This window comes from Festucalex cinctus, chromosome 17, assembly GCF_051991245.1.
Source record: "Festucalex cinctus isolate MCC-2025b chromosome 17, RoL_Fcin_1.0, whole genome shotgun sequence".
NCBI classification, from domain to species: domain Eukaryota; kingdom Metazoa; phylum Chordata; class Actinopteri; order Syngnathiformes; family Syngnathidae; genus Festucalex; species Festucalex cinctus.
This window is the reverse complement of record NC_135427.1, coordinates 15264545-15540912: the sequence shown is the minus strand read 5'-3', so window position 1 is coordinate 15540912 and position 276368 is coordinate 15264545. Positions and strand designations below refer to the sequence as shown.

Below are 276368 nucleotides of genomic sequence, written 5' to 3'. Positions count from 1 at the left end.
CTGCTTTTTCAAATATGGAGTCATGCATGATTTTCCCGTGACGATGTCACGCTCTCAAAAAAAAAAAAATGTCGATGCCAGTTGACATCAGTGCTAATTTCTCCAATCGATGCTAAATAATAATAATAGTGCTGGGAGCATGCAGGCGCCATGTTGGACCACCGCCTGTGGTCCCATATGTTGCCTTTGGTGGTCAAGTCTGCGAGGCTCTGCAGGCACACTTGCTAATCCAATAAATAAATTAAATATCACACAATATGAATTTAGTGCGGTCCTTGACTTGATTGCAATGACCCTGCAAGGTCCTCCCTAATCCTATTTTCAATATTAGAAAAACAAAAAAAACAAAAACGAGCTGAATTTTAATTTAAAATGAAATGGTCACATTTCAAAGTGCTGCAGAATCAAGAAACCAAACAATTAAAAATACACACACGGGTAGACTTATTAAAAATTTATTTTTTTTTAGTTTACAAAAAAGCTGAAGTAAAAATGGTCGAAAAATTAAGACAAAAATAAAAACTTGAAACAAAAATGTGCATCTTCATATTTAAAAAAAATTTGTATTTATTTAGTAGCGCCTATAAATGTACTTTCTGCATCAGAATTTAGCAGGCCGATACAGGTGGCATGTTCGCAAATCATGCACCAGTATCACGTGCACGCTGGCCCTGCCGGTGCAGCTGCGCCATGCAGGCCACGCATGCACGCACGCACGCTGCAGCCCGGCCAAACTTGCAGGGCCCTTGTGGGAGGGCCCCGGTGTTCCTTTCCTAATTCCACCAACATCTGTTCATTACTTCAGCACAGCCTGCACGGAGAGAGAGAGAGAAAAAAAATCTGCATTAAAATTTTTTTTTAAAAATTATTTGAATGCGGAAGAATGCATTTATAATGTGCATTTTTTTGTCTATGCAGATTGGAGTCTTTTTCTTTATTTGCGATATTGATTAAATAACCAATCAATTAGCACAATTTGTTAAAATGAATGTCTGCAAAATGCCTTCATAAATACCGTGCAAAATGTTAATTAAATGACCCATCAAACTGTTCATTTTGTGCTGAAATATAGATCTTAATCCCCATCTGGAGCATTTTGCACGATTGTCACGTGATATAATTGTGGTTGTTTTTTAAAATGTGTGAGTTGTGAAATATATATATATATATATATATATATATATATATATATATATATATATATATATATATATTTTAAAAAGAGATGCCAAATTGGTTTATTCGGGGAAAAAATACATTTACAGACACAATAATTCCCCTTTTGATTGACTTGACAAAATAAGTAGTTGAGATTATAAAATGAGATATAAATGGCCCACGGGGAATTATTGTTTCAACTATCTTCAGTTGGCTAGTTTGTATTAATACAGTACATTCAACTTCAATATTTTATGCTTCATTACTAAAACATCTTAACTCAACAAGTGAAATTGTTACATTTTTGCAAGTAAAGTCTTCATCGTTGGGTTTTGGTGCTCTGTTGCTAACCAAAACAGCAGCATTTGAACTTCATGACACAAAAGCAGCCTCTCAAATGCATAAAATGTGTAAAGTGTTAAATGTATACTGCATTTTTTTTTAACAGTGCATTTTGATGTGTTCAAAATGTGTGTTGTTTTTTTATCCTTTCATCCTCCATAATAGTCATAAATAATTTTGGCTTTAAATGACACTTTTTATTTTCATGGCATCAATTGCAAAATGTCAAATACTAAAAAAAAAAAAAAAAAAAAAAAAAAAAAGTGGAAGAATTATTTGCCTCTCTTCTAATATAAGCCCCTTTTGCAGTTTTACGTCAGCTCAAAAGATAATAAAACATATTCATAAAGAAGTGTTTTGTTTACTTTCTTGTCATGGAGCTCATTAAGGCTTGTGCAGGTGTACCTAATGAAGTGGCCGCCGAGTGTCCATTATGCAGTGGTGTTTGCTGCACAGATGGCAAGAGTGTTTTTTTTTTTTTTTTTCCTTTTCATTTATTTATTTATTTATCTTCCAGGGAGTGTGAGGCAATGAGCAAAGGGGAGGGTGAAGCCAGGAGAGGCGAGGAAGAGGAGGATGCCGGCGAAGCCGCCGCCGCCGCCGCCGCCATGGCACGGTCACGCGGGCAGCAGTAATTGGCGTCCATATTGAGGGCTTTTGCGGTGCTGCGGGGTGGGCAAACTCCCAGCTGGACCTGTCAGATGGTATTCACTCCAACTCATTGACTCCATTTTTTGTTGTTGTTCTTCGTCTTCTTGGGCTTTTCCAAATTTTCTTCCAAATAACAAGTACACTTTTCAGTTCGCATCACCTTTCTCTGCTTGGTCACCGCTAACCAGATAACACTTTTTCTCAGTAGTACATCACACCCTCCCCTCATGAGGCTTCACACATACACACAAACTCTCCCAAAAGTCATAAAGAGTCCTTTCAAAATGTGCATGCTATGGACAAAAGTCTTTGGACACTTAATTTGTTGTCTGTAAAGCGCCTTCGCTTTTTTTTTTACACGGAAGGCAGAAAACATTTGACAATGCCAAAGCGGAAAAAAAACAAAAAAAAAAACGCCTTGGAGTTTGTATCGGAAGACTTTTTCAGGCAGAGATCCTGCAAAATAGCCACATTAGAACCATTAAAGTTCCTGCAAAGTAAAAATAAGCGTCAAATACATTTGACAAAGCAGAAAAAGAAGGTCATTGGCAAACCTGCCTAGTTTGAATGGTTAAAAAAAAAAAATGACCCAAGTAGCTGGTCGGTCCAGTTTTTGACCAAACTTTATTATTTTTGAGTCAGTGTAGTAATGAGCCGGTTACCGGTTTCAAAGTATACCACAGTTTTATGAAGACTTTTCCTGGTACATATATCCATTGAATGTTAGAAAAAGTGATACACTCACAAATTCAAGCTAACATACAGATACCTTGAAACAAACTGTTATGTTCTGGGGTTGGATCCCAAAAACGCAGACACAAATAAGATTTTAACTCTTTAATTTCACAACATCAAGAGACGAAGAACATACTTGACTAGACGAGAAACAACGAGAATGTATCGAGAATCACGAGACACTAAGCTAACTTGGGCTGTGGAGGTGCACAGAGGAACAGAGGTATAATCCGACAAAATCACACACTTCTCTGACAGGTTTATATAGATAGCGAATCGATTAGATTGGCTGTGGCTAGACATGTGGGTAACAGGACTGACATGGATTTATCTGATTGGCTTCTGAAAAGAGAGAGAGATTAAAGATTCCTGACATCACATAGCTTCTGACTTCACATAGCTTCTTACCAGTTGAAACTAGATGCCAGTTACATGCTGATTGCATCAGTTCATAACAGACACTTGACTACACAGTCATGACCCGAACATAACCCTTGCCCCAAACAAAACACAGACAAAACACAGTCATGACACAAACATTTGTAAGCAACTACGGGACTTAGTATGTCTACAATCAGACTTGCTAACGAAATAGATTTTTGTTTTTTGGCTTGGTTTATTGAACATATAAATGCAATACAAACTATAAAATAAAAGTGAAAGAAAGAAAATAAAAGTTAATAAGAAAAATACTTATTAGTAAAGTCAGATAACCGATAACATGGCTAAGTAGCTTGGCTAATTTAGCCAAAACATCAGTAAAACTTTGGGTTGTTTTCTTTAAAAAAAAAAAAAAGAAGAAAGAAAAAGGTAGTTTTGAACAAAACAACCCAGAAAGTTGGGTCAAATTGACCCATGTAGCGGGACGTTCCAGTTTTTGACCAAAGCTTGGTTATTTTTGGCAAAGCAGTTCTAATAGTGTAGTAATGAGCCGGTTATCGGTTTCAAAGGTATACCACAGTTTTATTTTTTCAGACTTTTCTTGGTACATATATCCAAAGTCAAGCTAGCATAAAGCTACCTTGAAACAAACATTTCGAAGCAGCTACGGTAGTTAGCATGTCTACAATCAGACTCGCTATTTAGTTTGGTTTGGTTTATTGAACATAAATGCAATAAAAACTATAAAATAAAAGTGAAAGAAAAAAAATAAAAGTTAAAAAGAAAAATAATTATTGGTAAAGTCAGATAACCGATAACATGGCTAAGTAGCATGGCTAATGTTAGCCAAAACATCAGTAAAACTGAAATAGAGACAACAATTTATCTCCACGATTTAGTAACAGTCTTTGCACGATTTTCAGCAATCAAACGTACTTGGAAACAAATATCTGAATGAAATTTTGGCTTTTGAAAATCAAAATCGACAAACCGTTGCCATTTACACAGAAGCCGCTTACAATGAGGATGTTTACAAGCTAGTAACCGATACAAAATGTATTTGTGGTAAAAATAAGATTTTTTATTTTTTTTTAAACCCTCTCGGAAAGGCAGAAATGTTTTCTCTGGTCCTTCTGTTCATGCCTTCACTGCTTCGAGACGTGAGCAGTGCGGGCTTGTCAAAGACTAATGAACATCTGTCACTGAATTCAAACACACAGATGCTCTCAACACACACGCACACGCACGCACACACTTTTATCTGTGTCCTCGAGTCCTCAGCCGCCTCCCGCAGGTTTCGACTTTGACCTCAAAGCACGTTTGACCTTGTGCAGATTTTCACCTCGTTGGCCGCCGTCTGTTGTCCTGAGTGCTCTCATCGAAAATGACAAACATCATAACGGTCAGTCAATTGGCCGGCCAAAATATTAGGAACAGCCGTCATTCAGATGCAGTGTCTTTTACACCACTGCAAGCGGTAATTACACACTGCAGTATTTGGAGAGCACAATTCAGATTGTCCATACTGTTACAGTTGCACTTATTGCCATTGTTCAAGCACTTTGCACTTTCTGAAAAGGAAGAAACTATTGGTGTTGAAATTGCCAAAAAAGAAGACAAACTGTTGATGTTACACTTTCCCAGAAAGAAGACAAACTAAATGTTACACTTTCGGAAAAAGATATTATAGTTATGAGATGTTCCCAACAAGAAAACAAACTTTTGATGTGCTTCCCCAAAAGAAAAACAAACCATTGTTGTTGCACTTTCTGGAAAAGAAGACAAACTATTGCTGTTAGACTTTCCCAAAAAGAAGACAAACTGAATGTTTTACTTTCTGAAAACAAAACTATTGATATAAGATGCTCCCAAAATGAAAATAAGCTTTTGATGTACTTTCCCAAAAAAAACCAAAACAAAACAAACCATTGTTGTTGCACTTTCTGGAAAAGACACACATTTGATGTACTTCCTAAAAAAAAATGAGACCCCGTTTCTGAAAAAGCATGCTAACTTAGCATTAGCATGCTAACTTAACATTAGCATTACCATGTTAAGCTAGCATTAGCATGTTAACTTAGCATTAGCATTAGGGTGCTAAGTTAACATTAACTTAGCATTAGCTTAGCATGCTAACTTAACATTAGCATGCTAACTTAACATTATGTTAGCATTAGCTTCACATGCTAACTTAGCATTAGCATTGGGATGCTAACTTAACATTAACTTAGCATTAGCTTAGCATGCTAACTTAGCATTATCATTGGCATGCTAACTTAGCATTAGCTTGCTAACTTAACATTAGCTTAGCATTAGCTTAGCATGCTAACTTAGCATTAGCTTTACATGAGAATCCCAGGCGTGAAAAGTTTTGATGATGCATTTTCCCAAACGGTAGACAAACGAGTGACAATGTACTTGCCTGATATCTACTGTAGATGCTCACTTTCTGAAGAAGAAGACAAACTACTGATGTTGAACTTTCTGAAGTTTGGGGTGAGGCGTTTATTTGTTGAAGAGGACTTACTGAGGCATGGCGTCAATTGGAGTGGATGCCAATATTTGCAGCAGCCGTGCATCATAATGACTTTGTCAAGCGTGTCTCGGTTGCGAGTAAACGGAACGGAGTGCACAGAGGAAGGTTGGCGGAGGGGGGGTTACTCACCCACTGAATTGTGGTGGGGGGGCAGGTGACGTGAGGGTCGCATGGAGACATGCTGGTATTGAACATATGCTCATGCATATGCGCTCATGAATGAATTTATGCGTATAGGAACATAAACACTCGTCCAATTATGAACTTAGCGACGGAGTGACTTTTAACGGCTTTCAAAAAAAACGTGTCGTCAAGGGCTCACAAGATTGATGCACTTCTTATGCGGGATTGATGCATTCATCTGAGAGCAAAGTGAAGGCTTAATGTTCTTTATGACCAATATCTGCTGTCTGGATTTATTGTTTTGTCACTTCTTACATTTGAGTTGTGCAAAGATAATAATGCCCAGTAATTATGATTTTCTCCTTTGTGCAGCATCAAACTGTCAACCTGCATGCACAAAATGACTTCCTTCTGTCACTCACCTCCAGAATATTTGCGATCATTTCTAGAGCTGGCACAAAAATCTGCATCTGCTATTCATTTTGGGGATATTTTTCTGTAATAATAATAAATCTCATTTTCTACTTAATTCCAAAAAGGACAAATTATTGATTTTGCCCACAATCCTAAAATGAAGATGAACTAAATCAGTGTTGCACTTTCAGAAAAAAGAAGAAAAAGGATTTTTGCACTCTCAAACAAGACACTCTTGTTGCACTAAAAAAATGGGGATAATCTGGCGATACTCACTTTTGGAAAAAGAAATGGTTGATGTTGCACTTTCCTAAAATGAAGACAAACTATTGATCTTGACCTCTCCAAAAAAATAAGAAAAATGAGTGACATTGCACTCTCCAAACACGAAGCAAAACTTTCTTAAAATGAAGACAATCTATTGATGTTTCTCTTTACAAAAAAGAAAAAACATATCAATGTTGACCTTTCCTAAAATGAGAACAAACGATCAGTGTTGTGCTTTACATAAATAAGTAGAAATGATTGATGTTGAACTTTCCTAAAATGAAGCCAAACTATTGATGGTGACCTTTCCAAAAAAATGAAGTGATTTTGCACCCTCCAAACACGAAGAAAAACTTTCTTAAAATTAAGACAATCTATCGATGTTGCTCTTTACAAAAAAGAAAATATCGATGTTGAGCTTTTCTAAAATGAGGACAAACGATCAGTGTTGTGCTTTACAAAAAAAGTAGAAATGATTGATGTTGAACTTTCCTAAAATGAAGACAAACTATTGAGCGTGACCTTGTAAAAAAATGAAGAAAAACGAGTGATTTTTCACTCTCCAAACACGAAGAAAAACGTTCTTAAAATGAAGACAATCTATCTGTTGCTCTTTACAAAAAAGAAAAACAATGTTGAGCTTTCCTAAAATGAGAACCAACGATCAGTGTTGTGCTTTACAAAAAAAGTAGAAAATTAATTACTGTATTGCATTCTCCAAAGAAGAAAAGCTGTTATTGTTACTTTCCTAAAATTCGGACAAACTATCAAAGTTGCACTTTCTGAAAAAGAGGAAATCGATCAATGTGTCACTCTGTGTTCATTTGTACTTTTCAGAATCTTTAACTTTTTTACTTATAAGTACACGAGTTGAATCAGTCTCCTTTTACCAGAATATTTTTCTGCACACAAACTGTATCTATACTTCTATTTTATTACTGTCGAGAGTTGTACTTTTGCTGCCTCTGGGATGTGTGCCTTCGCTGGATTTTCTTCCAAAGCATTTTTTTTTTTTTTTTAAATCATGAAGGATCTCCCAGCTCCTACGCAGCCATTTTGTGTGATCACTGTGTAAGAAGTCGCTGTTTCTAATTCCACAAAAAATAAACACAAGGTGATGAAACCAGAAGCGCCTTGGCAGAGGTAATAAGCGTCCATCAGAGCCGGAAGATCAGAACAAGGGGGGTGCTTGGGTAAGCTCGTCAGCGTCCGACAGGATGAATAAATCAAGTGAATCCCCCTGAATTAATCTCTCTCAAGTTGAGATTCTATTACCGATGAGCTTGGACATCTCCATGGTAACTGGAATTCCGCCGGGCGTTCCCAAGCGGCTTTGCTAGACGTGGCTCGTGCCCGCTAACAGCGTTTCACGTTCACGCGTATATATACATTCAAACGTACGTATAGAATGCTCCAAAATGACGTGACGTTATGTTATACATCCATGCATAAATATATGTCGACGAATAGTGAACGGCGTGTGTGCCTCCAGCTTTCCAGTTGCCAGACGCGGCCGAGTTGCCAGAGTGGGAATGCCAGAGGGAATGAAGCGCCACATGGCACGTTGATGGCGGGGCCAGCTGGGGGGGGGGGGGGGGGGGGGGGGGGGGGGGGGGGTATGTGTGTGTTCATGTGTATATTTTGTGTGTGTGTTGAATTTAGTGGTTTTTTTTGTTTTGCATGTTAAATTCCACAACATCTGTTCAGTACGCAGCACCATATATACCAACCGGGCTGGTGTGTGTCAGAACAACAGTGTGGGTCATTTCACTTTTTATAAAAAGAGACATACTCAATTTTGACACCCCCTCAAAAAACTATGTATTGTGAACATTTGCACTTGTTTTTTTTTTTTAGGTTTAATTTGGTTTGAGAATTCCATAATGGGCCCAAAGCATGAATACTTTTCTTTTTATGACAGTACATTGATTGTTTGTATTCATTTTTGTAAAGCGTCTTGTTTTGTCTTGTTTTTTTAGAAAGTGCTACCTTGATTGTCTTTTCAGGAAATTGTAACATCAATATTTTTTTTTCTTTTTCATTAAGAAAAAGATTGATGTACTTCTTATGCATATCAATAGTTTGTCTTCATTTTAGGAAAGTGCAACATTGATAGTTTGTCTTTTGAAGTAAGTGCAGTATCTATTGTTTTGTTTTTGTTTTTTTTTCAGGATAACATTGATAGTTTGCCTTCATTTTAAGAAAGTGCAACATCAACAGTTTTTCTTCTTTTTGGGAAAATGCAACACATTAATTTGTGTTTTTGGGGAGAATCTGCTGCATCAATAGTTTGTCTTCTTTTTACGATAGTGCAACATTGAAAGTTTGTCTCCTTATTTGGAAGGTGTAACATCAATAGTTTTCTTTTTAGGGCATTACAACATTAATAGTTTGTCTTTTGAAGAAAGGGGAACATCAATTGTTTTTTGCAACATTGATAGCTTGCCTTCATTTTAAGAATGCAAGACCAATAGTTTTTTTTTCTTTTTAGTAAAATGCAACAGCAATAATTTGTCTTTTTCGGGGAGAATGTGCTTCATGTCTTCTTTTTAGGGAAGTGCAACTTCAATAGTTTGTCCTCTTTTTTTTTTTTTTTTTTTTTTTTTAGGAAAGTGCAACATCAATAGTTTGTCTTATTTGGAAGGTAAATAGTTTGTCTTCGTTTTAGTAAAGCACAACTTCAATATTTTGTCTTCTTTTTTGTAAAGTGCAACATTGTTTTCTTATTATGCTGTGTTGATTGTCTTTTGAGGAAATTGTAACATTAATATATTTTTTTTCTTTTTCAATAAGAATATTAATAGTTTGTCCTCATTTTAGTAAAGTGCAACATTGATAGTTTGCCTTCATTTTAAGAAATTGCTACATCAATAGTTTTTCTACTTTTTAGGAAAATGCAACAGCAATAATTTGTGTTTTGCGCAGAACGTGCTACATCAGTAGTGTCTCTTTTTTTTTATGAAAGTACATCAGTAGTTTCTTTTAGGAGGGGAAATGTAACATATTGGTCTTTTTTTTAGGCAAGGTGATCATCGTGTTTTTTTTAACGATAGTGCAACACAGATATTTTATCTTCTTTTTAAGAAAGTGCAACGCAAATTGTTTTGTCTTCTTTTTAAAGTTGCTGGCCGAGCACATCAAATCATAAATTGATTGTGACGGAATTAAAAAAAACAAAAGCAGAGTGATTACATTTCCTTCACACATGTTCATTTTGCCGCCGGCTGATTAATGTGACGTGACCATCCCAATTTGTTGTTCATCACAACAACTGGGTTAAAAGTAATTTCCAGCATGGTCGCGTGGAGGCTTTTCCACTAGCTGTGTGCAGGTGTGCGTGTGCGCGCGTGTGTCAGCTTCTCTATCTTCACACATGGAGGTATGCACATATAAACACGCACAACTAGTCCTTCTCCTCATCATGATCATCCCCGCTGGCACTATAGGGGAAAAAAGTCCCCCCCCCAGCCTCCTCCCACTTTCATTTATCTGCCCCCACTTGCCCCCCTAACGCCCCAAAGCCCCCCTATCCCCACCCGTGGCAGCCGATGTCTTTCGCAGCGTGCCGCGCCATCTGTTGTGTTGCCCCCCCCAAACTCCTTCCGCCTCCCCGCTCACAAACACACTAACCAATTCTTTCTTTCTTTATACTGATGCAAGAGAAAATGCGCATTTCGCCATTTTCGAGTCGCAACCTGTGAAACGTCCTACTTTGATAGTGGAAGTGAAATATAAAATATACATTAGGGGTGTGAATTGCCGAGGACCTGACGATTTGATTCGTATCAAAATTTGGTACCGATTAATCCCCATACGAATTTAAAGTCAATTGTTACGATTTTTTTTTTTTTTGTTACTCAAATTTAGAAATAATCATCAGTAAACTTGTACATGTACACTGTAAGATTTGTATGAAAATTTGTTTATCTGAAACTTCAGTCTCATAACTGTGAGCTACTGTATTTAACAAACAGGTTGTAATCTGTTTCATGTTTGAACAGCATTGAAATAAAATATAAAGGCTTAATGTTCCATTAATATAACATTCTTTCATGCTTAAGGTGTGAACCCTAACCCTCAGTAAGACGTTTTGTTTAGTATTTTTCCATCACAAATGGATGTTTCAAAATCGATTCGGCCGCCTCTTGAATCAATTTGATAGATTTTTAAACACCCCTAATATATAGACTGTACACAGTATTTATTATGTTATGTTATGTACACTGGAGGGCGTGTCTCAAAAATATTCACCCATTCTTTGAGCCATGTTTTATTTGCAGATAGTAAAAACTAAAAAAAAAACATTGTTAATGTCCCTAAAGTTTACATTTTATATCTAAATCAACCACATAGCTTTTGCTTTAGTTGATTCATTTTTAACTTCGTGCTAACAAACAATGCAAAATGCCATCGACGAGGTAATGGATAGCATCAGCATGGTATGGTGTTATCTTTTCAGCAAAATAATAATAATAATAATAATACATTTTGCCAGTATTCTTGATTAGTCAATACTTATAATAAACAAATAAATTAATAAATAATATCTACCAATAGTATGGATTTGTGAGAGAAAAAAAAATCTGAACAATACTAGGGACATAACGATGCCGGCGATATCATGATATCGCGATATTAAAACTTCCATAATATATCATCGTCGTCATGTCACAATATTAAAAGCAGCACATCTGTTAAAAAAAAAAGGTCAGGTTGATTTCCATTTATGCAGTTCTAGCACCACTGGTGGCTAGTTTTTTATTTTATTATTATAATCTTTTTTTTTTTTAGTGCAAGTTAATTTTCATTAGGTATGTTTTGGCCCTTCTATGCATTAGCAAGTACTACAAGTTATTAGAGATTGTAGGTGTTTATATTCATTGCTGTTAAGCACAAAAGCACAATAGTATTTTTTTTTTAGTATGAGCTCTTTTTTTTTTTAACAATATTGTGACCTTTTATTGTATCGCCAACCTCGCCCAAATATCGTGATAATTATCATATCGTGACCTTCATATCGTGATATAGTATCATGATGTTTAGATATCGTTACATCCCTAAACAACACCAGCAATATTCTTTCTCCTCTATGTTTTTATTTCACAAAAAACTTGCTTTTTAGACGGACTTTTACTGTAAATTGTCAAACTGTGATCGGGCCCAATTTCCTACACTCAAGCATGTGTTCTTTATCCTCAACGAAGAGCGACTAACATTATCCCAAGACACCAGTGTGTTTCTCTTAGAAATTTGGTAGATTCCGTATATTGACAATAATTTCAAGAATACATCTAATATTCATGTAAATTAAATGTCTACGTAAGAGATAGCGAGGTCCACGAAGCTGATCATTTTTTTTTCCAGATAATTAATGGTGAGAATTTGCATCCAATGTCCAAACAGAAGCTGGCATCTGAGCCCGAGGGCATCATTCCGGTTCATTCCGCTGATTTAACCCACAAATGAAAATTGATGCACCGCGTTCGCTTTGGCTAAAAAAGTGGAGTGGCACGTGAACTTTTTGGGTGAGCAGACCTCAATAAATCCTCCGCTCGCTCGTCTCCTCAGGTGTAAAACGGAGGCGCGCGATGACTGGCGACAGCTCATCTGTCAGCCACGGGGGCCCACGACGGCCGCTCTTGGAATGCCACCAAAACAATTTCTCCACCGCGTGCTGTTTTTATGGCACGTATTAGAGGAAGGGGTCTTCATTTGCTGCTCCTGAAGAGAATTCAAGCAGCCGAGCGAAGGGCGCCAACGCTCGCTTTTCACAGCGAGTCCTCGGAAACATCGTTTGATGCCACGCTCCTCCCATATTAAGGGAACGGAATTGCTTTGCAATTTAGCATCGCCCATCTGTCGAGGTTACCTGTGTCGGAACACCAAATTCCCCAGTACAAGCCCTGGAATGGGCCCAAAATGGCTGCTTCAAAAACAAAATGGAATACTTGCGGTTCTCTTCCCTCAAATGAGGGTCGCAAGTTAGGATTCCGCATCCGTGAAGGATTCAAATCTGAAGTGTCAAGACAGGGATAGGGCAGAGTTAGGGTTTCAAGCCAGAGTTGGGGTTTTATTCATTCTGAAATTAGTTTTCGGACAGGGATGTAACGATAAGCACAATATCGTGATATTGTGATATTAAAACTGCCACATTATCATCGTCATGTTCACAATATTTAAATGCAACAAATCTGTAAAAAAAAAAAAAAAAAAAAGTCAGGTTGATTTCCATTTGATTTCTAGCACCTTCTGATGGCTATTTTTTTTAGTGCAATTTAATTTTCATTAGGGATGTTTTGGCCCTTCTATATTTAAAATCTACACTAATTGTCAGATGAAGGAACATAATGTGGCTGTGAAGCAAGTCAATATGTGGAGGAGCTCAATGTGTGCATGCATTAACAACATAATAATAATAATAATAATAATAATAAACATAATAATAAACATAATAATAATAATAATAATAACAAAAGCACATTTTTGTGCTTTTTTCAGTATGAACTAATTTTTTTTTACAATATTGTGACCTTTTTTTAAATATCGCCAACCTCCCCAAAATATTGTGATAATTATCGTATTGTGAGCTTCATATCATCGTTACATCCCTAAGTGTTAGGTTTTGAATTTAGGGTTTCAAGACAGGGATAGGTTTTAAGATAAAGGGCTATTGTTTCAAGTAAGGTTTTGAAGACGGGGCAATTTTTCAAAATTTGTTTTTCTTCATTAGGGTTTGAAATTAGGGTTTGAAGGCAGATATTGATTTTTTAAATGAGTGTTTCAAGACAGTGATAGGGTTTTAAGATAGTTTCAAGTAATGTTTTGAAGATTGTGTTAATATTAGTGATGTAACGATAAGCGTCATATCATGATATTAAACCTGCCACAATATCGTCGCCATCATGTTCACGATATTTAAATGCAACACATCTGTTCAAAAAGTCGTCATTTCCATTTGTGCATTTCTAGCACCCTCTGGTGGCTAGTTTTTTAGTGCAATTTAATTTTCATTAGGGATGTTTTGGCCCTTCTATGGTTAAAATCTACACTCATTGGTCAGATGAAGCGATTTATAATATGCTTGTGAACCGAGTCAATGTGTGGAGGAACTTGGTGTGTGTGCATTAACAACATAACATAATAATAATAAACATAATAATTACATAACATTAATGTTATGTACAAAAGTACAATATTGTGCTTTTTATTAGTATGAGCTCTTTTCTTTTTTTTTTTTACAATATTGTGACCTTTTTTAAATCTCGCCAACCCTCCCCACGGTATCGTGAGCTTCATATCGTGATATCGTATCATGATGTTTGGATATCGTTACATCCCTAGTTAACATTCAAATAAAAGTTTCAAGACAGGGTTATCGTTCCAAGAAAGGGATAGAACATTGCAAATTAGGGTTTCAAGACAAGGATCAATATTTAAATTTGTTTCCAGACAGGAAAGATTTATTTATTTTTTTATTTTTTTAAATCTATCCCTGTCTTGAAAATATAACTGACCTTGTCTGGAAAACTCCATTTGAAAATCGTCCCTGTTTTTCTTGAGGCCGTAATTCTGTCTTGAAACCTTAACCCTGTCCGTAAACACCTATTTGAAAATAAATTTCTGTCCTAAAATCAGAATCCGAAGGTGCATGTGGCTAGTGAAATTTTCTGAATTCTTCCTTGAAACGCTTTTGTGCAACCTATTTTGTGTCGGTTGGTGAAACTGGTGGCAGGAGAGAATTTTGTTTTCTCTACCATTCCAGGGGGCGCTATACCAAAATATGTACATCCTCATTGCAAACATTGGGTTTTTAACTAATGATTTCGTGTCATAGTCATTTTTAATTGAAACTCCATTTTACATGACACAAATTGTAACATACCGTTAAATGTTGTTTAATATACAAATGAAGGCCTCCCCGCTAATAAATGAGAAATGAGAAGAGTGAGAGAGTGAGCGAGCCACACAGCAGCTGTCCACCTAATTCCTCCTTAACCAGAGCGCTTGTGCTCTGATTAAGAAAGCGATCTGGCCTTTAATTTCCTCGTGACACCGCTTAATGCCTTCGGCGCGTCTCAATCGCCTCGGCGAGTTCGTCCGGCTCCTCTCACACATTGCCCGCATGAGAGGGAAAGAGAAACAGACAACTGATGCTGAAAATAAAAACAGGTTGCTGCTTCAGTTTAGGTTCTTAAGCCAGAGTTAGGGTTTTGAGGTATGGTTTCAAGTCTAGGTTTAGGTTTCAAATTAGGTTAAAGTCTTCATATTTAGAGAGTTTGGGTTTCAAGACAGGGATATGGTTTGAATTTAGGGTTTCAAGCCTGCATTAGGGTTCCAAATAAGATCTTCAAATTGGGGTTTCAAGCAGGTTTTCAACTCTGGGATAGGGTTTCAAGACAAGAATTAGTTTAAAGCTTTCAAGACAAAGTTGGGGTTTCAAATTAGGGTTTCAAACTAGGCTTAGGGTGTCAAAGCCTGGTTAAAATTTGTAAGAAAAGATTACAGTTTCAAATTAGGGTTTTAAGTCACCGTTGGGGTGTAAAAGTAGGGTTTCAAGTCTGTGCCACATATTAAAACTTGGGATTGGGCTTCTATAGGCTTTCAAGCCAGAGTTAGGGTTTCAAGACAGGGATATGGATGAACTTAGGGTTCCAAATAAGGTCTTCAAATTGGGGTTTCAAGCAGGCTTTCAACTCTGGGATAGGGTTTCAAGACAGGCTAAAGTTTGAATTAGTTTAAAGGCTTCAAGACAAAGTTGGGGTTTCAAATTAGGGTTTCAAACTAAGCTTAATGCGTCAAGAGGTTTCAAATTGGCATTGGAGAGTCAAAGCTTGGTTACAATTTTAAAGAAAAGATTAGAGTTTCAAATTAGGGTTTTAAGTCGGGGTTGGAGTGTAAATGCAGGGTTTCAAGTTACATATTAAAACCCGGGTTTGGGATTCTATAGGCTTTCAAGCCAGAGGTAGGGTTTTTAAGTAAGGGTATAGTCATAAGTCGTGTTTCAAGGTCGGGTTTCGAATTAGGGTGTCAAGCAAGGGTGAAAGTGTTTTAGTGCCAGATTTTACAACCCAGGTTTGGGCTTCATGTAAGGCTTTCAAGCGAGGGCTTGGGTTTCAGGTGAGGGTTAGCATGTCAAGTGATGTCACATTAGGGTGTCAAGCCAGGTTGAGAGTGTCTAAAGTAGGGTTTCAAGCTCGGGTAAGGAGGACTTGAACTGCTTTAGATTTTCAGCATCCTCAGTAGCGGTTGATTACATTTGACATTCTTCCTTTGTTTCCTTTCTCAAGTAACAATCAAGTGCGGGTTCATGTTAGCATAGACGCCACCAATAAAGCCTCGGTAAACACCACAGTTCGTGTGTGTGCGTGTGCATGTGAGTCCGCCATGTGGCACGTGTGTGCGCGGAGCGAGGTGGCGTTGCTAGGAGCGGCAGGTTGCGTGCAGACAGCGGCACACATGCACGCTAGACGCGGCAGCCTGGCACTGGAGAGAGAAGAAAGGAGTGGAGCAATGCCAACAAGCGCCTGCCCCCAACCCTCCCACTCCCCCCCCCCCCCTCCCCCCCTGAGGGTTGAGAGATGATCAAGTGGCCTCCGTTGGGCACATCATAAAGGCAATGAAGATTGAGGAGCAATTTACAAACCTGGGTTAGGATTTCAAAATAGGGTTTCAAGACTGGGTTCGGGTTTCAAATAGGGGTGTCAGGCGATGAAAATGTGTAATCATAATTAATTAGTTAATTAAAGTAATTTAATTTCATATTCCTGAAATTGAGTTAAAATTCAAAAGATGTACTGTACTGTTAACTCTTTGACCGCCAAAAACGTTTAATAACGATCAGTAAAATCACAACGTATGCCACCATAAACGTTAAATGACGTCAACTGAGTTTTTTTATTTTTATGCCTGGTCAATGGGTGCTGGAATCAAAAACACTAATTAAAATCACTAATAAAATCTCTTTTCGTGAATGATCAAAGCCTATCAAGCATAGCATATGAAAGTTTTTTTTGTGTTTTTTTTTTTTTTTTTTTTTGATAACGTGTGCCAGTAAGAGTTTAAAAAAAATGAGTGTGATCGAGTTGTGTTGGTCATTTTTCTGCCACTAGGTGGCATATTTGCATTTGTAAGACGTTGGTGACAAATCAGTGCATTTTCTTTTCATATAAGAGCTATCAAATCTTTAACATGAAGTAACTTGTGAAAATCTGCACATTTTTAAAATGGTAAAATACAACTTGACCCCAGTCTCCACAAATATATGCATTATTGTTACATTTATTGGAGTCTCCTGGTTATTAGTATAGCGAGCATTCAAGATGATCTTTACACTTTCAAACAACTTTTCCCCTCACAGACGAGTTCTGGGATTTTCAAGTGTGTAAACGACGACGTCACGATGCATTTAGAATGGATTACCGTTATTCCGATTGAACTGTTTGCATGGCGCTTATTAGGATTGGCAAAAGGAACGTCACACCTCTGTGAATCTCAATGAAATTCCATTCAGATTTGGCCTTTACATTTGGATTCAGGTGTTTTATGGAGCACTTTCTTTCCATTTGGTCATTAAGTTTCTAGACAGGGTTAGAATTTCATAGAAGGGTTAGGCTACTGGGCTGTTCTTGTTTGTTGAAGACGTTTAATCCAACAGTCTTCAGTTCTAAACTTTAGGTGTAGAGATACCCAATTTATGCTGTTGTTGTTGTTGTTGATCGTCTTGCATACCAGTCAGGGATTTACTCATCTTTTTGCAAACCAGCTCGAGTTATGGCCACTCTTCTCATGGAATCAGGTGATCATTTGGGAGAGATATCAGGAAGTTGTTGTTTGAGAGACGATAGGTAAAGGTAAAGATTACCTATTCGTGCCTTGGTTCTGGCATGGTTAGGGACATGACCGTCCTGCATACCAGTCAGTGATTTACTCATATTTTTGCAAAAGCAGCTCGAGTTAGGGCCACTCTTCCCATGGAATCAGGTGATCATTTTGGGCAGAGATGTCAGGACGTTGTTTGGTAGTCAGTGGTTTAGCCTAAAACCTTCTCCGCTTTTTAGAGACATTCTCATCTCTAGTTCTTCTGTACCCGTTTTAAACCAGGGGTCCTGCCAAAAAAATTTGGACATCGTTGGAGTGTCCCTTCTTCTGATGCTAATGAACCGCTGATTGTGGACCTGAAGACCACTATTGTTGATCACACCCACCGAGGCATAGATAGGCAAGCTCCACACCTAAAATTTAGAACTGACACAAAAAAAAACACAAAAAAACGCCCAATTCCTTGATTGAACCGTTGCGGGTGACTGGGAAGCTACTCAGACTGGTTTGAAGTAGGGTTTCTAGTTCGGGTTTGATGTTCAACAAAAGTTTGGAGTCAGGATTATGTTTTTGAGTTAGGGAGGAGTCTGCGTTTTCTCTCTCGGCAGCTCATCTGCGTGCGCCTTTAAAAGGGGGCGTCGTGCGAACAGGCCCGTATGCAAATGAGACGGTTATTACCCCACTGCTCATCAAGCCGCGCAGAGGAGACATTAATAGGCTGATGAATATGCATGCGGATTTGTTAATTAAGTTAATTATTCTGCTGAAAATGCATTCGTCTTCCAAGGACATCTTCCCCAGGATTTCAACCTGCTCCGCTCATTAGTCATGCGATGTTTCACGCGGGTGAGAGAAAAAAAGAGACGGGAGGGGGCAGGATGGTGTTGTTGTTTTTTTTTTTGTTTGTTGGTTTTTTTTGGGGGGGTGCGGTATAATGTGTCTTAATGTCACGTGTTCACAACAGGATGCTCTCAAACTGCCTATAAAGGCGTCGCCTTTCCCCCCCCGCCCCTTTTTCCCCAAATATGCCGCATTATTCCCCCCCGCACCCCCCAAAAAAGAGAACATTTTCATCCTCTCTCTTTCCCGTGCGTCTGCGCTTCCTTTCTAGCTCGCCGCCTTCTCCCTAATTGCATATTAAAACCCTTTTAAATGAACTTTTGCTGCCAACTTTCCAACACATTAATTAATTGTTTTAGCCAATTAAGTGGCACCGTGCAAATGAGCCTCGTCGCAAATGGTCCTACAGGGCCCTCCTCCGCCTCCTCGTCTCCTTTCCTCCCCATCTTCCCGCTTCCTCTTCCCAGCTGCCCTTACACTTCAAGGCACACGGCACCACGGAAGCAGAAAGCGTACCACCCCTTAACCCCCCCACCCCCCTTTAATGTCGCACTGTTTTCTGGACCGTGTCCAGCCTTGAGGCTCCTCGCTGATCTCCAACTTTTATGGAGAGCGAAAGAGGCTCATTCGAAAAGCTTTAAAAACCACAATCACTGACGTGCGCCCGTAACACCTTCTGATGTCATCTTTCTGCTTAATATGCCAGACGCAAAGTCGGGTTTTAAGATTAGGTTCGAGTTTCAAGCAAAAGGCGGCGGATCAAATCACGGGGCTAAGGTTCAGGTTTCAAGCTAGAGTTACGGGTTTATTAAGTTAGGCTTTCAAATTAAGGTTCAAAGACTGGCTCAAGTTTTGAGCCAGGGTTTGGGTTTCAAGCAAGATTAAGGTTTGTAATTAGGGTTAAAAAAAAAAAACTGGGTTAGGGATTTAAAGTATCGTTTCAGACTAGAGTTATCGGTTCAAGTTAGAGTTAAGATTCCAAGCTGCACTTTCAAGATAGGGTTTGGGTTTTATTTCAGGGTTTCAAACAAAGGCTAAGGGCTTTAAATTTGGGTTTGTGGCTCAAGTTTCAAAGTATGGTTTCATGGAAGGTTTAGCGTTTGAAGTTAGAGTTTCAGTCAGACATGGTTAAGGTTTCAAGACTTGGATACGATTTTCAAGCTTGGGTTGAGGTTTTAAATCAGGGTTTTAAGACAGTCAGGTTTTCAAATTATGGTTTTAAATCAGCTTTAGGTAGGGTTGTAAGGAATGGTTTCAAGACAGGGGTAGGGTTGCAAATTAGGCATTCAAGATATCATTTGACCTCCAAGGTCATGGTTTCAAGTGGGGATTTTTAAGCCAGCGTTAATGTTTCAAATTACAGAGGTTAGGGTTTTAAGCCTTGGTTAGAGTTTTGGATTAGGGTTTCAAGAGATGGTTACTGTATCAAAAAAAAGTTTGAGTTTCAATTTAGTCATCTTTTTCAAATTAACATTTCAAGACAGTGTTAGGGTTTCAAATGAGAAATCTCAAGCTGTGAGAATGGCATCCAAAAACAAACTTGGACGTGGACCAGCGTCGGCAGTTGAACTTGGCGAAGTCCTGGTGGCGCTGTTGCACCCGGTGGATTAGGCCGGGCTCGTGCCAGTCTCCATCCCTGTGCCACCCTCATCCCTTGGCACCAAAGGGGAAGGGGGGTGACGCGTGCCCACCCCTTCCCCCGGTTGGCACGCGAAGGTGAACTAGCCTCTGATTGATGGGCACGGCTTCAGCCCTCTGTAGGCCTCCCGTTCCCCTCCTGTTGGCACCCGCGCCCGCCGCCTTGTCTTCCGCGTGCCAATTGCGGCTCTGCTGGGGCACATCAATTACAAAAGAGAGCCGCCGCCCCTGCATTCCCTCCTGGGTGGCTGTCGGCTGCAAACGGGGGTCCTCAATAGGCCGAGGTGTGCTTTCCGAAATGCCCATTGGCTCACGGGTCAAGTTGCAAATTAGGGTGTCAAGGCTGGGTTAGAGTTTCAAGCAAAGGTTAGGGTTCTATATTATAGGGTTTCAAGACAGGTTTAAGATTTCAAATTAGAATTTCAAGCCTTGGTTATGGTTTCAAATTAGACTTTCAAGTCTGTGTTTGGGTTTCAAAATTAGGTTTAAAGCAGGGTTTAGGGTCTCTGGTTCCAAATGAGTGTTTATGTCGGTATGGTGCGGCGTGTGACGGGCAGGTCCTAATGGTTGGTGGCAAAAACGTCCCCGGAGAGTCGTGAGCGCGTCGGCTGGCTCAGGCTCAGCTGCTCAATGGGCTCAGGTGCGCGTGCGCCCTTCCCATGTCGTGCCATCTACTTGCTTAATTACCTCCCTGTCACAAGAAAAAAAAAAAAGTACACATTGTTAAAAGGCGGCACTCATCACCACGGGTCGATTAACCAGACGCTTCGGGGGGTCAAACTAGAGGGAAACGCAACCGAACGGGGACGGCTCGTTTGCGGCAATCGGGCGCCATCTGGAGCGTTCTCAAGATATTGCAGTCAATTAAAATGGCATGCTGAAGATGTTATTGTTGTAAAATAAATATTCATTTTATTTTTAGTTCCGGTAAGAGACAGTTCATATTTAAATTTTTACAAGATACGCTCGATTCATTTTATAAGCATTACGGTAGTCTGCAGACGTCAGAATGTTGCCTGGTGAGAATTTTGGGAACTTTTTGTTTCGTTCTAGAGGCCTAAAATCACCCTTTCTGACATTTGATTCTGTGACTTTCTAGTTACAGAGAGTATAATTTTTTAAAAAGAAAAGAAAAAATGAAAACAATGGCTGTTTTTTCTTCTTCTTTTTTTTCCAGCGGGTAATTTAAAAAAAACAAAAATAAATTTCTCTTAACATTTTTCATGCTCACCTTCTCCCTTCAAAACATTATCTAGACTGGGTTTTAGTTGTTACTAGTTGTTACTATAAGAACAGAGAAGATGTCACTGAAAATGGCGACCACTTATTGTGTGAGCATTACGGTAATCTACGGAAACCGACATAGGTCGTGAGGGGGCGGGGTCAGGAAGCGCGAAGAGGACGCAAGATGGCGGCGGCGGCGGCGCCTGGTGTTGTTATGCAGCGCAGTCCGGCCACGGAGCTTTCTCTCCCGGTCCCCCCGGCGGGGGGCCAGCCTCACGGGGAGCGGCTGAAAACTGAAGAAGTGACCGGTAAGCGGGGAGGTGGTTTACTGTCGCCCTTTCGAATACCACCCTCTGTTATTACTCTTCTTGGCTAGCCAGACTAAGCTAGCGAGTTGAGGCTAACATTAGGTTAGCAAACGGTTTATTTATTCTTATTATTGTTATTCTTATTATTTTAATATTATGGGAGGGAATAACGACAGTTATACTGTGTATGCTACTCGGACATTCTCAACATATCGTTTGGACAATATGCAACATTGTTTTGGATATAACGCAGTAATAAATGTTCAGCAGCATCTACAACGTTTGCATTATATGTAGGCTATATTAATAAATGTGCATAATGTGTTAGTTGCTGGCAGTGCGAGGACAAGTTTGCCTCGTTTGAGTTAATAAAGCATTTATGAGTTGATTGTATTGGCGTTTGAGTCGTTTTGGATTGCAGTCATGGCTAATTATTAGTCTTTGTATAAGTAAAGGAATAAATCTCATTGGAGAAGTTTAAAAAATATATGCTACCTAAATTAAATCCTGTATTCCATGTAGGGAACTGCAATATGGTCTTAATGCCAACACATTAAAAGAATTTCCAATTTTAATCAAATTCCCCCGCCACCTACATTTATCGAACAATAACAAAACAGATGTGTCTTTGAGATAACGCGTTTTAGTAAAAAACAGGTTAAAGGTGCATTTATTTTTACATCATCATGCAACAAGCTGGCTTTTTCTTGTCATATGAAACGTGAACATAATGGTTTCCTGGCAATAAACGGCACAACCAAAAGCCGATCTGTTTTTTTGGGGGGGGTTTTCCCCAGAATCGGAGAAGCAGAGTCGGATGGCTGCCTTGCTGGAGAGGCTTCACGCCAAGCATAACGCGTCCCGCCCATGGCAGGAGACCAGCAAGGTTGTGCGTCAGGCCATGGTGAGACACACTCATTACATTATTATTATCATTACTATTTCAGAGTTACATGTATACTGCGCAGCCAAACACACAATTTTCCCACAAATAAATACTACTAGAATTTAGAATGAAAAAATGTTTGTTCTTGTTTGCTTTGTAGGAGAAACGCGGGATGATGAACGCCGCCGGTCACCAGTTGCTGCTCACCTGTTTGGAGACCCTGCAGAGGGCGCTAAAAGGTGAGACCGAATTTTTGGTTCTTGCCAGTTTTGGTTCGAGGGGACCAAGGGTCCCAGAACAGCATTTACATCTCTTGGCTCAAAGCAGTTTTGTTTCTAGAGACGGAAATGTCATCAGTAAAGTGCAAAGCTTCATTTCCGCTTTAAGTTCCAGTTCAAACTTTCAGTTTTGGGTGCTAAAGATTTCCAGAACAATCTAAAGTTCATGTTTAACCTCAACATTTGGTTCTGTTTGGGCCCCAAGGAAGATTTTATTACACGTTTCATGTAGGGAATTCTAAAATGAAGTGATGTTCTTTTCCCTCTATTTTTCAGTGTCATCTTTGCCTTCCATGACAGATCGTCTCGAGTCCATTGCGAGACAAAACATGTGAGTGTTCACACTTTCTAGGAATGTACACGAAATGTATTCCAAATGAAAACATTGGTCAGGTTTGGGGTTTTTGTCTTCGCCAGGCTGGGCTCCCACCTGAGCCCGTCCGGAACCGAGTGCTACATCACTTCGGATATGTTTTACGTGGAGGTGCAACTGGACGGCGTTGGCCAGCTGGTCGATGTCAAGGTTGCTCATCAGGGAGAAAACCCAACGGTATGGGACTGCAGGGGGAAAAAAATCTCCGCCTAAAAAAAAAAAAAAAAAATCTTGTTTGGTTAAAGATGCTGTCATATCAAAATCAATGTGTTTGTTACAGAGCTGCCCCGAGTTGATTCAACATCTAAGGTAAGCTTTTAATTTGCTGCTGCTGTCATTGGAAAAAAAAATGAATTCCTTCCATGTTTTTCATAAGGGAGAAGAACTTTGAGGAGTTTTCCAAGCATCTTAAGGGACTGGTCGACCTGTATAAGCTACCTGGAGACAAGTATGTTTTCAAATGTTTTTTTTTTTTTATTATCCTTCCCAGTAGTTGTAACCACTTTGATTTTCTTTTCTTTCTTTTTTTTGCCTTGCAGTAAACTGAAAACAAAGATGTATATTGCCTTGCAATCTCTGGAGCTGGATCTCACTAAGATGATGCACATGTTTCGGTGAGGCTTACTACAACATATATATTTTTTTTAAATCAGATTTTATTTGAATATTACAAGCTAATAATAGAATTTCGAGATATGAGCCATCATTCAGACATTTATTTTTTTTTTTTTGGCAAACTGAACATTTCTTGTTAATATAAATAGTCTTCTCAATCCATGACTTGTCACTTCCAGTTAAAGTTTACCATCAAACTCAAGATAAAGACAATTACACTTGCATTTAAAAATGGCCACATAGCTTAATGCTAACAAAACAATGTAAACCGTCATAGACGGGCTAATGAATAGTGCTAGTATCGCAGTGACACATAAAATTATTAACCATAACCACACGATCCCGACTCGCTCATCAAATTATTTCAGATTTTTATTGCTGTTTTTTTTTCCCTACCCCAACGTAGGCTGGCAACCAACGCCAATGCCGTCGAGACGATCCTCCATGGCAACGTGGGCCTGCTGACAGCCAGGAGCGGCGGCCATCTTGTCACCCTCCAGTGCTACGTGTCGCCATATGACATATTCGAGGAGGGGATGGGTGTGCATGTCAACTTGACGGACGCCAATGGTAAGAGACAATGAAAGAAGTTTGGAGTTAGCCATTTTTGTCCTTGATTTTATTTATTTTTTGGTACAACAGTGCCACGCTCACTGGGTGTTAGTGTTTCCGTCACCATCGAGGGAACGGCCAACACCTACAAGCTCCCAATTGCGCCCCTCATCACTGGATCGCACCCGGTGGACAACAAGGGGTAAAAGTTATATTTGTTAGACTGTCAATGACGTTTTTGCAAGGTTTTTCATGGTTTTGCCGCTACGGTATGTCTTGTGCAGACTTTTAACTTATTTAAACCCAAAAACGTATAAATGTTTTTTAATACTTTGTTATTCACTCCCAAAAACGTATTTATACGTTTTTTTGTTTGTTTGTTTGTTTTTTATTATGCTCGAGCATACAGAAGGCTTTGCTGCAGCTTTTTACCTAAAGAGGTCAATTAAAGCAATGGTAGTTATTACAAAAAGCGACCCGCAGGTGGCAACAGAGTCTAAGAGATCAGCCAGGGCCATGTTGCAACAAGCTGTTTTTTCCAGTGTTTTCAACAGTTTTTTAAATAACTATAAAACTTAGCTATATTCTAGTGCTAATTGCTGCAAAGCGTAAACAGATAAATATACTTTTTTTTTTCCTGATGAAAGAAGAGACTCTAATATTTCTTTTGGTAGGTTCCTTGTTTTTATAGCAATAGAACACAATATTCTGTGGGCCTTGCAAAATCAGTCAAAATCCAGTCAAACAGCCAGGAGCAAAGGGTGTTGCTTCAATGAAAATGGCTGCGAGTGAATGAGTTAAAGGAAATCAAATAACTGAATCCATGTTCGGATAAGACTACAAACACAATGAGGGGGGAAAAAAGTCATTTTGTACAGGCAGGTGGTTAATTTAAGTTTTGTTCCAGAACACCTTCCTTTTCCACGGTGACCAACTCCAACTGCGTGGACCTGCCAGCTTGTTTTTTCCTCAAGATGAATCAGCCCATGCCCTTCTCCCAGTCATTTATTCACAGGCTGGGCAACGCGACAGGTGAATTTCATTTTGAAATTTTGGACATGTTGATCATGACAATAAATTGACAAATAATATACTACAATTTATTCTAATCAGCAACTCTTTGACTAATTGTGTTTTCCAGCGATCCCAGTGTTTGAAGGCACCCCAAGCATGTCTGCTCTCTATCAGCTGATTGTCCAGAGCCAACTTCAGTCCCCGGAGGAGGGCGGAGCCACGTTGCCACCATCACGCAACATGCACTTCTACTCAGTAAGCACTAGGGCTGCTTGATTATGGAAAAAATAAGAATCACAATTATTCAAACGACTATTTTTTTGGTACAAAACAAGAAGATGTTTAAATGTAAAAAACAAATATTAAGACAAATAACATTCTTTGAAACACTATAATTATGCAAGTTCCTTCTGGATTAAGCACTTTATTAAATTACCGTAGTTATTTTAAAATTTAAAACAAAAAGTGCAAATATCTAAATTTAAACAAGTAAAAAAATTAGTATTTATAATCTTTTTTTTTTTTTTTTTTTTTTTTTTTACACGATTATGCTGATTTTTTAATTGTGGAGTGTAACATTTGAAATTGTAATTGAATTTCAATTAATTGTACAGCCCTAGTCAGCACTGATTTAAAAAAATATATGTATATATACAGAGTGTTCCAAAATGTTTGACCCCATTTCGTAGGCCAATAATTTTGACAATTTTCGTTGGAATGACCTCACATTTTAACAGCTTGTGTAGAAACGTTTCAAGTTTTTGTGTGTAACATCGAGCTTCCACAAAACACAGGAAAGGAAGTTCTGAGCGTCCTAAAAAGCACTTGGGCTGTAATTCCAAAATATAACCTGCCACATGGTGTTGAACATTTATGAAAATCTGTCATAGAACCAACAAATATTTGTACTTTTCTTTGTAAATTTAACCAATAAAACTTACGACCTTCAACATAAAGTGTATATAGTTTCATAAAGATCCAAGTAGTTTCCGAAATATGGGCATTTAGAATGGGGTCAACCATTTTGGAACACCCTGTATAGTATTATACCCTGTATAGTATAGTACCCTGTATAATATAGTATAGCATCTGATGGGGAAATCAAATGAAATCAGACATTGGATTTTTGTTGGGGGGGAAAAACTGATGAGATTTTGTCTTTGCTCGAACAGGTGCTGCCAGACCAGCAGCACTGCTACTTCCTGAACGGCGACGCCCCGGTGCAGGACGGGCATTCCCTGCAGGGCGCCCTGGTGAGCAAGATCCCCTTCCGCCACCCGGCCCAGGTGCCCCTCCTGCTGGACATCATTCGGCACCAGGCGGCCTACAACACCTTGATTGGCAGCTGTGTGAAGCGGACGTCTATCAAAGAAGGTAGCCGGATCTCAAACTTTTTTTATATATTTTTTTTAAACCGGAATCTGTCAGCCAGTAATGCGGATTTGTTGACTTTTGTTTTCATTTGGCCTTCAGACAGCATCGGCCTGCTGCAGTTTGAGGTTTGCCCCCTGACCGACTCGAGCTTCAGCGTCTCTTTCCAGCATCCCGTCAATGAATCGTTAGTTTGTGGTAAGCGTTCACTACCACTAGGCCTGGGCGATGTATCGATTTTTTTTTAATTAATTCGAATTATTTGTTGTGGACGATTTAAACTTTAATTAATTTGAGTTTCCCCAAACCAACTGTTTTTTTTTTATTTTTAATAGTGCTGTCAAGCGATTAAAATATTTAATCGCGATTAATCGCATTTTTTCATAGTTAACTAATAGTTAATCGCACATTTTATTTATTGTAAAAAAAAAAAAAATCCCTTGATTTTTTTTCTGTCCCATTATTTTATCGAATTGTAACATCGTTAACGTGAATAAGAGGATTGATTTTCGTATGCAAATTTATTTATTTTTTTATTGAAAAAAAGTATTGAATTCAACACACGCAAAGTCACACAAACAGCCCCTCAACAGCCCTTTCCAAGGGATTAAAATTGGGGCAATGTAAAATGCCAACAAAGTGCATATGAAATGTAAACTCAGAGACTCTGCTTATTAGTGCAGCAAACTATTTTTAAAGTTTGTTTTAAACTTAGCAGCAATATATTGGTCATTATTTACCAGCTCAACCCAGTTTCTGATTTCTTTCTGATTAGAAAAATAACTGAAATGGCTAACAGCATCCTAGTTTGCTTTGAGCCAGTTACTCAAACAGACAAGCCTGTTAACATTTTCAGACAACAGGGAAGCTCGCCTTCATATCGCGATCATATTGCGCGCGCCATATGTGGTCAGTGAGACTTTGGATTTGATGTCCCATATACTAGCTACCTGCCTGAAGTGCTCTGCGACAGTATTGGCGAAATGCCGGTCCTCGGTCTTCATAACAAAGCATGGCAGCGAAGCACCCAGTCAGTGTCAAAATAATGGGAAGTTACCCCGAGGTAGTTGTGGTGACTGAGAGACGTCCAGTAATCGCTTCGGTGAGTCTCTTCTTAGTTGATTCATCCATTTCTGTCGGAAATTATCCACGGATGCCTGGGTTTGACGAGGGGTCGGAGAATCGCCATCAACGGTGTGCTTGGCTATCAAATTGTATTTTAAGCTGGACGTGCTGCGATGGTAGTTCAGTTCGCGATGGCAATACATACAAATTACTTTGCTCCTGTCAATGCCACCATTAGGTAATTTTTTTAAAGTAAACTTGCCGTTCAAAATTGAATTTATATCCTTTTTACGGCTCGCCATGATGCTTCTCTTTCCCCGTTGTTGTTGCTTTTTTTTTTCTTTTTTTTTTCCTAACCAGCAATGTCAACGCAGACGAACTTTTCATCCATTACCGTGATTGGTCAAAACAAAAGTTTGGTAGACCACGCACAGGTAGTCATTGCCCAATCAGCTTTAAGTATTGTAATGAAAGCCTTGCATTTACCGCTGATCTGTATACACAGTGGCGAACTCCCATAAGTGAAAGACAAATGATCCAGTTGCCAGGTGAAAGCTCCAAATGAGCTTTAATTGCGCGATAAAAAAAAAATGACGCCGTTAAAAGGGGGTTGCGTTAACGCCGTTAAAAACGCGTTTAACTGACACCATTAATTTTTAATAAATATTGACTTAGTACAGAGCCCCTAAGGTGACAACTTTGCGTTCCCTTGCAAAACATCTTTGCATTCCCTTGCAAAACATCTTTGCGTTCCCTCGCAAAGATTGAGAAGGAACGCAAAGGTTTTTTTTTTTTTTTCTACCAAGTCATCTTAGGGGCTCCGTAACTTAGTGAATTGTTTAAAGCATTTCAATTGTTATCCTCACAAGAATTATACATTTTGTACATCCATATGATCAATTAAGCCACAGTCATTATGAATGAAATATTTTATTAAATGCAATTTTATTACTTTCAAAAAGTATTTTATTTAAGGCAGAAATTTTGCACTTTAATTTTTAAAAGGAAATATTTAGTTATGTTAAGTGTTAGATTCAATAGGAGCAAAAGTTTCGAGTTTACTGTCATTTAATTACTAAAACAAAAAGTTTCAAGTTTGCGCTTCACTGTAATTCAATGTTGTTTGTACATTTCTTTTCCCACAAGTATTTTATTTCATGCAGACATTTTTGCACTTTAATTTTGAAAAGGAAATGTTTACTTATATTACAATAGAAGCAAATGATGCTTTGAGTTTTCTGTCATTTAATTACTAAAAAAAAAAGTTCTAAGTTTTCACTTTATAAATGTAATTCAATGTATTTGATTTGTTTCTAGAAGTATTTTATTTAAGGCAGACATTTTGCACTTTAACTTTGAAAGGGAGGTTTTTATTTGTTGTTTGAGAAAATAAAAGCAAATATTACTTTGACTTATGTCATTTTTACATGTTTTCTTAAAATAAATAAATAAATAAAATAAATCAAGAAATAAAATCGTAAATCAATTTTTTTGTGAAAAAAAATCGGAGATTTTATTTTTAGGCAAAACCGCCCAGCCCTAACTCCCACACGTTTTACATTTTGCGCATTTTTTTTTTTTTTTTTTTTTTTTTTTACATGAATAACAATGACGACAGTGCATGAAACAAACTTTGGTCGTCCTTAAAATATCCAAATAAATTCTGAAACAAACATACTTTTAAATGTCTAAGCTCACACAATAGCCTGCGTAAGCTAAGCTAACAGGCTAGTATGTGACTAACTAGGGGTGTGAATTGCCTAGTACCTGACGATTCGATTCGTATCACGATTCACAGGTCACGATTCGATTCGATACCGATTAATCCCGATACGAATTTATAAGTCGATTGTTGCGATTTTTTTTCATTCAAATTTAGAAAATACTAATCAGTAAGCTTGTAGAGTGTAAGATTTATATGAAAATGTATTATTTATCTGAAATTTCAGTCTTATAGAGGTTGTAATCTGTTTCATGTTTGAACAGCATTAAAATAAAATATTAAGGCTTAATGTTCCGTTCATATAACATTCTTCCATGCTCAAGGTGTGAATCCTAAAAAAAAAAATAAAAAAAAATCGATTCTGCCGATTATTGAATCGATTCGAGAATCGCGCGATGTAGTATCGCGATATATCGCCGAATCGATTTTTTTTAACACCCCTATGACTAACCCTGTGAAAATTAGCAACATTGCATGAGCATGTACACAATCAAATCAACCTCAATCCCACCTATGGTATCCCTGCAGTTTGAGGCACTTGTCGTTCTACTTGGGTGACAAACTTGTTTCTCTTGAACCTGCCACTTCCTCTTCCTTGGATCTCCTGCTGAGCGATGCACTTCTCGTTATTTCAAAATAAAAGATGATACCTGCTGACAGGACCAATCTGCGCAATGTTTCAATGCATGTTTTTTTTTTTTTCTCTTCCTTTTCAGTTGTGATGGATGTGATAGATTCCAGACAGGTGTCCTGCAAACTATATAAAGGGCTGTCTGACGCGCTGATCTGCACCGATGACTTCATAACCAAAGTGGTCCAGAGGTAAGGGTATATGTGCTACATTTAAAAAAAAATGCTTTGCTAGCACTGTGAATGTTTTACTTCATGATTGGGCAAGAATTTACATTATTAAGAAGAGGTCTGTAATATTATTTCCATTAATGAATTAATTTAATTATTTTTTTCAAAAATGTTAAAATATTTGCATTATTTTTTTAGTCATTTATCTCATTAAAAATAACATATTTATTGTACCGTATATAATAAAATATTAGTAAAATAATTTGTTTAATTTTGTAGTATTTAATTTATTAAACCATTGGTTTGTAAATCAGGCATAACCTCGGAACTCAGAAAAATGCACAACTCCCTCCTCCCTCCATCACATGAATTTACTAATTAATTTGCTCATCTAATTAATCAACCAATTCACAACAACGCATTTGATGATATGAATGTCATACATTATTATTTTTTTTTATTTTTATTTTTTTTAACTTCATCTACAAGTGAACTAGCCTCTATTTTCTTGCTTCTTGCCACAGGTGTATGTCCATCCCTGTGACAATGCGGGCCATCCGGAGAAAAGCGGAGACCATCCAGGCAGACACTCCAGCCTTGTCTTTGATCGCACAGACGGTGGAGACCATGGTGAAAAATAACCCGCCGCCATCCGGCAGTCCCGCTTACAACATGGCAGGCGGAGATGTGACCAACCCGATGGGACTCTTGGGACTCGCCGGCGGCAGCACGCCCACCGGAGGAGGACCCCCCGGCGGGCCTAATTTTACCGGGCCGATCACCTCTCTGTTCGGGATGTCTCGCAACGAAAGGCAAGGAGGTGATTGCCAGGCTCAGGGTGGGCAACAACAGCAGCAGGTGCAACAACAGCAGCAGCAGCAACAACAGCAGCAGCAGCAGGGTCAAGGTCATACGGACGACTACAGCAAAGTGACGCAGAATCCAATCCTGACAAGCCTTCTGCAGATAACAGGAAGTGTCGGTTCCAGTCCCAGCTCGCAGAATGCGCCGCCGCCTCACCAGACTCCGCCGCCGACGTCTTCGCCCGCGAGCAACACAAAGAATCACCCCATGCTGATGAACTTGTTGAAAGACAACCCTTCACAGGACTTTGCTGCCCTGTACGGTTCCAGTCCGCTTGAGAGGCAGAATTCATCCTCTGGGTCTCCTCGTCCCGACAGCATGGGGGGCGCTTGCCCCGGAGGAGGCGTAAAAGGCAAGAAGAAGCGCCCGCGGGTGCCCGAAAAGGGGGGCTTGCTGCCCGGGGCTCCGGGTGCAGGGGGAGCGGCCGGAGGTGGTTTAGGCATGAAATCTCAACAGGCGTCTTCCATGTCGCACCATCAGCACCACGCTGTCTCGCACGAGGACGACTTCCACCGCGAGCTCCTCTCGATGGACGTGGACGCGTCTCAGAACTCCATCTTTGACGTCAATCTGGCGGGGGATGGCTTGGACACACCCCACAGCATCACTCCGGCCCCGAGCCAATGCGGAACTCCGCCCTCTGGCCCCAGCATGCCTTACCCGCCGTCGCACATCCAGGCCCAGCCGCCGCCGGGCGCCGTACCGCCCCGCATGGTGCGCCTCTCCAGCTCCGACAGCATTGGACCGGACATCACGGAAATTCTGTCAGATTTGCCCGAGCAAACGGGTAAAGCCGGCAGCGGGGGCCAGCATCCGATGGGCGGGGGTGGTGACGAGGCAGGCCCGCTGGGGACCCCCATTCGTGACTCCTCTAGTTCAGGACAGGGCAGCGCCGTGTTTGACTCGGCAGACATTTTCAACACCAACAGCAACGAGAACCCATTCACCGACGCGGCCGACTTGATCGCCGAGGCGGCGGCTACACCCACCAGCGATTCCTCGTCCACGAACTTCTTCCCGGACGCCGCCGACTTCAACCCCGACCTACTGAACTCGGGCCACGGTATTCCGCAAAACTGCTTTGAAGACAGTTCACCCAGCGCCGACGGAGACATGGATCTGGTCAAGGGTTTTAGCGGCAACAGCCAGCAGAACACGCCGTCGGGCACGCCCCAGAATCCCACATCGCACGGGCAGAGCACCCCGGAGCCCTCGCTGAAAGACCCCTTTGATATGGGAATGTTTTTCGGAGGCAACAGCGGCACCGGGAAACCACTCCTGGGGCAAGCTCCAGATTTGGGAGACACTCATTTTGGAGGCTCCCAGAGCCCCCTCATGATAGGCTTGGGGCCGGCATGCGTTGATTTCAAAAGCGCAGATTCCAAAGTCAAACAGCAGAACCTCATGCGGCAAAAAGATGAGAACGGCAGCGGCGGAGGTAGCGGTTCTGGAATGGGAAGCCTTTCCGCCGAGGGCAAGCAGGTGAAACGCAGCAGGACTCCATCCAGTGAGGGCAAGTCCAAAGAGAAGCAGCCCAAACGGAAAAAAATGGATCCAGACGGGAAGTCGCCCTCCCACAGTTCAGGTGGACGGCCGTACACACCTCCCAGCGGCGGTTCTGGCTCCGGGGGTAGCTTGAGCGGAGGAGGCTCCAAGTCTCCGGGAAGTTCGGGATGCTCACAGACGCCACCCGGTGGCGCCACGCCTCCCATCCCCAAGATTACCATTCAGATCCCGAAAGGGACGATAACCGGCAGCAAAACCTCCTCCCATAGCGGCTACACGTCCAGCAGCTCCGCCTCGAGCGGGACGGGCGGAACTGGGGGCACGGGAGGCAGCAAAAGCCACCATTCCCATTCGTCTTCCGGGAAGATTAAATCCAAGGAAGGCTCCATGGCGCAAGGAAGCAGCTCAAAGTCCGCCGGCGGGACGGGGATCAGTGGGGGACCGTCCCATTCGAAGGGTTCCTCTCAGGGAATGGGCGTTGGCAAACCGGGCTCGTCCCCAATCACAAAACACGGACTCTCTGGTGCGGGAAGCAGCGGAAGTGGACTTGGGACTGGCAACAAGATCAAAACTCAAGGCGGAAAGCCTCCCGGGTCGCTTATGAATCCCAGCATCAAGCCCAACATCTCACCTTCTCACTCCCGCTCCGGAAGCTCCGGTGAAAAGCTCTCCTCGCCCATGAAAATCCAGCAGTCTCAGGTGCCGGGAACTCCACCTTCCTCTAAGGCCAAATCCCCAATGGGCTCCGGAGGTGGCAGCTCCGGAGGGTCCAAGTCGTCCTCCGGGGGAGGGATGAGCTCCCAGAAGCCGATGAGCGGGACACCCTCCACTTCCACATCCTCATCCTCCAACTCTTCTACTTCTTCCGCTTCCATGGGCTTCTCTGGAGGCTCCCAGTCTCAATATAGTGCAGGAGGCGGTGCAAGTGGCGGCGGAGGTGGCTGCAGCGGCGGAGCAGGCCAGAACAACGCCAACAACCCAAACGCCAAAGGAAAGTCTCCCAGTCGAAACAAGAAACCGTCCCTCACGGCGGTCATTGACAAACTGAAGAGTGTGGGCGGCGTGGGTGAGGACGGTTGTGAAGTTGGGCCACCTGGGGGCCCGCCTGGGACCCCGGCCGGTAACGTTCCTGGAAATGCCCCGCCTTCAAACATGGCCCCCGCCAAGCACGCTCCATCTTCCCAAAGTGGGGACTACAAACGGGAGAGGTCCGATAAAGACGGGAAGGCAAAAGTGTCCGTTTCGGGCGGGGCCAGCGGCGATAAAAAACTGGTGGACCCCAAAACGGGAGGGGTGAGCGGGAGCGGCCTGGCCAAGTTCATCATCAGCAAACCTGACGGTGGCTCGCCCAGCATCAAGGCCAAAGTCACCTTGCAGAAAGGCGGCGAGGGGCCCGGCGACTCCATGCGGCCGCAGATGGGCGGCCTGAAGGCCTCGCCACTCTTCAGCGGCTCCACCCCCAAGCACGACCGCTCGTCTCCGAGCCACAGCCGCTCTCCCGGCGGCCACACGCCCCTCAACCACGACAGCGAGAGCGAGTCGGGCAGCAGCTCGGTGGCCGAGAAGTCCCACCAGAACAGCCCCAGCTCCGACGACGACCAGACGCCGCGGGCGCTCGCCGCCCAGCAGGACTACATGAGCGCCGTGCCGCCGCCGGCCTCCGGCGAGAAGCACAAGAAACATAAGAAGGAGAAGAAGAAGCGGGAGCGCGAGAGGGAGCGGGACAAAGAGAAGAAGAAGTCGGGCGGAGCGTCGTCGCACTCAATGAAGGCGGACGGCTGGTCCCGCTCGCCCATCTCGGCCTCCGAGTCCTCGTTGTCCATGCTCGCCTCGGAGCGGCCCTCGCGCTCCAGTCCCATGTTCATGAGGAACGAAGACGACGACCTCATGGACTCGGCGCTCACTGGAAACCTTTAATGGCAACATTTTGTTTTGAGCATTAAGGGAAAGGAATGCATTCGGTCGGTGTCACTATTTGCAGAAATGGACGCTATGTATGATTCACTTTGGATGTTTTCTTCGAAGTAAATATTTACTGTTTTTCCGTGACTGACCTTGACGCAATAGCTAGCAAACAATCGTGATTTCGAGGAGAGTCTGATGGCAAAAGAGATGATGTGAAAGATGAGATTGAATTCTTCGTCTCCTGCAAAATAATCGGAAGTACGTCGTACAATGCGAGCAATTGATACGGGGCGTGTCAAAAACATATTGGTAGGCCAGAAATGGTAAATTATTTTTGGAGTAAAACAAAAGCACCCGTGTTACTATTTGCGAAAATAACTTTTTCTTTTTTTTTTTGGCGTAAAACAAGCACACCCCACATTGTCAACATTTGTAGAGATATGCTAAGAGTTTTATTTTTTTGTAACAAAAAAAATAGGACAGCATATTTTTGCAAATGGTGACTGAGAAGTCCCATTTTAACAGCTGCATCATATTTACTTTTATTTTTTACACTTTTAAGCTCATAGAAATGTTATTTATTCTTATTCGGACCTTGAGTTGTAACCATTTTGTTTGGGATTAGGATGACAGACTCAAGTATCTCGTTATCTCTTAAGTAGGATGTTAATTAGAAGCAACACACCCTGTTCACTATTTGGGGAAATCTGTACGTATTTCTGCAAACAGGGCCCAGGATGCATTTAGTTAAAAAAAAAAAAAAAAATCCACAGCATATTCCCATAATGGCGTATATGCCACGGAAGAGGCGGGACTTACGTGATTTTGCACATAAGTTTGGTTCCGGTCCGGGTTGCGAACGCGCAACCGAAGGGGCACAAAGTCGGAAGCACAAGTATTTTGACGCAGGCCACACGTCGCAAACCGAACCGGAACCAAAGCTGATGTGCAAAAACAGTCCTGCCTCTTCTGTGGCATATAACCCATAGGGACGGTAGTGTTCCCCCCCCCCCCCCCCCTTTTAGCAACTGCAAAAGGTAACAGCACATTTCCGCAAGAAGTCAAATAAACACACCCCAGAAATACAGATTTCCATAATGTGGCCAGGGTGCGTTTATTTTACATTATGGTTTTCCCCAATGAGTAACCTGGGTGCGTTTGTCCCCCCAAGAACAAAATGGTTTGTTAGCAATCCAGTTCAAACAAGCTCTTTAAAGTCTGACAAATGCGACTTGTTGGATTCTTTTGCATCAAAGCTGATTATAGATTTTAATAAGAGCGGATGGGGATTCTGTCCTTTTTTTTTTTGTACGTGTTCAATAAAGGTTTGAACTTGTGGGAAAAATTTCCTAATATACCTCTTTGTGTTTATTTACAGCAGCCGCAAAGTCAGGGAGTAAAACTAAAAGTGGAGAGCTGGTGAGAAAAGAAACTTTGGGGTTCAGCCACTTATGTACCCTAGAGGGCGGCATTGAGTCAGCGGTTCATCAAAAGGTGAATCAGTTATTCATCAATGATATCTATACATATTGTGTATATATGAGTGTGTCTGACCCATATGTGTGTATCTATACAGTACAAGGTGAATGGATTCTTTTCATAAAAGCAAACGCTGACTATGCTAAAAGTGGTTCACAAATGTGCACGTTGGTTTCCCGTTCCGAACGTTCCTAGTACAGTAGCTCCCCTGGGAGAGGTCATCCAACCTTTTTTGTTCCCTGTACTGTGCAGTTGGTGGCTTGAATGTCATCACTGAGCCACGGGGCTAAAATAGATGTCCTTCTCAAATCTTGCTTACATCCTGAATGAGGACATAGCCGCCTGCATTTTTTGCCCTATCATGTTCTTACAAATTAGGAGAAATTTTCACCTGAGAAAGTCAAGCTTGTATCTATTAAAATACTTCGGAATTGTGTTACCAATTGTAAAAAATAATAATCAAATTGCTAATTGAATTTTTTTTTTAAATCAAACAACTTTTAAATGTATGGCTCTTTGATTCATACTGAATTTAAAGAAACTTTAAAAAGTAGCAGCATCATCTTGTTTTCCACTCTGGAATAACAAGTAGCTTCTTTGAATTCACAAAAAAAGTTTTGCCTTAATTGTCTCTTTCTTAGGAACAAACCTTTGCATTTCCTTCTTGCCTTTGAGCAGAAGCACACGCCGCCACATACGTACGCAACAAGCAGCTCATTAGAACGGCTGTGCGGACTCGGAGCAATTTGTCAAATGTCTGAGAAATGGAAATAGAAAAGAAAAAAAAGGAAGCACAAGTGCTTCTCTGAGTTTCGCCTGCCCGAAGCAAAGAAAATAATAAAAACATCTGTAGCTTAAAATCAAGTTTTATAATGTAGATATTTTTATTGTTCAATTTTATATTGTTTATACGAAATAATTTACAAAATGATAAAAAAAATAAATAAAAAAAAGACAATGTTTTGGGAGTACTATTAAAAAATGTATAATTATTTGAATTTTATATATAAGTAATCCATAGAAAATGATTGTAAATTTTTTTTTAAATATATTATGTTAAAAATATTTACAGTGACATAAAATGCAAACATGATGCATTTGATTTGTATTTAATGGCAAAGCATCTATTTTGCATGCATACTAATTTTGTACAATATAATGTGATGTAATAACTTCTTTTTTTTTTTACTTTTTTTTTTTATCAATAAGTTTAATTCATGTCTAAAATACTGCATGCTATGCACAGTAATAAGTGTTTGAATAATTATATTTCTAATAAACGTTTATCACCATTATTTTATACTAAAAAGTATCAATTTTAAGGAATGTTATTACGCACAAATGCAAACATGATACATTAATTTGTATTTAATGGAAAATACTTCATACTAATTTTGTACAAAATAATGTAATAACATTTATTTTTGTTTTTTATAATTCAATATCAGTTTAAATAATATTAAATGTCTAAAATACTATATGCTATTACTATACATAGTAATAAGTGTTTGTACAAATATATTTCTAATAAACTTTTATAAACATTTTATATTAAAAAGTATAAATTTTAAGGAATTTTATTACACCCTATTTAATAGATAAATGAAGTGGTGATCAAATATATGCCAGTGATTCTCATGCTAGGTCTCCCTCTATTGGTATGCGGAGGAATCACTGCCCAATTCCAGTTCAGTTGTATTTAACTTTCAAATACGATAAAAATCGTTAAAAACTCTTTGCTTTCAAACTGTATTTTGGTATTTTATATTTTTACATCTTTTCTATGCATTTTTAAAGTGCAACTTATTGTAAAGAGAACCACTAATGTAAGTACCATAAACATTATCTGCTAAGACAAAAACTAGGACACGGCCGCAAAAAAAAAAAAAAAAAAAAAAAGTCTTCAAAGTGTTGAATAATGGAGAGAACAAGGCTCACGTGTTGCATCATGAAAGAGATTTGTCGCCAATCAGGAATTAGTGGCTTTGACCCACTTAACGATTGCAATGTGCAATTAAAACCTTCTCATATCAAACAGCTCACAAAATTTAGATTGTATTGCACGTGTCAATGTGACAACGTCCGCTTAAAAGGCCAGTGGACAAAATTCCATGCCCAATTTCGCATCATTTACAAAATATGGCTTCAAAAATGTGTCAGGAGCTGATATAAATGTTATTATGGAATTTGTCAAAAACCGGCCGTGGAGTCATTCGGCATTCGACATGCAAGTGTGGTGATAACCATAAAACAGGAAATGGAAGCTACAGCAGCACAGGAAAGGTATAGCTGCCACTCCTTGTGATACAGCCTTTACAGTTCTGCCATTTATTAAATAGTTAAGCGACAAAGATGACGGCTGATTTGTTGTTTATTTAATCGGTTAATCTGCTTCACCAACACAGATAGTTCCACAAACAGTGCCGTTAGCTGCGGAGTTAATCAACCGTTGGTGCGATATGCTAAGTAGCAAGCTTTTCACTTTCACAGAGAAAGAAAAAGTTACACAAATGCAATTCGGAATGCAACAACTGTACCCGTTCTATAGCTGTGTTAGCATTTTGACTGAGTTTCTGCTCCTGTTTGTACACTTAAGGTGCCATTAATATGATAGCCTATGTTTTTATAACGTACAACAGCTTAGAATGTCACTTTTCTCATTATAAAATACATACATAAATTTTGTGTGTCTTTCTTGGTGGCTGGATCTGATTAATAACATTTACATTGATTTCAATGGGGAAATATGATTTTAAATACAAGTGTTTTGCGTTACGACAATGAAATTAACTCCTAAGAGTAAATTGAGTGGTTATTAAACTCATAAGTCAATGAACCACTTTATTATAGTACTCTTGAAATCAAGTATAAATATGAAAATGTAAACAAGAGCCATCTTGCCTAGCATTAGTTAGCGGCTAGATTATTAGCAAACTACCTCCCACAGCCGTGGGCTCATCCAATCCGGGCTCACCTCATCAGTATGGGCGTTCCCCTACCATTTTGGACCAACCAGGATCGAGGTGGGCGCTACGTCACAAGGAACTCAAAGTTGTCATCGAGCGCGTTTGGAGCAGTTGAAGAGTGAAGCTGCAAAGTGGCCGCCCGGTGGATGACAGAGAAGCCAGCCGGCATCCCGATTTGGACTCGAAACGCAGAAAACAGCCGCATTATATTAACGTCTTTTTCATTTGAAGTCGACAACTGGCACGCGTTTGACGGGATACGTGGTCTGAATGACGAGCTTCATCAGCCAAAGGAAGACGCCGAACTTGGCCGACTTCTTGCAATGTCCGCGTCGCGGCTCGCTTAATTTCGTCGCCAGTTTTCTCTGTCTCTGACAGGCTTTTATTGTCAGTCGTCATGACGGAAATAAGCGAAAAGGAGAACGAGCCACAGCGGCAGGAGAGACCACCGGCCACTGCGCCCAGCCAGCCGGAGTCCAAGGTAAGACCACACCTGCGTTGCTTTTGTTTGTATTGGTGCTTATGAGGGCAGCTGTACCTAATCAAGTGTCCGGTAACGTGTACGTTATCAAGTGCCGGAAGAATTAGTTCATTCGTTCTCTGGTTAGTTGACTGACTGTAAATAACATATTTAAAAACTAAATAGCAAGTTGCCATTTGGATTTTTCCCTCCCTTGTATTTAACTAAATACTGCTCAATGAAATATGCTTGAATTAATTGGAAAGAGACTAAAAATTAGAATTTCACATGGTTTTAGTAATTTATAATGAAATATTAACAATCATGGTGACAAAGCAAAAAAAAAAAAAAAGTCAGTATTAGAGGGTAGTGTCACTACCATTGAGTCGATATATGAACTTTTCTAAAACGCAACTGTTATACCCTTTTAATTTTTTGAAAATAAAATGTTTAAAAAAGTGTATTTAATCCTGCTTACTATTTTTAAATCAATGACAAAATAAAAAATAGGCACTATCATAATCTTTAAGTTAAAAATAGTACAGTAAATGTTTTATAACATTTCTCTTTTTTTAAATTGTATTTTTTTTATTTTCTATTTTACAATTTTTATTTATTTATTTATTTTTTAATGTCACAATATGCTATTAAACTTCTTCTAACTAAATTATATATTCCTTTGGCCCACAAATGGCACTCATGCCAGATTTTGGACACCCCAGATTTAAGTTACATAGACAACCATGTTATGTCTATTATTATTTGCACAAACTTGCAGTCTGTTCGTGAGGCTAATTCAACTGTTACATAACTACACTTAAGCTGCCTTAATTCTCATTATCTGATCTCACGCATGTACAAGCACAGATCAAGTTGACTGCTGAGTGCCTATGCCGAACACTTTAAAAACCAGAAGCAATGTTTATAAAAAAAAAAGAAAAAAAAAAGAAATAATATTCATGAGCCGAACTGGCAAAAATTAATAGGATGCCTAAAGTGTCCGATTGTGTGCGGTACCTGGGCAACGAGGCCTACGACCTACAACAAGACATTGTTAAAAAAAGCCTTCCAACAAATCATAATGATCCTGGCGGGTTGACATTGTTGTTCTTGCGTTTGCCTCCAGACGACACAATGTGTGTAGGCTGACCGTTTGAATTTATGGGCCAATCCCAGACCAGATGTTTGCTGTGTCTGGCCTGGGCTCGTAATTCACAACAAGCGGGACGAGTGGACGTGCTCTCCGAAGCCTCTGCGTCCTGCTAACCCCACAAATTGTAAATGCAAAACCTTTCTTTTATTTTTTTAAATTGTTATTGTTGTAACTTCTCAGCCAAGCTAGCTGTACATTTGTGTACCTAAAGAATTATACAGGGGATCGGCTTCGGACAGTGTTCCATTCCTAATTTTTTAGTCAAGTTAGTAGGTGCAATAGTCAATCACTTAGCTATGCTCATGCTGTAGTAAAGTCAGAATTACAGTAAATAATTTGCATGAAAAACTCTCTTAGGCCATGAATTTAAAACAAACATTTAAAATGGCTGCACAAAATTGTTGTTGTTAGGACCAACATGGACCAAGGACCACCTGGATGTATACATTTGATCTTTTAATTCCTATATTTACTAGAGCTGTAACGATAATGGCAATATCATATTATTAAAACTGTCATATCGTCGTCATGTTCACGATATTGAAAAGCTACACATCTGTTAAAAAAAAAAAAAGTCAGGTTGATTTCCATTTGTGCAGTTCTAGCACCCTCTGGTGGCAATTTCTTTAGTGCAGTTTAATTTTCATTAGGGATGTTTTGGCCCTTCTACGTTTAAAATCACTAATTGTCAGATGAAGGGGACTGTAATATCCTTCAGTGCTTGTGAAGCGAGTCAACATATGGAGGAACTCAATGTGGGCTTGCATTAGGTGAGTAAGTGCCACAATATTAAGTGTTATTAGAGATTGGAGGTAGTTTATAGGTATTGCTGTTATGTACAAAAGCACAATATTGTGTGTATGTGTTTTTTTAGTATGAACTCATTTTTTTACAATATTGTGACCTTTTTTAAATATCGCCAACCTCCCCACAATATCTAGCTTCATATTGTGATAATATTGTATCGTGATATTTGGATATCGTTACATCCCTAATATTTACAGAAATTTCAAGTCATTTTGACATTTATGTAGAGCGGACACCACACATTTTCTACTGTGATCCTGGGCAATTTTTACCATTTTTGTAAAAAATCTGTGGACTGAGTAGCGAGCTGTGTAATTGTGACATTTAATGTCAAAATCAGTGGACCTAGAATAGAACCTTGTTGAACACCACCAGTAATGATCTACAGGGCTCTAAGGTTTATGACGGAGTTATGTGTTTGTGATCATGTTTAGTGTTTAAGAATGATTGGCCTTAGAAAAACATTTGAAATATTACGTCTTGAAAAAAATTCGCCTTTAAAAACTTATATAAAAACTACTACTACTAAATTCTTCCTACTACTTTAGGTCGTGACCTACTGTCATGAAATACCGCCCCTCCCAAAATTGACAGCATCCACCTTTATTCGGGCACTCTTTTGCAACAAGAGCCTTGCTTGTTCTTCAGCCTGTTTGAGAGGGTGAAAAAAAATGAGCACAGAGACTCGTCTTTGCCCGAGGCTTCTATAAATAGGCTGTTGTGAAGAATGCTGGGATAAATTAATGATTGAGTAGTGGGTGTGTGCGAGTAGAGGGGAGGCAAAAAAAAAACCCAAAAAAACCCAATGATTTCTCACCGCTCCCTTGCAAATAGCATGTACATACTGTAACTGTTGATGTAGTACAGTCGCCTCCCCGCAATTTGTGGGTAATACGGATTGGGCCAGCCCGCGAATAGCGAAAATCCACATATTACTTAGTCTAAGGATGTAAACGATCATGGCAATATCGTGATATTAAAAATGCCACAATATCGTCATTGTCGTGTTCATGTTATTTAAAAGCTACATATCTGTTAAAGTCAGGTTGATTTCCATTTTGTGCAGTTCCAGCACCCTCTGCTGGCTAGTTTTTTAGCGCAGTGTAATTTTCATTAGGGATGTTTTGGCCCTTCTATGTTTAAAATCTACACTAATTGTCAGATGAAGGGGATTTTAATGTGCTTCTGAAGCGAGTCAATATGTGGAGGAACTCAATGTGGGCTTGCGCTAGCGAGTAAGTGCCTGAATATTAAGTGTTATTAAAGATTGGCGGTAGTTTATATGTCTTGCTGTTATGTACAAAAGCACAATATTGCTTTTTTTTTTTTAAGTGAGCTAATTTTTTTACAATATTATGACCTTTTTGAAATATTGCCAACCTCCCCACAATATCGTGATAATTAAAGTATTGTGAGCTTCATATCATGATATCGTATCATGATATTTGGATATCGTTACATCCCTATTACTGATGCCAAAATATTTTTTTAAACACAAAAAAAATCTCCAAAAAAAAACAGTGACACACATTCAGAGTATGCTTTCCAAGAAAAAAGGGGAAATAAAGCAATAAAAAAATTAATAAAATAAAATGCCAAACTGTATTTATATATGTACAGATAAACATAGATTAATTTTGCGAGTATTGTATTAATTGATGAGTGTACATATATCCATCCATCCATTTTCTTGACCGCTTATTCCTCACAAGGGTCGCGGGGGGTGCTGGCGCCTATCTCAGCTGGCTCTGGGCAGCAGGCAGGGGACACCCTGGACTGGTTGCCAGTCAATCGCAGGAGTGTACATATAGTTGTTACATATCATGCTGCTACATTGACTGCCTTTAGTTTCACATTCACTGCTTTTTTTTTGTTGTAATTTTTTTAAACAACGTTGTCAATATAGTTCAAAAGTTTCTTTTTTTTTTTTTTTTTTTTTTTTCTATTTTTAATGCAAATGAAATATTCGGCTTGAAATATTGGTAATATCGGCCTCCTTGACTATTAAAGGGATAATTTACTTATTTAGCCATTTTTGGCAGTCAAACATTAATATTTTGCCTATAATAAATTTGATATTTTCATTATTTTTCATGTACAATTAGTACCTTTTTAAAACCACATTTTGCAACTTGCTGTCGACTGAAAATGACATCACAAGGGCTCAGGTAACCAATCACAGCTCAGCTTGTGAATGTCACATGACCAAACCTAGAAAAAAGGTGAGCTGTGATTGGTTACCTGAGCCCTTGTGATGTCATTTTCAGTCGACAACAAGTTGCAAAATGTGTTTTTAAAGGTACTAATTGTTCGTGAAAAATAATGAAAGTATCAAATTTAATTATAGACAAAATATTAAGTTTTTATTGCTATAATGCCATCATGCCAGGTGCTCTCTCGTAGGTTGATGCGGTGCAAAGTGATTAGTCCCGCCGAGGACCTGGGCGTTAAATCAAAGGTGACCTCATTAGTCGTGGGTTCCAACCAAGCCGCCAGGGCCTGGTTAGGCGGGCAAACGACCTTCGAATAATGCAAACCGCGGAGAACGCCGAAGCCTCTAAGCGTCGTGGCAGGGGCGCTTCTAAAATAGTTTCTCTTGCTTCGACAATTGAAATCCTCTCTGGCTTTTTTTTACAAAAAAATTAATGTGCTTTTTTTTAAAAATGTGTTATTCATGACACATTTTAAGTGTGAGAGGACATGTACTAATTAGGGTTTGCAATTCTTTAGCAAGGTAAAATAATGAAAGTGCAACTTTGTATGACGCACCCTGCATTTATGTTGCATGAATTAGCAGGTTTATGAATGTGATTGGGTGAAAGAGTCCGGGGGCGGGGCCTGTACCACCCAGTACAACGGAAAGGCAGTTAGCAAGCTCGTGTTTGGAGGCGAAGGCTTCAAATATATTGAAATTAATGTTGTTTAACTTTGACAGCATTAAAAAAATATCAATGACGTCCTTGATGAACCAACATCAACTTTGACATTGATCACTTTAGTGTCGACTACAAAAAATTAATCTAATGAACACCTCATTTCAAATGTCTGGTATGTTTAATGCACAACGCAAATGATTTTGTGGGTTTTCAAATCGATAACTAACTATTACTACTACTACTTCATTTGGTACAGATTCTGCCTCCATTTTTACAAAAGAAAAAAAACTTGGAAAAACATGCGATATAGTTGCTGAATATAGCTCTATCGATGTTATTACGATATTTAACATGTACCTAAAGAAATTACATTTTTATGTAATGAAAGAATTACATTTTTCATACGGCAAAATCAAACTCAATGTATTCTTAATTAATTGTAATTGCCTCTCTAACTATTGGATTGCAGTGCACATTGCACACTGCACTGTGTTCCAACTATGTTTTGCATTTGCATTATTAGGGTTGGAACACCCATGTAACTAGGGGCGTGGAAACCAAATAAAAAAAGAGGGCGAGGAGGTGACTCAAACTCCCAGCCCCCCCACCCCCCCACCCCCACTCCCCCAGTGTGCGCATTACTGAATTGTCTCAGTCAGTTCTCTCCTTGTGAGCTTTGAACTGAGTGTCTTCTCCCTTTTTTTTTGTCATGTTTAATAAATGTCAGGTGAACCTGACAGTCTGACTGGTCAAATTCAGATAAAGTTTTAAAATTCCATATCAAACTTATTGCATGTCTTTGCGATATGCATATAGCATAGGCCAATATCGCGATATCGATACTTTTTCGATATATGTGCAGCTCTACTGAGTACCACGTTTGATCACTTGCAGAAACACCGACAAGTTGCCTCGTGCTCGCACAAATAAGCTGACTGCAGCTGAAACGCGCGGCAGGCGGTGGGCCAAATGCAGCGCGAAGCCGCGTTCGCCTCTCAGGAGGCAGAAGACTTGTCACTGCTTTCTTGCTCTTTTTTGCTCTCTATCCTCCGAGGACCAGAGTCTTCAAATTCCAGCGCTGCACTTTGCGTAAACTCACTTGATGTGACATGTATAAAAGGGGCTGTTCTATTCTTATCGATATTTAATATTCAAATTGCACAGTCACGCTAGCATGAGCAAAGCACTTTTGGAACAGATGACCGGCATTTCATCCATCGAGGAATCGTTACGAATATCACGAGTTACCTGTAAATAAGGCTAACATTCAGGTATGTGGAACATTAAACATTAGGGGTGGGAATCTTTGGCTCATGGTTCGATTCCTATTTTTTGGGTCTGCGATTCGATTCAGAATCGATTTTTGATTCAAAATAATTTGATTGACAATGATTTCAGCTTCAAATTATAGATGTCGTCATGATCTACTCCAGTCTGACTCGCTAATGCTAATTAGCGTGCTACTCACGGCACTTTTATCACGCAAAAGAACGGCTATTCATACAAAACACGTCAGCAATGTATACAGGGAAGTATCTTAACATTACTCACCGGCATATACTCTTCCTACGCTGCAAAAAAATGACTTTTATTGGCATAATTTTATCGTGACTTTTTCCTTCTACTCTCTAATGTGGCTACAACTTAACAGTGTATCAGAACGCGTAGAACCACACTGCCCCTAAGTGGCCAAATCGGGTAAAACATGAACAGCACTCCCTATAGGTCGCTTGCACATGTCGTCACTTCCGCCTCGGATTTCTCGTAGTCGCCATGCTGGGTGGCCTCCATTTACGTAGCGATTCGGTCTAACACGTATCTATCACGTTTGTTTTCTGCGTCTAAAATGGTACATTGTTGCTGCATCGTTGGCTGTTCGAACAAAGCCAAGGGGGAAAATGGTCGGTCTTTTTTCCGAATTCCGAAAATAATTAGGAACCAGGGCCTGGAGACAGAGGAGTGCGGACTCCGGAGGGAAGTCGTTACTTTGGGCTCGTGTGTGCAGCGATCACTTTGTGAGCGGTAAGCTTGTTTACCTTTATTTAATGCATGAGGATTAATAACGTTTCGACCGCCCATATATGGGCAAGTTGCTTATGTTTTGGATTCATGAGCAAGCAAGTTCGGTAGTACAAGCTGGCTAGCGGACGTTAGCCGAAAGCTAACATCGAACATTTTCACCCAAGTAGTGCCAGTGCAAAGTGTTTACTGCTGAAATTGGATTGATTAGTCTTGGGCTTTTAATGCCGATAACATGTTTTTTGGTGGCAAAATGTAAACTTGGAAAAAAAAAGAGACAGAAGGGGCTGATGCAAGAAAACAGACCCCCGGTAGCCAACACATCATGCTAAAGAACTTATTCACGGCCACCCTACTGCGGTAAAATAACCAGTCTTTCCATATTATATTTGTTTATTTTAACAGGTCGCCCTGCGCCCGTTTTTCTGTCCAATCATCCCGACTGTGCTCCAACATTAAAGTTGGGTCCCAAGTTACATCTATGTCTCAGCCCAGTCGGTGCCAAGATATGAACGTGCACAGGAGAGACAAGCAAAGAAAAGACGACTCGAAGTGGCAGAGATTGTTGCAGTTATGCAGCCAGATGGCTCCAGTAACCTGTACCCTCAAGTACTGCTGACATCATTGACTCTGGTATGCCACTCAGAATTCATTACATGATATATTGTATGCATGAGTGAATGTATGTGTTTGTTTGTGTGTGTACACGCACCTTATATTTTAGAGACATTTGGAAGTGTTTATAGAAATAAGTATTTGCCTGTAGCAATGTTCATACATTAAAAAATGCAACAAAATGTGTACATTTCTTTTACACTGACAAAAAAACTATACTACTTTACTATATTAAACCTATTACTGGTACCGTATTTTTTTGTGATTTTTTCTTTATTTTTTTCTTTAGGGATCTCATGCCACACCGACTTGATTGCCAATGACATGATGGAAACGAAGGCGAGCATCAAAGCATTGGAGGAGGACAACATGCGACTGTTTGTTTGGAGCTAATAAAGGCAGCGATTATACAAATTCTATTGTTGGGTTTGTTTACAAAGCTATACATAATACAAATGACAGGATTTGACTCAATGTGCAATATGGTCCCTCTTAAAGTAATGGCATAAATCTCTATTATTTCTAGAAGCACAAAAAACGAAGTGAATAATGATTAGATGTAGTAATTTCAGGGATAAAATTGAACTGTTAATTAATGTATTTATTTTAGCACAGGTGCCTACCATCCTGATGACGGTATGATGTAATGTTGATGGGGTATGCAATGACTTTCATTAAGCTATGTACAGAGGAAAAAGTTGCTCTCTTTTAAATTTGTTTAATGTAAGACAAGTACCAGTACTGTGTTACAGTTTTCCCAATAATCCTTGTTTCACACTTGTCACAAAACCACTGTCCTTTTGGCAGTCTAGATTGGCACACTTCAAGTGATATCATTTGATTTTACAATCTGCTGCAGCACAAAAAACTACTTTATTCCGCATCTTTGAAGTACATGAGCAAGTGGTATGTGACAGCGGCTGAGCAGGAACACTGGAAGTCCACTGCTGATCTAGTAAATGCTCTCCCGAGCAGTTCAGGTAAGGAGGGGATTTTGGGGAAAAAAAACTCTGGCTTTTCCAACTGGCCAAAACGAGCGATCTGGGTGGACTCGCTCAATCACACTTTGTCCACACCACAAAGTCGCAGAAGTCCCGTCCAGTTAAACTCATCTGTGCCTGAATCTGAAAATATTACAAACATTGTAATGAAAATATGAAACATAGAATTAAATAAGAAACTACAAAAAGTAAAGCCATACATACCTGGTAATACTATTGGTGTTGTCGTGACAAGTGATGGGAATTGTTGCCATCTGGCACCAGACAGAAATTGGGTGTTGTGACAGCCTCCTTAACCGTGAGATCATAAGAAAAGCTGTCAGTATGCTCAGTAGTTACCATGAACACGTTTTATTGTACTGGAAACTGAAACTAAAAATACGTCCTCAGAGTGGTTAACCTTAACCATTTAGAATAAGTTGATTAAGTAACATGTAACTAGTGAAAGGGTAGCATTAAATTTAATTAAGCCACGGGGAGGCTGTGCATAGTTACTTTTTATTCTTATACTCTCTGCCATATTTGCCTGTTATAAAATTGTTATAAAAACCACATCAGGTAAACCTAGCTGTGCATGTAAACACAATGATAACAGGAAGCCTGAGAACAAATCAACATTTTTGTGTGCAGAATTACCAACACCATGTGGTTTACTTACGTGCAACAGCAACCGTTTCTTCTGATGCGATGTTAAAGTTTACACTCTGTATCCACCCGCTTACAAAATAATTGTAAGCCTCCAGGGATTTGTTGGCGTGTTATGGAGCATGTTTTCAACACGAGGTAGGGAAAGATGTCCAGAGATGTCACATTTGGCCAGCAAGCTTTCTCCGTCAAAAAAAAAAATCACCCTTGGTCAGGACGTAATTAGGATCAATCCCGCTACACAGAGACACCTTCTGCCTGTATCGTTGTTTTTGATCTTCCGGTAAATCGTGAAAATACTGCGAAAATTACATCAGGTTGATAAGCTCTACCGTGTAACTCGCGAGTGTACCTTGTGAACCGGCGGACACCCAATATGGCGCCCGAAGGAAAAACTCCCATGATGCATTACGATGTGCAAGCGACCTATAAAGACACACACAACAGGACAGACAGTATGAAATCGATTTTTGGGGCATTTAAAATCGATTCTGAATCAGACTAAATGAGAATCGTGATTCTTATGAGAACAGATTGTTTTTTTGTTGTTGTCTTTTTTTTTGGCACACCCCTAAGCATTTTTTTCCATCCATCCATCCATCCATTTTCTTAACCGCTTACTCCTCGCAAGGGTTGTGGGGGTGCTGGAGCCTATCTCAGCTGGCTTCGGGGAGTAGGTGGGGTACACCCAAAACTGGTTGCCAACCATTTGCAGGGCACATTTTTATTTATTCATTTATTTATTTATTTATTTAATTTTACCAAAATGTAAAACTGTTTCCAGGTGGTTCCCCGTTTGTCTGTGTTATACTGCCGCCGGTGGTCAAGTTACACACCTGCAGGAGCACCACCATGTCCATTGAATTGAATGTGTTTCTGTTTGGGTTTCATACGTTTTTACAATCATGGCATGTTTTTATGTCATATCGAATTATAGTGCTATTTTTCTTTTCTGATCATGCGATTGGCTGAAAAACTGTAAGGGAGGGGAAGTTAAGTTAATGATCCCCACTGTGACATCACAGTGGGGTAGAAGCGCTTGTGCACAGGCACATTTTCTGAAATAGTCACATGACTTCAGATTTACTTGGTTGTTTAGTTTCACACTCTAGGAACCCAACTGTTTATATCCAAGACATTCAAAAGTGAGATTCTTATCATGTCGCCAGTCACGAGTCAATGATTTATGTTTTTATAAGAACAACTATTGAATTGGGATGAGATTAAATCTGTAATACGGCGACATCAATTATTAAATGCGCCTCGGAGACGTTCATTGAAGAAAGCATGTGCTCGTCTCAGAGTTGGAAGTGTTTTGTTTTTCTATGCAAAGGCAGCGGCAAAAAGTGGGTCAACAGAGGCAGCTCTTCGTCACTCGCGCTAATTGGCATCTGCGCTCCGAGAGGAAGGAGAAGAAGAGCATCTAGCTGTTTAGATATTGATTGGGCCTTTTCCATGATGTTATGCAATGCTCAACATTGCAATCAGCAGCGCAAAAATATCCAAAGTTGTCATCTTTGGTTTAGTACAAAAACAATTTGCTTAATGAGCCCCATGCTGCTTCACCAGCTGAATAAGTGTTCACCTCATCAATTCCCGTTTTATCGGGGCCGTGACAAGATGAAAAGCGGCACAACAGGCCGCGTCCGGTGCCAAGGCGGGCGGGGTCCGCTCAATGAAACCAATCAAATGTGAATTTTTTTAAAAGGCCGACTATCGATTGGCGGCCGCTCGCAAGGGATGGCAAATTTGTGAAGTCAGGATGTCGGCGGTGGGGTGGGCAGGTTGAAGGGTGATGGAGATGAAAGAAGCCCGAGCGAAGAGAAAACAAAAAGTCCCTAATGCCGTTGATCCGTCCTGTCCTTGCTCTGTTCTTTCTTTCAAACGCACTCGAGCTTGATTCTATCTCGTAATGTCGTCCGTCGTCAGACTCGTCACGTTCGCCGCAGCATGCGGTCAGGTAAGAATGCGTTGGTGAAGCAGCATGTGGCTCATTTGTCAGGGTTTTTTCTAAGGTCTGGGTTTTGCAGTACTTTAATAATTGAATTGCCCACGGCCACGTAAAATGCGTTCGACGTTAAGACCACGGCGGAACATTCCGGTTCACTCTGTAACCCATCTAGCATGGAGGACCAAAACTGCCAAAATTCAAAATAAATGACTAAATAAATAAATAAATGACTAAAAATGGCTATAAAAAATATTTTTCGAAAATTATATAAAAATATATATATAAAAAAATGGAAATAAAAAGAGCAAAAAAAATATACATATATTTGTATTTAATTTTTTTTAGATATATATCTGTTTTTATTTATTTCGACTTAGCAGTACAGCCCAAAACTGCCAAATTTCAAAATAAATAAATAAATGGCTAAAAGTGAAAATAAAAACGGATATAAAAAATATAATTCAAAAATTAAATACAAATGTATTTATATATATATATATATATATATATTGCTCTTTTGATTTCCATTTATACATTTTTTTTAATATAAATTTTAAATTATATTTTTTTATATCCATTTTTATTTTCACTTTTAGTCCTTTATTTTTTATTTAGTTATTTATTTATTTTGAAATTTCGCAGTTTTGGTCCTCCGTTATCTAAGCGGCAAAGTAGTCAGGTCTGAATTGCAGTCATTATCAACAGTTGTACACTAAAACCTAGCATTCTAGCATTAGCATTTCATTTTTTTTTAATTAATCAGCAGTGTACTTCCTGTTTTCATTTCCTCGGCAACCCAAACTAGTCGGGCCTGAATTGTGGGACTTGTTGATAGTTACGCACCTTATTTTGCATTCTAGCAGTAGCATGACATACAGTATTGTTTGATCCGCAATGTACTACATTTTTTTGATATCTTCCGCAACCCATCTTGGCAGCAAACTATTTTATTTTCCTCTGCCACCTATCTAGGCGTCATACTAACTGGACCTTGAGTGTGGTTGTGAACCATACTTTGATTTCTAGTAATTGCATTACATTCGCTAGAACTTCTCAGGAACATGCACTTCCTGTTTTGATGTCCTCTGCAACCCCTTTAGGCAGCATATTGGCCCTTCTTTACTCGTTGGCTAACATACACGCGTTGACGTTCCTTTCAGCTGCAGCGTCTGAAACGCTCACTGTCCTTCAAGTCGGTGATGCGCAGCAAGAGCGTGGACAACTTCTTCCAGCGCAGCAACGGCGACTCGCGGACCCCCTGCACGCTCATCATCGCCCCCTCGCCTTCGCCTTCGCCGCCCGCCTTGACCGAGTCGCCTCTGGCCTACGAGCGCTCGCCCACTCTCTCGCTGGCAGTCAGCCCCGACCCGTCGCTGTCAGAGTTGCCGCACTCGCCCTCCTCCATCAGTCCCTCGCCGTCCCTGAGCGCCAAGGTTCAGCCCAAGTCTCCGACGCCGGCGGCGGCGCCTCTCAAGACTCACTGTTTCCACGAGCACGTTTTCCGCAGACCGACCAGCTGCGAGCGATGCAAACATATGATCCAAGGTACGTCGTTTTGTGCTTCCCATTTAGGCAGCCAATTATCATGCCTGATTTGCGCTACTTGTGAATGGTTCCACCGCCCAAATTCGCTTTCAAACATTACATGTTTTTTTGAACACAGACTTCCTGTTTTGATTTTCTATGCCACCCGTTTTGGCAGGAAACTAGTCCGGCCTGTCCTATGATATGTAGCAACTTTGTAATACCATAATTTTGTTAATGAATCTTAGATCCATCAAATTTCACTTGAATGAGAAAATTCCTAACAATACATCTGTTAATGTATCATACCCGTCTCTACCCTCGAGCGCTTAAAGTGCTGGTTTTAAAAGCCAATTCAATCAAACCTTTTACCTCGTAGGAAATTTATTTGTCCTCTCCTTCCAGACACAAACAAAGTTGATTTGTGCTTTGTTGTCAGACACTTTGTCTTGAAAAGCAGCACTGATTAATTTTACTCCAGTGCCATCTTCTGCATTCTTTCAGGCCCAGCACGTCAGTCTACCCGTGTGATTTTTTTTTTTTTTTTTTTTCTGTCAAAGTAATTAAGTAAGCGATGTGGATGTCCACGCAGGCAACTCCAAGCAAGGCCTGCGCTGCAAAGCCTGCAAACTAGCAGCTCATTTGTGGTGCTCGTCGGAGCTGTCCCAGCAGCCCTGCAATGGCAAGGTAAGGAAGCGGATGCGATTTGAACACATCAACAACATCCACGAGTGTCGGACCTGAATTGCAGTTCAACGCCAATCCTACTTACTTGCGTTCAGTATTAAATATTATTGGAAGCACTAGGGGAGGTACACGTCCTGCTTAGACCTTTTCTCTTCAACCCACTTAGCCAGCTAACTAGTCGGGTCTGAATTGCGACACCTGACAATGATTTCACCCCAAATGTCACATTGTAGCATTATTACGGGCGCCAATGTAAGAAAACTGAGATTCTCTTTTGAGTTCATCTGCAACCTGCTTAGTCAGCATATTAATTGGGCCTGAACTGCAGTACTTGTCATTGATTCCCCATCAAACGGCACATTCTGGCATTAGCATGTCATTGGCGCGACTGTGAAAAAAACTGAGCTCCTCTTTTGGTTTCCACTGCAACCCATTTACTCAGCAAAATAATAGGGTCTGAAGTGCAACGAACCAAAGTTTGCATTCTAGCATTAACGTTGCATGTTTCTGGAACTGGTAGAGAACATGGATATGTGTTTTTGGCGTCCTCTGCAACCCATCTAACCAGAAAACTAGTCGGGTCTGGATTTTTAATTCTTATTTCCACCCCACACTTTGCATTGTAGCATTAGCACTGCATGTTGTTGGAGTCCTGTTTTGAGTTCCAATCCAACCCGTTTAGCCAGCATACTGAATTGCTGTGCTTGTGAATGGTTCACCACAAAATTTGCATTTGAACATTAGCCTGACACATTGTTGGGGGACAGCTCAAGAATATTTGGGTTCCTCCACAACCCGTCGAGGGAGCAAATAAACCCAAAGGTGTGTTCTCCTTCCTGAGTTGCTCTCGTGTCGTAGTAACAGAAATCCGCCTCACAGTGGATGCACATTCTCGCACGGTTAATCGTGGCAGCATGCGCAGTGACTCACGAAATGCTACAACTGCATCTGGATGCTGTAATGCTTTCCCCAGCAGTTGGCCTTTGAGTCTCGTTAATGGGCTTAGCATGAAAGCCGCCGTCCTGTACAAAGAGGATCAAGTCCGCTTTCAGTGCAAAATATAAGCTGGCCCGCAAAGACGATTAATTAAGACACTGACCGACGTGTGAAAGGTTAGTAAAGGTGGAGAATGAAGCATGGAAACTCTTCACTTCAAATTGTTTTCTCTCGCTCCTTTCCCATCTTCTCACGACGCTACTTTTCCCTCCGCGGCTGCTAAATCAATATCTGCCCCCGACCAGCTGGCCCGGCTTAATTTGGTGTGAAATTCGGCGCCTTTTGAGGGCACGGAAGCCAGCCATCGTCGCTGTCCTTTTGGATGGCTGCGCACTCATCAAAAAGCGGGGGATTTAGACGTTTCGGAAAGCCGCCACACATCATCGCGCGGTGAGCAACCACACTCGCAAATGTGCTGACGTCGTCATGAGCGCGAGCTGCTTCAGCCTGAAATGTACGTATCAAAAATTTATTCCGTGCAGGGGGATTTTGACCTTACATTTCACACATGCGTTCTTTTTTTTTTTTGCATCGGCAGCAGTGACACGCTTATTACAGAAACGAAACTCGCTTGCAGAAGCAGGAAAACAGAGCTGAGATTTTACAAAATTGCATTTTCACTGGTTTTCAGTGGGACGTTGTAATCGTGATGGACTTTAACTTATTCACTTGCAGCCATTTTCACTGAAGCAACCCCCTTCGCTTTACTGGATTTTGACTGATTTGGCAAGGTCCTCAGAATATTGTATTCGATTGCAAAAAAAAAAAAGAAAAACATGGAACCTACCAAAAGCAAGATTAGAGTCTCTTATTTCAAAAATTACATTTGTATCTGTTTCCGTTGTGCAACAATTAGCATTAGAATATAGTTACTTTCATCTCTATTTACATTCCTGGTGAAACCAATGGCAAAAAGTGCTTGTTGCAAAATGGCCCTGGCTGATCTCTTATACTCTGCTTCTACCTGCTGGTCGTTTTTTTTTTGTAATAACTACCATTGCTTTAAGCCACATCTTCAGGTCAAGCTGCATCAAAGCCTTCTGCATGCTCTTGCATAAAAACAAACGTATAAATACGTTTTTGTGAGTGAAGGACAAAGTATTAAAAAACATATTTACATGTTTTTGCGTTTGAATGAGTTAGGAGTTAAAATCGTATGTTTAGTTGTTGGATGAACAAGAAAATTCAGTGGCGCCTTGAGATAGGTTTGTATCTCAAATCATGGTTCCCCATTGAAATGAATGCAATACGTTACAGCCTCGCAGAGAAACTTTTTGTCGTTTGTTTTTTAATGAAATAAATGACATTCTATAATACTTTACTTAAAAAATAAATAAATAAATAAATAAACATGATGTGTCTAAGAATGTAAAAAAATGAAATGTTTGTTTTCACATTTTTTTTTTGCTTCAATTCAGTGAGTATTGTGCTGCTCCTTTTTGGTGTTGGTGCCTTTAGCCACTTGGAGACGGTTGAACTTGAAATATCTATCACTTAAAGAGAATGAAACATTGATGCTATTGATTAGCCTGTCTATGATGTTTTGCATGTTTGTTAACATTAAGCTAAGCAGGCTTCTAATAAAGCAAGGCTCTGTGGTTGTTTTCTTGAAAAACTCATCAGGCCACTTTGTATTTCAAGGCACCACTGTTTCATAGTTTTACACCACTTTTGGGAAGGTGGCCATTTTATAAGAGTGGCCATCTTTTGAGGGTTTAAAATAGACCAGGACATAAATGCTGACAGCACCCGGGTGCATGCTCACGTTCAGTAACGCAGTGCGCACGTCATTGTTTTTTAATATAAGCCTCCAATAAAGCCGCTCTGTGTTATTGCTGCCGTGGCATCAGCGTTAATTTAATGTAAAGAACAACAACAGCTTCATTAGAGAGGCCTGCTGAGCCCAGCATGGCCTCAAGTAATTGCCTGCGGGGACACAGAAAAGACATTACAAAACATTTCCATCAAATCACTTCCAATGACTTGGGAGTAGACGACAGCAAACCTTTGCTTTCTAGTACAGTATTAGGCATTACATGTTGTTCCTACCGAACGGGTACGTCACAATTACCCGCCCCCAAATGTTGACGTTTGACTGTCCGTGACTATTATTAGAAAACAAGGTGAGAAAACGGGCCTTTGTAATGTCTCGGAGCGTTCTAAATATATTCCTCGTGCTTAATAAAGCTCCCACTGATCCTCGTTAGCGCTTGATCGTCTTGTCAGTGGCTCGCGCGGTCATTTTTATTCACGCTTGATCACGTCATGAGAGTATTGTAGATGCGAACGAGTCCTTTGGATGCGTCTGTGCTGATGTTGACGAGAAGGTTTTGGGGGCCATCTGGCCAACCGATGACACTTCTGGCATCTTTGCTAATGACTCGCGTCTTATTGTTGTTGTTATCCTCCTCGGGACACTTTTGGTTTTGTGCTGTTTTTGCTTTGTTTTGTTTGTCAGTGCGATGACGCTCACCTTCGACTGTGACCTTGCCAATCCCTAAGGGACGACAGCCCGACTATTTATGGCTCGGGGACTTCTACTCTGTGACTTTGCTGCTAGTTCGTCTGGCGTCGTGGTGGTGGTAGAATGGAGGCCAAATATCCCACATTTGATATTGCTTGTCATTTCGTTAAATGGCAACCAATTTAGCAGTCAAATACTGATTGCCCAATGAACAGCGATAGAAACGTTAGGCCTGAATTGCAGAACGTATGAATGGTTCAAACGTTACTTTCTAGGTTTAGCATCACATGTTTTTGGAGCCACTATGGAAGATTTATTTCATGTTTTGATTCCTCCTGACAACCCCAACAAGGCAGCAAACCAGTCGGGTATGAATTGTTAAATAGCTGTACACCAATTTTTTTGTTCTAGCATGAGCATTTGGCATATTTACACAATGTTTTTGTTCCCTCTGCTAGCCTGTTTAGGCAGAAAACTAGTCTGGCCTGAAATCCAATCTTAGCTCACACAAAATTGTGCTTCCTAATATATAGTATTTCATTTGTTGGCGTCACTATAGATTATGTAGTTCCAGTTTCAAGTTCCTCTGCAACCCATTTAGGCGGTAAACAAGTTGGTTCTGAATTACAGTACCAACTTAATGTTTCTGCACCATACCTGACTTTGTAGCAATAGCATGACATGTTGTTGGAACTGTTACGAAACTTATACTTCATTTTTTTTTTTCCCTGCAACCCATTTAGGGGGTAAACGAGTAGGTTCTGAATTACAGTACTTAATGGTTCTGCACCATACCTGACTTTGTAGCATTAGCATGACATGTTGGTGGAACTGCTACGAAACTTATACTTCATTTTTTGATTCCCTCTGCAGCCCATTTAGGCGGTAAACGAGTAGGTCTGAATTGCAGTACTTAAATGGTTCTACAGAAATCTTCACTTTCTAGGTTTAACACTACATGTAGTTGAAGTCGCTACAGATTCAGAATGTTGGCATACTGGTTTTTTTTTCCCCCCTCCACTCCAAACCCATCTTGGCAGCAAACTAGTTGTGCCTAAATTGCAATATCCAATGTAGTATTTACTAGTAGGTCCACGGTAGGCTTAACATTGTAGTATCACCATTGCATTCGGTTGATATAGACATTTACTTTGTGTTTTGAGTTCCTCTGCAGCCCATTTAGGTAGCAGAAGTGGCTGCGTGCATTCTTTCAACATTTCATCTAGCCGCTTTCTAATCTATGCACACAAATGTGCCATTGTCACTTTTTTTTCTTAGCTTCTTTTCACTCTCGCATCACTTGAGCCTGCGCTGCCTTTCCCCTTACCTGTCACCTCTCGTCTTCCCCCCACACGCCGCCTCCTCTCTTCAGACGGGAGCTTTCAAGCGAAACTTCAGCTCGCCACTACTAACCAATGAGTCGCTGGGCGTCGTCAGGAAGACTCCTGATGTGCAAGGTGAGTGAGTGAAAGTGTTTGTGCGGCGGAATGGTCGCTGCTGTTTGTTTATCAGATGTTCGGTTTTGTGATCCCGTAGAGGCGGAGCACGCGGCGGTGGACCCCGTGTACGAAGCGCTCCGCTACGGGACGTCGCTGGCTCAGATGAGTCGTTGCAGCTTCGGCAGCATCTCCGAATCGCCCTGCTACGAGGTAGGCCGTCTCTCTCGGCTGGATCGGTTGAGGATTCGCACCGAAAACCAAACAGAAAATGATTGTTCTTCTTCAGGATGAGAGGCTTCCAGACAAGATGGAGAATCAGCCAATCGCCGAGGAGGAGCCCATTCCAGGAAGTATGCTCACTTGTTGTTTCAAACCTCTCTGTCGTCAACTTTTTCTCTTCCTCAACGTGTGCGTGTGTGTGTCCAGTGCTTACGCCCCCTGAAAGCGAGAAGGCAGATTCTGAAGAGCGAGTCAGCCTAAAGGTGCACATTAACACTTTCTCTTCTACTTCTTCTTCCTTATCTTTTTTATTCTCTTATTGTCTCTACTAGAGGTTGACTGATTGTTTTTTTTGTTTTTTTGTTGTTTTTTTTCCCCCAATGCCGATTACTAGGGGTGTGCCAAAAAATCGATTCATAAAAGAATCGAGATTCTCATTTATTAATCGAATCGAATCAATATTTAATATCCAAAAATCTATTTTATTTAAATTAGAAATGAAGAAGAAGGGGAAAAGGCAGTTGTAGCCCACATGCTGTTTTTGTGGAAAAAGTCACTTACAGTGCAAAATTAATAAATGTTTAAACAAAAAGAAGACACTTTAATGTCTCGATTTGTCATTTTGTCTTGCAAAGCAGACTGGAGTACATCATGACAATGTGCATATCTGTAAATTGAAGCAGAAATCATTTGTCAATCAAATCATTTTTAATCGAAAATCGTTTGAATCGAGAATCGAAAATTGATTCTGAATCTAATCGTAGACCCAAAAATCGTAATCGAATCGAATCGTGAGACAGTCAAAGATTCCCAGCCCCTACCGTTTACGATAGTGATTAGTAGTCAAGGAGGCCGATAACCAATATTTGGAGCCGATATTCGAAGAAAGATGTCACAATTTTGGATAATACAAAATCCAGCACTAAACTTTGTTTAAAAGCAATACTTGATTCATTTTAGCAGTGAAAAGTTAATATTTTCTCCAGAATGAATTTGATAACTTCCTTATTGTTCATGTAGAATTAATACCTTTTATAAACATTTTTTTTTTCAATTGCTGTCAGAGAGAATATTACAAGGCCGCTTCTGTCAAAATTTGATGGATGACATTCTTAATTAGATTAGGGGGGTCATGTATGGGTCATGACCCCTCCCTAATGAAGATTAATGACCCTTTAATGACTTCCAGATGTCATATAATGAGGGTTAATGACCTTTAATGACTTCCAGATGTCATTTAATGAGGGTTAATGACCCTTAATGACTTCCTGATGTCATTTAATGAAGATTAATGACCCCTAATGACTTCCTGATGTCATTTAATGAAGATTAATGACCCTTAATGACTTCCTGATGTCATTTAATGAAGATTAATGACCCTTTAATGACTTCCAGATGTCATATAATGAGGGTTAATGACCTTTAATGACTTCCAGATGTCATTTAATGAGGGGTAATGACCTTTAATGACTTCCGGATGTCGTTTAATGAGGATGAATGACCTTTAATGACTTCCGGATGTCGTATAATGAAGATGAATGACTTTTAATGACTTCCGGATGTCGTTTAATGAAGATGAATGACCTTTAATGACTTCCAGGTGTTATATAATGAAGATGAATGACCCTTAATGACTTCCTGATGTCATTTAATGAAGATTAATGACCCCTTAATGAAGATGGATGATGTGTAGGTGGTGTTCCTACCTGTTTTTGCAGATATCATGGCTGACCCGGCTTCAAATGCTAATTGTTTGGTGAACTTCCGGATCCGGTGCACGCCCCCTAGATTGAGTGAATAATGAATAATAATGAGATTGAATGACGTGATCGGAGGGAGTGGTTTAGTATGGGTAAAACCGCCGGGGGAAAAGTACTAGCCATTTCTATTATGGTGAAGGGGGAAAAGTATGCGCAAACACGGCTCAAAGATTGTATTTTTAGAGGTTGTAAAACAAGAAGTATAAGGTAAGGTTAAACTGTGATACGGTGGTTGGTATTATGAAATTAAAAAATATGAAGTTATACATTATATGTAAAAATGTTGTAAGAGTCGTTCGTGACTGCTGGGGTTGAATCTGAAAATAAACGGATAAAACTATATAATTTCCCCTTACTGATATAGTTACTATCTGACATTTTTGTTCAATATTTCTGTGAGTAGGGGGAAGCATATGCAGTCAAAGATTCATGGGGAGGTCAAATGTATGTCTGTGCTTGTGTGCGCGTACGCGCATGTATGGCTGCATGAGGGTCAAAGAAGTGTGAGGACAGACGGGCGGCTGAAGAAGTGTGAGGTTAGACGGTGGCTATAATGTTGTTAGTTTGAAAGACAACGCTTCCTAAAATATATTTCAAAAACAAGCATGTACTCTGACGGTTACATTTATATCAGTATCAATTTTACAAAAGGAAAATGGTGAGCAGGTCATTAGCGGTATCAGTATCCTTACCCCTGTTAGAACAGAGGGGTACTGGTCATAAAATTAAATTAGGCTGAAGAAGAACGGACACGCAGCTAATTGTGAGGGTCATTTCTGAGAGTCTAATAGAAATTTATGGATTTTAAATTGCGTTTTGCACACCCTCCTCTATGTATAAATATGAGGCCTTCGCAATGCCACACTCACTTCTCTGAAAAATTCTCAAGAGGTATCGGCTCTGAGCTTCCAAGATGAATCCAGGTAATTAACTCTTGATATTATCTATATATGTATATATACTCATACAAATGTGGCACTTATATTCACTTCTATTAATGTTTTTGCTATGAAATAAAAAAACCCTACATCTTAATGAAGCTTCTGGAAAAGCAAGCATCTTAGTGAGTGATTTATTTATTTAATGGAATGATGCATGACTTTATTTTTATACTTATAGCGTTTATTTTATTTTTAAGTTATGAGAGATTTTGGAATAAGTCTGTATTAATATGTATTTTTTGTTTTACTTTTATTTTAATTTTATAGAGTTAGGAGAGTTTTTTTATTTTTTTTATTTTTTTTTTTGAATGAGTGAATGAGTTCGTATTTCTTATTTTAAATTTGAATTTTTACAGAATTAGAAGCGTTGTTGGACGAAATTCAACTGTATTATTATTCAGCGTCACAAGGTGGCGATGTTGTAACAGGAATCCGGCGTAAGTATTTCTTTTTTTGAAACGTTTAGAGCTTTTTCTTGCTTTAAAATTAACTGTTAGTAATGGATATTTACAGAATTGAATGAGGATGTGAACGAGAGGGTTAGACAGCCGGAGATTTTCGTAATTACGAGTGATGAGGAAGAATTGGATGACGAATTACCTGCAGGAGTGAACGGTAAATTTCCTTTTTTTTTAAAAATAAAATAAAACCTATGTATTACTATTTTTTAAATGAACCGGTAATGTTGTATGATTATAGGTGGTGATATACTGAGCGAGACGGTCCCAGAGACTGCTCAACCTGAGGTCATAATAATATCTGACGAAGAAGAAGAAGAAGGAGAAGAAGAAGAAGAGATATTAAGGCGTGAAAACGTGAGGGCCGAAGAGGAAGGTGAATTCGTCGGGTTTCCACCGATTGAAAGCGAATCTGAAATGGAAAACTCTGAGGGGGGTGACATGGATTTAGATAATGTAGGTCAAGGTTTGGCTGAAATTGTAAATGCCTTAAACGATGAGATCTCTATGCAAATCGAGCCTTTTCAAATGCCTGATGAAATCGGCGGCGATGATGGCGATCCGTTTGTGGCTATAAGACACATTGAGGATTTTATTGATTTCTTTAATCCTTTAGAGAGGGCTCTTGCACGTCTTAACCAGTCATCTTCAAACGACGAAGCCGTTGAGGACATACTTGAACCAGACATACATAGAAATGACCAACAGCAATCCTCTGTATCATTTTCACAACATTCCCAGCCACACCCACGCAATCAAATGCAATATGCAGAAGGTAGCAGCAGTACACATTGCCAGCAGACACTTGTGTCAAATACACAAAACTTTCAATACCAACCATACACGCACAATCAAACGCAACAGACAGAAGCTGGTGGTAGTAGTACACCAGCTAGACAAGACCTCCAACAACAGTCTCGGGTACATCGACACATTCAAGCAGAACATCCCCCAGCACCAACCCCCAGTACACAATCCACCTTGCAACAATCTTCAGACACAAACAGACAGGTGGGGGGACAAGTTAGGCGTCCGAATTTTAACAACTTGGAGATAAGACGACGTCTAAATACAACGAGACCCGAAGACCCCCTTGATTTTGCAGCCTTCTACACAAACATTGGCAATAATTTGAATGAAGCTGTGCAGGAGGTAATCAGATCGACTAGTCGCGGTGATATAGTCCAAGCAGAAATAGTGGGTGAAAATGTGAGGGAGCACTGTTACCTAGATGCTGTTAATGACCCGAATGACGTAACTGACGCAGTCCATAATTTGCTAGATCGCATCGCACAATCTAATACAGAGGTACTGGCCGACAATAGTCTAGAACTTGTTGTACAGATTGTATTTGATGTTAATGGCGGAGGAGGTGCCAAACGCAAACTAATTTTGACTACAAATGATGAAATGGTTCAAAAGAAGAAGAGATGTTTGTACATAACGTATGACAAAAATGATAAATTATGCTTTGCTAGATCGTTAGCATACCTGCTTGACGGATCGTTGACTGTTGATCAGGCTACACAGAGGGCTCGTTATTTACAGCAAAGCGTGGGGTTGACTTGTGAGACTGCCGTTAGTCTGAGGGACGTACACAAATTTGAAACGCTTGTGAAACGCAAAATCGTTATAGCTTATAGAGCGGATTGCGAACGCCCCCTGTCTTTTTTTGAGACGCAATACCCCAAATCAGAGGACTCAGTGTTCTTACTGCTATTAGACGGACACTATTATGGAATAAAATCGGTTAAGGAGTTCATAGGGAAATCCTACTTTTGCAGTCAATGTTACAAAGGGCATAAAAACCAAGAACAACATAGTTGTGAGGGGCATTGTCACATCTGTCTCGACCCTACCTGCAAACAACAACCGTTCAAAGCCATTCATTGTAACGATTGTAACAAAATATGTCAGAACGAGAGTTGCTTCGTTAAACACAAAGAACGCAGACAGACCTCAAAATCCGAGACTAGCAACTGTGAGAAATACAAAAAATGTAGCGAATGCAGTGTGGAATATTACGTCAAATCACAGGGGGAGAATGTTAAACATAAATGCCCTCAAGCCAAATGCACAGTATGTGGAGAGGTTCTACCTAAGGGCGGTGATGAGGCGAGAGGAAACCCTCATCTGTGTTACATGCAGCCTCTAAAACCGGAAGCGCCTTGTAAACAAATAATTTACTACGATTTTGAAACATTCGTAGGTGCTGACGGTAAACACAAACCCTACCTAGTGTGTACCAAATCGACAAAGGGGGTGGAAAAACATTGGTTGGGTCTTGATTGCGTCAAACAATTTCTTGATTATGTCAGGAACCCTCGTTTTGAACAGTCTAAACTAATCGCTCACAACGCCAAAGGTTTTGACGCTTACATCATTCTAAACAAAATGGTAGACATGGGGGTTAATGTCAGCGTCATTATGCAAGGGAGCAAAGTCATTTGTTTCTCAGATACGGACTACAAACTGGGGTACATCGACTCCTTGTCCTTCCTCACGATGCCCCTCAGCTCCTTGCCTAAAGCTCTAGGTTTCATCGATCAAACTAAAGGGTATTTCCCCCATGGCTTTAGCTCTCTAGACCATTTAAATTACATCGGTCCCTACCCTGATCCAAAATATTATGGGGTAGAGCGTATGTCGACGGTCCATCGTACAAAGTTTTTTGAATGGTACGAGGTAGCGTGTAAGGGAACCTTCAATTTTGCTCAGGAAGCTCTAATGTACTGCAGAAATGATGTGAATATTTTGGCGACAGCTTGCGAGAAATTTAGAGAGGAGTTTCTTAATGCGACTGGTACAGACCCGTTCAATTCTGTAACTATCGCCTCCTCCTGCATGAAGGTGTTCCGGAACAATTTCCTAACACCTAAAACATTGGCTATTACGCCGACCGATAATTACATACAACAATCCAAATCATTCTCACGCGACTCGATCCAATACCTAATGTGGGTGGCGCACAGCCAAAAAATACCTATTATTCACGCCTTAAACAAGGGGGAGGTCAAGATCGGGCAGTACTATGTAGACGGGTACGCTTTGATAGACGGCGTAAAATATGTATGGGAATATCTCGGATGTTTCTATCACGGATGCCGTGAATGTTACGATCCTACTCAAAAGTGTCCTATGAGTAAACGACCGTTTCAAGAAAAGTTTGACAGGGTTAAAAAGAAAATACAGGATCTAAAAGTCAAGCACGGTGTACAGCTTGTGTTGATGTGGGAGCATGAGTGGCTGCGGTTAAAAAAGTCAAATCCGGATATAAGAGAGTTCTTGCGCAATTCAAAATTCCCTGAGCCTCTTATACCACGTAAAGCTCTTTTTGGAGGGAGAACGAATGCCTTCGTGTTACATTATACGGCTGCCCCCGGTGAACGTGTAATGTACGTCGATGTTACATCGCTTTATCCTTTTGTCAACAGCATATGTGCCTATCCGTTAGGACATCCTACCATCATTCACGACAATTTCGATGACCCCCAAAAGTATTTCGGGTTCATCAGAGCTAAAGTCAACCCTCCACGAGGCCTCTATTTCCCCCTGCTGCCCTACAAAACGGCAAGAGGTAAACTGGTGTTTACACTTTGTCGCACGTGCGCAGAACTTAACAATCAAGAAAGTTCGTGTTCGCATAACGATGACGAGAGAGCCTTAACCGGTGTTTGGGTTACGCCTGAATTCAACAAGGCTCTCGAGCTGGGCTACACCGTATCACAAATTACGGAGGTGTGGCATTTTGACTCGTCGAGTAGCGACGTCTTCAAAGCATACATCGATACATTCCTTAAAGGGAAGCAAGAGGCCTCGGGGTATCCTTCCTACGTCGTTGATCAGGCAGGTAGGGAAAAGTACATCGAAAACTATGAGACTCACCAAGGTATTAGACTAGACCCCTCAAAAATAAATGTGAATGCGGGTAAGAGGCAGGTGTCTAAATTATGCCTCAACAACTTTTGGGGCAAATTGGGACAGCGTGATAATTTGGATAAAACAGAGATTGTAAGCAGCACAGAACGCTTCTTTGAATTGTTATTTTCGGGGTTGTACGAGATCAAAGCCTTTCACTTCCTCAACGATCAAAGGTCGATCGTGCAGTACAGCTACCACCGACGTTGCAACGTCCCCCCCTCCAAAACCGCTAACATCTTTGCAGCATGCATGACCACGGCTTATGCACGTCTAAAAATGTACGCATATTTGGAGCGACTGCAGACGAGTGTTTTGTACACCGACACGGACAGCCTCGTCTATGTAGTCAAAGACGGCGAAAGTCCTTTGGAATAAGGTGACTATTTGGGGGATTTGACTGACGAGTTGGGAGGAGATAGCATTCAGGAGTTTGTTTCAGCGGGTCCTAAAAGTTACGCCTACCAAACTAGGAACAGCATGAAAACGGTAATGAAGGTAAAAGGTATCACACAGACCCATGACACTTGCAAACGCGTCAATTTTGACAGCATCAAGAATTTAGTCGAAGGGTACATTGACTCATCAGGCACACAAACCAGAACGATTGAAACGCCTCAACACACTATCGTGCGTAACAAAAAGGGTTTTCACCTAAAAAACATGTCATTCATGAAAAAGTTCAGGGTAGTATATGACAAGAGACGTCTTATCCCCCACGGACGCACCCTGCCTTTCGGTTATTAGTGTGTTTTGTGAAATGGAGTTAAATCAAGTTGATTTTGATCCGAGGCTTCAACCCCCCTTTTCTTGTTTAATATCTGGACCAAGCGGGTGTGGAAAAACATATTTTGTAAAAAGTATCTTGGAAAATTGTAACCATGTTATGAAAAGTCTTCCTGACAATGTTGTATGGATCTACACTTCTTTTCAACCTCTGTACGAGGAACTTCAAAAGCTGAATAAAAATATTAACTTTGTGAAAGGTCTCCCTGATTCTTTTGAGGATGAAAGTTTGTTTCCAGCGCGTCAAAGTCATTTGGTTATTCTGGACGACGTCATCTTTCAGGCGTCGGACCACCCTGAGGTGGTAAGAATTTTTACCCAATATAGACATCATAGGAATATGAGCGTCATCATGTTAACGCAGAACATTTTTCATCAAGGTAAATACAGCCGGACAATCAGCCTCAACAGTAATTATATGGTGTTGTTTAAAAACCCGCGTGATAAATTACAAACGAGTGTTTTGGCTAATCAGATATTTCCCTCAAAGAAAAAGTATTTTTTGGAAAGCTTTGAAGACGCTACCAAAGACGCTCACGGGTATTTATTAGTGGATTTAACCCCGACATGTCCAGATCAATATAGACTGAGGACGGGCTTACTAGCTCATCAGTGGCCTACCGTCTACATACCCAAGACTTAATAAGATGTCGAAGCTTTTAAAAAGAAATGCTCCGCTGCTCAAAACTTTGTTTCACGCCAAGCCCAAGAAACGTAAAGACATACTTTTGCGCGGTCCCGGTAGCTTGGTGAAAGCTCTCTGCGAGATTGCTCTAAATCTCTTAAAAGGTCACATACCGCTGAGTCCTTCGCAGTATAAGAGGCTAAAAAAGCAAAAGAAGGTGATCAGAGAATTGGCCGATAAGAAAAAAAGTCTGAAGAAAAAACGGGCGGTCTTGATTCAAAAGGGTGGTTTTATCTTACCCTTGTTGGGGGCATTCGCCCCTGTCCTCGGAAGTCTTTTAGGCGGTCTAATAAATAAATAAACTTTAACCAACATGAGTTTGAGAACAGCTCAGAAAATGTTTCTTGTCTCACCTCACCAACTGGAACGTTTAAGCAGGCCCGAACCAACCATTCGAGAGACGGTGGAGCGTAATTTGGATTTTAAAATGAAGGAGGTCCTAGAAGATAGTTCTCTAGACCAGTATGAGAAAATTAAAAAGTACCAATCCTTGATGCAACGATATTTAGGGTTGCTCAAACAAGGGGAAAACGAACGACGACCAATCAACCTGACTCTACCTGCTGAGACATCAAACACATCCCCATCAGATGAAGCGACGGGTTTGGAGAATGAAGCCTGGCTCGACATCGTCCAAACAATCCCTCCTCGTTACCGTAAAAACGCCGATTATGTTTTAAGAAAACTGTCTACCGACGAAAGAGGTTGGACTCCTCGCAGCGAATTCATCTTCAGAGGTAAGCCCGTCAGAGGATCCCACATGACTGATTTACTCAAACATCTCATCGGCAAGAATGTTTCATCGCAAGGTCCTAGAGGTTGGAGCGAGTTTCTACACACCCTCTCAGAACTCAATATACCCGAAACAACGGTTTCTAACCCACATGCACGCGAGGAGTTGAGACGTCTAAAAAACGGCTCATATACATCTAATCCCATTGTTAAGGAATCTTCGAACGGGAAAAAGAAAAGAAAACGGACTGCTTCGACTATAAAGTGGGAGGGGTTTTAAATATGACACTTATTTTATGTAAGGAAAAACACATCACTCTGTATTGCCTTTTAAATTGCTTTTATTGAATAAATGATTTGAAAAACATAATCCGTTACAGACAATGACATTTTTTAAATTTGTTGAAAGAACATGATTTTTGTCCTCCGCATGGTTTGCAGGTAAAAAACCGGTGTCGCCGAACAAAAGCAGATACCATAGCATCATTCTTGATTACATCGTCGGTGTAGCAGTCCATCACATCCTGGTAAGACTCTCCACACCCTCTGTGGCTCAGGTAGTACACACAATGAGGGCCGCAGGCCGCTGACAGTTCGTGTTGTAACTGGCGATTATGGTAAATTATATGGTTAGAATACTTTTCCAGAAAAGACTTTATACTTTGTGGGTAATATTTAAAATCAGGGGGAAAGCCGAAGGGGTCGAAAAAAGATGCAGAGTCGTCCTTTTCCAAGGTGAGAGCCAACCAATGTTCTCCGGGTTTAGAGCGGGGGTGTGTATTAACTATATAGTATATGGGGGGCGAGGGTTTCAAGGAGGATAACTCGTCCGAAGCGTAAACGCCTCCAAATAAATGTCCTTGTAAACGTGTCATCAAACTCTCCAATTCCCTTCCGTTCATCTCCTCAGTAATAGTCCATTAACACTTCCCTCTTCGAGTTAATTTCTAAAATAGAGTCGTAACAAGCGTACACAATAAGTGTGGCGGTATGGGGAAGCGGGGTCCTGAATCTCATCTCCAATCTGAGTGTACCGCTGGACACAGGGGATAAAGCCTCTGTGTCCTGGCTAGGATTTAGATTAAAGGCAAACAGAGCATAGCCTTGTTGAAAGTCTTCGTGGTCTATACTTAGAGGTAAATCTTTTAAAAACCTCCCCGTCGAGGAAAACAAGTTATGAAACTCGCGCACTGCGTTTCCTGCGTTAAATTGGGGTTGAAACGCCTTAGATGGGATCTGCCGCCCTTCTTGAGTTAGGGCTAGGTATTCAATATTGTGGTGGGCAAAGTTAAAAGGATTTAAATTCTTCCGCCCCACAAAAGCGCTGTGATTGACGAGTGCTAAAACCACATACTTTGGCGTATGTCCCAAAAAGAGATTGTCTTGATGGCAGATCCTCGATAACTGGGGTATAGAGTAAGTCTTTACGTTGATCCTCGATAGGGGGTACAGCGCGTTGTCTTTGTGGAGAGCCGCTGCGTGACCCAAAGAAACGGCCGGTGCGACCGCTACTTTTTTTTACAAAAAGGGTGGCTCCTATTATCTTCAGAGAGCAATCAGCGTCGGGGGGACTCATTAAACAAAAATCATCGCTGGCTCTTGTTAGCTTTAGCCTTAGATCCACGTTATTTAAGAGGTATCTCTCACAAAAGAAAATATCCGAGTGAATGGGGCCTAGGAGTTGAAATTCCCTGGACCCCTCAATCAATTGGGCTCTGTGAACCAGCCCTTCATTAACATCGTTGCCCGTGAGCGATGTTGAATCCATCCGCCCTCGTGTATCTTTGAAGAACATGGCTGTGCTAAATTGGCTTTTGAGAGAATCCTCTGAAAAGTTTAACAATGTTTCAATCATAGCTCTGTAAGGGTGAGTAGCGCTTGATTGTGAGATGAGTCTATCCCCTAATGTAACATCTACTTGGGTAAAGATTGTGTTTAACGGATAGTTAATGATGCCTACGTGGTCGGTGGGGCCCAGATGAGAGCCGTCTCTGTGTGTTACTCGCAAACGCAGGTAAAGCATTGTGTCCGAGAGATCCATATATTTAGAACCGTCCCCCGGTATGAAGAATTCAATGGGTCCTTGCTCCGTCAAAGCTGATAAGGGTGAAATTTCGACGTATTGGCTTTGTTCTATCGAAAGTTGGGTCATTGGGGGTGAGAACAAATCTAATTCCGACAGAGTGCATTCTTGCGACTTGTGATGTAAAAGAGCCATTTTCATCAGATTGTTTAAGAGAAAATGTCGGCGTTGCTTCTTCGGCGCTTCCTTCTTGAGACTGATTTCCTTTTGACTGCACGCCTACGCTTTTTATGAGTAACCAGTCTCTGACCTATCGGTCTCCTCGAAGGTCTTCGAGCCAAAACCATTAACCCGGATCCATCTTGATTCTTTTCTCTTCTCTGTATTCTTTCCATCGCACGTCCTGCTACATCCATGGCAATATTTTTAGCCGCCGACTGCAGGTGAGGTTTCGCTACTGTAAAACCTTTTTTGACTAAAGGTACGACAAAACGGAAAAGTTTAGAAAAAATGGAGCCCAAACCTCGCCCATATTGCACAGGGGCCCCGTGAAAACCCGGAAGCGACCCTCCTGCTTGGGTTTCGTAATAATTAACAAAGCGATACAGGTCAGGGTGTGTCTCCATCACGACCATTGTTTTTTACCTCGGTTTAAAATGCAGGGTAATAATTATCTTTCCGTATTTAAAATTAACCGGCTGATTCTGATCCGTCTTAATCTGTATTCCTACTTCTTCAATATGTCTCCTACTAATAGGCAGGTAGTAAGCAGGGTTGAAAGTTTTAAAAATAAACTCCCCGTATCTCCCTTCGATCGGAACAGTCCTCAATAACGGAGCATAGGCATCCCCTACCGTCTGGTGTTGCACCACGTCTGTATAAACGTATAAATGGTATTGACCCGCCTTTATATCGGCTGGGTACGGGGCAGGTAACCAATTAGGTTTTATAGTAAACCATTGTCCTTCCTTCATACCAAGTATGTAAGCCAACGGTGCATTAAAGCGGATCTTATAACATCCGGTTGACGACATCCAAAGAAATTTCCGCATATTAATATCGTAATGGAGTAAAATTTGGTTGCCTATTTTATTTTTTATAATATACAGAACCGCCTCTCGTAGCTTGTCAAGATCTTCATATTCCCCGGATGTAATATCTAAGGTGTGGGTTACAAATTCGTTTTTATCAGACCCCCTAGCTGTCTCGGAGTTCTTTGCATCCTTAGCTTTGGAAAGCGTCATATCTTTTATATAGAAAGTAGTCTGGTTTTCGGGTACGTTTATCCAACTACGAGGGTATGAAATCTCAGTCAGGGCCACCTCCCAACTTCCTTCGAGATCAATGTGTTGGGCCAAATTCACTCTGAACTGTGAGATTGTGTTGTCCGTATACACATCCATACTAGCGTTAGAAGGTAGAGTAACGTAGAATCCTCCATCGTGTAAGGGATCCATGCCGGCTTCTGATACAAGTTGTATTTGAAACTCTTTTTTAAACGTCTACAATCTGAGAAGCGGGGACCCAGCTATCGAATTTCGAGGGCCATCCCTTCCAACGAACGAGGAATTGTCTCTGCCCCCTCACCGTGCGCCTTTTAAGGATTTTCTCAATATGGAATGTGTGGTCTTTTGATACGCTCACCTTCTGTAATTCACCTTCGTAAAACGATCCTTCTATGACATCCCCGTCATAATCTTTCAGTTTGTAGACGGGTGGAAAACGAGGAAGACATTCAGATATGGTAAACAATTCGTCCGTAAAGCTCTGCTCGTATTTTTTATCAAACACTCCTCTTAATTTAGATATCCTCACCACATCTCCTGTTTTAAAACGCATTTTTAATTTCCCACTTTGCTCTATCGGCATATTACCGTATAGATTCTGGAAAACCTGTTGAGTATTTCCGTCAGTAACTTGATTGGGCTTCATTTTTATACTTTTATGGTAGCTTTCGTTATAACTACTTACTAAATCTTGTACGACGTCGATATACCTGCGTGTGTTTCTGGCCGTAAAATATCTCCACATTCTAGTTTTTAAAGTTCTATTAAACCTTTCAACAACCTGGGCTTTCAGATCACTGGCAGTAGCAAAATGAACAATGTTGTGTTTTTTCATCAGGTTCTGAAAATGTCTGTTAAAAAATTCTTTACCCGCGTCGGTCTGTATTTTTCGAGGCGTCCCACTCTCAGACAAAACAGATTCAAAAGCTTTAACTACCTGCGGAGCCGTCTTATCCTTCAAAATGCGTACGTAGGCTTTTTTTGAAAAAACATCGATGACGGTCAGTAAATATTTAAATCCATCGTTGACACCAGCCAGGGCCTGCATATCGCAGAGGTCTGCCTGAAATTGATTCAGCGCCCTTGGGACAAAAACCCTGTTTCGTGGGAAATTGATTCTAGCGGGTTTGTGTAAGGTGTAGGCATCTTGCTCGATTAAGAAACCCCTGACTCGATCACGATTTACTTTTTTACCCGTAACATCCTGTACACCTAAGTGTAAACGCTCTACACCACCAAAACTGGCCGGGTGTGAGGCATCGTAGTAAAGCTTCTCCATACACTTCCTCTCAGCCATCATCAGAAAATGAATTTAAATGATATATGCAACGATTATTTATTGATAAATTCACACAGACATGACTTCTTTTGTTGTTTTGGTTTATTACATGATTTCCATAGTATAATCATACACAATAGTAAAAATGATTACATGCATAATGCTAAAAGGCAATACTAAGAATTAATATACTCAAGGACTCGGGATAAGACATAGGGACTAACTTTTAATTCAACAACGGTTTGAAATTCTTTTAATTCAACAGGTAAGTCTAAAGGGTAGTTATTTTCTAGACAGTATTTTGCAGAATCAACAAACAGAGTCAAAATTGTTACCAGGTGACCTACACCCACGTCATCACACCATGCATCCAGAACGGCTTTAATTGTATTGGCCAAACCCAAATGACTCTCGTTCACAACACGTCTGACAAAACAATCCCAAGATACATGAAATAGCGAATGAGACAATGATCTGACTTTTTGCATAATCAACAACATTTTGTCAATTCGTCCGTCTCGGTCAGAAGTATGTAGAATGGTTCTCTCCAGAATGTCCGCCCAATTACACAAACCGTAATATCGAAACAACAATTTTCTGAAGATATTCCCCATCGTGTGTCTCTATTTAGAATTGTAGTACTTGTCCAGCAGAGTCTTGAGGTCGTTCGACAGCGATCCGGGGCCTTCAAGGGCGTCCAGTTGCTCGAGCTTGTCGAGTATCTTCTTCTCTTGCTCGAGATCTAGCAGGACAATCTCGGCCGCTGTCTTGACCTTCTTAATGTCGGTAGTCAGATGAAGCAAGTTCAACATGTAATGAATGCTGGGGAGGAATTTAGGCGTGCACAACAATGCTATCACACGATGATAATGTTTCCTAAAATACTCATCATCGTCTATTTCTAGACACTGGTGCTGCCTCTGGCTGGGATGGTTGATTAAACAGCCATTACATTCATCTCTACTGTATTTAACTATAACTTGATTGAGGAGATGTCCTATAGTCTGTTTTATACAGTTGTACTTATCCCGACACAGCCAACTGTCCGGGGGCCCGTTCCAGACAAGGTCCCAGTCCTTGTCAAGGTTTGTAGGTGAAGGCAAAGCTGTTGGCGGGCACCCCTCCACAACGTCCCCGTCAGAGGTTAGTTGCTGCTGAGGCTGCTGCTGCTGAGACTCCTGAGGCTGCTGAGGAGGTAGGTGTTCATGCCGGGTATTGAGTTCCTCAGGAGTCATCAGCAGTTGTGAATACTCCAGCGAGGCAATGTACTCATCGGTCAGCTGCACTTCTTGAGAGTTCTCCGGCGGAGGGGTGTTCTCGTCGGCAGTCGCGGGGTACTGAGAACAGTCCAACTGCTCTCGCTCAAGGTGGGTCGCGGCTGCCTCAACGTCCTTTCCCTCCTCAAAGTCAGAGCTCTCTGTCTGCGTACCTTTTGAGACTTTAAGCCGCGATCCTTCCACCAGAGGCACCACACTCCGGGCACCCAGAGGCGTCCACGATGTTGCCAGGCGTCTGGAACTCTGTCTGGTAGGAGGCATCGTTGTCGTCGCTGGCTTTTTCAGGCAAAGTGTAGTCCGGCTGGAGACTCCTGCTCTTATATTACATAGGGGCGGTTATATGGGTGGGATTTGTTGTAAAGAGGCGTATTTTCCCATTGTCTAAGTGGTAGGGGGGCTGTCCTTGAGGGGGGTTGGCTTATGACGTCAGAGTAGGCGGTTCATAGGGGCGTTGACTACTCAAACGTCAACGCCTTCCTTACACCCACAATGTTTCGCCAATGCCGGCTGTCCAAAAAGAGGGTGGAGATTTTTTCAGAGTGCGCATCCATCCTCTCATTCCATTCAGCCAACGGTAGGGTCAAAACCCTCAAAAAAACACCACATTCAGTGTTAAATGCTTCCAAAGTAAAAAACAGTTCATTCTGATTTGTGCGATCACCAGTCTCTATAAGGTTGTTAGAATCAATTTTCACCTTAAAAAACCAACGACCTGTAGGCGTTGTCCTCGAGACCCATGTAAATGTTAAAACATTCCATGGTTCAGACGACTTCATACATTCTTTCAACACTCGAGGTACCAGTTGATTTAATATACCCCAGTCATTAGAGTTTAGAGTCCCATAGCCACTAGGTGATGTATTTTCAACACCGTCCATGCTAAAATACAGAGACAGCTCACCCATCTCGTAAAGGAAGCGGTATCCCCATGAGGCAGATGGATCCAAAGAACATATTTCCTCCAAAGACTCTGCGGGGGGTTTCTGAATACGTCGCAAAAACATCTGCTTCTTACGCGGCGCATCCAAAATCGAGTCGGTCCCAGTGCGTCCCATCTGCACTGAAACATTTGTCTCGCTGATTACATTGATTTTCCCCGCCATCCTCGCTGTAGCTCTATCGGACTGTTGAAGCGCTTGTTATATACTTTTTACCCATACTAAACCACTCCCTCCGATCACGTCATTCAATCTCATTATTATTCATTATTCACTCAATCTAGGGGGGCGTGCACCGGATCCGGAAGTTAACCAAACAATTAGCATTTGAACCCGGGTCAGCCATGATATCTGCAAAAACAGGTAGGAACACCACCTACACATCATCCATCTTCATTAAGGGGTCATTAATCTTCATTAAATGACATCAGGAAGTCATTAAGGGTCATTCATCTTCATTATATAACACCTGGAAGTCATTAAAGGTCATTCATCTTCATTAAACGACATCCGGAAGTCATTAAAGGTCATTCATCTTCATTATACGACATCCGGAAGTCATTAAAGGTCATTCATCCTCATTAAACGACATCCGGAAGTCATTAAAGGTCATTACCCCTCATTAAATGACATCTGGAAGTCATTAAAGGTCATTAACCCTCATTATATGACATCTGGAAGTCATTAAAGGGTCATTAATCTTCATTAAATGACATCAGGAAGTCATTAAGGGTCATTAATCTTCATTAAATGACATCAGGAAGTCATTAGGGGTCATTAATCTTCATTAAATGACATCAGGAAGTCATTAAGGGTCATTAACCCTCATTAAATGACATCAGGAAGTCATTAAGGGTCATTAACCCTCATTATATGACATCTGGAAGTCATTAAAGGGTCATTAATCTTCATTAGGGAGGGGTCATGACCCACACATGACCCCCCTAATCTAATTAAGAATGTCATCCATCAAATTTTGACAGAAGCGGCCTTGTAATATTCTCTCTGCTGTCAACTGAAGATGACATCACCTGTGCTGAGAAAGTAGGTAATAGACCAATCATGGCTCAGTTTGCTGACCAAACCCAGATAACGGGTGAGCCATGATTGGTCATTACCTACTTTCTCAGCACAGGTGATGTCATCTTCAGTCGACAGCAAGTGGACAAAATAGTTTTTAAATGTATTAATTGTATACAAAAATAATGTAGTTCTTAAATTCATTCTGGACAAAATACTTTTAACTGCTGAAAATGGTTCAGTGAGTCAAGTATCCCTTTAAACATTTTTATTGAACAGCTTTTGTTTAATTATTATTATTATTATTATTATTATTATTAATCTTGGACAATTGGCGTACAGTATTTACTTTTAAATTCTAACAAAAAATACTACAGGGAGTTTCCTGAAATTTTCAATAAATAAAGCATTACAAAATTTCAGTCTAGCACAAATGTTGATGTTCCATTTTTCTTTTATTTCAACTTAAAACAAATATAAAAGTGTTGGAAGTTTGTAACGAAATAATTCCATAAGATTTACCCAATTGTTATGATGATCTATTATCAGCTGGCACATTTATTCTTTATTATAATTATTATTATTATTATTTTTTTTAAAGGTCGAAGACGATTAAAAAGGCGAAACATCGGCACCGATAATCAGCCACTCCGATAATCTGTCTATCCCTGCAGTAGTTTCTACTCTTCTTCCTTTTCCACTTTCTCATGCACCTTTTTGTTTTCCTCTCCTTCTTGCCCTTCTCCTATTTCTCCTCCTCCTCTTCTTCATCTTCTCCTCCAAGTAATCCATATGATTTCTTTTTTTTTTTTTTTTTTTTTTTTTTTAAGACTCCCAAGCGTGTGGCGGTCCACTCCATGCACACCTACGTGGCGCTCTTCAAGTTCCTGCCTCAGGAGAACAACGACTTGGAACTACAGTCAGTCCAATTATTGTCGTTACTCTAATTATATTTACGTATTATCATTATTTGTAATAGTATGAACTGTGGCCCATCTACCTCCTTCACAAACTGTAATGGGAAGGACAAACAGTTGCGTAGATTATGTGACCGGAAAAGGAAAAGAGCAGATTAGTTGCTGGAGGGATGAACGCATTTATAACGTTCGTGCGCCGCCAAGACCTCGCCACAAAATCATCTTGTGACATTTATAAGTGAGATGTTCTGGAATAGAGGAGACATCGAGTCTCGGCTGAGTGGCTCGTATCGACACCGGACCTCATTTTATAGATATAGGAGCCACATTTTTAAAAAAAGAAGACGACATGGCTTTGAATCGCGAACTTGAATTAATGTCTTCAATTTATTAACCACTCAACTCAAATTTACCCCCTAATCATTTTTCCTTGTGTTTGATCCTTCAGGCCCGGCGATCGCGTCAAAGTCACAGATGACGCCAATGAAGATTGGTGGAAGGTGAGTTCTGGCAGCATCCTCGTCATCTTTTTGTGCGCAAAAAGGCCAACCCGCCACTTGAGCAATCAGTCGAGCCTCCTCCAGTCTGACGAGGCGGCGAGACTTGAGAAGCCGCCCGCTTGCCTTTGAAGGTCGATGGAACTGGGTGGGAGTTTGCACGGCTCGTTAGCGTTTGCTGTTCGTGTTTTGGAAAACGTGTTGACCATTTTTGGTCAATTAGCCAATTAATGCATTTGATGCTCTTCAGGATTAGCGCGTCTGCTTTGCTTGCTCTGATGTTGTTAATTATTAATTATGCACATGAGTTATTTGGGTCAAATATGCATAATTAATAAAAAACAACAACAACAAAAAAAAAAAAATATATATATATATATATACATATAATAGAAATCAAACATAGGCTCCTAAGGGATTAGCCACTTAGTGTGGCTGCAAATCCTTTGATGTAATCCTAATCCTAACCATACCCAATCAATTTAATCTTATATATCGAACACTCAGCCCGCTATAATTTTCCTGTAATCCTGACCCAACCCCTGACTCTACATCTACAACTCTACACCTAATCCTAACCTTTACCCCCTAATCGAACCACTATCGTCTAACCCTGACCATTTAATCTGACCCCAAAAAGAATGGTCCAATTTTCCAATCCCATCCTCTAATCCAAACCCTGAACTCTAAAGGGATACTTGACTCATTGAACAATTTTCAGCAGTGACACGTTTTCATGGCCCACCTGTTTTTCTGAGTTTGGTCAGTACACTGAGCCATGATTGGTCGTTACCTACTTCTTCAGCACAGGTGATGTCATCATCAGTCGACAGCAAGTACAAAAAGTACTTTTTAAAGGTATTAATTGTACATGAAAAAATGACGTGACTACATTCATTATAGATTAAAAAAATACAAAATATAACATTTTTACTGCGGAAAATGGCTCAATAAGTCAAGTATTCCTACAACAACCCCCTAATCCTGTCCCAAACCCGTACTTGCTACCCTTACCCACTAACCTTAACCCTAACCCTCCATGACTCTGAACAAAGAGTGCAGAAATGAGCCACATGCTGCTTCACCAAGTCATTGTAAGGTGATCACGTCTGGCAATCGCCCCATCCTAGGTTAACTCATTCACTCCCAGACATTTTCACTGAAGAAACCCCCTTCGCTCCTGGCTCTTTTATGGGATTTCGTGCAAGGCCCACAGAATATTGTGTTCAGTTTCTATAAAAACATTTAACCTACCAAAAGAAAGATGACAGTTTCTTCTTTCATCAGGGAAAAAAAATGTATATTTCTATCCGTTTCCGTTTTGCAGAAATTGGCATTTAGAATATAGCTAGGTTTCAGCATTATTCACAAATCAATAGAATTGTGGGCAAACAGTTTTCATCATGGCCCTGGTTGATCTCTTATACTCTGCTGCCACCGGCTGGATGTTCTTGTAATTACTACATTTTTTTTTCACACATTCTCAGTAGTTGAGAGGCTGCATCAAAGCCTTCTCTATGCTCTTGCATGAAAAAAAACAAAAAACAACATACAAATACGTCTTTGGGAGACTTAATGCATTTAAAATGGAACGTATTTATACGTTTTGGGGAGCAAATGAGTTAAACGTGTGTTTTTTTGCATTTTATTCATTGTCAGGGGAAAAGCCGCAGCAAGGTGGGCTATTTCCCCGCCAACTTTGTGCAGCGGGTGCGCCCCGGCGAGCGAGTGTGGAAGGTCACGGCTGGTTTCCACGGCAACCGAGACAAAGGCCAGATGACGGTGAAAGAGGCCCAGGTGAGCGTGCACACACACAGAGACAGAGCAAATGCATTAACAACAATGTATGCAAATGGATGCGTGAAAGTGCAGAGATGACGGAAGGACGGCATATTTGCATTGTGATGCATTTTAGCCTCATTGCGGGAAAAACTCACCTTTTTCCCCAACATCTCTTTTCCGCCCTTTCTCACTCCCAATCCATCATCCGTTATCGTCACCCCCCGTCGTTTTATCACTCCTACATTTTCCCCATCGTTTTTTTTTTTTTTTTTTTCTCCATTTACCTCCCGGCATTTATTCCCAATTCCCATCCTTGGGCCATTTCGTTGTCCGACATCGCTCGCTACCCTTCCCCAAATAATCCCGGATTATTCGCACCATGCATCCCTCCATCCCTCGCCCCGCATTCTCCCGCCGCAGATCTGCGTGGGCAAGAACGAGGAGACGGACGGCTTCCTGCGGCTGAGCAGCGGCAAGAAGCGAGGCTTGGTGCCGGCGGACGTTGTGCTTGAAATATGACGTCTGCTAATCATAAATCCAGTCATTGTTATGATTAACATAAATAGACGGAGGAATGTTGTTGTTTTTTTTCCCCCGCCAAAAAATTAACAGCCGGTAGCAGCTTTGCTTGTTTTGTTTTCTTTTGAGCTACGTTTTGTGTAGCACAATGTGGGAAAGTTAGCGTCAAGGAGACGAGCGAACGGGAAACGTCAGGCTACCTCGCCGCTAACTTGAAAATAGGGCCTGGCGGAAGCCCGACTTAAGTCCTGTCTTCGTTCCGTGCACATAACCATGACATCATCTATATCAACTCGGAAAAATGATTTCACGTCAAAATCATTGATGCAATGGAACCTCCAAAGTGAACACGAAGTTTCTTGAATTAGTCACTAGCTGTGGGCGACATGCTACTTATGTTAGCATCCGCTAAAAGGTAAATCATGACAGATACATAATAATGAATTGACCTTCACATTGCCGTTTCAAATGTCACAGGAAGTTGGCTAACGTCACACTTTTCACCTTCAGTTGGACGGCGATTGATCTTTAAAATGGACAGATGGGCCACATAAAAAAAAAAAAAGTAGTTGTAAAAAAACAAGTGGTATCTAAAGTCACCTCAGTAAAATGCAGTAATATTAGTTTGTTTTTTGTTTTGTTTTTTGCAGAGGATAAAGAATATGTGCCTGTGAGTATTGTTTTTATTTAGATATTCACAGCTTGGAGCCGCTCTATAAAACAATTTCCCAAAAATATATTTTTTATATTTATTTATTATATTATATATTTGATTTATTTTATTTTATTATATATTTATTTATTATATAATATATTATAAATATATTATATATATTTATTTTTTTATTTTTTTATTTCACTATTTATGACCAAAACGTCTTCTAATGAACAGCTTAACTGTTCACAATCGATACTCCTGCAAATATATGGCCAAAACTTTTCAGACTGAATTTCCCGGCTTGAGCAGCTTTAAGGGATAAACACTGCAACACCGGTGCAGGGTTATTATCGTTTTGGAATTTTTCATTTTAGTTAGTTTTTATTTCGTTTTGAGTTTTGTTTTTTGAATTTAATGAGTTTTAATTAGTTTTCAGGGTGGTTCTGTTATTTTTTTTTTTTATTCGTCTTAGTTTTTTAATAAATGCTTATTTTTAGTTTAGTTAGCTTCAGTATTAGTTTTTTAAACATAAAATGTAGTTTCAGTTTTCATTTTTTAAAAAGCATTTTTATTTTATTTCGTTAACAAAATTGTTTTTTGAATTTTAGTTTTAGTTCTTTCCATTAGTTTTAGTTAACTAAAATAACCTTGCACCGATGTTATTCATGATACCATGACATTTTTTATTTAAAAAAAATAAAATAAATAAAAAAATAATACATATTCATTTAATCAAGAGTAGGGGGGAAAAAAATAATGAAACTCTTTATGTCACATGTATCTAACGAACGGGCCTTACTTTGCAGGGGCCTGTTTTTGAAGCCTTTGCGAGATTTTGCACGTGATGACGACGGTTTGACCTCCAAATTTGGCCCCAAAATGTTCAACTTTTTTGTGCGCGTTCCCACACGGATGCACTTCTGCTTGTCTCGTCACACTAAAATTCAACGCGTCCGATTTGCCTTATCTGCTCTACTTGTACTTGCTCACATAATCGTGTTCCTTGTCAAAACGGCGTCTCGCGGAATGCCGGCGGTTTCACATACAATTACATTAAAAAAAAAATGGCGTCAAAGCAATAAGTGTAAATAAAAGGTGGCTCGCTACTCTGAATATTATAGCCATGAGGGACGCAATTAATAAGGGCATTGATATATTTATAGCCGAGTATCACTTATAGCTTCGTTGGCATGACGGCTATTCACATTCAAAAACACAAACAATGTCATTTTGCTCAGTTTGTCACATTCCTCTTTACACTCTTTATCTATTGACTGTACTCCGTGTAGCCTAAACTATGCACAGCCCATCTAGTTGCTAGCTTTGTGTTTTGTCTACACACACATACACAAACACACACACTTGGGCTCAGGGTCGCTTTTTTTTTTTTTTTTTTTTTTTTTTTTGACAGGCCATCATAATCGCGTTTTGACGTCACGCAATAAAGTACGATGAACCCACCGCGTGTGTGCGTGTTGTCATTTGTTTGACAGCCCTTATGGCAAAAAAATTACCTCAACGCTAGTCTTAGATGCTAACGTTTGTGTAAGTACGAAAAAAAAAAAAAAACGTTTAGTTCAAAGGTCAATCTTTTAGCACATGGACAAGCTTTGATACGGCAAAACAATAGAAGAGATGATTTTAGCTCATAATAATTCAAGCAAATTTGTAATTTCTGAAAATGTGTAGCAAACTGGCAGTAATCAATAGGGATGTAATGATATCCAAACATCACAATACGATATTATCATGATATGAAGGTCACGATACGATAATTATTACGATATTGTGGGGTGGTTGGCGATATTTAGGTCACAATATTGTAAAAAAAAAAAAAAAAAAAAAACATACTTAAAAAAAAAGTACAATACTGTGCTTTTGTACATAACAGCAATGCATATAAACAATCTACAATCTCTAATATTTAATATTGAGGTGCTTATTTGTTAAGGCACGCACACAGAGTTCCTCCACGTATTGACGTTCCCCTTCATCTGACAACTAGTGTAGATTTTAAACATAGAAGGGCCAAAACATCCCTAATGAAAATTAAAGTGCACTAAATAAAAACTAGCCACTAGAGGGTGCTAGAACAGCACAAATGCAAATCAACTGGACTTTTTGAACAGATGTGTTGCTTTAAAATATCGTGAAGATGACGATGACGATATTGTGTCTTAATATCACGATATTGCCGTTATCGTTACGTCCCGAGTAATCAAGTAAGTACGCACCCAAGAAGAATCCCTCATTTTCCAAATGGTTGACGAGCCCCTTGTTTAAAACGTTTGGCGAGGCCTACTAGCTAACGTCAGCGCTATTCATTTCCAGCAACCAAAAGAGCATTCATCCGAGCAAAAGAAAGGTCAATTAATTAGCCAGCCTTGACGAGCTATTCCCACCTGCAAGTACGTTTTGACTGAACTGTGTGACTGACAGCCATGTGATTGTGGCGCCCGTCATTAGCAAGTTGATGGACTTGCATGACGTTTTGCATCTTTCAATCCATTTGTTTGTTTATGTTGGCCGTCCCCAGAAAAGTCGCCTGCTCGTAAATGAGAGCAAGTAATACCATTAACTCCCAATAAAAGTCATTGGCGGCGGAAAAGCTGCTGGCAGGCCATTGGCCACACTTGGACGGTGCATGCGTGTGTGCGCGCAATTTCTCAAACGATGACCCAATTCTGTTATCAAACTGGATGGGATCTGATTTTGGAAAGACGCGCCGGTGGCAGAATATCAAGTCGCTCTGGCGTCTTGTCACTTTTTCAACATTTTTTTTGTTATTTTTTGTCATATACTGCATTTGTCAACATTGGTCATTGAAAGAAAAATCGTATCATAATGAACGAATAAATACAATATGTGTCATTTTAATTTTGTATTATATTGATTTTATTCTTAATAAATGCGTACTATAAAATGCAGTACATTAGTAATTATTTTTAATAAAAAAGATACACAATATAAAGTAAATTCCAAATTAATGCGATATAAAATAATTAAATCTAAATGATGGAATGTTACTTCTTATTCATATAAAATTAAAACGAGTAATATGTGTAATCTATTTTTAATATGTACTATAAAATACATTACACTAGTAATTATTTAAAAAAAAAAAGAAACAATATAAAATAACAATTCCAAATTAATGAAATCTAAAATAAATAAGATGTAAATAATGGAATGTTGCTTCTTATTCTTATTATTTAAGCCATTGGCTTCTATCCGTCAGCCCTTCTTTCGGATGTCAATGTTGCAAATGATCTGATGTGATCGATGTAAGCTGTAATGTGTCCAAAAGGACAAAATGAATAAAACAAAACAAATAGTACATTAGTAATTATACATAATATAAAATAAAAATTCCAAATTAATGCAATATAAAATAAATAAGATGTAAATGATGGAATGTTACTTATTCATATAAAATAAAAATGAGTAATATAAATACAATATGTCTAGTCTTAATTTTGTATTATATTTAGTTTTTAATAAATATGTAATATACAATACAGTACACTAGTAATTATTTAAAAAAAAATAAACAATATAAAATAATTACAAATTAATGAAATATAAAATAAATAAGATGTAAATAATGGAATGTTGCTTCTTATTCATATAAAATAAAATAAAATCAATAGTATAAATACAATTATTTCAATATACCGGTACATTATATTACAAGCAAGATCATGTTTCAGTATTTGTTTTTTCGTCATTAAAAATAAAAATAAATAAAAATCAGACAGAGAAACTCGAATGGTCTCCATTTTTCATCTTGCTGAAGTGTGCTAGAAACGTCAGGCCGACGTCTCCCTTTTGGTGCGTTTGCACTCGAATGCTTGACAGCTCGGGGGAAACAAAACGTCCAGGTTTTCGAAGTGCGGGGGAGAAATCGTCTGCCAAAAATAGCTCTTGATTACACGTGCAGGTTGAGAGGGGAGGAAACATTTCGATCTACAGCTTTGGCAGGGAAAAAAAAAACAAAAAAACAACCCCGTCCCAGAGATTCCCAACATTTGACGACGGTGGCCGATTGCTTGATTTCTGATTTAATACACGAATACAATCACAAGGAGCTTCTGTTCGTAAAAACTCTACTTTCTACGGCACTGTAATTGCTTATACATGCCACAAGATGGAGCCGAAGGATTACTGTTATGTAACCTTAAGTCACTTCAGATGATTTTATTTCATTTTATTTTTAAATCAAACTAGTATTAATGCAAGCTTCCAAAGCAAAACTTTTTCATAACTTTTCTTACATTGTGAACTGACTAGCAAAAAAATGCTAACTTAGCTAATAACAGGAAAAAAATACACCCCTTTGGTGTGTGTTTTTCAGACAAGATAGGGAATTCAAATGTAGGGATTAGATTTAAGTCATGAGAAAAATAAATACAGTAAAAATCGACATTGGAATTTGTACGTTGAGGCATGGAGGTGAATGAGGACGCGGCTCCTGGCAAGACGCTTGCTTCTTTATCTTTAAATGTTCCCTCCTAATGACTCTGGGGAGCACGTCAATGATTTGTCTCTGCTCAAAGCTGCTACTCAAAAAAAAAATAAAAAAAAAATCCTTTGTCCTTAAATGGCTGAATAAAGCGTGTTCTCCCATAGTAACACTTCTGGTTCCCCATTGACTCATTGACAATTAAATCGTTTCTGTTAAGACTTTTTTTGGGTTTGAACAATCAACAGGACACAGCACATATTAGCCTAGCAAGGAGGCAGTAAATTAGCGCTGTCGCAATTGAATATTTTTAGAATCGATTAATCTCTCGATTATTCCATAGGTTAATCGACTAGTCGGATTCATTTTAATTTTGTATTATACGAAAGCATTTTATAAGTTTCATCGTTATTCACAGTTCTGTTTAGAATTGTGTGGAAATCAGCTTGTTTTCAACATGGCCCTGGTTTACTCTCTTACACTCACCTACTGGCCGTTTTTGTAATTACCATTATTGCTTCTCCCGTTCTCTGCAGTTCAGGGGCTGCATCAAAGCCTTCTGTATGCTCTAGTATCAAAAAAAAAAAAAGTCTTTGGGACTGTTAAAACATTTAAAGTAGAACGTATTTATACGTTTTTGGGAGTAAATGTGTTAAAATAGTTGTCGATTAGTTTGATAATCAATTAATCGATACATTTTGACAGCTCTACAGTAAATACGTTAAGGAGAACAAGGCTGTGTTTTTTCGCGTAACTTTTTGGGTTCTGCGTTTCAGTCATGTTTACTTCTGAGACATGGATGAGACTATTAGCATAGCAGCCACTTTTCGCGCTATTCGGATCAGATTTATTATTTGTGGAAATACATTGGTAACTTTTTAGTCATGTTTTGACATGAATTAACCAGACTTATAGAAGTATACAACTTTGTTTGCAGATTTTTGTACGATGTTTAGTGTGTGTATATAAGTAATGGTTGAATATGGTTTTTTCTTTGAGACATTTCAACCTTTCAGCAGAAGTTACAGATACATCCCGTTTATTTTTTGTTGTTGTTTTTTTTGGGGGGGTATTTTCAGAATTTGTGTATATTCCTTTTTCCGGGTCGACATAATGTCAAACAACTTCTCAACCGTTTGCCTCCTGCTGACCTTTGGATTTCCATGCATACTGTACAGTAAAAATCTTAAAAGTGCATTTGAAAATCCATTAAGTCGCTGAGAAAGATATTTAATATGCTTCTTTTGTGTGGGTGTGTGTGTGTGCTCTCCATGGCTCGTGTCACGGCACATTTGCCGACGCGACGACATGAATTTTTAAGCTCCTCCTGCCTAAGCTCTTTTCTGGGCCTGTATTTTTAAATATATATATAAATTTATCCACACGCCGACACTTTGAGTTCACAGCGCCTCTATTGTTTGTTTCATGACGTGCTTGGGGCATTCGGAAAAAGCTGTCTGCCGGTTTCACTCAGGAAAATGCACTTTTTAAATACAGGATTTAAACAAACAAACTACTTCTCAATTTATAGATATGGCCTTTTCATAACGTGTGGGGGTGATTTTGTCCTAAACCCCCACACCTCCAGCCTGTATTTTGCCATTTTGTGTTTGTTTTGTAAACAGCGGGCCGTTTCTGTGGAAAGACAGTGTTTACACCCCTCCAGCCAATCGCAGATTGGGGTCGCAAACGGGGCCAGGCGAACGTGTCAGCTGCGTGACGTCAATCCTGCGGCAATTTCAAAGCACGCACGGATTTTTATTTTTTTTTCACTCACTCATTCACACATGTAAGGTTGAGTGAGTGAGTGAGTGAAAAAAATAATCCGTGCGTGCTTTCAAAATTGCCGCAGGAGTGACGTCACACAGCTGACACGTTCGCCCGGCCCCGTTTGCGACACAAATTCGACAGTCGTACAATTTGAAAGTATGTAATTTAATGTGAGTGATTATTATTCGTATGGCTCTCTTTTTTTTGTAATTTAAAGACATATTGTGCGTTGTGTTTGTGTGTATTTCCCCATATTTCGACACAATAAATCAGGTATGGCAGTAATAATATACCTGATTTACAGCAGATGGTTACGTTAAAGGTAGAGCAGGTTGTGTTTGACCAGTAAACATAACTACATGCATTAACGTAAAGCATTTAAATAAATGTTTGCGTATGACATTCAGAATTTTTGTTCATATCAAACTATTGGGGCTATTTTTCCCCCATTTTAAATTATGCAAGTAATTGACTGATTAGGAAAAAGAGGAGGATGAGCGTGTGCAGTGGATAATTTTTTTTTTTAATACGTCCTCATGACTTTGAATGGATGTTGAAAAAAAAAAACAGTTGCTCTTCAAATTTGGCAGGCAAAAATTTTGGATAAAAAGCCTTTTTAATTAAGCGATTAATCATGATTAATCAGAATTCTAAAATGTTTAATCTGATTAAAATGTGTAATCATTTGACAGCTCTAATTTTAAATCAATTTTAATTAATTGACAATTATTGTGAAATTACTGTATCAATGACTAAAAGGTGCAGCCATTTTTTCACTTTTATGTTGAGTATGAAAACTTAGAAAAAATATTTTATTGAACATTTAGAACAAAATTTGCAATTAATCATGAGTTAAATGTTGAAGTCATACAATTAATTGCAATTAAAAAATATAATCGCCTAATTTTATGAATTATGAAATTACTGTATCAATGACTAAAAGATGCAGCCATTTTTATGAGTACGAAAACTTGGGGAAAAATTTTTTTATTGTACATTTAGAACAGATATAAATGTGCGATTAATCATAATTTAACTGTTGAAGTCGTGCAATTAATTGCGATTAAAAATGTAATCGCCTAATTTTATGGATTATGATTAAATTATTGTATCAATGACTAAAAGATGCAGCCATTTTTATGAGTATGAAAACTTGGAAAAAAATGTTTTATTGTACATTTAGAACAGATATAAAATTTGCGATTAATCACCAGTTAACTGTTGAAGCCGTGCAATTAATTGCAATTAAAAAATGTAATTGCCTAATTTTATGAATTATGAAATTACTGTATCATTACTAAAAGATGCAGCCATTTTTTTCACTTTCATGTTGAGTATGAAAACTTAGAAAAAAATATTTTATTGTACATTTAGAACACATAAAATTTGCGATTGATTGTGTTAACTGTTGAAGTCGCAATTAATTGAGATTAAAAAATGTAATCGCCTAATTTGATGAATTATTAAATTACTGTATCAATGACAAAAAGATGCAGCCTTTTTTTCACTTTTATGTTGATTATGAAAACCTAGGAAAAAGATTTTATTGTACATTTTATTATACATTCAGAACAGATATAAAATTTTCAATTAATCGTCAGTTAACTGTTGAAGTCGTGCAATTAATTGCGATTAAAAAAAAAAAAAAATGTAATCGCCTGACACCCCTAAGCAAGACCATATTTTTTGGTTTAAAAAAAAAAATAATTTTTAGATGCGGGACAACTTCCATAGCTCGTACTTGAACCGACACCTCAAACCAAACAGACCCCAATCCAAATCAGGGATACCAGATGGCGAAGGTGTTTATTAAGCCCACTCTTTAGGTTGTGGGCGGAGCCTTTGAAGATTGGCCATGAAGCACGTAATTCACGTGACTCCACTCTAAGCGCATTTGGCCTCCGCCTTTTCGTCACATCTTTTCATTTCTTCTTCCCCTCTCGGCAGCAACTCAATTACCGGCCGTGTGCACTTGCAAATGGAAATTTGTGTTCTTGTCAGACACTTGGGCAATGCATGCATACAGTGGACAAGAAAAGAAAATGGGAATTCATATCACGTTTGTCACCCCCGCTGTTAATTAAACGTCTCCGGCTTTACTTGCAAAAGTTGAGAAAATGAATCACGCGGCGGCTTCGCCTTGTTTAGCATTTTAATGCCTTCAGCGTTTGCTGACTCGTTTATTATTTAACGAAGCGTTTTTGTTTGCTGCCTCCAGCTGTTTTTCTGATTCCCTGCATTGTTATGGGCCTGAAAGCTCCGCCTCCAACTATATCTGTTTATGTAGATATTATTTATTGGCCAGATGTTGAAGAAAAAAAAACAGTATTGGCGCACCTCAATTTTGTTTAGATTGGAAAAGTATTTTAACTCGTAGAAAATGAATTCATCTGATACCTTTTTAATTATTCCTGGCAAAAAAAGAGAAAAGAATAGTTTTGACAAGGCTTGAAAGTGAGTGTTCTTCGGCCTTTATTATTGAATTAATTCAGAATGTAGTGATGAATCCGTTCCAGAAAGTCCGACTAAAACCAAATTGAAAGCAATATTTCTCATTGGAAATCATGTAAATCGAATAAATTGACCCCAGATAACCTAATTCTAGAGAGGAGCCATTTTTGTACTTGGCTGTGAATTTTTACTTGAATTCTATCATCTTTCTTGCCTTGTTTATTAAATGGCTGCACATGAAATTTAGGCTTTGATGGATTTATTTAAAAAACACAAGCCTCCTAGAATGCTCTGCAACATTCGGAGATGTTAGGGCGACATCCTGTCAAAAATCACACCTTCAAAATAAAATCATCACATTATAATAACTGGTTTAACACTTTTTTTTTTTTTTCCAACAACCAAACTATTTTGTGCATGTTTAAATGATTGTTAAATACGCCATCACGTGACCCAACAGTGCAGTCAAAATGTATTTTTACACTAAAGCTTTTATTATGAATGTGACTTAATGGGATCTGTTATGCCGATGTTGCGGAACATGCTGGCAATTTTTTTCATTTTTTTTTTTCCCTAAAATTGATTCTAAAAGGGCGGCACGGTGGATGACTGGTTAGCACGTCCTCCTCCCAGTTCTGAGGACTCGGGTTCGAGCCCAGGCTCCAACCTTCCTGGGTGGAGTTTGCATGTTCTCCCCGTGCCTGTGTGGGTCTTCTCCGGGCACTCTGGTCTCCTCCCACATTCCAAAGACATTGCATGGCAGGTTAATTGGGCGCTCCAAATTGTCTCTAGGCGTGCTTGTGCGTATAGATGGTTGTTCGTCTCTGTATGTCCTGCGATTGGCTGGCAACCGGTTCAGGGTGTACCCTGCCTACTGGCCAAAGCCAGTTGAGATAGGATCCAGCACCCCCCGCGACCCTTATGAGGAATAAGCGGTCAAGAAAATGGGTGGATGATTCTAAAAGCTTGCAGAGTGGTATACACAGTGCCGTGACATCTCTTAACCTCTCCCACCTTTTGTTTTGTTTTTTAACAAAATGTATGAAATACTTTGGATTAACACCCTCTATTGTGGGAAATGAATGGCCTAGCCGCACGTTTTTTTGTTGTTTTTTTTTTAAATGAAAACAGAGCAGATAAACAGAAAAACGGCATACGGAAACCTAATAGAAAAGTTTAGAAACTTCACGTTCCACTGTACTCGAGTGGATGCAAAAAATAGCAACCAACAGCAAATCGGGTCAAAGTGATGTGTAATAATTGTGTTAGCGACGTACTGTTATTGTTGCATGTGGAAAATGTGACTGTGCGCGTTGAAGGCTGAGCGTAATAATGAAGAGCGGCTCATATTCCTTCCCCTCGTCTAATCCCATTAAAAGGCTCATGCTCCAGGAAACTGCAGCGCCTCCCCGTAATGAAGAAATGAGATGAGGCGAGCCGCAAAATGGCCTCCGACATCCGGAAGCGTCTCATTCGCTTTACCTGAGATGGCTTTTTATTTTTACACGCGGCAGGATTGATTTTATATGGCGGCTCCATAAACATAGACTGCGATGAAACATTTTTTTATTATTATTACTATGGACACTAATGAAACGCGGATCACTGATTCAACTGTATACAGACATGTTTGAACTTGTTCACCGCCACGGTTGTTTCAATTTGTCAACCGGAATCTGGCCGTTAATATTGTTGGCGTACGGATTTGTCAAGTGTCTCTTGTTTGTAAAAGTCAAGCTTCACCTATATACATAACTAGAATGACATGTGACTTGAACTAGGGCTGCACAATATATCGAAAAAATATCTATTGTCATATTGGCCCATGCAATATGCATATCGCAAAGACATGCAATAAGTTTCATATGGAATTCTATGCTTTTATTTGAATTTGACCAGTCAGTCGCTAACTAAAATGTGCACCACCATCCAATTGTTGAACATTAGAGAGGTAATTACAATTAACTAGGAATGCATTGTTTGCTTATTTTGCTGCATGAAAAATTATAGTTCTTTTTGGCTGAGTTTTTTGGGGAATTGCATCGTCATTGTAACTCGGAATTGTGAAAAAAAAAAAAAAAGAATTCCCCACCGAGTCAAATCGAGCCGCATCTTTTGATACCTCATTTGTGCCGGTATGTTAAACAGTTAGGGCCGCATTTTGTCTGAAAAATTCCGGTAAATAAAGAAAAATAATAAACGCCGTTTTCTAGCATAGTAATATGTGATTCCACCCCCCCTAAAAAAAAACAAAAAAAACAAAAACTGACCACTGAGCACACTGAGCATGCGATATCATGAATCCAATTTATTAATAACAAAATAATCGAGTGTGGGATGTGGTCGCTACTTAGCGGCTTCATCCTCCTTGGCCAAGCTCTTTATGAACTCCTCCCTCTTGGCCTGGAGGCGCTCCTCCCTGCGCTTGCGAGCCTCCTTCGTCTTTGTGCGGCGAGCTTCGGCCTGGTCGCTGCAGCAGAGGACACCAGTGTCAATTATGATCCTGATTGACATTTCTAATCTTTCTACCGGCATATTTGTGTTGCTTTTAATGGTTTAAGTGGGGGTAACTAACAAATTTGTATTTAATGACAGTTATTTAGTATAAAAAATGTTGCATTTATTGTATTACGTTATCAAGTTGGATTTTATTTAGCATTTCAGTTGTGAGGTAGCGCCATCCAGTGGACAAAACTGACAGGCAGTAATCAAGTAAAGATGTGAGTGGAGGGAGCTGAATGGCACAAAACTATTTCTTAAAAAAAATGAAAATAACTTACGCTAGGAGCTTCTTGCGAGCCTTGTCTGCCTTCAGCTTGTGGATGTGCTCCATCAGGATGCGCTTGTTTTTGAACACGTTACCCTTGGCCTTCAGGTACAGACTGTGGTACCTGGACAGGGAGAGACAACTTTCAGTAAATCTCAATGAATTTGAAATAGACCAAAAAAGAAGGGGGGGGAGTCGCTTCTAACTTACATGTGCCTGTCAATCTTTTTGGACTCCCTGTAGCGTCGGAGGAGACGACGCAGGATGCGCATGCGGCGCATCCACAATAGCTTCTCGGGCATACGGGCGTTGGCGGTACCCTTCCGCTTACCTGCAATCACAACAAAGCAAGTTTACAGTTTTGTTTGTTAAAATGTCACTTGCGAGTAGAAAAAAAATGGAGAGAGACTGTTTGATTCTGGAACTCAAGCTAAGCAATAGCATCTCCTTTGTTTCACCCCCAAAACTATTTTCCCCTTTTCCCCTTATTGTTCCAACCAAAGTTTGAATGATTCCTTGTTTTGAAATCCATCCATTCAAACATAATCTGACTTCCAAAGTAGGATGAAAATTGAGGCAAAAGTGGCCCCACCGTAGCCCATGTGGCGTCCTTTGCGGCGCGCCAGCGTGTTCTTGCGGCAGCGGGCGCGAGAGTGCACCGTCACGGGCTTCTTGATGATCAGGCCATCCTTCACCAACTTGCGGATCTGCTGGCCTGTCGAGGAAGGGTCGTTATCGGAACGATTTGAGCTCGCTCACACAAAAAAGGTTATTGTTCGAGCCCGCAGCCGGTAAAACAAAAAGTCACTCACGCGAGTTGGCGTTGGCGATCTCGTTGGTTTCGTTGGGGTCCAACCAAACCTTCTTCTTGCCACAGCGCATGACGCTGGACGCCAAGCGCTTTTGAAGCCGGAGCATACTGGGGAAACAAGTTTGCTTAGGTGTGTAATTCCATGCAATAAAGGCGACAGACACGTTAACACACAAGTCGGATAATTTCCAAAATTCAAATGGACATTTTCCCATCGCAAATGTATCTTGATGACACCCAGTAGCATCGAGCTTGTTTTGTTAGCCAATTCCAGCAGTGTCTTTGATGATGTCTCTTATATACGATGAAAAGAAATTAAAAGTTTTAATGATAGTTGTTGAACTGTCATAGCAAGTTCATTGCATTACTTGTCAAGTAACTTAGAACTTGATCGGACTTTCTAGTTGAAATACCTTTTGTTCCCGAAGGTTTAAGACAGCAAATCAAATCAAAGTCGAAAACCTGCCTGAAAACGGCAGACGTCTAATGTCAGCAACGTCTTCAACTTGTTCAGCTTCATGTTGTGACGTCAGGCACGTCTGTGAAGTTAGCCAACTAGCTAGTAACTGGCAAAATTAGCATTTTTCGTTACACGTCGCTGTAATTCACATTAATCGTAGAAAATTGTTTTTTATTCGTGTTTGAAATGGGTCACTCGCGGGTGATAAGAACCACTAGTTGACGAAAATGAGCCACATTTGGACGCGGAACGGCAAACTTACCTCATGCTTACGGTTAGCTTGATGAAGACATGGGAAACTGGTCGGTGCGGTCGCAACCATTTCAACTCTCGTCGAGGGTTAAGAAAGGAAAAAAAAAAAGCACATCCGTGGCTATAAACGGTTAAATGAACCCGGCAAACGGTCACAATTTAATTTTCATTATTAACATATATACAGTGTAAAACCTGCTCACAATTTTACCGGATTAAAGAAGGCATAATATTTTATTCAACACCCCCTGTATATAGATGGTAGAGTGGTACGCTCCATGTGACTGCAATTCCTGTTATCACCCCTAGAGGACGTAAGATGACAAATTGTAAAACGTGTAGTTGCTGATTTAACCTGAGAGTGGCAGTAGTGTGTTTTTACAGCGAATTGTGAGTTAGTAAATGTGCGAAGAAGATGGGAGACGCAGCATGAATGAACGCAGTTTGGATTCTACGTCATGAATATTCATAAAGTGCTTCCCTGCAATTGGGTTTTGAACTTAATGTCAGCCAATCAGAGCTAAGTTAATGTTATCAATATTAATGAGCAGCCCTGAAGCGTTTTTGCTCCAATGGATGAACGCCTTCTATCGCCGCATTGTGTGTGCTGGGGCGGCTGACGTCCCAACGGTTGAGCGTGGTCACCGGTACCACAACATCACCCACCGACGGCGGCCAACCTCTGCGGAATAGGCGCTTCCGTCGACGAGTTGTTTGTGTTTTTTTTTATATCTATATATATTTTTTTTTTGTTCGAGACATAAGTCGACGTAATGCGGCATTGAAGGTAAGTGAGGCACCCCCCCCAATCGCCTACTTCCTAGCAAAACCATCGGTCGTCTCGTGCTGTCATTGTCATGGAAACAAGCTGCCGGTTGTTGCTTCTTGCATCAGTTAATGGCGTTAGCGGCCGCAATTGAGCGACTTTCAGTAATTACGTCGCCGTAAGTCGCGTTGGCTAGATGTTGACATTGAAGCGTAATTGGCTCAAATGTCCTCGCGCTGCTTGTTCAGTTTGTTTCCCAACTCAGCCAGTTTAAAGGTGATCCCGGTTAGCATGTGGCTAATCCCAGTTCCGCTTTTCGTGGGTGATGCAGAGCTTGAGGCCAGACGTCCAGCACGCCATTGTTGTCTGCGCGGCTAGTTATTTGCATGTCCATCTGTCACTAGACAGTTTGACCTGCTTATTTATGAAAACGTCAGGGGGATCTTTACCAGTCCTTTGTTTGCATCCTTGTATGAGTCAAAACAAGAATGTGATTCATCAAGATTTGTTAATGTGTCTCCATAACATGTTTGTGGTATGCTTTGATAAAAAAATATCCAGAAGATCATGAATTCTAGACAAATTTGACAAGCTTTTTAGTTTGTCATGCCATTATAAAAAATCGGCACGTTTCAGAGGTTGGATCTTTCTCGTGTTGGCCTAGCCATCATCCCGCCTCACCTTATGCCGGGCCTATGGCGAGCTTTGGATTTCAAATGGAAGATGAGCAAAAGCCCACAAGATGCTTTGCCAAATAAAGACGCTTCAAGTCGTTTAATGCCACTCAAATTTACTGTCAAATATATTTGGAACATCCACACAGTCTCACTTTAGGTACATTCTGAAGCGAGCCCTTCAAGCAACAGTATTATTTCAACACAAGCAGTGGTGCAAACACATCAAGATAGAGAATGCAGCAATACTCACAACCTTGTATTCTTTATCCTCTACAAAGAATGCCTACTATTACTGATGCTAACGATTTAATTGAAAAAGTCTGGCAAAATTCTGTTATTTTTAATGCTGTTTTTCCTAATAAAAACCCTGGAACAAATGAATGCCATTTGCATCCATTCAATGGCTTTCAAGTTTCAGTTTCAACATTACCTATTTTTTTATAGCTCTTAAATGCAAACGCCTCAGAGGGCTTCATAGTACTGAATACCAAAAATCTTGAAAGTGGAGCACAGATTAAAATTATTTAAGACGAAACAAAAAAAAGAATGCAATATTTTTTTTTTCTCATCTTCTACAGCATCGTGGCAACAAACTTGCACTGTGGTGTTGACCAGTGATCCCGCCGGCTTCTCATTCCTCAGTTGCTTTTGTTTGGCTCGCAACAAAGTCACCCCATCATAGAGAGTACTCTCGGCCAATGACCCCGTACAAAAAAAAAAAAAAAAAAAAGCCCACTCAGCCTCCTCATCAGTGTGCGCGCTGAGTACTGGCGCTGAAACACAACACGAACACTAGACGGTGGGCAGCATCATTCATGCAAGTGACTCGCTAGCCTATTCCCTAACGAGTGTACGTTGGGAGCAAACGATACGGGGAATTAAAGGCCAACCACACAAATAAATATTTGTATGCATTTATTTATTTATTTATTTAATTTTTTTGCGTACGTCAACTAAAAGCAATTGCCATCGTCGTTGTTGCAGGTGTCCAGTTAGAAGGTGTTTGGTCCGGACGAGAGGCTGAAGAAAAGTCCCTCAGAGGCCATGGAATTGTCGGACGGCTTGCTGCTGCAGGTCAACAACGGCGAGCAGTGGTGCAACCAGTGGAAGCGGCCTAATGACGACTCTGTAAGACTCGCGCGCCCAAAACCCTTTCATTTAAAAGTCGTTACAACTTCATTTAGCTCATTTGGGGCATCCGAGCAACATTGATGGATTTTAGGGGTGTCAAAATTAGTGCAGTAATTTTTGAGTCAAATTAACGCCCCAACCTTTTTTTTTTTTTTTTTTTTTTTTTTTTTTATTTTTTTTTTTTTTTTTTTTTTAATTATTTTTATTTTTTTAAACTCACGATTAATGATTACCCCTGACTTGGAAAAACCTGTACTGGGGGAATCCCCATTCCAACACAGAAGACACGTCCACATCAGAATTTAGCACTAATAAATATAATAATAATGCATATATTTGTGGAGATATTTGTATTTTAAAAATTTACAGAATTTCACAAGTTACTTCATGTTAAAGATAGCGCTCAATAGGACGAGAAATGCACTGAGCCGTCACCGTCTTACAAATACAGTTATGCCATCTAGTGGCAGAAATAAAAGACCAACACAAACACTCATTTTTTACAGTACATATTTTTAATTTTAACTCAATTTTGCCATCTAATGGCAGCAAAATGACCTCAAAACAAATCAATATCACACTCATTTTTTTACAGTACAGTACATATTTTAATTATTTTGAATTTATTATTATGAAATTACTTTATCAATGACAAAAAGATGGAGCCATATTTCTTAGTTTATCATTTTTCCACTTTTACGTTGAGTATGAAAGCATCGAAAAAAATACTTTATTGTACATTTAGAACAGATATAAAATTTGTGATTAATCGTGAGTTAACTCTTGAAGTCATGTGATCATGATTAAAAACAATTTATCGTCTGACACCCTATCGTATTTATTTGTTCGTCTCCCAATGTACCATATTTTTCTTCAATTCCACATTTTCCTCTTGTACAAATTAATGCACTTTTTCCTTGTTTTGTTTTGTTAAATATAGGAAAAGAGTTTTTGTATTTTTCAAGGTACCATTTCCCGCCAGTATTTCACATTTTCCAAAATAAAATCCACAAATGAATGCAAGAATTATAATATTGTTACCTCCTCCTTTGCCTTTCAAACTGTTGAGATTACCATATGCCGTATGTTAGCATTACTATTGTTAGCCTACAACAGTTGCTCTTAAGAAATAATACATAAATACATTTCTGTAGAAAGCTCCGGTTTATTTTCACCATTGTGTGTTTTATGTGGTTTGAAGGACCGCAGTACGAGCCCATCGGTCCTGCGCTGCGTGGCCACCACCTGGAAGGAGGGGCTTCTGAACAGGAAGAGGCCCTTCGTCGGCCGCTGCTGCCACTCTTGCACGCCGCAGAGCTGGGTAACCTTACACAGTGCCGCTACTCCACTCTTAACCATTAGCGTAATTAATTGACGTACAGGAGGAGCAGACATTTGAGACCATGTTCATTATGAATGTTTGCACTAGTGTCAAACTGCAAAACATCATTTTTGTGGTCATGAGCCCCGCTGTGATGTCACAGAAGGGCTCGCGCACGGACACGTTTTCATTCATTCTTTCGTTTGCATTCTCGCCATAGGAGAAGCTGTTCAACCCCAGTATTCCGTCGCTGGGCCTGCGGAACGTCATCTACATAAACGAGACCCACACCAGGTACCCACATCATTCCAAACAATCATTCGCTCATCATGAAAAAAAAATGTTATATTAATAGAAATATGGCTGCATCTTTTAGTCATTGATACAGTAATTTCATAATAATTCATAATATTGAGTTAAAATTAAAAGGATGTACTGTATTGTAAAAATAAGAGTGTGATATTGATTTGTGTTGAGGTCATTTTTCAGCCACTAGATAGCATAATTGCAGTTGTAAGATGGTGACAGCTCAGTAAATTTCCAAGTAAGGGGCAGTCATTAATCGCACGTGTAAAAAAAAAAGAAAAAAAAAAGGTGGTTTTAAAGGAACTTTAAATTAGCTAAAAAATAACACACTAATTTCGACACCCCTAGTATAAATCATTTTTAAAAACGAAATTGATTTTTACATGGTTTTATTGTACACAGCAAGTAATTGTCAGGATCGTATTGAATATTTTTCTGTCATTATGGCGTCGTTGCCCCTTTAACGAAAACCCTCTGCTGTTGTTCGGTGACCTCACTTAATTCGAGGCTGTAACTCGAGGCTCGTTACAGAGTAAATATTGACGGTAATTATGTTTTGTAATTTTCATTATGTGCGCCGTCAAACGTAACGTGTCCATTCTGTCAGTGAAATATCAATTGATGTGCAAACATTTCAGAAATTGAAAATATATTTGTTAAACTGTACATACTCAGCTTGCTAACAGAATCACGTTACAAAAGTGAAGGTCCACCCTGTGCTCATAAAATTAGCCAATCATCTCCACTCTGTCGGTGTCCACCCTGTCTGCAATCTCATCTGCATCTGTAACTGTTTGCATGTTTCAACGTGTGCAATACAATCAAATATCTCGGGATTTTATTTTGGGTGCTGAAAAGGGGACGTTTGGAAGGCATCTTGAGCTGATTTTTTTGTTTTGTTTTTGCGAGGAGGGAGAGGCGACAGGGGGGAGGAAGGGGGAGAGGGAACCACGGGGCACACCAGAGGCCCACCCGCCCCGAACCATGATCTGATTTTTGACGCTTGTGCTCCACAATACATTTAAAGCAGCTTCTGTGGAGCAGTAGTATTGGAAACACGTGTATTGAATTGAGTGCAACATTGGAGGAGGCAGCTGAATAATTGAAACGTTGCATGTATCGCATGAGTCTAACCTTCATTATTAAACTCCAAACATATCCTACGCAGTAGAAACTGGTTGTGTGTTTTTCTCATTTCATAACAAATCTGTCCACAGAAAATAATATAAAGTCAACTTGTCTGCTCCTTCCTTCACGAAAGCTTAAAGCGGTGTTAACGGTGCTTCGTTGTTCCTATGTGCAGGCAGCGCGGCTGGTTGGCACGGCAGCTGAGCTACGTGCTCTTCGTCATAGAGCGGGACGTTCACAAAGACATGTTCCCTCGGAATGTGGTGGAAAACGTGCTCAACAGCAACGGGTAGGCCACCTCCGCCGTTTAGCGAGACCGCTTTTTCGCGTAAACGAACGAGGCCGTTGGCAATTTAGACAGTACGCGCTTCTTGTTGCAGTGTGGAGAGTGCCATCTTGCGCGTGGCCTCCGATTCGGACGACGACAGCGCCATCGACGAGCGCAGCAAGTCCGTCAGGAAAGTCAAGCAGAAAGCCCGACGCTTCCTCCAGCAGATGGTGGCCAGCGTTTCGCCCGCCTTCATCAGGTATGCGGGGGGAAAAAAACGCCTTCTCATTAAGCGATGCCGCGACCCGACCGCATCGTCGGAAACGGATGGAAGCTTTTGCATTTGTGTGCAATTTGTGAAGGAAAGACATTTTTTGTTGATTTAAGACGAATAAAATGACGTTTTCTTGGACTAAAATAAAGATGATAATGCTAGACTTGTAGGGGACTAAAAATGGGATGAGGTTGACTAACTGTGATTAAAAACTAACAAGCGTGACTGAAATTGGACTAAAACTGAGAATAAATTTAAAAACGGCAGACAAAATTAACCCCAGCAAGTTTGACCATTCTTTGTCCTCATTTTTTTGAAGATGCCAGACAGACGTTTAACTTTTTATTATTATGGCTTTTGCACATTTCACAAATTTGCCGAACTTGTGCCTAAAATTGTCCTCTCTGATCCAGACTAACGGGCTGGGTTCTCCTGAGGCTCTTTAACGGTTTCTTCTGGAGCATTCAGATCCACAAGGGCCAGCTGGAGATGGTGAAAAAAGCAGCGGCTGAGGTCAGGAGAGCCCCGAAAACTTCAATCTGTAACTCTGTGTTGCATTTTCATAAGCAAAATCCAGTTCAAATTGTTGTCGTCGTGCAGCACAACGCTCCCATGGTCTTCCTGCCCGTCCACAAGTCCCACATCGACTATCTCCTCATCACGCTCATCCTCTTCTGTCACAACATCAAAGCGCCGCACATCGCAGCCGGCAACAACCTCAGCATCCCCATTCTCAGGTGAGCGTGCCGTTGCGTCCTGTCATCGCGACTGCCCGAGGGGGAAAACGCCGATGCTTTTCCAAACAACATTTTTCGTCCTTTCAGCACCCTCATCCGTAAACTGGGAGGATTCTTCATCCGCCGCAAAATGGAGGAGTCTGGGGACGGCAAGAAAGACATTTTGTACCGATCGCTCTTATACGCTGTGAGGCTTGGCGTTGTTGCATTTTTTTGTACATTTGACAGCCTTTCTCCCTGATTTTGTTCAAAATGCATGCTATTATTCCACTTCATTGAAGCCAAATTTTGATACCTCAACAGTTAGATTTGAAGAAACGAAAGCAGATTTGGGATTTTCTGTAGGTGAAGTAAAAATCCTATTTTGAAATTAAGGTTAAAATTTAGAGAAACAACATCTCATGCTCTTTAAAAAAAAATAATAAAATAAAAAAAAAATCTTTATTTCTCGAACATTTTTTTGCTTCAAAAATACATCTTTCTAAAAAATACACACCAAAAAAACAACTTTATCATAGTAAGCAACTTTTTAGCAATTCCATCTTTAGAATGTGTATTGAAATTGCGACTTTGTATCTGAAAAACGTACATTAAAAGAGATTTTTGTCCCCGGAAGATTCCGACTTCATTCTAATAGAGTGCATTTATTTTTCGTTGTTGCCTTTATACCCCTTTTTAATCATGGAAGTATTTGTAATTTAGACATCTCCTAATCTCAGGTTTTCCACAGGTCATTAAAAAGCATTAAAAGTCATTACAGTGTTCCCTCATTTATCGCGGGTGTTGTGTAACAAAAACTACTCGCGATAATGGAAATCGGCGTATATTTAAAAAAATAAAAATAAATCCCGTTAATTATATATATTTTTTTGTTTTTTCATTTTGGTATGATTTTTACTTTATTATAAATGCATTCATCATAATTTTTTTTTCTTCCATGAAAAGTATGGGGGGGGTTTTTGTTTTTGTTTTTTTTATTAGTACAGGATACAGCACAGTATTTTTTTTTTTCAATTATGTTTTTCTTGTCTTGCCATAATTTTTAGTTTATTATGAATGCTTTTTCATTCGTCATTTTTTTTTTCATTTCGTCATTTGCTTTCCATTAAAAGTCTATATTTTTTTTCAATGTACTTGTAATACAGTATATATTATTATATTATTTATATTTTATCTTCAGAATGCAATGTCGTGGAGCGACAGGACAGACACCATTGGAAAGGTCTCATCGAGATGAATCCGCGGATGGCCGTGTGTCCCTGGTCAAATGTAGGGTTCAAGAGATACGGCCACGCAAAGACCAAAAAAATAATAAACAAAACCAAAAAGCATGTTGTTCAAAAAAAAAAAAAAAACAACGCTCTGAAAAGTCCGCAAAACAGCGGGGCCGCGAACGATGAATCTGCGATAAACGAGGGCAACACCGTACATGGATTTTGCTAAAATTAAGGCCTTTAATGGCATTAAAAAGCATATCCAGAGGCATTAAGAATTGTAAATACAATTGATGCATCCAATAAAATTGCTCACAATTTGAAAAGAAAAATGTACTGTTCTTGTCACCAACGTCCAGCATGAAACACTAATGCCACCTAGTGGCAGAAAATTACATCAACACAAATCTATGCCTCCTCTATGCCTTGCAACTTGTAATGAATTTATAAATTACTATAAAATTACTGAATTAACTGAAATATGAAACCACATTTGCATTTATAGATGTCCACTTTTATATTAGTGTGAAGAACTTATTTTATTGTACATGTAGAACCGATAAGGTGCGATTAATTGCGAGTTAATTATGAAAAACATGTTTAATTATGATTACAAATTGTAATTGGCTGACAGCCCTAATATATAAATAGTATATATTTTTGTGCGTGCGACATGAGCATTAAATTAGTTTTTAAGTTGCATTTAAAAGCATGAAATGTAAATTTTCTTATGCCTGCAGAATTCAGTGACAAGACAGAAAAATATGCGTTTGCTTGTTTTGTGCGTGACCCGCTGCAGTGTACATCGACCTGCCAAAGTAATTGAGCCAATAAGATAAGTGCTATCAGCTGACCACCGTTGTATGGATGATAATAATGACCAACTCGTGTAGTTTGACCTTCAAAAGCTGTGCCTGGGATCTCATTGAATGCTACAAAAATAGACCAAATAGTCAGCGCCGGCTCAGCATTGTGAGCGAACGGAACAATCTGTGCATTACCTGGCAGTGGTCCCAACGTAACAAAGTAAATGTTAAGGGCCCTCTCGTCTTTGCAGCTGAATCCAAGTTGGGGGGTCTATTTTGGGACAAACCCCCCACAACCCCCCCGAAATGTCCTTTAGACAGCTGTGAAAGGATATGGTTACGCAACACTGCTGGTGTCCGAATTCTGACTCGCGGGACAAATCTTTTCACTAGGGCTGTGCAATTCATTGACATTCAATTACAAAAAAAAAAAAGATTCATACTCATTTTTGAGTTGTTTAAATGTATACATTTGCACTAGAGGTGTCAGGAGATTACATTTTTGTAATTGTAATTAATTGCATGACTTCAGTAGTCAACTCACAATTAATCACAAATTTTATATCTGTTCTAAATGTACAATAAAAAAAATTCTATGTTTTCATACTCTTGTTATCATAAGTGAAAAAATGTTAAACTAATATAAATATGGCTGCATATTTCAATCATTTATATAATAATTCATAAAATTGAGTTAAAACGTAGATCACAATTTTCCGGCCGATCACCGATCTTTTAAAAAGTCTGACCTGCCGATCTTGATTTTTTTCGACCCAATTTTTTTTCATATTAAGCAGCCACCTTCAGTGTGAAATAATGCAAAAGGTTTGTTTTAAGGGCGGCACGGTGATGGAGTGGTTAGCACGTCTGCCTCCCAGTTCTGAGGACTCGGGTTCGAGTCCAGGCTCCGACCTTCCTGGGTGGAGTTTGCATGTTCTCCCCGTGCCTGTGTGGGTCTCCTCCCACATTCCAAAGACATGCATGGCAGGTTAATTGGGCGTTTTGAATTTTTTTCTGCCACTAGATGGCATAATTACATTTGTAAGACATTTGTGACAGGTCAGTGCATTTTTTCATTTAATATTAAGAGCTATCTAATCTTTTAGATGAAGTAGCTTGTGAATTTCTGCACATTTTTAAAATTGTATAATACAACTTGCGCCCAGTCTGCACCAATTTAAGCATTATTATTACAGTCATTACTGCAAAATTTGGATGTGGACGTGTCTGCTCCGTCACGTGTTCAAAAAATTTTGAGGCACTAAAGGAACTTTTAAATTAACTCAAAATTAATGCACTAATTTTGATACCCCTAACTTTTTTATTTTTTTATTTTAAAATAACTAATTTAATGAACTTTGATTGGCTGGCAACCAGTTCAAGGTGTACCCCGCCTACTGCCCGAAGCCACCTGGGATAGGCTCCAGCACCCCCGTGACCCTTGTGAGGAGTAAGTGGTTAGGAAAACGAATGGATGGATGAATAATTTAATAAATTTAGTTTAATCCAAAAGGAACTTGTGTATAGTTTTTCAAAGATTTTTATTCTTTTTTTTTTTGAACATTTTGTCATTTTGTACCAAAAAATAAACGATAGTCCTAATCCTGATTTCAATTATTAGCTAAATAATCGCGATGAATATTTTCTTGCTAATCGAGCCTTTCACTTGCTCACTTTGACCTGTTGCTATCGTTCATGTTGTCATCTCTCCAGTACACGGAAGAGCTTCTGCGTCAGCGGCAGTTCCTGGAGGTCTACCTGGAGGGCACGCGCTCGCGCAGCGGCAAGCCGTCCACGGCGCGCGCCGGCATGCTGTCCATCGTGGTGGACGCGCTATGCGCGGGCTCCGTCGCCGACGTGCTGGTGGTGCCCGTGGGCATCTCCTACGACCGCATCATCGAGGGCAACTACAACAGCGAGCAGCTGGTGAGGTCGTCGTCGTTGGCGTCGGCGTCATCGATGACTGAACTCTTTCCCGTGCGAGCAGGGCAAGCCCAAGAAGAACGAGAGCTTGTGGGGGATTGCGTGCGGCGTGCTCAGGATGCTGAGGAAGAACTACGGCTGCGTGCGCGTCGACTTCAACCAGCCCTTTTCCTTGAAGGTGAGGACGAGGCTCTTATTTTGAAGGACTTTTGTCATCATAACGCATCTGTGACGGCGATCGCCAAAAATCAGTCGTCAATTACATCGTCACACTGTATTTAACTCATTCACTCGCCGCCATTTTCACAGAAGCAACCCTCTTCGACCCTGGCTGTTTTACTGGGTTTGACTGATTTTGCAAGGCCCACAGTTTTTTTTGTTCTATTCTTATAAAAACATTGAGCACAGCAAAAGAAAGATTAAAGTCGCTTCTTTCATCAGGAAAAAATAAAAAGTATCTTTCTATCTGTTTCCGCTTTGCAGCAATTAGCTTGTTTTAACATGGCCCTGGTAGATCTCTTTTACTCTTCTGCCACCTGCTGGCTGTTTGTATAATAACTACCTTTTTTTTTCAACTGTTCTTTGCAGTTGAGAGGCTGCATCAAAGCCTTCTGTATACTTTAGCATAAAACATTTTTTTTTTTTTTAACGTATAAATACGTCTTTGGGAGACTTAAAACACTTCAACTAGAACTTATGTATACGTTTTTGGGAGCAAATGAGCGTGGGATTTATTTTTTTTTATTTATTTTTTTTTATTTTTATTTTTTTATTTTTTATTTTTTTCATGTCGATTTTGTGAAATGAACTCTCTTGAATGCTCAAACTGACAAGTGTGCGGGAGCCGTGTGGCATTATGACACCTCAAGATTGAAAGTTTGTGTGTTTTTTTTTGTGTTTTTTTTTAGACAGCACTTGCGCATAAAACAGCATCGTTTTATTTATTGCACCTCTCACGGCTCTAAGACCTTTGAAAAAGAGTTTTAAAGATGACGTAGTCACAGTTGTTTGCTTTTGTGACGCGTTGAAGGCGGAGCTGTCAAATCTCCGCCCACCAGCGATGAGACGATTCATTGACGTTCCGTCTTTTACCTGTTGATGGCAGGAGTACCTGGACAGCCAGAGAAGCCGCCACATTGCCCCGCCGCTGTCCCTCGAGCACGCCTTGATGCCCACCATCATCGACGCGCAGTAAGTGCGCCGCTCTTCCCCTGCCGAAAACCGCCTCCCACTTTGTCACAGCGTACGGCGTCCGCCATTTTGACATTTGCGTGCAGCACTCGAGTTGACGTAACCTCGCTCGGGGGTCATTTCAGGTCACGGTCCCACTGCAGCTGCCCGTTTATTTGTACTCGATAAAATAATACACAGCAAATGAAATCTCCCGATGGACCGATTATCGGCGCAGGTATTTGGCATTTTGATGAATAATCGGTATCCATATTCGATCCTTATAAAACTGTGTTGACCTCAGGTAACAATTTCTTTCGATTTTCAGTTACGGTAGCTTGATAAGAGATGCTGCTGAACCCGAGTAACTCTCTGCATCTTGTCTTTTTTTTTTTTTTTTTTTTTTTTAATATACCTGAAAATTGTAGTTATTTTGAAATTTTAGAAAAAAAATGTATCTATTGTAGAAAACTTTTGGGAGCTATGACATTTACTTGTTTAGTTTTTCATTGAGTTTTAAGACATTGTTATGACCCTGGGAGCTTCCAAAAGTTATATATATATATATATATATATATATAAATATATATATATATATATATATATATATAAAAGATCCATATCGCGATATTGGCCCATGCAATATGCATATCGCAAAGACATGCAATAAGTTTCATATGGATTTTTATGCTTTTATTTGAATTTGACCAGTCAGTCTCTAACTAAAATATGCACCAGCATCCACTATCGAGCGGTAATTACAATTAATTGACTAAGAATATATCGAGTTTGCTTATTTTGCTGCATGAAAAAATTTAATTATTTAATTACATAATATTAAAAATGTCATTTCTGTAGGTACGTTAAATATCGCAATCATATTGATGTCTATATCGCATATCGCATGATTTTCCAATATCGTGCAGCCCTATATGATTGTCCAAAAAAAAAAAAAAAAATCGTCATTTTGCAAATTTAAAAAGTTGTTCAATAAACATATGCTTTATATCATTCCAACAAAGTTAAGAGCTGGAATTTATATTTTTATTATTATTTTTTTTCCCGCTAATATTTTTTTTCCCCTTTTACTGAAATTGAATATCGGCTCCAAGTATCGGTTATTGGTCTCCTTGATAAGAATAATTAGTATCGGCCCTGAAAAAAAAAACATATCGGTCTGTCTCAAGGTTATTTTAGTAAACTAAAATCCAAAAAAATTTCGTTAATGAAATAAAATAAAAATGAAAATGCTTTTTAAAAAACAAACAAGCTGAAACTACATTTTATGTTGACAAAACTATATTTAACTATAAAGACAGCAAAAATGTCCTTCGTTTTAGTCTTTGGTAATTAATTTAATGCATGAGCCTTTGGGGATGATTTTAAATGTGATTTTTAGTAGATTTATTTTGATATGAACCGGAATCAGGACACAGAAGTGACATCATCTCGCAGCAGCCAATAGAAAAGCTGATGACGTCGCTCACGTTTTGTTTTGTTTTGTTTTAAATATTGCGCACAAGTAATACACATTTTTTTTTAAACAAAACTAAAACAAAGCATTTATTAAATAACTAAAACTAATAAAAACTTACAGAACCATCCTGAAAATTAATGAAAACGAACTCATTTTAAAAAACGAAATCAAAACGAACTCAAATGAAAAATTCCAAAACTATAATATAACGCGTATCGGTCTTCTCTGTGTGACACTTTTTTTCTCTCTTTTTTTTTTTTTTTTTTTCTCGCCCCCATTTTTATTTTATTTTTTTTATTTCTTTCAGGCCCGACGACGTCGAGCTGTTGGAGCGTCAGGAGGAAGGTCAGCAGAACAGAGAACTTCCCGAGGATTTGTGCCGACGGCAGCTCATTAATAACCTGGCCAAGCACGTTCTTTTCAGTAAGTAAGGTTAACGTTAGTGGATCTCACTCCATCCCAAGGTGTGTCATTGGAAAACCTTAACGGGCTTTCAGCAGCAGAAACAGGTTCCCCCAAACCCCGCCCCCCCTCAAGCTGCATTGTCCTACACTTTTTTTTTTTTTTTCTTTCATAGCCTGCAGCCAATCACAGGGCCCCCAGCTGTGTGGCATGTTTGTTTTCAGCCAATAGGACGCAGGAGGAGGGAGAGGGGGAATGCGGCGCCGGTGTCCTCCTGCTGCTTTTCATCCCCTCAAAGGAACGATGCTTACGATGATTTGGAACGACCCTCACACGTTCACTTTTCTTGCTCCCTCTTTTCTTTCTCTCAAGTCCTTTGTGAATATTTTTGAGACTTTAATTCAGGTTACTTAAAATCTTCACATTTATTTATTTTTTTTATTCCTTGCAACTTTATAACCTTAAAATCATACTGAATGTTAGATAAGGTGCTTTTTTTAGTTTTTCGATTTTGTAAAATACAGGCGGAAACCTGGAATGTCCAAATATGTTCATGTTCATGTTTTTTTTTTCTTTTTTTTAGGGTTGTTATGAATTTCATGTTTTGAAAATAGTGCTGTAACCAACAATTATTTCAATAATTTCATTGTCGATTATTTTTCCAATTAATCAGTGAATTGGATTTAAAAAAACATATTAATTCAAATCAACGGTGTATAAACATAATATTAATTATGATTCAGTTACTGATTTCGTCTGTAACGTTCGTAAAATAGTTACAAATCTTCAACTTTGTTTTCCAAAGTAAAAGCAATTTTTTTTATTATTTTTTTTTATGGTTCAAAATCGAGATAATCAGCCGGATTGCAAATGTTTTTACTATATTATGTTAATACATTTTAACAATAAAATAAATATTTTCTGCTGAGGAGCCGCAATTGTGAGCATTTGGACAATTTTTAATGGAAAAAAAAAAGATTTAAATGATTCAAATAATGATCAAGTAATTTGATAAAATGATTAGTTTTCGATAATAATTAAGACTTCATTTGATTAGTCGTCGTTTGGAAAATCAAATCTTTAAAAAAAAAAAAAATCGTTAATGGTGAAATTGAATTTTGTCTTCTGAATTATTGTGGGAATGCTTCAGCATTTTTTTTGTTTTTGTTTTTTTAATTCCTTGCAACGTTATAACCTTAAAATCCTACTGAATGAATTCAAATGTGTCGGCTGTATTGAGATTTATAAAAACCATAATTTCCCAGCCCTATGGCAGCATTTGTACATCTTAAGGCCGCCCACGTCTGCAGTTGAGTCGATAATCGCCACGGTGTCTGTTGTTCAACATTCCTTTTTTAATCTTCCTCACGCAGCGGCGAACAAGTCATCGGCCATCATGTCCACCCACATCGTGGCCTGCTTGCTGCTCTACCGACACAGACAGGTATGTCTGTCAATTTGTTTGGATCGGGTGTCTTCGCTTTATCAGCATTTTACATCAGTGCCCCCTGCGGGAAGTCTGACGTACGTGTCAGTAAAACTGTCACTATCAAATCTATTAAAATCTATCACTATTAAAATTGATTATCCTATCGATCATACCATCAAATCACACCCCCCTCCACCCTTCTGTACATACGCATTAATCGGCCTCCAATTATAATCGATCAATTATTGCCCTTCAAACATCGTCCAATTGGGCCAAACGGCCGATTATTTTCCCCTTAAAGCGTGACCATAGAAGAATATTGAATTTTCCGACGCTGTGAGAGTACCCTGAATGCACCATTTTGCTTGCGTAGCATTAGCAACTAGCAAGTGTGCAGCATACGTTATTCTGGTTATTCTGTTGTCCCGAAGCGTCCTTTGAGCTGTTTAATGACACCTAAATTGGAGTTAACTGTAAAACTGTGATTAGATTACCATTTAAATACCAACAAAATTATCCTAAACAAAATGGTAAGCAATTGCGATTAGCATTAGCGCGCTAGTGATTAGATGACCATCTTAAATACCAACAAAATGAACCTGCGCTAAACGGTTAGCAATCACGATTAGCATTGGCACGCTAGTGATTAGATGACCATTTAAATACCAACAAATTAGCCTACGTTAAACGGTTAGCAATTGTGATTAGCATTAGCGCGCTAGTGATTAGATTACCATTTCAAAACCAAAAAAATTGGCCTACGCTCAACAGTTAGCAATTGCGATTAGCATTAGCGTGCTAGTGATTAGATTGGCATTTAAATACCAACAAAATTATCTTAAACAAAACGGTTAGCAATTATGATTAGCATTAGGGTGTTAGTCATTAGAGTACCATTTAAATACTAGCAAAATTAGCCTGTGCTAAATGGTTAGCAATTGCGATTGCCATTAGCGCGCTAGTGATTAGGTAGATTACCATTTAAATACCAACAAACTTAGCCTGCGCTAAACGGTTAGCAGTTACGATTAGCATTAGCGCGGTAGTGATTAGATGACCATTTAAATACCAACAAAATTAGCCTGCGCTAAACAGTTAGCAATTGCGATTAGCATTAGCGCGCTAATGATTATATTGGCATTTAAATACAAACAAAATTATCTTAAACAAAAAGGTTACCAATCGCGATTAGCATTGGCACGCTAGTGATTAGATTATCATTTAAATACCAACAAAATTAGCCTAAACAAAATGGTTAGCAATTGTGATTAGCAATAGCGCGCTAGTGATTAGATGACCATTTTAAATACCAACAAAATTAGCCTGCGTAAACGGTCAGCAATCGCGATTAGCTTGGCACGCTAGTGATTAGATTACCATTTAAACACCAACAAATTAGCCTGTGCTCAACGGTTCACAATCGTGATTAGCATTGGTTCGCTAGCGATTAGATTAGATTAGATTACGGCAGCACACATATTTCCGGCTGAGCTTTGAGGCCAACATTTTTGGTCGACTTTTTTTTTTTTTTTTTTTTTTTTTCTTCCCTCCCAGCCATGCGTCAGGCCAGCGTCGGTAAGTGACCAAACGTGAGCTTGGTTCCCACAGGGTGTTGCGCTGTCCAAGCTGGTGGAGGACTTCTTCAACATGAAGGAGGAGGTGCTGTCGCGCGACTTCGACCTGGGCTTCTCGGGCAACTCTGAGGACGTGGTGATGCGGGCGCTGCACCTGCTGGAGAACTGCATCGCCGTCACCGGCGGCGCCAACCGCAACGGCGAGTTCACCATCGCGCCCAGCCACACCGTGCCGGCGCTCTTCGAGCTCAACTTTTACAGCAACGGCCTCTTCCACGTCTTCATCGCCGACGCCATCGTTGGTACGTCGGCGCCCCCAGTGGACACTTGCCTTTTTTTTTTAGATAGATTTTTAGATTCAAAAGAGAACATAAAGTGATGCTCATTTTAATTAAATCATCCATACACACGTTTTCCGAACTGCTGATCCTCGTAATTGTATTATTTTGATTACATTTATTACAATAAAAAAATAAAATAATTATTTTAAGGTTAAAATTTTCGGAATCAAATAATGCTTATTATGTTAATACATTTTAACAATAAATTAAACATATTAATTTTATTATAGTTATAATTAACCAAATATTGAGGTAAATTAATTCTTTATTATATTTATATTTTGTCTAAATTAATTGCATTAATGTTTTAATTCATGCTCATTTATGCATTTTATTAATTAGAACTTAATTGCAATTAACCAATTAAATAAAGGTTTTTACCATTTATATTAGTACATTTTAGCAATAAAATAATCATGTTAATTTTATTATAATTATAATGAGCCAATTATTGAGGTAACTTAATTCTTTATTAATAATATATTTATATTTTGTTGAAATTAATTGCAGTAATGTTCTAATTCATGCTAATTTATACATTGTATTAATTATAACTTAATTGCAATTAACCAATTGAAGCAAATTACCAAAATTGAAATTGTTTCTCATATTTCTGTATTTAATGTAAAGTTTATTTTGATAACAGAATGGTAATTTGTGATAATGAGAGAGATTTATAATTGCCAATTATTCAAGCAAATAAACAAAAAAATGACTGATCATTTGAAATTGTTTATTTTGAAAACAGTAACTTCACTTTTCAAAAGCAAGACTGTATTTTTACTGTATTCCCTGACGTGCATGTGATTGACTGCGCGCAGCCTGCAGCATCCTGTCCCTGCAGCGGGACCAGGCGGTGGAATCGTCATCGTCGTCGGCGTTGCAACCAGTGCCGAGCGCGGCGGACGCCGGCTTCCCGCTCAGTCAGGAGAGGCTCATCCGCAAGGCCGCCGGCCTCTCGCACTTCCTGGTCAACGAGGTGGCCGTGGCGTCCGTAAGTCCTGTTGCGCGGCGGGCCTCAAACATCTGATTTGTTCATTTCACACGAAGTCAATCACCGCCTGTTTCCTTCCGCCCCACAGCCGTGCCAGACCGTGTACCAGGTGTTCCACGACGCCGTCACCCGCCTCATCCAGTACGGCGTCCTCTTTGTGGCGGAGGTCGGTTTCGTGATAACCGCACTTTCACGTGGCTTTGACGTCCTGTATGGAGGACCAAAAGTGCCAAAATTAAAAATAAATACATAAATAAGTAAATAAATAAAAGTGAAAATAAAAACGGTTGTAAAATCTATCATTCAAAAATTTAATACAATATATATATATATATATATATATATATATTTGTTTTTTTCTGTATTTTTGAATTATATTTCTTGTATCTATTATTAATAAAAAAAACTGATAGAAAAAATGTAATTTGAAAATTAAATACATGGATATATATTTTTTGTTTTTATTTCCATTTGTTTATTTGTTTGTATTTTTGAATAATATTGTTATATCCGTTTTTATTTTCACTTTTACTTCAGAATGTGTGAATTTTGGCAGTTTTGGTCCTCCATATTTTCTGCGCCCTGATGGTTTGATTGTGTGTCAGGAAGACCAGGAGGAACTGAGCCCCAGTCCCACGGAAGAACCTTGGCCCAAAAAGTTCCCCGAGCCGCTTTCCTGGAGGAGCGACGAGGAGGACGAGGACAGCGACTTTGGCGAGGAGCAGCGCGATCGCTACCTGAAGGTTTCATCTTTGCTCTTGTGTCATGTCGTCTTGTCTTTTTTGGCGTGACATTTACCTGATGTTCCCCCTCGGCCAGGTGAGCGCGTCGGCGGAGCACCAGGAGTTCTTCGTGTTCCTGCAGCGGCTCCTGAGTCCCGTCCTGGAGGCCTACAGCGGCGCCGCCATCTTCGTGCACAGCTTGAGTCAGCCCATGGCCGAGCCCGAGTACACGCAGCGCCTCTTCAGATACCTGCTCACGCGTACCGAGAGGAGGATTGCTGCTTACGGTGATTGTGGCCAAGCCAATGCTTAAAAAAAATAAAAATGTAGTCCTAAGACTTTTGAATCTGCTTTTACAGTATCAATAATACATTTGGTCATAAATAGGGAATAGTCTTTCTTTTAAATTACACGTTCAGTAGCACTTTTATTTTCAGACCGACACCAATATGAGTACTCATTCACTAATTTTAAGTTTAATATTGATAAAGTTACTAATTTATTGAAATAGATACAATATTTTTTTCAAGAGATATGATTTAGGACACTCATAGTCCCACATCAACAGTAATAGTAACGCTTAAATTATCCAGATCTTCCTTATTCACAATAATAGCAATTATCCATCCATCCATCCATTTTCTTATCTTATTCTCACAATATTTTTTCCAATTATTTTTTAAATGTTTTGTTTAAATACAAAATTAATTCTATGAACATTGCAAGGAGGGCTTTCTTTATATTTTAAAAATAGACAAATAAATGCATATCTATACTAGTTTTTTTTTTTAACTAGTGCTGCATCGCAAATTTTGATAATTTGTACTCATCTTCATGATTCACGTTTTTTTTATCCTCAGGTGAAAGTGCAACTCATTACCTGGTGAAGAACACAGTGAGGACATTCAAAGATCTCGGGGTAGCCAAAAAATAAACCAAATGATCATCAGCTTTTTTTTTGTTTTTTTTTCTGAATTTGATGGGACTGACGCGGTGTGTTTTTCTCTCCAGGTCCTCAAGGAGCGACGAGAAGATTGCGTGAGCACGCTGGAGTTGAGCGCCACCTTCCTACCTCAGGCCAACCGCAACAAACTGCTGCAGTACATTTTAGGCTTCACCCTGCTGTGACACCCCCCACGAAACGCCCCTCAATCCCGGTTGCTTCAGGCTCCCCCCCTCCGACGTCACATAAGGGCTTCTTCATGCTTTCTTTGAAAATACAATTCCAGGTGCTACCCGGAAGTGCCTTCACATTTAGGGATTCACCGTAGCATCACGTCTCCACGACTTTGCGATATATCCAGACAGGCATGCTGCCGTTTTACAGGAAGCGGCCACAAGAAGTGAACAAAATGGAGTGCAGTAGGGCGCACGCTATTCTAGTAGTGCGCTAACCTGTCCAGTCAGTTGGGATGTAGCGTAAGTATCTGGTGTTTTGAGTTGTTTACTCTTTTTGCCCGATGAGTGCAGAGCTGGCCCTATATGTCGCTTACAAACAAAAGAGATCCATTAGCTTGGTTTATACTATTGTCATTAATTCACAAGATAACATGACACACAATTTAAAACGTAAAATAACATGTAAGCATTTTTTTAAATTAAGTAGTAGTAGTACTAAATGTAACTAGACTAAGTGCAATTTCTGGATAAATTGTGTGGGAATGCTGAATGCTTATGAAGTAAATTGAAAGTTAAATTATGTGAAAATTAAAAAGTTTTAATTGAAGTTGAAAGATAAATGAATAAGAAGAAAAGATGAACTGCAATCTGTCTAAGGTGGGATTTAAACATTTCAGAGAAATTATAATGTATTTCCTGAAACGATAGTCAGTTGGTATCAAACCATCGCATGTAGCCTACTAAAATGTGGTCAAAGCGGGGTTTGAACCCAGGTTCTCCGTGGGGGAAGAAATTGCTCTAACGACTTGTTCAAATTCATGGCTAATGGCATATTTATTTTAAAAATAGCCATCTGATGAATGCCAACTTGGATGTAATCATTTCAGTGAAATTGTAATGCATTTCCTGATATGATAGTCAGTTGGTATACAGATATATCACGAAGCATAATTGCCATGGATATATTTGCAATGTACAGTCAGCGGTGGGATTCGAACCCGGGACCTCCTGGTGACTGGACAATGCACTTAACCAAGTTCGCCGAGAGGTGGTTATGATGATCAGTTGTATATATAGAAGTGGGACTTAGAAAAAGTTTGTCAGTCCCATTGAAAATAAATGGGGGGAAAGTTGATATTTAACGTTTAATTGTGCGAGTAATGTGGAATCAGACGATATATACCCCGGAAGGCGTGAATTTTTGAAGCAAGTTGAAACTTTAACGGTGTAAATCGGAAGTATTATGTGGGAGTTGTTTCTCGGCAAATAAGTGAAAAGAATAAAAATCCGAATAACGTGGGAATGCTGAAAGCATTCCCACAATTATTTCCCGAGTTTGTGGCGCCCCCTGGAGGTCCGGGCAGCCTTGGCATTTGCCTAGAATCTTTTACTGATTCTTTTTTTTATTTATTTTAGATGTACTTCGTCACAGCGGCTGTAAAAAAAAATAAAATACAGATTTTTCCAGGTGTGATGTATAAAAAAGGAGGAGGAGGAGGCAGAGGCTCAAAATCAACACAAGTGCGTGGAAGGTCCAAGTAAATCTACTGCAGGAGATTTCTTCTCAAGAAATGGTTATTTATTTCATCTTTAAACCTGCATGTATTCATGCAGATTTCCCTAATCCGATTGAAGCAAATGTATACAAGGATGGCAGCATGTCAATTGACAAAAAAAAAAAAATAAAATGTGAATGAATAGGAATGAGGTAGACGTTTTGTGACTTTGAATGCCACTCGTATGTACTGTACTGCATGTTTGCTCTCATGGACACTTAACTGTAGACTTTTGTGTTGTATTTAATGGTCCCAAGTTTGTGAATTGTGGAGGAGGAGGAGGCGGGCCTGCTGAATGTATCGTGTTGCGATCTCTCAAGTGGACTTGTGTGTGGACAAAGGAATAGAGACGCCTGGCCATGACGGGAAGTCAAAATGGAAGAAAATTTCATCACGGTACGAAAACGTAAGCGACTGAACAAATGCATATGTTGCTGTGAAGGGTTAAAAATGCCTGTATTATGGGAGCAGGTGCCTTTTTTTTTTTATCTACTGTCTTGGTCTTTACTTGCCTTTTTATGCATGTTAACAATTCAGAATCATGTAGAAAAACGCTGACAAATATATCAAAACATGAGGAATCACCAGCCACTAAAAAATGTTGACTTTTTTCTGTTGTTTTTTTTTTCAATCTATTTTTTCTCTGAGCAAAGCACAATTGTCAATAGGTTTGTAAATAACATAGTATTATGTTATGTGGCTTTGTTTTGATCTGCAGCACTACTAAAAGAAAACTGGACACGAGGAACGAGGGTTGCTGTATTCTGTTTTTGAATCTTAGAGATTGTCTGTCCCGTTGATGAACCTTACTTTTAAGTACGTGTCCGGTCTTCTAGTCTTTTCTACTCAGCAACTTTGAATTTCCCATTTCCAATATGCACTGATGCCGAGTATCTCAATTTTTGGCTGAACGTTGTTAATAACTTGACGTGGGGGTCGTAACCCTTCAATACTATACTTGAAGTGGACTGAGCTCAACCCAACACGTCCATTCTCGAGTCGTCACACATTCACTCGATTTGTGGCCAAACTGTCAATATTGGATGTTTTAAAAGTAGAACTGGAATTAAAACTTGGCAAAGGGCGAAAAATACATGTCTAAAAAGTAAAAACTCAGAATTACCATAATTAAGATGGCACATGAATGTAGCACACATCAAATCCATTGTCGCATGATGCGTTTACAGACGCTCAGAAATATCATCATTTAGAAAAATAGAACATATCCTGTATCAAACAAGGATATACATTAGCTAACCCACTTTGCTACAGTATCATAGTATAAAAATAATTATAACAGTAATGTGTTTCTTTTCAAATACAGTCCTGGATTTTTTTCTGACTTTTGAGGTCTGCACAATAAACGTTCTCAAAAATACATTACAGTATATCTTATGTTGTTTTTTTTTTTTTTTAGTCAAACTACACAAGGAAATACTTTGCTGATTTACACAATGTGAAATTATGATATAACCTGTTGATTATAGAAACAAAAAAGAAAAACAATTGTTCATTTGCTATGTTGTCATGCTGCAGTTCAACAAAACAAGACACTCATCGTCTCTGGTGTCACTTGCCAGGAGGCTGTCAATATAAACTCATGATAAGGTTGACTGTGTGACATGTAAAGAATGAGCGTGTAAATTAGATGTTGAATTTTTTTCGGGGATCCCGCGGGATGGGGGTGAACTTTACTTTAGTCACGGTATTGGGACGGGACAGGATAAAAACCTAACGGGAGCGGGATTAATTCAATATCCGTTTGTGAAAAAACCTTGGACAGATGCACACTTGTTTACATTTTTATGTTATTCGAGCTTTTGCAAAAGCTGGCATCCCAATGACGAGAAGGAACACGGCGTGTTTGATGGAGAACTTGCCCGGCTCTTCATTTCGGATGCAGAAGATGAAGGAGGTGAAGGATTTGTGGATGAGGGTTGATCAAAAGTAACGTGAGTACATTGTTAAATAATTCAAGTACAACCAAACTCACTGTTTGCATTGTTAAATACCTCAATAAATTCAAACCGAACGTTTTGCTCCCGCTGCCTTTTTACAAACATACGCTAGCAAGTATGCATGGTAGCGTATGTTTTAGCACGAAAGCATTGTGTCAGGTTTACCTGTTTGACATTTATTAAACAAAACAAACATGAGAGGAGATTCTCAGTTCAAAGCTCGCGAAGAGAGGAGAGGAACTGACTGATACAATTCACTACTGCACTCTGAAAAAAAATCCCTCCTCACCTTCTCTTTTTACTTGGTTTTCACGCCCCTAGTTACATAGCTGTTCCAACCCTAATCATGCAAATGCAAAACACAGTGTACTTGTTTGTCTTTGTGACTATGTGTGTGTTTTGTTTTGTTTTTTAAATACTTGTTGCAGATAAGAATCAAGTTGAGCTGTATTTCAATGCTGGTGTTTTGCATTTTTTTTTATTTCAAGCATCTGATTCCAAACGGTATCTTTAACAAAGGGGACACGGAGTTTTGGAATGTGGCGAAGCCAGCTTGGTGAGTTTGTCTGCCGTTTAGGTGAGCTCTTTGGGTTTTTCCATTCTTTTGCTTCACATCGAGCAGGAAGGATAAGCGGCCAATTCCTTATATTGCCTTCTCATTTTCCTATCGTTTTAACTTTTCATTTGTTTCCTTTGAATGTTTTCTCCTCTGAGCAAGTTTGCTTTTAGGACTAAGTTTTGTTTCTTTTCTTTCACATCACCTTTAAAAAAAAATGCTCTTGTTGGTGTTTTTTTTTCATTTTTTATTTAAGTTTTAATTCTTCACTTGGTTTTTACTCTGTTGTATTGAAATGTTATTTTTTTTGTATATGTGCATGTGTGTAAGTGGCAATAAAGAGTTTTTGTGTTATCTGCAGGCTCTCCTTAGAGTGAACGTTGGAAACTTGGCCAACTGAGTTGTTGTTGCAAGGACCATGGCTGGAAGATTTGAGGATGATCTCCACTGTCCGACATGTTTGGAGATCTTTAAAGATCCTGTCGTGCTGCCGTGCAATCACAACTTTTGTTGTGCGTGTGTGCAGCAGTGGTGGCAGGAGAAAGGAGATTGATCGTGTCCAGTCTGTTGGACGGAGTGTCGATCGATGGATGTGCCTTCAAATTTGGCCCTGAGGAACATCTGCGAGGCCTTTTCACAGACTCAGTGGAGTCGGAAAACGTCTGCAGCTAGCACAAGGAGAAACTGAAACTTTTTTTGTGTGGAACACCAGGAAGTCGTGTGCCTCGTCTGCGTAGACACAAGACGCCACGCCGGCCACAAGTTCTGCTCAATCAATGAAGTTGTGAAAGGTCACAAACAGAAACTTCAGGTAAGCCTGCAGTGCGCGAAGCAAACACTGGAAGATGACAGAGTCAAGAGACTGCTGGAATGAACAAGTGATGTACATTAAGTTCCAGAGGGAGACTGTGGAAAGCAAGATTAAGAAGGATTTCGAGGAGCTTCGTTGATTCCTGCAGGCTGAGGAGGAGGCCAGGTTGTCTGCTGTGAGGGAGGAAGAGGAGGAGAAGAGTCGGATGATGAAGGAGAAGGTTGAGAGTCTCGACAGAGACATGGCCGCCGTGTCAGACGCGATCAGAAGCGCAGAGGAGCATCTGACCTCTGACCCCATTTCCTTCATGATAAACTTCAAGAATGTGATGGCCAGAATCCATACGCTTTCGTACCACTGCTATATACTCTCAGATACTCTGCTGGACGAAGCCAAGCATGTGGGCAACCTCAAGTTCAGCGTGTGGGAACGAATGAAGGAGACCTTCTCCTACAGTCCCGTCATTCTGGACCCAGTCACTGCCGGTCCAGAACTCACTCTGTCTGAAGATCTGACCAGTGTGAGTTGTCGTCGAGAAGGACAAAAGCGTCCAAGGAATCCAGAGGGGTTCAAGTGGCATGATGTTGTTGGTTCTGTTTTGGCCTTGGGAACACACACACGTGGGATGTTGAGGTGGGAGACAACAATAACTGGCAAGTGGGGGTGTCCTGGGGGTACTTTTCTCAGACAAAACAAATGCAACGCTGGGTCATTTCGTTTTGTTTGGGCACTTACAACAAATTTGATCACTCACTTGAACCCTGGGATCCGCCAGTGAAGCTGAAGAGGATCCGTGTACAAGTGGACACGAACAAAAAAACAGTTTCATTCTCTGAATCTCTTACGGACACTGAATTGTGCAAAACAGATCCTCGCAATTGGCCATATTTGTCTGACAACATGTTTCCTTTCTTTTGCACAACTGATGAAATTCCTCTGCAAATAATTCCACTTGCCTGTCGTCATGTTACGATTCAAAGTCAGTGATGATGTTTTGCTCCCACAATTGTCATCAGTCGTTTTGCATGAGGTTTTTTTTTTTTCCTCCACTCAAATGAATATTTTGTGTTGATTAACCTGTGAAGTAAACTTAAAAAAAAAAAAAAAAAAGTGAGAACTCAATCTGAATGAAATGTCATGTTGTAGTTTGCCAAAATTGAATAAATAATGAAAAGTGCCTTGAAGTCTTAGTATTTATTTAATATTGATATTTGTTTATGTTTGCTTATTCAATATTTATGAACATAGATTTATGTATTAAATACTTAACTGCTTATTTATTTACACATTTATTTACTCATTAGTTTCAATATGTATTTTGTATTTTTACAATTGAGTCAATATTTATTTAAATATGAAAATATTTACATAACTTTTTTAGATTGTGTTCAGGGGGGTGGGGGAAATATTTTTTTTTAGTTTCTACTTGTTGCAGATAAGAATCAATTACCGTAAGCTGTATTTCATTGCTGGTGTTTTTCTATTTTAAGCATGTGCTTCCAAATGGCGTCTTTAACAAAAGCGGCACGGAGTTTTGGAATGTGGTGAAGCCAGCTTGGTGAGTTTGTCTGCCATTTAGGTGAGCTCTTTGGGTTTTTGCATTGTTTTGCTGCACATCGAGCATGAAGCAGGAAAGGTAAGCGGCCATTTCTTTCCAATGTCTTCTCATTTTCTCATCTTTTCAACTTTTCATTTGTTTCCTTTGAATTTTTTTCTTCTCTGAGCAATTTTGCTTTCACTTTTGTTTTACTTTTATTTCACATTGCCTTTATATAAAGCTTTTTTTTTGTTCTTCACTTGGTTTTCCTCGATTGTTGGATTGAAATATATTCTTTTTTTGTGTTTGCAAGTAGTAATGAATTGCTTTTGTTTGATCCCAGATCACGGGGTGTGGCAGCACTCAAGTCAGAAAACTAAATCGGGAAGTGCACTTGGGGACTTTTTCAAAATCTAAAATTATTCTTCATTCGTGACTGGGGCAGACGCGTTGCGGCTCTCCTGAGAGTCAACTCTGGAAGCTTGTCGACTGAGTCGGCGTCTTCGCAAGGAACATGGCCAGCCGAGTTGTGGATCATCTCCACTGTCCAACCTGTTTGGAGATCTTTAAAGATCCTGTCGTTCTGCCGTGCAGTCACAACTTCTGTCGTGCGTGTGTGCATCAGTGGTGGGAGCGGAAAGAAGATCGATCGTGTCCAGTCTGTCGGACGGAGTGTCGATCGATGGATGTGCCTTCAAATTTGGCCCTGAGGAACATCTGCGAGGCCTTTTCACAAGACTCAGTGGAGTCGGAAAACGTCTGCAGTTTGCACAAGGAGAAACTGAAACTCTTCTGCGTGGACCACCAGGAGCTTGTGTGCCTCATCTGTAGGGATGCCGAAATCCACACTGACCACAAGTTCCGTCCCCTCGATGAAGTTTACAAAGATGACAAGGAAATGCTTCGCGAAGGCCTGCAGGACGCAAAGAAAACGCTCAAAGATTACAAAAAGATAAGCGACAACTGGCATGAACAAGCGACGTACATCAAGGTCCAGAGGGAAACAGCGGAAAGCAAGATTAAGAAGGATTTCGAGGAGCTCCGTCGATTCCTGCGGGCCGACGAGGAGGCCAGGTTGTCTGCTGTGAGGGAGGAAGAGGAGGAGAAGAGTCGGATGATGAAGGAGAAGATTCTGGCTCTCGGCAGAGACATGGCCGCCGTGTCCGACGTGATCAGAAGCACAGAGGAGCATCTGACCTCTGACCCCGTTTCCTTCATGAAGAACTTCCAGTCTGCGATGAGCAAAATCCAGAAGCTGCCCAACAGGCCCAAGTGGCCCCGACAAGGAGCTCTGCTGGACAAAGCCAAGCATGTGGGCAACCTCAAGTTCAGCGTGTGGGAACGAATGAAGGAGACAGTCTCCTACAGTCCCGTCATTCTGGACCCAAACACGGCCGGTACAGCACTCAGTCTGTCTGAAGATCTGACCAGTGTGAGTTGTCAAGAAGAACAGCAGCGTCCGAAAAATCCAGAGAGGTTTGTCTGGAACCGAGTGCTTGGTTCTGCTTTGACTTCAAGAAGGCACACGTGGGAAGTGGAGGTGGGAGACAACAAAAACTGGCAACTGGGGGTGGCCTGGGGGGATCCTCTGATGTCATATGATATGAAAATATGGACCATTACATTTCGTGATGGTGAATACATGAAGTTTGATGGCGTTTTTGGATCGTGGGACGTGCCGCCAGTGACGCTACAGAGGATCCGAGTTCACGTGGACATGAACGAAAGATCCGTTTCATTCTGTGAATCTCGTACAAACATGGAATTGTGCAAAATGAATCCTTCCAATTGGCTACCGATGTCTGACAGCATGAAAGTGTTTCCTTATTTTAGGACACGTGATAAAATTCCTCTGCAATTAATTCCACTTCCATGTGATGGAGTCAAGGATCTTCTTGAAAGGAAAAGCCAAAAGTCCGTTTGTCCGTTTTTGAAAAATGACCATCCTCATGCCGCTCTCCTGCTCGTCCGGGGAAAACACCTAACACTCTGAAAATGCGGAGTGATATTTAAAATATTTAAAAAGCCTGGTAAAGGTGGCTGTATTTTGCATTTAAATAATTATACAATTGAGTCAATCTTTATTTAAATAAATCTGAAAATATTTACTTGCATATTTATTCCATTATTTATATATTTAGATATTTCATTTATTTTAATAGTTGTATAAATTATTGAAACATATTGTGACATTTCTCATTTATTCATTTTCATACTTATTCAATTCGTTTAAGATTTATTCATAATCTAATTTTTTTTCCACTATATATTTATTTCGATCTTTACTTGTTTCAGTACTTATTTCAATATTTATTAATTTCTACATAGACTCATTTCAATATTTACACTTTTGAATAACAGGTCTGTATGTAAAAGTGATGCATGCCAGCAGGAGAAATCATCTTACCGGGGTTCAGTGTCTCGGGCCAGCTTCCAGGTCATGTGACTTATTATTGACCCCAAATCTGCCACTCATGGGGCATGTCTGCTCGATGAAACACACCTAATTTTTCTCCATTTCAGCCCTCCCTTTGTTTTAAACTAACTTAATATTGTACATATCAACGTTAAAGCTCACGTTATAGCTCAATACCAGGTAATGGAATCTAGTCACCCGACAAGAGTGCATATCCAGTGAAACATGAATTGGTGCTGTGTTATAGTGAAAAATCTTTTAGACTGCTTTCCAACTCAATTTTATTTTGAAAACCGGTCCTTTATTTCGAAAACCGGATGTCGGTCTGCGCGCCAGCGTCTCTTCGCGCCACTGACCTGTATACGTGACTGGATAGGCAATAGCCATGACGCCAACACAAGCCGTTGAAGTCACAGGGCGGCCATCTTGTTACTCCCACCTCGCGAGCAGACTACTATAAACTGTACGAGGCGGGGTGGGGGTTTGTTCCGGGGTGGTCACTATTTTTATAACAACTTATAAAAAAAAAACACATACAAGTTTCCTCCTGTACTAAACATCATTAAGGATATAATTTATACATGTATTTAAGGCAATTTGTAAAATGTCTGAAGTCCTCTTGTTTATGTTCAATACATTTAAAACGCCATTAATCATGCTGGTTCTACTAATGTGTCAAATGCTTTCCAACGTTTTGGGAGGAGCAATATGGCGGCCTCACGACCTCTAGTCTTGGCCTATCGGCTATCCAGTCATATAGATCAGACATTTTGTGCACACGACCATCATAGAAAAGGGCGAACATGAAAGGAAGAGCGGTTGATTTGACTCCGGAAAAAGAAGAGGCGGCTAGCTTGAAATTTCACCGCGGTGTGACTGTGAGCTTTTTGTGTGTGTGAGTGCCTGCACATCTTCGAGCACAAAGCACGAACTTGAAGGTAAGCGGCCATTTCCTTTCAATGCCTTTTCTCCTCCTTTTGCAAGTTTGCTTTCAAGAGCTGCATTTTGCATTCGTTTTCTTTCACGGTGCTCTCTGATGGATTTATTTATTTATTTATTTTTACTTTGTGTGAGTTGCAAAGAAATGATCTTTTTATCGTGTGTAAGTGGAAATAAATCGTTTTTGTGTGCTCCCAGATAACGCGTGTTGGCTGCGGTCAAGTCCGAACACAAAAGCAGGAAGTGCACTTGGGGAATATTGCAACATCTGACAATTATTTCAACTTGTGAATGGGGCAGAAGGGCACTGCAGGCACTCCTGAGACTGAACGTTGGAAACTTGGCCAACTCAGTTGTTGTTGCAAGGATCATGGCCGGAAGATTTGAGGATGATCTCCACTGTCCGACATGTTTGGAGATCTTTCAAGATCCAGTCATGCTACCGTGTAGTCACAGCTTCTATCGCGCGTGTGTGCGGCAGTGGTGGCAGGAGAAAGGAGATCGACCGTGTCCGGTTTGTAGGAAAAAAATGTCAATCGATGGATGTTGGCCCTCAGGAACATATGTGAGAACTTTGCGCAAGCTTCGGTGCAGTCCGACGACGTCTGCAGCTTGCACAAGGAGAAACTGAAACTCTTGTGTGTGAACACCAGGAAGTCGTGTGCCTCGTCTGCATAGAAACAAATCGCCACACTGACCACAAGTTATGCTCAATCAATGAAGTTGTGAAAGGTCACGAAGAGAAACTTCAGGAAAGCCTGTGGGACGTGAAGCAAAGGCTGGAAGAAGACAAAATGACGATAGACCACTGGAATAAACAAGCGACGTACATCAAGGTCCAGAGGGCGACGGCGGAACGCAAGATTAAGAATTGTTTCGAGGAGCTCCGTCGCTTCCTGCGGGCCGACGAGGAGGCCAGGCTGTCTGCTGTGAAGGAGGAAGAGGAGGAGAAGAAGAGTCGGATGATGGCGGAGAAGATTGAGGCTCTCAACAAAGACATGGCCACCGTGTCGGCCGCGATCAGAAGCGCAGAGGAGTAGCTGACCTCTGACCCCGTTTCCTTCATGAAGATCTACCAGACCGCGATGGCCAGAATCGAGAATCTGCCCGACGAGCCCAAATTGCCCCGAGGAGCTCTGCTGGACGAAGCCAAGCATGTGGGCAACCTCAAGTTAAGCGTGTGGGAACGAATGAAGGAGACCTTCTCCTACAGTCCCGTCCTTCTGGACCCAAACAGGGCCGGTCCAGAACTGCGTCTGTCTGAAGATCTGACCAGCGTGAGTCGTCCTTATTACGTCCCGACGCTTCCCGACAATGTCGAGAGGAGTTGGTGTTGCGTGCTCGGTTCCGCTTTGGCCTTGGGAACGCACATGTGGGATGTTGAGGTGGGAGACAACAAACAGCGGCAAGTGGGAGTCGCCTGGCGGGACTTTTCTGGGCCACTACATATGAATCGCTGCGTTATTTCATTTTGGATGGGCAGATATCACAAATTTGACAACCCATTTCAACTCAGGGATCCGCCAGTGAAGCTGTAGAGGATCCGCGTACATGTGGACACGAAGAAAAAAAACAGTTTTGTTCTCCGAATTGCTTACAAACACGGAATTGTGCAAAGCGGCTCCTTGCGCTTGGGCACGCTAGTCCAACTTGCGTTTCCTTGCGTTGTGACAAATGATGAAATTCCTCTGCAAATAATTCCACTCGCATGTTGCGTTACCACTCAGTCGGTGTTGTTGATGTTTTGCTCCCACAATTGTCATCAGTTTTGTTTTTTTGTTTTTTTAACTCAAATTAATATTTTACATTGATTGACCTTAACTAAAAAATGAAAAATAAGCCCATTGATAAAGAATGTCAGAAATCAATCTGAATAAAATGTCATGTTGTCGTTTTGCCAAAATTTCATAAAGTGCCTTGAAGTATTGGACTCATTCATTCAATAATTTGAGTATTTAATAATCATTTGTTTATACTGTATTTGTAAATGTTTCTGTTTGAGTATTTTGGTTTTTTTTTTTAAATAAGTCACTACTTATTTACAACTTTGTTCAATTATTTCAATGTGTATTTTGCATTTAAATATTTACACAATTGAGTTAATCATTTAAATTTGAAAATATTTACTTGCATATTTATTCAATTATATATATAATTAATTTTTATAATTATTCAATTTAAAAAAATATATATTGAGTTCCTACTTTTACTCAATTTTACTCATTCAATTAGTTGATTTATTCACAAATTCATTTTTCCAGTATTTGATTATCTCAAATTCTCAATGTTAACATGTTTCAGTGCTTATTTCAATGCGTATTCATTTCTACATGTATTTGTTTCAATATTTACACTCTTGTATAACAGGTCTGTATGTAAAAATGATGTATGCAAAAGAAAAACCTAAAATTACATAGAAAAGAAAAGGGAAAATAACCAAAAAATACAAACCTTTAAAAGAACAAATGGAGAAAATGAAGTAAGAAAAACGTATATAGCTCATGTAAAAAAAATTAATTAATTTAGTTTTGGCGCCGTCTTGTGGTCACATACGTCAATATACCAAACTGAACACTAGAAAGCTGCACTCCCAATTTGAGGGGAATAAAAAACACAAATACATATAAAACATATTAGGTCAATGTGACCAATTTATGTTTCCTACACGGATCAAAAATTCTGACAGTACAAAGTGAGTGACTTCACTCCACTGATCTATATATGACTGGATAGCTGATAGGCCAAGACTTTTGAGGCCGCCATATTGCTCCTCCCAAGAAACGTTTCTCGGCATACGATCCCATCCCATACATTTACAGTATCCAAATTGGAGAATAATTGAGACATTGTAGTATAATGAGCATTATTTGTGGTGCTTTAAATTAATTATAAGCAAGAGGACTTCAGATATTTTACAACTTGCCTTAAATACATGTATAAATTATATGCTTAATTATGTTTAGTACAGGGGGAAACGTGTGTGTATATATATATATATATATATATATATATATATATAGTTATTAAAGAATTCGAACTGTAATTCTACAAAAGATGCCTCTGCTAAATATAATATTGCTTCACATATCAGGATCACTTTCGTTTCATGGTGTTAGTAGTGGAAAGTGATTACTCCTCAGTTGCACTTTTAAACGAATACATTTGATTTAGACGGTGTAAGAAAAGACCCTCTGAAAATGTCATTTTGTGTTTTGAATTGTCTGCCGACGTGTGTGATCGATTTTTTTTTTTTTTTTTTGTTCAAAGATGACCCCATACACGATCGTTTGTGACTTGATTTCCAATAGGGGATATTGCTGTGTGCAATGATCGCCACAAGGTGCCACTAATGATCCAGCCAGCAACAATTGGACTTTGAAAAAAACGTTGGCCTATGAAGTTTATTGGAGTGCAAATGAAGCAAAACAATCACTAAAAACGGATTCGTACTTTTGTACTGGTGGTGTTCACATCAGATCGATATGTGTCAGAAATTGTGTCCGCAAATGACGTTGTTGCTGTTTTTTTTTTTTTTTTTTTTTTTTTTTTTTTTTTTTTTTTTTTTTTGTGTCAACGGTTGTTCTTGCACAGCTTGCAAGTCTCCCTGTTGGCAAGCGTGCTCATATTTTTAGCAGCGTCGTCCTATTTTGTGTCCGCGTTTGACATTGTCGCGCACTCCAGCCAACTTCCAATTCTCATGAATGACTCACTTTTCTTTCCCCCCCACTGCTTTCTATTCTCTCCCTCCGTGCAGATTTTGTTCACGGTGCCGTTTTCAGTGAGGAAGCAAGTGTCGTGCTTGAAGGATTTAAGCGCGCGCACATCTGCCTCGTGTCAATCGAGTGCAAATGTAGCACTGAGATTGGACAACGGCGGATGGGCCTGAGTCGTCAATGGCCGAGCGGAGGCTTTCATTGAGGGAATTCAGCTCATCCTCAAGTAACACATTTTTACTGGACTTGAGTTTGCTTTTCAAGTATCTGGGTTACGGGCCTACATGACTATCAGGGTCATATACCGGAAATGGAGGACATTTTATGTCCCATGCATCATTAGTGTTCATTTTGTCTGCCATTTTGAAATTTAGTCTCAGTTTTCGTCCAATTTCAGTCACGCTTGTTAGTTTTCATCACAGTTAGTCAACCTCAACTCATTTTTATTTCCTACATTTTTAGTCAGCTATTATGGAAGCGTATTGCATTCACTTGGAAAAAAAACAAACAAAAAACTCCTGTTTTTCTGACTAATTGTTTTAAAACTATTTCGCATCAAATTTTCTCTTTTTGATGAAAAAAAAAAACGACTTCACACACAATTACTGTGGCTACCATGCAACGAGCTAGCAAGTTAGCCAGCATTAGTTAGCAGTCGCATTAACATTACTTTGGAACATTATAGCCGTTGGATTAATAATACGTTATAACTATAATTTTCTTTGTTGTTAACCTTTCACCGTGAATCCACCTCCTGTCTGTGCCATGTGTCACATGACAGTGTCACAGACTGAGCAGAGGCGTTTTTGTTCATGAACTAAAATGTCCATAGATTTTAGTCCAGTTTTTATGAAGTGAAGGACATTTTCATCTCGTCTTCATTAGTCGACGGAAACGCATACTGATTTAGTCCCACTTATTGTTTATTAATGAGGGTTTTAGTCTCGTCTAATTTTTAGTCCAGTGAAAAATGAGTGTCGACAAAATAATTTTGGTTTCGGTTTTTGTTGACGAAATTAACACTACATGCACCCATCAATTTTTTCATGAATCCACCTACAAAATTAGTAAAATGAGTACATTTACTTGTCCTGAGGTGACCTCTTTGCTCCTGTGGTGGAATAAAAAAAATAAAAAAATAAAAATTAAATAATGTAGGGGTAATAATGTAACAGGTTTGGAAGCACAAGTCTCTTACAAATCAATATACCTTATATGAATACTCAGGAAGTGAAGTAAAAAGCTGACCTACTTTTTTCAGAATAAGATACACACTATAACAATCATAAAACGCACACACAAAACGAAACAAATTAGGATCCGCTTGGGAGGAGCCACGGTAATAACACCGTGCACGCCGCCTCCTATTTCTCCCGCGATGAAAACCGGTTATTTTTATGAATTTATAAAAAACCCTCGGACGCCCGGTCAAGACATTAAAAGTGGACATGTATTAGTTAGCCTGTTAATGGCGTTTTGCATTGTTTGTTAGCTTTGAGCTAAGTGGACATTACTAAGGCACAACTATGTGGTTCAGTGAAATACACAGTGTAATTGTACAATTGATGTGAGCAAAAGTCTACACACCCCCGTTCAAATGATCAGGTTTTTGTGAAATAAAATCAGACCAAGGTTTTTGATTTGAGATATGATTGTTTTGAGTTTACAAGTGTGGTCACAAAACAAGTTAAATGCATAAAGTCAAGGTACCATCGTATTTTCTTTCATCATAAAATGTGTCTTGTCTTTTCTTGACTATCCACCCTCCCAGACTGGAATCGTGTCCGGCAGGTGCTCGTCTTTCGGATCGACAGTCATCGGCATGTTTAATGGATGGCTAAAATACGAGCGAGCCCGCTGGACAATGGGAGGCCATTCAATTGAGAGAGAGGGAGAGAAAAAAAAAAAGTGATAGGAAGAGCCAACGCTGGAATGGAATCGGAGAGGAGGAACATTACGCCGGTAATACTTTCACTACACTTTGTTCCGCTATTGATCTTCTGAAGCATAACAGCCAAGTCATCCACTAATTGAACAGCTTGTCGGCTGTCTTATTTATATTTAATCATGAGAGTTGAAGCTCATATACACCCGATTAAATTAACACTTAAAATAGGGAGGGGGTGGTAGTTTAAAGTTTTGCGTTAACTCATTTTCAACACAGCCAATGCAGCCGTTACAATGTGCTTTTATTCCCTATAATATTTACTAGGGGTGTGAATTGCCTAGTACCTGACGATTCGATTCGTATCACGATTCACAGGTCACGATTCGATTCGATACCGATTAATCCCGATACGAATTTATAAGTCGATTGTTGCGATTGTTTTTCATTCAAATTTAGAAAATACTAATCAGTAAGCTTGTAGAGTGTAAGATTTATATGAAAATGTATTATTTATTTATCTGAAATTTCAGTCTTATAGAGGTTGTAATCTGTTTCATGTTTGAACAGCATTAAAATAAAATATTAAGGCTTAATGTTCCGTTCATATAACATTCTTCCATGCTCAAGGTGTGAATCCTAACCCGAAGTCAGACGTTTTGTTGAATATTTTTCCATTAAAAATGGAAGTTTAAAAATCGATTCACACACACACACAAAAAAAAAAAAAAAAAAAAAGGGCAATGATGATAAGACGTTGAATCGGTAAGACTACCGAATGAACAATTCTGAGCTCTTAAAAAAAAAAAAAAAAAAAAAAAAAAAACGATTTTTTTTTTATTGAATCGATTCGAGAATCGCACGATGTAGTATCGTGATATATCGCCGAATCGATTTTTTTTAACACCCCTAATATTTACTATTACATATAAATGCCAAAAAGCGTGTTTATGTTTGCATAATGTTGGTCAGTCGGTTGTAGCTAGCATGTTAATAGGTTAGCATGCTAGCTAATGTTGTATTCTTCTTAATGTTATTGACGAGACTTGTGTGACGGTGTTTTGTTTGTGTCGAATATTAATTTCACTCCTGAATGTGCTTGTTTATGTAACATGGGTTCACGATAGTGTACGTGTTCAATACATGGTGTTGATGCTTTATGATCCTGATGATATAGTATTTCCCTCCCATATATGTTATTGTGATTTTTATTCTCCACACTTTATTACCGTGTAATAATTCCCACATAATTCTTCCGACTTACACCATTCAAATTTCAACTTGCTTCAAAAATTCACTCCTCCCGGGGTAATATATATCGTCTGATGTCACATTATTTACAAGATTTGCACAATTTAATGTAAAAGATCAATTTTAGCCCATTCATTTTCAATGGGACAGGCATAAGTCCCACTTTCCATGCCCACTTCCAGACATACAATTTATCATTGTTACCACCTGTCTGATACTCCTCAGTGGCGCAGCTCGTAAAGTGCGTTGTCCAGTAACCAGGAGGTCGCGGGTTTGAATCCCAAATATCTCCATAGCCATTATGGTAAGTGATATGCATGTATACCAACTGACTACCATATGAAATTATGAAATGCATGTTTATGTTCAGCATCAGATGACACTTTTCAAAATAAATACACCATTAACCATAATTTCAGACAAGTCACGTGAGCTCAGCAATTGCCTTACACCACGGAGAACCTGGGTTCAAACCCCACTTGGACCACATTTGAGTACATTCGATGGTTCGATACCAACTAACTGTTATATCAGGGAATGGATTGTAATTTCTCCGAAATGATTAAATCCCATCGTAGACTAATTGCAGGTCAAGTTTTCTTTTTATTTGTCATTTAACTACAAGCGATTGGCTGGCAACCAGCCCGGGGTGTCCCCCTGCCTACTGTCCGAAGCTTGCTGGGATAGGCTCCAGCACCCCCGCTACCCTTGTGAGGATAAGCGGTCAAGAAAATGGATAGATGGATTTAACTACAATAAAATATTTGTAATGTTCACATAATTTATCTTTCAATTTACTTCATTCAAATCTTAGCATTCCGCTTTTCAGCATTCCCACGCAATTTCTGCAGGAATTGCACTTTGTTTACTCTTGTATGTTTTTTGTTATTGTGTCATACAAATTTTGTGTTATTTATGGATCAGATTTCAAAGTTGTCTTTTTCTCTCGAATACTGTGGGCACGTTCCCACCTGTTGTCGGCTGCCAGTTGTTTGTTGGCTTGTCGGACGTGTTACTTGGGCGTGTGAAGCATCAAGTCGTCATGAAAAACATCTCCCGGCTTATGCGCGTAATCCGCTCTTAGCGGCTTTTCTGCTCGCGGAGCCTTAATTCTCTCACGAGGATGCTGCAAATGGGGGGTGGGGGGGTTTGAGGGTCCGTGATGGGATTGGGGGGGGTGACATTACGCGGGAATTTGTAACCCCTCAGAACGGCTCTGACGCAAGAGGATTAAACGATGGAATCATTGATTCAAAAAAATGTTTGATTGTGCCACCGTGAAAAAAAGTTTGGACACGATTGGGCGAATATGTTCAGTTGTATGACACGATTAAAGAGCAGCCCATCCTGGATTGACCAATCAGAGTTGCCCCAAATTTTTATCTACTTTAAGCGCTTTTTGTGCTTTCGTCTCTCCTGGGAAGTACTCTTGAATTTATCCTTCTGTTTTTGTGAATTAAGTTATTTTTGATCAGACCAGCTTCCTCTTTTTCCTCTTGCACTTCAACATCCATCCAATGTATTCATATCAGACCGGCACATTTTTGAAAAGCTGTCAGTCATGAAATAATACAGATAAATATCACGAGGGTTCTTTTCTTGACCCGAGTCAATATTGATCCGGAACATACTACGCGGGTCAAATGAGATTCCCGGGAGCGAAGACCACAATAGAAAGCATCCATCTTCTGGCGCACACAAAAACCATGTGCTGATAGTGGCTTCCATGGCTGCTGTCAGCTCCTCTCTCTCTCTCTCTCTCTGTGTTTCGCTCGCTCTCAGAGGATGCAAGCATCCGATTGGCCGCCGCCTCGCAGGGAGCGGGATGCAGGAGCGACAGGAGCAGAGAGCGGAAGATGCGACGGACGGCCGCGGAACTTCCTCGACACATGTTTGGATCCTTTTCGCCTCTATTTTTTTATTTTGTTTTGTTTATAGCTTCTTTGCTATAAAATGGTGGAACGTCGCAGCGGCCGCCCTCACGGAGCCCCCCCTGGCCACGCCTCTGGAATGACGTGAGCCAGCCCCGACAATCCCCCCAAAGCGGGCTCGGGGCTCATCATGCCGGTGATGAAGGGGCTCCTGGCCCCCCAGAACACCTTCCTGGACAACATCGCCACTCGCTTCGACGGCACCCGTAAGTGCTCGCTACTTTCCCGTATGACGTCGACGTCTTGGTTCATCTATCTTTGCCGGTGACGTTTAGTGACAGGCAGGACGATGACATGCTCTTCCAGTAGATGGCAGAAGGTGCAATTAACTTGGCTGTCCACCTGTTGCCATTCTGATTAGAAAAATAGCTGTGTTCCACTAAACAGGCTCAAGAAGTGAGTAAATTGAGTTTATGTACTGTACATCAGAATTAAAGTCACAAAAAGTGCATATTAATACTGAAATAATTGCAATTGCCATAAAAAATGACTTGTTTTCAGTTTAGTGTTTTCCATCTGAGGCAAAAATTGGGCTTTTTATTTATTTTATTTTTTTTGCAAGTGGCATCACTAGATAGACCAGAGATGTCCAAACTATGGCCCGGGGGCCGTTTGTGGCCCACCATCCATTTTTCTGTGGTCCACGGCATATACTAAAAATGACATTTAACATAAAGTGAGAAGGGCATGTGTCAAAAATCGAATTATAAATATTTTTTTTTTAGTTGTCGAACTTTTCTAGATACCCAAAGATACAATTAAACTATATACCGCCAAAATAATAAAAAAAATTCTCTTCAAAACACTTTAATTCAATTTTAGAATCAAAAAAGGATTTGTTTTCAAGGTTTAATTTATGAATATTAATGATCCTCAAGTAGCTATTTTTAAAAATGGTCATCTTGCTACAATGTTTTCTCATTTTGGTTCTGAATGTGGAGATGGGATTTGATCGCTGTTCATGTGCAGGGGCGGATCTCGTCTAATGGCATCGTGGGCTGAGCCCACCCCAAAATCTTATCAGTTTTAACAGAGAGCTGTTTTGTAGCACTTTTACACAAAAGAAAATTAAACAGAAAGCTTGCTTGCCAGATTTTAGTGTGTTAATGAGTGTACAACCATAGACATTTTTAACAACTATTTAATTTATATGTTTCAGGGCATCTACTATTCTCACATTTTACCTTTTTTGCTTTGCCACTCTGTTGTTTTGTAGCTGCTGTCTCCTCAGGGGCCGTGTGCCTCGTTGTACGCAGCAACCGTGGGGACGTACGTGTGTGTGTCTGTGTTGCGTGCGTGTCTCGTTTCAACTCCCCTCCCGCCTCCGCAGCCGCAAATCCTCAAAGGCCCACGCTAAATTCATGGAGAAATATGTCGCAATGTTGTCATATTATTCTATACGATGAGCGACATTTCCCGGAGGTGTACTTGTTGTCAGAAGCGCACGGCGGGCCCCATCCGAATGTTCTCCAAAGGACGACGGAGTTTCCCGCCGGTGGCATAAAAGTAGAATTAACGAGAGCGTTGCGGCGTAGCATGTTGACGTTGTTGAAAGACTGATTAGTTACGCAAGTGGCTGTTAATAATGAATGTGTGGGATTGAATACATCATGTTTTTATATGATGAACAGGTGTTGAGGCGTTAATCACATACAATATAGTAGGTAGGCTATATCTTATTTATTTATTTATCAACTTGCTTTTTTTCTGTGAAACAGCAATGTCCTAAAATTGTTCAAATTAAAATTTGAAATTGCTGTTTATGAGTGGCATAGTTTTATTTTGATAATTGCTCATAACTTCATTTAAAAAGTGTGTTTTAATTGTATTATAGTGAATACAAATTTTTTGTTATTTTTATTTCTTTTGAGTTGGGGTGTCAAAGTTAGTGTGTTAATTTTGAGTTAATTTAAATTTTCTTTAACGCCACTAATTTATTTTTTTTAACATGCGGTTACTTACTAGGAAAGTCGCAACACGGCAGACGCGTCCAAGTCAAAATTTAACAGTAATAAATTTAATAATAATGCGTATATTTGTGGAGACTGAGGTAAAGTTGTATTTTACAAATTTAAAAATGTGCAGAATTTCACAAGTTACTTCATGTGTAAGTTTAGATGGCTCTTGATATATATAAAAAAAAGAGACTGAGCTTTCACCACCATCTTACAAATGCAATTGTGCCATCTTGTGGCAGAAAAATGACCTCAACACAAGTCAATATCACACTGGTTTTTACAGTACATCTTTTTAGTTTTAATGCAATTTTATGAATTATGCAATTACTGTATCAATGACTAAAAGATGCATCCATATTTCTATTAATTTTTTTTTCCCACTTTTAAGTTAACAGGAGTGGAAACTTATTAAAAAAAAATTGTATATTTTATTGTACATTTAGAACAGAGATAAAATTGGTAATGAATCGTGAGTTAACTATTGAAGTCATGCGATTAATTACAATTAAACATTTTAATCACCTGACACCCCGACTTTTGAGTAATTTTAGCTAACAAGAAAATCGACAACATTTCTCAGCTTTGAAAAACTTGACCCAGTTAACGCTTGCCGCCACTTGTTGCTAGGCAGACTTCACAAGTGCCCCTTGAAGATGAAGGAAAGCAAAAATAGTCATTTGCCGACATCGTCGTGACTGCTGTGCATTAAATCCGAAAATGTATAAGAATGCCGGGTCCCAGCTGGCTGGCTGCAACGCGGTGCAAAGGGCCAACGTGCCAACAGCGCCGCTCGTCCCCGGGCCAAAATGCCCGCCGCTCAAAATAGCTTTTCCGTGCTGCTGCCCGGTTGACAGGTCGCCACCTCTTGTGTGGGAATCAGGCGGCATTGTGGGTCATCCACTCGGTCAACAGAGAGCGCAGATGCCACAATTTTCCAAAAGTACTTCACTTTTATTCACACACAGACATGAAAATATGCGACTGACGGAAGAAGTCTCTTGCTAACCAAAACAGCAGAACCTACTTTATTCTCAATAATAGTCCATATTATTTGGCTGATTTCAAGTGATATACACTAACATTACAGATGCCACTTGTAATAAACATAAGTCACCACCTTTTTTTTTTTTTTTTTTTTTTTTTTTTTTTATTGGTAACGCTTAGTAGGGATTTTATTTAATTTTTCATCTATTTATTTATTTATTTATTTATATTATGTGTGTGTGTATATATATATATATATATATATGTATATGTGTGTATATATATATATATGTGTATATATTAGGGGTGTAAAAAAATCGCTTCGGCGATATATCGCGATACTACATCGCGCGATTATCGAATCGATTCAATAATAGGCAAAATCGATTTTTTTTTTAATTTATTTTTTATTTATTTATTTTTAGGATTCACACCTTAAGCATGGAAGAATGTTATATGAACGGAACATTAAGCCTTAATATTTTATTTTAATGCTGTTCAAACATGAAACAGATTACAACCTCTATAAGACTGAAATTTCAGATAAATAAATAATACATTTTCATATAAATCTTACACTCTACAAGCTTACTGATTAGTATTTTCTAAATTTGAATGGAAAAAAATCGCAACAATCGACTTATAAATTCGTATCGGGATTAATCGGTATCGAATCGAATCGTGACCTGTGAATCGTGATACGAATCGAATCGTCAGGTACTAGGCAATTCACACCCCGAGTATATATATATGTGTATATATATACATATATTAGGGGTGTAAAAAAAAAAAAAATCGATTCGGCGATATATCGCGATACTACATCGCGCGATTCTCGAATCGATTCAATAATCGGCAGAATCGATTTTTTTATTTATTTATTTATTTATTTTTTTTATTTTTATTTATTTTTTTTTTAGGATTCACACCTTGAGCATGGAAGAATGTTATATGAACGGCACATTAAGCCTTAATATTTTTATTTTAATGCTGTTCAAACATGAAACAGATTACAACCTCTATAAGACTGAAATTTCAGATAAATAAATAATACATTTTCATATAAATCTTACACTCTACAAGCTTACTGATTAGTATTTTCTAAATTTGAATGGAAAAAAATCGCAACAATCGACTTATAAATTCGTATCGGGATTAATCGGTATCGAATCGAATCGTGACCTGTGAATCGTGATACGAATCGAATCGTCAGGTACTAGGCAATTCACACCCCGAGTATATATATATGTGTATATATATACATATATTAGGGGTGTAAAAAAAAAAAAATCGATTCGGCGATATATCGCGATACTACATCGCGCGATTCTCGAATCGATTCAATAATCGGCAGAATCGATTTTTTTATTTATTTATTTATTTATTTTTTTTATTTTTATTTTTTTTATTTTTAGGATTCACACCTTGAGCATGGAAGAATGTTATATGAACGGCACATTAAGCCTTAATATTTTTATTTTAATGCTGTTCAAACATGAAACAGATTACAACCTCTATAAGACTGAAATTTCAGATAAATAAATAATACATTTTCATATAAATCTTACACTCTACAAGCTTACTGATTAGTATTTTCTAAATATGAATGAAAAAAAATCGCAACAATCGACTTATAAATTCGTATCGGGATTAATCGGTATCGAATCGTGACCATTCGTATCGGGATTAATCGGTATCGAATCGAATCGTGACCTGTGAATCGTGATACGAATCGAATCGTCAGGTACTAGGCAATTCACACCCCTAATATATATATATATATATATATATATATATATATATATATATATATATATATATATATACCCAGTGTATATATATTTTCAAGTGGACACTCAACTCCACCATACACAGCAGCTGTACAAATGCCGATAGAATTTTGTGTGAATTATAAATAATGATGCGGTGGGCTATGTAAAAAGTCCGAGCACGACTGTTATTGCTATCAGCAGTCCTGTTGAAAATGTGTCAGATCGGCAACAAAAATCTGCGGTTAAAAGTGCCGACTCGGCAGCAGCAAATGTCAAAACGGGGCCCCGGACGTGTCACTCTTAAGCCACTTGTACACGCACATACATTTATTTTTATATTTTACGCGGCTATCAAATGGTATGCTGTTAAATTAAGTTCTAAGTATTTTTATTGCACACATTAAAAAAAAGCCATTTGGAATTTAATTAATTTTGTTTAGCCGAAGGCATTAATTTCTCACTACTATTGATTGGAGCTTGAGAAAAAAAACAGACTGAAAAGCAATTAGTCGTTAGGTCGACGCTAAAGTTAGCAACAGCCCATGTGTTCGCTAATATGTGTTTTGCATCAAGACGTTTGTGTTTTAAATGTCATTTTTACTCATTTATTTAATGTGTTCACCTTTATGAAACTTTGCCAAAACTGTTAATAAGAATTATGTAGAACTCAAGTGAGCATCAGTTGCTATCTGGCACAACTGCGAATGACTTTGTTGTTATCGCTAGCTTGTTAGCTTTCGAGCTAACTGGTGGCGGACACGCCACGTCATCCGTGGAGGTTGGAAAAAAAAAAAAAAAAGTAACCAGCTTATTTTTCACAAAGTAAAAACTATTTTTGTTTTGAAAAATAAAACAGTCACCTTAAAAATGTAGACATACGTGTTTCTTGACTGTGTGCAGAATGCATTTGACATTAGAGTTAGCATTAGCTGCCCGCTGTTTTGCATTGCGGGCTATGGCGTTGGATTTGAAGTTTTTCACTCATGCGACTTGCCAAATGCGACTCACGCTCACGTGCCGTGTACGTTTGTGCCACTTACACGTGTACGCACAGTCACACAGTGGCGGCGGCGGCGTGCGGGCAGCTGCAGGCGCAGATAAGAAGCCCCTTTTGTACCCCCCTTCAGCAAACACCTTTCACTTACAAGACGAGCAAGCGAATGGTGGGGAGACAAGTCGCATCGTGACGCAAATAAACACGCTGTTGAACGATAATGCTTTCATCACACCCGAACGCGTGTTTATTCAGCATCATCTTGTTTTTAAAACAAATTTCACAGAGGGCCGTGTGGCGCAAATTAAAGTCCTCACTCACGGCACCCCGCAGATTTGCTCCAATTGCACGTATACATCACGGCGGGCTCGCGCGGGACCACCAGTCGCACGCTCACAAATCTCGGCTGGACACCGCGATGTTCGTCAAAAAGTGTCCGTTTCATAGCAAAAGACGATAATAAAGGAGGCCAGAGTCAGGACACTCCACGTGTAACGTCAATAAAATAATAAGAAGAAAAACAGGGATGGCTTCCAGCCTGTTGGCCCAGTCAAAGAATCTTCCCCCCCCCCCCACCCGCAATGTGCATGTTGATGACAAAAAAAAAAAAAAAAAAAAAAGTGTAAAAAAAAAAAAACTTGCCTATAGTAGGGCTGGGTCTAAAATATTGATAGCGAATCGATATTCTTTTTCATAGCCCAATGTCAATTCATAAAACCATGAATCGATACTTTTAATATGCCCCCCCCCCCCCCAACACACATAATTATGTACTATGGATGTGTCTCTTACAATTAGGGCTGTAACGATATCCAAACATCACGATACGATATCACGATATGAAGGTCACGATATGATCATTATCACAATGTTGTGGGGAGGTTGGCGAAACAAAAAAAGGTCACAATATTGTAAATAAATACAAAAAGACTTACTAAAAAACAACAACATTGTGTTATGTACATTACAGCAATGCATTAAAACAACCTTCAATCTCTAATAAGATTTAATATTGAGGCACTTACTCGCTAATGCGCGCACACATTGAGTTCGTCCACATATTGACTCGCTTCACAAGCATATTACGTTGCCCCTTCATCTTACGATTAGCATCAATTTTAAACATTGAAGGGCTAAAACATGCCTTGTGAAAATTTTGAAAAATTGCACTAAAAAAGTAGCCGCCAGAGGGTGCTGCACAAATGGAAATCAACCAGACTTTTTTTTTTTCATTTAACCGATGTGCTGCTTTTAATATCGTGACATGACGACAACGGTATATTGTGGCAGTTTTAATATCGCAATATCACGATATTTTCATTATCATTACATCCCTACTTACAATACAGGTACATTTGTTTTTATTTTTGTATTAACCACAAGGGATGTAACGATATCCAAACATACGATAATTATCACGATATTGTGGGGTTGTTGGTGATATTTAAAAAAGATCACAATATTGTAAAAAAAGAGCTCATACTAAAAAAAAACACAAAAAAAAACACACTATTGTGCTTTTGTACATAACAGCAATGCATATAAACCACGTACAATCTCTAATAATATTGAGGCACTTACTTGCTCATGCAAGCACACATTGATCGCTTCAAAAGCAATTTAGGTTCCCCTCATCTGACAATTAGCATAGATTTTAAACATAGAAGGCCAAAACGTCCCTAATGAAAATTAAATTGCACTAATAAACTAGCCACTAGAGGGTGCTAGAACTGCACAAATGGAAATCAACCAGACTTTTTTTTTTTTTTTTTTTTTTAACAAATGTGTTCCTTTTAAATATTGTGAACATGACGACGACGATATTGTGGCAGTTTTAATATCACGATATTGCCCTTACCGTGACATCCCTATTAACCACTGGAAACTCAATATAAAATCTGTCATAGCAATGTAAATGTTGTGTTTTTGCCACTTTATTTACATAGCGCTGTGGCTGTAATTGATTTTAAGTTTTATTTATGGTTTTGATCAGGTCATGTTCAATAAAACCTACATGATTAATATAACTGTATTGGATTTAATTAGAAATGTAAAAAACTGTCCTGACAAACTCAAATACTTGCCCAAGTTGTCCAAAATAGGCAAAACCTAGCTAATAATTTCCCGCGGCTAGGCTATGCTAACGTCTTAAGCAAAAATAAATAAATAAAATCAAATAAAATGTCCGCCATATTTGTGTTGATTGCGAATGTGATCGTCCTTTTTCCTTGTTCCGTTTGAGTGCTTTTTGGCCCACAAACCTAAAATGGAGCACGCTTGCTCATCGGCGCCGCGAGCGCATGACGCCGCCGCGCCGTCTAATCTTCGGCTGGAGATTGCTCCCAGTGGCCCCGCCCCTTCCTTAACGACGCATCTGTGCCGACTCGCCGCCGCTGTAATCTGACGGCGCTTCGCAACATGGAGACAATACGCTTTTAACGTGTGTGTGAAGCAGTGGTTGTGATATTAATATATATATATATATATTTTTTTTTTTATGACAACGCAAAACTATAAAAAAATAAATAAAAAAAAAGACAAAATGTGCGCGAATGAGCAAAACAAGTGTTGCAGCTTGACATGTGGACGGATTGCCCGTGTGCACGTTCGTCAACTCTTTTATTGCTTTTCTTTCATCATTCTTCCTTCTAACAACAATAAGAATCATCATCATCATCATCATCGTGGTAATCATGTGGCTAATAAGAAGCCGATGTTGCTGGCGTGCGGGAGATTTTTAGCACAGGTTGATGAGAGTGGCAAAATTTCAATCATCACACGCGCCGCCTTAATTTGCCCGCAAGATTTGTTTTGGTCGCTTTATTGCTTTTTGGTTTTGCTGCTTCTGATAGACCGACATCGTTTTGCCTCCACTTGAGGAAATATAACAAGTCGAAGTGAGGTCAGCATAAAACAAACAAAAAATACTTTGTTGTTGGCGACAATGATAGTTGGCCAATTTAAATTGTCAAATGTATATTTATTAAGTCAATCAAAAATGGTCATTTTTTTTCAAAATTTTAAATTAATTAATGTCTTGTAATCAGCAGTTTAACTTTTTTCAATTTTTTTTGTTTTGTTTTAAAATTAAACATTAATGTTATTCTGCAGTGTTTATTTCAATTTTGTATTTTTGTATTTAACTTTTAAAAATGTGATATTTTGTGAGATACATTTTAGGAGATTACAATTTTTTATTTTAACAAAGTGTCGTATCTTGCAAAAGTTTTTTTTTTTTTTTTTTTTTAAGTATTTAAATTTACAAAAAAAAACACCGATCATTTTAGATGTTTACAAAAAAAATAAAAATGTATAATTGAAAAATTGGCATTTGGGGTTATTTTTTAAGTATTTCAATATATATAACAAAAAAAAGAACTGATCGTTTTAGATGTTTACAAAAAAATACAAATGTATACAGTTTTTAAAAAATTGGCATTTGGGGTTATTTTATTTTTAGCATTTTAAATAAAGGAAAAAACTGTTCATTTTAATGTTTACAAAAAAATTAAAATGTATAATTAAAAAAATGGCATTTGGGGTTAGTTTTTTTTAGTATATTTAAAAAAAAACACTAATTATAGATGTTTACAAAAAAATAAAAATGTATCATTAAAAAAAAAATAGGTAATTATGGTTTTTTTTTTTTAGTATTTTTTTTTTTTTGAAAAAAGAACACTGATAATTTTAGATGTTTACAAAAAAAATAAATGTATAATTTAGAAACATTTCATTTGTATATATTATAATAATATAATATAAATATATATTATATATGTTTTAAAAAAAAAACCCACAAATTTTAGATGTTTACAAAACAAAAAAATATAAAATTAAAAAATTGGTATTTGGGGTTATTTCTTTTTTAGTATTTTAAATAAATGTTTAATGTTTAAAAAAAATTGGCATGTGATGTCAAGTGTTTTAACAATCAATATTTTGTTTTACATTTTCAGTTTTTTTGTTTTTGTTTTTTACTAAAAATGGTGTGATAGCTTGTAATCAACTTTTTTTACCCCATTTTTTTCTTGCCACATCATATTTAATCAACTTAAAAAGGCATCATTTCTGAACAAATTTAGCGATTTACCAGACATTATATTGTTTATGAAAGAAACGTGACTTTTTTTTTTCCCCACATATTCTTGTAACTTTCTGACTTTAACTTCAAATTGAGAAGTTTACATTCAGAATGTTAAAATTTGCAATGTCTTTATTTTATAAAAAAATATTGATAGCTTGCACTTTAATGCAGCGCTAAGCAGAAGGATTGACTGGAGCGTGTTTTGCTTTTTCGTTGTCTTTTTTTTTTTTTTTTTTTTTTTTTTGTGGTGGGGGTCGCCAGACAGCAACTTCCTGCTGGGCAACGCGCAGGGCCAGCGCGGCTACCCCATCGTGTACTGCTCGGACGGCTTCTGCGAGCTGACGGGCTTCACGCGCACGGAGGTGATGCAGAAGAACTGCAGCTGCCGCTTCCTGCACGGCGCCGACACCAGCGAGCGTGTGGCCCAGCAGATGGAGAAGGCCCTGGAGGGACGCCACGAGTACCAGGCCCAGGTGCACTTCTACAGGAAGGACGGTACGGGAAGTGCCCACGTCGTCGTTTGGATTGATTCCGATAAGCATTCGACATTTTGGACTCATTCACTGCTAAAAAATGGATCATTGAGGTCTCTAGCTGTCAATGGCAGTGACCTTAATTTTATTTTTTTTATTTATTTTTAAAATCTTACAAATATATACAAATTAAATATACTGATTATAGTACAGTAGACAAGTAGGCCGATAACCGCTATTTCTAGCCGATATTAATTTGCAGTAAAAGAGAAAATATTAGCGTTAAAATTAAACAAACAAAAGAAAATTTAATTTCAGACATTAAGAATTGACGGCTTTGTTTAAAAATTACAACAAAAATTGCAGCTAAATTAAAAACTAAGCATGTCCAAAATCTAAACAATTTCTTAATTTTAATTTCAAATTTTTTTTTGAAATTATTTATCGACCTTCAGATTCGTAAAAAGGCCCATCATCGGCATCGAAAACATCTGCACCGATAATCAGCCCGGCCGATAATCGGTCTATCCCTATTTTCAATGCATTTTGATCCGATTTTATGCTATCATACAACCCTGGAAACAAATTGCTGAATGATCAGTTCATATTTATAGTTTGAGTAAAATTAACATTCTAGTAAATAAATACATATATATTTTTTTAAATCTTACAAATATAAAGAAATGACGGATGGCTATTGGATCGATACGAGTCTTCCTTTAAGGTATCGGGTACTCTTGAAGGATACTGATTCCAATCACCGATACTTAAGGCAGTGACTAAGAGAGGTTTTTAGCCACTTTTTTTTTTTTTTTGAGAATAGAATTTTACACATTAAAAGTACTAGCGACATCAGTACTCGTTCTTGACGAGTACTCAAATATTGAGCATCCTATCGATTTTGTCAACTCTGAAATTTCCAAACAAGAATCTCTTGACTCTTTTTTTGTTTTTTGCTTTTTTACGTCAGGCATGGCCTTCTGGTGCCTGCTGGACATCGTTCCCATCAAGAACGAGAAGGGCGAGATGGTCCTCTTCCTCTTCTCCTTCAAGGACATCACCGACAGCCACGGCAAATGTCAGCACAGCAGCACCAGGGAAGGTCAGACGCACGTCTTCTTTGCCCAGCAAGGAGTTGCCCAATTTCTTTTGAAAATGGCTTGGCATCCCGTTCAAATCTGCATCTGCCGTATGCGAGCCCGTCAGCTCGTTAGTTAGCATTGTGGTGTGTGTGTTTTTTTGTGCGCCAGTTGTGGAGGAGGACAAGCGTCGACGGCGGAAGGGCGGCTCCCGCCTGAGCGAGGCCCGCAAGCGAGGGCGCACCGTCTTGTACCAGCTGACCAGCCGCTTCTCCCGCCGCGCCAAGGGCGACATCAACCTGGGCGGGGTCAGTACGCCGCACCAACAAAACACCTTCACCGCAAAATACAAACGTCACAAGCAGATCCAACAAATGTCAAATAAATTACGAAAAAGTCAAACAAAAAATATAAAAAAAAAATATATATATATATATATATATATATATATATATATACATATACAGAATAGTCATTGACTTGCCGCCATTTTGACTGAAGCAACCGCCTTCGCTCCCTCGGCTGTTTTACTGGATTTTGCCTGATTTCGAAAGGCCCACAGAATATTGCGTTCTATTGATATAAAAACATGGAACCTACCAAAAGAAAGATTAAAGTCTCTTCTTTCATCAGGAAAAAAAGTATATTTCTATCTGTTTCCGATTTGTAGCGATTAGCATTAGAATATGGTAAGTTTCATCATTATTCACAAGTCTGTTTAAAACAGTGGGGAAAAGAGCTTGTTGCAACATGGCCCTAGTTGATCTCTTATACTCTGCTGCCACCTGCTGGCCGTTTTTGTACTAACTTACGATTGCTTCAAGTGTTCTCTTCAGTTCAGAGGCTGCATCAAATCCCTTCTGTATGCTCTAGCATTTAAAAAAACAAATGTTTTTGGGACCATGGTAAGATTTAAAATGTGACATATTTCCACGTTTTTGGGAGCAAATGAGTTAAACACTAAAAACAGTTGGGCCAAATATAACAGTGTGGGTCAAAAGTAGACTGACTACTTGGGTTAATTTGACCCAAGTTTTGGGGTAATTTTGTACAAAATGACCTAAATTTGGAGGGGTTGTTTATGCAAAACTACCAAAAAAAAAATGGATCAAATTGACCCAAATATTGGCTAATTTTTTACCTAAATTTTTTTATTTTTGTTTTTTTTAAACAACTGTTTTAATTTTAGATTGTACAGTGGACAGTTTTGGCACTTACAGATTTGCATATTTGCAGGTTTTTTTGGTGCTAATTTAAAAAAAATATTTGTCAATATTTTTGTGTTTCCATTTCTCATGGAACCGTTTTTTTTTTTTTTTTTTTTTTTTTTTTATAATGGGAAAAAATTGAATGGGATTGACTCTTATTTTCTTAAAAAAAAAATAAAAAATATATATATTTTTAAACCCCGTTTTTAGTAGAAAACACTTAAACTTAAAAAAAAAAAAAAAAAAAAGTTCCTATCTATCATGAATAGTGATTGTATATTTTATATAAGTCTATAGTCTATAAGTGTATTATAAATGTGTGCAATTCTTTTGGGCTGATGGTCTTACGTATTTTTGCACTAGCCAACAACAATTTAATATAATGCATACTTTTTTCTTTTTTTTTCAATGTTCATTTTGCAGCCAGCGAATGAGCATTCTCTCAAAGACTTTTTGAATGAAGTCGTGTTTGTCAGACATCCACCCCACCCCCCCTTCGTTCTATTTTCCTTCGCCTTGGGTTACCTCCTCCGTTCTCCTTTCGCTTTTTTTTTTTTCTCCTAACAGTGCACAAAAAATGCGTGGGTCCGCCTCCACACTTCTTTGGAGAGGAAAAAAAATCAGAAGCAGGGCCAGCTCACTCTTACACACACATATAACCAACTCTTTTAATAGCCGTGAAAATATAACAACTCGGGTCATATGTTCTACGCTTATGTAATACCTCAACGCATCATATTCCAAAAATATTTGTTGATGGTTGTTACAACCTTTTAAGCCAAGGACATTTGAACGCAAACAGTGGGGCAACATGTCGACATATCAATAGCAATACTGACCTGGAAAGAACGATTAATATGACTGCAGCCTACTGAGGAGTATTGACCGTCTCTAGAACGGATGGATCAATTATACTGCCCCCGGTGGGCAAGGCGCACATAGACGGAGCAGCACAAACTTCTCAAAAGTGAAGCGAAACGTGGCAAAAAAAAAAAAAAAAAAGTCAATTTCAAAATATTCCAATCCAAATGTGTGAATGTCACGGATTTGATTTGACTCTCTCCATCAATCCCAAAGCCTGCTGGGAATTTTGATTCCCTGCTGACGTAATGAAGTGCTTCGTTCTCTCACCAGGCCCTTTTTCCAATCACCGGGCTCGCGCCGCGACATCTGGGATGAACAGCAAATTAAAAAGAAGAGTGTCCGAGAAAAAAAAAAAAAAAAGACAGCAGCTTTTCTGGACATGGCTTGGACGCTCATTAAAGCGTCAGCAAGCTGTTGATGAAGCCTTCTGCTTCGAACCAAAATGCTCAACTTCCTGTATCTTTTCAGGCATGGGTTCTTGACTCTATTTTTTGAGGGTCTTCTTCTCATGATAGACAGACGGTGAATTTCTGGGCATGGCTCGTTGAGTTGTGGGTCTCCTCATAATGGATATGAATACCAAATGTGATGTTAATTTAAAATGGCTTAAATGTTTCACACGTAATGTACATTTTGGACTGAAGTTGACTTTTTTTTTTTTTTTTTTTTTTTTTTTTTTTTTTTTTGACATCACAGATCTGTTCAAAAGATTTTTTATTTATTTTTCAAAATTTGCATCTTTACTTCTTAATTTATATTGACCTTTAACACAAAAATAATTTGACTAAATTCACAGCAATTTTATAAATTTAATTTCTTCATTTTTTTTTTATTCATTTACTTCATTCTATACTTCATATTTACTACTTTTTTATTTATTAATTTTAAACAATTTCTAAAAAAAGAGCAATTTCTTAATTTATGAATTTATTATTTTTTTAATTTATTGACTTCATTTATTAATTTATAAAAAAAAACTTTATTTGACTAAATTCACAGCCATTTCTTAATTTATAAATTTAATTTCTTAATTTATTTCTTTTTTATTTACTTCATTTTATACTTAATATTTACTACTTTTTAAAATGTATCTACTTCATTTCTTTATTTTAAAAATTGCATTTCTTAATTTATTAAAAAAAAAAAAAAAACTTGTTTGGCTAAATTCACAGCAATTGGAGACTTCCTGATTTTTGTGTCTCACTTTTTTATGAGTGCGTTTTTGTCGACTTTTTTTTTTTTTTGTGTCAGAACATGATGGAGCGCCCGTCGGTGCCGGAGTACAAGGTGGCGGCGGTGCAGCGCTCTCGCTTCCTGCTGCTTCACTACAGCGTGTCCAAGGCGCTGTGGGACTGGCTGATCCTGCTGGCCACCTTCTACGTGGCCGTCACGGTGCCGTACAACGTCAGCTTCACGCCCTACCACGACAACGTCACGGCCGCGCGCTCCACCATCGTCAGCGACATCGCCGTTGAGATGCTCTTCATCACGGGTCAGCGCCGCCGGCACCTTCTTGATGCAATGTCCATTTCAATGCAAAAATTATATCATGGTAATAAGCAAAATGTGTTGTTTGTTTACATTTATTTGGGGGTTTTCAATAGCACTCTTGAGTAGTCGATACGATACCAAGTTCCGATACCACTATTACTCTTCATGCATAAAATTCCCTCCAAAAAACAATGACAAATACTTTTTCAGCGATATGCATCCCAATATAGCATTTTTTTTTTTAAATGCATGAAATTAATGGCAATTTTCTATTCTTCAAATTTCTCATTCCTATATACAGTACTACATATTTTTAAGTGTAGTATCAATCATTCAGAATCATGTCGTATTTTTTTTTGTTTTGTTTTAAATAAATTAATATGAACTACAATTGTAATAAAATTAATAAATACTTATTTATTAAAATTATTGAATATTGTTTTTAAATATGAGCAAAAAGTTCATTTTTAATTTAACCTACATAATTATTTTTTTGTAAAAATAACTAATAAAATAAATTAATAAATACATAGGCAAGGCAAGGCAAGTTTATTTGTATAGCACATTTCATACACAAGGCAACTCAATGTGCTTTACACGAGGAAAGACAACACATAAGCATCAAGAAACAGTAGTTAACATTCAGAGGAAAATAAATAAATAAATAAATAAAAATAGGTTATAAAATGTACAAAAAAATAAAAAATACTGTAAAATTATTAAGTATTTTTTTGTAAATAAAATATAATTAAAAAAAGTGTAAAATAACTTTGATAAAATAATAAATACATGCATATTGGGAAATTATTAAACATTGATTTTATCTATGATGAGCAAAAATAATTTATCGTATTTTTTATATCCCATTTCATAATTCAATTTTTTAAAACAAGGATATTAACTCTCTTTTTGTTGCTTTATTATTTATTTAATCATTTTCTGTACTCACATGTCGTATTTTTGAATCTTTTAAAAAATTTATTAAAATCAGCTACAATTGTAATAAAATACGATGACTTGAATTGTTTTTAAATATGAGCAGAAAATGTATTGTATTTTTTTATAATTAATTTCACTTATTTTTTTTATAAAATAACTAATAAAATAAATTAATAAATGCATACTTACTGTAAAATTATTAAATATTTTTTGTAAATGAAATTTAATCAACATTTTTGTAAAGTAACTGATAAAATACATTAATAAATTCAAACGTATTAGGAAATTATTAAATATTGCGTTGAACTATGATGAGCAAAAAAACAATTGTATTTTTTATTGTTAGCATTTAGCATATTAAAAGTTTTGAAACAATGATATGAACTCACTTTTTTTGTGTCGTGCCATTTTCACTGTCGCAGACATCATCCTGAACTTCCGCACGACGTTTGTGAGCCAGTCGGGTCAGGTGGTGTACCAGTCGCGTTCCATCTGCATCCACTACGCCACCACCTGGTTCTTTGTGGACCTGGTGGCCGCTCTGCCCTTTGACCTCCTCTATGCCTTCAACATCACAGTGGTGAGGATGCCGAACCAAAGTCCAGCGATGCTCTCGCCAGTGGGCAAGGAGAGCCAAAGCTCGTTTTTGTGTGCGCGGCAGACGTCGCTGGTGCACCTGCTGAAGACGGTGCGTCTGCTGCGGCTGCTGCGGCTGCTGCAGAAGCTGGACCGCTACTCGCAGTACAGCGCCATGGTGCTGACGCTGCTCATGTCCGTCTTCGCCCTGCTGGCCCACTGGATGGCCTGCGTCTGGTACATGATCGGACGCAAGGAGCTGGAGACCAGTCACACCTGGGAAATAGGTCGGTGGTCGAACCAGCGCTTCGTTTCATCCGAAACATTCAAACGTTTATTCTATGAAGCTTGTGTAATCTGTATTTATTATAGAAATGCGGTGTATAACGGGGGAAAGGGACTGCAAATAGCAGAAATCAGCATAAAGTATTTATCTTTCTTTTTTTTGGGGGGGGGGGAACGGCAAAAAATCATGAAAAAGTTGGAATAAATTGCCCACTAGTGGTTTCCATAAAAAAAAAATAATTAAAATTGTTTATATATATATATATATATTTATTTTTTTTTTTTAAACAAATCGGAAAATTGATGGGAGTCCATTGTAAAAAAAAATAAAATAAAAATAAATACATAAAAAAAAAAATTATTATTTTTGCACACTATAGTATTATGTACAAAAAGAGCTAAAAATTATTTTAAAGAAATGCAATGGTTGACTTGGCAAAAAATGTCATTTTATTTTATAATCTTATATGTTTGAGGTCATTATAATGAGTGTTTTTATCTTAAAAACCCATAAAATATGTTTCTAAAATTGTTTTTAATCTTTTATTTTCTCCTGTCAATAGGATTTCTTATTTAAAACAATTTCCGTAAATTAAAATTAAAGTTGTTAAACTTAAAAGTTCAGTTGTTCCTTTGTCATTTTTAATTAAATTTACAGGTAAAATTCAAATTAAGCAAATGATATTTGTAAATGAGTTGCAAAAAAATCTACTTTTACAGTTTTTAATGATTTCTAATTAAATTACATTTAAAGTTTTGATTTTAACAAGACAAATTTAAAATGATTAAATATTTAATTAATCTTTAATTATGCAATATTTAATCATTATTATTAGTAATAATGAAATACTTATTGTGATTAAATTAACCAAATTTTCAAAAATATAATAGAAAAAAATTTTGTTTTTGTATTATGTCAAAATCATTTTTTTTTTAAATATTTATTCTAATGTATCAAAATTATAATGTTAACTAATTTCAATTTGAATCCAATTTAAAAGATGTTTTTTGTTTTTTTATTATCAATAATGAACTGAAAATATGCGAGCAGGCCATTTTTGAACGATCCCGTTTTTCCCAGGATGGCTGCACGAGCTGGGCAAGCGTCTGGACTCGCCGTACGCCAACAGCACGACGGGCGGGCCGTCGGTGCGCAGCGCCTACGTGGCCGCCCTCTACTTCACCCTCAGCAGCCTGACCAGCGTGGGCTTCGGCAACGTCTGCGCCAACACCGACGCCGAGAAGATCTTCTCCATCTGCACCATGCTGGTCGGCGGTACGTTCGTCACCCGCTCGCGCGCGCCGGCATTCTCGCGCGGTGACTGACGGGAGACGGCTCCCCCCCGCAGCGCTGATGCACGCGGTGGTGTTCGGCAACGTGACGGCCATCATCCAGCGCATGTACTCGCGCCGCTCGCTCTACCACACGCGCATGAAGGACCTGAAGGACTTCATCCGCGTGCACGCGCTGCCCCAGCAGCTCAAGCAGCGGATGCTCGAGTACTTCCAGACCACCTGGTCCGTCAACAACGGCATCGACGCCAACGAGGTAGGTCGCCGGACGTCTTCCTTAATTCACTCACTTAGCTTGTTCTTAGTCTGTGCTGTAATGGCCCTCGCCCAAATATTTGAGTCATTCTTTGTTGTGTATTCATGTGGCTGTTTGCTGAGGTTTTTCTTTTTCCAAATCCATACTGTGCTCCTCTCGTAGAAGAACATAGCGTAGGACTCTTTTTCTCCACTCCCCTTTAATTATGTTGTTCTTTTTTTATCTGTGAAATTGGGACATCGCTTTTGGTGACCCGTCAGGCTTCCTATGCTGTCTCCCTCTGCTGGTCATAGTTTATATGTCGTTGGAAATGTTAAGTGAATTTTTATTATTATTATTTTTTTTTTTTCAAAAAAAAAAAAGGAAATGTTAAGTGAATTTCGTTGCCACTGTTATTAAATTGAAGAGTTATTACATGGGAGAGGATCTTAAAATAAAATGTGGCTGGGGCTTTATTTTATTTATTTATGGGGTTTTATTTAAAAAAAAAATACAAATTTCCAATTTAAAATTTAAAACAAAGTCAAAATATATCAAGTATCTTTTAATTCCAGTGTTGTAGTTTTTGTTTTGTTTTATCATTTTACATTTAAAAATCACAAATGACAGTTTAATAGAAGTAATTTTAAAAGAAACATTACAAATATTTTTTTAAGTATTTTATTTTAAAAAACAAACTGCACATTTCAAATTCATTTTCAGAAAAAATGTTTTTATTGTACTTTGACAAGGACAAAATGCAAACATTTATATATATATATATATATATATTTGAATTACATATTAGTTTAAAAAAGAAATTTTTTATATTTTAATTATATTTTAGCTTAAAAAATAATAAAAACAATACATTAAAATATCTAATAATATTATTACATTATTTTACTTTTTAAATTAAAATTACTCCATTATATTTTAACATTAAAATACTAATACTAAAATTTTCTTTTTTCTATATTTTTTAAATCATAAACACTAATTATTAATTCGTAATAATGTTTTTTCAAATATGTTTGAATTCTAATTCAAAATAATTAACCTAATGTAAAAACCCTGAATAAGTGAAGCCACATATTTCGAAAGCACCAATTTACAAACAAAATAGTTTTTTTGTTTTTTCCCCAAAACTCGTTTAGGTTTTCAAATTCCAAAATTGTAAATGAGGAAAGACTCATTGTGCCTTGAGTCATTCATTCCACCACCATTTTATTTCTTGGCCATTTCACTCTCAACACTGAACTTTTTTCCCCACCTGACTGTCGGTTACAAGCGTTGCCATTTAAGATTTGAATGATTTTTCCACACGCAGCTGCTGCACGACTTCCCCGACGAGCTGCGCGCCGACATCGCCATGCACCTGAACAAGGACATCCTGCAGCTGGCCGTCTTCAAGGGCGCCAGCCGCGGGTGCCTGCGCTCGCTCTCGCTGCACATCAAGACGTCCTTCTGCGTCCCCGGCGAGTACCTCATCCGTCAGGGAGACGCGCTGCACGCCAACTACTTTGTCTGCTCCGGATCCCTGGAGGTCCTTAAAGATGGCGTGGTGCTCGCCATACTCGGTTCGTAGACCCCCGCCGCTTCGCATACTTTTTACGAGGGCCCGGCTGATGATTTCAGATCATATTAGCTTCGTAGATATGTCTTTTAAAAATTAGCAGGTTTTGTTTTGGTTTTTTTTTTATTTTTTGCCAATATTTCACTATTTCTTGCCAATTATTTTATTTTTTACCAGTTTTTCACTTTTTTTTTTTTTTTACCAATTTTTCACCTTTTTGCCTTTTTTATTCTTATTTTTTGCCTTTTTTTATTATTATTTTTTGCCAAAATTTTTTTACTGTTTTTTTGCCAATTTTTCATTATTTTTTGCCAGTTTTTCATTTTTTTAAATCAATTTGTTTTACAATTTTTTCACAATTTTTTGCCAGTTATTTTACTGTTTTTGCCAGTTTTTCACTTTTTTTTTTTTTTTTTTTTACAAATTGTTCACTTTTTTTGCTATTTTTAAAAAATATTTATTTGCCAATTTTTCCACTTTGTTGGCAATTTTTCAATATTTTTTGCCAATTATTTTACTTTTTTTTTTTTTTTTTTTTTTAAATCCATCATCACATTACATCATTCAGATATCCATTGCATAAAAACTCCAATCATTTTCAGTCCAGGTGAGTGGTCGTCGATCAGAGGCGCTCTGGCGTCCGCTTATTATTTATGGAAAGATCGACTGTGATGGCGTACCAAAGTGTCGCAGTTGGGATCAGATAACGTGCACTTGTTGAGTTCTCGTGGGTAACGAAAGCTCCAACGATTAAATCGATCCCTCCGATCTATGTTGGACACCTGATGAATTAATTAAATGGTGCCAGCCTGAATGACACACAGTGGATGGAAAATTCTGGATCATCTGACCAAATTTTAGTATAGCCTTTATTATTATTTTTTTTTAATCCTCCAACTTCAAACTGATTGCCATTAAAATGTCATTTCCGTTGCCTTACATCTGGTCCCCGTGTTGTATTTTTGTTGTTGCAGGTAAAGGCGACCTGATCGGCTGCGACCTGCCGGACGGCGAGCAGGTGATCAAGACCAACGCGGACGTGAAGGCGCTGACCTACTGCGACCTTCAGTACATCAGCGTGCGCGGGCTGAGGGAGGTGCTCCACCTTTACCCCGAGTACGGCAGCGTCTTCGCCTCCGACATCCACAACAACATCACCTACAACCTGCGAGAGGGCAGCCAGGAGCCGGTACCGGGAAGCAATTACACACGCACGATCGAATATGTATTTTATTTTATTAGTTATTTTGTAAAAAAAAAATATATATATATATATATATATATATATATTATCACATACAGTGGATATGTATTTATTCATTTATTTTATTAGTTATTTTGTAAAAATAATAATAAAAATAAAGAATTATTAAATGCGATTAAATATAACAATTCAATAAATCATTTTTGCATCTTGTCTTTAAAAACAATATTTAATAATTTTAAAATATGTATTTATTCATTTATTTTATTTTATAAAAATATTAATTATTAAATACAATTAAATATAAAAAATACATCTGTTTTAGTCCATTGTATTTAAAAATATTTAAGTTTACAATATGTATTTGTTGATTGTCTTCTTTTATTTAAAAATAAGTATTAAATACTATTAAATAAAAAAAATACAATAAATGTCTTTTGTTCATCGTATTTATCATTATTTAATGATTTTACATTATGATAAAAACAATATTTAATAATTTTACAATATGTATTTATTTATTTTGTTAGTTTTATAAAGAAATTGAATTATTAAATGCAATTAAATATAAAGAAATAAAATTGTTTTTATTCATTGTATTTAAAAATATTAGCTTATAAAATATATTATATGTATACCTTAGCTTTTTAGTGCGCCTACCTTGCTGTTTCCCCAAATACAAAATTTACGATGACTAAAATATAACTGCATCGCGCCTTCGTGTCTGGATGCTTCGCGAGCGTCTGTCACCTGTTCAGAGTTTGAGGGCAAACAAAATGACGTCCCACAGTGACTCAGCGGGACATTTTTCCCGCCAAGGACGGGACGGGAGACGCTCCGGGGCGCCGTCCAGTTCCTGCAGCCATTAGTCAGAAAAGCTGATCAAACGTTGCCAAGGAAACAGACCGTAGGAAACGATATCGCTGTCCAATCTGCCAGATGGAACGCTATTTTTAGGATTTTTTTTTTTTTTCCCCCGAGTCAGGGAAAACCCTTCAATCCTGCTTTTGTAACAACTTGCTGGAGGGAGATGTTGAACGGAGTGGCGTTTAATGGCCGCTCCTCTTTGCGGAAAAATCAGCGGCCAAATGTGGAGAACAAGACCAGTGTACTTTTCATCAAGTTGCTATTTTTACACACAACCTTAAAAAAAAAAAAAACGACACATTTGTTAGCTCAGAGGGAAAAATCAAATGTTTTCATCTCTCATCAAGGAGTTCTTAAAATTTTGGAGTGTGGAGACCACTTCAAGGACCCCCTGACACTAATTAAACAAAAGTACCATGTGTATCAATAAATGCCATACGAAATAAATATCTTACTCCTTCTTAAATTGTAATATTTTGTACATAAAGTTGTATTTTTCACGATTGTCCATAAAAAAAAACTTGATTTTTGAAGAAAATGTTTTCATGTTATGCAAATAAAGTTGTACTTATTGTAGTGATGATTAGAAATTTTAAATGCCACTTTTTTTTTTCAAACCAATACCAGTATGAAAGTTCCCCTCACAAAACAATGACAGATCGTTTTAAAAGAAAACCTATACGGCATTTTTCCTTAAAATAAGGCTGGTATCGATTTGGCACGCATATCAATACCTGGTATTGATACTCGTCCTTCCCTAGTGATGAGTCCGCATTTAGGGAGTGCCACCACCAAATGTTTTTTTATTTTTTTTATTTTTTTTTTATATCTGTGAAATTTAAAAAAAACAAAAAATGTGTTTTTTTTTAAATACCTTTGTGAAATTTTAAAAATTAATTAATTATTATTATTATTATCATTATTAATATTATTATTATTTAAACCGTTTAATGGGAGTGACTCCATTTTTCTTTTTTTTATTGGTCAATGGGGCAATATGAACTCTGCCTAGCAACAAGCAATGATCAGTTTTATCAGCTTTGTGGCCTTGGCAGACGTATGCCAGATTTGTTTTCATTGGCCATTGAGGCGATTACGTTTGAGTCCTGTCAACTCTGCCTAGCAACAAGTGATGAACATTTTTATTACCTTATTAGGTGTGGCAGGTGTATGCCAGTTTTTTTTGTTTTTTTTTTTGTTTTGGGGGGTTTTTTCTTTGGCAGATTGGGGCAGTTACAATTGAGCCTTACGAACTCTGCCTAGCAACAACTAAATGCACGTTTGCAAAGAAACATACTGTCACTGTTAAAAATAAATAAATAAATGAATAAAAATATTGTGTGCGCGTGTGAAAACAACAGTGATATTTCGGCTGGTGTACAGATACAGTGTTCCCAAACGTTCACAAATCCGACTTTGAGTGACATTGAAGTCCCATTTTTCCAATGTGGGCCACTTGCAGTCATAATACAAGATGCTCAATTAATATCATAAGAAGTCTGCGGTGCTCCAGGGACACTTGATGAGGAAAAAGTGAAAGTGAAAGTGAAAGTGGCCACCGCTGCTGCCAGTTACAGTGCCATGAAACGTTTCTTCAACTTGGATTCGTTTGAACTTTTTTGGCCCTGAAATCAAAATGCAAATTGCGGTCAATCGTGGTGTTCACCTGCCCATTTCTTCTCTCTCCAGGGACTCGGCAGGTTTTCAAGGTCGCCCAGGATCCCACATGTGAGTTCACCTGCATGTGTGTGTGCGTGTGGCTGTTTTTCTGGGACACGGTCTTCGCCTTCAGGTTGACACTCATTTGCAGTGGGCAGGAAAAAGGGTGGTGGTGGGGTCCCTGTAGCCTACAGCAAGCTAACTGCTTCAAAAGTTCCTTTTCGGACAACTTTTGAGCAGCAAACTGTTTGACTGCTTGCAACCAATGAATTGAAAATCAAATCTATAGGAGATGGATGGCTACAGCTAACATGATGCTAACTAACATCTTTACATTTTCAAGGTGTTTACTTGCATCGTAATTCATTATGATCATTTTTTGTCATAGAAAGCGTATTAAATATTTTAAAAATGGATTATTTTCAATAGATTGAGTAAAACAATTATTTTATTTTTTACCAGCTATACATTTTTTTTTTTTATCAATGAAAACATATTTAGAAATAACTTACCAGAAATGAGTTTATATTTTGAAAATGTAAAATTTGTACGGAATATTTATAATGTCATTAAAATTATTTTAGTTAGTATTTTAATCAGTTTTTTTTTATTTTTGTTTGTATATTTTGATCATGTAAAAAAAAAAAAAAAATCCTTTAAATATTTTAATAATTGTAAATTCTTTTAATTTAGTTACATTTTAATGATAGGTTTATATATTTGTATTTGTTTGTATATTTTGGTCATGTAAAAAATACTTCATTTAAATATTTTAATAATTGTATATTTATTTTTAATTTATTTTAAATTTCAATTATAGGTTTATATATTTGTATTTCACACTTCTACTTGTTTTGTTTTTATTTAAACATTGAAATTATTTTATTTAGGTTTAATTAGTATGTAAAAATATTTGAATGCAAATTATTATTAATAGAAACATGTTATGATTAAAAATATTGTACCGGTAATTATGTCTTTTACCATTTTTTATTTTTTTTTTAATTTTAAAAATATAAGATTTATGATATTTTGAATTTAACTTTAGTTAACATTTTAATCTTGTGTATATGTTTTAAGAATGCCATTTTGTTAAAATGTAAATTTTTATTTTAGCTGTTTTAATGCATTTTTATTCACATATTTTGATGCTTTGATTTTTACATATTTGAAATTGCCACTGCAATTGTTTTACATTCATTTTTGTAAATTTTCTTCTTCTTATTATTATTATTATTAATTATGTTTATTATTATTATTTTGTTATTCTCTTTTCGGCATACAAATGTGTCTAAATTCCACCACTTGATCATTCCGGTCCTCTTTTTGTGCGCATCAGGAAGCGCGTCTGATTCCCGCGGCGGAAACGAGCAAGCGCGCCGATTCCGCCGACGGCTTCCATCTGTCGCCGTCGGCGCGCTCGCGCCGTAACCTGCTGCTGCCCAACCTCAGCAGCCCCGTGCGCCGCACCTCGCTGGGAAACCTGCTGGGCGACGAGCTGCGCCAGTTCAACGCGCTGCGACGCTGCCGCTCGCCCAACATCGCCCGCGGCTTCCTCGGCCACGCCGCTGCCGCCGTCGCCTCCTCGCCTCAGACGCCGGCCAAACCGGAGCACGCCAATGTTGCCTCCATCCGCGAGTCCGGCGAGGAGCGCAAGCCTGCCAAGCTCCTCATCCCCACCGTCACCTGCTTTGGACCACCCGAGCTTAGTCCCAGGTATACACGGCTGTTACCTTGTATGGTTCCAAATTTGGGTCAACAAGTGTACGACGACGTAAACAAATATGGCTGAGATGTAACTCAGAATTTTTCCACTAAAGTCACCACATTTGGTTCCACTTAATTGACTCCACAAGTCATCACTTGAGTCACAAAATATGGCTGTGACCATATATGGTTCCAAATATGGCTCAAGTGAATTGGCCATATATGGTTCCACTTAAAAGCCCACTTTAGTGACAAAATTTGGCTGTTACCATTATGGTTCCAAAATATGGTGAGGAATTAACTCATTCACTGCCATTGACGGAAAAAGACGTCAATGTCAATTTTTTTGCTGGACTGGCAGTGAATGTGTTAAGTATCCTAAATATGGCTGTCACTTAAGTGACCACTGAAGTGGCCAAATTTGGTTCCACTTAACTCCTCAAATGACCACTTATGTGATTCACAAAATATGGCTGTGACCTTATACAGTATGGTTCCAAATATGGTACCACTTAAGTGGAAAAAAAAAAACCCATCTGTGACCAAACATGGTTCCACTTAAGTGACTCCTTAAATCACAAAAATATGGCAGTGATACCTTAAAATAATCAAATCAGTTAAGCGACCAATGAAGTGACCAAATATGGCTGTGTCCATATATGGTTCCACTTATGTGACTCATTAATTATTCAAACAAACTCGACCACTAGAAATAATCCAATCACAAGAAGTTCCACGTGAGTCTCCTCCAGAACCTTCCGAATTTGAGACGGCCCTCCCCCCGCGCTCCCACCTGGACCTCCGCCAAGGCATCTGCGGCAGCGGCCCCATTTGAAAGCGCTCTCCTGTTCCTTTGTGCTGAAGGGTCGTGGACGGCGTTGAGGACAACGGACACGTGTTCCATTTCAACGTGGAGCACGCCGGGCCACAAGCCAGACGAGGAAGCGGCGGAACCCAAGGTAAGCCAATCACCCGCGTGCGTGCCATCTGCCGTCCGATTGGGAGCCCTCGCTCGCGCTACCGCCCCCTTGTGGACCACCACGAGACGGCGGCTCCATTTTGCAAACAGATCGAGTCGTCCGCTTCGTCTTCAAATTCAAGAAATTTACAAAAATAATTTTAGTTAAGTTTTATAAGAATGATGTTGAATGATGTAAATTTGCTATTTTCATAAACAAAAATGTAGTTTTCTATCAACAAAATCATATAAGAAAAAAAATTAGATCATTTTACAGGAATAAAGTCAAGTTTAGCAAGAATTAAGTTGTAATATTTAGGGGGTGGAGTCACAATTTTGCATGAGTATTGTTATTTTAGTTAAAACGGTATATAGTTATAGTGAAAAATGATGTAATATCGCGAAAAATTAATTATTTATCTGTAAGTCATGAGGATTATTTTTTTTATATGAATACAGTTGTAAAATTATAATTAAGAAAATGATGGAATTTTTCAAGAATAAAGTTAAAATGTGAGAAAAAACTTGTTTTACAAAAATTAACTTGTTACGCCTCAAATATAATATTATATAGTACAGTTATAGAAAAATTGCAGTTTTCAAAGTGCCAAAGGTTTTACCATAATCAAGTCAACATAATGAGGAAAAGTTATTTTACTGGGGAATAAAATGTGACATTACCAATGAATAACTAAAAAAAAAAAAAATGTTAATTAAACAACAAAATTATTCTCAGATTCCAGTCGGTATAAATTTGTAATAATATGCAGAAAAAAGTGACAATTCATCCTGCTGTTCTTTCCTGCAGATTCCACGCGGGTGAACGGCCATCTGCTGCTGGAGGCCGAAGAAGTCCGGCAGAGTATCAGTCAACTCCACCAAAAGGTAACAAGTGGGCCAAAAACAATAACAACAACAACAAAAAACTGCTGTAAAAAATATGAACCATCATCCTTCTCCGTTGGAATCAGTGGAAATGTGCTACACGGCTGCAGCCTAGAAAAAAAAAATATTAGTGTGCATATATTATTAGGATTATTATTATTTATTTATTTATTTTAGCCTGATGCCGATTCCAGTATTTGGAAGAATAAATTTCTAATAACCAATTACTATAACTCATTTATTTTTACGCATCACACGCAGATGATGCATGTGAATTATTATTATTTTTTAATAGAAAGTTAGTTGCTGTGACTAAAAAGAAAATTAAAAAGTGAAATGAAATTAAATGAAAAAAAAAGAAATAAATGAAGAAAATACAATTAAAAATTAAATGAAATAAATGAAAACAATGAAAATTAAACAAAATGAAGAAATAAAATTTTCAAAGAATGAAATAAAAAAATTAAATGGAATGAAAATTCAAAAATGAAATAAAAAATGAAATAAATGAAGAAAATGAAAATTCAAAAAGGAAATAAAAAATGAAGAAAATAAAAATTTCAAAAAATGTAATAAAAATGAAATAAATTAAAAAATTAAAATTCAAAAATGAAATGAAATGAAAAAATGAAAATTCAAAAATGAAATGAAAAACAAAATGAAATGAAAAATGAAATGAATAAAAAAATGAAAATTCAAAAATTAAATGAAAAAATAAATAGAAAAAAGAAAAGAAAATAAATCTAGGTAAAATTTGGGAATTGACGCTACAAGTGTGCAAAAAAAATATATATATATATGTGTGTGTGTGTGTGTGTGTGTGTATATATATATATATATATATATATATATATATATATATATATATATATATATATATATATAATGTGTGTGTGTGTGTATATATATGTGTATATATATATATATATATGTATAAGTGTATAAGTGGGGTTTTTTTTTTCATTTTCTTCCAAATTATTGCTTTGTTAGCTGAATTTCGTACCTCAGTTTTCTCACACCTCAAAGCCAAAAAAGTCATCCGAGTGACGACAAGTACCTCAGAAAAAAACTCGCCAATGGGGTCACTGGATTGCGCTATTCTTGACTAAATTGGCTTTAGTCATGTACAAAGCTTTGTTGTGTCCTCATACTGGATCGTAAATAGGGCACCGTCAACACCAGATGGGCTCAGGTAGGAGCGGTGCGAAGCGACCGTTCATCAATCAGCGGGGCCCTCCGGAGAGCTGACTCAACATTGTGAAGAAAAAAAAAAAAAAAAACTGATGACGATCCAGCTCTGCGTATTTTTCCACTTGGCGGACATCCCTGCGGACTTAAAACGGCTGTAAAGCGGATTTGTCCACTTGTCTCCACCACAGATGGGCTCGTTAAACCAGGACGTGTCGGAGCTGGCCAACGGCCTGCGCCGCATCACGCACCTCCTCCAGGCCCACGTCGCCGCGCATCACCACAACTCGTACCTCCGCCACCAGGTGGCGCCCGCGCACCCGTCTTCCACCGACGCCTCAGCCGCGCCGCCGTCGTGGACGCCCAAAGGCCTGTTGGGCCCGACCGCCATCAGCCGATCCCAGCCTGCTTTGGACCTGCGAGTGGACGCGGACCCCCCGGCGGGCCCCCCGGCGCCCGGTTCCTACCCTCTTCTCGGCATGTTGCAACCCTCTCGCGAGGACGTCGACTGTTTTGTGCAAGACTCGCATCCTCTTTTAATCCCCGCTTGTACGTCCCCGCCCCGATTGGACCACCCGCGTCTCAGTCTGGACCATCCCAGTCTGGAGTGCCTACTGGGCGGTCGCAGGGACAGCGAAAGCACGTCCAGGTCCAGCGTCGGCGTGCAGACGCAGAGTAGTGAGCAGTCGTGGTGTGTGGACCTCAACGATTAAAAAACAAAAACAAAACAAAACAAAAAAAATTTAAAAAAAAAAAAAAAGCTATTGTGCGCCCCCTAGTATGCCTCACTTGAGTCCTCAGGCTCTGATAACTTCATGCAGTTTTTTTATTTTTATTATTATTATAGAGGAGTGTTAGGGCACCCCAATTAACCCCTCCACCCCTGCTACACCAAAAGTTTTTTTTTTTGTTTTTTTTTAGAATTTTGAAACTTTTTTTCACCCGTAAAATTTAAACAATTTTCTCAGAACTTTACATACGTTTTAATGTAATCAAAGCAAATACAATTTAATAATAGAATTTTTGCAGTCGTAAAAATATTACAAGTTATATTTCAAAATCCCCCCCCCCCAAAAAAATAAAAATAAAATCTCTTAATGTCCCAACTTTTTTTTTCATAAAATTCATACTGTTTTCTCCTAAATTTAGGGAATGAAAACCAATTAAAATTGGAAAATACGATTTCATGTAATAAAAGCAAATTTGTAAAAAAAAATTTGTACAATTGCCCCAAAAAAAAAAAAAAAAAAACGTTTTTCCACAATGTTGCAACTTTTTTTTTTTTTTTTTTTTTTTCTCAATAAAATTCAGGCTGTTTTCTCATTTCACGTAAGGATATAACAAAAATTGTTTTGACTGAAACATACAGTGGTACCTCCATTTACGAAATTAATTGGTTCTGGAAGAGTTCTTAAGTAGAAAATTTTGTAAGTAGAGATGCATTTTCCATGTAAATGCCCTAATCCATTCCAAGCCTCCCAAAATTCAGACATAAATGTTTTATAAAGCATAAAAATGCTTCAAAACATGTAACAAATACATGTTACAATTGGATTATTGCACAATAAATGAGAGTTATGCGTAATGTAAAAAAAAAACAAAGAATAAAGTAATGAATAAAAATGATGGTCATTTACCTTTTTAACTGCTGTCCTCATCGTTTTTTGCCCTCTGGTTCATGTTCTCCTCGCTCAGAAGTGGTTTTTTTTTGGGGGTTTTTTGCCTGGTGTTTTGTAAAGAACTGATCCATGGATGTTTTTTATTTTATTTTATTTTATTATTATTATTTTTTAAAACAATCCTTCGGAAATGTCCAAGGAAAACATCATCTTAGTGAGCAAACGCCCGACTGGTGAACACTTTTTCTGGGCGATTCTTTTAAACAAATTCTGAAACTTCCGGTATGGCGAGGCATCTTTTTCAAAAAAAAAAAAAAAAAAAAAGGCCCGTCTCGTCGCAATTAAAAACGTACTGTGCCTTCATCAATCACCAATTGTTTGAATTTTTGCACAAATTCGTTGGCCGTTAGTTCATACATCTACGAAAAATCGGAAATCGGAACACCTCATGGGCCGCGGGGGATGAATGATGAGGACGCTGTATAGCCACCGATCTAGTATGCGCTCATAGATACCTATGGTAGAGGTTCCTCTTAGCCAATGGGAAGCCAGAAACATGCACAAACACCGATCTAGTATTTACGCTCATAGGTACCTATGGTAGGAAATAGCCATAGCCGAAAGTATGTTGCGTTCGATAATGCATTTTTACCTTTCGTATCTAGAAATTTCTTTCGTAACAAGATGCAATATTTTCCCGTTGAGGAGTTTCGTAACTCGAAAATTTGGTATGAAGAGACGTTCGTAAGTCGAGGTTCCACTGTATGATTCAATTCAATTCAGTTTATTTCATTCCTTAAAAAAAAAAAAAAGAGAAATGAAAGGACAGAAAGAAGTAAAACTTCTTGATTTAACAATACTCTTTTTAATCAGAAAAATATAAGTAATATTAAAAAATATAGTAATAGTAGATGGTAAAAATATTAATAATTAGGTAATATTAATTAATTAATTAATTCGTTAATTAATATTAATAATATAGTAAAAATATTACAAGTAATATTTTAATATTTAAAAAAAAATGTGTTATTCTCCCAATGTCGTAGTTTTTTCCCTCAGCTGTTTTCTTGTTAATTTAGGGGTGTAAACAAAAAAGAATTTGGGTCGGGATACGTTTTGATGTAACTGATCTAATCGTTTTTAATTTTGAAGCTCAATCGTCTGACAATGGTTCTTAATATGTATTGAATGGTCTTTTGTGACAGTTGTACACGAGGTATAAATTGGTTTGATGGTGCTATTGATTTTTTATTTTTTTTTAATTGCATCACCTTGAAACGTTTGACTTTGAGAGCTTTTACATATTACATATAAATTAACATGGCAAAATCTGCAGCTAAGCTACCATATTGATTTAAATCGTAATGGTTCCACTTGAAAATGTACCATTCTTGAATCGTATCAAATTGGCTTGTATTGGACAGATGCGCACCTAGAATCTTACGTAATTATTTTGCCAAACTGTCCCATTAACATTATGATGTCATTTTTTTTGGTATATTCTCATAAGGGGCCCTAATACTCCTCTATGCTTTTGACCATTTCTATGCAAAAGGCATGTTTTGTTTGTGTGTGCTCAAATTGCGATTGTTTACAGCCGATATTTTCTTCCACATTTTACATCCTCGCATGATAAAAGAACAAAAAAACATTCTTTTTCCCAAGGAAAATGATTCCACGTGGACTTGTCAAGCATCCGACGAGCCGCACGCGTGTCATGTTGGCGTTTTTCAGCGGAAATGTTTTGCTTATTGGTCAGCGAGTGGATTACAAACATGCTTGCACGCAAACTAAATCGGTCTCCCGGAGGTTGGATTATGTTTGTATTGGATCATGGCAGCGAATCAATAACATGAAAAGAGACAGGAAATTAGAAATTCCCTTTAATTTGCAGACGGTGGATGCTTCTGTTTTTTTTTTTTTGTCTTTTTCAAGAATAAAGTATAAAGGAACGTCCACACTTTATTACAAAAAAAAGCCTGTTTTATTTTTTTTTCCTGTCAAATGACCATAAATAATAACTCTCCAGTTTATCCCCTTTTTTACGAGCAACATTGTCACGATTCGCCCATAAGCTGATTATAGAAGCCACGTTCGCTTCTGTCTATAACGGCCATTTTGGATTCATTTTGGTCATTTACAGGGAAGGGTCTTTAACTCTTTTACTGCCAAACATTATCAAAAAACAAACAAACAAAAAAACACCCCAACAGTGCCAGACGATTTCGAGCAATTTCCACTCATGGTGGATATCATAAAAAAGATTGGATTCCATTCTTTCATTAGAAAAAAAAGTATGTTTCTACCCTATTCCGTTCTTTTGAAATCACCATTTGAAAATAGGTCATTTGAGTGACCTGAAACGAAAATGGGGGGGAAAAAAAGGAGAAAACAAGCTTTTTGTGAAGATACATTTTCTGTACAAGACTGACACTATTTTTTTTGTTTTTGTTTAGTGACGCTCTGTGAATTAGATCTCATGTGACAAACACTTTGATTATTCAGGACATCCTTGAAAATGTTCTACATCCTAAGATCCGCCATGTTTTCATGTAATCTGATACACGAGAGCTCGTTGAAAAGAGATACAATGCTCCCACCTGCTGGCCATAGTTAGGGGGTGTTTTAGGATTTCACAAACTAATGCATAAAACGTTGCGCTGCCCAATAGAGAGACAAAAAAAAAAAAAACGCAGTTAACGTCGGTTCACGTTTTTGGCGGCATTCATCAAGATTTTAGCAGACGCCATTACACGTTTTTGGCGGTAAAAGAGTTAATGATAATAAATGAATCCCCGGAAGCCGTTAGCAGTTAGCCACCATGAAATTGGGAAGGCGTGTCTATCATGATAGGACGCACAAAAGAAGCCATTATGGCTGCCATTTTGGCTTGAAGTTGCCGTTTTCTGCTCAATTTGGCCAGATGGGAATTTGTACGAGAGATGTGGTCTGATTGGGAAGAAATGTCTTTTTTTTTTTTTTTTTTTTTTTTTTTCCGCCGACAAAGTATTTGTGTTCAATTGCTACCAAATAGTTTCAGTTGTGAAAGAGAAAGACAGAAGAAAAGTATCAGATGACCTTTGAAAAGCTTGGAATCAAACATTGCTTCATGCTGTATTGATTGACGCAATATATTGCAATATCATATGTTTATTTTATTTTATTTGCCAGTTTTCCTGTAGCACATGCATGTGTGCTGTTGTATAAGAAAGTCGTTTCCTGCCAATAACCGGGGACAGAGTTCATCTTAAAGTGGCGTTTATGCCAGGTTATGAAACGTTTTGGGGTAGGAAGGTTGCAAGTGGAGGCGACCACGACAATCCAGTCGGATTCTCGATCAAACGACATGAAGACCGTCCTTGTTGCTCTTCTCGTCTTTGTGCTGGTCAGCCAGGGTGAGTTTCGTTCTTCATTCACACGAAAGCGTGTTCAGTTGTGTTCGTTAAAAACGTGTTTCTTTGTTTAGGCGAGGCCCTGACGTGTTACTGCGAAGGAAAGTCGGCTTGTTTTGAGCCGTTGGAGACCTGCAGGTACAACGAAGTCTGCTCCAAAGTTATGTTTCAAGTCGATTCCTGTGAGTATTTTGTTCAAGTATTGTCATACGTTGTTGCCTCGTTAGTTGGCCGTTCGATTATTGCGGCTTCACACGGTCACATATTTTCATTAGGGACTATAACTTGGGACACTTTTATCTTTCTGTTTTGTGCGTTTTCTTGCCATTTTTCGACCAGTCAAGAAATGTCCGTTTTTAATTTTCTTATATATATATATTATTTTTTTTCCCCACGCTCGTAGCATCAATTTCCAAACATTCCCTAGAGCTTTATTTATTTTTTTCCACTTCATTTTTCATTTCATTTTTTGTCATTTTTTTCATTTATTTCAGTTTTTCTTTTCATTTCATTTTTCATTTCCATCCATCCTAACCATTTTCTTGAACGCTTACTCCTCACAAGGGGTGCTGGAGCCTATCCCAGCTGGCTTTGGGCAGTAGGCGGGGTACATCCTGAACTGGTCGCCAGCCAATCGCAGGCATTTTTCATTTTGTTTATTAATTTTCAATTTTTTCATTGTTTAAATTTCATTTTTTATTTCATTTTTTTCTGTTTTTAATGTATTTTGTGTTCTTCGTTTTATTTTTCATTTCATCTTTTAATTTTAACTTTTTTGTTTCATTTTTTTAAGTTTCATTTTTCATTGATTTAATTTTTCATTTGTTTTTCTTTTCATTTTTTTATTTCATTTTTTCATTGTATTTTTTTTCATTGTTTAAATTTTATTTTTCCATTTCATTATTCATTTCATTTTTTAATTTTCATTTTTTTTCATTTTATTTTTTAATTTTCATTTTTTTCATTGATTTTAGTTTTTAATTCAGTTTTTCTTCTCATTTCATTTTTCATTTCATTTATTAAATTTTATTTTTAATTTAATTTTTTACAGGTTTTAATGTATTTTTCCTTTTTTTATTTCATTTTTTCATTGTATTTTTTCATTTTATTTTTTTTCATTGTTTAAATTTAATTTTTCCATTTCATTATTCATTTCATTTTTTAATTTTCATTTTTTTTCATTTTATTTTTTAATTTTCATTTTTTCATTGATTTTAGTTTTTAATTCAGTTTTTCTTCTCATTTCATTTTTCATTTCATTTATTAAATTTTATTTTTAATTTAATTTTTTCCAGGTTTTCATGTATTTTTCCTTTTTGTCATTGTATTTTTTCATTTGATTTTTTTTTCATTGTTTAAATTTTATTTTTCCATTTCATTATTCATTTCATTTTTTAATTTTCATTTTTTTTCATTTTATTTTTTAATTTTCATTTTTCATTTCATTTATTAAATTTTATTTTTAATTTTATTTTTTCCAGGTTTTCATGTATTTTTCCTTTTTTATTTCATTTATCATTTCATTTTTAATTTTCATTTTAATTTCATGTTTCATTTTATTTTTTTCATTCAATTTTTTCATTTCATTTTTCATTTCATTTTAATTTTTTTTTTCATTTCATATTTCATTTTATTTCATTTTATTTCACTTTTTAATTTGATTTTTTTAGTCATGGCAACAAACATTTTTGTTTTTTTTAAACGATCCCTTTTTCTTTTTTTATTTAAAAAAAGGTGAATTTTTCCATCTCCCTAAAAAATATTAAAATTTCACCTCGTGAAGATTTCAACCGAGAGTGACAGCTCTAAGCTGACGCGTGGCCGAATGAGAACAAATGCTACCGAAATGATGTCTGCTCCCTGTATTGTCATTGATGTGGTTTTGTTTTTTGTTTTGTTTTTTGCCCGCAGCAACCACCTTCATTAAAGGCTGCACTTGGAAGAATTACTGCAGCCTTTCCGGCACAAGTAGCTGCTGTGAGACCGACTTGTGCAATGTATAAAACTCATATTTACAGCACATACCTCCACGGATGAATAAAGGAAACGTAGGTGGACTTTTCTTTGGCTTTGTCTAATGTGCTTTTTTTTTTTGTTTGTTTTCTGTACTTATTCCAGGTTAAAGGAGTTGGTCAGTTCGTTTGTTAAATTTGATTTTGGTGGGTGGGGTTTTCGTACAGTGCTGCAAAAAAATGTCACTTAGTTGAGTGGAAGCCAAATTTTGCAAATACTGGATCCACAAAGTCCACCTCACATAATCAAACACTTTTTTTTTTTTTTTTTTGTAATCTTAACATAATATTTATGTTTCCAATGTTTGTTGTGTAACTTGGCTCATCACGTCATGTTTTCCTGAGGCTGTCTTGAGTTTTCTGTTCCATGTGCAAGTCTGCTCGTATCGATTCCATTTATTTTTTTTTTTTTGATGTTTTTGAGGTCACTAATTGCTAATCAATATTTAGAAAACTATCCGGATTGTAATTCTCATTCTTCGATCTGTATCACCTGCTACTCGTAATATTTAAAATTATTTCATGTCTCTATGAAGGGGGGAAGGCGGATTGTTTTGGTTTCCAAGACACAAATGAATGTTGTTTTGTATTTTGTTTTTATTTTTTAATGTTGGTATTAGTTGGTCTTAAATTATTTTTATTTTCTACTACTCAGTCTGGAAACCATCTGTGCCTGGAGATTTCCCCCCCACTCCAGTCTCCCAATTGCAGATTGAAATTCTTGTTTAATTATTTTAGGTAATTATTATTATTATTATTATTATTATTATTATTGTTATTATTATTATTAGCTGGGGACCATTCCTTACATTACTTTATACTGCAATTTTTGTGACACGGTCAACAATGTTTTGCAGTAGATTCTGTTCTTTCTTACTTTTAGATTTTATTATTTTTATTATTAAAATTATTTTTTATTATTGTATTTATTTATTCATTAATTTTGATTATTATTTAAATTATTATTATAGATTTTATTTTTAGATTTTTAGCTCTTTCCTTTCTGTGCGTAAGAAAGTCATTTCCTGACAACAAAAACAACAAAAAAATGGGGACCAAGGTCCATATTAAACTAACTTTTGTGCCATATTATGAACATTTTGGGTTGGTAAGTTTCCTACAAAGGAGGCAGGACGGAAGATGATTTCCAGTCCAGCTGGATCGCTTGAAAAACGATCCCTGTTGGTCGTCTTCTCTTGATGCTCATCAGCCAGGGTTAGTATGTCGAGCTTCGTTCACACCAAAAACGTGTTTAGTTTTGTTTATTAAGCAACATTTTTTTTTCTTGTCAAGGTGAGGCCCTGAGGCGTTACTCCAGAGGATGCAAAATAAAATGCTAACATTCCTGCCACCTGGAAGGATGTGTGACGTCAGGTAAAAACGTTTATTTATTTATTTTATTTTATTTTTTTTATTTTTTTTTCACCCTGGGAAAAATAATTCATTGCACATAAGCACAGATGAATTGTGTACCTTCTGCCATCTGGTGGAAGAGCATTTCATTGTTCTACTTGTCACTTTACATGGCTGAGGTAGATCAAACGAAATCAAAAGAGCAAACATTTAGACAGTCAAAGAAATCTTTTTATTCATCATCCATTATTAAGATAAGTAGCGAATGTGAAACGTTTATCTGTTGCACAAGTCGGTGGTGCAGCAGGCCGCTGTGGCGATGCCGGGCCTGTTCATCAGCTGGCAGTCGTGCAACGAGCTGCAGCCTTTAAAGTAGCTGGGAGCTGTGGATAAAACAACCAAAAACAAAATACACACGTCAATAGCAGCGCAGGTAGCAGCAGGCCACTTTCTGCATTGCGGCGTTTGTCATCACTGGCAACACGAGAAAACCGTGTTAAGATTCGTTGGGCCACATACGACATATTGTCAACAAGATTTTGAGTTGACATCCTCTTTAAATGTCTTTGACAGGTATTGGTGGCCTTTGCAAGTACCTGATACCTCAAAATAAGTTTGGTATCGGTACTTGCCCATCCCTAAATAACTATTAATTTATTCGTGAATGAAAAAACATGGAAGCTTCTGACTATAACATAGTATTTGGAAGACAATGTTTTTCTCTGAGATTAAAAAACAAATGATCAAAATGGAGTTGTTGTTTTTTATAGATAAGGGAATAAAAGCCTATTATGAAAATGCCAGAAGAAGAATCACTCTTCCATGGATAAAATCCCAAAAGGTTTTTTTTCCACAAAAAAGGGGACATACAAAAAAATATTTCCATCATATAACCAGGATAAAATCACAAGCATTACAGGAAAAAAAAAGTTATCACGGTTTCAATTATATTCTTGACAAAAATAGCTATAATTTCAGAAAATAAAAATTTTGCTTTAAAAATATATATTTTTTTAGAGAATAAATAGGCATACCATTACCAAAAAAAAAAAAATCTAAAGTCATCTTTTTCACAACAAAAAAGTCCTAATCTTTCGCCGATGATAAAAAATTCCATTTTTGCCAGAAGATGAATCCGAAATACTCACGGAAGCCAACAAGAAAGATGACGCTGGCACACGCATTGTCGAAAATGCTGCAAGTCTCCACCGAATGTTCACAATGACGCTTTCCTCCGCAGTGGCACCTTAGCGCATCACCTAAACAAAGATCTATATGTTTTCAAGAAGCACAAATCAGCCGTGCAAAAGTATGAACGAAGCACGACACCCTCACCTTGGCTGAGCAGCACAAAGACGAGAAGAGCGACAAGGACGGTCTTCATGTTGTTGGTTCGAGGATCCGATTGGATTGTCCTTCTTCCTCGACGTGGCCTCTTTTATATGCAACCTTCCTCTCACTAATTTTCCCGATATGGCGCATAAGCCAGGTTAATATTAACTCCGTCCCTGTTTTATCCTAAAAGAACTTTCTTGCACAATAGTACACAATCGTGCGTAAGGTAGAAAAATACAACAAATCCGTTGCAACATTGTTGAAAAAATACAGCATGAAGCAGTGCAGGGATGATTCACAGGTTTTCAAAGGTCACCTGATCCTTTCATCTTTAGTACTATTTAACTTTTGCTATTTGGTAACAATTGGACAAAATGTCTCAGTGGAGAAAAAAAAAGACTTTTGAAGGGACCTCTGGAAAGGATCGAATTGACCCATAAATAAATTCTTCAAACCAAAATGGCAGATTTCCTTTGTGGGTTCAGGCTGGCTGGATTCTTGAGACTGTTTTTGTGATGATACACATCATGCCTACCAAATTTCACAAAACTGGCTTCAGGGACTACATTTTCTTTTGAAAGAACTCTGGTTTGAAAAACAAAAACTAGATTTCCTGAAATGGAAATCGGACATAAGAAAAAAAAAATACAGTTTTTGTGTGTTTTTTTTGTGTGTTTTTTAGTATTTCAGATTTCCATTTGTTGTTTTTCAAACCAGAGTTCTTTGAAAGAAAATTTAGTCCCTGAAGCCAGCTTTGTGAAATTTAGTAGGCATGTATATCATGAGTAAACCACAAAAAAAAAAAAAAAAAGTCTCAAGAATCCAGCCTGAACACACAAAAAGGAAGTCTGACATTTTGGTTTGAAGAATTTATTTCAACTAGATAAAGTGAAATTTCTGCAGAAATTCCGTGGGAATACTGAAAATTGAGTGCTAATAAAATATTGAAGTATTTAACACGTGAGCCAACTTGGCTTGTTGTCAGTGTTATCTGAAAGTATCCTCCATTCATTTAGATGGAAAATTGGAACTAATGGAACTAATGATACAAGGCAACAATTATCTCATGATGTGACGATACCGCGATTATCCATATATTCGTCAGGTAATAAATCTACGATAATCTACGATAAAATTAATCATAAAATAATAATAATAAAAAAATAAAAGCATTATAATAAATAATAAAATATAAACCTAAAATAAAAGTTCACAGTATAATAAAAACAAGATAAATAAATATAAGTAATATATATAAATTTTAAAAAATAATAAAAAATACATAATAATAATAATAATAATAATAAAACTAAGCTGATGAGTCTTCTTCGCCTGAAGACTTGGGTCCATTTTGCCACCACTCTTATGAGGCACTCCCCCTAGTGGCCCGCCAAGTAATTGCTCAATAAGTCACGAACAATGGAGCCGCCGTTATAGCGGCTGGATATTCGCTACAAATATTGCAATACTTGCGTAGGTGCATCGATAATCAATCGGGAGAAAAAGTGTCACGATTTATCGCGGTATCTATATATCGTCACACTCCTAGTTTTGAAGTGTCTTATTGATTCATAAACTTGTCAACATAAAAAGACACCAAATCTGTTGTGCTGTTATGTGTATTTGTAATGTAATATATATTGTTTCTATTCTTTATAGCAAATTGTGTTGTCTTTTTTTTGTGTCAGAAAAGTAGCCTTTTGGCTAATTCGGGCTTTTTATTTTTTTTTTATTCAAAAATTGCTTTGCGTTTTATTAAATGTGTTTTATTAAATTGCACTTTCAACTAAATCAAAAAGTCCATAGACAGTCCAGCCATCTTTTTATTCATCATCCATCAAGGCAAGTAGCGACTGTCCTTCCAAAACATGAACTTTACATGAAGTTGCACATGTCGGTGTAGCAGCATTTGGTTGTGGAGACGCCGGGCCTGTTCATGCAGTCCGTGAACGAACCGCAACCTTTGCGAGAGCTATGGACTGTGGGCAAAAAAAATGCAGACAAATTTTCAGAAATCTAATAGAATAAAACTACAAGAAGTCTTTTTTTTTTTTTTCCAAGAAAAAGATGCAATTTTGACACAAATAAAAAATAAATATGAATATAAACATTTTTTCTTCCTGAAAAAAAGTGCAATAAAAAAAAATTATTATTTTTTTCCTTATCTTCTGTTGAAATATTCAACCCCCCCAGCAGTTCTGCCTGAATATGAATACGACATATGACGTGAATATGAAAACACTTGAACAAAAATACTCACGGTAGCCGTTTGTGACCGTGACACATACATCTTGGTAAACTTCGCATGTCTCCTCAAACGCAAAACAAGTATTTCCGCGACAGTGACACGTCAGGGCCGCGCCTAGACAAAGAAATGTGTTAGCCGAATTCGCACAAGTGAACACAATTTGGTGTGAACGACGCACTCACCCTGGCTGAGCAGCTCAAAGACGAGAAGAGCGACGAGGACGGACTTCATGTTGTTGCATCCGACTGGATTGTCGCTCGCCCTCGGCAAGGCCTTCTTTATGTGCAACCTTCCTACCAAAAATGTTCACAATATTGGCATCAAAAGCTAGTTTAATATTAAATCTTTCCTTTTTTTTTTCTTTTTTTTTTCTTTTTTTAAAAAGGAAATTACGTTCTTACACAATAGTACACAAACGTGCCACAGGTTAAAAAAAAATAAAAAATCTATTGCAATACTTTGTTGACCTTGTCACAACAAAAAAATCAGCATGAAGCAATATAATATAGGAATGAAGGTCATAATTTCATAATCTATCTCTCAATTTATTTCACAAGCATTCCACATGCATTCAAATCTTAGCATTCAGCTTTCAGCATTCCCATGCAATTTCTCCAGAAATTGCACTTTAGTTTGCAGCATAATTTTGTGATTGACCTGAAAACATGCAAGTCAGTTGCTGAGTTTAAAAAAAATGTTTAAAATCAAAGTTCAACAGCATTATTTAAATCAGATATGAGCTAGTAAAATTGCAGAAATGTATTTTTTTTTTCTATGTACCAGTATGAGTGTAATGAAAATTGTATATGTGAGTATGAGGATGTATTATTGTGTATACCTATTAATTTCATGTACATACGCTATTGGCAAATTACTATACGTGTCAAAGTGCAGTTGTATACACAAGCAGGATTACATACTTTCTTTTATTGAAATGTATTAATTTACTGTATATATATAATATATATAATAATGAAATAAGTCAAAAGATATCAATAATAAGGTGTAGGACTAGATAAGGTTTCAACTTCTTCGTACTCCCTTTGAACATGTAAACTATCACTAATCGTGGGAATGCTGAAGAATTCCGACATATGTTATTGTGATTTTTATTCTACACACTTTTTTTGCCACGTAACAACTGTAACATAATACTTCCAATTTTCCCCATTCATTTGCAATGGGACAGACATTGAACTTTTTTTAAGTATCACTTTCCACGCCCACTTCCATACATATAACTTATCATCATTACCAGGTGTCTGATACTGCTCGGTGGCGCAGTTGGTAAAGTGCATTGTCCAATTACCAGGAGGTCATAATTTCATAATGTATCTCTCAATTTACTTCATAAGCATTTCACATGCGTTCAAATCTTAGCATTGAGCTTTCAGCATTCCCACGCAATTTCTCCAGAAATTGCGCTTAGTCTAGTGATTGCAATATCGGTTTCTTCTTTCTTTAATTTTTTTTAATCTTCTACTTGTTTATGTTTATATGTCTATATGTCAATAAACAAACAATCAAACAAACAAACAAACTTACTTTGCCTTTTCAGGCCGGATTCTCAAACTTTTCATGTGGGTCCATGCATGATAGACAAATTTGATGTTGCTAGCAAGACCTTGAGTTGACTTTCACAAAAGCTTTAAAAGTACAAAATTATCCCAACATTCATTTCTTTAACGTAACCGTGACTCTTCTCACATTCGCTATATGGTGACATGACAGTGTGACACAATAGGAATGCTGAAGCATTCCCACAATATGTTATTGTGATTTTTATTCTCCACACTTTTTTGCCACGTAACAACTCTAACATAGTACTTCCAATTTACACTGTTCAAATTTCACCTAGCTGCAAAAAATTGACGCCTCCTGGGGTATATATGGCCTGATTCCACATTACTTACAGTACTCGAACAATTTAACGTTAAAGTTAAACTTTTCCTCATTCATTTTCAATGGGACAGACGAACTTTTTCTAAGTATCACTTTCCACGCCCACTTCCATACATATAACTTATCATCATTACCAGGCGTCTGATACTGCTCAGTGGCACAGTTGGGAAAGCGCATTGCCCAGTAAAACCAGGAGATTATAATTTCATAATTTATCTCTCAATTGACTTCATAAGCATTCCACATGCATTCAAATCTTAGCATTCAGCATTCCCACACAATTTGTCCAAAAATTACACTTAGTCTAGTTGCATAATATGATTGCAACGCCTGTTATTCCCAACTCCGCTTGAGAGTCATTGCAGAAGTGGGCGTCTTTACCGTCAGTTCGTCAACAAAACGGCCGACCGTCATTGACATCTTGATGGTCCACCTCTGCAAATGTTGGGATGATTTTGTACATTTCAACTTTTTTTTTTTTTTTTTTTTTTTTTTTTTTTTTTTTTTTTTAACGTCAACTCAATGTCTTTGCTAGCAACATCAAATGTGTCTCTCATGAGTGGATCCACAGGAAAGTCTCAACAAGAATCTGGCCCGAAAACACGAAGGAAGTGTGTCATTTTGGTTTCAAGCGTTTCGGGTCAATTCTGCCATTTTCCGGCGTCCCTTCAAAAGCCTCGACGAAAGTATCATATGACCTTTGAAAAGCTGGGAATCATTCCGAAATTGCCTCATGCTATATTTGTTGGGGACATGGTCGACAATGTTTTGCAATAGATTGGTTTTTTTTTTTTTAACCTGTTCGTGTACTATTGAGTAAGAATGTAATTTCCTTAAATCAAATGGGGAAAGAGTTAATGTTAAGTTAATATTAACAGGCTTTTTATGCCATATTGTGAACATTTGTGAGAAGTAGGTTGCATATAAAAGAGGCCACATCGAAGACGAGCGACAATCCAGTCGAATCTTCGATCCAACAACAACATGAAGTCCGTCCTCGTCGCTCTTCTCGTCTTTGTGCTCGTCAGCCAGGGTGAGTGCGTCGTGCTCCGTTCACAACAAAATGTGTTCAGTTGTGCTCATTCGGAACACATTTCTTTGTCTAGGTGAGGCCCTGAGGTGTTACTGTCGTGGAAAGTCTTCTTGTTTTGGATTTGAAGAGACATGCAGCTCTTTCCAAGATAGATGTATCAGCACCCGAGATGGCTTCTGTGAGTATTTACTACAAGTGCTTTCATATTCACATCGTATATGTTGTATTCATATTCACTGCAATTTCCAAGAATATTATTTTATTTTTTATTTTATCTTTCATTACCAGAAGATGAGGGGGATTTTTTATTTATTTATTAAATATTATTTATTTATATCTTTTTCAGGAAATAAAATGTTGTTTTTTTCATAATGCTACACTTTATTCTGGCTAAAAAGTTATATTTAAATTATTATTGGTTTTTAATTTGTGTAAAAATTGCATTTTTTTTTTTGGGGGGGGGGGGGATTCGACTGTTTTATTACATAATACTGTGCTCTCAGAAAAAAAAATCTGAAAATTGTATTCACAGACTGATTCTTCATTTTGAAAACATTTTTTGTGATTTCTTTTTTTTTTTTTTAAATACATGTATATATTTTTTGCCCACAGTTACCGTTAAAGGTTGCGGCACGTTCAGTGACTCCACAACTCGATGCTGCTACACCGACATGTGCAACTTTTAGTAAACTTCATGTTTAGGAATGACAGTCACTCCTTTCCTTGATGGATGATGAATAAAATGATGGCGAGACTATCAATGGACTTTTTTTTGTGTGCGATTTTTTTTTTTTTTTTTTTTTCAAAAATTTTTTTTCTCATTTCTTGCAATCAATTAGAACGGTGTTCGCAAACTGTTACTGTAAAATTGCGCATCTATTTGTGGATCTCAAAATCATATGTGAAAATCACTAATATATATTTGTGTGAATAATTTCGTGAGAATTCTTTACCCATATTCTCAGGAGGTTTTTGAAGTAGGGATGCAGACATGAGTGCAGACTGCAAATATCGGGAACCGATATCAGCCTTATTGTACTGTATCTGCCGCCCTCTTGTGGTCATTTTACGATCAGGAACTAAAAACATCCATGCCCAATAATAAGATGCTATTTCTGAAAGTATATGTATAAAACAGAAAAAAAGCTAATTGAAATTTGTCATTAATTTCATGCAATTTTAAGGGAAAATGCTACATTGTGTTATATTCTTTGTTTCAAATAATGTGTCATTGTTTTTGTGTCAAATGTGGTCTACTGGCTTCTCACTGAGAACTTTTTCTCCACAATTTTTTCCCCCTGATAAATCATAGACGCTTGCTTTTGAATAGATGGAAAGAAGAATGAAGATGAGATTGCAACCTCGAACCTCACAAGTTGACCACTGGCCTCACCATGCTGCTCACTGGCAAGTAGAAATCAATTTGTTGTTAACATGCAATTATATGCTTTTTTTCCCCTGCTACTTTCAAGTTGTATTGGTGCCTTTTTTTTAGGATCTAAAAAGCTTTGTTCACCTTGCAAAATTAGTTGCAGGGCATAAAATAGCCACTTAAATACTTGTAGCCATTAATCAGTAAACAATATCGCATACTGTAGAAGTAAAATGAGTGAAGTATTTCAAGGGAAGCATTCACAATTTAATAAAAAAAAAAAAAGTTCTTTAATAAATAAAATATATATATATATATATATATATATATATATATATATATATGACTGAAATGAATCTGTTTGCTGTCTGTGCCTCAGTTCAATAAAACTTAGTAGCTGACAACAATAAATGACCAACCCATTTTTTAAAATAGCACAAAAGACAAGCCCATAGAGAGTCAAATCATCTTTTTTTATTCATCATCCATCAAGGCAAGTAGCAACTGACTGTCATTCCCAAACATGAATTTTAACTGTTGCACAAGTCGCCGGTGCAGCAGAAATTGAAGGTGCCGCGCAGGGTTGCCTTTTGGCATTTATGAAACATAGCGCAGCCTTTAGGGTAATCTGTGGACAAAAAATAAATAAACAAATAAACATCAATACCAGTGCAGGAAGCAGCAGGCCACTTTCGAGACCATCGCGCTTGTCATCACACAGGTGAACTGGAGCCACAGCATGAAGTCACAATCGTCAGAGGGCAACTTTTTATTTTACAGAGAAAAATTCACATTTTTAGAGAAAGAAAATATAAGTGTACTATTATTATTAATAAAAGAATGTGGAATCTTCTGAGATTAACATTGTAGGTTTAAAACAAAACATTTCTTATGAGAATAAAGTTATTTTTTTTCTGAGAGTAAAATACAATTATCTAAATTGAGTCGTATGTTTTAGAGAAGAAAAAAGTTTATTATTATTATTATTATTATTATTATTATTTTGTGATTTCCTTTCCCCAAGAAGAAAAAACAGCCTTCCATTGTTAAATTGTATTTTCAGTGATAAAATATGCATAAGATGACAATAATCTTTTAATCTTTTTGGTTTGAGGATATTTAATTAAAATTTTCAATTAAAAAAAATGTAATTTTTTTTTTTAATTTACCAAAATAAAGTTGGATTTTTTTTTTTTAGTTAGAGAAAAAGCTGTAATATTACCAAAAAATGTAAACACTTAAAATATATATCCCCCCCCCCCCTCCCCCCCAAAAAAATAAAATATAAAAATCCTAATCTTCTGAAGTTTAAAAAACTGTTCTTTAGGGAAAATGCAATCAACCATCCCCCACCCAAATTTGTGCCTGCATGTGACCATGTGACTACAAGACATCCAACATACCTTGTGGGCGCAGATCTAAAGGGACGAGAGGTATGCTGGTGGAACACGCATTGTCTGGAGGGCTGCAGGTCTCCTCCGATCCTGGACAATCAGACTTTCCTTGGCAGTAACATCTCAGGGCCTCGCCTGAACAAAAAAAAAATAAAAAATCTTGTTTTAAGTAACACAACTAAACACATTTTGGTGCAAACGAATCTCGACGTATACTCACACTGGCTGAGCAGCACAAAGATGAGAAGAGCAACGAGGACGCTCTTCATGTTGTTGGATCGAGGATCCGATTGGATTGTCCTTCTTCCTCGACGTGGCCTCTTTTATATGCAACCTTCCTCTCACTAATCTTCCCGATATGGCGCATAAGCCAGGTTAATATTAACTCCGTCCCTGTTTTATCCTAAAAGAAAAGATAATCTGACTGGATCAGGTTCATATTAACAGTGTCCCCATTTTTTTTTCGGTAAATGACTTTCTTTCACAAGAGTATGCAAACATATTCTGAAGGTAAGAACGTAACGTAATAACCCATCCATTGCGACACATTGTTGACACACAAAAAAAAAACAGCATGAAGCACAAGCAGTGCCGGGAGGGTTACCAGTTCTTCAAAGGTTATTCGATACTTTTACTTTTGTCTTTAGTACTATATTTAACTTTTGTTATTTAGCTTTTGAAAAGACCCGAAAATGGCTGCATCAAACTAAAATGGCCGACTTGATTTGCGTATTCAGGCCGGATTCGTGACACTTCAAATGTCCCAATTTGAATCAAACCAAACTGGTACAATGGATTTTCACACGTGTGGTTGAGATTTTTTTTTTTTTTTTTTGTGAATCATAATCAAGCGAGCAAAATGTCATGTTGCTTACGAAAAACTGACTGCAGGGCTGAATTTTCTTTGAACAAACTCTTGTTTGAAATACAAAAATTGACTCTTCAAATGGAAATCTGACAAGAGACTTTACAAAAAACAAAAAAATATTAATAAGGGAATTGCAGACATATAGAGAAATAAACCTTTCACGCTTTGCTCATCCACACGTCTTTCTTTTGAAAAACACTTTAAAAGGACATATATATATATATATATATATATATATATATATATATATATATATATATATATGCACTTATTTTTTCCACTTAAAACACTGCTTGTGGGAGTATCGTTGGTTTTTGCACCCTCTTTTTTTTTTTTTCCACATGATGGCCCCAAAGAAGAAGAAAGCTATGTCTTCTCTCCTTGTTGGTCTTGCCAAAAGAAAAGCAGTTACCATGGAAATGAAGTTAAACATAAAAAGATCGCAGTAAGGAGAGACGCCATCAGTCAGATAGTTGTACAGCATATTATTTTTTTTGTGTCTGTATTTTAGATTTTTTTTTATGGAAGATATTTTGATGTAAATATTGACTTTAATGGGGAAATTCGACATAAGTTGAAATTCGTGTTACATCGCTCGCGTAGGAACGGAACTCCGACATAACGTGAGGACTCCTTGTAGCACAAAAGCCGAAAGTATCGAATGACCTTTGAAAAGCTGGTAACCTTCCCGGCACTGCTTTTTTTTGTGTGTCAACAATGTGTCGCAATGGATGGGTTATTATTTTCTTACCTTTAGCATATGTTTGCATACTCTTGTGAAAGCAAGTCATTTACCGGACTTACAAAAAAACAAAAAAAAACAACAAGAAATGGGGACACAGTTAATATTAACCTGGCTTATGCGCCATATTGTGAAAATTAGTAGAGGAAGGTTGCATATAAAAGAGGCCACGTCGAGAAAGTATTACAATCCAGTCGGATCCTCGAACCAACAACATGAAGACCGTCCTTGTTGCTCTTCTGGTCTTTGTGCTGCTCAGCCAGGGTGAATATACGTCGAGATTCGTTTGCACCAAAATGTGTTTAGTTGGGTTACTTAAAGGGGATTTCTTTGTTTACAGGCGAGGCCCTGAGATGTTACTGCCAACGAAATCCTAATTGTCAAGGATCGGAGGAGACCTGCAGCCCTCCACACGATGCATGTTACACCGGCACGCCTGTCATCCCTTTCGAGCTGAGCCCACAAGGTATGTTGGATGTCATATAGTCACATGCAGGCAGCTCTTTGGGTGGGGGGGAGGTTGGCTGCATTTTCCCTAAAGAATTATTTTTTTTTAACTTCGGAAGATTCAGACTTTTTTATTTTTATTTTTTTTCTTGGGAAAAAAATGCTGCTCTATATTTTAAGTTTAAGTTTTTTTTGTTTTTGTTTTTTAATATTACAGCTTTTTTTTCTATCTAAAAAAAATAAAAATAAAACGTTATTTTCATATTTCAAACAATTCCGCCATAATTACATCTTTTTCTTTAAAAATTAAACAAATCTTTTTCGCCAAAAAGATTAGAAGAGTCTATGCACATTTAATCGCTGAAAATACAATTTTCAAAGTGGAAGGTTTACTCTTCTTCTTGGGAAAACATCGAATAATAATAATAATAATAATAATAATAATAATAATAATAATAATAATAATAATAATAATAATAATAATAATAATAACAAACTCAATTTAGATAATTGTATTTTACTCTTAGGAAAAAAATATTCTGACAAAAATATCTTAAACCTGCAAATGTTATTCTCAGAATATTCCACCTTTTTTTATTGAATTAATACAACTATTGATAATAGTACACTTGTATTTGTTTCCTCTAAAAAATGTATTCTGTAAAATAAAATGTTGTCCTCTGCCGATTGTGACTTGATGCTGTGGCTCCAGTTCACCTGTCGCCAGTGATGACAAGTCTCGAAAGTGGCCGATTGCTTCCTGCACTGGCATTGATGTGTGTATTTTTTTTATTTTTTTTTTTGTCCACAGATTTCGAAAAAGGCTGCGCTGTTTTGAATGAATGCCAACAGGCAACCCGGCCCGGCTACACATATTCCTGCTGCACCGGAGACTTGTGCAACAGTTAAACTTCATGTTTGGGAATGACAGTCAGTCGCGACTTGCCTTGATGGATGATGAATAAAAAAAGATAGTTTGACTGTCTATGGGTTTGTCTTTTGTGCTATTTTAAAAACGGGTTGGCCATTTACTAACTTTTATTGAACTGAGGCACAGACAGACGACACACTAGGGGTGTTAAAAAAAATCGATTCGGCGATATATCGCGATACTACATCGCGCGATTCTCGAATCGATTCAATAAGGGCAGAATCGATTTTTTTTATTTATTTTTTTTTTATTTATTTATTTTTTTTTTTAGGATTCACACCTTGAGCATGGAAGAATGTTATATGAACGGAACATTAAGCCTTAATATTTTATTTTAATGCTGTTCAAACATGAAACAGATTACAACCTCTATAAGACTGAAATTTCAGATAAATAAATACATTTTCATATAAATCTTACACTCTACAAGCTTACTGATTAGTATTTTCTAAATTTGAATGAAAAAAAATCGCAACAATGGACTTATAAATTCGTATCGGGATTAATCGGTATCGAATCGAATCGTGACCTGTGAATCGTGATACGAATCGAATCGTCAGGTACTAGGCAATTCACACCCCTACGACACACCATTCATTTCAGTGTCCAAAGAGAACATTTGTGCCATGAATCGGAATCCCAATATGAGAAAAGTGAATGACTTAGACAGATCATTCAATCGATTGATCTGTTTTCATACAGGGCTGCAAAAATTCCAATTAAAGTTGAGAGGAAGCCAGATTTTTGCAAATGTATAAAAAGAAAAAAAAAAAGTCCACCTCTTTGAATCAAATAAATACAGGGAATCCTCGAGTCACACTCGACCTAAGGAGTTTCAACTTTACAACGGTTCGGTCCGCCATTTTGGGTCCTTGTTTGCCACATAGCGCAGTGTTTCCCCTCATCCGCTATTTAGCACTTAGCTAATGCTAGCGCTTGTGCACTTGTGGGAGTATCTTTAGCTTTTTCGCCGTCTCTTTTTTTATTTTTTTTTCCCCCACATCATGGCCTCATAGACGAAAGCGACATCTTCTGTCCTTGTTGGAACAGCAATTACCATGGAAACGAAGCAAAAACATAAAAAGATGGTGATTGGCAAAGATTTGGGCTTCACTCGTATCGTCATACAGCAACTTATTTATTTATTTTTGTGTATTTTACATTTTTTATGCAAATTATTTTGACGTAAATATTGACTTTAATGGGGAAATTCAACTTAAATTGAAATTCGGGTTACATCGCTCGCGTAGGAACAGAACTCTGACTTGAGGACTCCCTGCAGTACTAAAGACGAAAGTATCGAATGACCTTTGAAAAGCTGGTGACCTTCTGCTTCGGGCTGTATTTGTGTGTGTGTGTGTGTGTGTGTGTGTGTGTCAACAATGTCGCAATGGATGCGTTATTTTCTTACCTTTAGCATATTTGTTTGGATACTCTTGTGAAATAGTCAGTTACCGTCCTTAGCACAAAAAAACGGGGAAACAGTTAATATTAACAAAAAACGGGGAAACAGTTAATATTAACCTGGCTTATACGCAGTGTTGCCGGTAACGCGTTACTTAGTAACGCGTTACTCAAAAAAGTTGCTTTACAAAGTAGTCTGATTAAAGTTACTGTCCAGAGAATCAATGCGTTACTCCACATTTTCATGAAGAAGGCAAACTATCTCACTGTTGTAACAGTCACAAACAACTACTGCTAACTACGAAGATGAGGCAGAAGTCATTGATCACCACACTGAATTCAGCCATGGTCTGGTCATGAATGGTTTGCACATTCAAAACAAAAGTGATGATACTTTTACTACTAGTTTTATTAACCAACAGGCACACAACACAACAAAAAAGTGTGCATTATGGACCATAAAAGTGGTAAAAAAAAATTTTTTATTTCCATCCTCAACTGGTCCGTGAAGCATTATGGGATGAGGTCGTCTCCGCCCTCTCGCCAGGGGGAGTGACGTCAGACAAGTTAGGTTTTCAGTAGGGGTGGAACAAAAAAACGATTCGACCGAACCATCGTTCGTCAAGGGGAGCTAAACGACCGTATCGGTTGCGAGTGAGGCTTTATGGTTTTCATAACAATAGCAAGAGTTCTGCGCCGTGCTCTACTTGTTTTGTTTACATTTCAGTAGCATCACCATTCAAGCTACTTCCGTGTTTCCGTGCTCGCGACACGGCGCGCGCGCGCGCAACGAGTGACAACATACAACTGGAGACAGTTAGCAGAACCGTACATCTCGGTATTTCCCATGGCTATCGAGTCCTCTCGGTGCACTTGTATGTCCCGGGCCGGCGTTGGTACTGCGCGCGAGCCAAAAAGAACAACTCCCGTGACGATCCAATGCATGGATTCAAACGACACAGGTATGTCCCACAGCCAACACACCAGCTAAGCTAAAAGCACACTGCAAGTATCTCATTTCTCAGTTTGTGGCTCCCTGTCAATGTCTACAACTAGCATGAGCAGCAGATAGGAGAACTGAGACGTGCCCGCGATAACGACAGCCCAAAAAACAAAATATAAACAGTAGTGATTCTGTGGTCATCATCGTGTCTCAGATTAAAAAAACAAAAAAAGATGTCATACATTAACCAAAAATGAAAGTGATGACAAAAGAAAAAACAATTGTTAAATACAAAAATTGTTGATTAATAAAAAGGGAAATGAACTTTTGGAAATATTTTTGCATATATTAAGTGGTTAAAATGTGTTTGATAGATTTATTGTTCCATAAGGTGGCTTCATATTTCTTTTGGCTGGACGGTAGGTTTATTTCATGTCTTAAATTTATGTTTCTGAAATACTTCACAATGTGCAAATATTCTGTTTAATTGTGTTGGTGTCTGTCTAAAGGTTAAATATTTATATTTAACATTAAATTATCAACCTTTTGTTTTCCTGATCCTTATTTTGAAGAGAAAAAACAAACAAACCAAAAAACAATTATAACTGTCAATAACTACTAATAAATATTTAAACTGATACATGTGTACACACTGGAATAGCGGAACAAACAAACAATAGAGGAATTTAGGGGATTTTCATTTTCAACCTGGATAGATTTTTATTTTTTGTTTTATAAAAAGTATTTACGTTACAAGAAGTCAAGAGAGACTGCCTATTTTGTTTTTCATTAAAAAAAACAACCTTTATTTTCATGTTAAAAATGCACTTTCAATAAAGTATTTGGAACTCCGTTTCTACTGCATTATTTTTATGTTGAGATGGTGTTATCGGCAGCTGCTGAAAGTAACTAAAAAAGTAACTTTTAATCTAACTTAGTTAATTTTAAAATCAAGTAATCAGTAACGCAATTTAGTTACTTTTAAAACCAAGTAATCAGTAAAGTAACTAAGTTACTTTTTCAAGGTAACTGTGGCAACACTGCTTATACGCCATACAGTGAAAATTTGGGAGAGGAAGGTTACATATAAACGAGGCCACGTCGAGGAAGAAGGACAATCCAGTCGGATCGTCGAACCAACAACATGAAGACTGTCCTTGCTGCTCTTCTCGTCTTTGCGCTGCTCAGCCAGGGTGAGTCATGCTTCATTCGCACCAAAATGTGTTTAGTTGCGTTATTTAAAAAAGGGATTTCTTTGTTTAGGCGAGGCCCTGAGATGTTACTGCCAACGAAATCCTAATTGTCCAGGATCGGAGGAGACCTGCAGCCCTCCACACGATGCATGTTCCAACGTCCCTTTAGAGAGAAGTCCACAAGGTATTGTCGGGTCTCGGGTCAGGTCTGGAGCCGGAAGGCTGGCCGCAGCGTCACCTGTCTCAGCACCTGCTGGCAGGCTGGTGCTCCAGGTCTCCTTTTGCGTTGTGTGTTGAAATCAAATGCGAGTCGGGAAAAAGAATAGGCGGGAGTCCAAAGTCAAGCTGAACAAAAAGTGGCTTTATTGGCAAAAGCACAATGAGACCATTCAATTTGCGCAAATGGAAAAAATCTGATCATCTCAGGAAGTGCAGCAGTTTATAAAGCTTCATCCATGGTACAACCTCTTTTCCCGATTGGCTGTCAAACTTGTCTGCCCACTTCACGCTTAGATCTTATTGGCACGGGAAAGCCTCGGCCAAACCCACTTATTAACGAGATGCAAATTATTGAATGCTAATGGTATCTGCTTTTGACCACTAGGGGGTAGTGCGAGCTTAGTTTTGTGACTTCTACTGGTATCCAATTGTTATTGAGTAGCCCGCAGATCATACGTCCCCCCTCCCGTTCTTGAGACCAGAAGTAGTAACAAGTTTTACTGGTATCAAAAGAACTTATTCGTTCATAAAAATAAGGTGACCTATCATTTACATTGAAAAGAACTTATTCGTTCATAAAATAAGGTGACCTATCATTTACATTGTATAATCTAATAATTTTGCTAAACTAACCTTTTGCAGACACCCAAAAATAGTGAGAGCCCTGTCCCAAGCCTCGTCCCCCAGCCAACAACAACGGGATCCCTGTCCCGAGTCACCTGACTGCCACTTGACCGTTTGCAAAATAATGAGATCCTTGTTCTGAGCTTCTCCTATGATTGTCCACTAGAAGTCATAAAGTAATTAAGATTCTGCTCTGACCTTTTTCACCGTCATGCTTGTTAGCTTCTTCAGGATATCTCTTGTTCGTTTTTTAGCCCTTAAGCGTGAAGGGGCAGCTCTCAACAATTGACCACAGTGAACATGTGATTTCGAAGGGGAAGTTCTTTTCAACAGTTTGACCATCGTGAACATGTGATTTCGAAGGGGAAGTTCTTTTCAACAGTTTGACCATCGTGAACATGTGATTTCTGGTATTTTCAGCTGGCACCTTAAGAGTTTCAAAATTAAGTAAAATGATTAACTGGTAACAAATACATGATTCCCTTTGTGACAAGTCAGGATACACACTGGCATTCAATTTCCTTAGGCTATTTAAACACAAGTAGCAATCATAAAGTTGTTTAGCATGAAAAGGATTTCACTTGAACATCTGGCCTAGAATAGGTCAATAGTTCAAGAGACAGCACCAAAAATCAGATCCCACATTCCCCCCTTCATGATGTGAATACATCATGAACAAAGTAGACAAAGATGATTGGAAGCACAGCTTAGTCGTTCATGAAATCACAACACAGACACCAGCATACAAATTCTGAGTTATTGGCACCGCTAACACCAATCATACAGCGTAAACAATTACACACCGCGACACCTGCAAACCTCCACATCAACTCCAGTGTTAGAGCAAAGCTCTGCAAGTGACCAATATTGAACCCGAACAGATCGAGTGTGCGCTCTTCGGAGGGGGCAGGCACCTCCTGGAGCGCGGGGGAACTTGGAAGCGGCTCGGTATGAGCCTCCACACCGTGGGACTTGGCCACATGTCAACCTGCGTAAGAGCATGGGGCCTTAAATTAATGAAAGAACTACTAGACACCTATAGCCCTGTGTCACGTAGTCAATAACCAAGCAAAAAGGCAAGTTAACACTCGCTATCTACATTACAAGCGACAGAGTTTAGCACATCAACACTAAAAGAAAGGCTAAGTGAAATAATTGTATGCCAGTAGTTGTACCCGCCGGCTGGCGGCCAAAGGGACAGATTAACATAGTGTAAGTTTAAAGGTAAAGTAAAAATAGCATAGACATAAAAAATTGCATAAAATCATAATAAGATTAAAATAGTACAGCCATAAAGGGCTAAATAAAAGAAAAAAAGAAAAGAAAAAACATGTGGATCCAAAAGGCTAACATAACATAGTGGAGGATTTATTTTTTTTTTTATTTTTTTTTTTTTTGAACAAACTGAAATCTCAAAATATAAAACAATAAAATGGCACATTGTAAAACCACATCAAAGAGAAGAACAAAGGTTATATGTCTAACACGCTAAGATAAATGCTGAGCACGTAACATGCTAACGGTACTCAAAATTTGCTATGCGATATTATGTCCAAGGAGAGGAGCGGATGGGGAAGCTCTCAGAAGAGTGACAGCTAATGTGAGTAGTGTGTGCATGGATTCAGGGAGTGCATGGGCTGAGAGAGAGAGGCTAATGATGGGTGGGGGTGGAAATGTTTGCAATGGCCCGGGGCAATATGAGTGGAAGGAGGGGTGTGAGAGCAAAAGAGAAAGAGGAAGAGAGAGAGATCCAGAAGTGACGAGAGTCCGTGTGTGCGTGTGAACGCGAATGTCCATGTGTGGGCGTCGAATGTCCGTAAACGGACAGGAGCAAGCCAGGTGAATGATGTGTGGATCAGCGAGTCCATCCGATCATGATTACCACACTGCGTGGGGATTATTATGCCCCAACAAAACAGTGACTGCAAAGGTGTGATCGTGATGTCCAGTTGTTCTCTGGACAGCATATCTGTACTGAAAAGGTGAACCAGAGCCACAAGGGGCGGTGCAGGCGTCGGCAGGGGATTGAAAATGTCAACCCAGATCCTTTCTCGGTTGACAGGACAGGTGGTCAGAAGTGAGGCCTCTTCAGGCTAAGGATTCGGCTGTGCAGCCATGCCACGCTGTCTGGCTAGGTCACGCTGTATGGCAGCTCTCTGCCTGGCACGGGCTTTCATGATGCCCGCGCGCCACACCTGGTATAGCTCCTTGGTGTCATCTGGGATCCGGCTGCACAGGATCCTGAACTCGAGGCGGGAGATGTCAGCCAGCTGTTCCACTGCCAGGGTCGCGCAGTCGTAGCCTTGTTGCCCCAAGCTCGGGAAGCACAAGCCATGGGGCATCCTCAGTCTATGCCGCTTCCAAGAATGGCGGCAAGGAGCCAAATCCTCATCTGGCCTCGGGTGTGCGGCCAACGCAGGATGAGCCCCTCCTCGCACCCCTGCTGCTCCCGGTTGTGGGGGAGGGTTGGGGGCCACATAAGATGAGGAGCCACTGGGGGAAGTCAACAGGTGGATGAGTCTGGTGGGAGCCTGGGGGGACCACATGCCGGGCCTAGCAACTTCAGTTGGCAGGCCAGACGGCTGTGGCCTTGGCGCAGGTGATTGCCTCCCAGGCGGAGGGCACCAAGGCTGTGACCCTGGCCGTGGAGTTGGTCGCCTTTGTGGATTGGCTGGTGAGTCAGGAGATGCTGGGTCCGAAGGCGTCCGCAGCCGCAGACGGATTGGTTGCAGTGCCGGGGAAGGCCTGGATGGGTTCAATGGTGGCTCCCCTGGCTGCATCGGGGGACCCGCCGTTGGGAGTATGTTGTAACTCCCCCTCCCAGCCAGCTCATCACTCAGGCACGGCCACCAGTTCCCGGGCGTCTCTCCCATCTCCCTCCTCCTGCTTAGGTGAGGGGGATATAAAGGAGAAACGCATCTGCCACCGCCACTTCCCTTTTTCCTGCTGCGCCACGCAATATTGGTCAATTTTTTGGAGATATCTAGTCATAAGTAGACGTCTATCACTCATGGTGTCCGCAACTAGCTTTCTCCGTGTAGAAAACAAAGTATATCCATTTAGCTTAATTGTTATCACTTCTATCAGGGCCCTAGTATTCAAAGTCTTATAATGGTCCTGGCTGAAAACGTCGTACTCAAAATAAACAGGGAATATATCAGTGAAAATTGCCATTCCCCCCTTTAAAACATAAACATGTTTTAACCATTTCCAGGGATAAATAACAACCTCCCTAACAACAACATGAAGGGGGAAAGAGCCTACATAGTGATAGGGAGTAAACACTACTTTATTACTCCGGGCACTCGGGTAGTAGAGCGACAAAAAGGGATGGGGCCGAGGGGTAAGTCATTCAATATGTCCTGCAGACCAAATTTAAGTTTTTTGTTTGTTTTATGAGTCATTAGTTAAGATATTTATCTGCCATAACTTCATAGACAGAGTCGCAAGGAAAAGAGGAAGTGGCATCAGGCAAATGCATGTCGGCGCCGTAAGAATCAACCACCACTGGAAAATGGGTTACAGCATTAATAGATCTCCTAACTAGCACTTTAATCAGGGGCAATATACAACAGGTGGTAATTAACACTAGCAAGAGGAGCAGGCCCAGTGCAGTGGCAATGAGGGACAAAACTTTCCCGAAAGACATACTTTCAAGCCATTTGGCGAGTGTGTCTAGCCACCCAGTTTTGGTGTTCCAATTTGAATTACGGACATGCTCGTCTTGTAGCGTAACCAATTGTTGTAAGACTAAAGTAAGGTTTCCTTTTTCGCCAGTATGCATAGGAATCTCCACGCAACATTCGTCACCAATCATTGAACAGATCCCGTTATCTACGGCTAACATAGTGTCCAACACAAGTCTATTTTGCAAGGTCATTAGAGTGGTAGCATGGAGCTGCTCATGAATATTCTCTAAAGCCATTACTGTCCAGTTAATAAAACGTTGTTGATTATACCACAAGTAATTAATCCATCTACTGTTACGAGCAATATATTGTGAATTAATAAATGGACCAAAGAGCGGAATCCAGCCAGTGCCTTGGCCGGACCGGATCCAACCTTCAGAAATAGCAGAATGCTCATCTGGGACCTCTATTGGCTGCTGGTCCCATGAAATATAGACAGAATCGGGCTCAGTGAGTGTGTTTGGACGCAAAACAGACCTCTTCCCAGCCTTCTTTTTAATAGCCAACACTGCCAACTGCCCAGTCACCATAACAGGTGCACACAACCCCCGCCAGCGGGCGGGAATTACAGCCTTAACTTGATCATCATTGTCGCACAGCCAAAAGACGTCTGCGAGTGGGGTACTGGGAGCATCACCTGCAATAACAGGGATGACTCTGTGGGTTCCAGAAGTGCCATTAACAGCATGGACCAGGTCACCTCCATTTTGGAGGACCTGCGCACATTGCAGTGGGGACAGGGCAGTTGTGTTAATTAAATGTATGACTGACCAGAGCTTGCGACCACCCGGGATGACACTAGTTAGGGTGTGGGTTCTTTGTAGATGCCCATCCATTGAACGGTTAGCTGCTTTTATCCACATTCTTTTATATTTAAGCCCAAAAGCAACACAGACCGGGTGCACAATATTTCGGTCTATACGCGACATAGGTGGGGCAGCTAAAGACATATTTTTAGACAAAACCCGCGGGCAATGGTACTTATCTGTGACCCACTCAGGATAAATACCTGATGCTAACCATAGCGCACAAGTCGTAAAACATAATCCAGCACCACAATCATTATCCCTTAATTCCGGCAGGGGCCGTACAGTGGGCAAGCGCTTACGATTATACCATGTTATACAAGGGCGTTTACTTATTTGTCGGGCTGAATAGGCCATCCATTGATAAAATAAACTACTATCCTGTCCCAAGATTTTAACAGAATGGTCATTATTAGCAATTTCATTATAATTAGGCAAATTAACAGCACGCCGGGAGCGAGTGTGTGCCACTCGCATCAGAGTAAAAGCTTCATTTACAGTCATAGTAATGCCTGTATAACCAGTAGTCGGGAGACAGTGGGTGACATTGCACATGAGTGTGACTGAACCATAAACGTAACATTGCCTAGTCAGTGCCTCCATTGCAAATTTGTCATGAGTCAGTCCTACAGTCAGAGTATAACGGCTAGAGGGAGTATTTACATATGTCAGATCTATGTTAGAGTCATTGTCCCAGGCTCCCTGCGCCGCAACAACAAGCCCTGCAGCCAGAGCACATTGGTGAAGACGCACTTCCCTATCCTCAATACTCTGTACTACGCTAAAGGTGAAATACGTCAGGGGCGGCAGGGCTATCAGCAAGATCAGCAAGGTCAGGCTGATATTCCTGCAGTTCTCGGAGGAGGTCAAGGTCAATGGTCGAGAAAAGGACACAGTCACTCCGACTCGGCTCAGCCTGGACTGGATCCGCCTGACCGGTCTGGGCGGAGGACGGGCCGGCTCCTCCATCGTCAACTGATCCGGCCCCAATGTCCCCTCCAACTGATGCATCTCCACCCATTCCTGAGGTGGGGGGTGGGAGAGCTGCACTTCCCCCCCCCTCGGGGGAAGCATCACTTGTGACAGCACCTGGGCTAGGCTGCTCATTGTCAGATGATGCCAACTCACTTGCGCAGCTAGGACTCAGAGGCGGAGGTAGCGAGCCACTACTAGGTGATGAAGAGCCGCCCCCTTGTGCTAGCCTTTGGGATCGTCTAGGAGCGCGCTGCACAGAGGGTTCTCTAGCCGCCGCGGGCGTCCGAGGCCTGGCTTCTCCCTGCGGGGTGGCGTGGTCACCCCTGGCCAGGCCTGGTTGCGTTTCAGCAGGCCCTTCAGGCCGCGGTGCAGGACAGCAGTGGTTTAGGTGGAACCAGACTGATTTACCTTGGACTTTGACAGAAGTTGGAGTTGACAAGATGACCTTGAAAGGACCTTCACGTCGAGCCTCGTTCCACCTGCGCTTGAAAGTCTTCACGTACACCCAATCACCGGGCGCCACACGCTGCAGGTCAGGCTGGATTTCGGCCTGTCGGTACTCTGCGGTCTCAATAACCTGTCGAGAGATAGCCTTGTGTATTTGGGTTAAATGGTGCAGGTAGGAGGTCAATTCCATTTCACACTGTTCTAATGGAGGCCCTTCATACGGGCCTCTCAAAAAGGGCACAGGCATGCGACGGCCAGTTAGCATTTCATGCGGGGTTAAATGGGTCGTGCGGTTAGCCTGTGATCGCATTGACATGAGAGCTAGCGGCAGGGCATCCATCCAATTCAACTTACCATTACTGCTTGCTCTAATTTTGGCTAATTTGGCTTTCAAGGTACCATTAGCACGTTCGACCACACCTTGAGACTGGGGGTGGTAGACACATCCAAATTTTTGTTTTATCCCAAGCATTTTCATGCTAATTTTCACAATGTTGGCAACAAATGCTGGACCATTATCCGAGCTGATCAGGTCAGGGATGCCAAATCTGGGGAACACCTCCCGGCACAAGAATTTAGCAGCAGAACTGGCATCAGGACCCTTCGTGGGGACAGCCTCAATCCACCTACTAAACCTGTCAATTACCACCAGAACATATCTGTAGCCCCTCACCCTTTCAATCATGTCGATGTGGTCCATCATTAGATGCCGAAACGGTCCTTCCGGTATAGGAATGTGGCCCAGTGGTGCTGAAAAGGATTTCCTCACATTGTGCTGTGCGCACACAATGCACTCGTGTAAAGTCCGATCCACCATGGCTGCCAAGAAAGGGGTCCACCAAACCGCTTTTAGCTTGCGCAACACCTCACCCCGATGACAATGATCTTGGCCATGGGCAGCCAAAATTGCTGTTTTCACCGATGACAGGGGCAACACAAAATGTCCCTCCGGGCTGCGCCACAAATTTCTCTGATGACCATCTGTCAAACACTTGGAAGCGCCCCTTTTCTTCCATACACTCTTCTCATACACCGATGCCGCATCCTGGGTCTCAATCAAGGAGACTAATGTAGTCAAAGGCTCACAGTCACCCGCAACCAGCAGGGGGGCCATAGCCCCCACCGATGCGACCTCCCTGGCTAACTCATCTGCATAGTTATTCCCCTGGGCAATCAATGAGTCATTCTTTTGGTGACTAGCACATTTGATGATAGCCAGAGCTGATGGCAGCATCATGGCTTCCAAAAGTGAGGCAAGCGCTTCTGCATGAACAACTGGAGTACCATCAGCTCGCTTAAAGCCTCGTTGCTGCCAAATTTTTCCATTAATATGACACACGCCATAAGCATATGCAGAATCTGTGTATGCATTTAGACGCTTGTCTCGTGCCAATTGACATGCGGCTGTCAATGCCATCAGCTCAGCAAGCTGGGCTGAACAAGGCTGCGGAACCTTTTTCGCCTGCACTTTAGATAATGAACCATCCAAGTGCAATTGGACAACTGCATAACCCGCATGGTTACCTGTTACATCTTTAAAGCATGACCCATCAACAAAATATGTGAGATCCGCCTCGATAGGCTGATTATGAAGGTCATCACGAGGTTTCAAAAATTCTTCTGTTGATTGAATACACTCATGCGTTATATCTGATTCTGGGACCATCATACGAGTGGCTGGATTAACTGTATTACATCTTTGTATCGTTAACTCAGGTGCTGACAAAATTACTTCGTATCCGGTACGCCGGGCTTGAGTCAACACAAAACGCGGACTCGTAAGCAGTGCATGCAATTGATGTGAAGTAAAAAGGGACACAGGGTGGCCCATAGTTATTGGTGCTGCTTTTTGAAAAGCAAAGACGGCCGATGCTAATCCTTGGTAGCATGGAGGCAACCCTAACTCAACATTGTCCAATTTAGAACTATAGTAAGCAATCGGCTGCTTCCCAGTTGGAGTATCCTGCATCAAGACAGCACATGCATGCCCAGATTTTTCTGCAACATACAAAAGGAATGGCTTTGAGTAATCAGGGTTTCCCAAGGCAGGTGCTTCCTGGAGGTCACGCTTTAGCATTGAGAATCCCTGAAGGGCTTTTTCATTCCACTCCAAGTTAGCTGAGCCATTGTTCTGTCCGGCCGCGCGGATCATTTCACGCAGAGGGGCCGCTTTTATGGCATAGTCACAGATCCAGGCTCTGCTATATCCTGTCATTCCCAAAAAAGTCAACATTTGACTCACTGTTTTTGGCTGTGGGGCTTTAGCAATTGCCTCCAGGTGAGTAGCAGATATTTTTCGCAAGTTGCCGCATAACCTCCTCCCCAAGTAGTCTACCTCCTTTTGACAGAACTGCAACTTGTCTCTGCTAACTTTATGCCCTCCCTTTTCAAGTGCTAAAAGAACAGTCAATGAATCACGCTCGCAATTTTCTTTTGTCGGACTGGCAACCAAAATGTCATCCATATACTGAATGACAGTGCTTTCTACCTCTAGGTGACCTAAATCCTCTGATAGGACCCTGTTAAAGATTGTGGGGCTGTCAACATAGCCCTGTGGTAGGCGTGTGTAGGTATATTGCTGCTTTTCATACGTAAACGCAAACAAATATTGCGATGCTGGATGTACTGGAACGCTGAAAAATGCTGAACACAAATCAATCACTGTATACCAGAGTGACTCAGGTGGGATGTTTGAAAGCAAAGTGTGGGGGTCCGGCACCACGGGAGTCTCAGCATCCACTATGGCATTAATAGGTCGGAAATCATGCACAAGTCTGTAATCAGGCGAGCGTGGCTTGGGAACGGGGAAGATCGGTGTGTTGCACGGGCTCTTTGTTTTGACCAAGACCCCTGCTGCTATCAGTCCTTCAATAGTGGGCTTTATCCCTATGGCTGCTTGTGGCTTCAGGGGATACTGGCTTTTATTGGGCAGTGTCACGTTTGGTTTTAACTTGATTACAACTGGCTGTGCTGACTTAACAAAGCCTATGTCTGTCTTATGTTGTGACCACAGTCGCGAGGGTATCTGACCAAGCAGGCTTTCATGCTCTGCTGACAGTGAAGCTTGCACAAAAGCTGGCCTGTGCACCAATGTGGTCACAGCGCGGCCTTCACTGACAGCAAAAAATGAAATTTTGATAAATTGTTTATCGGGTGAAATATGGACGCGCGGATTATCGGTGTCTTTCCATGCAATAATTTGTAATGCTTCTTTTACCATTGGGCCAAGCTCCCATGATTTGTGTCCCTTTTCAACAAACAGTGTCATGTGTGGTGCTGAATTTGGCACTTGAAACCATATGGCTGCTCTTAGTGGAAGTGTAATTGCTGCAGCTGCCCCTTGGGGGCCTACATAAATGTTGACTATGTGCACATAGAAGCAATTATTGTCCATAATTTCCTTCCAGCAAATCTCATAGTCTTTGTGGTTTTGCAATTCGTCAAAGAAGAGTGTGCAATGTTCAGGCATTGATGGCTTTCTTGCATGGGGCAGTATTTTTTGTATCCATTCAGTCCATAACTTCCAATCCGACAGGAGTGGTGCAGTCTTCACGAGCAACAGAGAGTATACAGTGGCATAATGCTGTTTTTCTCGTGGGGTTTGGAGTGGCATCAGGGTGGTGGCTGGTAGCGAGTCTTTCGGCGGCAGCTCAACCCAGATTCCATCCGGTGTGCACATGATATTGGCATTAAGAGCACAGAGAATGTCTCGTCCAAGTAGGTTGATTGGCGTTTGGTCAGAGATGAGAAGTGGCGCCACTACCTTTCTTCCTGATACCAACATTGGAATTGGTTGGGTGAGGGGGATTAACTGGGTTTTCCCAGAGAAACCTATAGTCTTTATCGATGAGCCAGACAGGGGGAGTTTTAATCCAGAGCTCCCCACGCAGGAATAAGTAGCCCCTGTATCCACCATGAAGTCATGTTGTGATCCTTCAATGACAACAGGGACAGTGGGCTCGTCCTGTGGTTGCGTTGTTACTGCTGGCGCCATGATGATTTCTCCCCCAGGCTTCTCTGGGCCCCCCTATTGCGGCCCTCTCAAATCTATCCAGGGATTGGTGGGACAGTCGCGTTTGATGTGGCCTGGCTCGCCGCAGCCCCAGCATTCGTTTCCCTGGGGGCGGTTCTGGCCCCGGGGTGCTGGTCCTCGATGAGCCGCATTGCGCCTGGGGTCAGCAAAAGAGGTCGGTGGTCCCCCATGGTGGCCCGCTGGAACACTCTGTGGGCCCGCATTTCCACGACCAGGTGTCCGCCGGCTGCCATGGCTGTGAGTCTCCCTTGTGGGCTGGCTTCTTCCATCCCTTGGCTCATTATAGTGCACGTGGATTTCAGTTGGCACTGAAGGATGCATGGGAAGGTTCAGGGTCTGTGGCCCATTAGGCTGAGTCAGCAGGGGTCCTCCCAGTGGGAGGATAGGTAGGACAGCAGCTGGCACGGGTGCAGGTGCTTGTGTTGTGAAAGCAGTTGCTTGGGGCATGGAGGCTGTTACTTGGGGCACCTGGGGGCAGGGGGCCACATTTGGGGCCACAGTTGGAGCCGGAGGCTCAGGGATCGGGGGACCTCCCACCGTTACCAGAGGAGCTTGAGTCTTGACCTTGTCCTTCTTCTGTCTCAGCTCAGTCAGCTGCAAGTGGGTGAGCTTGGCGTTCATCTGACGATGTGCCTCTTCTTCTTTTTGTTTTTCCTTCCGCAGGGCCTCCACATGGTGCACCAGGTGCTCTTGGAACAGAGGCCAGTCCATTTTCATGAGTCCCACCACATTGTCCAGCCGGTCTTGAACTTCATCAGGCATAGATTTTTTCACCATGACTTTGAACAGGCTTTCAGTGGTGCTGTTATTATTCCAGGCACTGCCGGTCTCCTCTCTCCACTTCCGCTGGAAAGAGTGAAGGAATTTAATAGGGCACTCATCTTCCTTCAATGTCTCACCCTCCAGTTTGGCTGGGTCCATTTTTTCTGGATAATATTGTCGCAGCTGCCTCCAGACATCGCCACGGTGTCCATTAAAGCCAACATGATCAGCCTGGTTCCCCATCAGCAGCACATCCAGTCCAGCTCTCTCCAGGATCTCTTCCGCTGCATGTTTTCCAACCAGGTGCATCAACAGCGCTTTGATGTCTCCCAAGGCAAGCGTGACTCCGGCAGTGCTTTCTTCCAGGGCGGTGATCCATTTGTTAGCCCCGTTCGTCAAATCAGGCAGCCTGTCAGCTAGACCTATCATGTCGCAGAAGGACCAAGGCACATAGTGGCGCTTTCCATAACTTCTGGTGACCAGTGGGCACTGGGAGACGCTGGCCCCGTGAGGGCCTCCTTGTTCGCTGCTTGGGTGGTATGCTCTTCCGCTGCGCAGTGTTCCGCCAGGCCCATGTGGCTCGGCTGCATTCCTGCCAGGAAATGATGATCTTGGAGTGTTCTCATAGTCCGCCCCTTGCAGCGGCCTTTCAGTGCTCCACTGGCTGGTGTAGTGGGGAGGATCAAATGTCTCAGGGATGTCCACCAGAGCTTCCTGGTTGGGTGTGGGAGCAGTGTAGGAAGCGGACGGTGGGCTCTGGCGTGGATGCTGGCCTCCTTCTGGAGTGGGCCCAGGGTGCAGGTTCAGCTCCCGTCGTGCCGTCAAGGGAGTCTGGGGGCTTAGAATTGGAGGTGTTGGTTCGGCAGCGCTTTCTGACAGCTGGATCAGGGATGTCTGTGGGCACCTGCTCTCACCCCCCCCGTACCGCTTCTCCATGTCAGCCAGTGAAAGGAGCCCATTGTTGGAGCCTCCCTCATTCGCGCGTGTGATATGTCCTTGCTTTTTAAGGCACTCTGCTAGCATTATGTCTCTGTATTGCTTTCTGTTGTCTCTCGTTTCTTGAGTTGTCATTTCCATGAAGTCCAATGAGTCATCCGTGAACTTCTTCTTTTTTGACCACATGGGCAAAGCATCCACTCCTACTTTTCGTATCACTTCATGGAGGGCACTTAGTTTTTCTTCCAGTTGCTCATCATCAATCATGGGTGTGCGTGTCTGCGAATTAGGATCAAGTCTATGTGTGAATAAACTCGATCGAGTTGTCGGGTTGTGGGCTGTGTCTATACTATTCTCTTTGGCTCTGATGCGTGTGAGTGTGTGTGCTTCAGCAGCGCGCCTGTGTGCAAGGGTCAAAGGGTCAATAGAGTGCGCGCGCGCGCGTGTGAGCTCGCTTGGATCAACAGTGTGCGTGCATGCATGCATGTCTGTACCTAAAATGTCTCCTAATGGGCTAGGACTACATGTGGATGTAGACAAGTCCGAAGAACCGCCCGCCCTCGCACCTGCATCAAAGCCCACCCTTCCATATCCTCTGTCTGCTTTTGGCTGTGTTTTGAATGACACCTCAAAAGTGCCTGTAACCTCCCCGCTTAAACTTCTGTCTTGGCCCCCCCTTACCACGTATTGACCAGACTGGCCCCCACCCTTCTCACATGTATATGGTGGTGGATTGGCCTGCAGCTCTGGAGCAGTAGGCAGGCACAGTAGCTCTTCAGCTTTATTTTTTTGAATTTGAGGATGAGACGGCCCGTCTTCCCTCAGTGGGAGCTGTGATGCTCCAAATGCCCGCTTTCTGCCCTCCTCCCTAAAAAATCGCAACACTTCTCGCTCTCTCGCCCGCTTTCCTTGCCTGCTTGCGCTAAAGTCTTTTGCTTTATAATGTTTAATATTTTGCTCAATTTCATCGCAACAGGCAGCCATAAAGGTCCCTTCTTTAGGCCATCTTAATTGGCCAGAGGTTCTTTTGTGCCACTTTGCCATACATTGTCGAATTTGTTGCTCAAAATCAGGTTTTTGCATGATTACAAATGCCATTGGGCTAGATGTCCCGACTCCCTTTGAGTGTCGAACACCCATGACGCCCTGCGTAACCTCACCTGATTGTGAATTCAGACTTGCCGGTTCGTTGTCCGCGCTTACTTTTATCAAGACAATTATCTTGCCCGCGGTAATAGCAGTTTTTAGTTTTGTTCGGGGGTGAAAAGTTAGCCTTAGCTGCTCCTCGCCGTCACAGTCAATTTCTTTAGTTAATTGCCCAAATTTACCCACCTCCCAATGCACTTTTCGGGGAACCACTGAAATACAGAGCTTTGGATCTTCTGAAATTTTGTTTTCTCCCACAAGAGGCAAATGGTTGGGGATTCCCAATAAAGGTTTTAGAGGGACAACTGCTTGATCTTGAAAATTTCTGCAGAGATAGTCCAACAGTGGAGCTAGCCGGGCTGCTGTCCAAATTTCCCTAAGTTGCAAATCCCAGTCAATACCGGGAAAATCTTTCTTAATACACCCAAGATTACAGAAATCTGTTATTTTCCACAGTTTATGATTTATCAATAGCTCACTTTGCCACTGTTCTTTCCCGTTTTTGTCACGAAACGTACGTTCAAGCCAGAAGTGGGTTCTTATTCCCTGCACTTCGGGCTCGTCAATATCAGGAATATTTAATTTTGGCACACTTTCCTGTACGATTATATTCTCCATCCACTATTAGTTCATATCACTCACCTTACTTTTATTTATACTATTTTACTATTTCCTTTCTTTATTTATTCGTTTAATTATTTTATTATTATTGCTCTCGTTATTATTCTTATTATTATTGCCGACAACAAAAAGGCACTTTATTTATTTGTTTTTATTATTATTATTAATATTATTATTTTTTAAACCCGCTCTCCTTGCTTTCTATCCCTCCCACTGCAGGCTTAACAATTTTATTCCTTATTTTTCCATGCCGTTTACAATGCAATCCACAGAATAATTCACAATGCGATTCACAAATCTTTCCAACACTATTTCCCACTATCTCACAATCCTTCCCTAATTACCTATTTCACATCAGTATTTCAGAAAACCTTCCTTTGTCTTTTCGCCAAACTGGCTAGCACACAGGCATCAACCACTAACCTTCTCACTATTTTGCATACTTTTCATCCAACTTTAGCTCAAACACCACTAGACAACACTACACAATCTTCTTTCCAGTTAACAACTTTTTCTTGATTATCCCTTCTGGACTCTTAAAAAACAACATTCAGTTATGCTTTTCCTACTAGCAATCCACTTTTATCCACAAGTCCGCCGTCTGCCACACAATTTGCCTGTCACAGACCAAAAGACATGACAAACATAGTTCCTCTTGAACTAAACTTATAGACAAAAACACAGTGATCTTAATGACCCAAAACCTTCCTGGCTGGGGACACTGCAATCACTTGGCTCAATACAATTTCTTTAGCCTACTCCGAGGCTCTTGAACACACACAAAAATAAGGTCTTCTTCGACCTAGAAACCCACCCGGATTTCACACACTTAGCACAATGCTTCTCGGCCTGCCCTGAGGCCGAAAAATAGGGTCACCTTAACCCAAGCAGGTGCTCAGTTACCAGTCAAATTCACATCACAATGAGTCCATCTTGGACTCACAACAACGTCCACCTGGACGACCCTTACTGGGATTTTAGAACAATAATGCTGTGGCTCACCTAGAGCATAAACCTAACTTTTAGGTTTTTACAACAAAAAGGATCCGTCCTGGATCTGCCCTCCCTGGGGCACACACAGCTGCAGCTCACCTTGAGCAAAGAATACTTTGTACTTAATACTTTGGCCGTTTTTCACACAACAAAACAAACATACAACATGCACGTGGTCAGGTTGACTTTGACTCCTACAATTTACAATTTACTTTTGACTAAATTCGAAATAGACCTGGGCATATGTCAGACAGCTAGACACGCCGTGATCAGGCAGTTAGTTTCCAGACTTTAATAATTGAGCAGAATAAAAGGTCTGCTTACCTTAATTTTTTGTAGGCCTTGTCTGGAAGTAACGCACCGATTTGGCGTGACACGCTGTCCGTTTTTTCCCCAGAACTTTGTCCAAATCCGGGTCACGGCACCAAAATGTCGGGTCTCGGGTCAGGTCTGGAGCCGGAAGGCTGGCCGCAGCGTCACCTGTCTCAGCACCTGCTGGCAGGCTGGTGCTCCAGGTCTCCTTTTGCGTTGTGTGTTGAAATCAAATGCGAGTCGGGAAAAAGAATAGGCGGGAGTCCAAAGTCAAGCTGAACAAAAAGTGGCTTTATTGGCAAAAGCACAATGAGACCATTCAATTTGCGCAAATGGAAAAAATCTGATCATCTCAGGAAGTGCAGCAGTTTATAAAGCTTCATCCATGGTACAACCTCTTTTCCCGATTGGCTGTCAAACTTGTCTGCCCACTTCACGCTTAGATCTTATTGGCACGGGAAAGCCTCGGCCAAACCCACTTATTAACGAGATGCAAATTATTGAATGCTAATGGTATCTGCTTTTGACCACTAGGGGGTAGTGCGAGCTTAGTTTTGTGACTTCTACTGGTATCCAATTGTTATTGAGTAGCCCGCAGATCATACGTCCCCCCTCCCGTTCTTGAGACCAGAAGTAGTAACAAGTTTTACTGGTATCAAAAGAACTTATTCGTTCATAAAAATAAGGTGACCTATCATTTACATTGAAAAGAACTTATTCGTTCATAAAATAAGGTGACCTATCATTTACATTGTATAATCTAATAATTTTGCTAAACTAACCTTTTGCAGACACCCAAAAATAGTGAGAGCCCTGTCCCAAGCCTCGTCCCCCAGCCAACAACAACGGGATCCCTGTCCCGAGTCACCTGACTGCCACTTGACCGTTTGCAAAATAATGAGATCCTTGTTCTGAGCTTCTCCTATGATTGTCCACTAGAAGTCATAAAGTAATTAAGATTCTGCTCTGACCTTTTTCACCGTCATGCTTGTTAGCTTCTTCAGGATATCTCTTGTTCGTTTTTTAGCCCTTAAGCGTGAAGGGGCAGCTCTCAACAATTGACCACAGTGAACATGTGATTTCGAAGGGGAAGTTCTTTTCAACAGTTTGACCATCGTGAACATGTGATTTCGAAGGGGAAGTTCTTTTCAACAGTTTGACCATCGTGAACATGTGATTTCTGGTATTTTCAGCTGGCACCTTAAGAGTTTCAAAATTAAGTAAAATGATTAACTGGTAACAAATACATGATTCCCTTTGTGACAAGTCAGGATACACACTGGCATTCAATTTCCTTAGGCTATTTAAACACAAGTAGCAATCATAAAGTTGTTTAGCATGAAAAGGATTTCACTTGAACATCTGGCCTAGAATAGGTCAATAGTTCAAGAGACAGCACCAAAAATCAGATCCCACAGTATGTTGTCGGTCATATAGTCACATGCAGGCAGCACTTTGGGTGGTTGGCTGCATTGTGTGACGTCACTCCCGCGGCAATTTAAAAGCATGCACGCATAAGCTCCTGTGAGTGAGTGAGTGAAAAAAAAAAAAAATCTGTAAATTGAAAAGTAGTTAATTTGTTTAAATCCTGTATTTAAAAAGCGCATTTTCCTGAGTGAAACCGGCAGACAGCCCCTTTAAGACTTTTTTTTTTTTTTCCCTTGGGAAAAAAAACTAACATAACTATGAGATTCATTTTTCACAAATCATTTCCAGTTTAATACATTTTGGAGAAACTTTATTTAGACGTTATTTACGTCGCAACTAATTCCATGTGTAATGACGCGGAATGGCGGCGGTTCTCTGCCAAGCAATGTGAAACACCTTTCAAGAAAGCAAGGTAAGCCTCCATTACGTTCCTAAAGGGACAATCAAAACTCTTAAATTGGTCAGTTGAATGACGAGAGCACCGCACAGAGCACCGTGACTCTCCCGATCGCACGTTGTTTCTTTTGGAACGCTAAGAGGTTTAGCTTGCTTTCTTGAGAGACGTTTCACATTGCTCGGCAGAGAACCGCCGTCATTCCGTGTCACTTCGTACGGAATGCGTTGCGACGTAAATAACAATGGCGGCGTACGTCTAAATAAAGTTTCAACCAAATAAATAATATCGAGCAAACTTGTCATGACAGCCGGGGTTCCTTTTAAGTGTTTCCCATCCATCAATCCATCCATCCATTTTCTTGACCACTTATTCCTCACAAGGGTCGCGGGGGCTGCTGGCGCCTATCTCAGCTGGCTCTGGGCAGTAGGCGGGGGACACCCTGGACTGGTTGCCAGCCAATCGCAGGGCACACAGAGACGAACAACCATCCACGCACACACGCACACCTAGGGACAATTCGGAGCGCCCAATTAACCTGCCATGCATGTCTTTGGAATGTGGGAGGAGACCGGAGTACCCGGAGAAGACCCACGCGGGCACGGGGAGAACATGCAAACTCCACCTAGGAAGGCCGGAACCTGGACCCACCGTGCCGACCTAAGTGTTTCCCTTTTTTTTCTTTCTTTTTTTTTGTTAATATGACTTTGTTTTCAATTTCTAACAATTCTGCCATAATTGCATCTTTTTCTTGAAAAATTAAATATTATCCTCAAAAGATTTCACCCTTTTCATCAAAAAGATGAGAAGATTCTTGTCATCTTATGGTTATTTTATGGCTGAAAATACAATTTTAAAAGTGGAAGGTTGATTCTCCTTCTTGGGGGAAAAAAGCACTTAATAATAATAATAATAATAATAATAAATAATGGACTTTTTTTTCTTTCTCTAAAACATACAACTCAATTTAGATAATTGTATTTTTCTTTTACAAAAAAAAATTTCCAATAAAAATGTTTTGTCTTAAACCTACAATGTTATTCTCAGAGTATTCCACATTTTTTATTGAATTAATACATCTATTGATAATAGTACGCTTTTTTTTTCTCTAAAATTTTTTCTCTGTGAAATAAAAAGTTGTCCTCTGACGATTGTGACTTCATGCCGTCACCAGTGACAACAAGCGCTACAGTGCAGAAAGAAAGTGGCCGGCTGCTTCCTCCACTGGCATTGACGTGTGTGCATTTTATATATTTTTTTTTTGTCCACAGATCGCTACAAAGGCTGCGCTATTTTGGAACTATGCCAAAAGACAAGCCTGCCCGGCTTCACTTATTCCTGCTGCACCACCGACTTGTGCAACAATTAAAGTTCATGATTAGATGAATAAAAGATGGTTTGACTGTCTATGGGTTTGTCTTTTGTGCTATTTTAAAAATGGGTTGGTCATTTATTGTTGTCAGTTACTAACTTTGATTGAACTGAGGCACAGACAGACGACACACCATTCATTTCAGTGTCCAAAGAGCACATCTGTGCCATGAATCCCAATATTAGAAATGTCAAGGATTTAGGCAGATCCTTCGATTGATCGATTGATCTGTTTTCATATAGAGTTACAAAAATTTTAATTAAAGTTGAGAGGAAGCCAGATTTGTGCAAATACTGTATAAAAAAAGGTCCACCTCGCTGAATCAAACACTTTTTCAGCATCTTAACATAATGTCTCAAATGTTTATATATATATATATATATATAGTTCATTACTTGCATAATTTAAAATGGAAAACAAATGACACAGATTATTTGACACGACATGAGCAAATATTGTCATACGCAAACATTTAAGTCCCATGTTTTTTTTTGTTTTTTCCAATAGTAAGTCTCCAATTTTCAGTTCAAGTCTCAACTTGCGAATGTCACATGACCAAACTCGGTTAAAGAAAAAAAAAAACAAGTAAGCCATTATTGGTCGTTACCTGAACTCTGAGCAACTATAACGTCATTTCCTCTCGCCAGCAAGTGGCAAAATGGCCGCCCCTTAAGATGGATAAAAACAGGTGAATTTTGCTGTTTGAGTCATATTGTGCAAACGCAATGCTAATCCAAATATTGTGTTTCGACTGTGGGGGTGAATTAAACATATTGTGTTATTGTAATGAAATATTTTGGCTTGACTTCCCCTTTGAAGCCAGTTTCTCTTCGCAAGTTAGCAATATGAAATTCACTTGTCGCTCGTGTACACTTAAGAAGTCTGTCATTTTGATTGGAAGTGGCCATTTTGGATTTTGGAAAAACATACAAAACAACAAAAATAGTGCTGAAAGGAGAAAAGTATCAGATGACCTTTGAAACACTGGGATTCGTCCCAACATGCTTGTGTATGTGCTGTTATGTCATTTCAGAGAAAGTGTTAATATTAAACTAGTGTTATGGAATATTGTGACAATTCTGGGTCAGATGCTTGCATATAAAGGAGGCCACGGCGAGGAAGAATGAAAATCCAGTCGGATTGTCGCCTGAACAACATGAAGCTCGTCCTTGTTGCTCTTCTCGTGGTGGTGCTCGTCAGCCAGGGTGAGTGTGTCGTGATTCCTTCACAACAAAACACGTTGAATTGTGCTCATTAAAGGAACATTTATTGGTCCAGGCAAGGCCCTGAAGTGTCGCTGTGGCGGACGGCATACTTGTCCGGGTGATGAGGAGACCTGCCAACCTTCCCAACCATACTGCGTCAGCGCCACCTACAACGATGGCACCTGTGAGTATTTAGTTCGTCTTGTCATATTCACATTCAGGCAGCACTGGGAGAAAAAAAAAAAAAGAAGTGAATTTTTCCCCCAAAAAATATTCTTTCATCTACACAAGATTAGGACTTTTTTTCTTGGATTCTTTTATTATTATGAAGGCTTTTTCACACTTTTTTTTCTGGGGAAAAAAAAAAAAAAAAGACTTTTCTGGTCATGTTTGCCCATTTTCTCTCTCTCTCTCTCAAAAAAAAAACCCAAAAAAGATTTTCCCCTTTTTTATGCTTATGTCTTTATTGTTTGAATATTGCATCAACATTTTGGGGGGCAATTTTTTTCTAAAATAATAATAATAATAATAATAACAATTCGGTCCTTAGAGGATCATGACTTTATTTGCCGATAAAATTACTTTGTTGTAATATTTCACATTACTGTACTTTGTTTTTTTTTAAACTGTTGATTCTCATCTCAAAATACAATTCATTTTGTAATTCTATTTTTTCCCTAAAAAATGAAGTCTTTATTCATGTGAATCCCTTTTTCGGTGACCCCCCCCCCCCCCCCCCCAACAAAAAAATTATTCTCCAAAATGTATTCTTTTGTAATATTTCACTTTTTTTATATATATAAAAATGACATACATTTTAATATGAAAATATTTTTTTTTTGTATAAAATACATTTTGGGTCAAAATTGTATCTTTTTTTTTTTCTGGAAAAGAAACATGAACTATTGTCCTCAGAAGATTAGATTTTTTTTTACACAAAAGGAGTAAGTCGTTATTCTTGTCGTCTTTTTTTTCCTATTTTATTTCTAAAAATACAATTTAAATGCATTGAAGACTAATTCTTCTTCTTCACTTTTCATTTTTCTCCCCAATTTTGTGTGCACAGCTCCAGACTACTGGAAATCGTGCGGCGAGGGGGTTGAATGCCTAATAGACCAGAGACCTTTTGCCACCTCAATTTCCTGCTGCGATACTGACTTGTGCAACAACTAAAGTTTATATTTACCAATGAGAGTTACTACTTACAAAAAAAATTAAAAATAAATAAATAAATAAATAAAACACATTTGACTGTCTATGGTCTTGTCTTTTATGCTTATATGAAAAATGGTTATGGCACTTATTGTTAATTGGAACAGTCTTCACCAACTTTTAGGGGCACATGCAATTTGTTGACATGTCTATTCGATTTTTCTGGATCAAAACTGTCCAAAATTAATATGAGTAAACGTCATAATCTTCACAAAATAAAGTCTCCTGTTAGCATAATTTTACATCATTTTCAACTTTCTGTTGCAAAAGTGCTTGCTATTTTTTTCCCCAAAAATGTTCAACTATGATTTTGTAAACTGTGCGAAAAAATTATCATTTCAATATATATATTTTTTTATATTCAAAATTCAAAACGGATTTTACAAAAAAATGTGCCAAAAATTGTACAAATGTGTTGAAAAGGGACCACAAGAGATTTATATTTACTTTTTACTGGAAAAAAGTCTTCAGACAAACAAATCACTTGCACACGCTCACACTTGTGCTATTTCCCATCGTTGATTCATTTCTGCTGCTTTCATAACTTAAAATCATTTAAAATAAAAAAAGAACGTGGGCAATTGAGAACGATGATGATGATGATGGTTATTGAGCTCGAATGTGGAGCATGGTTACGTGTGATTGAGTGAACTCAGGCCCGACCGTTTGTGATATTTGTGAGAATAAAAAAATTCCTAGTCGATTGATTGGCCAGTTAATTAAAATAATAATAATAAATGTATATACATATATATGATGAATAAAATCACTTCCTTTTGAGTCCCTTAATGATGGCAAAAAAAGATTTTGAGTCTCTGTCTTATGTTTAAAAAAAAAAAAATCTGCAAAAATTGCACTTTTGTTGCCAATTTTAAAATTGCTTGGATCGGCTGAGGCCGATTAATCGGTCGGGCCCAACAGTGAACCCCCATTAATTGTCCGTTTGTCATTCACAAATTTGATACTTTTGTTCTCAGGCTCAAGCCGCGTCTAAGATAAAAGTAGTGCTTTGGTTCCATGTTGAAGTGAGGGGAGGAGCTTCATTGAGTCAGACCGCAGCCTTGTCTTGTATGAAAAAAAAGTGCTTTACTGCCATCTTGTGACACCTTGAGGCAATTGAAAGCCTTTTTGGGTGAAGTTTCGCTTATTTGGGTGGTTCACTGTGTGTGTCCAGGGTCATGGGTCAGGGTTGTGAATCCCAGAGGAAGGCGTCGTTGTGCAAGACTTGCGCCAGCTTGCGGTTGAAGGGCGCATAGAAGTGGCGTAAGATGTGTTGCGTGGCGGGCAGCATGGGGCCCAGGTTCTTGTCCGCCGGCCTCCTGCTGTTGGAGGCGGGGCTTCTGTTCAGCTCCGACTCCATTGGCTGGCTCAGCGGCCCTGTTGGTACGGGCCACAAAATACAAAAGTTATTCAACTGTTTTATTACATTTTCATTTCGCGTTCTTGATAAAGTTGCATAGAAAAGTTTTTTTCTAACTCCAAAATGATTTGCACTTACAAAACGTTGCCACCAGAGGGTAGTATTGCATTAGCTATACTTAGAATTCATAGTTTTGGGTCATTCATGGACTAAAAATAGCACAAATATGGAGAAGAAGAAAAAAAACAAAAGACTAAAATGATGTCTTTTGTGTTGTTTTGTTGTTTTGTTTTGTTTTGTTTTGTTTTGTTTTGTTTTGTTTTGTTATTAGGGAAGAAAGTCATAGGTCACCCAGGCCAAGGAAGCGGAAGACGGTGTGCATGGTGTCCGTCCTGTTGGAGGCGTGATCCTCCAGCCTCAGCACCAGCATCTGCTCACGGCCGAACACGCTCAGCCAGTCCAGCATGTCGACTACGTAGAGACCCACATGCAGTCGCACCTGCAAAAAAAAAAAAAAAAAGTCAGTTTGGGGTTTCATTTTTTACGTGTTTAAATATTTTTTGTGTTACTTGTTATTAGTAGGTTATTTCTAGTAGTTTAAAGCAGTAGTTCTTAACCTTGTATATTTTTAATCAACTCTGAAGACAACCCTCCCCAAATAACCCCATCAGGAGGGGTCGGGGTGCAATTTGACAGGGGGAAAAAAAAACCTAACAAACCTTAATTTAAAATGTCATTATGGCTTTCAATTTCCCTTTACGTAAAAATGAGCCCATTTCAATCAAATAATCAATTTAGAATCTTTTAAATGATGTATTTTGAAGAACCCCTTGCAATTACAACACAGACCACCAGGGGTCCACAGACTACCAGTTGAGAAACGCTGGAACGTTCGAGTACACTTTTGGAAAACACGTAGTCACTTTTAACTTTTGAAGGTAATTTTTTACAGTTTTATTTATTTATTTATTTATTTATTTATTTAGTTAGTTAGTTATTTAGTTATTTATTAAAGGTATTTCGGTTTTAGAGGGTTTAAAGCATAATTAGTCAGTTTAGATTTATAGTTTTAGTATGCCCCCTACTGTTCAGGAGTGTCTACTACATTTAGTAGTGCCCACTTCTCGCGAGGGTCAAATGTAAAAAGCAAGATGGCTGCCTCAAGTTTACGTGTGTGAGTGGCGGACATCATGGAAGCTGGCTTTTCGACAAGAGGTTTTTCAAAGTACTTTTAGACATTATGCCTTATTTTCAAGTTTGAAAGTAGATTTTATTATCAAGTCATCTCCCTATCCAGCATCCAAAACCCGTTCCAGACCTGAACAAACAAAACAAACAAATGGTGAGTGATTGCATTGACATCTTTCTGAGACCTGTATCTGTTTTGAATGATCTTTTTGTTTTTCCTTAAAATGTCCTTCGATATCAATTTATCAGGCTTTAAAGATAGTTTGGGTTGGAAATGAGCACAATGCTATTTTGTTTGGTCCTTTTGAATGGTCAGTTTTGTCAATATTCCAAAAATATTGAATATATAAATTGCACTCATTTGGCCTCTGTTCTGCGCGATCTGCTTTGCTCTGATTGGTTTGTTTCGGATATGTGGGCGGGCATCTTATGACCACTGCTTCTTTTCATTGTTTATTGGCCGACCTTTGATGGATTTTGTACCCAGGTCATCCTGAGATTTCTTAAATCCAGAGAATTAAATGTTTTTTGTTTACTTAATTTGAACAATTGTTGACTTACAGCAGTAAAGTCATGTTGGGACAAGATTTGATTAAAAAGAAAAATGGATTATGACAACAAAAAATCAGACTACATTCCTAATAGGACTTTTGTATTTCCTAAAAAATAAATTAGACTTATGTCTCACATCATTGAAGACATTTAGCCTGTTTTCTGAATTGCTCTGCCTTGATCAAATGACATTCAGTGTTTGTTTACTTATGTTGCCATTTATGTTACTAACTAGCTGCTGGCTTGTAGCTGGCCAAGTGTAATCGTTTGTCCCTAAAACTTTCTTTACTGTGTGTGAGGACAGCTGTAATGCGTTTTTCACGCTCCAGCAGGCGTGAGGCCATTTTAGCGGATGGGCAATTTGGCCATTGGCGGAACGTGGTGAGCCCGTAATGGGCCATTCTGCTCTATGAGCATTGGGTCCGGGGCAGACGCAGAGGTTTGAGCTGAGAACGCTCGGTGCCAAGACTCCGGAGTGTGGCCTGGGACGGCACTCACGGGCATGGCATTGTTGACGCTGGTGTTGTAGACGCAGGAACAAAGCGTGTAGTCGGCCAGGCAGCCGTCCAACAGCTGCAGGGACTCGGACACCTTCTCGTGGAAGTCCACTGATTTGTTGGCGATGCCGAAGTACAAGTAGTCCGAATATAGCCTGAAGAGATGAGCACAAATACATAAACAATCAATTATTTCATCAAGTAATTGAGTAAATATTGATCTTGCTTGATCAAACAACAAATTGCAGATGTTGTTTTTCCCCACTTGGGGTCACCGACCTCAAGTTCTACACTGTAGTTTCTGTGACTGAGGGTGTGTGGTTTTACTGTAAAAAGCGGAGCTTAAACTGGTGAGTGACATGGGAGTTGAATAATTCATCAAAAATTAATCAACAACTATTTTGGTTATTAGGGTAATTGTTTCGACATTGTTCAACTTAAAATCCAAATCCTCAGAAATTTTGCCTCCTAACCGTAAATATTGAAAGAGAACGGATTATCTATGTTTAATCAAAATAAGGCATTTGAAAACATCTCCTTTCATTTAAAATGAAAAATAATTAGCTTAATTTTAGTTGATTTTTCTGACGTGTTTCAAACCAAACTATTAACTGAATGATAATCAGTTTGTGCATTTTCAGCACTGTCAGTTTGAAACAATGTCATGTTTTTGAAAAATGGGACATTAAAAAAATGTTTGTTTTAACTGATTTGTTGGCTAATCAAAAAAAAAATAATAATAAATAAATAAAAGAGACGGTTTAATCATTTATTAATAATTGTCTTGCCTTGTCGACCGGGGTGGTGAATACGATGATGATTGACGCGTACCTTTCCACCGGGTCCCTGAGTATGACGATAAAGCGGGCGTCGGGCTGCAGGGCGTGCACAAAGTCCTGGATGAGGAAGGGCGGCTCCCTCCCTCTGGTGGCGTTGTCGTAGAAGTACACCCACGCGTTGTTGTCCCACATGGTGGACGCGCTGGCTTCGCCTGCAAAACACAGAGGCGGATTTTTGTGGGACAAAAAAAATAAAAAATCAAGAAAAACTGTATGGAGTTAGAATCATGCCAAAACCCCGTAAACACAAAAAACCTGTTCTACGTACACAAAACGTGTAATCGACGTACTCAAAATGTGTTCTACATACACAAAACTTGATCTACGTACACAAAGAACAAAAAATGTTCTGTGTACGTAAAAAGCAATTCACGTGACTTTTAGCAGTTAATATTCTGCCGAGCAGTTCTACGTGCCGAAAACTCAAGATCCACATGCGCAAAGCCAGTAAACTTTACATCAGGGGGCGCTGTTGAATCAGCGCCATATTGAGAGAGTGTTTGGCCAACTCGTTGAAGAACTACTTCGCTGTGAATACTGATTGGGCGATTTAGCGCCTTAGCTGGTATTATTTATTTAAAGCGAGAAACAAAACCGACTCGACAGCTGTGATGCGCTCAATAGTTGCGATGTGATCTCTTTTAAGCTAGGATGAAGATTATAAGCATGGAAGCAACGCTGTTAGACGTCGTCATGTCTTTTGAGCTTAGTTAAATGGCTATTAAGTTGCTCATTTGATTGAGTTGCTTATTCGGTTTATTGTTTGGCTAGTTGCAGCATTTAGTTGGGTGGTTATGTGGCTATTTCTTAATGGTTGGTTAATTAGTTAATTGCTTAGAAGCTGGTTGGTCCAGTATTCATCTGTTATCAGACCAGTCATAGCAATTCATACAATAAACTAATTACAAGGGAATGTAACTGTTAAACTACTTGTGAATGTAAACGCAAATACGCGTTTACATTCATGTTTGCGTTCTCATCCACGTCGAAAGCCCATATCCCATTGAGGGGGGAATGTTGTGACGCCAGCCGATGTCAATTTCACGTTAGAATTCGCTCAAGGTTGCAACGTTAGCTAAATGTTCTCTGAGCAGTTTAATGGCTCTCTAAACGGTTTCATTGTTTTTTGCTTTGTTTTTTGTTTTTAACTTGTCAGAAGGAAATTTTTCTACCCCCTTTTCTCGCGACATATTTCCAATATTACAGGACCGGGAAATGACCCAGATACCTTCCAATAGCTGCTGCGACTGAGCAAGGTTGACTTGTTTAATACTGTTGAACTGTCAACATTACAAAGATAGCATTTCAGGGCTCTATACCGACTTTTACACTGGTAGCACTGGTGCGAGTAAGATTTTTAGTTGGTCGCACAGCACAGGATTTGGTCGCACCATTTTTTGTGGAGGTACAGCATGACCTTAGGCATATGCAACTCGATGTATTTGCAAAATATTTTATCGGAACACAAGTTTTGCCTGCAGCAGCAGTGGCTATCAAAACAAGTCAATAATTTGGTATAACTTAACTCATGAGAACATTTTGTTCAGCTCAGTAAAAGTCAGTACTTTTTTTTAATTTTTTTTTTATTTTATTTTATTTTTTTAATATACCTGCTCCTCGGCCGATGTTCCCCTGCCCTTTTCATCTGTATCATTTGAACTGTCCAAGCAAATCTTGCATTCCCCAGTGTGTGAGGATAACATTTCACGAGTGGCTGGTCCTGCCAACATTGAACCATATTTACAATTTAATATGGATCACCATGGATGAAATATTGCGATTCATGACCGGCTCGCGACGCTATTTCTGTATGAAGATCTCTGCCGCTGGCACTCTCATTCAAGTGAATGGGAACACACCTCCAGGGAGCATTATTATTATTTTTTTAAACCACAAACATTACAAATCTATCTACCTTTTAAATTGTCGTCTTCCGCACCCGCTCACTAATTGACGAAGATTGACGAGCATTTAAATTTGGTGAGACTTTATTGTAGACAGTATTTGACTTTCAGCAAAACTGTAGCATTCAACCGTGACGCCATCTTACCAATGATGACGTCAGGCCGACTCGGCGTCCCGCTTCCTAGGATGACATGAGCGCCCAGGTCGAACAAGTCCAGGTAGTCTTCCACCGGATAGCGGGTGTAGTAGCCTTCACTCAAACTATTGATCCCTGCAGGGGAAAAACAAATAAGAAAGTGTGCATCCATGCAGCTAAATGCTAACGCTAACACTGTCACAGTTGACTGTGCTTTTTATTTTATTTTTTGTAAAAGTACATAAATTCCAAATTATAGCCATATCAGAGACATGGCTTGATAATGAGAAAATAAGCGATATAGAAATGGAAGGATATGAATTGTTTACAATGAATAGGGAAAACAGAAGGGGAGGAGGAGTTGCAATATATGTTGATAAGGTTTTCAAATGTAGTAAAATTGAACATCTAACTACTACTGTGGATAATGTAATGGAATGTGTAACTATTGAAGTTCACATAAAAAATATATCAAACGTAATTATAAGTTGTATATATAGGACACCAGGATCATGTCTTGATACATTTAACGATAAGTTAACAGATATCCTTAGTTATACAAATGATAAAAAATTGCGAATATTGTGTGGTGATTTTAACATTGATTTATTAAATCCTAATGGACATCAGAAGACAACTGATTTTATAAATATGATGTATAGTAATAGTTTATTTCCTGTTATTATAAAACCTAGTAGAATAACAATCGATACAGCTACACTAATTGATAATATATTCACAAATAAAATTGACCTTAAAATAGAAAGTGGACTCCTTATTAACGATATAAGTGATCACCTCCCGATCTTTGCAATTTTTTATGATTATTTTGATAAAAAAATGAAGCCGACTACTTACACATTTGAAACTAGAGTAAGAACAACACGCTCCATGGCTGCCTTTAAGTTGGATTTAGAGAAACACAACTGGTCTGAGGTTTATTCAAATAACGATCCTGATATTGCATATAGTGAATTTCAGTCAACCATTATTTCTTTATATAATAAACATTGTCCATCAATTAAAATTACAAGAAAGTATAAAGGTCCAAATAAGACATGGATGACGAAGGGAATACAGAATGCATGCAAAAAGAAAAATAATTTATATAAAAGATTTATTAAATTGAGAACTGTGGAAGCTGAAACAAAGTACAAGATCTATAAAAATAAATTAGCAAATATTATTCGAATAAGAAAGAAAGATTATTACCATGAATTATTAGAACAGAATAAAAGCAATACACAAGAAATATGGAAAACACTAAATCATGTAATTAAAAAAAGTTCTAAAAAAACAAATTTTCCACAATATTTTATAAAAGATAACGATATGGTAATTGATGAAATTTCTGACATAGCTAATAATTTTAATGAATATCTAGTTAACGTGGGCAGTAACTTGGCAAACAAAATCCCAGAGCCAAGAAACAAACGTGAAATAGATAAGAACATTGTAAATAATTCATCCACAATGTTTCTTAATGATGTTAATGATATAGAAGTATTAAATGTTGTGAAAACATTAAAAAATAAAAAGTCTACTGACTGTCTTAACATTGATATGACATTAGTTAAAAGTATTATGAAATATATTGTACAACCTTTTACATATATTTGTAATTTATCATTTAAAACTGGTATATTTCCATCAAAAATGAAGATAGCCAAAGTCATTCCTGTTCATAAAAGTGGAGAAAGACACACGTTTAATAACTACAGACCAATATCATTGTTGCCACAGTTCTCAAAAATTCTAGAAAAATTATTTTCATATAGATTGGATAATTTTATTGAGAAACATAAGCTCTTAAGTGAAACCCAATATGGGTTTAGAGAAAAACGGACCACCTCAATGGCAGTCATGGAGCTTGTAGAAGCAATATCTACCGAAATAGATAATAAAAAATTTACTGTTGGGATTTTTATGGATTTAAAAAAAGCTTTTGATACTATAGATCATTCTATATTAATGAATAAATTACATAAATATGGAATAAGAGGTTTAGCTTATAAGTGGATGAAAAGTTATTTGGAAAATAGATATCAGTATGTGCAGTTTAATAATGTACAATCAGAACACATGAAGATCACTCATGGAGTTCCCCAAGGGTCTGTGCTTGGCCCTAAATTATTTATACTGTACATAAATGATATTTGCTATGTCTCAAAAATATTGAAAAGTGTCTTATTTGCTGATGATACAACTTTCTATTGTTCAGGAGAAAACCTGAAGCAGCTTCTGACTACTGTGGAGTATGAATTGAATATAATAAAAAAATGGTTTGATGTAAATAAATTATCATTGAATTTAAATAAAACCAAGTTCATAGTTTTTGGCACTAGACAAATCACTCATCAAGTTAAAATTATGGTGAATTCAATTGAAATAGAAAGGGTGAATGAAAATAAATTCCTTGGAGTTATTATCGATGATAAATTATGTTGGAAGCCACACATAGAAACTGTTAAAAGGAAAATGTCAAAAATCATAGGGATACTCTATAAAAGTAAGGATGTTTTAAACATGAAATCATTATATATATTATATAGTTCACTATTATTACCATATTTGACCTATTGTGTGGAATTATGGGGAATGGCATATAAAACAAATACTAACACCGTTTTCAAATTGCAAAAGAAAGCTATAAGAATTATTAATGGATCAAAATATACAGAACCAACACATCCACTATTTATTAAATTAAATGCAATGAAATTTTATGACTTGGTGGATTTTAAAATAGCACAAATAATGTATAAAGTTTATAACAATTTACTCTGCCACAGTACTCAGAAGTTATTTGAAATTAGACACAGTCCTTATGATATAAGGGGTACAAGTGTGTACAAAAAACCCAAAACAAGAACAAATATTAAGCAAAGGTGTGTATCTGTAAAAGGTGTTGATCTGTGGAATCATTTGGAAATTGCTCTGAAAAATTGTGACTCAATGCTGGAGTTTAAAAAAATGTTTAAAAGTAAAGTTCAAAAAAATTATCTATGTCAGACCAGAATATGAAAAATGTACATGTGAGTATGTGTAAATGATCTAGATAGGTATTATGGTATATGTTTAGTAAATTTATGTATATATGTTGTTGGTAAATGTGAATATGTTAAGTGCACTTGTGAATATGTATGTATGTATATGTGTATATATATATATATATGTGTGTATGTATGTATATATGTATATATATATATATATATATAACTTGGATTATATATATCATTTATTATTATTATTATTTTTTTAATTTTTTTTTATATACTTTTTTTAATAATTAGTAAATTAAAATTGTATTAATAATGAAATAAGTTTAAATATATTGAGTAAAAGGGGTAGGACTAGATAAGTTTTTAACTTCTTCCTACTCCCTTTTGAACATGTAAGTTATGATTGATTGAATGATTATTTTATTGGGATTTTCTTCTCTTTTGATTGTTGTTGTTTTCTGTTTTATTTCTGCTGTTCATTTGTTTATATGTTCAAAAAATAATAAAAGGAAAGGAAAGGAAATCTGTGACAATACAAAGTATTTTGGTTAAGTCTTATTTATTTCTAAAGGCGCTTTATGTTTAATATTTTCCAGAAAATGTGGAATTCATTCTACCAGAGTAAATTTTATTTTATTGTAATAGAGAAATCTATTTTTTAAAAGTACTGCCTTTGAAACAATTGTTTCTGCACCTTCTTGTGAAAAAGAGCAGCTTAGGCAGCTTTGTGTTGTATGGGTATGTTTCCAACGTTACTGTTGGATCATTTGGTGATTGGAAATAAAAAGTCATGGACATAAATTTGTTTGGCTACTTTAATTAATGAATACTGACAAATATACCTTAAAAGTATGAAGTAGCCACAAAGAAAGAAAAAAATCCTGAAAGGGGGGGAAAAAAAAGATGCATCAAAAATCGTGATAATCGTTCAATAATCGAATCGTATCACCCTTAATCCTAATTGAATTGAATCGTGGGGTGCCTTAGATGGCACACCCCTAATGACAAGACAAACCAGACAAAAGACAACATAAACACCCAAAATGCAACAAAACCCCAAACCCACCGAACCGAAACGTGACACAAAAACAATTGTACTCCAAAATAACGTCTTTTGAAATGATTGGAAATGCCATTAATCTGCTTTCCTTCACATTCTGCTGTGTGCACCTTGGCCAACTGGGGGCAGTACGAAACCACAGAAATATTGATCTTTCTTTGCAGAGGATAAGGAATATTTGCCTGTGGGTATTAAGATGTTCAAATATTGTTACTTAAAGAGTTATAACTCTGCAACGAATGATTTTATTTGTTGGCCCATTTATTTTGCATTGCATGTTAGCATTAAGCTATCAGAATTTTATTATTATTTTTTGCTTTAAAGCACCTCAAATCATGCCCATATATATAAAAAATAAATACATAAATTAGAAGAGGAATGAATAGCACTCGTGTGGAGGGAAATTGGCATTCAAATTAAGTCGTCATCCCACGATTGCGCGGCAGCTGTTCTTAAAGGCGGTATTAGGAGATTGCGATGCGTCGAGTGGGAGCGCATCTCTTTCAAAACGCCGTCATTATCTGATCTGCCTCCGTAATCAAGTCATCGTGGCTTTGAAGCGAGCTGTCACGTTGGCGTCATGAGCGCACTGACTGCCTTAATTCGTGGGAACCAATCAGAGATGGGCCGAAGTTATAAGTGAGTCACGTCTGTATCGTGGGGTAGATAAGTGGTGATAAAATTTAGTAGATACAATTATCGTCCACTGCTGTACACTTGAGGTCTTATTTTTAGAGTGACTGTTGTATTGCTTAGCTGTCTGAACTTTTAGTTCGACTAAAATTGGTGGCTTGAACCAGAATCGACTCGAGTCGTCATGTGACTTCTGGCCATTCAGCAGCTGGGAACAAATTTTGTACCGAAGTATATATTTATCTCGGTGGCATGCTAGGGAATGATTGTAATGAAATCTGATCACACACTACGAATTACCTCCATCTTAAATTTAGACTGTTTTAACGAGTGTCTCCATAAAGCTGCGTTACAAGCATCTGGTGACCTCACCAAACCTCTTGCGGGTCCACCAGTGCGGCTCTTTGAAGGTGGAGAACTGGACGTCGGGGTGCAGCCGCAGGCGGTCGTAAAGATCCGTGGTGCCGCACTTTGGCTGTCCAATGATGTAGAAATATGGCAGGCAGCGTATGCGGTAAAGTTTACCGTCGCGGCTCGATAAGTGCTTTCGGAAAGTGCTCCTCAAGTGCTGGAAGGTGGTGCGGAAGCTGCGTGCATACAAGTTGGCTCTATACGGGTCCGAGGTGGCTCTGCCGGCGTACTCCTCGTACCAGCAGGGGTTGCGGAAACCTGGGAGGAATTGGCGGGGGATGACTGAAAACATCTAAAAAGACAAAATTAATCCAGTATTAGCGGGAAGTTAGCATGGGTCAGACAGGAAAAACCTCAGGCCCTGATGGATTTTACGTTAATTTCTTTTTTTGTGTGTGTCGATGGTCATGTTAGTTATAAGATGAATTTAAGATTGTCTGAAAAGGCTCCAACAGAGGTTTGTGTTCCAGAGAGGTTGACGGTAAATCATCCACAGGAAACCCAAAACTAAACCCCAAAAGCCAGCTAAACTAACAAACGCTAGGTGCTTTCTTATGGTAGCTTTCATGATGCATTTTTTTTCTTTTGTTCAAATTAGGGGTGTTAAAAAAAAAAATCGATTCGGCGATATATCGCGATACTACATCTGCGATTCTCGAATCGATTCAATAATCGGCAGAATCGATTTTTTTTTTATTTGATTTTTTTTTTTTTTTAGGATTCACACCTTGAGCATGGAAGAATGTTATATGAACGGAACATTAAGCCTTAATATTTTATTTTAATGCTGTTCAAACATGAAACAGATTACAACCTGTATAAGACTGAAGTTTCAGATAAATAAATAATACATTTTCATATAAATCTTACACTCTACAAGCTTACTGATTAGTATTTTCTAAATTTGAATGAAAAAAAATCGTAACAATCGACTTAGAAATTCGTATCGGGATTAATCTGTATCGAATCGAATCGTGACCTGTGAATCGTGATACGAATCGAATCGTCAGGTACTAGGCAATTCACACCCCTAGTTCAAATGTTTGTTCTTGTCTTTTTGATACCAATGCTATTTCGAGAAAGTCAGGTTTGTTTACATTTCAAGATGAATCGTGCACTTTTCTTGACCTACTCACCAATCAGTTAATTTTGCTGATTTTTCGGTGAGAAATGGAAAGGAATTATTCATACCGTGTAAAGGCGCTTGTCAGCCATGTGGGACACTTCAAGTTTTGGTCTAGATCCCATACCCAAAGGTAAACCGCCAAAGACATGTGACCTGTTCCTGAACGCAACATGAATTGATAAAACACAGTGTACAGGAGTATCAGTCCTGAATTAAAACTAAAATATCGCATTATACTGGTATTGATTCATAACAATGCCAACCCCGGTATCAACATAATCAAGGTTTGGATTGATCTGATGGCTTACAGAGATATAAATGCAAAAATTTTGAAGAGCATTCCTGAATGCAGCACAGACAAACTCTCAAAGTCTCCTCACATTCCAGATTGTCTCATGATCAAAGGTCAAAGCCGCACGCCAGCTCCTCCAAATGCAATTAATGTCCAGATATGCTGGACGCGGGATATCGATCGTCCCGTGTGGGGGCCACGCTCCTTTTCATTAGCGCGTCGGACGAGAAATGAGTTATGTCGCAAACAGCCGAAGCAGAACTCGTTGTCATTCCAATTAATGGCCAATCTAAGATGAGGAAGCCCTGATAGAGGGCCTGGGATGACTTTGAGATTTTACTTTCAGTTTTGGATACGGCAGACATTCGAGGTCGCATTAAACAGAATTGAAATCATCAGCATTAAAGCCAACAGTATTCTGTCAGTTTGTGATCAGTATTTTTTTAAAATTAAGTCCCTGAATGCAGATTTACTTAGAAAGGTGAAATTTGGAACTGTGTCAACACTGATTTGACCCACAGAAAAGTATCAAAAAGCCATGTCTGAAAAGACCAAGGAAGCCTTTTCATGTAAAATGGCTGTTTTGAGGAAGAACTGTGAGGCAAACGTGCTGGCCATCAGTTCCAGATTCCCTGGAAGTTGTTACTCACATGTTGCTCACTGCGAACCAGAGCCTTGAGCTCCGGCAGCTGTCAGTCACCGCGGAACTCCACCTTGGACGCGATGGACTTGACCACCAGCTGAAGGTGCGCGAAGTCCTTGTCCGACGACAGGTTGAAGGCGAAGGATGACCAAGTGGGGATAAGGTGACGGCGTGAGCAGAAGGTCTTTCCTGTACCCCGTCAGGATGTACAAGGCCATGATGCTGAACGTGATGGCCATGCCGAGGAGGACCTTCCGGAAGCAGCCTGGAGCGCTCCACTTCCTCGGGAGCTCGGGCCCCACCTGCAGGATGGCGAACAGGTTCATGGGCGCCTGGTCTACCTGCAGCGGTCTCTTGCGATAGTCGTCCCTCCTTGAGTCCAAAAGGGTAAGAAACCCAGATTGATTCATGTTTTTCATACATGTAGCTCGCAGATGCACACGCAAGCATAACGGAAACCACATTGGTGGAAACCACAGGACAACTGGGACAAAACACAACTCAACTTTATTTATAAAGCGCTTTAAGAACAGGCATTTCTGTATACAAAGTGCTGTATATAAACATAAATATCGGTTGTTCAATAAAGATAAGGAAACAAAACAGAAGTAGGCGAGTAAATAAATATATAAATGCATTAATAAGTAGACTAAATATCAAATTCATACACACCACAAAACACCAAAAGCAAGTCTCATGGTGCGCCAAAAGCCAAAGAATACAGATGTGTTGTAAGACGTGTTTTAAAAGAGGATAAAGAGGGGGATTACCTAATATTTAGTGGAAGGTCGTTCCAAAGGGATGGACCGGCAACAGCAAAGGCTCGATCTCCTCTAAGCCTCCGCTTAGCCCTCGGTACCTCCAATTGAGGCTGGTCTGCTGACCTGAGGCACCGGGCAGGTGTGTAGGGATGCAAGAGCTCAGCGAGATTAGGTGGGGCAAGACCATTTAGCGATTTGAAAACAAATCGAACAATCTTAAAGTGGATTCTAAATTTCACGGGCAGCCAGTGAAGAGAGGCCAGGATAAGGGGTTATGTGTTCCCTCTTACGGGCACCAGTAAGGAGACGAGCAGCAGCATTTTGGACAAGCTGGAGATGCTGGAGGGAGGACTGGCTGATTCCAAAGTGAAGTGCATTACAGTAATTCAGCCGAGATGTAACAAAAGCATGGATTACCGTTTCTAAGTGCTGCTGTTATAGGAGATTTTTTACCTCAGCCAGCAGCCTAAGATGAAGAAAGATGGATTTGACAACAGCGGCAATTTGCCGGTCCATTCATCATCCATCATTAGTCGACCCACAAAAAAGTTTCAGGAAGGTCAAGGCCCAAAAGGCAAAGGAATTTGGCCATTTCCAACACAAACTCCTTAAGACCACCACCAATGTAGGAAATACAGTATTTTAAAGTGTTTTTACTCTTGAGCCGCCCCCACCCCAGCTGCATGCACTCGTAATATGGAAGCCGCGATGACACATGGGATGGATTCCAAGGGGTGGCAAAGCTTTGGTCGGACATTCAATCTAACAAAGCCAGTATGGGTCGTAGACTCGTAGGAGAGATGATATCATCACAAAATCGTATTTCTCAGTGTGGATCAAGAGTCAGGAATGTGCGAAATGAGAGATACTTTTTTTTTTTTTTTAAAGGGAAAAAAAAAGTTTCAAGATAATGGAGGTCAGCGAATGCAACCACCAGGCTCGCATGAGTCGCTTATGCAGACGTGATGGAGTGAAGACGTGCCGCTACACCTGCGCTAGGGGTGGGCAATATGACGATATTAGATCGTTAAGGACTTTAATGTGTTGATGATCTCATAAAGCTGAAATATCGTCAAGGTCATCTTCTATACCAGGGATGGGCAATCTCGGTCCTCGAGGGCCGGTGTCCCTGCAGGTTTTTGAGGCTTCCGTTTTCCAACACAGCTGATATATGATCAGCTCATCAGCAAGCTCTGCATAAGAGGGATAACGATCTCGTTGATTGGAATCAGCTTGTGTTGGAAAACGGACACCTCAAAAACCTGCAGGGACACCGGCCCTCGAGGACCGAGATTGCCCATCCCTGTTCTATACAGTTCAACTTTATGCGGGCTTAAGCTTGGTTTATGCTTGACGCATCCATGAGGTCCGCAATTCCACAATGTGAAATCACACAATTTCAGCATCCCCGTCCCTCCGCGATGCGTCCACATTGCCCACACGCGCACCTACGAGTATTTACTAATAAACTACTTTAAACTTTAATAAACTACGCGGAGTCACGGACGAGTAGGGGTGTTCCATATCATACCTTCTACGATATTACCAGTGTATTATTTTTTTTTTGGTGATATGTATTTGAAATATCGCGAAATTGACGTGGTGACATAATCCATAACATCATACGTCATGTTGTCCATGTGGAAGCACACGTGTTGTTTGCTGCTGCATAAAAACAATGCGGGAGCCTATGGCTGTGAACAAAAGTTCATTGCTGGAGCACTCTTGATCAGACGCACTTAAAAATAAAAAAAAGCAGACGGTGGTTGGATAATACTGAAGTGGTCACGTATTTTTTTTTTTGGCCAAGATAAGCAATCCGCAGTGGTTATTTTACCGTGACTGTTAAGTCGCCGCCTAGTTGACGTGACTTTGTGATGATAACCGACCGCTAACCTAATATGTTATTGACAGAAAGTGTGCACGTTTCTATCACGCAGCGCCCTAAAAGTGCACATTTGTGTTATTCATATTCGCTAGTAATGTGTACAAGCAATGCCGGCAATTTCTCGCTCCTCTAATTAAAACAATCAGAGACAGTCACGGCAAAAAAAACGCTCGGGGAGGGTTACCACCGGTTGCGGCAAAAATAGCCACTGCCTAGATAAAAGCAGAGGGAAAACATTTTTTAACAATACACTTACCTGCGATGTACAAAGCATGACGCACAAGCTGGCTGCTACCGTATCATTGGTGATTATTTATTTATTTATTTTGCCTCTACAACATGAGGACTAAACCACACAGGAGAAAAATAATGGACTTTCTTGACTCATGCAATTTGCTACTGACTTCTGAAGGTTTGTGTTTTCTTTGTATCTGCTATGTAAATGTGCTCCTTCAAGTGCTTTAAGCAGTTCCTGTGTGTTACAATTAGACCTTGCAGGGTAAAAAGTACCTGGCCTGTATTTTTTTAATTTAATTTTTTAAATTTCCATTTCATTACATTATGGTTGCTATAGTTGCACTTTGTTTACATTACAATTGTGAAAAAACGCGACTAATATATTGTGCTGTAATAAAAGTGCTAAGCACCAATCACAAATCTATTGTTCAATAATTATTACCAGTATCGTTACCAAAAATTTCTTTGAAATATCGTGATATTTTTAGGCCATATCACCCACCCCAACGGACGAGCAAACGCTCTCGTAAACGGTGTGTTCTACTTCCCAATTCTGTGTTTTATTTACTTTGCTAAGTCATCCCAAACTGTCGATTAGTTTATTGAGAAAAAACAAAACACAAACATTTTCAACTTCTAGTGTGGTGTTAAGCGCTGTTCATACACCGTTGGCATTCTACTGTCTCCTGTAGTCTGGGAGAATATCGACCACAGCTGCTGACGTGTACCCAAAAAGTGTTGCTGTTCAGTACCATTATGTTTACATTCATTGCACTATTTCAATTAAAACCTGTTCAGAAGGCTTAAGATGTCTGTTTTTTCTTCTTTTAGGGTTTTATATAAATTTGAAATGTTTTAAATGTTACAAAAATTGTCCAGAAATGTGCAGATTAGTCTAAAAATATGTGCAAAAAATAATCGTGATAAAATTTAGATTGTGATTTTATTTTTAAAGAATCGTGATATGACATTTTTACTATATCGCCCACCCCTAAGTCCTGCGCTCATTCATCAGGCGATAAGAAGCGCTGTGAAGGTGACTCATCGATGACAACCCCGTCACATGTGCACCCCCATCGCCCGATCTGTGGAACCCATAAGAGGATGCCTCATCCTCATCCTCTAGGCCCTGTCATTTACCTCGTCATCTTGCCACAGCAACACAGGCGCACCGACGGTGGAATAACAAGCAACCCTCCACCGACTTCATTCCTCCAAGCGCAGCAAAGAGGCTTTTTTGTTTATTGATGAAAAACTGCCCAGAGGAACAGCTGAAACTAGTCAGATAGCTGTTTGTTCGCATAATATTACATCGTTTTGAACTTTCTGTTGAAAAAGTGCTTGCTAATTTTTTTTCTTGTTTCCCGAAAATGTTCAACTATGATTTTGTAAACTGTGCAAGTAGGCTAAAATTATCATTTCAAAATGTCTTTTTTTTTTTTTTTAATATTCAAAATTTAAAAAGGATTTTACGGGGAAAAAAATGTGCTAAGAATAGTACAAATTCATTGAAAAAGGACCACAAGAGCTTTATATTTACTTTTTTATTGAAAAAAAGTCTTCATACTGTACATCTTCAGACAAACAAATCACTTGCACACACTCACACACGCGCACACTTGTGCGATTTGCCATCTTTTATTCATTTCTGCTGCTTTCTTAAAGGCGGGGTCTTCCGTTTTCACTCAGGGAAATAGACTATATCAAGACTGGATTTATACCCATGAACTCCTTCTCAATCGACACCTCTGGGCTTCTGTTAATGTGTGGCGGTGATTTTTTATTTTTTTTTCCCCGCTACCCCCACCCCCCAGCCTGTATTTTGCCATTTTGTGTTTGTTTTGTCAACAACGGGACATTTCTGTGGACAGACAGTTCTTTACCCCTCCAGCCAATCACAGAGTAGGGGGCGTGTCGCTCACTGTCTGCAGACGAGGCTGGGCGAATTTGTCGGCTGCATGACGTCACTCCCGCGGCAACTTCATTCATACATACATACATACATATATACATATATATATATAAACATTTTTATTTATTTATTTTTTTCCCCACTCACTCACACAAGCTTCTTGACAAGAAGAATTCGCCCGGCCCTGTCTGCAGACAGTGAGTGACCCAGCCCCCCGCTCTGCGATTGGCTAAAGGGGTAAACAACTGTCTGTCCACAGAAAGGTCCCGCAGTTGACAAAACAAACACAAAATGGCAAAATACAGGCTGGGGGGTGTGGGGGTTTAAAAAAAAAAATCACCACCACACATTAACAGGAGCCCAGAGGTGTGGATTGAGAAGGAGTTCATGGGTATACATTCTGTATTTATATAGTGCATTTTCCTTTTTTTTTTTTTTTTTTTTTTTTTTAAATACATACATACATATATATATGTATGTATATATATATATATGTATATATATATATATATATATATATATATATATGTATGTATATATATATATATATATATATATATATATATATGTATGTATGTATGTATTTTTTTTTTAAGTAAATATTATTTCTTTTTTTACAGCTTTTTTTTTTTTTTAGCTAGAATGTGCGCACATTCTAGCTCAACCCTGTAAAAAAATTGCCAGCCAGTCGCAGGGCACACAGAGACGAACAACCATCCGCACACACAAGCATACCTTTGCACACTTTGGAGCGCCCAATTAACCTGCCATGCATGTCTTTTTGAATGTGGGAGGAGACCGGTGAACTTGGAGAAGACCCATGCAGGCACGGTGAGGACACGCAAACTCCACTCAGGAAGGCCAAAGCCCGGTTAACCCTTGTGCCATTTGCTTAGCCAATTATGTAAATTAGGAGTTGATTGTGCAGGGGGAAAACAAAAAAAAAAAAAAAAAAAAAAAAAAATGAGCCACGACTTTGGAAAACTGGGGGACCGTCAAAATGCGAGTGTGCCAACATTTCTCAGCCATTGCATGAGGGAGATAACTATTATAATATCCCTGGAATCGGCGTTAGCCAACCGCGTAACATTAATGTACATTATAAGTGACATTTTTGGACCGATTGGACACTGCATGTATTTTATTGCAATTTCCGTGATTTCTGCATGAAATCCTTCTATGGACATTCCTCGACGGTGCCATGGGCATGAGAAAGATTTTGCACCCCAAATCCACCAGGTGGCGGTAGATGACAATTAATGATTTTCCTTGCAATCCCACTCCTTGTACAAACTGTTTTCTCTCCGGATTGCATGTTCGTGCATCCTCGTGCATCCTCGTGGATGTTCGTGCACCTTCGTGGGTGCTCGTGCACGCGCGTAACTTGCAGGAACATTGAATTGCACAAGTTACTGACTGAAGTTTAGTGTCATTTGAAATCATACAGTTGTGTGGATGCGTGTACAGTGCACACTCGATTTGAAATCGTGCACTCTCATTTGGTCGAGACATCAGTCGCTTTACTTCTAACACAAGTTCAAAGCGTACACCTGGACAACCCAATAAACTGTCCCCGATATCCGACCTGTGGGCTAAATGGACTGAAATCCTCCCCAAGTTGTTCAACCCGGGAAGGGACATTTGTGTGGACGAACAGCTTGTCTCCTTTAGAGGCCGCTGTTCGTTCAAGCAGTACATTCCCTCAAAGCCGGCCAAATATGGGATCAAAGTGTGGGCTGTCTGTGATGTGGAAACATCGTATGCACTCAGTCTGGAAGTGTACACGGGAAAGCCGCCAGGGGGCCCACGTACTCTAAACGTTGGGATGAACGTGGTGCTCCGTCTGTGCAACCCCTATGTGGGACACACAGTTACGTGTGACAATTTTTTTACATCCATTCCGCTGGCGGAACAGTTGAGAAAAAAAAAAATTGCACTCGTGGGCACACTGAGGAAAAATAAAAAGGAGCTCCCGCCAGCACTTCTGAGGTGTGCAACTCGGCAGCCACTCTCAAGGTGAGTTTTTTCTTTTTCTGTTGTATTCTAATCTGGCTGTTGCATTTCTGTTTATGAAAAGTGCTATATGAATAAACTTTTATTTGTATTTCATTCCAGCTTGTTTGCATTCACTCAGCATATGACAATTGTGTCATATATGCCAAAAAAAAAGCAAAAACGTGCTTGTGCTCAGCTCTAAACATCGTGAGCCAGTGGTCACCAAAGGAAAAGGCAACAAACCTCAGATTATTCTGGACTATAATAAATGCAAGGGTGCAGTGGACCACCTGGACCAGGTAAGCATAAATACTTTTTTTTTGGTCAAAGCTTTATATCACAGCTATCTTCTCTGATGTCATCTGATGTTTTTTATTGTCTTTTTTTTTTTTTTTTTGCAGGCTTGTGGCACTTACTCCTCCCGCCGGCGGGCGTTGAGGTGGCCCATGTGCCTTTTCTCGCACATGCTGGACGTATCATCATACAACGCTTATGTCCTGTTTTCACATGTGGAGCCAACCTGGAATGAGCGGAAGCTGTATAAAAGACGGCTCTTTCTCTGTGAGGTGGCAAAGGCGCTCGTCACTCCGGAGATCGAGAGAAGAATGCAAAACGCACAATCCAACGTACATGGTACAGCAGCTGCCCCAGAAAGGCCACTGAGGAGAAGGCGCCAGTGCGGGCTGTGCACAAAAAAACTGCAGGCGTCACACTCGTGTGCCAAATGTGGAGTTGCAATTTGCAACGCCCACTTGAAGAGACATTGTTTGAACTGTTAAAAAAAAAATGTAGTTATTAGTTAGTTGGTTAGTTAGTTATAGTATAGTTGTAGTTATTGTAGTTATAGTTGTTGAAAAAAAGTAGTTATAGAAATTTGTTATCTATTGTTGTTATTGTTATTGTTGCTATTATTGTTATTATTGATTGTTCTAATTACATAAATTCTGTTCACTCTAAATTCTTCATAGTTGTGACTGACCATTTCAACCATTGTATGACATTTTCCACATACATACACAATATAGGGCATATTTAGTTCTAGTCACAACACAGTTGAACATTTTGAGTGGTTGGAAAAAAAAATAGTTCAGTTATCACACCTCAAAGTAGCATTACATATTTGGCTATAATAATTGCGAGGGGGGTGTTCTGGGTTAAATTGCCATTGTCAAAAAATTTGTCATGCATTGAAAAAATTGTTGTTATAACTTATTACCTTATTCAAAGCTCTAATTATGTCATATGAAGTATTAATTTTTTATTTATTTTTTATACATGTATACAGCACAGTTCGTTTTCTTCATAGTCCATTCTTTGGGCTTGTATTGTCCTAAGAGGGGGGAATACATAAAAAAATAAATAAAACTTCATATGTATGGATAGTTCTGATGCCAATGAACATTTTGAGTGGTTGGAATAAAAGAAATATTAAAAATTGACTTAGTTATCACACCTCAAAGGAGCATTACATATTTGGCTAAAATGTACTCTTCGAGGGTGTTCTCAGTTAAATTGCCATTGTCAAAAAATTTGGCATGCATTGAAAAAATTGTTGTTATAACTTATTGCCTTATTCGAAGCTCTAATTATGTCATATGAAGTATTAATTTTTTATTTATTTTTTACACATGTATACAGCACAGTTCGTTTTCTTCATAGTCCATTCTTTGGGCTTGTATTGTCCTAAGAGAGGGGAATACATAAAAAAAAAAAAAAAACTTCATATGTATGGATAGTTCTGATGCCAATGAACATTTTGAGTGGTTGGAATAAAAAAAATATTAAAAATTGACTTAGTTATCACACCTCAAAGGAGCATTACATATTTGGCTAAAATGTACTCTTCGAGGGTGTTCTCAGTTAAATTGCCATTGTCAAAAAATTTGGCATGCATTGAAAAAATTGTTGTTATAACTTATTGCCTTATTCGAAGCTCTAATTATGTCATATGAAGTATTAATTTTTTATTTATTTTTTATACATGTATACAGCACAGTTCGTTTTCTTCATAGTCCATTCTTTGGGCTTGTATTGTCCTAAGAGGGGGGAATACATAAAAAAAAAAAAAAAACTTCATATGTATGGATAGTTCTGATGCCAATGAACATTTTGAGTGGTTGAAATAAAAAAAAATGTTAAAAATTGACTTAGTTATCACACCTCAAAGTACAATTACTTATTTGGCTAAAATGTACTCTTCGAGGGTGTTCTGAGTTAAATTGCCATTGTCAAAAAATTTGGCATGCATTGAAAAAATTGTTGTTATAACTTATTGCCTTATTCGAAGCTCTAATTATGTCATATGAAGTATTAATTTTTTATTTATTTTTTATACATGTATACAGCACAGTTCGTTTTCTTCATAGTCCATTCTTTGGGCTTGTATTGTCCTAAGAGGGGGGAATACATAAAAAAAAAAAAAAACTTCATATGTATGGATAGTTCTGATGCCAATGAACATTTTGAGTGGTTGAAATAAAAAAAAATGTTAAAAATTGACTTAGTTATCACACCTCAAAGTAGAATTACTTATTTGGCTAAAATGTACTCTTAGAGGGTGTCACTGATTCCAAGGCACAAGGGTTAAGAAAATCGAGGAAAGTTTTTCCACTTAGAAAATCTAAGTAAATTTCAGAAGAGGATTTTTCAAGTAAATTTTACTTTTATATTATTAGTTTATTTAAAATGAATAACTCAATTGCCATTTACTGGCAATTATCTAGCCCATATATCCATCCATCCATTTTCTTGACCGCTTATTCCTCACAAGGGTCGCGGGGGCTGCTGGCGCCTATCTCAGCTGGCTCTGGGCAGTAGGCGGGGGACACCCTGAACTGGTTGACAACCAATTGCAGGGCACACAGAGACGAACAACCATCCACACTCACACGCACACCTAGGGACAATTCGGAGCGCCCAATTAACCTGCCATGCATGTCTTTGGAATGTTGGAGGAGACCGGAGTACCCGGAGAAGACCCACGCAGGCACGGGGAGAACATGCAAAATCCACACAGGAAGGTCCGAGCCTGGACTCGAACCGGAGACCTCAGAACTGGGAAGCGGACGTGCTAACCACTCGACTACCGTGCCGTCTCTAGCCCATATATTCATTGAATATTACAAGGCGGTTCAAGTAAATTTTACTTGGATTTCATTAGTTTATTTTAAAAAAATACTTAAGTTACATTTACTTGATTTAATGTCTGTATAGCTTGATTTTTTTTTAACCTCTTCATTAGCCTTTTCTACTCACTAAAACAGGACTTATAAAGCCTAACATAAGATAAAACATTAAAAGTTAACTATCCCAACTGGTTTCAGGCACCCTGAACTGATTGGCAGCTAATCGTAGAGCACACATAGATAAAATACCAAACACACCCCAACCGCACCGAAGGATAATTTAGACGCTTCAATTAACCTAACACACCTGTTTTTCAGAATGTGTGAGGAAAACCAAAAAAAGCTTCAAAGGCATGGGGAGAACATGCAAACTACACCAAGGACGACCGAAACCCAGACTCGATCTCACGTCCTCAGCACTGGGAGGTGGATGTGATAACCAGTCAGCCACCATGCCGCCTCTAATAAGCCAATTTTATGTAAATGTGAATAAGAAAATTTAAGGACATATAATTATGAAGCCATTGTAGTATTTACAAGGACAAAAAAAACAAAAAAAAAACATTTTTATCAGTGTAGAGCGTGATTCGAGTGAACTCAGGCCCAACCGATTCTGATATTTGGTAGAATAAAAATTCTGCTATTCGATTGATTGGTCAATTATTAAAAAAAAATAAAAAATACACACACACACACACACACATATGTATATATATATATACATATATATATATATATATATATACATATATATATATATATATATACATATATATATATATATATATATATATATATATATATATATATATATACATATACATATACTTACATACATACATACTTACATACTTACTTACATACATACATACATACATACATACATACATACATATACCGCAGCCTTGTCTTGTAAGAAGCACAAAAAAAAAAAAAGTGCTTTGCTGCCATCTTGTGGCATCAACAGGCAATTGAAAGCCTTTTTGGGCGGAGTTACGCTTGTTTTGGTGGTTCACTGTGTATGTCAGGGGTCAGGGTTGTGAATCCCAGAGGAAGGCGTCGTTGTGCAAGACTCGCGCCAGCTTGCGGTTGAAGGGCGCATAGAAGTGGCGTAAGATGTGTTGCGTGGCGGGCAGCATGGGGCCCAGGTTCTTGTCCGCCGGCCTCCTGCTGTTGGAGGCGGGGCTTCTGTTCAGCTCCGACTCCATTGGCTGGCTCAGCGGCCCTGTTGGTACGGGCCACAAAATACAAAAGTTATTCAACTGGTTTTTGTTTTTGTTTGTTTTTTTCTTGGGCGGCACGGTAGCCGAGTGGTTAGCACGTCCGCTTCACAGTTCTGAGGTCTCCGGTTCGAGTCCAGGCTCGGACCTTCCTGGGTGGAGTTTGCATGTTCTCCCCGTGCCCGCGTGGGTCTTCTCCGGGTACTCCGGTCTCCTCCCACATTCCAAAGACATGCATGGCAAGTTAATTGGGCGCTCCGAATTGTCCCTAGGTGTGCGTGTGAGTGTGGATGGTTGTTCGTCTCTGTGTGCCCTGCGATTGGTTGGCAACCAGTCCAGGGTGTCCCCTGCCTACTGCCCAGAGCCAGCTGAGATAGGCGCCAGCAGCCCCCGCGACCCTTGTGAGGAATAAGCGGTCAAGAAAATGGATGGATGGATGGATGGATGTTTTTTTCTTTGTAACTCCAAAATGATTTGCAATTGCAAAACATTGCCACCAGATGGTAGTATTGCACTAGCTACACTTAGAAATCATAGTATTCACGGGCCAAAAATAGCACAAATATGGAGAAGAAGAAGAAAAAAAAAAGACTAAAATGACGTCTTTTGTTTTTAGGGAAAAAAGTCATAGGTCACCCAGGCCAAGGAAGCGGAAGACGGTGTGCATGGTGTCAGTCCTGTTGGAGGCGTGATCCTCCAGCCTCAGCACCAGCATCTGCTCGCGGCCGAACACGCTCAGCCAGTCCAGCAGGTAGACCACATAGAGGCCCACCTGCAGTCGCACCTGCAAAAAAAAGAAAGAAAGAAAAAAAAGATAGTTTGGGGTTTCATTTTTTCTTGTTTAAATATTTTTCTTCTTACTTATTAGTAGGTTATTTCTAAAGTATATTTTTGTTTGTTTAGTTTTATTCACAGATCTTAACTTTGTGTTTGTTTGTTGGAGTTTAAAGCAGTGGTTCTTAATCTTGTATATTTTTAATCAACTGAAGACAACCCTCACCAATTAACCCCACCAGGAGGGGTCAGGGTGCAATTTGACAGAAAAAACCCCCATTACAAACCTTGATTTAAAATGTCATTATGGTTTTCAATTATATTGACGCAAATATGAGCCCATTTGAATCAAATAATCAATTTTCTAAAAATATCAAAGCATCTTTTAAAAAGATATATTTTCAAGGACCCCTTGCAATTACACCACCGACCACCAGGGGTCCACAGACTACCAGTTAAGAAACGCTGGAACGTTCGCGTACACTTCGGAAAACACTGAGTCACTTTTAACTTTTGGAGTTAATTTTTACAGTTATATTTATTTATTTATTTATTTACGTTTTATTAAAGATATTTCGGTTTTAAAGCGTATAATGCATAATTAATCAGTTTACATTCATAGCTTTGCCCCCGATTGTCCAGGAGTGTTTACATTTAGTTATGCCCACTTCTTGCAAGGGTCAAAGGTAAAAAGCAAGATGGCTGCCTCAAGTTTCCGTGTGTGATTTGTGGACGTCATGGAAGCGGGCCTTTCGGCAAGAGACGGTTTTTCAAAGTACTTTTAGACATTCTGCCTTATTTTCAAGTTTGAAAGTAGACTTTTTGTTTGTTTGTTTGTTTGTTTGTTTGTTTGTTTTTATCAAGTCATCTCCCCATCCAGCATCCAAAACCCGTTCCAGATCTGAACAAACAAATGGTGAGTGAATGCATTGACACCTTGCTGAGACCTGTATGTTTTAGAATGAACTTTTTTTTCCTTAAAATGTCATTCTATATCAGTTTATCAGGCTTTAAAGATAATTTGGGTAGGAAATGAACAGGATACTATTTTGTTTGGTCATTTTGAATTGTCAGTTTTCGCAATATTCAAAAATACTGAATATGTAAGTTGCCCTTTGATTAACATAAAAAAAATAGACTACATTCCTAATAGGAATTTTGTTTTTCCTAAAAAGTAAATTAAACCTATGTCTCAAATCATTGAAGACATTTAGCCTGTTTTCTGAATCGCTCTGCCTCAAATCGACATTCAGTCTTTGTTTACTTATGTTGCCATTTACAGTATGTTACAAACTAACTAGCTGCTGGCTTGTCGCCAATGGCGGAGCCAGAGGGGGGGCCGGGGTGGCACGTGGCCCTGCTGAAATGTGATTGGACCCAGCAGACGCCAAATGATTGACATATCACGGCACCGGCGCAGTGACGTCGCACGCTTGGCCGATGCAGCCTGCCAGCATTTTTTTCAAGCAGACGAGAAGACGCCTACTAATTGTTATGCCCCTCCTGAACAGTGGCTGGCGCTACTTACGAGAAAGCATTATAATCCACCTCACTAGGAGTCTGGAGAAGGAGAATCATCTGTTTTAAGGAGCAGTCTCCTGAACACCGGCACATCAAGAATGCATGTTGGCGTTTGGCTATATCATGTTTGTTTGCCTGTGAGATGTGAGTGACTGTTTAAAATAACTTTTATGTTCAGATTATGGGTGTCAAAATTGTCGCGTTATTATCTCGTTAACTTAGTGTCTTTAACGGCACTATTTTTTTTTTAACGCTCGATTAACGACTGCTCCTTATTTGGAAAGCCTCTACTCAAGGAATTCTAGTCACCACGCAGTAGAAACATCCACGTCAAAACTACCCAATAGAAATGCACTGGAGCTAAAATACAGTGTTTAAGGGGCAGAATATAGGTGGAGGAGCCATTTGGACTGTGTCTCACCACTACCACCCGTGCCTTGCTTTGAAAGAACGCACTCGGTTAGCCGTTGCGTTCGCATCGAGCACCAAGAGGCGTCCATGGGCACTCAGAAACCCCTGTGAGAGTAAAGAGCCGAATGGACGCCGTCTTGACAGTTGGAGTGAGCCCAATCCTATTTATCTTTAAATGTGAGGCGTATTTTATTCAGCATCTCCACAAAATATCTCATCAAGGTGAAAGTGAAACTGCCTGTGTTCGCTGTAACAGTAGAGCGGCCTCAGCTGCGTCTCGCATCCGAGAACTTAACAAAATAAAAGCGTCCTACGTCATAAAAAGGAGTCACTATAACACAATTTAGCAGTAATACATTAAATGATACTGCCTAGTTATTGGGGGATTGGCGTCAAGTTGTATTTTACAATTTTTAAAATGTGCAGAAACTCGCAAGTTACTTATTGTTTAAAATTACAGAGCTATTAATATGAAAAGAACACATCGGTCGTTTCTGGTTCCTATGCAGTAAATATTCTTCATTTTACAATGCACATCCTATTTCACTAAAAAAAATAAAAGCCTAGCGCGAATGCATATATTTGTGGGGACTGTGTTGTATTTTACAGTTTTAAAAATGTGCATAATTTCACAAGTTACTTCATGTTAAAAATTAGGCAGCTCCTAATATGAAAAGAGAAATGCATTGAGCTTTCACTATTGTCTTACAAATGCAATTAGACCATGTTGTAGTGATAGAAAAATGACCAAAACAAATCAGTCACGCTTTGGTTTGGTTTTACAGTACAGCACATATTTTATTTTTATTTTTTAAAACTTTTTTTCTTGAATTGTTATGAAATTACTCTATCAATGATTTTTTTATTTTTTTTTATTGAATTGTTATGAAATTACTCTATCAATGACTAAAAAATAAATAAAACCATATTGAAATTGTACATTTTATTGTAAATGTAGGTATAAATTGAGATATAAAATGTGCAATTAATGTGTGATTAATAGTCAGTTAATTATTGAAGTAATGCGATTAATTATGATTACAAATTTTAATCCACTGACACCTCTAGTTCAGATAGATTGTTTTGGACGGACATCACTAAGCAACCTAGTTTTGTGCAAGCTAAAAATAAGTATGTTGTTGTTGTTATGCAATACAATAGCACCCTCCAATGGTTGAAAGTTTAAACAGACACTAACTGACGTTTGCATTTAGAGGTATAAGTGGAGGATTTATTAACATTAATATTAATTAATCACATTAATAGATTATGTGGTTGTAAATGAAGTAGTAGTTGGAGTAATAAATTTATTTTTCATAGGGTGTGTGGAAAATGAAACGACAAGGAGAGTTTGGCACTTAGGATCTTTAGTCATACTGTAATACAAATTTGCATTATGTTCATATTATAATGTTATGTTGATAAAAGTACTGTAATTGCATGAATACAGTATCTGCGTGTGCGTGCAAGTTCATTCAAGTTAAACAGTGCTGAATTATTTTTTTTGTACATTTTATACATTCTTAATAAACGGCACATTATGTGCAAAAATGTCCCCTGTGCTTAATATGTACTTAAATATATTTGAACATCGACTCCGATTGAAATTAATTTTCATGAAAACAAATTTGGCATCATCTTTGGATGAAGTATCCTTGGCCCCCCCCTGGCCCCCCTATTTATAAAAGTCTGGCTCCGCCACTGCTTGTAGCTGACCAAGTGTCATCGTTTTGTCCCTAAAACTTTCTTCGCTGTGTGTGAGGACAGCTGTAATGCGTTTTGCACGCTCCAGCAGGCGTGAGGCCATTTTAGCGGATGGGCAATTAGGCCATTGGCGGAGCGTGGTGACCCCGTAATGGGCCAGTCTGCTCTGGGGGCACTGAGACGGGGGCAGACGCGGACGTTTTGAGCTGAGAACGCTCGCTGCCAAGACTCCGGAGTGTGGCCTGGGACGGCACTCACGGGCATGGCATTGTTGACGCTGGTGTTGTAGACGCAGGAGCGAAGCGTGTAGTCGGCCAGGCAGCCGTCCAACAGATGCAGGGACTCGGACACCTTCTCATGGAAGTCCTCCACCGATTTGTTGGCGATGCCGAAGTACAAGTAGTCGGAATATAGCCTGAAGAGACGACCACAAATACGTTATGGCTGCAGCTGTACAGTATTTTACCAATCAATTATTTCCTCTAGTAATTGAGTAAAGATTCGGGATGTGAATTGCCTAGTACCTGACGATTCGATTCGTATCACGATTCATAGGTCACGACTTGATTCAATACCGATTAATCCCGATACAAATTTATCAGTTGATTGTGATTTTTTTGTTTGTACATGTACACAGTAAGATTTGTATAAAAATGTATTATTTGTTTATCTGAAACTTCAGTCTAATTGAATTTAACAAACAGGTTGTAATCTGTTTCATGTTTGAGCAGTATTGAAATAAAATATTAAGGTTTAATGTTCCATTAATATAAGGTTTTTTTCCACGATTAAGGTGTGAACCCTTACTCTAAGATGTTTTGTTGAATATTTTTCCATCAAAAATGGACGTTTAAAAATCAATTCGGCCGCATATTGAATTAATTTGAGAATTGGGCACTGTAATATTGCGATATTTTGCTAAATTGATTTTTTTTTAACACCCCTAGTAAATTATTGATTGTGCATGATAAAACAACAAATTGCAGATATTGTTCCCCACTTCACCGTCAAGTTATACACTGTAGTATCTGTTACTGAGTGTGTGTGGTTTTACTGTAAAAGGCGGAGCTTAGACTGGTGAGTGACATGGGAGTCATAATTCATCAGAACTATTTTTGGTAATCAATTTGACATTGTTTCACTTAAAATCCAAATCCACAGAAATTCAGCCTCCTAACCATAAATATTGAAAGAAAATGGATTTATCTATTTTTACTCAAAACAAGGTATTTTCAATAATCTCTTCATTTAAAATGAAAATAATGAGCTTAATTTTAGCAGATTTTTCTAACGTTAGCACTGTCAATTTAAAACTGTCCTGGTTTTGAAAAATGGGATGGAAAATAAAAAAAATAAAAAATAAATAATAGATTTTTAGGTTAATTAAAAAAAATCAATCAATTATTTGTTTTTGTAGGTACTGCCCTCGAGTTACTTAGCGAAAGTGTTGGTGGCTGTTGTTAGCCTGGCTAACCGCTAGCCGCTAACAGCACCTCTACATATGCACTGTAACGCCGCTAAATTAAAGAAGTTGAACATGCAACGTATGTCCATTAACCTTCAACAAAGTGAGCATGAGTGCTTTGAACCGGGGTGGGGAATATGATGATGATGATGATGATGATGATGATGATTGACACGTACCTTTCCACCGGGTCCCTGAGCATGACGATAAAGCGGGCGTCGGGCTGCAGGGCGTGCACAAAGTCCTGGATGAGGAAGGGCGGCTCCCCCCCGGTGGTGGCATTGTCGTAGAAGTACACCCATGCATTGTTGTCCCACATGGTGGACGCGCTAGCTTCGCCTGCAGAACACAGAGGTCGCACGTGGATTTTTGTTGGACAAAAAAAAATAAATAATAAAAAAATGCTTCCAGTGAAGAATCTGTAAGTTTCTTTACATGCCGTTAAAGTCCAAATACATGTTCAGTACCTGTATATCCAAATATTTTTCAGTAATTTTGGTTGTCAAAGCTGACATTCGTCACAAAAAAAGTTTCTTGACGATTTTTGTCAGGATTTTCTTCCACGTTTGTTTGAAAATAAAGAATGGTTAGTTATGTTGACATTTTCGACTACATGGGCTAATTTTGACGATTTTTGTAAAATAGTGTCAACTTGTACGTTGCAAGTTGTAACACCACGTTTTAGCATTTATTATTTTTTAAGATTTACACAAACGACAGTCAAGACAATCATCTCTCTGAATTTCGTTGAAACAGATTTTGCAATTGGCAACCACTTAAATGTGCATTATCGCCCCCCTGTGGAGGTCTAACATTTAAAATTCAAGCAGCAGAACATATTTGATATTAGAGGTAACTAGGGCAGCTCGATTATGGAAATAATAATCATGATTATTTTGGCAATAATTGAAATCACAATTATTCAAAAGGTTATTTTTTTTGGTACAAAACAAGAAAATGTTTAAGCATTTAAAAGTATTAAGAGTAAGACCAATTTAAAAAAAAAAATAGAAACACTAATTTATGCAAGTTCCTTTTGGACCAAACAGAATTTATAATATATTATTTATAATTAATAATATAGATTTATTTATTTATGTTGGCAAAAAAAAGTTGGCGTGCAGCTTGTGCATTGTGCAGAAGAACGATCATTTATTTTTAGGAATTAAATGTTTAAATGTAGACAAATAAAATTATTTGAAACACTATAATTATGCAGGTTCCTTTTGGGTGAAACTATTAAATTATTTAAAAATTTTAAAATGGTGCAACTGTATAAACTTAAACAACTCCAAAATTAGTCTGAATCATTTTTTTATGATTATGCTAATTTTGTAATTGTGGAGTGTAATAATTGAAATTGTAATTGAATTTTGATTAATTGCACAGCCCTAGAGGTACCATTTTTAAACAATGCATAAAGTTCTCATATGCACATACAGAATATTCTGAATAAAGTGCAAAAAAAATATACTTGAAATTGTATATCTGCCACCGTGTAGGTCCAATCATCCAAAGTCAAAGGACGGCTCATGTGGTTGCACATGGAAGGTTGAAGGCGGCCATGCGGCAAACCGGCTTTCAAGAGGGACGTCACTTTGGCTGGAGACGCTCCCTGAGGAACGGTGTGTGAATACTGATCGGGGGATTTTGCGCCTTACCCAGGATTATTTATTTAAAGCGAGAAACAAAACAGACTCGACAGTTAAGCTGCGCTCAATAGTTGCGTTTGCGACGCTAGCGACTGTTGATCTCACGTCAAGGTTCGCTCAAGGTTGCAACGTTAGCTAAACGTTCTCTGAGCAGTTTAATGTCTCTCTAAACAATTGTATCGTTGTGTGTGTGTTTTTTTACTTGTCAAAAGGAAATTTTGAATTATTTCCTTTTGACATGGAAAAAAACAAACATTCAAACTGTAGGTAAACGTCCGTTGAACGTTTGCGGAAACCTGACAGGAACGCGCATTCACTACCTTCGCCAACAGTCGCAAGCATTTGCCACCCAGTAGGATGCGGGTTTAATTGCTAGCAAGTGTGTTTTTGTCATCCAGAACTAGAAGTACCGCTTGCTTTTTGCGTCCATGTATAAGTAATCATGGGAAATGTAGTCCTACAAGCCTAATACAGCTCTCGTCGGCCAGACCCAACGCAAGCCGAGCTTTTCTGGCGACATATTTGTTACAATGCGGGACCGGTAAATGACCCAGCTACCTTCCAAGAGCTGCCGGGGCCAAGCAGAAAAAGTTTGATAATAGTGTTTGCATTGACTTAGCGCTGTTGAACTGTCAACCAAGATAGCATTTAGCATTAGCTAAAAGCAGTGCTTCTCAATTATTTTCTGTCATGCCCCCCCTAGGAAGTAGAAAACATCTTGCGCCCCACTCTTTGAGAAGCACTGAGCTAAAGTAATAACACAATCGACAACTTTCCCTCTCTCCCGTGACCCGTTAGCTAGTAAGATTTCTGCCCCCGCCCCCTTGTTGACGAAGATTGACGAGCGTTTAAATTTGGTGAGACTACTTTATTGTATATTTGACTTTCAGCAAAACTGTAGCTTTTAAACTTTTAACATCTGGTCACCCTAACTCGCAAGCGTGTCAAGTATTTGATCCAGCTTTCGCATTCAAACGTGACGCCATCTTACCAATGATAACGTCGGGCCGACTCCCGCTGTCATTGGCCGCCAAGCTGCCTTGGATGACGTGAGCGGCCTGGTCGAACAAGTCCAAGTAGTCCTCCACCGGGTAGCGGTTGTGGAAGCCTTCACTCAGACGGATGATCCCTGCAGGGGAAAAACAAATAAGTGTGCATCCATGCGGATAAATGCTAACGCTAACACTATCTCAGTTGACTGTGCTTTTGTGCTTGGATTAAAGGGCCAATATGTGGATGCTTTCCTAATGCCTGAAAAATGTGTTTCCATCAGAGTCAGTGTGCTGTAATTACAATACACAAGGTAAAATAGCTTGAGTGGGCGAGCGGTACGCAGATAATGAGCCGGGCCGGGTGTCGCCGTGCAGCACCTCGTTCTACTTAGTGGGGGAAATAAAAAAGAAAACTCTGGGAAAACGCTCCCCAGCTGCATCATTATTCCACGTGTCGCATGCTCCACACAAGGTGGGATGGCGGCGGGCGACGCCAAGACGCCGATCGCTGCAGGGAATTTTTTTTTCATCCTTCTTTGTTTCATCTTGTCGCTTTTTGATCGTCGCACATGATTTTTTCCTACTGATGTATATGGTGAGTGGCATCTAGTCGCGTCACGACTGAATATCAAGGCCAGGAATATCATGTATAATATATGTTCATGCAAAAGAGCTGTGTGATGGGATCCTGAATGCTTTTCTGCGCAATTGCTCGTTACGTCAACTCACAATATTGAGTTTACAAAAACAATTGTACCCCAAATCAACTTTTCCTTTTGAAATGATTGGAAATGCCATTAATCTACTTTCTTTCACATTCTTCTGTGTGCGCCTTGGCCACACGGGGGCACTATAACATGGACATAAATTACAGTAATATTGGTCTTTCTTTGCAGAGGATAAGGAATATTTGTTACTCAAATATTGTTGCTGTAAGAGTTATAACTCTGCGACTAATTTTGTTTGCGTATTGGCATTAAGCTATCAGAGATTACTAGCACAAAGTTGTTCTTGTTTTAATTAACTCATTCACTGCCTTTGACAAGTATACTTGTCAATTGTATTTTTTAGAGCGGTGCTAAATGGGGGCGAATCTGAGCATGCTCCACTGTAAATATCAAACTTGGAAACAACTTTACTGATGCCCAACCACCGGTAGATGACATCATTGCCCCATTTTATAGGAAATAAACACAGTTTCAGAGTCCATGGGAGAAATGGCTGTATTTTGGCAAACCTACATTTTTCTGCTGTCAATTATAAAAGAACGGGACGGGACAAAAAGTAGGGAGTCTATTCTGTTATTTGGTAGATTCGGTTTATATATAATTATTGAATGTAATATCACGCGAGTATTGGAAATGTAAAAAAATTCTATAATGACTGGCAGTGAATGAGTTAAGCACTGAATGTGTACTTCTCTTTCTTTTGTCACATTTCAAAGTCAAACAACTTTTGAAGAATCATATTTAAGCACGATGATGTAGAAAGGCAGAAATCCCGCAGGCGCAAAAGAAACAGCGTAACTGTAAACCTAAAGGATGAATATTGCTACATTGCAACACTGCTATGATTTTGAAAAATGAGTGAGTCATACAGATGAAATGAAAGCAAATCTTTACCCCTCCTATCTGAAGTCAGTATTGCGTGGAGAGTGATCAATGCACTAATTAGATTTTGTGAGCTTGAGCGTCATCAAGGGTGCAGTCAAAAGGCTTTGAAAAAAAAGATTTTGGCCAGGCTCTGGAGAATTGCAACATCAACAATATGCCAAAAACCTCCTAGTGAAATGATTTGAAGTTGTTGCTTTTTTTGGTTGTTTTTTTGTTTTTGCTTTACATCAACTCAAAGCATGCCCATAAAAAAAAAATAAAAAATTAGAAGAGGAATGAATGGCACTCGTGTGGAGGGAAATCGGCGTTCAAATTAAGTCGTCATCCCGCAATTGCGCGGCAGCTGTTGTTAAAGGCGGTATTAGGAGATTATTTCGATGCGTCGCGTGGGAGTGCATCTCTTTCAACACGCCGTCATTATCTGGTTCGCCTCTGTAATCAAGTCATCGCGGCTTTGAAGCAGGCTGTCACGTCGGCGTCATGAGCGCACTGACTGACTCGAGCTTCTCCCTTCATTCGCGGGAACCAGTCAGAGCTGGGCCCAACTCATAAGTGAGTCACTTCTGAATGTGGAGCAGATAAGTGGTGATGAAATTTAGTTGATACAATTATCGTCCACTGCTGTACACTTGTGGTCTTATTTTTGGAGTGACTGATCCATAGCTTAGGTGGCTGAACTTTTAGTAAAATTGGTGACTTGAACTCGACTCGAGTCAAGTCATGTGACTCGGGTTTCCCACTTCTGGGCATTAAGCAGATGGGACCATATTTTGTAGCTAAGTATATATTTATCTAGGTGGCATGCTAGGGAATGATTGTAATGAAATCTTATCACACACTACTAATTACCTCCATCTTAAATTTAGACTGTTTTAACGAGTGTCTCCATAAAGCTGCGTTACAAGCATCTGGCGAACTCACCAAACCTCTTGCGGGTCCACCAGTGCGGCTCTTTGAAGGTGGAGAATTTGACGTTAGGGTGCAGCCGCAGGCGGTCGTAAAGATCCGTGGTGCCGCACTTTGGCTGTCCAATGATGTAGAAATATGGCAGGCAGCGGATGCGGTAAAGTTTACCGTCGCGGCTCGATAAGTGCTTTCGGAAAGTGCTCCTCAAGTGCTGGAAGACGGTGCGGAAGCTGCGTGCGTAGCGCGCGTACAAGTTGGCGCCGTACGGGTCCGAGGTGGCATTGCCGGCGTACTCCTCGTACCAGCAGGGGTTGCGGAAACCTGGGAGGAATTGGCGGGGGATGACTGAAAACATCTAAAAAGACAAAATTAATCCAGTATTAGCGGGAAGTTAGCAGGAGTCACACAGGAAAAAACCTCAGTCCCTGATGGATTTTACTTTAATTTCTTTTTTTTTGTGTGTCGATGGTCATGTTAGTTCTAAGATGGATTTTTAAGATTGTCTGAAAAGGCTCCAACAGAGGTTTGTGTTCCAGAGAGATTAATAAGAAATCATGCACAAAACCCAAAACCATACCCAACAAGCCAGCTAAGCTAACAAAGGCTAGCTACTTTCTAATAGTAGCATTCATTATGCAATTTTTTTTTTCTTTTGTCAATTTTTTTTTTTAAACTAGACTAGTCCAAGTTTGTTCTTGTCTTTATGATACCAATGCTCCTTATGCTACTTCGAGAAAGTCAGGTGTGTTTACATTTCGAGATGAATCGTGCACTTTTCTTGACCTACTCACCAATCAGTTGATATTTCTGATTTTGTCGGTGAGAAATGGAAAGGAATTATCCAGACGATGTAAAGGCGCTTGTCAGCCATGTGGGACACTTCAAAATTTGGTCTAGATCCCATACCCAAATTCAAACCGGTCTTAGACATGGGACCTGTTCCTGAACGCAACATGTATTGATAAAACACAGTGTACAGGAGTATCAGTCCTGAATTAAAACTAAAATATCGCATTACACTGGTATTGATCAATATCAATGCCAACTTCGGTATCAACATAATCAATGTTTGGATTGATTTGATGGCTTGTAGAGATATAAATGCTAAAATTTTGAAGAGCATTCCTGAATGTAGCACAGAAAAACTCTCACAGTCTCCTCACATTCCAGATTGTCTCATGATCAAAGGCCTAGCAAAGCCGCACGCCAGCTCCTCCAAATGCAATTAACGTCCAGATATGCTGGACGCGGGATATCGATCGTCCCGTGTGGGGGCCACGCTCCTTTTCATTAGCGCGTCGGACGAGAAATTAGTTATGTCGCAAACAGCCGAGGCAGAAGTCGTTATCATTCCAATTAATGGCCAATCTTAGACGGGGGGGGGCTGAGGCAGCCCTGATGGAGGACCTGGGATGACTTTGAGATTTTTGTTTCAGTTTTGTACATGGCAGACATTAGAGGTCACATTGAACAGAATAGAAATCATCAGCATTAAAGCCAACAGTAGTCTGTCAGTTTGTGATCAGTGATGAGTATTTTTTTTTAATTATGTCCCTGAAGGCAGTTTTACTTAGCAAGGTGAAATTTGGTAGCTGTGTCTCTGCTGATTTGACCCACAATAAAGTCTCAAAAAGCCATGTCTGAAAAGACCAGGGAAGTCTCCCCTTTGGCCGTTTTGAGGAAGAACTGCGAGGCAAACGTGCTGGCCATCAGTTCCAGATTCCCTGGAAGTTGTTACTCACATGTTGCTCACTGCGAACCAGAGCCTTGAGCTCCGGCAGCTGTCGGTCACCGCGGAACTCCACCTTGGACGCGATGGACTTGACCACCAGCTGAAGGTGCGCGAAGTCCTTGACCGACGACAGGTTGAAGGCGAAGGGTCCCGGGGGGATGACCAAGTGGTGATAAGGCGACGGCGTGAGCAGAAGGTCCTTCCTGTCCCCCGTCAGGATGTACGAGGCCATGATGACGAACGTGACAGCCATGCCAAGCAATACTCCGCAAAGGCGGACCTTCCGGAAGTAGCCTGGCGCGCTCCACCTCCTTGGGAGCTCGGGCTTCACCTGCAGGACGGCGAACAGGTTCATGGGCGCCTGGTCCACCTGCAGGAGCAGCGGTCTCTTGTGATAGTCTTCCCCCCCTGAGTCCAACAGGGCGTACTTGTAGTCCATGTGGGTTATGGTCCGCAACTGCTGCCTGGCAGCAGAGGGCCAGAGTTTGGAGGAGGTTAGGTGACTGTCCATGATGGGGCGGTGACGAGCGGCCACCTCATCCGTTGACGCCTCCCTGACAGGAAGAGAAACCAGATTGATTCATGGTTTTCATACACGTAATTCTTAGATGCACGCGCAAGCATAACGGAAGCCACGTTGGTGGAAACCACAGGACAACTAGGACTAAACCAGGAAGTTGCGGTATTTTTGTATAAAAAATTTGACACGGTCATGATTCATTTGTAGATGACACAATCAAAATCTGATGATGTTGCAAAAGAGTCGCAGGGTTATGCAGGGTTGTTCCTCTCAATGACTCACTCTTTTATTCCTTTAACTTATTTAGAAAGAGGAAAGTTAAAATTATGTAGAATATGTCTGTGAATTCTGAAAAGATGAAGCTCAGTTGAAATGCTGTGGATTTTATAGAAATGTTGAATGTGAGACTTTGTTTGAACCGGTAGAGGAATGTGGAATGAAGGAGCTGGTAAATATCTTGAATCAGGAAAGTTTATTGGGAATATGAATAGTTCCAAAGATTCCCCAAGTCAGCCGGGATTTGAGTCACCAACCTCAGACCTGTGAACCACACGGTGACAAATTGAAATATGTTTCTCCTTAGGACAAGAAACTTTCTAACGAGAAAGTTTATCATTAGGACAAGAGACACATTTCACTTCTTCTTCCTCCCCATGTCACTTTAGGGGGTCAATACAGCCCAGATATGTGTAAAAAATAAAAAATCAGCCACTGAAGTCAGTTTCACTTAGCAATGTTAAATTTGGTAGTCAACCCACAAAAAAAGTTTCAGGTAGGCCAAGGCCCAAAAGACAAAATAATTTGGCCTTTTCCAACAGAAACTCCTTTAGACGATGTAGGAAATACAGTATTTTTTACTCTTGAACTGCCCCCACCCCTGCCGCATGCACTCACAATATGGAAGCCGTGATAAGGACATGTGGGATGGATTCCAAAGGGTGGCGAAGCTTTGGTCGGACATTCAATCTAACAAAGCCAGTATGGGTCGGAGGAGAGATGATATCATCAGGAAATCGTATTTCTCACGCGGATCAAGAGTCAGGAATGCACAAAATGAGGAATTAAAATTTTTTTCGACCAGAGAAAAAAAATGTTTCAAGATAATGGAGGTCAGCGAATGCAACCGCCGGGATCGCACGAGTCGCTTATGTAGACGCGATGTGGTGAAGACAGTGCCGCTACACCTGTGCTCATTCATCAGGCGATAAGAAGCGCTGTGGAGGTGACTCATCAACGACAACCCACCTCACAGGTGCACCCCCCGCCCCTCCCAACACCCTATCTGTGGAACCGATAAGAGGATGCCTCATCCTCACTCAGGCGGTGTCATTTACCTCGCCATCTTGCCACAGCAACACAGGCGCACCAGCAGTGGAATAACAAGTAACCCTCCCCCCACTTCATTCCTCCAAGCTTGGCAAAGAGGCTTTTTATTGATGAAAAAGAGCCCAGAGGAACAGCTGAAACTAGTCAGATCACTTTAATTCTAAAAAAAAAAAAAAGACCCACCACCAATAATAATATAAAATTTTCAGCAACAAAAATTCAACATCTACAGCTGCAATTTCATCTTTCAGCTGCAAAATGTCACTTGCGTGTCACCAGGCCCGGCAGGCCTGAGCAGTCAGGACGGCAGCATCCAACCTTGGGTGGCTGAGGTTGGACAACTCCTCTCGATTTGTTTTGGCCTGGCTTGGACGAACTTGCAAGATGAAAGTTCAATATGTGAAGCTGAAATGTGTATTTGATGGTTGCAAAATTCAATGTTAGTAATTTAGATTCAGAATCTGATGGCACATACCTTTCATTTTTAAGAGTTCTAATATTAATGAAAATACTTTTCCTTGTAGTGCTTCTTCTTTAGAAAATAATCAGCATTATAGTCTATTATTTACATTTCATTTGAAAAACAATCATAGTAAAATGTATACTTTCTGGTGTTTCTTCATTTTAAGAAATCATAATTAAAGCCAACAGAGGGGAAAAACAAACATTGAACTTAATTTGGGGGAAAAAAAAAAAAAAAAAAAGAGTTAAGTGGTGTGAAATGCGGCGAACTATTTCCCAGCAGGCCCTCACCACAATTAAAAGTTCAACAGGAAGCCACGGTCATGTGACTATGCAGCCATCCTTTGATTGGTGCAAGATGAGAACAAGGAAGAGGAGAGAAGCGGAGTGGCTTCGCCGACCACAAACAAGCTGACAGATGAAAAAGTATTCAGTTCTATTTTTTTTTTTTTTTTAACACAAAAAGTGCAGAGTGATGAGTGTAAATGGCGCGTCTTAAGTGTGTCAACAAAGGAAATCAATTTCCACTAAGGCGTCAAATGAAGCGAGAGCAAAGCTGACGAGTCAAGCGTGAAATTAATCTGGCGCTGTGAGGGGAAAAACAGCCGCCAATTGGATTTCCTCCTCACCGCCGTCGACATCCCTTCACGTAGACGTGACGCTGTTATATCCATGCCAGGCCTGTAGATGGCGATGTCATAGGATGTTACAAATTTTGCACATGAAAAAAAATTAGCGATGTGTATACATCGGCGCTTCTCAACTATTTATTTATTTTTTTTTTTAACCACCCAAAGGAAGAAGAAAATATTTCATCCCACCCCAACTCTCCACCGTGACTATAAATATTATTTGTTTGTCTCTAATTGTTGTAGGAACACTATTGAGAATGCACTAATACTCCTTCCACACTCTGACAATGAGAGCGCCACTGCCACCTACTGTTGGCCTCTTTGCATTTAAACAGGGGTGTGTAGACTTTGTCTATCTACTGTTTGATGCATGTGCATGACGGCAGGTCAGGTGGTTTCCCCCGTTCGTCGCTTGGCTTCCAGCTTATCTTTTATTCATCCTTTCATCTCGCTTGAGGCCGATGAGGATATTTAACAGCGTAAACAATCACAGGAGCTAAAAAAAAAAAAAAAAAAGTTTTTGCACAATGCGTGCAAAATAATGCAGCCGCTCCTTCCGATGAATAATTGATCAGGCTGAACTGAAACTCGGCATCCGACTTTCATGTTTGCTTTCAGATCACGTGACCGCAGGTTGTTCGGATGCGGTCGCGTGTTGTGGAGGATTCATGTCATCATCGTTGCAGATTTGATCTTTACGAACCACAAGTGTGACCAGCAGGAAGTGCAGAAATGTTACACTACTGATTCAGGCATGACGAAGAGGACTGCAATCTTTGACCGCTCATGAGATAGAGACATAAAAAAAAACTTTGTTGAAATCATCCTCAGTCATTGGAATTATATACACTGTAACAGAGAGTTCTTCCAAAAATGTAATCATATTTGCCATCTTCATCCTCATCATCATGCAAAAGGAAATGAGAATCAAAACATTTTTTGATAAATGTAGTGTAAAATCTGTTCGGAAAAAATAAAACCACACACTAAAATAAAATTGAAGAAGAATTGTTACAAAGGAAATGATTTTAAAAAGCATAACAATTTAGTTTTTTTTTTTTTTTAAATACTTGTAATAAGAAAATTAAAATGAAAATAGACTATGAATGTGAAATAGAATATGGCAAAATAAAAGTATTTTTAAAAGATGTTTTTACAATAATAAAAATACTGTAATTATAAAATGAGCTACTAAAAATTAAAGTAAAATAGACAATAAGATCTCAAGTCAACTTCATTTATTTAGTGCTTTCACAACCGCATTTTAATACTTTTAAGTTAAGATCTCAAAAAGAAGTTTAAAAAAAAAAAAAAAAATTCCACGAAAGAAAATTATAATTAAAAACAAAAATTAATCAAAATAAAATTGTTTGAAATAGTACACAAGAAAAGAAAGTAAATATTTTTTTATTTTTTTATGGGAAAATAATAAAATATATAAAAACAAAAATGAAAACATAAAATTAAAATTTGAAATAAAAAAATATCATGGAAATAAAGATTATATTACGGTACTAAAAATAAATCATTTTAAAAAATAATTTAGATGACTAAATATAGTGGTGTAAAATCAGATGGTAAAAACAAAGTAATATCAAATACCAGATTAAAAAAAATGTTCATTACTAAATATGGATGTAACGATAACAGTGGTGGTTAGTTTATTACTGTAGTTTAATTTTAATTGGGAATGTTTTGGCCACTGAGGTGGTTATCACTCCCATAAATCAATAAGACCAGCAAATACTTTTCCAACATCTTTGTCAGAAATATTACTTTTCACCCGTTTCAGCCAAACACATTGTGAACTACATAGACCATGATGCTTTGCGCTGCTGAGCCAATAGGAGCATAAGACATGACATGGCCAAGCCCATTTCTTTGTCACTGCATTTAGTATGAACAAAAATTAAATATAGTGCTTTTTTTATAACAATGAGATTTAAATATCTTTTTTTTTTTTTTTTTTTTTTTTTTACAATATCGTGAGTTTTATATCGTATCATGAATTTTATACAGTATCGCCAGCCTCCCTACTTTATTGTGATAATTATCGTATCGTGAGGTTCATTATCGTGATAATTGTCGTATTGTGACATTTACATATTGTTGCATCCTCAGAGCTGTACATCGCAGTTGTACATCAATACGTAGGCTAAACATAAGCGATGTTAACGGCCCCAAAGTGTCTTCAGTGATCCAAAACAAAGCTCCCGGTGCATGCTGGCCCACTTCAACTAACACATCATCATCATAATCGCATAACAAAAGAAAGTCGCCACATAATGGCCGCGAGACAACATAATAAGCGCAAGTATGTTTACTGACAAATTGTGAGCTGTGTTTATGGGGAAAAAGGCCGTTTTCAATTTTCCCAGCTGTTCCGCTCTGTGGACAAATACAATATACATACACACGCTTTGTGTTCCCAGCCGTAGTGTAATTAGGAGTCTGCCTCTGCTCAACCTCTTAAAGGGCAAGCGTGCGCTGTGATCACTTGACTGTGTAATCAAGGATCAACACATGAGGAAAACAGCATCATTATATAAGAGCACGAGGGATTTTTCAATGCGATCGGACTCCAGCTCCTTTTGTGAGCGTCTGTTTTCAATGGACGGCAAAAATCATATTCATTCTGTTTTCCTCCGCAAAAAGGTGCTTCACGTCAGCTCAAAACTTGCTGTGGACATTTCTATTTGGCAACTGGAGTCCAACCTTTTACTGCCACTGACGTGTATATTCGTCAATACTGGTCAAGGTTATTATAGTTAACAAACTGTCAAAAAAAAAATCCAACTAAAATTGAAGTAATATTTTTGATACAGCCTGTGTTTAGAAAACTAACTATACTATAATTTTAGTGAAAGTCGTTTTTTTTTTGTTTTTTTTATGTCATATCGTATTAATGAAATACAGTACAGTTCATTTTAATTGTATTTATTTTGGTATTGTTGTATGTCCATAGCTACAGAAGAACCATGGCCGCTTTTTTTTTTGCCAATTGTAATTTATTTGATTACACAATCGTAGTAACCCCCCCCCCCCGCCCCCCCCCCCCCCACACACACACACACACACACACCTTATTTATTATTTATTTATTTATTTATTTATTTATTTTTATCACTTGGCAAAGACTTGCTATGTTTGGAAAAAACTAAACCAAACCGAAACATTGTCCAAAAAAAAAAAAAAAAGCAAGAACATGCTTTAAAAAGTGATAAAAAAATTATTATTATTATTATTATTACAAAATCAATAAGACGACATAATTGTTTTAAAAACCCAATGATAGCCGCCACCCTGACTGCCTGGTGGAAGGCATTAGAAATTACAAACTCCCAATTGGCGCCCTGTGGGCTCTCTCCCATTTGGCATAACCCCGACTTTCAACTTAATAATCAGTCGTTCCATTTAAGCCTATGGGAGCAGAAAGGAATTACACACCTTCATCATCTTTTCTCAGATAATAAGTTTATATCATATACAAACTTGGTCCAGAAATATGAAATAAAAAAGGGAAATTTCTTACATTATCTGCAAGTTAAAAATATGGTTAAGAAACAAATCCCAACACTTCAAGATACGCTCCAACTGCCTGTCTTAGCTAAAGATATTATAAAGCTTTCTCCAACAACAATAAAGAAAATATCAAAAATATATAAGTTATTTTTATACACAAATAAAACGTATTTACCGACTTTAAAATGGGAAAAAGACTTGTCTATAGTTCCGGAACCAGACTTTTGGACCCAAATCTGTGAAAATGTATTTAAAATGACCAAACAGACAAATTTGCAACTTATCCAATATAAGATACTTCATAGAACATATATTACACAATATATGATGAAAAAAATGGGACTCTCTGACTCCGACATTTGTCTCCAGTGCTCACAAAACACTGCCGATACTTATCTTCATGCTTTATGGTCATGTACTCCAGTGCTGCATTTCTGGACTAAAATCTTGGAAAAGCTCGCTGATATATTAAACTGTAGGCTTCCTTTATCTCCAAGACTGTGTTTACTAGGTGACTTAACAATAACTGAGCGACCATGTAAACAATCTCAATCTATATTTATAGCCCTTACTATTGCTAAAAAAATAATCCTTGTCAATTGGAAAAATAAACAATCTCTAAATATCGACCACTGGTTAAACTTACTAATAAATTATATCTCAATGGAAAAAATCTCTGCCTTAAATAAAAATCAAGTATCAAGATTTAAACAAATATGGTCTATGTACATAGAATATTTTAATCTCAATTTGGCAACTTAATCCTGCCAAGATTCTGCCTGTTAACGAGAGCCACCACATCGTTACAACTTCTGTTTTCGCTGCTCCTGTATTTGGTATTTTGTATCTGATTGTTTTTATTTTTATATAGTCAGGAACCTAGTTGCTGCTAGTGGGCTCGAGCATACCACACTATACGACACTATACTCAATAACTCCTTAAGATCTATTTCTAGTGGGCACTAAGCATCAACACTTGGTGTTACTGCATGCTAATTAGTCAATTTTCTTGACGCCGTCCCCTGTGGTCGGGCGGGGGTGGTTCTGCCCCCCCCCCCCCCCCCCCCCCCGTTGTCTGCTCGGTGGCGGTTGCGTCTTGGCCGCTCCCTGGGCCCCCTGTGGGGTGCGGTGTTGGGGTGCTTCCCCTGGTGCCCGGGGCGGTGCCGTCCCGGCGCGGTCCGCTGCTCCGTGCCCGGCGGCGCGGTTCGGGGTGGGTGGGCCTCCGGTGTGCCCCGTGGTTCCCTCTCCCCTCCCCCTTCCTCCCCCCCGTCGCCTCTCCCTCCTCGCCTCCTCCCGCCCATCCTCCTCTGCCTCCCGGTCCCTTTTCCCTTGTCGCCCTCCCTCCTCCTCTCCCCCCCCGCCTCCTGCCCTGCAGCCGCCCTTTCGCCTTCTTGTCGTCTTCTCCCCGCTTCCCCCGCCCCCCCCCCCCCCCCTTCCCTGTCTGCCCTGCGGCCCCTCCCCCTCCCTCTCCCTGGGCCTGGGGCTCCCTCCCCGGCCCGGGCGTCGGGCTCCGGGGGCCGGGCGAGGGTTTGGGGCCTGCCCCGCTCCGGTATAACTCCTGGTGCCCCGGGCGGGCCCCGGTGGCTGGTGGGCTGTCCGGTAGCCCTGCTGCGCTGGCTGTCCGCCCATTGTGGTGCCGGGTGGATGAGGTGGGGGGCGGCGGGGGGTGGGGGTGCTGGGGGGCGGGCGTGCCACCTACACCCGCCGGGTTGGGTGAGGCCCCGCTGGTCGCTCCTCTTACTCACTTCACTAGCTTGCACTATACACTTTGTAAATATACACATAGGGCACACAACACATTTCTTGGTGGGGTGGGGAAGGGTGGAAACACCGTCTTCACCCTTCAACTCCCCTCCAATTTTAATGCACCTCACGTCCAAGGGGAGGGGTGAGTTGGGGCGGGGAGCCATCAGAGGGGATGGACTGCAGTGCCTGGCAGCGCTGTGGTCCCCCCCATTTGTGTCCCTGCTCCACCACTTTGTCCCTCCATTCCCTTTTTTAATGCACCACACATATACATATTCATTTTTTGGGGGGGGATACGGGTGTGTCGGAGTAGGGGAAATTTTTTCCCTCTGCTCCGACTCACCTGCTCCCAATTTTAATGCACCACACGCACACACTTGTATATACACTGGGTGGGGCCACATTCACGGTGTAAGGGTAGAGCTCGCCAGTCGGCGAGCTGGCGGACTCAGTAACAGGGTTAGGTGTCACTTGTACTCTGGCGTGACGACCGGGGCCTCTCCCCACCGGGCTCGGTGTTCTGGTGTCCCGCCTTCTCCCCTGGTGCTTCCTCCTCTGCTTCCCCCCTCCCGCCGCGGTGCAAATCTCGCGCGGCTGGAGGTGGGGTGGGCACATCTTCCCTCTCTGCGCTGCTGCCCGGTGCCGGTTTCCGGGGGGGGGTGGGGGGTTCTCGCGGGGGGCCGGGTTCGCGGGGGGGGGTGGCGGCCGTCGGGGGGGGGCGGCTTGTTTGGGGGGGGGGTGGAGGTATGGGTGGGTGGGGGGTTGGGTGCTGGGGGTCGGGGTGTGTTCGGGGGTTTGGGGGTCGGGGGTGGTGGGGCCTGGGTCGTGGTGGGTGGCGGGTTTGGGTGGGGTGCGGGGGGGTCGTGGGGGGATGGGGGCTGGGGACCGGTGGGGCGCTGTGGGGGCCCGCTGGGCCTCGTTCTGCGGCCTTGGGCTCGGGGGTGTGGGCCGGGGCTGGGGCGGGGGTGTTCCGGGTATCTGGGTCGGCTCGCTGACCGGTGTCCGCTCGGGTGGCTTGGGGGTGGCCTTGGTGCTGCCGCGGCCTGGGGATTCCGGGGGGGGTGGGGGGGGGGGGGGGGGGGTGCTCGCTTTGCTGGACCGCGGTTGACGGCTTCTCTCTTTGGTGGTGGTCCTTATGCATGCCAGATCCGTCGCACCAGCATCTACTGAAACTCAACAGAAGTACCCTCTCCCTCCCACAGCCCCTTGAATCAGTTGGTGCTGGTGTCTGTGGTTCTCACTTTTCTTTATCTATCCTTCCCTCCTTCCTCTCTTTAGTTTTTCCTCTGGTCACTTGAGATCTTAATTTATTAGAAGTATGAGGTTTCTGGGGTTGGCATAAGACTCCGGTTTTGTAACCACGCAGGAGGGGTCTTGTTGGTGCTGGACTTCACTTTGATGGATTGGATGTACTGGCTTCTATTGATCTCACTCTGCCTTATCGATCCTTCCCTCCTTCCTCTCTTTAGTTTTTCCTCTGGGCTCTTGAGATCTCGCTAAATTTGCTGGAATTTAGAGGCTTCCGGGGTTGGCGTAAGACTTTGATTTTGTAATCATGGGGAAGGCAGGAAGTGTTTGGTCGGTGCTGGATGTCACTTTGATTTACCTTTCTTTTCTCTTTATTTCTTTTTTTTCTGACCTTTTCTCTGGTCTCCTGACCATTTAAATCTCACGACTCTGGCAAGATTCTGAAGTACCTGGTTAAGGCGAAGGGTAATGGGATATTTATAAGGTTTTAGGTGAATGAATGAGTATAAATTTATACGTATTTGCACGCACGCACGCAAACGCACGCAAACGCACACACGCAAACGCACGCACGCACGCAAACGCACGCACGCAAACGCACGCACACATACACACACACAAAAAAAAAAAAAAAAAAAAAAAAAAAAAAAAAAAGGAAAAGAGCAATGATGACAAGACGTTGAATCGGTAAGACTACCGAATGAACAATTCTGAGCTCTTCAAAAAAAAAAAAAAAAAACAAAAAAAAAAAAAAAAAAAAAAAAAAAAAAAAAAAAAAAAAAGTGATAAAAATTTTAAAATCCCAAACAATTATAACCTTGGGGTTAGCGTGGACGACGCTGCAAAAATCACTTCCACGATCAAGTCAACTTTAAAGTGAAACATAACATCTGTCTTTTTATGTATATGCAAAGAAATGACCTCATTCTTTATACACGAAAATTGAACTGTGAATAAGAGTACAGTCACCCAAGTGAACTAAAGTGAATGGCATAGTTTCCAATTGTCATGCTAGTACCTTCGTAGGCTAGATTCATTATGGATGGGATTTGATCAATTATTTTCAAGAACCATTTCCCAATCATTCCAATTGCAGGAATCACTTGTTGTTCAGTTGCCAGTTCTCTGTAACAGGTGAGGACGCTTACAGCACATTGTATGTTTTTTTTTTTTTGTTTTTTTTTTTTTCCCCTCAAAACCAGGTCCAATAGCTTCTTATTTATGCAACAATTCTTTGTTTTATGTCTGAATTTGTTCTGGAATAAGTTGAATGCAAAAACAGCCCTGTAAATACGGCTCCAGTGAGAAGCGGCTCGATTATAAGGAAACTTTTTGGAAAAGTCGCTCACATCAAAGACACCACATACACTACACGCAGTCACAACATAATTTCCGCCAGCTGCCTGGGTGTAATCACATGGTGTACGCATTTCTTCAACACACACACACACACACACACACACACACACACACACACACACACACACACACACACACACACACACACACATATTGCATAAGAAAATGCAGAAGATGCCGGTTGGGAGCATGCTGTGGTCATCTAGCAACTTGCATTTTGAGTTATGATGGTTTATGTGATTTTCTTTTATTATTGTAATTCACCAACTTTCCCATGAGGACGCATCATGGGAGAATCCAGAAGATGCCCCGGTGGGCTGTGTTGTGGTTGGTCGGTCGTGTACCAACATTTGCAGTTAGTCATTTTCAGATTGTATTCAAATTATGTAGAAAGTCGTCATTGTATTTTTTCCAAATAACAAAAATTTGATTTGCAAAAATTAAGTAAAAAAAAAAAAATAATACAATAGCCTCTATTTCCAGAAAAAAATAGTCATTATAAAAATACATTTTATGATATTTATGCTTTTTTTCTGTTTTTTAATTTAAAGATAATAAAAAATGATTTGCAATCCTAAATTGCAGTTTTATTACCATTGATTTCTCTTTTTATATCACAGAATTTGCAATGGGAGTGGGGGGGGGGGGGGGGGGGGGGGGTTGTTAATCAAGTTTATTCATAAAGAAAGTTGGTTTTTAATAGAGCTGTCAAATGATTAAATTTTTTAATCAGATTAATCACATCTTAGAATTTTGATTAATCGTGATTAATCACTGACTTAAAAAGGCTTTTTCCCCCCAACTTATTTTGCCCGCTAAATTTGAAGCACACCTGTTATGTGTTAATTTTTTCAACATTTAATGTTATGAGAATATCTTCAAAAATGTATATCCACTGCACTCATCCTGCTTTTTCTAACCAATTAATTATTTGCATAATTTAAAATGGGGAAAAAATGACTTACGGCATATGTAAACATTTATTAAATGCTTTACTTTAATGCATGTAGTTATGTTTATTGCTCAAACTCGAACGGCTACCTTTAACCTAACCATCCTCTGTTGGCTAAAAAGGATCATCTGCGGTCAAAATTAATAGTGTGATTAATCTGTGGTAATACAATGATTAATGCGATAATTTTTTGTGATTAATTAATCTATTAACGCTTTAACTTTGTCAGCCCTAGTTTTTAATTAACAGTTAAATTAAAACCCAAATGAAATGAATTCAAATGAATTTCATTGATATTGTATGTGTGCATATTTTCCAAATACTTCAATCCCCCCCCCCCCCCAAAAAAAAAAAAACGATTTGCACTTTCTATTGCATATTGCTCAACTAAAGTCATTCATTGGTCAGCAGAGATTCTGGGCGGGGGGGGTGGTGTGGGGGGGTCTCAAAGAGGCGCACAATACATGCATGCATGAATGAATGTGTGTGTTTGGAGGGGGGGCGCTTGGGGACTTGACGCCCCAAACAAACGGCGACTTATCACGCGACTTGTGAGCGTATTGTTGGTCTTATTTGACGGGGATCCAGCTGCGCACGCACATAGTGTAGTGTGTGGAGTCATTGATGGTGCGCGCTGAAAGGAGGTCGTTATGCGAGCCTCTCGAGCGCGGCGCCCGCAAAACTTTTCCAGCCAGCGTTTGACTCGGTTGGGGTGTGCGTGTCAAAAGCGTGCGAAAGGAACGCGAAGGGCGTCTGGCTGCAAAAGCGCGCAACTCTCCAAATGTCAACGTGCACGTCTCCACAGTGTTGAACGTTGCCAGCATGTATGAAACCATACGTACCATGAGTTGCCGGCGGACCCTCACGCGGCCGCCGGGATAAAGCAACTTCTCGCCTGCCTGTGGGTTTCCATTCCCGCAAGGAATTGGCGGCAAAAGACGGGAACAAATCTAATCCGATGCGATGCGATTGCGTGAAAACGTGCGACTAGTCCAAGCTGATGCTGCTCGTTGTCTTCTCTTGTGGTGTCTTCTCGTCTGCCTGCCTTCCTTCCTTCCTTGCTGCCTGACCGCGATGTGAGCGCTGAGAAGCTCGCCCGTTCGATGCTTCTCTCTCTGACTCCTCTCTGATGGGAGGGAGGAGGAGGGAGGGGGTGCTGGGGCAGGCAGGGGCAGCCCCCCACAGATGCCCCCTCCCTCCCCACACCCGACACAAGTCATGTTATTACATACCTTTTCCATCACACTCACACGCGTATTTTCATTGAAAGGAGACTCAACTAAAAAAGTTATTCACAAAATGCTCCCCAAAATTTGTTTTTCCACATAAACCACTGAAAGCCTTCCACTCACACTGCTGAAACACTCTCACATGCACTTTTGAAACACTGACGTGCGTCTAAAACACTCACATGCGCAACAAACAAAAACTAAATCACACGTACAAGTGAAACGTACACGACTGAAATATTCTCAGGTGCACAACTGAAACAATCTAACACTACTGTAAATCATACACTAATGCAACACAGGGCTTTGGGTGGTGGAGTGGTAGCGTCACTTGGCTTCGATGGAGTAGGTTTTGCTTCCCCGCCCCGGAGACCATGTTTTTGTGTGTGCTTGTTTGTGTGAGTGAGTACACTACTAAAAAAATAAACTAGTGAAGCACACACATTCTAGTGAAATGTTCTCACACACTACTAATACACTCCCACATGCATTACTGAACCAATGTAATAAACTTTATGTATCACTCTTGCAATACATCACTGAAACACATGCACTACAAAAAAAAATTCTCACGTTGCTCCAGAAACGCTCTCACGTGCCCAACTGAAACGACCTAACCCACAACAGTAGTAACACTCGCACATACACTGGTGAAACACGCACTACTGAAACACTCACAAACCGCTGAAGCGCTCTCACATAACAGGTACTACTAAAACACTCATGCATACTCTACAGAAACACGCAAAGTGAAATGCTCTCACAAAGTGGATTTGCTCATGTACAGTACTGAAACGCTTTCACACACATTACATAAACACAGTACTGAAACACTATATAGATTAGTGTAACACTCACACTACTGGAAGGCTCATACACTACTGAACATATCCAATACACTCTTGAAGCACTCTTACATAGACCTGTGAAACACGCACTACTGAAACACCGAAACACTATCATATACACTTTTGACACAATCAGACAATACTAAAACACTCTTACACTCCACTACTGAAACTATTGAAATACTGTCACACACCACTGAAAATGATATACACAACGGAAATGCTCTCACAAGCACAACTCATCTGAAAAACTACTATAAGACTCTTACACATACACACATATTATTCATTCATACACATTACTGAAATATTCACACGTACCCGCACACTACTGGAAAAAAAAATCTTAATATTGTCGTGCCTTTTCTTCCCCCCCCTTTCACTCTCCCACCGCCACGCTTGGCTTGTTGTGATGTGATGAATCAATGGATTGGGGGTGGGGGTGGTGACAGTGGGGGAGGGGAGTCGCCTCCATGAACCACCACCAAGACGGCTGCAGCTCAATGGCTGCCTACTCCTATGAAGGCAAAAATCCAAATTATTATTATTATTATTATTATTATTATTATTCAAGCTCACTTATCCAGTGTATACGTATAGATGTAGCGTGTAACATAACTGAGCGAATTCTAGCACAAAAGCTCCTGCATGTGTTGCACAGTGTAGTCTATCAGGTGATTTATGAGGAAGCGCGTGACATTTACACGCCACATCCATCAATGTGCTTGCGGGAATTTTGTAGGATTTCATTAAAAAAATAAATAAATAAAGCTAAGCAACAAATTGCTGTTCTATGTCCTAAAAAGGTGACTTTACATATACAATATTATTTTATTATTAATTTTTAATTTATTTATTTATATTTATATATATTATATTTTTAATGTTATTTAATAATTCAATTATTTGTAATTTATTTTTAATTTACGTATACAATATTTTAAAAAATCTACATGAAAAAATGTCAATCACTTTTCTATCTCTTAAAAAAAAAAAAAAATCAGTTAATTTTTATAAATGAATGGAATTGACAATAAAAAAATCACAATATCTTTAATATTTAGATTAAAACAATTTAAAAATACAAGTGTAACTTAGTTTCATATCCACATTTCATAATAAATGTATAAATTTTCATAAAGCATTTATTTTTTTATTTATTTTTTTTAATCCCATTGGAATGAATGTGCAGTATAACATTCATTCATCTTGAAGTGCGTGCGTGTGTGTTTTATTAAGGACACGCTGCTGGACGCTTTTCAAATAAAGCGTCATCTTGCATTATTATTATTATTGCTTGCACTTATTGCAATAAGCAGGCAACCTCCTTAGGGGGTGGGTGGTGAGGCTACCTCACTCTCACTCACCCTATAGATTTTTCCACAATTTCATCATCCGGACTTATGAATCCTTGTGTGGCTCAGATGATGATGTCGTCAACTTTTATTAAAAAAACAAAGTTTGTGAGGGACTTTATTTTGTGGTCAGTGTTTTGTTGCTATGTCTGGTTTGAGCGCCCTGGGGGGGGTCGCAACGGATGTCTGGTGGTCCGGCTGCAGCTTGACTCAGCGTTTTGGTTCCAAGGAGAGTGTGAAGGCCGCGCAGTCATGACGACATCTTGACCCTGATCCCATTTGAACTCGCAGATGTGCACTTCTATTAAAAGTGCGGCCGGTCGTTTTCACACATCCAATCACATTTAATAACAACGCACCCATCAAATTTATTTGGACAATTCTAGAGTGTGATTGGGAGGTCAGAAATCTGTGCTACGCTATGCTAGGCTGATAAATGATATTTGGTGCTATGCTATGTGATGCTTTTATAGGCTATGGCTATGTTGTGCTTTGAATTGTTGTGCTGTGCTCGGCAATGTTGTGCTTAAAAACTTTTCTGCAACACGTTTTCCAAAAAACAACCCCGACAGTTGCAGCCGATTTCAAACATTTGAACTCATTTTTCAAGGCAAACAGAATATTGTGTGCTATTACTACATAAACATGGATCACGTTCTATTCTTTCATTAGAAAAAAAAGCATATTTCTACCTTATTCTGTTCTTTAGTAATAAACATTTGAAAATAGGTCATTTGAGTGACATTGAGCAAAAAATTGAAAAGATGCGAAAACAAGCTTTTTGTGAAAAGATGCATTTTGTGTGCAACAGTGACTTTGACGCATATATTTTTTTGTTCAGTGACGCTCTGTGAATTAGATTGAACGTATCAAAGGGCTTTGATCATCCACGTCATCCTTGAAAACGTTTGATTTCATCAGATTTGTCATGTTTCATGGGAATTTGATATAGCTTGAGCCCATTGAAAAGAGATACAATGCTGCCATCTGCTGGCCATAGTTAGTGGGTGTTTTTGATTCCCCAACTCCATTGACCAGCAGCGAGCGCTGCACTTGGACGTTGCACTTCCCATTGATTTATAAAATAATAATAATAATAAAAAAAAAAAACGGCGTTGACGTCTATTAACGTTTATGGCGGCGTACATCATGATTTTACTCATTGTTATTAAACGTTTTTGGCGGTCAAAGAGTTAAAAATGTTATTCTATGCTATGCTATGTAATGCTAGGCTACAGTATGTTATGTGATGGCTTAGTGTAGCAGAGCATATTATGGTGTCCTAATGTTATGCTTCGCATTGTGCTATGTGATACCTTAGCATGCTATGCTACGTTTCCCTATGTTACTCTTTGAATTGCTATGCTATGCTAGGATATGCTGCGCTAGGCTATTATGTTTTAAAATAATTTGTGCTATGGTATGTAATACTACATAGGTTATGTTATGTAATGCTTTAATAGGCTATGCTATGCTATGTGATGCGAGGCTGTTTTATTATGCTATGCTATGTTATCCTATGTATTGCTCTGAATTGCTGTGCATTTCCCATGCTGCTCTATGTAATTAGGATGTTATGCTATGCTATTATTTTCTATGCTACACTATGCCGTGCAATTACGGTATATGCTATAAGAGTCTATGCTTGGCGATGCCATGCTAGCCAGTGTGTTGCTTTGCCTCACAAAGCTAAGTTGTGCTGTGCCACGCGCATGTTAGCATACCAGAGTTTTGAGAGCATGACTGTACAAATGAAGGTCATGTTCCAGGGCTGTACAATAAGAGTAGTGTTTCAGTCCTCATGGGGGCGTGGGGTGGGGTGGGGGGGGGACCCCCTTCACCCCCGCAGCTCCGTGGAAGGGGTCACCCGCCGAGCTAATTTAAGGCCGGGCTATAAATATAGGAAGCATTCGTCAGCGCGGAACATAACAGTCGACGATCTGTTATTTAGGAATTTGCTAATATGAAAAAAAAAATCGGGCCCTTCGTGGAGCTCGTCACCGAGGTGGAAAAGCAAACGTCTCGGACGGAGGGGGAAAAAAATGGAGTCGGGAGGGGGAAGTGGGCATTTTACAGCAGTCTCTGCTTCATACAGTCTGTTGATGTTGACTGTATAACATACTTGTCATATTGTAACATTGTGGTGATAAAATTCCACTTTTAAATCCCATCACCCGCATCTGAAGGTGTAAATTGAACAAGCAGTCAAGCACACTGGCAAAACTGCTTTGCACCACAAGGTGATGATACTGAGTATTGGAAATTTGGACCAATCAGAGGCCAGGTCCATACAAACGTCAGAGATTTTTTTTTTTTTTTTTTGCGCCGCCTCTGAATATTTTATTTAAGATGCAAGTGGAACAAAAATGCTAGCAGAATCACCTTGCGCCTCAAGGTGGTGATAGTGAGTATGACAAATTTGGACCAGTCATAGGTCAAGTCCACACAAACATGGGGTCATTTCAAATGTAAAATTTCCTTTGGGATTTGGCTGTGACTTTTTAGACCTCAATCTGTGCCGTATATAAATTGAACAAACGCGAGCAGAAATGCTTTGCACCTCAAGGTGGTGATAGTGAGTATTGCTAATTTGGACCAATCAGAGGCCACGTCCTTTTAAATGTAAGGTCATTTCCTAGGCAATTTGGTCGTGTTTTGTTCATGTTGAGCCCCTTTTCCAGGGTAAGACTTTCTTCATGTTTCTGATTGGCTGGGGGAAATGTCATCATCTCGAGCGTTCTTCTCTCCGTCACCTCTTTCGAGGTAATAGCGTAGGTGCCATTCTTGGAAGGCAGGCGGTAAGAGGGGGGAAAAAAAACAGCCCTCCAGCCCCCTTTTAAGTTGATTGTTTTTTTTTGTGCCTCGCAGAAAAGACAGCGGCGTCACGAGCTTCGCGCCTCGTGGGGAAAAAGCGGCGACGGCGGCGGCCGCCTCCACAAAACTAAATTGAGATTTTTGTTCCAAACAAAAACAAGCCTCCTCCAAGCAACCGCACAGATAACAAATCACTGCGCTCAGGTTACAGAGCAGCTGCAGTTCCGAACGTGTTCAAGATGCACTCGATTCAGAATCAACTGCTTTCATTATTATTATTTTTGTTAATAGGGCATGGCCAATGCTGCTTGCAGCTTTAGTCATGATTATTTCTTTATTATTAGGATCCACTCAACACCCTTTACAGCTTTATTACTTATTTCATACTATATTTATTTTTAAGAGGGCCCCTTTCGATGCTGCTTGTAGCTATAATCATAATAATTAAAATTATTCGTTATTATTACGGTTTTTTTGCAACACTGCTCGCAGCTTTAATTCTGATTATTTCCCCACGCGTTGAATTTGATCCGTTTGGTTGCTACAGCATCCCGTTAAAGCGTGACGGCTTACGACTTCGTCATTCAATCATCAGCAAAACATTACTGAAAAAAATGGAACATGAGAAATGTTCAAAACACCCATGGGATGATCCACAATTAGTAATGCATACTCATGAATATGAATGAGCCGCGAGTGTCTTTATCAGCTGCGCGCAGATGACTACCTTGGGGCTCTTTTAATGGCACACGGAGGCCTCATTTTAATGCTGCCTATTATCTCCGCAAACTCCCTTAGATGGGAGATTTTCATCTCTGGGCACAATAAATAACGGCTTCCCGCCTCCCTGGCGGAGGTCATGTTCTTGATGTGAAAAGGAATGTATTCAGTTTTGGAACGAGGTTAGGACATACAATGGAAAGTTCCACTTTTCTTATACTGGGATATGTACCGGTAATATTCAAATTTTTTTCTTCTGATATTGTGTTATTGTAGGGCTGTGCATTGACTTCCATAATTACGAAATTGGCATAATTGTAAACAAAAAAATTATTAGTACTAATTTTGTTGTTTAATGTATTTTCACCTTTTTTTTTTTAAATAACTAATTTAATACATCTTATTTGGTCCAAAAGAAAATTGCATAATTATAGTCTTTCAAAGAAATGTATTTGTCTTAATATTTTTTACGTTTAAACATTTTCTTGTAGGGGTGCACCGATCACAATATTCTGGCCGATCCCCGATCTTTTAAAAAGTCTGACCTGCCGATCCCGATTTTTGCCGATACCGATTTTTTATTTTTTTTTCCCTAATTACAAGCAGAAAATCTCTTCAGTGTTCCAATCTTGTTTTATTGGAAAAAAATTGAACAATATTGGCGAAATAATAAAAATGGGTTGTTTTAACTGCACATGAAGTAGTTCTCTCAAATAAAAATGAAAATCCAATTACCGGTAGTCATCTCCGCAGAAAAAGACAGCGGCTGTCTTTTTCAGACCTCGTGAGGAGGCAGATGAGATTGGTGGAAAAGATCGGTCGATCTTCCAACATTAGGGACATCAGGGCCGATAAATCGGCCGGCCGATCGATCGGTGCACCCCTGTTTTCTGTTTTTTTGCGAAAAAAGAAATGATCGTCCTAATTGTGAGTTCAGTTATTACCAAATTAATCGTGATTACTATTTTCTACATAGTCGAGTAGGCCTATGTTATTGTAAAATTACTAACTTTTGTACAGTCTGTAGTATTAAAAAAAAAAAAAAAAAAAAAAAAAAAAGTCATTTCTACACTATTAATATGGCTTAAATAACAGATGAGTTTGAATTTGTTTCAACACAACCTGGAATAAAAGCACAGTTTTTGAACGTCGTATAGGCAGCAAAAAGAAAAAAAAAAGAAAAAGCCCACTTCAGCCATTTTCATGGGGAAATATTACCCGCTCGTATATCACAGCTACAAACACCGGAGTCGTCTTTTTTTTTTTTCTGTTTTTTTTTTTCTGTTTTTTTTTCTTCTCTTTTTTTTTTTACGAGCGAGCTCTCATCTTGTCCGACTCAATATTTAGTGCGATGCCGAGCTTGCACCTGTTCGTTGTCTGTATGGGAGATGATGAGCATTTGCTTTCGGCCAATCAGAATCAATCTGCGGTTGCGGGGAGACAGGGCCAACACGGTAAAATTTTGTTGCTGGGAAAACCACAGATAAAATTACTTTTTATTCCGTATATTATTACAGCAACATCCTTAGCAAATTCAAACTTTTTTTCGGCTATTACAAAATTATGTTTTTGTAAAATTACAAATTCCTTGTAAAATTATAGTTATCAGTAGGAAAAAAAAGTAAAATTATAACTTAGTGTATTATTAAAAACTTGGAAACGTATGACTACATTGTACATTTTGATTACACTTTCTTTTCTCCTCCTTTCCTTTTTCTTCCTCCTTTTTGATTTCAACCTTCTTTCCATCCTTATCCATCCATTCTTCCGCCCTCCTTTCCTTCTCTCCTTTTCTCCTTCCTGTAAAGTGAATTGAAGCTAATTTTGACAGCCTGAATACGCGTTGGGATGTTGGCCCATTTCTTCCTCCATTAGTGTCGAGTGGCTTTTTTTTTCTCTCCTCGAGTTCCCGTGAGACTCGAAAGTTTCTGAAACTATCCAAACAACTACTCCAAGACGGCCATTTTGGCTTTGGGCAATAAAAAGCAGCCTCTCCACTGTAGTTGGCGGCTTTACTCACTCCTGTGCTGTTGTTTAAAAAAAAAAAAAAAAAGAAAAAGTTTGTTCCCTCCCAATTCATCTTCCACACACAAAAATGCCTTTAAAAGAAGCCACCAAGCAAAGGCGACACTCGAGGCGGTTAAAAAAGACGAGAGGATAACGGACTTTCATTAAAACGCAACTATTGAAGCTATAAATCTGCAGAGTTATGAAACGTAGCTTCTGTATGTGGAGATGTTTCCGCCAGAGGATTTTATAATTATTATTATTAAAAATAAAACGACCGGAAAAGCAACAGATAAAACTTTTTTCGTGTTGCTCTCAGCACTTTTCATTGACTTGACGACAAAGAAGCAAAAGCGTTGCGCAATGTTTTGAAGTGGCTTGCGCAATCTGAAACGAAGCTCGCGCACGAATTAGCATTCTTATGCAAAAAAAAAAAAAACAAAAGGAGCGTTCGCCAGTTGTGATGAAATGGAAACGATGTTATGCTAGTCACCATTTTATCAGGTCAGCTCCCTTATCTAATTTCTCTTAAATTTTCAAATTAGCATTGACGACAAAAACATAATTCCATCGTCGATCATACCTAATTCCATGTATTGTTTTTACCTGGAAAGGGACGAATAATCGACACCAGGTATTTGGGCTACACGATATTGAAAAAAACGTGATATGCGATACAGTTTCTCAATATAGATATTTAACCTGTAACTAAAGAAATTTGTATTTACATTTTTATTATCTCATGAAAGGATTATATTTCATTCAGCATGATAAGCACATTCAATGTATTCTTAGTTAATTAATTGTAATTATACTCGATAGTGTTCAATAATTGGATGGTGGTGCATATTTTCGTTAACGTTTGACTGGTCAAATTCAGATATAAGCATAAAATTCCATATAAAACATTGCATGTCTTTGCGATATGCATATTGCATGGGCCAATATTGCGATATCGATATTTTTCCGATATATTGTGCAGCCCTACCAGGTATCAGTATTGGGTAATACTGGCCTTGTTTCAATGTGTTGGGTACTCTCGTGGAGTCTGGCGATACCAGCCACCAATACCTAAGGCAAAACAAAATCTGGAATGTGTCCTCCTTGCCATTAGGGGGCAGTATAACACACTGGTGAATCGTCATCTGTGTCAAAAAGAAACATCGCTATTTTTAACTCAAATGAAATTTGTTAATTTTTTTTTCCCCTCCTAGCATTGAGTGCTAAAATGCTAGCAAAAAAAAAGCAGGCAGAGCTTCCATTTGAACGTCGGCTGTGGGGACACTAGGGGCATACTAATACCAGCCAGGTCCAGCTGCTCGCTACGCTTGGACGAGTAAACTTGATTGTGAAACATCACACGGCGTCACACACAAACACGCACAATCGTGCACACACACACGCACGGGGTAGTAGCGAGGTGGTGGCTCACCACTGTGTCGTCTTGCAGGCTCCCTCCCATCTCCTCTCCGAGCCGAGCGCTTATTACTCAAGCAGGCGGCGGCTTCGGCGGTGTCGGTGAACTCACCGTGCAGCCGGAGATGTTTCATGCATACAGATGCACCTCCAGTTGTACGACTACAAATTAACATCAGTGCAGAATAGAAGAAAAAAACAAAACAAACATCGCAGTTGGCATAGAGCGCTAACACTAACCCTAATATGATGAATCTCAAACCTTAGCTTGAAGCCCTAATTTGAAACCCTAAACTGAAGTTAGAACCCCTAATTTAAAACCCTTACACTAGTTTGCCATTTGAGACCCTACTCTAGCTTTAAAACCTTAACCCTAGTTTAAAACTCCAATATGAACAGGGCTCGACACAAAAATTTTCCACTGGTAGCACTGGTGCGAGTAAGATTTTTGGTTGGTCGCAAAGCACAGGATTTGGTCGCACCATTTTTTGTGGAGGTAGAGCATGACCTTAGGCATACGCAACTTGATATATTTGTAAAATATTTTATTGGAACATGAGGTTTGCCTGCAACAGCAGTGGCTATCAAAACAAGTCAATAATTTTGTTTATCTTAACTCATGTGAACATTATTTTGTTTAGCTCAGTAAAAGTCAGCAGTTTTTGTTTTGTTATTTTTCTATACCTGCTCCTCGGCCGACGTTCCCCTGCCCTTTTCATCTGTATCGTTTGAACTGTCCAAGCCGAGCTTGCATTCCCCAGTGCGTGCGGATCTTGCATAACATTTCACGAGTGGCAAGTCGCGCCAACGTTGAACCATATTTACAATTTAATATGGACCCCCATGGATGAAATATTGTGATTCACGAACTATAGCGAAGCTATTTGTGAATGGAGAGCTCTGCCGCTGGCGCTCTCATTCAAGTGAATAGGAACACACGTCCAGCCAGTGTTGTGCACTTGCGATGTTTTCTAAAACCACAAACATTACAAATCCATCCACAAGTACCTTTTAAATTGTAAATATAGTCCAGCGTTGTTGTAAAACATTATATTTATTGTATATACCGTAATTAGGCGTGTGCCACGGCGATGCATGCTGCGTTACTGTTGGCCAATCAGATGACAGGTGACGACACGGCCCCTCTCGTTCCCACTGCAGAACCACTGCCGAAAGGGTTCTAAACAGCAGTTACAACGGAACCGCTCGGCCCCGAAAAAGTCGCATGGAGTCGCTAAGATCCGGTGACAAAAAAATGCCGCTTCGGTGTGGAACCGGTCTGGTGAAAAAGCGCCATATATGTTTGGATGTAAATTGTAGTCTGTGTACGCATATGCTGTGCCCGATCAGGAAGTAGCCAGCCAATCACATTGCAGTGGATCATGTTTCACTCAAATACGATTAGATTGAGTCGGCGCGCAGCGGCACGCTCTTGTTGCTACGGCAGAGCCAGCGGAGGACACGGCAACTTTTGAACGTCCGTTTTTAACAAAGTGCAGAGGGAGCATTAATGCGCTCGCGCCGTGCGAGTGGTATTTTTTTTTCACCAGCACGCACTTGAAATTTGGATGCATTTGCGAGTGAAATGCTCGCACAGTCGATCCCTGATGAAACAAAATCTTACTTTGAACCCCTAACGTCCAATTCACACTGACTGCGGAAAGGACCGCGGTGCGTTTTCCGTACGGCTTCCTGCATTTCACAATGCGTTGTGTGTCCGGAAATGTGCACCCGCCAGACCACAATATCATGTGGGGTTCACACTGGTGAGTTGCGTTCACGCGATAACAACCGTGTATGTATCTAGAGTCCTACTTGATGGACATTATTTCTGAGACTTCGACCATGGTTATTCTACCATGGTTAAGTATATTATGTGTTGAAATAGTGTTATTTTGTCATGTTTTTTTTTTTGTCTTAAACGACCAACTCATGTCATGCTATGTAGTTAGCTAGCTTCCCCCCCTAAAAAAAAAACGAGTTCGCAAACCGTTTTATTATGAAATATACCGGATTTACCTTGATGCGAGACGCCCAACTTCCTGTCTGGCTCATGTCATTTCTTCAGCTTCATGAAAATCTGCATGCGGCGTCCGGGAAAAAAATAGAACGCATGCGGAAACCTTCCGCACTGCACCGCAGCTGGTGTGAATAGACTTGACTGCGTTCTATCCTTGCGGCATCCGTACGGCGGCCGTACGGAAAACGCCACCACGTCCGTTCCGCAGCCAGTGGGAGTGAATTAGGCGTAACGACCAGGATAATGGCGTGCCCCACGCTACGTTCCAATTTTGATACTTAACTGTTATTATTATAAAATTCAGGGACTAAGATGCCAGAGATATTTGCACTTTGTTGTGTCGCTTTAACCCTCATTTGAAACCCGAATTTGAAGTAAAACCCTACTTTGGACTCCTAAGACTAATTTGAAACCTTAATTTGTCTTTGAAACCTTAAACCCTAACCATACTTTGAAACCACAATATTTGATGCCCCACTTTGACACTCTTTCGGAAGCCATGCTATTATTACTATTTTGCTGATCCCCACTAATTTGGGCCAATTTAAATAAAAAAAAAGATTTTAAAAATTGAAATGCCAGTTTTAAGGCATGTGAATTATTTTCAGAAATTTAAATCAGCCTGAATCTGTTACATCGTGTGGAACGAGGATGTGGTGGATGGACCCAAAGACGGAGAAACCAGGCAGGGAGAAAGGCAGGAATGAGAATAACTTTATTGACGGGAACCAAGTAAATGACTGGACTGAATGTGGACAGACTGGGCATGATGTGGACTGACTTGGCATGGCATGACTGAGCGGAACGTGGAGACTTGAGCGGAACGTGGAGACTTGGGTGGAACGTGGAGACTAGGGCAGAACGTGGAGACTAGGGCAGAACGTGGAGCCTTGGGCAGAACGTGGAGCCTTGGGCAGAACGTGGAGCCTTGGGCAGAACGTGGAGCCTTGGGCAGAACGTGGAGCCTTGGGCAGAACGTGGAGACTTGGTCAGAACGTGGAGACTTGGGCAGAACGTGGAGACTTGGGCAGAACGTGGAGACTTGGGCAGAACGTGGAGACTTGGGCAGAACGTGGAGACTTGGGCAGAACGTGGAGACTTGGGCAGAACGTGGAGACTTGGGCAGAACGTGGAGACTTGGGCAGAACGTGGAGACTTGGGCAGAACGTGGAGACTTGGGCAGAACGTGGAGACTAGGGCAGAACGTGGAGACTAGGGCAGAACGTGGACACTTGGGCAGAACGTGGACACTTGGGCAGAACGTGGACACTTGGGCAGAACGTGGACACTTGGGCAGAATGTGGAGACTTGGGCAGAACGTGGAGACTTGGGCAGAACGTGGAGACTAGGGCAGAACGGCAGAACGTGGAGACTAGGGCAGAACGTGGAGACTAGGGCAGAACGTGGAGACTAGGGCAGAACGTGGAGACTAGGGCAGAACGTGGAGACTTGGGCAGAACGTGGAGACTTGGGCAGAACGTGGAGACTTGGGCAGAACGTGGAGACTTGGGCAGAACGTGGAGACTTGGGCAGAACGTGGAGACTAGGGCAGAACGTGGAGACTAGGGCAGAACGTGGAGACTAGGGCAGAACGTGGAGACTTGGGCAGAACGTGGAGACTTGGGCAGAACGTGGAGACTTGGGCAGAACGTGGAGACTAGGGCAGAACGGCAGAACGTGGAGACTAGGGCAGAACGTGGAGACTAGGGCAGAACGTGGAGACTAGGGCAGAACGTGGAGACTAGGGCAGAACGTGGAGACTTGGTAGGAGTTGAGAAACTTGACCAGACATGAGGGAGGAACTTGATTCAATAGCAAACGTTACTAACAAGGCACAGCACCCCACACCAGGACAAGACAATACAATGCTACCATGACGCGTGAACAAACCCCCACTGACTAAATACAACACTAACGACACACCAACAAGACAAACCCGGGAAACACAGCAGGCAGAGGGCACTAATTAGATCACACATACTGGGAAGGGAAGACACACTCAGGTGGACAAGGTTAACGGTAACAAGACTAGGGGAGACAAAACCGGACAACAGACAACATAAACACCCAAAACTATACCAAAACCCAACCCCCCAAAACCGAAACATGACAGGATCAAATCTATTAGGTGGCCACATATCGCGCACTGGAGTTGCAGCGGAACTTTGTGGGAGGACACACGCAATCCACGGCGTCCGTCCTGAAAGTCGATGACGACGAGGACGAGGAGGATCAGGATTTATCCGCTATGACACTTAAGAGCTTCGGTGGCAGCAAGCCAAAAGCTCAGCTCGTTTGTCTCACCTTAAAGCCCAGAATCCATTCCTCCTCCTCATGGATCCTCTCCTAGGACATCCACAATGACCGCCACTGTTTTTGTTTTTTGTTTTTTTCTCTCCCTCCACAATTCGTCTGGGCACCATTAAGCATCCATTTCCAGCGGGATTTTTTTTTTTTTCCCCCCACAAAGTGGAAGCTGCCAGTTCCTTCTTGCATTTGACCTTCGTCTTCTTTCCCCATATTGAGCTGTGAGCGTGATCTGTGTTCAAGAACACTTCTGGCCCAGGATCTTCCAGTCTGTCTGCGGCTTTGCGCTTCTCCAAATATCCACAGGCACATTTTACGGTGAAATGTTCCCAATTTTACGGCAGTCTTTGGCATCCCCGCTCGCCACATGAGAGCCTCGGGAGTCGCTCGCTCGCTCGCTTGTTGTAACTGCCCGATGGGGAAGCCAAACTGGAGTTTGAGGGCCAAAAAAGCTATATTAGGAAGTGCGGTGCACCAGCTGGAACGCTCCAGCGACACGATTTGTTTTGATGGCTGTGGCTTTAAATGTGACACAGTGACAAACAATGATAAAAAGTAGAATTCAAAAAAATTCTTGACAATACTAGCCTACTAAACACGGCTTTCTGATTATTATTGCATTTGTGGAATATGAATGAAAATGCAAAACTCGCCAGGTTTTGATCCATCTCAGGGGGGTGGCCGTTTTGTCACTTACTGTCGACTGAAAATGACATCACGGTGCCGAAAAGCGCTTGGGTAATGATCAATCACAGCTCACCTGTTTTTTGGGGTCGGTCATGTGATGTTCACTAGGGGTGTGCTCAAAAAATCGATACGGCAATATATCGTTGCGGGCCTCATTACAATACACGTATCGATACGCAGGCGTCAGAATCGATATTGCTTGTTAACTTTAAATAGGCAGTTAACGTTTGCCTTTGCAGCTTGCATTGTACCTAAAAAATAAAAACCAGCAGCGTCTTTGAAGTTAATTGCCTTCAATTGATGCAAATATAGCTCAGCAGTGATTGGACACTGTCTTGCTAAGAAAAATTCAAGCAGAGGAAGAATATCAACATTTATTTACTTATGAACTTAACATGGCACGTGTCTCATGTGGGATACATATGTATCGCAATACGTATCGTATCGTGGCCCCAGTATCGTGATGCGTCTCGTATCGTGAGGTTGGCGGCAATACCCAGCCCTAATGTATACAAGCTGAGCTCTTCAGCAACTGTGAGAAAAGTTCATCAAAATTGTGACCGAGATTAACCAGCCATTTTCTATACCACTCCCAAAATCAGAAGTGCAAGATTTAGCAGGAAATTTTACAAAACTTAAATGAGAGAATTTATTTTATTTATCTTTATTTTATTTATTAGCAAAGGTGAATAAAGTTAGTGTTCCCTTGTTTATTACTTGGCTCATGTTCCAAAAAATACCCGCAATAAGTAAAATTCGCTAAGGAGTCAGCTTTATTTTTTTACACTTATTATAATTTTTTTATATATAGAATTTTCTTATTAAAACACGAAATGTTCAAACCATCAGTTTAAAAAAAAAAAATAGGTACAGTTTTGTTAAAAAAAAGAGCTGCCAAACGATTACAATTTTAAATCAGATTAATCACATCTTAAAATTTTGATTAATCCCGATTAATCGCTTAACGAAAGGCTTTTTATCAAAAAAAATTGCCTGCCTGTTATGTGTTCATTCTTTCTACGTTTAATGTTATGAGGAACGCTTCAACTTTTTTTTTTTTTATCCACTGCACATGCTCATCCTCTTTTTATAATCAGTTAATTACTTGCATAATCTAAAACTAGGGGTGGCGGTAGTTTTAGATGAACAAATATTCTTAATGTCATACGCAAAAATTTATAAAAATGCTTTACTTTAATGCATAAAGTTGTTTATTACTCAAACACAACCTATGTTACCTTTTAACGTAACCATCCGCGTTATTAAATGATTAATGCGATATTTTTTTTGTGATTAATTAATTAGTTAACACTTTAACTTTGCCAGCACTAAAGAAAAACATGCAAAATTGCACATAAAAAAATACATAAAAAATCAGTGAAACAGTGAGGCCGCTAAAAGTGAACCGCATTTAAGCATTATTAAGTCATCATAACCTTTTCAGAATTTTTTGGAAAAATGCCTATGTCATATTTTCAACGATGCCGTGGCATAATTTCTTTTCAGTGCCCATCAACCACTCCTTTCGCATAAAAACCAGTGGCTGTTGTAGTGTCAAACGCACTAATGGAACGACGTGTGGGAAAGCTCCCAGGAGGGGGCGTGGCCTCCTAATGGGCACGCTGGGCCTCATCCATATTAAGTGGAGCTATTCCTCACTGGCAAGTCAAAACGGGAAAAAAATGGTCCGTGCGCATTTCTATTTAAAGATGGTGTGCCATTTATCAGCGCGCTCGGATGTCGTAAACTTCATGCAGAAGCTACGTACCTTTGATTTAGCAATGATAAGGTGGGGAGGGGGAAATGTATTACTCATAACTCCAAAGTTGGCATTTCTTGGATGTGGAGCTCGTTTCATTTGATTCTACGTCTTAAAATGTTTTTATGTGAATTACATTTTTAAGGAACCGCACCTTCCTTCCCATTCGGACATTTTGTCAGGATGTAGTACTTAGTGGGGAGAGTGGGCGGACGTCATTTATTCGGGAGGAAGCATGTACAGGAGTGAATAAAATCGTTACTACAAAATAAGATGAAGTGTTTTTGGAATAAGGTCATTGCACTGTTATGTTACTTTACATTGTAATGTTACCAAGTATCACTATGAGAATGATGCCATAAAGAAAACTGTAGTGTTATGAACAATTAAAAATGGTGATGTTATGAAATTGTTCAATTTTTCTTAGCAAAATGTGTCAACGATGCAATAATAGTCATAACAAAAAATAAGTTGAAATGTTACATGCAGAGATGGAACATTACAACTTTTTGCAAAAAATAAAAAATATATAATAATAATAATACAAGAAGTCAGTACTGTGTGTGTGTGTGGGGGGGGGGGGGGGTTAGGGGATAATTGAGAAAAAAAATGGGAATATTTTTTCATTTTTTATTGTTTTGGTAGGTAAAAACTTCAATGTTAGAATGTTATCACAAGAAATCTGTCATATTACTTGGATAATTGTGCTGTTAATGAAATTAGTCATCTTTATTACATAAAACTTGTGATGTACGAATTCAATTCATTTGCAAAAAATCTTACAAAGTTGTAATGGGGTTTTTTTTTGTTAATCATACCATTAATACAGACGAATTATGTTGTGCAAATACTTCCGATAACAGTAATAGTATTGCTTTGTTGCCATCTGGTGGCATCTTGGTGCCAGTGAAACAATTTCAAGTGAATTGAGGAGCTTCATTGACCCAGTAGAAGTCCTTTGCTACCATCTTGTGGTAACTATAGCCAATTATAAGCCCTACTCACGTTTTCCCAATTTTCATTCACTATATTAGAAAAAAGTCGAAATGATACATGAAAATATTTTTTCAATTCAATCTCAATTTCAGACTTGAGCACATCTGCGAGCCTGTCAAAAAGTTTCGTTCGTCATCGTAGCGCAACCTGTCAGCACTGTGCCAAAAAGCGGAGCTCGTTTGCGGAAAAGCGGCCGCAGCCTGGAGGGGGGACGCGTCTCCCGATCCTCGAGGGGCCCTCGCTGGCGTTGTTTGTGTCACCTGGCGGAAAAAAAAAAAAAAAACGGCCGCTCGCTGCTGCCAACCAAGCTCGGATTCCTCTCATATTTCACAAGCAAACTCGGAGGCCTCGCTCGGCTGCCTGCCATCCAGAATAATGAGCTGTCCTGTGCCGTCTGATTGAAGACACTGGCTGCTTTTGTTCTTCTTCGGCAGGCCTCCCGTTCCAAAAAGACAACTGTGAGATCATATCATCACAATAGTGTTATTTCCCATAATAAAAAAAAAAAAAAAAAACATAAAACAACTCCCATTCAGAAATCCATTACAAGCAAAACATTATGAGAATTAAAGTTGTTAGTTGATTTATTTTATGGAGTAACATCTGGAGAACAATTGTTACAAGACAAAAAATGGATACTGTAAATGTAATACTGACTATATACTGTTGCAGTAAATGAAGCTTTCCACAACATTCTAATCTACTGAATTCACCTGAACGTTACCACCTTGCCTTATTTGCGCAGTGTGAGGTCACTACTCCAACTAGTGGTAGCCTTGGTCATCGCAGCATTTCCAAGCGTTCTATCGTTGTGATCTCCGTTTGTTGTAGACAGACAGTTCAATTTACACTCAACTCAAGTTTATTTATATAGCTCTTTGAATAACTGCAATAATTTATTGAAGAATGTTTCATGGAACAAAAGTCTGGTCTCGGAAATGAAAACATAGTGGAACCTTACAACTTGACAAAGAGAATGTAACAGTGGCTACACGATGTTTGGGTGACTTAACAGCACAATCCACGTGGTTGAATTTATCATAAAAAAAAATAAAAAAAGAACGAAAAACATGTTGCATGATGTTCGTTGACATCGTTCTGTGTGCACTTGCACACTTAAGTGACATACAATGAAACCTTCAAAGTCGAACAATAACAAAAAAAATTCCTGCTCTGTTTAGTGCCTGTAAAGGAAAAGTAGTTCCACTACCAATATTTTAATTTCATCAGCAGCTCAAAAACACCACTAGGTGGCACCATCATTGTGCAAAGGGCTGGGTAGTTTTATTTTTCTCAATTTTATGCGCCTAAAAATGCCTTCTTGAGCCACTTCATGTTGCAAATCTCAACTATTCATCTAAAATTTTGCACTAGCAGGTGATCATGACTTGAAATTGCAATTATGTTACTTGCACTGTACAGTTGATAGAAACTAATATGGCAGAAGGATTTTATTTGAACTCACTTGACTTCATTTCTTGCTTTATGTTCGACATTGGAGGTTTGGCCGTAACAGCGCAACCATTTCATGGCAAATCAGTCCTAAACTGATAATGCCAAGTCAAATCTGAAGAGGAGGAAGAATGCCCACCTTGAAAAGTCAAATTTAAAATAGCAACAAGTATGTTTGAACAAAGCCAGATGAGTGATCAGCGTATTTTCTAGAGCGCCGCGATGGTCCTGTGGATGATGTCGATGCACTCTCTCAGTTGGGGCTCATTGATGATGAGGGGCGGAGCCAGGCGGATGATGTCGCCGTGGGTGGGCTTGGCCAGCAGGCCGTTGTCGCGCAGGCGCAGGCACACCTTCCACGCGTCGTACTCTGAGCGAGAGACGGCTCGTCAGCGTTCGCGATGTTGCAAACGCGATCAGGTGGCGTCGCTTACCTTTTGTTTCTTTGATGACGACGGCGTTGAGCAGGCCCTTGCCCCGCACCGTGGTCACGATGTCGGACGGCAGCTTCTTCAGCTCCGAGCGCAGCAGCTGTCCCATCCGCTCGGCGTTCTCCGCCATTTTCTCCTCCTCCAATACCTGCAGAAAAGTGTTGCATTCAAAAAAAAAAAACATTTGACCCCACTTATTTTTATTTACCGGTAATTATTTTTTTGCACGACCATCAAGATACATATGAAATATTTTATCGTGACTTTATAAATGAGGGAAATGAAATTCAATCATCACATCTTTTTCAGTCAATACCCATCAGCTGAACGTTACATGACTGGCCCCAATTTATGATCACGATTAAATCGGGACAACTCTATTTGCTACTCGGGGATGTAACGATATCCAAACATCACGATAAGCTATTATCACGATATAATTATGACGATATTGTGGGGAGGTTGGCGATACAAAAAAAAGGTCACAATATAGTTAAAAAAAAAACACACACAAAAAAAGCTTATTCTAAAAAAAACAAAACAAAACAATATTGTGCTTTTGTACATAACAACAATGCATATAAACAACCTGTACAATCTACAATAACATTTAATATTGAGGCGCTTACTTGCTAATGCGCGCACACATTGAGTTCCTCCAGATATTGACTTGGTTCACAAGCATATTACGTGCCCGTCGTCTGTCAATTAGCGCGGATTTTGAACATAAAAGGGCCAAAACATGCCTTGTAAAAAGTAAACTGCGCTAAAAAAGAAGCCACCAGAGGGTGCTAGAACTGCACAAATGGAAATCAACGCGACTTTTTTTTTTTTTTTTTTTTAATAACAGATGTGCTGCTTTTAAATTAATATCGTGACATGACGATGATATTGTGGCAGTTCCAATATCGCCGTTATTGTTACATCCCTATTTGGTACTAGGGCTGCACAACATATCGAAAAAATATTGATATCGTGATATTGGGCCATGCAATATGCATATCGCAAAGACATGCATTAAGTTTCGTTTGGAATTTTATGAATTTGACCAGTCAGATGCTAACGAAAATGTGCTCCGCCATCCAATAGTTGAACATTATCGAGAGGTAATTGCAATTAACAAAGAATACAGTGAATTTGCAAATTTTGCTGCATGAAAAAATGTAATTCTTTCATTAGATAATACAAATGTCATTTCTGTAGGTAGATGTTAAATAACACAATATCTATCGCTATAGTCAGCAGCTGTATTGCATATCACGTTTTTCCAATATCGTGCAGCCCTATTTGCTGCCATGAAATAACACACAACAATCTAAATAAACCATTATACAGTATATTGCTGTCGTTGGGCTGAAACCTCTAAGTCACAATTTTTTTTCTTTCTATTTTTTCAAAAATCTGTATTGATCTGTCCACTTGTGTGGGTGTTAATTTGACAAAATATTGACCAATCTAAAGTGTTGAAATGGCTTTCTCTGTTTCAACATTGCTGTTTTTGGAGTTTCCTGAAAGGTGACTCTATTGGAGGGACAAGATTTCGGCCCGACGCCTGTGATCTAGTCGAAATAGGATACAATTGTTCTAGAATTCATTTCATAATGTTCAAATAAATGATGCAGTTTCTTGAAACTGACCTGGAGGGCAGCTATGGCCACCCGACAGGCGATGGGGTTCCCTCCGTACGTGGACCCGTGCTCGCCGGGCTTGATGGTCAGCATGACCTCATCGTCGCACAGCACGGCAGACACCTGAGGCGAATGCAACAGTTACACTTTAAACTCAAAAAATAAAATAAAAAATCATTAACAGGATTCTTCCAAAAAAAATATAGAACACTCACAGGATAAACTCCTCCCGAGAGCGCTTTCCCCAGCATGACAATATCTGGACGCACTTGCTCGTGATCCACAGCCAGACGCCGGCCGGTTCGCGCCAAACCCGTTTGCACCTCGTCGGCGATCCACAGCACCTGGAAGACATTTTTCCCCCCACACTTGCCTCAATCTTTTTTGGAAGTAGTGCTGTTGTAAAATTATTTCAATAATTTTACTGCAGCTTTGTTTGACGATTGGCTTGGAGACATTTCGAGAGGCTAATTTCATGCTAATTGCTCGCCAGATACACTGACATCGACTCAACTGGCCCATCAGTCCGTTTTCATTAGTACTGTCACGATTAGGGGTGTTAAAAAAATCGATTCGGCAATATATCGCGATACTAACAGCACGCAATTCTCGAATCGATTCAATAGGCAGCTGAATCGATTTTTTTTAACATCCTTTTTTGATGGAAAAATATTCAACAAAACGTCTAACTTTTATATTAATGGAACATTAAGCCTTAATATTTTATTTCAATGCTGTTCAAACATGAAAAAGGTTACAACCTGTTTGTTAAATACAGTGGCTTACTGACATTTTCATACAAATCTTAGTATGCATGTGCAAGTTTACTAAATGGTATTTTCTAAATTTAAGTAAAAAAATCGCAACAATCGACTTGTAAATGCATATCGGGATAAATCGGTATCGAATCGAATCGTGACCTATGAATCGTGATACGGATCGAATAGTCAGGTACAAGGCAATTCACACCCCTAGTCACCATCAAATATTTTTTAGAATCGATGAATCTATCCATCATTTGACTCATTGGATTCATTTTAATTTGGTATTAAAGTGTATAAGCGAAGTGCGTATTAATTTTGCGCATGCACGAGTGAAAAAACGAGGCTACCAACTACCCTATCAATTTGAATGGCGGAGATTAGAGTTGTGACAATCTTTGCCTAACTGTACACTTTAAAGCTTGCAAGTCAACTTCCCCGATATCAGTAAACCACATGCTATGCATGTTAATAAAAACAGCAACTTTCCAGCCGTTGAAACGTTTCC

At 39.3% G+C, this 276368-nt stretch overlaps 13 protein-coding genes, 6 long non-coding RNA genes and 1 pseudogene across 39 annotated transcripts in view; 12 read left to right on the top strand and 8 right to left on the bottom strand.

The window, feature by feature from the left end:
- Positions 1–21218: 21218 nt before the first annotated feature.
- On the top strand, positions 21219–35735 carry med1 (mediator complex subunit 1). The gene is made up of 16 exons (XM_077503057.1): positions 21219–21435; positions 22233–22339; positions 22482–22560; positions 22876–22930; positions 23017–23149; positions 23253–23281; positions 23349–23420; positions 23512–23586; positions 23994–24157; positions 24230–24341; positions 25047–25171; positions 25281–25408; positions 26326–26527; positions 26627–26722; positions 30029–30134; positions 30638–35735. Exons 1-16 carry the CDS (start codon positions 21312–21314, stop codon positions 34398–34400), a joined length of 5370 nt encoding a protein of 1789 aa, XP_077359183.1. The 5' UTR covers positions 21219–21311; the 3' UTR covers positions 34401–35735.
- Positions 35736–45853: 10118 nt separating this feature from the next.
- On the top strand, positions 45854–47177 carry LOC144005064 (uncharacterized). The gene is made up of 3 exons (XR_013279491.1): positions 45854–46151; positions 46554–46781; positions 47053–47177. It is a non-coding gene; the product is annotated as an uncharacterized LOC144005064 (long non-coding RNA).
- Positions 47178–47507: 330 nt separating this feature from the next.
- On the bottom strand, positions 47508–48832 carry LOC144005065 (uncharacterized). Its single transcript, XR_013279492.1, has 3 exons — positions 48423–48832; positions 47969–48055; positions 47508–47887 (listed from the first exon to the last, which is right to left on the bottom strand). It is a non-coding gene; the product is annotated as an uncharacterized LOC144005065 (long non-coding RNA).
- Positions 48833–60071: 11239 nt separating this feature from the next.
- LOC144005353 (uncharacterized) lies at positions 60072–65144 on the top strand. The gene is made up of 3 exons (XM_077503478.1): positions 60072–60827; positions 60904–61005; positions 61090–65144. Exon 3 carries the CDS (start codon positions 61266–61268, stop codon positions 65142–65144), a length of 3879 nt encoding a protein of 1292 aa, XP_077359604.1. The 5' UTR covers positions 60072–60827; positions 60904–61005; positions 61090–61265.
- Positions 65145–77866: 12722 nt separating this feature from the next.
- Positions 77867–114853, top strand: gpam (glycerol-3-phosphate acyltransferase, mitochondrial). 4 transcript variants are annotated; one of them, XR_013279487.1, is made up of 22 exons: positions 92508–92925; positions 94566–94709; positions 95914–96033; positions 96254–96327; positions 97643–97756; positions 97848–97994; positions 98423–98522; positions 98610–98746; positions 98834–98933; positions 102480–102692; positions 102754–102867; positions 103795–103880; positions 105644–105759; positions 107112–107182; positions 108776–109043; positions 109904–110076; positions 110165–110242; positions 110682–110819; positions 110896–111085; positions 111659–111717; positions 111810–112217; positions 113731–114853. XR_013279487.1 is itself a non-coding variant. In XM_077502863.1 (21 exons), exons 2-21 carry the CDS (start codon positions 94626–94628, stop codon positions 111924–111926), a joined length of 2499 nt encoding a protein of 832 aa, XP_077358989.1. In that variant the 5' UTR covers positions 77867–78003; positions 94566–94625; the 3' UTR covers positions 111927–114853. The 4 variants fall into 4 exon arrangements, 2 of the variants coding, with proteins under 2 accessions (XP_077358989.1, XP_077358988.1); XR_013279486.1 differs by having other exon boundaries at positions 113386–114853; XM_077502863.1 differs by lacking the exon at positions 92508–92925 and adding an exon at positions 77867–78003 and having other exon boundaries at positions 111810–114853.
- On the bottom strand, positions 90137–92215 carry LOC144005026 (large ribosomal subunit protein eL19-like). Of its 2 annotated transcripts, none has more exons than XM_077502868.1 (6): positions 92149–92215; positions 91428–91534; positions 91208–91330; positions 90826–90946; positions 90629–90739; positions 90137–90318 (listed from the first exon to the last, which is right to left on the bottom strand). In XM_077502868.1, exons 1-6 carry the CDS (start codon positions 92151–92153, stop codon positions 90195–90197), a joined length of 591 nt encoding a protein of 196 aa, XP_077358994.1. In that variant the 5' UTR covers positions 92154–92215; the 3' UTR covers positions 90137–90194. The 2 variants fall into 2 exon arrangements, with proteins under 2 accessions (XP_077358994.1, XP_077358995.1); XM_077502869.1 differs by lacking the exon at positions 92149–92215 and adding an exon at positions 91840–92126.
- LOC144005022 (E3 ubiquitin-protein ligase TRIM35-like) lies at positions 113731–120449 on the top strand. Of its 2 annotated transcripts, none has more exons than XM_077502864.1 (2): positions 113731–113869; positions 118289–120449. In XM_077502864.1, exon 2 carries the CDS (start codon positions 118850–118852, stop codon positions 120326–120328), a length of 1479 nt encoding a protein of 492 aa, XP_077358990.1. In that variant the 5' UTR covers positions 113731–113869; positions 118289–118849; the 3' UTR covers positions 120329–120449. The 2 variants fall into 2 exon arrangements, with proteins under 2 accessions (XP_077358990.1, XP_077358991.1); XM_077502865.1 differs by lacking the exon at positions 113731–113869 and having other exon boundaries at positions 118378–118434; positions 118679–120449.
- LOC144005023 (E3 ubiquitin-protein ligase TRIM35-like) lies at positions 115990–117975 on the top strand. The gene is given in 6 exon segments (XM_077502867.1): positions 115990–116008; positions 116349–116625; positions 116628–116680; positions 116682–116836; positions 116838–117408; positions 117411–117975. Coding segments are annotated over 5 exon segments (1374 nt in total). The 5' UTR covers positions 115990–116008; positions 116349–116405; the 3' UTR covers positions 117786–117975.
- Positions 120450–122060: 1611 nt separating the features above from the next.
- On the top strand, positions 122061–123620 carry LOC144005025 (E3 ubiquitin-protein ligase TRIM35-like; annotated as a pseudogene).
- Positions 123621–125236: 1616 nt separating this feature from the next.
- LOC144004859 (voltage-gated delayed rectifier potassium channel KCNH4-like) lies at positions 125237–163330 on the top strand. Of its 6 annotated transcripts, XM_077502500.1 has the most exons (18): positions 125237–127365; positions 128765–128843; positions 130322–130676; positions 140524–140757; positions 141706–141837; positions 141986–142122; positions 145138–145378; positions 146739–146896; positions 146978–147179; positions 148259–148453; positions 148527–148726; positions 150036–150285; positions 151256–151470; positions 154042–154080; positions 155351–155727; positions 156583–156677; positions 157485–157561; positions 158941–163330. In XM_077502500.1, exons 3-18 carry the CDS (start codon positions 130601–130603, stop codon positions 159460–159462), a joined length of 3150 nt encoding a protein of 1049 aa, XP_077358626.1. In that variant the 5' UTR covers positions 125237–127365; positions 128765–128843; positions 130322–130600; the 3' UTR covers positions 159463–163330. The 6 variants fall into 6 exon arrangements, with proteins under 6 accessions (XP_077358626.1, XP_077358627.1, XP_077358623.1 ...); XM_077502501.1 differs by having other exon boundaries at positions 140528–140757; positions 146739–147179; XM_077502497.1 differs by having other exon boundaries at positions 146739–147179.
- Positions 163331–163380: 50 nt separating this feature from the next.
- Positions 163381–176559, top strand: LOC144004902 (uncharacterized). 4 transcript variants are annotated; one of them, XR_013279460.1, is made up of 7 exons: positions 163381–163763; positions 163835–163942; positions 165672–166510; positions 166886–166987; positions 167066–167146; positions 174956–175050; positions 176343–176559. XR_013279460.1 is itself a non-coding variant. In XM_077502582.1 (4 exons), the coding sequence occupies exons 1-3, from the start codon at positions 163640–163642 to the stop codon at positions 165761–165763; spliced, it is 324 nt and encodes a 107-aa protein (XP_077358708.1). In that variant the 5' UTR covers positions 163567–163639; the 3' UTR covers positions 165764–165808; positions 166428–166697. The 4 variants fall into 4 exon arrangements, 2 of the variants coding, with proteins under 2 accessions (XP_077358708.1, XP_077358707.1); XR_013279461.1 differs by lacking the exons at positions 166886–166987; positions 167066–167146 and having other exon boundaries at positions 163456–163763; positions 165672–165808; positions 176343–176542; XM_077502582.1 differs by lacking the exons at positions 166886–166987; positions 167066–167146; positions 174956–175050; positions 176343–176559 and having other exon boundaries at positions 163567–163763; positions 165672–165808; positions 166428–166697.
- On the bottom strand, positions 167335–168613 carry LOC144004905 (uncharacterized). Its single transcript, XR_013279463.1, has 3 exons — positions 168461–168613; positions 168274–168384; positions 167335–167508 (listed from the first exon to the last, which is right to left on the bottom strand). It is a non-coding gene; the product is annotated as an uncharacterized LOC144004905 (long non-coding RNA).
- LOC144005052 (uncharacterized) lies at positions 170193–170945 on the bottom strand. The gene is made up of 3 exons (XR_013279489.1): positions 170891–170945; positions 170721–170822; positions 170193–170439 (listed from the first exon to the last, which is right to left on the bottom strand). It is a non-coding gene; the product is annotated as an uncharacterized LOC144005052 (long non-coding RNA).
- On the bottom strand, positions 175470–177238 carry LOC144004903 (uncharacterized). The gene is made up of 4 exons (XM_077502583.1): positions 176826–177238; positions 176630–176691; positions 176419–176544; positions 175470–175643 (listed from the first exon to the last, which is right to left on the bottom strand). The coding sequence occupies exons 1-4, from the start codon at positions 176846–176848 to the stop codon at positions 175546–175548; spliced, it is 309 nt and encodes a 102-aa protein (XP_077358709.1). The 5' UTR covers positions 176849–177238; the 3' UTR covers positions 175470–175545.
- A 786-nt stretch (positions 177239–178024) lies between these two features.
- On the top strand, positions 178025–179451 carry LOC144004906 (uncharacterized). The gene is made up of 3 exons (XR_013279464.1): positions 178025–178283; positions 178360–178485; positions 179278–179451. It is a non-coding gene; the product is annotated as an uncharacterized LOC144004906 (long non-coding RNA).
- Positions 179452–202764: 23313 nt separating this feature from the next.
- Positions 202765–204155, top strand: LOC144004904 (uncharacterized). The gene is made up of 3 exons (XR_013279462.1): positions 202765–202899; positions 202973–203083; positions 203966–204155. It is a non-coding gene; the product is annotated as an uncharacterized LOC144004904 (long non-coding RNA).
- Positions 204156–205294: 1139 nt separating this feature from the next.
- LOC144005351 (carbohydrate sulfotransferase 15-like) lies at positions 205295–218165 on the bottom strand. Its single transcript, XM_077503477.1, is given in 8 exon segments — positions 205295–205488; positions 205823–205970; positions 207710–207863; positions 208540–208699; positions 210598–210723; positions 215656–215986; positions 217763–217901; positions 217903–218165. Coding segments are annotated over 8 exon segments (1515 nt in total).
- lhpp (phospholysine phosphohistidine inorganic pyrophosphate phosphatase) overlaps positions 206431–276368 on the top strand; it is a 106192-nt gene continuing 36254 nt past the window's right edge. The window contains exons 1-2 of one of the 3 annotated variants that reach the window (XM_077502552.1): positions 206431–206813; positions 229510–229644. The gene's annotated coding sequence lies outside the window, so the exon portion shown is untranslated. Of the gene's footprint in view, positions 206814–229509; positions 229645–230348; positions 230584–276368 lie in introns of those variants that run through there. The other 2 variants (XM_077502551.1, XM_077502550.1) reach the window with 2 other exon arrangements.
- LOC144004874 (carbohydrate sulfotransferase 15-like) lies at positions 228564–254524 on the bottom strand. Its single transcript, XM_077502536.1, has 8 exons — positions 254273–254524; positions 241674–242217; positions 239947–240286; positions 237412–237549; positions 234948–235107; positions 233562–233718; positions 229530–229677; positions 228564–228898 (listed from the first exon to the last, which is right to left on the bottom strand). Exons 2-8 carry the CDS (start codon positions 242172–242174, stop codon positions 228705–228707), a joined length of 1638 nt encoding a protein of 545 aa, XP_077358662.1. The 5' UTR covers positions 242175–242217; positions 254273–254524; the 3' UTR covers positions 228564–228704.
- Positions 271295–276368, bottom strand: part of oat (ornithine aminotransferase) — an 11570-nt gene continuing 6496 nt past the window's right edge. For 5 of the 6 annotated variants that reach the window (XM_077502543.1, XM_077502542.1, XM_077502541.1 and 2 more), the window contains exons 7-10: positions 275315–275443; positions 275109–275222; positions 273475–273619; positions 272433–273410 (exon numbers count right to left, since the gene is read on the bottom strand). In XM_077502543.1, the coding sequence (XP_077358669.1) occupies positions 273250–273410; positions 273475–273619; positions 275109–275222; positions 275315–275443 (549 nt within the window). In that variant the 3' untranslated portion in view covers positions 272433–273249. Of the gene's footprint in view, positions 272045–272432; positions 273411–273474; positions 273620–275108; positions 275223–275314; positions 275444–276368 lie in introns of those variants that run through there. The other variant, XR_013279451.1, reaches the window with a different exon arrangement.

Coding starts and splice junctions, on each gene's coding strand:
- med1 (XM_077503057.1), top strand. CDS start 21,312: ATGGCGGCGGCGGCGGCGCCTGGTGTTGTTATGCAGCGCAGTCCGGCC. Junction 21,436..22,232: donor GAAAACTGAAGAAGTGACCG/GTAAGCGGGGAG, acceptor GGTTTTCCCCAG/AATCGGAGAAGCAGAGTCGG. Junction 25,409..26,325: donor GCAACATGCACTTCTACTCA/GTAAGCACTAGG, acceptor TTGCTCGAACAG/GTGCTGCCAGACCAGCAGCA.
- LOC144005353 (XM_077503478.1), top strand. CDS start 61,266: ATGGAAAACTCTGAGGGGGGTGACATGGATTTAGATAATGTAGGTCAA.
- LOC144005026 (XM_077502868.1), bottom strand. Junction 91,331..91,427: donor GATCGCCAACGCCAACTCGC/GTGAGTGACTTT, acceptor CTTCCTCGACAG/GCCAGCAGATCCGCAAGTTG. Junction 90,947..91,207: donor AGGACGCCACATGGGCTACG/GTGGGGCCACTT, acceptor TTGTGATTGCAG/GTAAGCGGAAGGGTACCGCC.
- gpam (XM_077502863.1), top strand. CDS start 94,626: ATGGAATTGTCGGACGGCTTGCTGCTGCAGGTCAACAACGGCGAGCAG. Junction 110,077..110,164: donor ACGAGGTGGCCGTGGCGTCC/GTAAGTCCTGTT, acceptor TCCGCCCCACAG/CCGTGCCAGACCGTGTACCA. Junction 110,243..110,681: donor GCGTCCTCTTTGTGGCGGAG/GTCGGTTTCGTG, acceptor ATTGTGTGTCAG/GAAGACCAGGAGGAACTGAG.
- LOC144005022 (XM_077502864.1), top strand. CDS start 118,850: ATGGCCAGCCGAGTTGTGGATCATCTCCACTGTCCAACCTGTTTGGAG.
- LOC144004859 (XM_077502499.1), top strand. CDS start 130,601: ATGCCGGTGATGAAGGGGCTCCTGGCCCCCCAGAACACCTTCCTGGAC. Junction 130,677..140,523: donor CACTCGCTTCGACGGCACCC/GTAAGTGCTCGC, acceptor GGGGGTCGCCAG/ACAGCAACTTCCTGCTGGGC. Junction 148,454..148,526: donor CTGCACCATGCTGGTCGGCG/GTACGTTCGTCA, acceptor TCCCCCCCGCAG/CGCTGATGCACGCGGTGGTG.
- LOC144004902 (XM_077502582.1), top strand. CDS start 163,640: ATGAAACGTTTTGGGGTAGGAAGGTTGCAAGTGGAGGCGACCACGACA. Junction 163,764..163,834: donor CTTTGTGCTGGTCAGCCAGG/GTGAGTTTCGTT, acceptor TTCTTTGTTTAG/GCGAGGCCCTGACGTGTTAC. Junction 163,943..165,671: donor TATGTTTCAAGTCGATTCCT/GTGAGTATTTTG, acceptor TTTTGCCCGCAG/CAACCACCTTCATTAAAGGC.
- LOC144004903 (XM_077502583.1), bottom strand. CDS start 176,848: ATGAACCTGATCCAGTCAGATTA. Junction 176,545..176,629: donor CTTTGTGCTGCTCAGCCAGT/GTGAGTATACGT, acceptor TTTTTTGTTCAG/GCGAGGCCCTGAGATGTTAC. Junction 175,644..176,418: donor TTTAGATCTGCGCCCACAAG/GTATGTTGGATG, acceptor TTTTGTCCACAG/ATTACCCTAAAGGCTGCGCT.
- LOC144004874 (XM_077502536.1), bottom strand. CDS start 242,174: ATGGACAGTCACCTAACCTCCTCCAAACTCTGGCCCTCTGCTGCCAGG. Junction 235,108..237,411: donor TCGGCCCGACGTTATCATTG/GTAAGATGGCGT, acceptor TGTGTTCTGCAG/GCGAAGCTAGCGCGTCCACC. Junction 228,899..229,529: donor CTTCCGCTTCCTTGGCCTGG/GTGACCTATGAC, acceptor CCGTACCAACAG/GGCCGCTGAGCCAGCCAATG.